This window comes from Danio aesculapii, chromosome 6 (genome assembly GCF_903798145.1).
Source record: "Danio aesculapii chromosome 6, fDanAes4.1, whole genome shotgun sequence".
NCBI lineage: Eukaryota > Metazoa > Chordata > Actinopteri > Cypriniformes > Danionidae > Danio > Danio aesculapii.
This window is the reverse complement of record NC_079440.1, coordinates 13,749,138-13,994,993: the sequence shown is the minus strand read 5'-3', so window position 1 is coordinate 13,994,993 and position 245,856 is coordinate 13,749,138. Positions and strand designations below refer to the sequence as shown.

The window sequence follows — 245,856 nt, the reverse complement described above, 5'->3', positions numbered from 1 at the left end:
AAAAATCAACATATGCTCATTCTGAAAACGTAGCCTTATATACATTTTTGGAGATTGCGAATAAATGAGCCAGAAGTACGTATGGCTGCATTTCGTCTTTAAAACGAATGCTACGGGCGGTATGACACCATTACTTTTCGCGCTTAGCAGCTGACCGCTTAGCTCCATGTGGACAGCTTTCCCGCTGTTACCAGTTTGTCCAGTAGCTCACCATGTACATCGGCAGAGAGATGCAGAGAGGAGTTGACCAAGATGACGGAGTTTGAGTCCGGCGAAGAACAGTTCCAGAAAGCAGGTAAGATAAAAACAGAAGCCAAAAAATAAAATTAACAAGTAAATAATAGGGTGAGAATGTGGCAAAATCTGAAAATATGGTAAAAAACCAGGCGAGGGCTTTTCTTCTTCTGGATTGCTTTTTAAAACTGTCGGTTGGGTTTAGAGAAGTGGGTGGGCGGGTCAACCGGTGCTTTTGAAAACACTGGTGGTTGGGTTTTGGGAAGGAGGAGGATGGGTCAGTCGATCAGTCAGTCTTTCAGTTAGTCAGTCGACAGTGGTGGATTTACATGAGAACAAGAGGAGCGAATGGCACTCGCAAGAGTAATTTGAGATCTCAAAAAGCATACACAGTGGCCTCTGGTGGATTCGCAAAAACAAAAACTGCAAAAAAAACGTAGCTCCTCGGACGTGTTTGGCGCTCTTCAGAAATGTATATAGGGTACGTTTTCAAAATGAGCCTGGGTAAAATGATGGGTTCCACACAATTCCTTCATGTAGCCCCAACACAAATCGATTAAGCTAACTTAATTGTTTTTTTTTAAAGTGGATTGAACATAAAACAATTAAGTTGTCCCCAAAAAACCTCAAGAGTTGTGTTAATTCATCTCTTTTTAAATAAGTAGTTTGAACAAGCACCAAAAACATTTTATGAATGTATCTTGCAAACAAAAAACAATGTTAACTGAAAACAATGAGATTTATTTCCATATTAAGAAAAAAAAATGTATGCTAAAACAAAACAGTGGTTTGCATACACTGTAAAACAGTCAACTTTATCAAATGAAATGAGTGTAGTTAACTCAAAATTGACTGAGTTAATTCTACTCATTTGAAAAGAGTTTTGAACTCAGTGTTGAAGGTAATGAGTTAATTATATACCTCATTACTTCAACTTACATGGAGTAAGTTCACAGTACTCATATAGATTCGTTTTTTTTAACTCAAATGGTTTGTTGCAATCGGTTTCCTCAAATGGTTTGAGCTGCCTAAACTTATTGGGTTTTGCAGTACTCAGTTGGTTTGGGTTCTCTTTATTTATTAGGTTTTACTGTGCTCAAATTGTTTTGTTTACTCAAATGGATTAAGTTCACAGTACTCATTAGGATTAGTTTTTCAACTTAAATGCTCAAAACTTAGATTGCTCCTCAAATGCTTTGAGTTACCTTAACTTTTTGGGTTTTACAGTGTAGATCAGAATTATCCAGAAAAATGCTCAATACTACTACAAACAATGTTTTTTGAGTCAAAATAACAATTACATGATCTACTCTTCAGCATAAAAATAACCAAAAAGCCATGACAACAAATGTTTTATTTTACCTTAACAAATTTTAATCAGTCAATTGTGTTTCAAACTATTCTTTTTAATTGTACAAAGTAACTTAAAATTTTTAGTAAGTTTGACTTATATAAGTTGACATGAGTAGAAAAGTTAATTTGATTCAACTTAAAATGATAAGCAGCAAGAATTTTGTTAGGGTAAAAATTTGTTCAGGAATTTACACTATAATTTGTTTTTATTAGTTTAATCAAGCAAACTTGTCTTGTCATCTCAACTTACATCCATCGAAATGACTAAAAATATTAGGCTAAACTTTCTATAACTTAAAACATATGATTGAAACCTGATTAACTTAATAAAATAAGTTAAAACTACATATAAATATTTATTGTCTTGACTTTTTGTCATAAATTGTTTTACAGTGCATGACATTATACCCCATACTGTACATATAAAAACAATTTTCCCAATTTCATCCCTCTCAGAGTGGACATTTATGAAGGAGATATATGCTTCATATAACACAGGGCTTTACTATGTAACTCTTCAGTGATTTTCATATTAAGGATTGAAGAAGATCAAGGTGCATGCATGAATTTGTAGGACAGACAGTCATTTCTGTATTGGGGATAACAGAAGGGAGTGTATGTGTGCCGAGGGGCAGATTCCTGTTTTGTAATAAATTTGAAAGACTGGATAATCTTGGATTTGACATGGGAATGAAGTGAGGTTAGCCCATGCCTAGAAGTGTGTGCCTTCATTTTTGTCTTTATATTTTAGGGTGGTTTATTGCAATCTAACAATGCAAAGCAACAGCATATTTAATAGCAGAACTGGGACCTTATATATTTACAGCCAAATCAAATGTTGCGTCTTCACTCAAAAAAAAAAAAAGATGCTTGCTCTACTTATTTAAAATGAGCTGAATCAACACAATTCTTGAGGGGTAAAGCCTAAATGTTTTATGTTCAATCCACTTAAATTTGTAAAAAAAAATAAGTTGACATAATTCATTCATGTTGTCCCGACACAAATCGGTTGTGTGGAACCCAGTAGTTTTTACTAATAAATGAATGAAATCATAAATCTGCTTATTTTCTGTTTGCAATCCTCTCAAATCTTGTGATGATCCGAGGACTCTAAACTTAATTCCTTCCACATAGCTCTTTATAAACACAATAAACATACTGCTTTTCCCAAGGATGTTCTTCCTGTGGAGCTCCAGTTACAGTTTCAGATCACACACACTCTTAAATCCAAGTCAGGATTAAGGAAAGACAATGCATGTGCAATATACTTTGTATTGGTTGTTTCATATAGGGTTAAATGAAAGATATGCATAACCACTGCTCATCATTCATTCATTCATTCATTCATTCATTCCTCTATTCATTTTGCAAGGTATTCCAATAAATGATAACAAATATAAAAGTACTGTAAGATTTTTTTACTTACTCACCATGCCGATCAATATAAATGATTTATGACATCATAAAACACACCCTCCCTGTCTATTGCAGGACCATTATACCTCCAGACACAACACGCAGCACTTATACAGCATTAACAGTCTCCTAGCCCTTTAGCTCAATAATGCCTATTGATTCATCTGAGATCAATGGTGAAAGTGTGCAGCCTTGTTTCTATAAGATGCGATATTAAACAATATCACAAACATTCTTGTCAGTAGTGCATGTATATTATTACTGCTTATTCTTAGGGTTAAAATCTGAACAAGCCCCTAAGCCCTATTAAACATTTCAAATGATCAAATCTGCCTGCACTGTAAAAAATGCTGGGTTCCACACAGTTCCTTCATGGTGTTCCAACACAAATCGATTAAGTTAATTGAATTGTTTTTACAATTTTAAGTTTATTGAACATAAAATAATTCCTTAACATAAAACAATATTTCCCCCCAAAAAAAACTCATGAATTGAGTTGATTCAGCTCATTTTTAATAAGTAGTTTGAACAAGCAGCAAAATGTGGAAAATGAAATGTTTGAAAAAAGTTCTGTGGTTGGCACTGAAGGAAATATATGACTTAAACTGAGAGCAGAAAATGTCTATTTTGCTCTCATATTAAGAAAATTTGTCTAAAATTGACAATTTACAGTTTTTGCTTTAAGTACAGCCCCCTACTATCATGCATGTCATTTTAAAGGGACAGTTCACCGCAAAATTTAAATTCTGTCATCATTGTACAAAAACTACATTACCCATGATTCTGTGCTGAAATGTTCACATTTCATGTGTAAATCAGGATAATTATAATATGTTTATCAGGATAGTTTATGATAAATCTGAAATAGTAATATAGATACATACAACCAACAACTTTTAATGAATACTTGCAACCCAGGCTCATTCTCAAAACGTACCTTTATATACATTTCTGAAGAGCCCCAAATACGTCAAAGGAGACATGTTTCTCTGCAGTTCTTGTTTTCGAGAATCCATCAGAGTGCACTGTGAAAGCTTGATCTCAGATTTCTCTCGTGAGTGCCATTCGTGCCTGCTGTTCTCACATAAATCCACCAGAGGCCACTATCTACTGACTGACTGACCGATCAACTGACCCACCTCCCTCCTTCCCTATACCCAACCAATAGTGTTTTTAAAAGCACAGATTGACCCGCCTACCCACTTCTCTAAAACCAACCAACAGTTTTAAAAAGCTATCCAGAAAAGAAAAGCCCTCGCCTGATTTTTACCATGTTTACAGATTTTTTTACTCAGATAATACAAATTATTTTGTTATTTACTCGTTTGTTTTATTTTTTGGCTTCTGTTTTTGTCTTACCTGCTTTCTGGAACAATTCTTCACTGGACTCGAACCCCGTCGTCATGGTCAACTCATCTCTGCGTCTCATGTCTGCCAACGTACATCGAGAGCTACTGGACAAACTGGTAACAGAGGGAAAGCCGTCCATACAGACGCAAATGGTCAACTGGTAAGCGTAAAAAGGAACTGCATCAAACCACCCTGTAGCATTCATTTTAAAGATGAAATCCAGCCATACTTACTTCTGGATACATAATTTGCGATCTCCAGAAACGTATATAGGGCTACGTTTTCAGAATGAGCCTATGTTGAATACTTTTATAGTTTTGTTTTTAATTTAATTGTTTCCTTTACACTGCTTTATGGGATTGTAGTTCTTATCCTCATTAAGTTAAACAGAAATTGGGCAAAAATATAAACAGGGTGCCTAAAATTTCAGGGGGGCTAATAATTCTGACTTCAACTGTATATATATATTATTGCGGCAAGCCACTGGACAAACTGGTAACAGTGGAAAAGCCATCCACATATAGGTAAGCGGTCAGCTGGTAAGCGCGAAAAGGAATGGCATCATATCGCCCCGTAGCGTTTGTTTTAAAGACGAAATGTAGCTATACGTACTTCTGGCTACAAAATTTTCGATTTCCAGAAATGTATATAGGGCTACGTTTTCAGAATGAGCCTGTGTTGCTTTTTACAGTAACATTTACTTTTTACTACGCAATATATTTTCAGAAAGAAATAAGAAGCAACATGTTTGTGCCCCTATAAAGGAATAGAGTGAAATATAGAGACATCTTGGGCACCTCTGGCAAGTAATGTAACCATGACAACCATGTTTCATTTTTTTTTAAGTAGGGCTCAGATGTGTTGATTTCAGGTGGCAGGTGGCCTCTCAAGTGGGGAGTTCTGCCAACGGGGGGGTTTACGAACCCTTCTATTTTACTGTTTGACTGGTCAAGGTTTCATCTGAGTCACTAGAGGAACAGATCACAAAAGTCTTTTCGGTTCTTCTTTGTTGAGTTGAGACCCTTGGATTAGTACTTAAACTGTTTCAAAGAAAGGTGGCGTCTGAATGAGCCACAGCCACTTCAACAAATAATACCAGCATTGAGTCGACAAAATATTAAACAGTCAGATTTCTTTCTTGACCTTCTCTTTTGAGTATGCTCTCTCCTCTCTGCATTCTGATGTTTTAGTGCTAAATTGGAAAGCGGTAAACAGGCTTGTCGATACTGTTATCATTGGGTGAGAAACAAACAGATTACTGTCAATCAGAGGCACTAGCCAATAGCCATAAATCCCTCTGATTTAGTGAATCAACGGAGGCCTTAGCAGGGGATTTTCCTTTATTTGTCTCAGGGAGAGCAGGAACAGATTAAAATATCCAATACAGCAATACAGAATCTCTCTCTATCTGGTTTTGTCATTTTCACAACACATGACAAAACTTGAAGGTATCTTGAAATACTGTAATAAAGTTAAAGTAGTGGTGTAAAGGATCACAAATTTCATGGTTTGGATCACATAATGTTTTTTTTTATCAGATCAGCCAAAAGGGGAGGAGACAGATGTAATTTTCTTTCCAAAACATTACTGCAAGACACTTTTGGTTTTACCAAACAGAACTTTGAACTTGTAATTTCATTACAAATAAAATCAGGAAATAGTCAGTTAAATAAAAATAAAAATTTAAATATTCATTACTGTGAAAAATTCACTGTTACTACTACTGTTGCTGATGATGCTAAATATGTAAATCTAACGTTAAAATTTGTACAATTCATATTTATTTTTAGTCTCATTTTCAATAAATGATTTAGTTATTCACTCATAAAACTTCATGTTTCGTTGCTATATGTGTCATTTTTAAAGAATTATTCAGTGGCATATTTTTGATGGCTGATTTTCGCCACCTATTGGTAAAATAATGTTATTGCTGCCTACAAATTTCATTTTTGAGCATCAAGTAAAATACATATGATGGTGATTTTAATCTTTACCATAAACATCAGTGGTTTTATCTAAACTATAAACTGTTATCCCAGTACTTCTGTGTTATTTGACTGTTTGTACTTCATAACTAACTCAAAAGACTAAAGACTGAGTCTCTTTATTTCAAGCACAGATTTGAATGCAGCGATTGGAAGGATTAATAAACATATGCGAATCCCCATGATTTATAATTTATGTTGCGTGGGTGTTGTGATCCCGAACTTTTAATGATTAATCGTGCAGTTTACACTGAATGCCTTAATGCAGGCTTAACAAGTAGTAATAGAAAACTCCTTTAATGAAACCCACCACATCCTGAATAACCTACCACAACTTCTTCCGTGATCATTATATTTTACAGGAAAGCCTAAATGCTTTCATACATGTGATTTGAATGATGGGAGAGGCGATCTCTCTGTAATCGTTTTGGATTAATCTACCAGTAAAACAATTTATTAATCTGTGGGCCATGTGTGTTCTGAATCCGAACCATGGGTTGTGATCCATACAAATCACAGATAAACTGTGATCCGTTACACTCCGTTTAAGGCAAGTGGTTGCAAATAATTTATACGGGCTGAATTTAAACAAACAAATTAAGCTGAACATTATTAAATTTCATTTGTTTGTTTAAATTCAACCCATATAAACTATTTGCAACCACTTACCTTAAAAAAAATTGTAAATTCAATTAATCATACTTGAAATTCTTAAAATGATGTCATGCATAGAGCAGTTGACTGTAGATCTGTTTGTCAATGGCAAGTATTCAGGTGCTTTACCTATTGTCATAGACATATAAAACCGTTTTTAGATAAAAAAAAAAAAAAAGATGACAGTTCACGCAAAAATGAACATTTTAATTATTTACACACACTCTAGTGGTACTAAACTTTTATAAATGTCCTTCTTCTGTTGAACACAAAATAAGATATCCTGAAGAATGTTTGAAAAAGCAGCCACTGACATCCATAGCATGAACAAAAAACACTATGGACGTCAGTGGCGGTTTTTCCCCCAACATTCTTCAGGTAAATTTTCCTTTATGTTCAATAGAAGAAAAAAACTCAGTGAAGGGTGAGTAAATGATGACAGATTTTTTTTGTACTTAACGGAGAGAACACATTTCTAAACATAATAGTTTTAATAACTCATTTCTAATAACTGATTTATTTTATCTTTGCCATGATGACAGTAAATAATATTTTACTAGAAATATTTCAAAACACTAGTATTCAGCTTAAAGTGACATTTAAAGGCTTAACTGGATTAATTAGGTTAACTAGGCAGGTAGGCAAGTTATTGTATATGGTTTGTTCTGTGGACTTTCAAAAAAAAAGTAGCTTAAAAAGGGCTAATAATTTTGACCTTAAATGGATTTTAAAAAATTTAAAACTGCTTTTATTCTAGCCGAAGTAAAACAAATAAGATTTTTTCCAGAAGAAAAAATATTATCAGACATACTGTGAAAATTTCCTTGCTCTGTTAAACATCATTTGGGAAATATTTAAAAAAGAAAATTTAAAGAGGGGCTAATAATTCTGACTTCAACAACAAAATCTTTGCTGGTCCAACTACGGGGACTTGTCAAACAGTATATCACATTCTTCTCATCTGTCTATTCAAATGACATCATCTTGAAAGTCTGGCTGATGTCACATTAAAATGACATTTGATTCCGAATCACACTTTTGGGATATGGCTCTCCATTTCCTAGTTTCTCTTACTCATCCGTTGAGCTCAAAGCCCTATTAACTTGATCCTCCTCCTTAAGCCTGCTGTTGGTGTTTAACAGTTTCTGAGCAACACACAACACACATGCTTGTTGAAAGAGAAGCATCAGGTGAATGATTAAGAAGTGAAGCCTTTTCATGATGAATTGAGTTGTCACGGTAGGAGAGTGATGGTGTTGTAGGGGGGGGGGGGGGGGGGGGGGGGTGGACCATGTGGAACTGCCCCGACACTTAAAAATAAAGCAGCCCCATTCAGGAGGACAGAACAAAAGAGACAAGCTTCCTCTGAACGTGAGGCTCTGTTACAGTGGTGTGACCCCAGCCCGCGTCCACAACGGGAGGCAAGGGATAAAAGGCTGGAGGAGACAAAGAGGCGACGGCGATACGGGTGGTGTGCTGCTGTAGGCTATACAGCGTTTTCAGGGAGGCCCTTAAATCCTCCAGGGCCTTCAGTGACAGGCTTGAGCATACAATAGAGAGGCCTGGCTAAGGGGAGGCTGAGGCTTGGGTTTACTTTGAGTCGCATCTGGGCTCTGACCGTCTGGAGCACAGAATTTTGGCAAGCGTAAATGGGTGATCATAAATATTATTTTAGTTCTCGGTTGCCAGAGAGGTCTATCTAGTGGATAAGATTAAGTATTGAGCACATCATGATTTTTCGTGGTGAAATTTATTCCTATAGGAGATGTTGACATGAAATTGACCCATAATTTGGTAAAAACTCGAAATATACACTCACCGGTCACTTTAGGTACACCTTATTAGTATTGGGTTGGATCCACTTTTGCTTTCAGAACTGCTTTAATCGTTCGTGGCATAGATTCAACAAGGTACTGGAAATATTCCTCAGAGATTTTGGTCTATATTGACATGATAGCATCACACAGTTGCTGTAGATTTGTCGGCTGCACATCCATGATGCGAATCTCCTGTTCCACCAAATCCCAAAGGTGCTTTATTAGATTGAGACCTGGTGACTGTGGTGGCCATTTGAGTACAGTGAACTCATTGTCATGTTGAAGAAACCAGTCTGAGATGATTCGCACTTCATGACATGGCGTGCTATTGTGCTGGAAGTAGCCATCAGAAGATGGGTACACTGTGGTCATAAAGGGATGGACATGGTCAGCAACAATTCTCAGGTAGGCTGTGGCATTGGCGCAGTGCTCAATTGGTACTAATGGGTCCAAAGTGTGCCAAGAATATATCCCCCACAACATTACACCACTACCAGTCTGTACTGTTGATACAAGACAGGATGGATCCATGCTTTCATGTTGTTTGTGCCAAATTCTGACCCTACCATCCAAATGTCACAGCAAAAATCGATACTCATCAGATCAGACAACATTTTTCCAATCTTCTATTGTGCGATTTTGTTGAGCCTGTGCGAATTGTAGCCTCAGTTTCCTGTTCCTAGCTGACAGGAGTGGCACTGGTTGTGTCTTCTGCTGCTGTAGCACATCCACCACAATTATTGGTTATTGAAGTTACTTTTGCCTTTCTGTCAGCTGGAACCAGTCTGGCCATTTTCCTCTAACCTCTGGCATAAACAAGGCACTTGCCCCCACAGAACTGCCGCTCACTGGATATTTTCTCTTTTTTGAACCATTTTTTGTAAACACTAGAGATGTGCGTGAAAATCCCAGAAGATCAGCAGTTTCTGAAATACTCAGACCAGCCCGTCTGGCACCAACAACCATTCCATGTTTAAAGTCACTTAAATCACCTTTCTTCCGCATTCTGATGCTCAGTTTGAACTGCAGCAGATCATCTTGACCATGTCTACATGCCTAAATGCACTGAGTTGCTGCCATGTGATTGGCTGATTAGAAATTTGCGCTAACGAGCAGTTGGGCAGGTGTACTTAATAAAGTGGCCGGTGAGTGTACAAACATACCAACATAAGAAAAAATAATTGTGTGTAATAACAATGGAATGACACACGGAGAAAGATTGAAATGTAATTAATAATTTGTATTAAAGGTGTTTTTGCTAATGACAGCTTAAAGTTGTCTCTTGAGAATGGAATCGCATTAATTGCTCAGGTGTGATTTATTTTTATTTTTTATTTTTTTCCAGACTTCAACCAAGTCTTCAAATGATGGTTCTGTGTGTCTCAATGAACTCTGATATTTAGGTCTTATTTTCAATTGGATTCAGGTCAGGTGATTGGCTGGACCATTCAGTCAGCTTTATTTTCTTTCTCTGAAAGCATTTGGGAGTTCCTCGGCTGTGTTTAGGATCATTGTCTTGCTGAAATATGCACCCTTGTCTCATCTTCATCATCGGGTAATGTAGGTGTTGGACTGAAGCAGCTAATATTAATTCACACTGACGAGAGGCTGCAGAATAACTTCTGAGAGATTTCAGTTGCTGTCTGGGCTTTCCTTGTCATTTCACACCTCACTTTCTTCATGTGTTCAAAACTTTTTCCCTGTGTCGTTTGATTTTTTTCACACATAATTCATTTTTTTTCAACTAAATAATTTTTTTCTTTGACATTATTACTGACATCCAATGAAATTTTCAAGTCAGCAGCACCTTTAAAAAATTATTTATTCTGGTTTTTCTAAAAAAAAAAATATTTTTATTGGTTCTTGTTTTACCTGCTGTATGTGTCAATAATAAAGCTATAGGACAGTCTGAAATAAAGTTGCAAATAATACCCCCTCCACAGGGTTAAAAAGCCATAATGGAACAGGTGGTGCTACTGACAGCATAGTTGTGTGTGTGCTTTAGGGTGTAAAATGAGCTTGTCTTTCTTTTATAGTGATGTAAGTGGCCATGGGGAATTCATATTGTTGTCTTCACAGCTCCTGTTTGTCAGATGATACAGACATTAATCTTAAATGTAGGTCTGACTCAAACAGAGATGCTGCAATGGATTGATTATACTTTGTCCCGTACTGGGGTGCGTTTCCCAAAACCATCGTTAGCCAACTAAGGTCGCAAGTTCCGTCGTTACAAACATAGTTTGTTGATTTGCCGTTTCCCGAATCCGTCGCTCCAACGAACATTCGCAAACTGCGTCGCAAACTTGAGCACTCGCAACTACACCTCTGGAGCTGTAGTTTGAAACATTGTTCCTGGCTGTGTTCTATTCCCACTTATCCCCCCTATGCCCTATTCATTTACAACATTCTAACATTCAAAGTTGGAATTATGAAAAGTAAAAAAAGCATAAAAGTAATCTCTCTTAGGTGTAATTTGCTTTCTAACTATTTTTACAGTTCAGTTTAGCAATCATGTTTACACTTGTGCTCCATTTGCAGTGCACTTTGAAAACATTGTTGTCATTTTGAACACAGCCTCATGGCAAAAGCTATAGGTGACCTATTATTTAAAAGCGGAATTTATGTTACGTCTCCAAAGCTTGTGAAAACAAAATTCTTTTAATTTATAGTGGATTATTTATTAATTTTCTGTACTGTATATGACATGGGCCTGCTGGTTAGAACTTTCTGCTGTGGTTTACAAGTGTCAAATTGTAAAAGTAGACTTTAAATTTTTTTTTTAAAATAAACAATATCCTACTTAATAATAATAATAATAATAATAATAATAATAATAATAATAATAATCATAATTATTAATATTATTATAAAAGTACGATTTTTTTTATTCTAATATATAATAATTATTACATTTCATTTCTTGATAAATCGCCTCATTAATTATTTATATATTTATATGATTTATATATGATATTAGAATACGTGTTAGATTTTGTAAATGATTTCATGTTTTAGAATATGATATGTCATTCTCAATAATATTTGTAAAGCAAACACAGGCTCTATATGTGCCATATAATTCAGTTAATATGGAAAGCGAGTGCATGTTTTTACCACATCTATTGTTAGATTTTATTTTGAATTTATGTTTGTGTAAAACAATATAATCTGCACAAAGAAATTATGGGGTTCTTCTCTAAAGAAGTAGTTACTCCGCCCTGTTTAGAGCATCATTATGGGCGTTTTACGTTATAACTAACATGGTTCAAGCGATGGATCTGCGACAGAAAAACTATGCGTTTTGGGAAACACTCGTCACTACATAGTTTTTTTCCCCAAACGATGCATCGTACCATGATAGTTCAGCTGCGAGTTACGTCTAGTTTGGAAAACGCACCCCTGATTATGATTGTGATGGTTTTGTGTGTAATCTTTATCTGAATATAAACTGAGACATTTTGACACTTTCTAAAACTTGACTTGTGTTTTGTTATGAAAAATAATATGTTCATTATTATCCCAAGATGTTTACGCACTACTAGTCAAAGGTTTGGAATAAAGAGATTTATTTGTGTTTGTGGAAAACAGAATCAATTATATGCTCATCAAGAGTACCGCAAAATATTCTAAAAAATATTCACTTTTTTTTTGTAAGGTAACACTTCAAAATGGTTCATTAGTTAATGTATTTACTAACATGAATTAAGAACAAACTTGTAAAGCATTTATTATAGTTCAACATTTAATAATCCATCATTAAAATCCAAAGTCAATGCCTTGTTATTAACACAACAAATTGAGCAACTTTAATTAATTAGTTCTTGTTAGTAAATACATAATATTAACAGACCATTATTTTATAGTGTTATCCAATATTGTTCATAAAACTGTAATATTCACTAACGCTGTCAGACATTTAAAATTTAAATAATTATTTTCTATTTAAAGATAGTTTATAAATGTAATGGCAAAGCTGAATTTTCAACAACAACAAAAATAGAAAAATAATAATAATCTGATCGGCTAACAATGTTTTCAATTATTTCCCTAGAAGAAATACTCATAATGCTGCTCTGGGAACACACAGTATTGAAGCTCTGAGAATGCCCTGCTGTCCTCCATTGCTCCAGGTGCTGTTTCTGCAGTTAGTGGGCTATTAGGTGCTGAATAAAAAGTGTCTGTCAAATTGCTCGTAACTCTTCAGACAAACCTGTTCTTTGTCTCTCTTGACTGAAAGCATCATGAGGATTTAAAGCTCTCAAGCTAACTCTAAAGTTACCAGTTATTTATATACTCCTGATATTTTCAGAAAGAACTCTATAAAACTCTAAAAACAAATGACGTTAGCGGTTTGTTCAATCTACTTATTCAAAATGAGCTGAAACAACACAATTCTTATGTTTTTTTCAGGGACAACTTAATTGTTTTATGATCAATCCACTTAAATGTGTAAAAACTAATGAGTGAACTTAAGTCCTTCATGTCGTCTCAACACAAATCGATTGTGTGGAACCTGGCATTTTTTACAGTGCATGAAGTTATGTCACAGAGAGGAACCTTGGACTCTCTTTACTGCGCTGTAAACCCTAATAAGTTGAGACTCAAATTATTTCAGGAAAGGGATTCCCTCAATTTGTTTGAAGAATGGAAAATCGACAACTCAATTAATTGAATTGATCAAATGTGGTCTCTTCATTGAATTAACTTAAATGTTTAATGACTGATAACTTACAATGGCTAATACACTAAACTTCTAAATTTTTCAACACGAGCAGAACATGCAAACTCCACACAGAAATGCCAACTGACCCAGCCGAGACTCAAACCAGCAACCTTCTTGCTGTGAGGCGACATCGCTACTGCACCACTGTGCCGCCCTTGCGTGTATAGGGTGGATCAGAAGGGTTCAGGTAGTGCCTCTGTCCTGCTGGGCTTCAGCAAAATTCAGCATCACACACTCTGAAAAACGTTATTTATTTAACATGATGGTTGAGTTAAAAATATTTGATGCTTTGTTGGATTATTTTTAACCTTTAATTGGTTATTTATTAATAACTCAACTAGTTGGGTTAAATGTTTGGTGCTTTGTTGGGTTATTTGTAGCCTTTATTTAGTTATTTATTTAATAACTCAACCAGTTGGGTTAAAAAATAGAATTTCAACATTCATCTGATTCAACTGACACAGAACAGCAGTATGTTGATATGTGTGCATAATTTTAATGCAATAATATTTCTGTTAATTTGATCATGTTTACCTCTCTCCGTGTCGAGTGATTTTTATATCTGTTTCACCAGCACTCTTAATTAATGATGATACAAGTGCTTCGTAACCAATCTATATTAAACTAAACAAAAAACAAAACAAAAAAAAAAACAGTTTATCTACCTTCTGTGTTCATCTCTACATTTTTTTCGGGGGGATTGATACACATATTTAGATATTTGGCCATCATTCTCGCCTTTAGGACCCAGCGGAGACGAGCTAAATGACTACCTTGTGTCATATAACATATATCGGCCAATCAGTGCAGTTGTCAAGGCATAATTTCAAGCGCAACCAATCATTTTAAACAGAGACATAGTGAATCGTTCTGAGAACTTAACATTGCTTAAAATCTGCTCTCTAATAAGTAAGTTAAACACACCTGTTTAAGTTTGGATGCCAAAATTTGGTATTTTAAGTAATGTCAAGTTATATTATCTTAATATCTTTAGTAATGACAACAGCGGGGTTTACAGTGTGTGTGTTTAGAGTTAAAAAGTCTGCTAAAAAGACACATAATTTTCACTGAGATTGTTTTTTTATTTTATATTATTAAATAGTATAACCGCTAAATAATTCTTGCTTACTTTAAAAAGCTTTATTTTATAGAACAAAAAAAATCTAATAATAATAATAATTATTATTATTATTATAAAATGAAGCTTTACTTGTTGTAAAGTATACAATAATATTCATTTATTCATTTTCTTTTCGGCTTAGTCCCTTCAATAATCTGGGGTCGCCACACCGGAATGAACCGCCAACTTAACCAGCATATGTTTTACGCAGCGGATGCCCTTCTAGCTGCAGCCCATCACTGGGAAACATCCATACACACTCCTTCACACACCTACACTACGGACAATTTAGCTTACCCAATTTACCTATAGTGCATATTGGACTGTGGGGGAAAGCGGAGCACCCGGAGGAAACCAACGCGAACGCGGGGAGAACATGCAAACTCCACATAGAAATGCCAACTGACCCAGCTGGGGCTCAAACCAGTGATCTTCTTGCTGTGAGGCGATTGTGCTACCCACTGCACCACCATCAAGCCTTGTATAATAAAGTATAATAATTATTAAGTGTTCATATTGTCTATAAAAAGTTTAAACCTTATGTTCTAACAACTTTGTAAACGTGTTTTAAAAATAGTTTAATAGCTTACATATAAATGTGGACATTCTTTATATCAGATACTGACTCCAGATTATAGTTGTTGTTTTTTCTCACAGGACACAAGCTGTGCGAGATAATAGTTGGCTAATTATTTAATACATCAACCATCTGCTTTAAGTTACCTGCATGCAAACAGTGACGAAACAGATCCCTTATCTAACCTGTAGTTTGAAGATGTTAAAATGTGGACTTGTTTTTTTTCATAGTAGTAAGCATAAACACTTTCTACGAATATAAATTGATGAGTGAGAGTGAATGTGCTCTGCACACCCACTGCATGAGTCTCACCTCAGCTGGTCATGGCGCATGCAGAAATATGTGTCAGTAGTGCTACCATGGAAACATCGCAGTATCACATCCAGCAGCACATGGGATATCAGATCATTCATATGATGGAATCTGTATATTTTAAATATGAAGCGCTTTTGAACCTTATTTTATTATACTAAAGATTGACGCTTTCCAAACGCACAGATTATCAGATAAATCAGTTTTACAGTGCAGCAACAATATATGTCATGTTTATATCTGCGGAGCTATATTTCTGTCAGTTTACTACCGGTATGCACGGTAAAAAGGGCAAACTTGGGGGGCTGTCTTTGCGCGCGGTGCGCCGCCCAACCGGAGATGCGTGAGCGAGCGGGCACTGGCTCATTCGCTCTGGTGCGGACACCGGAGTCAGCGAGGCATGTGTCTGGACACCGGCGTTTCTAATAAATAAAAAAGACACTCACAGAAACGATACACCTGAGCGTTTTCTTTACCCACCGGGTGTCATTTGCTAACGCGCCGTCAGTTGTTTGAATTTCCACCTCACGCAGGATTGCAGCGACCTGCTTCTCGTAAACATTCGTGAATGGAAAGCGACTGCAGAAAAGACATACATCTTTCCAAACGCTTATCGAAGCCTCTGCAGTTTTGTGATTGATTAGCTGGATCCCCTTGCGTCTTTTGAAGGAAGATGGAGACCTTCTTCGCAGAGGTGGGATCATTTTCTAAATCAAGGGAACGTGTCATTTCATGTGTGTTGCTTCATGTGCCGTGCAAAAACAACAGATTGTGTGCTATATTTGTGAAATAACCCCTCAATAATCATATGATGTAAATACCGGTGGATAATTCTCATTGGCTGCATACATGTGCACCAGGATGTTGTATGTAATCATCTTAGCCCAACAGTGTCATTCCTTTTAAACACGGATATTTAACGGGTTGACATTTTTAAGTGCTTCATTATAAATGACCAGTGCGTTATTTCTCACACTGACAGTAGCTTATGGTGATATAGCGTGCATAGGTGTCTCGTGTTCGCCAGGGCTGTGGCGCGCGCGAGGGGGGAAGGGGCTCGCGCATTGATGCTGAGGCAGGGTCTCTATCGGCTATGATGGTGTTTCTGCGAGGCTGATATCTAGGTTTTCTAAACCTCTCACGCCCTTATCATGCATCAGTGTTTGTTATGAAGCAGATAAAATGTCTTCGATTCCAAACCCAGCGCGTGAGTGTGTTCTGAAGGCTGTCTGGACATAATTGAGATTATTCCCATCATGCCAAATTCCACATTCAGAGCATTCACCTCACCTTCAGCCTAATAGGAAATGCTGGGAAACATATATGCAAGGTCTCATAATCAACCTGTCAGCCTGAATGCATGTTGTTTACCTGATCTGTATTCGGAATATTAGGCCTTACAACAGCATTTTCAATGATCAGTTGTATTTTTATCCCCATATCTATCATTGTATGCCTTGCTGAGTATGTTTACTGTTTGATATCGTACACGATTGGATGCTTCTGTCATTGCTCCTACTCTCAGTTTGTTAGATGCCCATACAAACCCCTGAATTTGATCTAATACTGAATTACAGAATGCCCATTAAGCCATTTATCCTCTTGAACACATGCTATGTGTCTCAAATGGTTTTAAGCAGTCAGCATTTAATCTGTCAGAGTGGACAGCACATCAACACAAGGCTTAGTGAGTAAATGACATTAATTGATGATGCACACACTCTGAATATTATATATTTATCAGAGAGATGTGTTTATGCTAAAAGAAATGCAAAAGTGGTCTCTGTTAAAGCTCGTGAGGACAAAGCTGGAGAACTTAATCTTCAGATCCTTCACAGACTGCTATCTGGAATCCATTAATTTAATATATAGGGCATTTGCTGTAAAATCTGTCTGTAGTTTGTAATTTCAGAAAACTAAGATGCTTGGGATACATTAGCTAGAACATCCTTGAGAGCTTTTCACACTTGAAATTGTTAACCCTGCTCATCCTAAACCTAGGATAAATACAATCCTGGGTTATCTGTAATCACGTTTCACACTGCTCATACACTGTAAAACCCAATAAATTAAGGTAACTCAAACCATTTGAGGAAACCGATTGCTAGAAACTAATAAAGATATAATTTATATGAGTACTGTAAACATACTTTATTTAAGTTGAAGTAATGAGGTGTTTAATTAACTCATTACCTTCAACACCGAGTTTAAAACTCTTTTCAAATGAGTAGAATTAACTTTCAGTACATTTTGAGTAACTACACTCATTTCATTTGATAAAGCTGACTGTTGGGTTTTACAGTGTACTATATCTGAGGATAACAAATAATCCTGGGTATTTATTAACGGACGTTTCATACTATAGTATTGACCTTATTCTTCACATACCAGTGGGTGCAACCATTGGAATCGTTTGGTTGGAGATTTCCAATCTCATTCACTTCCATTGATTTTTAGACATTAAAACAGCTCGTTCTGCTGCTTGATGTTGCAAACTGATATTTTCTTATTATATTATTCTACCTTTAATGTATAGTCATCAACACAAAAGTAGTTTGATCATTTCTGCCATTTATTATTCCTGGTCATTTCTCCCATAGGCAGCTGCATTGGAAGTTCTAAAACAATCACAAAAAAGCTTCTACATCGCAGAATAAACAATAAATGCTGGGTTAATATTCTTATTTGCATATTTTTGGCGTCACTATTGCTGATTGGATGAACCACATGCAACTTTTTACACTGAGTTTTTGCATCTTATTCATAAAAAATGTTGCAGCATAGAATATGAATTTTTCTTTAAAATTACCTGTCACCGGCTGCTGTTTACACCACACGTGGTTTGTGATGCGATGTAAACCTTGCAGCTTAATTTCTGATTGGTTGTCTCTGTTGCCAAGTGTCCAACAAGTAAACAAAGGGCTCAACAAAATTAAAGGTGCTGTTTGTAAGTTTTTGACGCTTCTAAAGCATAACCATACCATAATAGGCTTGCAGATTTTTAAGAAACATGCCAAGTGAACATACTTGTTTATCTGAAAAACAATGCTGAAGTCAGATATTCTATTTTGAAAATGTGCGTTACGTGCTGGAACGCTTGTTTTGGTTCTTTTTTAACCCGCCCAATGCCAGTTTAGCCAATTATATTTCAGCACCCCGCGTTGTCTTGTGGTGGAAACAGAGAATTTTATTCAGTTAGTCAGAAAGGCTCTCAAAGCATGTGCTCGTGACCGAAATGCGACCTCTAGTGGACAGTAGCAGACTCGGAAATGAGACACAGAGTTCCACATTACGTTATTAATTAGCAAATAATATAAATATTATGAACGTAAACATTAGGTGACCCTGTGTCCTAACAACACGCTACATGACGAGATTTGCAGTGATGAGCGATTTGGCTGTTTGCACCAGACGAAACACAACAGAAATTTAAATACAGCCATTCAGAAGCACAGAATATGCACTCACTCATGAAATGGTAAGGTTTATAATCTAATTAATACATATTAAACCTCTTTAATGTTATTAAATGTAGATGCTGAATCACTGGTATGTGTTGGTTTAAATTATTTCACAGTTTTGAAGTTCAATTTAGACAGTTTATTTTATTTTCCAGATCTGAGGTGAACTATCTGCTGCTGCTTTCAGTAGTATGGCAATAAATGTCATGTAAAATGGCATTCAAACTCACATTATTAGCATTTAACACTGAATAAAGCACACAAGGTGTACCTGAGGTGATCATTGTCAGTTTTCTGTTGTTCAGCTGCATTAAATAGAAGCCGTTTCTAATATATCAATTCGAGGTGTTGTTTAGAACAAAAACTAATTTTAATATGGAGAATATTCCTTTTATCACGTGCCGTTGCTTTTATATAGAACATGATTTAAATCAACCTTTAGGCTCGATAGTCAGACTCGCTCCTTTTGGTCCTCAATCTGGCAACCTGCGCTTGCGTTTGTTTTGATCCAGGAATGCAAGACCTATTTCAATCACTGGGTGTCAAACTTACATACTGCACCTTTAAAATTGCAATACAGGGTTAACACCACAAGTGCCATGCTAAACCTCTTCCTGAGCTAACACTGCTTTCAAATTACAGGTGTGAAATGTCTTAACTTGAGGTTGGTTGGAAGTTGGTTGTTGGTGTATTCTATGTGGTTACTATTGGTTTTTGAGGTGTTTTAACGTTGTTGTTGTTACGTGGTTGGTGTTTGCGAGGGCACTAAAATGCGGTTGTTTGTTGGACCAATCCAACAGCATCATCTCAGTTGGCTTTTGATCTTCTGGTCCCTAGAGCCCTTCCTTCCATCAGGCCTTGTTTCCACCTGCTATTAAAATGCCAAGATAAAAAAAATGGTCAGTAGATATTAGATCTGCACAATATATCATTTCAGCATCGATATCACAATATGCGCATCCACAATAGTCACATCACAAAATATACAATGTTGAGTCTGGTTTATAGTTCACCAGGAGCTACAGAATTGTATTAAAATTACTGTATTTATGTGGAATTTATACAGTTTATCGCAAAAAAAAAATCTTACTTAGAATTTTTGTCTTATTTCTAATCCAAAAATCTACATTTCAAAGTGAAAACAAGATAATTTAGCTTTGTTAAGGTAAAAACTCTAAATTTTGACTAAAGTTTACTTAATCTAATAAATTACGAGACAAAGTAAGAAAACATTGTAATTATTCAATTTCTGTTGCTGAATACAGTTAGAGTCCTCTGAAAACCGTCAAACAGTGCTATTCAAACTATCTTGTTTAACTGTATTCCTATCGCAATATTTTCAGCAGAAAAATAAAATATCGCAATTTCAGATTTTTCCAATATCATGCAGCCATAATAGATGAATTGTCATTTCCAGCTGGTATTAACACTAGTATGTGTGTCTTATTTGACTACTTGTGATGGTTTTTATTTGAGACCGTTGCCTTATTTCACACAATATATTCACACTCTACATTGTTCTCATGTAAATAAATATTAGAGTACATAAAACATATAAACTAGATTACATTGTTTAGAGTACATGTAAATCAATCTGCAATCAGATTATTTTGGATTGACAAAAATTGGTGCATGTAAACATAGTCAGTGTAACACAAGTAATATATAAAGAAAAAAAGAGCCTATAAGTTATGTTGGTGACACACAGTAATATCAAAAAGTAAAAAATAGTCAAATTAATACTTGCCTTAGCCAGTGTTAGTGTAGAGGTCAGAGGTTAAGCATTTCCCCCAAGGGGACTGACACTTTTATAAGGGGTAAGATGCAGTGAAGCACATAACCCCCCCAAATACAGATCTGACCCACTCACTAATATTGTTTCCTCTGCCCAACATTCTAATGTGTCATCACTGAAGAGCATGTCAGAAGCCCAGGGGGGTTTCTTGAGATCCGGAAAGCTCAGTGACCCTGTAAAGCACAACACACAAGCAAAAAACTGCTTTCTTTTCATTTGTATTCTATCTCTTTCTTTCTGTCTCTCTTTTGTCACCCCTTTTTTCTGTCTTCTCTGTGGTGACAGTTCAGGTTATCATTTTGGTGACTCAACAGTCCACACCTCCAGTGCCCACAGCAACACTGGCAGGCAGGCATGTTTACTGTGCATTACATGGTCCTAGTGCCTGTTTTTTCTCTCTAAAGCATGAATTTGAATGAACTAGATTTCAAATTCGGAGGGGATTGACATTGTATCTGTTAATAGAAAGTCACCATGAACTATAAGTGATTAAGAAATGTAATGAGACATTTTTTTAATTGTACAAAGGCTTGTAGGGGACCTGTTAGCTTTTCAAAGGAATTTAAGCCATAGATTATATACAAGTCTTAGTATTAACCATGTAATTCCTCTGTTCAGATGAGAACTGACTGTGAAGGCCTACATCTTTCTGGAAGGTTCTGTTTTTATCCACATTTTTTTAAAAATCTCTTTTAAGTTTAAAAATTAATTAAGTCCAACATTGTAGTTTTGAGTTGATGGAAAAAAATACTATTAATAAATTATATAAATTTTTTGCAACACTTAAAAAAAAAAATGTTGTTCGGTGCACTCGAAGAAGCTATAAAACTAGAGAACAATATATTGTATTATTACAAAAGGATTTTCATATCATTTTCTTTGTTTTAACTGTAGTTTAAACTTTACACTACATTGGACAATGTTTGACAGCAATAGGGCTGTATAATGTACTGTTTTAGCATCTAAACTGCATCCAGGCATCAGATCGAATCGAATGTTATTTGTGGATTCATTAAAAAGTCATAATAATAGGCCATGGGCTGAAAGTTTAGCATGTTTTAAGCAAGTTTAAAGTATTTAAGTTAAAGATACAATAGCACATATTTAACCAAGATTAAGGGCCCTATCATACACCCGGCGCAATAAGGCGCAAGACGTGTTTGGCAAGATTTGTTGCTATTTTCAGACCAGCGCGACCCTAATTTTCATGTTTTGCGCCATGTTGTTTAAATAGCAAAGCCGTTTGTGCCATTTTTTGGACTCATGGGCGATCTGGCTAAAATAGAGGTATGTTAAGGTGCATTGTTGGCACCTTGCTATTTTGAGGAACTGAAATAGACTGCGCCACTGACCAACTAAAACTAGGTCTAAACTCCAACGCAGAGTGCGTTAGTTATGCGTTAGTTAAATGCTTACACATTGCTTAATACACAGAGGATGTACAGCAATACACAAATATCTTTACATATGAAAAAAATAAGATGATTAAAATATTACAAAAATTATAATTTTTTACATAAATATAAAAACCACAACCTGCATGCCTTCTTCATGCTTCCATGCCCTTTTTTTCAGTTCCTTCAAGACAATTTCCATTTGTATACTGTTATTATTAATAGCAGTATTATTTATTATTTGCATATTTCAAATGGTTTCAATAAAAACAAGTTTAGATTTGTCCACCTGTCGGGTTTTGGAGACATATTCATCACCATATGGGGCATAAGAATAAGACGTGTGTTTGTAAATAACTCTTTTTTTTGACCACACTTTGTTATTATTGTTCATTTATTCCTTTGCTGGAAATTAGAGCTGAATTTAGAAATAGTTTTGAAACAAATCTTTGCGCTTAACGAACCAAATTAAATATGTAGACTATTGGATGTCTTCAGTGGAGTGCGTACAACACCGTTTCCTTACTCCATGAAAGTAAAGGAGTAAAGTAAAGAGTAAAAGTAAAGAGAAAGAGAAAGTAAAGAGGCCAAATGGAGGAGGCTCATTCTTAATCCTCTCGCTGCAGATGGTCTGTTTAACTATTTTCTCACTAGTGAAGCATTCAGTTTTTCCTCTTACAAAGTCTGCCATGTAAACAGCAAATGCACCATGGCGTGACGCAACTGACTCTTAAAGGGAAAGAGAGATGAGACATTAATTGGTTTAATGCAGGTTATGCTCAGAACACACCCATAACTCATTAAGAGAATAAGCACAACCCTATTAGACCATGCGCCAGGATGCAAAGCGTATTTTTCTGTCCCTAAAATAGCAAATGTGGATTCAGACATGCTTTTAATGCTTTTCCGCCATGCACTTTAGACTTTGCACCTAGATCGTTAAAATAGAACCCTAAAATGTAATTTAATTTGTGCAATTTGCTGTGTTTTATTCAGATTTCGCAGTGTGATTTTAATTTAGATTACTCAGTTTCTGTGCCTGCATTCTATTAAAACTCTTCTGAAGTGCTGTTCATTTCATTTGTATTTATATATGCTTTCAATTAGTTTTTTGCAGATGCATAAAGGTGTTTTCACATTGGTCAAAAACAAAATATCCCTATGACGATTTCTTCTAGTTTTTTGCAGCCCTAAATGGTAATGTCTGTAAAAAGGAATTGACTATGTCCTGCCAGAATATGAGAAGTATATGGGTGTATAAATAATAATAATAATTGTAAAAATCTGCCAAATAAATAGCCACTGAAATTCTCCTAATCTGACATCCTGTGCTTACGGTCAGCAAATCTGGCAGACCCAGCCCTAACCTTGATGTAAAGAGAAGCAATGCTCACTCATTCTTCACCGTCAGGAAATTTAGAAACTATGTGAGAGTAAAACTAAAACTGATGTATTTTTCATCAGTGTAAGTGAACAGAATATTTGTGTCACAACATTAATAACTGAAAAGTGTGAATCTGTGTGTGTGTGTGTGTGTGTGTGTGTGTGTGTGTGTGTGTGTGTGTGTGTGTGTGTGTGTGTGTGTGTGTGTGTGTGTGTGTGTGTGTGTGTGTGTGTGTGTGTGTATGTGTGTGCGCATGTGTTTAAATTAAGTTTTGGTGTGTAATAAATAAATAAATAAAATATTATTAACATCTCAAATAAATATGAAATGTTGAGAAACCACAGTTGAAAACACATGATTTGTGGAGTCATTGCAAAATTTAAACATAAAGTTACTAAAAAGGTTGTAGTTTGCATGCATTTTAGGGCCTGTGACTGCTTAAAGCATTCAGGCACAAGAAATTATTTTTAAAAATCTCTTTTAAGTTTAAAAATTAATTAAGTCCAACATTGTAGTTTTGAGTTGATGGAAAAAAATACTATTAATAAATTATATAAATTTTTTGCAACACTTAAAAAAAAAAATGTTGTTCGGTGCACTCGAAGAAGCTATAAAACTAGAGAACAATATATTGTATTATTACAAAAGGATTTTCATATCATTTTCTTTGTTTTAACTGTAGTTTAAACTTTACACTACATTGGACAATGTTTGACAGCAATAGGGCTGTATAATGTACTGTTTTAGCATCTAAACTGCATCCAGGCATCAGATCGAATCGAATGTTATTTGTGGATTCATTAAAAAGTCATAATAATAGGCCATGGGCTGAAAGTTTAGCATGTTTTAAGCAAGTTTAAAGTATTTAAGTTAAAGATACAATAGCACATATTTAACCAAGATTAAGGGCCCTATCATACACCCGGCGCAATAAGGCGCAAGACGTGTTTGGCAAGATTTGTTGCTATTTTCAGACCAGCGCGACCCTAATTTTCATGTTTTGCGCCATGTTGTTTAAATAGCAAAGCCGTTTGTGCCATTTTTTGGACTCATGGGCGATCTGGCTAAAATAGAGGTATGTTAAGGTGCATTGTTTTAAAAAGCTTAAAGCATTAAAGCATTGAATGCTTAAAGCATTCAGGCACAAGAAATTATAATGTTTGTAATTTTAAGAAAGATTCATTTTATTTATGTATATACAATAAAAACTATACAGTGTTATTTTACATTTGATCATTACATTTTTGCCTGAATTACAGCTCGACTCCAAGAAAAATACTGTTAAATTTCTATTTTTGCACCAATGTATTTATCAATGCTTGTGGTTTGGTTTATTATATATTTTTCACATGCGCTAAAATCATTCTAAAATTATGAATTATTTCCCAATAGAGCCATTTATTTCATCTGGTGTATTGCAATATGTATCGCAGAAAATAAAATATCGCAATGTCAGTTTTTTTTTACAATATCGTGCAGCCCTAATGAATACTTAACATTCATTCATTCATTTTCTTTTCGGCTTAGTCCCTTTATTAATCAGGGGTCACCACAGTGGAATGAACCGCCAACTTATCCAACATATGTTTTATGCAGTGGATGCTGTTCCAGCTGCAACCCATCACTAGGAAACATCCATACACTCTCATTCACACACATACACTATGCTAAGGAACAACTAACTGGACCATCAGATGAGAGGAAGGGTTTAGAGACACTAGTTCCTTAAATCAACCATTTAGTCAATGCAAAAGAACAAAAATAAATAAAATAAAATAAACCTGCAAATGTATGTTATAAGAATATTAGGACTAGAAATTGCTAACAGTCAAACAAATTCTAAAATTACTCCAAAAACCAAAATCTACAATGTAATATATACAGTTGAAGTCAGAATTATTAGCCCCCTTTGATTTTTTTTCCCTTTTAAATATTTCCCAAATGATGTTTAACAGAGCATGGAAATTCTTACAGTATGTCTAATAATATTTTTTCTTCTGGAGAAAGTTTTATTTGTTTTATTTTGGTTAGAATAAAAACAGTTTTAATTTTTTAAAATCCATTTTACGGTCAAAATTATTAGCCCCTTTACGCGATATATTTTTTCCCGATAGTCTACAGAACAAACCATCGTTATACAATAACTTGCCTAATTACCCTAACCTGCATAGTTAACCTAATTTACCTAATTAAGCCTTTAAATGTCCTTTTAAGCTGTAAGTGTCTTGAAAAATATCTTGTCAAATATTATTTTCTGTTATCATGGCAAAGATCAAATAAATCAGTTATTAGAAATGAGTTATTAAAACTATTATGTTTAGAAATGTGTTGAAAAAAATCTTCTCCCCGTTAACCAGAAATTGGGAGAAAAAAATAAACAGGGGGGCTAATAATTCAGGGGGGCTAATGCTTCTGACTTCAACTGTATGTATTAAGAATGACAGCATTAGATGGTATGTATTAAGAATAAGAATAAAGACAATTCAACATCATTGACTATATCCTCAGTATATGTTTCATTACATGAGGTCACACTGCACTTTTCGCCCCATAGACTTTCACTCAAATACATGCAAATGCTGTAGACCGGAAACGCAAGCTCATGCGACAAATTTTACATGCCGCTGCGCTAAGTTTAAGCTTGGTGAACTCTGATCACGTGGTAAAGTCATACCACACGATTCCATGAGACCATCAGAAAATTGAAAATATGGTGCAATTACTCGCTTTATTAATGTCTAATTTTCACAGTGCCATCAGACAGAATTTCGCATGCTCAAACTCAATGCTAGGAGGTGAAAATTCAACTGAGTCTTGAAATCCTGAAATTGTATTTCCATTTTGAATTTTGTCAAAGGTTACTTGTTAAAGACTAGTTAAAATAAGATGGCACTAGAGACTGTTGAAGATAATCTGCATGTTAAAAATAGCCTCAATGAGCATTGTGTATTGTTTCATTGTACTAATGTTTTTGTTATTACACCTGTTAGGAGGACGCTTTTGTCAAATCTGACATGAGTATTTGCACTATTAGCTTTGTTCTTGTATTCCTCCTTTTCTTCCATCAATCCTTCAGCACTCTTTTCTTCGACTTCCTGTCCTTTTCTGCTTTTACCCCTACCCCATTTTTATAAATAGATCTCTGTGTCTAGTGAAAAACTATTTGGGCTGGCTCTCTCCAGTAACCAAGGCTGCTGTTGCTTCAGACTGTGGACTTGCCAAAGTGGCACAGTTTGGGTCTGTATAATCATTTATGCCCATATTAAGAGCTGAAGAGCACAAGAGATTGGTCAAAAAAGGTTTATTACCTGATAAACAATTAAGAACAAACCCTTAAAACTCATAGATGAAAATGTTGGTGTGCCGTGTATACACGAACACGATATATGTTATGTCAAAACTGAAATGTAATTTAGATGTTAAGTATTTGGGGCGGTGCAGTGGCGCAGTGGGGAGCAAAGTCGCCTCACAGCAAGAAGGTCGCTGGTTCGAGCCTTGGCTGGGTCAGTTGGCTTTTCTGTGTGGAGTTTGCATGTTCTCCATGTGTTCGCGAGTGTTTCCTCCGGGTCCTCTGCTTTCCCCCACAAGTCCAAAGACATGTGCTGTAGGTGAATTTAATAAGCTAAATTGGCTGTACACTGAAAAAAATTATTCAAAGATTCAAAGATTGGATTTACTCCATTTTTTTACGTTAAGTGGTTGTAAACAATTTATTTGAGCTGAATTTAAACAAACAAATTAAGTTGAACATTATTAAATTTAATTTGTTTGTTTAAATTCAACACAAATAAATTGTTTGCAACAGTTTTGCATGCAACACTTTTTTCAGTGCACTGTAAAAAATGCAGGGTTCCACACAATTCATTCATGTTGTCCCAACCCAAATCCAATAAGTTAACTATTGACAATTAAGTGGACTGAACATAAAGCAATTACGTTGTTCCAAAAACAAATTGTGTCAACAAGAATTGTGTTGTTTCAGCTCATTTTAAATAAGTAATTTGAACAAGCAGCAAAAAAAGTCATTTTTGAGTGCAGGATACAAATACGAATTTAAACCCAATCCTTCATCCTTTAGAAGTGCATGCTAAATGTGTTTGCGTGTTTGCGTGGTGTTCTGGGTGCTCTGCTTTCCCCCACAAGTCCAAAGACATGCGCTATATGTGAATTGAATAAACTAAATTGGCCATAGTGTAGTGTATGTGTGTGAATAAGAGTGTATGGGTGTTTCCCAGTGATGGTTTGCAGCTGGAATGACATCCGCTGCGTAACACATATATGCTGGATAAGTTGGCGGTTCATTCTGCTGTGGCGACCCCAGGTTAATAAAGGGACTAAGCCGAAAATAAAATAAATGAATGAATAAATGTTTTATGGGTGGCTCAGTGGTTAGCACTGTCACTGCAGGGGCATCCGCTGAGTAAAACATATGCCAGAGTAGTTAGCGGTTCGTTCCGCTGTGGCGACCCCTGATAAACCAGGCACTAAGCCAAAGGAAAATGAATGAAAGAATGAATGTTTTATTTTAGTTTTATTAAGTTAGGGCTGTGCGCAGTGGGTAGCACGTTCGCTGCACAGCAAGAAGGTCTCTGGTTCGAGCCTCGGCTGGGTCAGTTGTTTCGTTTCTGTGTGGAGTTTGCATGTTCTCCCTGTGTTGGTGTGGGTTTCCTCTGGGTGCTCCAGTTTCCCTCACAAGTCCAAAGACCTGCACTATAGGTGAATTGGGTAAGCCAAATTGTCCGTGGTGTATGTGTGTGAATGAGAAGCGTGAGCTAGAAGGGCATCCGCTGCGTAAAACATATGCTGGATAAGTTGGCGGTTCATTCCGCTGTGGCAACCCCAGACTAATAAAGGGACTAAGCCGAAAAGAAAATGAATGAATGAATTTTTAGTTACCAACAATACATGAAATAGTGTATTAAAATAAAGTGTGAACAAGGTTATGCAATGACAGGTGACAGGAGCCTCAGCAGGGGTTTTACAGTACAGAAGTTCATTTGATATGTCATCCCTATTACATCTGTTCCACTGTCATAGCAGAATTCAGTTAGCTGATTTCTCTCTTCATGGTGACATGAATTGGGTGTCCTCTCTCTCTCTCTCTCTCTCTCTCTCTCTCTCTCTCTCTCTCTCTCTCTCTCTCTCTTTCTGAGGAAGTCAGCCACTGGAGATGTGTGACCTATATTTCCTCAGCAGCTTCATTTGAAAGCCAGTGCCTTGATTCGTTCCAGTGCGAATCTCTCTCTCTTTCCCTTTCTCTATGTGCGTGTGTCATCCTCGCTCTTCCTCTGCTATTTCTCCTCTCTTTCTATTCAGCTGTAATACACTCATTTTTACTGGTTGTTTGTAGTAGAGGGTTATACATGAGCTTTCTCCAGTTTTAAATTTTCTTATTTTTCTTTTCCTTTTATTTTTTTTTACCCATTTTCAATTCAACTTCTGTTGTCAAAGTAAAATATTTTCTCTGTGTACTCTGATTTCCTCCTTGCACTAATTTGGTTTCTGTTAAATAGCTTAAATTAGGTCTGATTATTGTTGATTGCTGTATCATCAGAGCATCTTCTTATTTATCACACTGTGTAAAATGAAATAATTTAATATTTTTAATACTTATTTTATACTTGTTAAAACCATGGTTTCCGACTTCAACTGCTTTTGTTCAGTTTGGCTAAAAGTATATTACACTATAGAAAATGATTTAATAGTATTATAGCTAGCAGAAGGTTGTGCAAATCTCATTCTACCACAGATGATGCACGTGTGCCCCTTCCTGTGTCTCCATTCTTCCTTTTGCTCTCTCACATACTGGCTGCATTACAGCCTGCAGAAATCATTGTGGCTTTTACTATACATACAGTATATACAGTTGAAGTCAGAAATATTAGAATTATTATCAAAATCGAATTGCCATTTGAAATGTTGTGATTAGATAATCGCAAGAGGCTTCGATATGAAGTATAATAATATTAATTTAATTTCCCCCACCCAGAGTAAATGAGTGACTGCCCTCTGTGTGTGACAATCTTACTAGCCAACTGAGTGAGCACACTTTCGTTCTGCCCAATCAGAATTGGAAAGGAAATTGCAGAATTGCAAACAGGAAAGCGCGGACGAGTGGGATGATGGCGTCTGTCGCTTCAGAAGCATTAATAGACGAATTAATATAAAAAAAACAGCACATCGATAATATTGGAATATTTTGGTTTCAAAGTCACGGATACCGAACAAAAACAGGTAATTTGTAAGAGCTGTCGCAGAATTGTTGCCACAGCACGAGGAAATACAACAACCAGCACCTAAAAAAGCACCACAGGCGGCAATATGAGGAGCGTCTTGCTAAAAAGTCAACTGAAAGCATTGCCAATGACACTCAATCTAGTAGCAAGAAACAGCAAAGTACATTTTTAGTTGTTTACGACTGTTACACCATATGAAAAAACATCACAATGGCACCAGGAGATAACTAACATAACTCACGACCTCGCTAACCTTACTGTGCCTTTTAATGCAGTGACCAAAGAGGCATTTAAAAACCTCATCCAAATGCTGGATAGGATTTACACTTCCGACTCGCACCTATTTTAAGCCATTTTGCTGTATCACAGCTGTACATTGAATGATGTGATATTTTGTGTAGAATCTGTGATAATGATTTAGTTTTTAGACAGTATAAGCAACAGAATGGCTCTTACCAGCCATGTTTGTTTGCTGAGTGTTCTGTATTTTTATAATTGTTATTTTTTTTGATACTATCTCCCTAATTTGAGTTGAACTTAAGGCCATTTTATTTGTTTTTACTATTTATTCTAGAGAAACAATGTAATGTTTAATTTCTGAATATTTAAAAACAAATTTCAATAAATATTGGAGTTAATATCTTTTCAGTTTCTTTTTTTTAACTAACACTCACCGCATTTTAGCGGTAAGAAGCTACGATACGGTTTATTGAGCTGAAGCTTGACTACAAAATTAAATGGCAAATCCAATCAAAATCGCAATATCCATCAAAAAAATCGCAATTAGATATTTTCCCCAAATCGCATAACCCTAAAGTGAACATCCCACTTTCATATCATAGCTAATTTAGCTTTTAGCATGATGTTGAGTTGTAAGAAAACTAATATTTTCCTCTTGTTTTTTCAAATATTTTATTGACCTGTACGCATTAAGTAACACTTTGGCTTGTGTCTTTGGGAAATTAAATGTTTTTTTTAAATAAAGGGATAGTTCACCCACCATCATTTACTCATTCGTTCACCCAAAAACAGTTGCTTCTCGTTGACTTACTTATATTTTTTCCACATTATGGATGTTATTATGGACCATCAGCTGTTTAGCTCTTCACTTTTTTCTCAATAGCACTTATTCACTGTTGCTCTTATAGTTGTGTAAATTGCTTCCTTGTCCTCATTTGTAGGTCGCTTTGGATAAAAGCATCTGCTAAATGACTAAATGTAAATGTAAATATATTATTTTGTGTTTCGCAGAAGAATGAATTTAATTCCGATATGGGACAACCCATGAATCTAACCATAATTAAAAGGTTTATATCATTTCAAATATAAAAATTTAAGGTTCAAAACAAGGCATAAATATAACGTTAACTGATAGTTCAGCCAAAAAAAGTTGAATTCCATCATCATACTCTCCCTTTACTTGTTTCTAACCTTTATGGGATCCTTTGTTCTGTGAAACACATTAGAAGATCTTTTGAAGAAAGCTGGAAACCTGTCACCACAGACTTTCATAGTACTTAATTGTCCTACTATGCAAGTCAGTGGTTACAAGTTTTCATCTTTCTTCAAAAGATCTTTTGTGTTCAACAGAAGAAATCTACCCATAATGGTTTGAAACCACTTGAGGATGAGTAAATAGCACATTTCATTTTTGGGTAAACTATCCCTTTAAGAAAACTGAATAAATACTTTTTTTTAATTAGTTAAAGGTTTCATATTTCAACTGTAGCTGTGTAATAAGCAGGATAATCTTTCCTGATCCTGCCTATCAGGATTTATTTTCCAATATTATATAAATTATCCCTCCTTTAAAATCCTGCAGCCAATATTTGCTTCAGTTGCATCCATATAAACATATATTACAAGATCAGAAGCAGGACATGCAGTGACTATGAAGCCTCACGATGTAGACAGAACCCTACACAGCAAATTCTGGTCTTTGGAATAAACTCCCTGGGAGTTAAAATCAACTCAATCTGAGTGTACATGCGTGACCATCAAAAGTACTCCCCTGCAGAGTTAAAATCACTCTGCTTTTGGAGTTGAATTTTAACACACTTTTTTTAGTTAAAATTTAACACTTTCTGGAGTTAAAATTGTAATCCTATAGAGAGTACTTTTATGTTTGGGCATAATATGAACTCCTTACCAATGTTAAAATGTAACACTTCTTAGAGTTAAAGTGTACTTCAAACAATATATATATATTTTTTATAAAAATGACTGAACTGATGCAATACTCTTTACTTACTGCTTTTATTTAAGCAAATCCACACATTAGATTTGGAAATTCTATCAATGGACACACTTTGAAATTAATTGTCATCATAGCATTAAATCTAACAGCAAAACATTTACAATTAATATGTTTCAGCAGCTATTGCCAACTAAAACCAATGGCTTAGTAAAGTTGCATAAGACAATCAACACATCACATTATATAAAATTAACTTTGCAGGAAAAAAAAGCAGCAAAAAATATGTAGTCACATTCCTTAATCACAGTCAACTCTGCTGGCTTTGAAGTTCGAATTTGCTCGATATTCTGAAACAAAGAAAAAAAATTATTTAGAAAGATAACCTAAATTAGACCTATTTTTTAAAAACAAAAAAACTTACATTAATAACTGTGTTAATACTTGAAAATGCATTAATTTTCTAACGTTATTTTGTAATGTTTACAGTATAAGATCTATTTATATGAAAATAAAAAACAAACAAACTTACATTTTTTTAGACACCTGACCATTAAAGTTTTAATAATTTGAGATCCAGAATCACTGCTGCTTAAACTGCTTGACACTGACAATGCATCTGTCAGACTTGGGGAGGAGGGCACTTCAACAACCCCTTGCTGCAGGACAGTCAAATCTGATAAAAAACAACAACAACACGGCTCAGCAAATGGTTCTGAAATGCACACTTTTTCACTCTCACAGTCATGACACAAACTTTCAAAATCTATGAAAATGTTCTTAAATAACCTACCATCATCAGTGTGGATGACATGTTTCTTTGGTTGTTGCAAGTTGTGGAAATATATGCGCATCCACCTCTATGCCATGGTCATCTGTGACTTTCGATGCTGTATCCTCTGGTATCACAAACATCTGCTGGACTACACCATAACAACAATGAATAATTTATCAAATAAATTTCAAAATGACTGTTATTATTATTATTTTAAAAAAAAATACTCTTTGTGATACTAAAACTCACCCGCACTGAGAAAATCCAAGAAACAATCTTCTTCCAGTTTAATATATTTTGTCTTGCCTCCAAATTGCACTTTTATCAGCATCGTGACTTGAAATAAAAGGAATATGCGTTAACAACTAGTTAGTGTGATATATATATATATATATATATATATATATATATACATATACATATACATACATATACATATATATATATATATATATATACACATACACACACTGAAAACAGCTGAAAACAGCATACTCTCATGGTCACAACTAAATCATGATACACTCTGAAACGTTTCATGAGCAATATTACACATATTAAATCTTACAGACATAAAGCTGTATTGCTGGATAAAATATATTGACATTACCTCATTGTGTAAGTTAGCCTATTTGAAAAGTGCAGCAGGTTTCTCCATCTGATCAAGTACCACTTCTTTTTGACAGCAGAACACACATTTTTTAGAAACACAGGGAGAGAGAAGATTATTAGTTAGTGTTAGCTTGTTCACATCCACAACATTTTTAAAAATACTGCACAAAACAGCCACATTGGAAAAGCTAACATGCTAGATGCTAAGTTAGCCACATGCGGTCACTTTAGCCTCACAGTACAAAATGAAACAGCTACAGCAAAACACATTTTTGTCACAAAATATCAAACATTTTGAAAAAGCTTTTATAATTGTATAACAATGCACTTTTACCTACCTCCCAACGAAGAACATAACTCCAGTTCTCATGTGCTGCTCGGCAGAGTTGTGTAATGGTGGACTTTCAAAAAATTTAACTCCAGTAAGAAGTTAAAGCACGTTCCTGAACACCAGCGAATGAACTCCAAAATACAACACAGCAGGGAGTATCCCATAACACAAAATTGTGTTAAAGTTTAAAAATAAACTACAAAAATTTAACTCTTTCACACTTTTTTGCCTAACTCCTAATTTTTCAACTCCAGAAATTTGCTGTGTAGAGAAAGCCTGGGCTGCATGTGTGTATCCTTCAGTCTTCAGTTAGAGAGACCAGCAGAGAGAAGCACTGAGTAAAGTTCTCTCTTTAGTGACCCAGATCAGCCGCCTCCACCTCCGCCTGCTTGCGCAGAGCAGATCTGACAGACCCGCTCCAGGGAAAAGTGCAAATCTCTTTCTACCACAGATGATGCACGTGTGCCCCGTTCTGATCCATTCCTCCCTTTGCTCTCTCTGTACATCATTATATGGTCTAGTCATTGTTCAGGTCCCTTGTGTGTAATTAAAACGTTCTCACGTAAAGTCTCACTCATCTGGAGCGCTAGGTTTTCTTTTATTCAAGTTGTCATATTTGAGACTGTCAGAATATGAAGTAAACCCCATGCAGAGAGAAACCAGGGTGCCTGAATACCAACATTAAGTCTCTGTCTCTGATCTGTGCAGGGTTTTATCCTGGGCACATATTTAAGACAGAATGCTGCTAAAGTTGGGACTCACTTTTTTATATTAGGAAATAGGTTTGCATAGGTTTGATATAGGTTTGCAGTGTCTGTTTGACAGTATTCACGTCATATTTCACACTGTGAGTAAATGTTAGTTTTCTAAACCATTTAATTGTTTCTTAAGCATGTACAATTGCCAGATAAATCTATTCTACTTTGTTGAAAAATGGCATTATTATATATATATATATATATATATATATATATATATATATATATATATATATATATATATATATATATATATATATATATATATATATATATATATATATACCAGCCCATGGCTAATATATATATAATATATGAATCGCCAACTTATGCGGCACGTTTTTATGCAGCGAATGCCATTCCAGCCTCAACCCATCCGTGGGAAACATACACACTCATTCACACTCATAGAATACGGACAATTTAGCCTACCCAATTCACCTGTACCGCATGTCTTTGGACTGTGGGGGAAACGCAGGGAGAACATGCAAACTCCACACAGAATAATTTTTCTTCTGGAAAAAGTCTGATATTGTTTTATTTCGGCTAATAAAATCAGTTTTTTTATTTTTAAAAAACATTTTGAGGTCATTATTATTAGCCCCCTTTTTTTCAAGCCTAAATTGCTCTGATTGGTCATTGGTCAATTATTTATTGTATGTGTTATTTGTGTTGCATTTTTTACAATATATTTGGTTTCAAATCATGATTTATACATTCAACAAAGGACATACCAGTCTTCTACTATATTTAATTAGCAGGCCATATGTGTGTGAAGGTGTATTTTTGTGTAGATGTTAACTCACCTGAGACTCATCCCCATCTGTTCATACCAATAGCAAACAGAGAAAAGGCAGAAACAGGAATTTTTTGAAATTGGAAATATAGTACACTGATGACTGTATAAAAATTTTAAATAAATAAGCATTAGAGAAACTCAAATAAAGGGTACTGTTGAATGAGGTTTTTTAAAAATTTAGTAAAGACAATATTTTGCTTCTTACTGACAAGCATTGGTTGTTTGTCCAGACTTTGGTCATTGAGAACTGAAACTTCTTTTACGGTATGTTTTTAATAAAAAGAGAGGGTGACTGAATATTTACAAAATTTTGAGGTAGATTATATTGTTTATATATATATATATATATATATATATATATATATATATATATATATATATATATATATATATATATATATATATATATATATATATATATGTATGTGTAAATTATACAATTTTATTTTAAACAAACTGTAAAATGTATCAAGATCATATATATAAATTGTACAATTGTACAAATTTTTGTACAATATAAAATATGTTAATATGGGTATGTTTCGTTGCACCTTTCTGATGCCAAATCCATTAGAGGGCACTGTCTACATTTTAGTGAATCTGAAATACTTTACTTAGAGAATGTTTTGTTGTTGCTGTGTTCCATTCATAAGGGCAAATCCCTATGTCCTAATCCCTTCAAAGAGTTTTCCCTCCGGAGTGACAATTTTGAAGGGATGAAGAGTGTAGGGGTCAAAAAAAAGGTTCTTTTTGCAGTGCACTTCTGTACCATCTTAATGAGATAATCATAGCCGCATGGCTTCAACATACTTGAATGTCTGTATTTTGACATGTTTGTATTTTGCCTATGTATGGATGCTTGTATGTATTTATAATTTTCATTTATTTTATAATTATTGTACTCTGTTTGTATTAATAGCTTTGTTAATAAATATTACACTACTTGCCTAGAAAAACACTATACTTACATTTATTGGTAAAGTCAAAGTTGTCATTCTGTGACACAAAACAACTTTCCTGGGTTTTACTCATTTTAAGGTAGAAATAAGTCACAACATTTATACATTAAAAGAACCAAGAAATAATAAAAACAGAAAAAACATGTAGATTACTTTAAAGCAATTTCTTTTAAAGTGTCCATTAGTTGTACCCTTTAAAATCCTTCATTGCGAAGGGCCCTTTGAAGTGTAGAGTCTTAAGCACTTTGGTTTGGAACGACACTTCAATATGGCATTTTTGCGTGTCATTCCCTGGAAACCTTCCCTAAACCCAAGCAATAATGTTTTCCAAAGCAAATGTAAGAGAAAAGTGCATCATGGCCAAATAGTTTTATATTAATTTTATATGGTTTTTACCATGCTTGACCAGACTTGAGCCAGAGCAATCTGCATCAACTTGCAATGTGAGCTTCCAAGCAAACTAACCACATCAGAAAAATTGTCCTTATGGAGATAGATGGGTGAGGTAAACATAATTGATTAAAAATTATAGACACCGTTAAGATAAGTGGTGGTGTTGTGCAAAGAACTGCATAAAAATAACCCTTTGATAGTCTATAATATATATTCCTGTAAATATCATTAGTGTAAAAAAGAACAAAAGTCGTTGGGGCTATTCTTGCTTGAGACTTGCTTTGTTTACCAAATAAGTGGATCTAGTAATAATGTAAAAATAAAACAGGTAATAATAAAAGTTAAAAACGTGTTATTTTTTATTTCATGCGCAGAAATAGCAAATAATGTCCGCAGATTCTGTCTGGCCCTACCCATAACATTCATTTTTACCTAGAAACTGCAGTCAAATGTAGGTTGAAGTGTATTTTTGAGGTTTTACAAAAATGTAAAAATGCTGAAGCACGTGTTTACACAGAGCCTATGTTGGCTTTGTTTGATCAAGAACTGTCTCCTTTAACAGAATGTGACAGGCTAACCTGATGTAGCCATGCTGTCTGAGGCTGAGACAACATGCTGAGAGTTGGCAGGTGCTAACAACACTGACAGAGTGACGGATTTCCAAATAATATTTTCATGTGGCTAATATCATAACCATTTATGACACAGAATTCACTATACTCAAATGGCCAAAAAAAGTCACCAGACCTCAGTCCAACAGGCCACATTTTTAATATCATGGATGTGGAGCCGATAAATCTACAGCATCTGTGTCATGCTGCCATGCCAGTATGGAACTATGGGAGATCTGAAAGCAAAATGGTGTCCAGCCTTTGAACACTACACAATATATGCTATACTTTCTGTATATTCATAAATACCAACCTGAGTATTGTTCAACACAGGTTCATTCTGAAAATGTAGCCCTACAGACGTTTCTGGAGACCGCGAAATATGTAGCCAGAGGTACATATGGCTGCATTTCATTTTTTTAAACGAACGCTACGGGTGGTGTGACGCCGTTCCTTTTCGCACTTACCAGCTGAAAGCTTACCTCAGTATGGACGGCATTACGGCTGCAACCAGTTTGTCCTGTTAGCGCGGCATGTACGTCGGCGGACTTGAGATGCAGAGAGGAGTTGACCACAACAATGGGGTTCGAGTCTGTTGAAGAACGGATCCAGAAAGCAGGTAAGACAAAAACAGAATCCAAAAAATAAAATAAACAATTTAATAGCAGGGTGAGAATGTGGTAAAATCTGAAAACGTGGTAAAAAAAATCAGACGAGGCCTTTTTTTTTTTTTTTGGTTGCTTTTGAAACATGTTGGTTGGGTTTAGGGAAGTGGGTTGGCGGGTCAATTGATAAAATTGGTTGAGTTTAGGGAAGGGGGAGGGTGGGTCAGTCGATCGATTGCTCAGTCAGTCAAAAAGTCTGTCAAAAAGTCAGTCGACCGCAGCCTCTGATGGGTTTACGTGAGCACAGCAGGCGCGAATGGCACTCGTGAGGGAAATTTGAGATCTCAAAAAGTGTACGCAGTGGCCTCTCGTGGATTTGCGAAATCAAAAAATGCAGAAAAATGTGCCGCCGGGACATATTTCGCGGTCTCCAGAAACATCTGTAGAGGTACGTTTTCAAAATGAGCCTAGGTTGGTATTGTTGCTGACTATGTCCATCCTCTTATGACCACTTCCAGCAGGATAACACGCCATGTCATAAAGTGCGAATCATCTCAGACTGGTTTCTTGAACATGACAATGAGTTGACTGTACTCAAATGGCCTCCACAGTCACCAGAACTCAATTCAATAGAGCGCATTTGGGATGGCATAATTTTGTTTTCTGTATTATCTATAAAGGCATTCAAAAGCCAGTCCAGTGCGTCTTCAATCAGCCCAAATGGAAAACCTCATGTTAAATCTGTAACCTACTGCCCTGTCCAGTCCACTATTGGCCTACTTCACACCCAGCACCTGCTGCCAGGACCCTGCCCTCTGTTGCCATGGCAGCGAGTGCTGGTGCTAAACCCTCTGATGAAGAGGTGGGATTACTGTAACACAGTGTGTTATTATGGTGATTATAGTGCCTTTATAATGCTCCTAAAGGCCAAGATCTGAATCTTCCTAGGGACATTTAGTAGGAAATTTCTCTTTTTATGTCTATGAGACTGTTTGAAGAATCCTATACTAACTGCACAAGCCTGCTTGTAGCCCTTTGCTAGATTAGCAGCTTGTGTTTTCTCTTTCTTGCTGGCTTTATAGTGCTATAATTATCAGAACGCAAACAGCAAGGCCCGTGATGTAATTAACTCCCCTTGTCATTAAAGCTGCAGCTTTGGCTTTCCTTATTTAGCATCGCTCGTTTCCCCTGTGATTTTACCCCGCTGTTATTAGAGCCAAAATGGATGACTTCACAAGTGCTAACCAAGTTAACCCAGCACTTTTTTGGGTCACTTATAAGGAGACAAACAGCTATAGTTCTTCTTAGGAATGAGTGAATGCCACAGTATGACCACGTCTCATATTAAACCAACATTAAGACAAACAGAATTATACAAGAGGAGCATTTTGCATGTTTTATAAAAGTAGTATAAAATATTTTGGGTATTTTCTGATAAGGATACTTAAATAATGTTTAGCAGAGTGTGTTTCTGTGCTTGTGTCTTGTTGGTTTAGTAACAAAATTATATTTAACTGTCTGATATTACTTAAAGGGTTAATTTTAGGGCGAGGTTGATAAATTAGATTTTATTGAATTGCGATAAAATTGATGTCAATAACAATAATAAGCTCTGGAGTTTTTTACTTTTATATTGATCTAAGAGCCAATCACACAGCAGAATGTGCAACAATGGAAATCTAAAAGTGTGTTGATATTAGAGATGTAACGAAAATTTATCGACCGAAAATATGTTATGCCATTCAATGGACCCTCTTTTATTTAATTTTTGTGGCTTTAGTCATTGTTGGGGTACTGTTTTAAATCTGGAAGCATTAAAAACCTATATCGAAATATAAATCGTTATCGTTCTATATGGATAATAATTATCTTGATTGCATTTTTGCCATATCGCCCAGCCCTAGTTAGTTCCCCCAAAAAGGATTTAAAAATGACCTATGGTTTACTCAACTTCAAGGCACCCTATGTGTACATGACTTTCCAGCCTGATACGTGAACCAGTACTAAATATGACATAAACTCGCTGGGAATACGTGCTTGAGCCTACATTTTTGTGAAATAAGACATTTGACTGTAGTTTTGAGGTATAATTAATACTACGGGTCAGTATGATTCCAATAAACTTTGATTATTTTTACATGACTTATTATGGACAAATTCCCAGAGATGGGTTGCGGCTGGAAGGGCAATAAAGGGACTAAGCCGAAAAGAAAATGAATGAATGAATAAATTATGGACAAATAAAAGATTTTTTATCATTTATCAGTGGTCCTCAACCTTTTTATCACCACAGACCAATCAACGCTTGACAATTTTACCGCCAACCGGGCGGGTGGTGCGGGGAGTGGTGTTGGGGGAGCTGTGTTTCGTAGGTTGACCATCAACCGTTTTCTCAGAGGATGACAAGCTGACAAAATATTGCTGTCTCTCTGTTACAAGTTTTGTTTATGGAGAAAATTACAAGGCACTGCAGTGTTTGTCTGAGATAACAAGCTGAAGCTGATCGGTCAATTCTTGTCACGTGACTCACGATGCACTTGCGGGATTCATTCAACTAGATGCTTCTGGAAAGCGCGATCGCGTTACACTGCTTGTGCGCGCAAGTCGTGCACCTCCATTGGAAACAACAAACTTGTCCTTCACTGGGCCTTTTACCCTCAGCAAAGAAACTTTCTAAAGACGTCTGTTTCTTACTCATTTTGCTGCTTGTTGGTTAAATTTGGCTACTCAAGTGACCGAGATGTAACTGAGAGAATATGGTCAATTTTCAAAATAAAAGACTTTTCAAAATAAAAATTGTTCAGACTCAGATAATAATTAAAATGGAAAAAAATTTATGATTTCCCAGAGGTTGTGGACTGCTGGTCTATGATTTGTAATTGAATACGTTTGTCTCCACTATCTATCTCCATTTAGACAACTTTTCCCCTGTTGTGCTCCGTTTACTTGATAGCTTTGTACATTGTACTTGTGATGCAGATCACTTGGGCTCAAATCCGGTGAAGCGCGGTTCAACAAAAGAGATAAAAGCAGATTTACAAAAATGTAGATAGCGCATTCAAGTTGATTTGACATCTGAAATGTGCAATGAAATGTACCTGGTGAAACGTATTTGATGTTTTTGCAAAAATGTAGGCTGAGGCATCAATTTCCATTCAGCCTAATTGGCTAAATGTATTATTATCTTTTTTTGTTCTGGATCAAACAAAGTAGAACCAGGCTAAAGATGTGAACACAACCTTTAAGATCCATAAAGTATTCAATAAGTTTAACATTATTCAAAGTTTACTAATAATAGTAATAGACACTGAGATTGTAAGAGAGAACAATGCAAAATTGTCAGGACTTGTTGCAGAAATGTTGCATACAGTAACTCTGCTCTGTTCTGAAGTCCATAAACACATATTCCCACACCGTCAAGAAAACATATATCTTTTTTTAGGATAGACAATTAACTCCTTGACTGCCTCCGTGAACCGCTTGACCGTTTAAATCACTGTCTTGCTCTTCTTCCGAATGCGTAAATCTGTCAGCAGGTCATTAAAAGGATGCTGTGGCAGGGAAGGGGGTCTCCAGACAGGTGTCTCATTTCTTGTCTTCCTCATGTTCTGGCTTTTAAATCAAACTGGAACATGAATGTGAGAGAGACAAGTGATGGACAGCATGGGAGGGAGGAATTTTCAAGTGTACTCACACACTGAAAAAAATAATAGCTCAACCAGTATCAGCCAAAGTCTAATTTGTTATAGCGAAATGTATTCGTTTTTCCTCAAATTAGACTTTGGTTTCAAATTAATCAGAAGTATTCCAAAGACAAAATATTAATACAATAAACATACTGTAATCCAAAATATATTATAAAAACATTGGAAATCATGATTTTTAGACAACATTTTAAGATTAACTTAAATAAAACACATGATTGTTTCTCTTTTGTAAGTGCAGAAGGCCACCTAGCAAAAGCATATGCATAGAAGGACATGGTATAAACTGCATAGCAACAATCTGGAAACCATCTATGTCAAAATAGCAATTTCAGGAAGCATCTCATGTTTTCTCCAGGAAATCTCAAAATTTATTTAGACTTTTTTGCCACAGCCATATCACTCTGAAGCCCAAGACCGGTTACTCACTGATGCTAAGCAGGGCTGAGCCTGGTCAATACCTGGATGGGAGACCACATATGAAAACTAGGTTGTTGTTGGAAGAGGTGTAAGTGAGGCCAGTAGGGGCTGCTCAACCTGTGGTCTGTGTGAGTCCTAATGCCCCAGTATAGTGAAGGGTACACTATACTGTCAGTAAGCGCCGCCTTTCGGATGAGAAATAAAGCAAGGTCCTGACTCTCTGTGGTCATTAAAAATCCTATGGCATGTCTCGTCAAGAGTAGGGGTGTAACTTTGTTGTCCTAGCCAAATTCCCTCCATTGGCCCTTACCCATCATGGCCTCCTAATCATCCCCATCCACTAAATTGCCTGTATCACTGTCTCTCCACTCCACCAAGAGCTGGTGTTTGGTGAGTGCACTGGCGCCATTGTCTTGTGGCTGCCGTCACATCATCCAAGTGGATACTGCACACTGTTGGTGGTGTGGAGAGACCCCCTTCCTGATTGTGAAGAGCTTTGGGTGTATGACCATACACAATAAATGCGCTATATAAATACACACATTACATTACACATTACAATACATTTGTTACTCATCTTTGTTCCAGTTACTGTTTTTACATTAAAGGGCACCTATTACGCAAAGATCCCTTTTATAAGGCATTTAAACACAGTTGTGTGGCAACAGTATCTGAATATATCCCACCTCTAATGGTAAAAATTATATAATCAATTTTTTTTATAATCATACTTAATAAAAAACAGTTTACAGAAACACTTTGATTAGTCCTGTTAATTCATTTTGAATCTGCTGCTATGCTGATTCATAAGCATTTATAGCTCCGCCCCCTTTTGAAAAGAGCACAATCTCATTTGAATTAAAAGCGACAGTCACCAAAACAGCCAACCCAGGCTCATTCTGAAAACGAACCTCTACAAATGTTTCAGGAGACTGTGAAACACGTCCCGGCGGCATGTTTTTCTGCAGTGTTGTTTTCGCAAATCCACAAGAGGCCGCTGTGTACGCTTTTTGAGATCTCAGATTTCACCCACGAGTGCCATTCGCGTCTGCTGTTCTCGCATAAACCCACGACTAATTGTAAACGATCGACTGACCCACCCTCCCCCTTCCCAATTTTATCGATTGACCCGCCCACCCACTTCCGTAAACCCAACCAACACGTTTCAAAAGCAATCCAAAAAAAAAAGAAAAGCCCTCGTCTAATTTTTTTTACCACGTTTTCAGATTTTACCAAATTCTCACCCTGCTATTTACTTGTTTATTTTATTTTTTGGATTCTGTTTTTTGTCTTACCTGCTTTCTGGAATCGCTCTTCACTCGATCCCGTTGTTGTGGTCAGCTCCTCTCTGCATCTCAAGTCCGCCGATGTACATGGCGCGATAACATGACAAACTGGTTGCAGCCAGAATGCCGTCCATACTGAGGTAAGCGGTCAGCTGGTAAGTGCGAAAGGAACGGCGTCACACCGCCCCGTAGCGTTCGTTTAAAAAAAATGAAATGCAGCCATATGTACCTCTGGCTACATAATTCGTGGTCTACAGAAACGTCTGTAGGGTTATGATTTGGACCAAAGAATAAAAGGGGCAGTTTCGAATAGTTATAAACATTATTTGTGTGGTATTTTGAGCTGAAACTTCACACACTCTATGGACATCAGAGACTTATTTTACATTTTGTAAAAAGGGCCATAATAGGTTCCCGTTAATAACAGTGTACAGTGCTGAGAATAAAATGCCCTCCAAAAAAGTGTGTGTCTTTAGTGACTGTTAGTATGTAGGCCGTAAATTAAAGCAGGCGAGAGGCGTTTCAAAGTGTAGCGAAGTCTAACCCTCATCCTCATCTCTCTGTTTTTTCCAATATGGTGGGAAACTCTTTCAGCTTTTAGCCCACCGGCTTCATCTATCATTCATTTCTCTCAGTCTTTTTCTCTGCCCTCACTCTCCTTCTGTCATGTATATTTGATAGCGGCACGGGAAGTGCAGTGTAATGGCATTTTCACACTGCTACGTGTGAACATGCATGTGGTTACGAGACGAGAGCGAGATTAAGAAGATAAGAGAGGTGAAGAAGAAGCTATTTCAGTGTATTAGCTATCCATGTATTGGACATGAGGAATTGTTTATAGCCATATTGGTATTGGCAGATATATTTCTAACATATAAGCCAATTATATTAAAGCTAATAAATTATGGATTATTTTCAATAGTTGAACCTCTTCGGATGTGTCAGTGAGGTTTTTTGTCACATGCACAGATTTTAGAAGAGCACCTTAAAATAAGGACAACATAGTAATTTTAGTTTGTAAGTGACTGAAAAGAACGATAGTTGTTGTCTTGCTATTTCTTTGCTTTCTAATATATACACAAACTACTATATGTGTATGTGTATACATACACACACACACGCACACACACACACACACACACACACACACACACACACACACACACACACACACACACACACAGACACACACGCACACACACACACACACACACACACACACACACACACACACACACACACACACACACACACACACACACACAAATATACACACATAGTAGTTTATTAATAATTATAATTAATATCATTATAATTAATTTGAGATCTCAAGGCAATATCTGGTTACAACCCTCAAATGTTTGCTCTATAGCAAATAGATTTGACTGCCATGTTTAACAGTTTATATATTATGCTAAATGAAAACTTGGTCATTATTATTCTGACTTATTTACTTAGAATATCTGTATTGTTGGCTTTTAAATATTGTTGTTTAATAGCTTACATTTCTTGCATAATATTTAATTAAAAGGCTTTGTATTACAAACCGCAGCAATAAATGATTGGCAGTTGACGTTAATATGTTTTGCCACCAGATGGTGACAGAGACCATATAGTAATCAGTCCTATAGGTTTTATGAGAGCAAACGATTTCCTCAGCAGATATAATAAGCGACTGCCAGGGGCGTCGCTAGACCCAATTTACTGGGGCACGTGCCCCTGTAAAAACCTCCAGTGCCCAAGTAAATGCATTGAGATATGATTTACTTGATATGGAAATGTATTTATTAAGAGTGGTAATTCCGAAATAAAGACGTTATTCTCTATGTGCAACCGAACCAACGCTGGTGAAAGCAATGTGTTTAATCAAAAAGCAAACTGACGCATCTCCGCGTGAGCGCAGAGAACCCGCGCACCTCTAGCATATGCTGCTCATCTGCCGGTGTGAGTTCCGGTAGTTAACATGCGCGCCAAAAAAAAGCAGGCTCATGCGTTGTAAGACCAGCGTAACAGCCTTTTTTGTTTTGCAAGTCAACAAAACTAAAGTTTAAACAATATGATGGTGATCTTACTAAACATCCCTCCTGATAGATTTTTTTGTTAGAAGCAACAAGAAGGGACGACGAGTCAGGGAGGTAAGACTTAATAAACCTACTTCTCTGCCATGTGTCAAGTCTAAGACAACAGATAATTCTATAAAACATCCTTTTTGTATTTTATTGATTTGTCTATAGAATTTCATTCAAATGAAATTAATATTTATGCAAAAGATTTCTTAAATGGTGGGTGATGCAGTAGGTAGTCCTGTCGCCTCACAGCAAGAAGGTCGCTGGTTCGAGCCTCAGCTGGGTCAGTTGGCGTTTCTATGTGGAGTTTGCATGTTCTCCCTGCGTTCGCGTGGGTTTCCTCCTGGTGCTCCGCTTTCCCCCATAGTCCAAAGACATGCGGTACAGGTGAATTGGGTAGGCTAAATTGTCCATAGTGTATGAGTGTGTATGGATGTTTCCCAGAGATGGGTTGCAGCTGGAAGGGCATCTGCTGCGTAAAACATGTGCTGGATAAGTTGGCGGTTCATTCTGCTGTGGCAACCACAGATTAATAAAGGGACTAAGCTGAAAAGAAAATGAATGAATGAATGAATGAATTTCTTAAACGATCTTAGCATATCACTCCTGTATCACTCCAGAAAACAACAAAAATTTATTATATATATATATATATATATATATATATATATATATATATATATATATATATATATATATATATATATATATATATATATATATATATACACTAGGGTGCCCCTGGTGACTGCTAAACAAAAACATTACAGAGAAGGTAAATCACACTCTAATTTAATCTCTCTTTTGTATTTACACTGTACTAATCTAGTAGGGTTTGCTTTGCTTTTATTTTTATCAGGTAATCCCAGTAAATGCCTGGATGCAGAAAAATACAGATAGAACTCTACATGAGGCAATAGTTAATTGTTTTAAAGTGACATTTTTGAATTAACAGTGGCTTCTGAAGTTTAGATGGTTAACGTTAACTGCAGATGTGAACCTGTGGCAGAAGAAAGCAGTTCCTCACACAAAAGGATTTATGAGACCCTCTGTGGTTGAGTTAATTTTTTATTTACATAATTAGGCTTTCAAACTGTTGTATAAATCCAAAATCACACTCATAACACTGTTTCATGGCTGTATATCAGCGCTGCTGTGCTGCATTTTACTATGCAGTGCAAATATACAGCCACATCACTGTGTTTTTATGTTATATAAAACAAATGTTTATCCATAAAGTTACACTGTAAAACCCAATAAATTAACTCAAACTGTTTTAAAATAAAATAGGTTGAGTACTGTAAACTTAAAATCAAACTATCAGTCAAAGTATCTTCAATAAAAAGTTAAATAATAAATTAAATAACTTATTTCATTTGGTGATTTTCACTGTTTTACAATGTATCATTTAAAAATTGATATCCTCTCCTTATTTTGCTTTTGCATTTCTTTAATTTATTATTATTATTATTATTATTATTATTATTATTATTATTATTATTATTATTATTGTTGTTGTTGTTGTTGTTGTTGTTGTTGTTGTTGTTATTGTTATTATTATTATTATTGTTGTTGTTGTTATTATATTATTATTATTATTATTATTGTTGTTGTTGTTGTTGTTGTTATTGTTATTATTATTATTATTATTATTATTATTATTATTGTTGTTGTTGTTATTATTATTATTATTATTATTATTATTATTATTATTATTATTATTATTATTATTATTGTTGTTATTATTGTTATTATTATTATTATTATTATTATTATTATTATTGTTGTTGTTGTTGTTGTTATTGTTATTGTTATTATTATTATTATTATTATTGTTGTTGTTGTTATTATGTTATTATTATTATTGTTGTTGTTGTTGTTATTGTTATTATTATTATTATTGTTAGTATTATTATTATTATTATTATTATTATTATTATTATTATTATTGTTATTATTATTATTATTATTATTATTATTATTATTATTATTATTATTATTATTTTAGTATGAAAACATATTAAGGAATTGAATTTTTTCTTTTACAAATGTAGTTATTACAATAAAGGCTTTACATTCTTTCAAGCTTCATTATAGTTCATAGTGTTGCAGAAAGAAAATCTCAAGAGGAATTTACAGGGTGAACCATAGTCATTTGTGTCTTTAGGGCAGTGTATAAGGACAGAAGCTGCTTTTCAGATCACCTGAGCAGCTAAAATTCTCCCTACAGGGCAGAAAGATGGGAATGTTGGCATCATAACCGAGTGATGTCTGAAATGGAGCAGAACATCTCAGAACGGTTGTGTTGCAGTAACTGAGACTTCACTGAAATGTCAGCATGTTTAGGGCTGTAGAGATGGCTGATGGGATGCGATTGTCTCCTTGAGCCTCCTTATTTTTCCTCTAGTATCCATATTTTCCCTTTTTCTTTTGCATTTTCCCTCTATTTCCATGTTCATAATATCCAAAAATATGCTTCTATTCTGCGTTTTTAATGACATTGCCAAGTGTGCCGCTTCCCTAATGCTATATTAATCCTCATAGAATCATTGAGGCGCTGTTCACTCGTCCTCTGTTTCTCACTGTGAACGATATTGTCTGGTTGGAATTGCTAAATCCCCCCCACTTGACTGTGTCGAGAGGCTGTGTGGTGATAAATTACGCTGGTTGTTAGATGAAGGTTAGTCTTAATTGCATATATCTACAGGGAGGTTTTGAAAGCTAGGGTTGTCATGGTTGTGTAAACGTTCAATAACAGTTGCTTGATGGGTTCAATAAGTCTCTAAGATGTGTTTCACAGATTGTTGGTAGGCAAGACTGGGTGGAGGCTGTGGTCAGAATTGTGCTGGTTTTGATGTAAATGTAATGTAATAGCAATTACTCGCATCCAAAATAAAAGTCTTTTTTGACATAATATATATGTGTGTGTATTATATATTTATTATGCATATGTTATACACACACATATAATTGAAGTTAAAATTATTAGCCCTCCTGTGAATTTGTTTTCCTTTTTAAATATTTCCCAAATTATGTTTAAAAGAAAAAAATGTTTCACAGTATTTCCTATAATATTTTTTCTTCTGGAGTAAGTCTGTTTTGTTTTATTTCGGCTAGAATGAAAGCAGTTTTTAATTTTTTAAAACCATTTTAAGGTCAAAATTATTAGCCCCCTTAAGCAATATTTTTTCGATTGTGTACAGAACAAACCATCATTATACAATAAATTGTCTAATTACCCTAACCTGCCTAATTAACCTAATTAACCTAGTTAAGCCTTTAAATGTCACTTTAAGCTGAAGAGTAGTATCTTGAAAAGTATCTAGTAAAATATTATTTACTGTGATCATGGCAAAGATAAAATAAATCAGTTATAAATATACACAGTACGCACACATATATTATATCAAAACACACTTTTATTTTGGATGCTATTAATTGCGATTAATTTTTGCCAAGCACTAATTATATTTAAAGCGACATATTTCTTTCCTTGATTGCAAGGCTACATTAAATATATATCAATGTGGCTATAACATAATAAAAAATTGCAAACAGCAATGCATAATACTAATTAAAGATCAAGTTTTGAAAGAATACAATTAGGAATTTACTAAATGTCTTCATGGAACATAATGTTTACGTAATACTTATATATTTTATTATTATTTTTGGAATAAAATTAATTCATAGATAAGTTTGATTATAAAAAATAATTAAATAAATAATCCTGCTAATGTAGACGTTGGACTGAAGGGCAGAGGGTTGCTGAAGAACTACTGAGAGATTTCAGCTGCTGTCTGGGCTTTCACTGCCTTTTCACACCTCCCTTTCTTCATGTGTTCAATACTTTTTCCATGCATCATTTCATTTTATTACGTATAACTTAATTTGTAAGCTAATTAGATTTGCTTGCATAAATGGATTTCTTTGGTTGTTACCAACATACAAAAAATTCATGAAAATTCAATGGCACCTTTAGGAATGTTTTCTGAGAAAAAACATGTGTTCAATACTTATTTTCCTCATTTTATATATATAGAGAGAAGATTTTTTTCAACACATTTCTAAACATAATAGTTTTAGTTACTCATTTCTAAAAACTCATTTATTTTATCTTTGCCATGATGACAGTAAATAATATTTTACTAGCTATTTTTCAAGACCCTTCTATACAGCTTAAAGTGACATTTAAAGGCTTAACTAGGTTAATTAGGTTAACTAGGCAGGTTAGGGTAATTAGGCAAGTTATTTTATAATGATGGTTTGTTCTGTAGACTATCGGGGAAAAAAGCTTAAAGGGGCTACTAATTTTGACCTTAAAATGACATTTAAAAAATTAAAAACTGCTTTTATTCTAGCTGAAATAAAACAAATAAAACTTTCTCCAGAAGAAAAAATATTATCAGACATACTGTGAAAATTTCCTTGCTCTGTTAAACATCATTTGGGGAAAATTTTAAAAAGTATAAAAAAGTAAAAAAGTAGTAATTCTGACTTCAACTGTACATATAAATGGAGCTTGCTATCTTCACTCCAAGACCCTGCAAGCATTGGATGTTGAGCTGCTCACATGCAAATGAAAACAGTTCCATGCTTCATTATAGGGCTGTACAATATTGGAAAAATATGACATTGCAATATTTTTTTCTGCTGCAATATATATTGTGATATGTATAAATTTCACTAGATAATTTGGAAAGATTTCATTATTAAATGTTTTTTGTCTTTTTTATGCAGTGCATCTGCATAAATTATAATTAATCAGCAAAAATAAACAATAAACAGTGCTTTATGGTTTTCTGCTGTCTAACAGTAAAGAAATTGAACAATCAAATATAAAAAAAAAACATGGTCATCATTGTGTGAATAATTAAAAAAATAATAATATTTAATAATATCTATATCTTCTAATCTTTTTTAAAAAGAAATTTAATCCTGCGATGTGACTATTAAAGATACACAAACTGCGATATCGATGCTCAAACAATATATGTTCAACCCAACCTCATTAGCCATGTTTAGATTTTACTTTAATTTATTATACATCCCTACACACGCATGCCAAAACGTGTGTTGTGTCTATGCATGGTGGAAATTCACAAATTAAAAACAGCTTAATGATGTTGGACTGATCTTTCTCTCAAGCGTTCTTCTTGTTCTTATTAGGAATTCCTAGCTTTACACAACCAAAGATACAATATCTCTAGAAGGGATCAGGAGCTGCTAATTAGCGCAGATGCAGAGGCTGCTGCCCTGATCTGAACGAAGGAATCATTAATGAGAACTCAGACCCTGTGGAGAGCGGGAACGGGTAATCGTGCGTGAACACAACACAGATGAAAGAATTCAACGTCTTCATCAACACATATCTCTGCTGTTGCTGGCACACAGCTGTCAGTAAAAATATATTCTGGAAAACATCAAATATGGGAATAAGGAGAGTGCTCGTATTGGGGGAGGGTATTTGAGAAAACGTTTGAGAATATTTGAGAAAACATGAAGCGACATTAAGGGGGTAGTTCACTCAAACATTTAAATTTACTTTTTAATCACAATCAGGTGATTCCAAGCATTTATGCATTAATTTGAACACAAAAGAAGATATTTTGACAAATGTTGGGAACTGGTAAACATCTACAGTCATATACAGCAAACAACTTGATGTCAACATGACATTAGATTAGATTAGATAGAGTCAACTTTATTGTCATTACACGAAATGCAGTTTAGGTCTAACCAGGAGTGCAATAGCAGCAAGTGCGGGATATAGGTATAAGTGCAATTATAGAAAGCTATGGTAATATTAACAGATGGAGGAACTATGAACATAATATACAACTCGTATTAACTAGAATCAGATATTTACAAATAGATGAACATACTGTACAGTTTGATATTAATAATCAGGGATTAGCAAATAGATATGAACATAATATTCAGGTTGTTATTTGCTATAAACAGGAATTACAAATAGATATGGAGGTATGTATATCATACATTTATAAATGTATATTTGCAGTGGGTATTTAGATTACAAATGGTGTGTACAATGTAGTACAATGATTATGTGCTGTATTATATTACAGTGATGTCAACGTGACATATTAAAAACACGTCAAAATGCAAATCAGTTTGATGTTGATTGACTACCTTGTAGGGCTGCTCGATTTTGGGAGCAATCATAATCACGATTATTTTGGTCATAATTGTAATCACGATTATTCAAAACGATAATCAGTTGAAGTCAAAATAATTTGCCCTTCTGTGAATTTTCTTTTTTATAATTATTTCACAAATTATGTTTTACAGAGCAAGTAATTTTTCTCAGTATTTCCTATAATATTTTTTCTTCTGGAGAAAGGCTTATTTGTTTTATTTTGGCTAGAATAAAAGAAGTTTTTAATATTTTGAGACCTATTTTAAGGTCAATATTATTAGCCCCCTTAAGCAATATATATTTTTGATTGTCTGCAGAAGAAACTACTGTTATACAATGACTTGCCTAATTACCCTAATTAAGCCTTTGAATCCCATTTTAATCTGAATACTTGTATCTTGAAAAATATCTAGTAAAATATTATGTGCTGTCATCAGAGCAAAGATAAAAGAAATTAGAAATTAGTTATTAAAACTACTATGTTTACAAATGGGTTGAAAAAAATCTTCTTTCCTTTAAACAGAATTGGGGGAAAAGGGTCGCTAATAATTCAGGAGGGCTAATAATTCTGACTTCAACTGTATATATACAGTTTATTTTCCTTCCTGTAAATAAGTAAAAAGGGAAATAAATACAATAGAATAAAAGCATCTTCACTGTAAGAATAAAACTTTAATTATAGCCACAAAAGTCCTTCAGTCAAGAGCAGTGAGTGATTTTGTCCTTTTGTTGTTTGATTAATGATAAAAACAGTCGGCAGCAGGAATATTGCGCGCTGTCAGAGCAGTACCGTTCTGATTTATGGTTTCTCTTTCACATGTCTTTTGATTCTCAACTCGTTTGTTTATTACACACATGAGGGTTAATATGAATCATCACTAAACACTGCGTTTTGACACAAATTTGCATGTATTTGACCATTAAAGCGCACAAATTAAGATGACTTTAGATGAGTGAGCTCTGCTCATCTCTGAGGCTGAGAGCGCAAACACACAACAGCATGTGCTCTTTCACGCTTTTAAAAACATGAATGATTCGAATGTACATCAGTGAATGATGCTGCAAACGCTACATTACAGTTCATGCTTTTAGTAATTTTTACGTGAATCTGAGCTTTGCAGAGCAACAAATGTGTACAACTGGAAAGGGGCGGTATATGATGCAGTAATCGTTTTATATCAATCAATGTTTTTTCATAATCGTTAGAAGCCAAAATCGAATTCTCGATTAATTGCACATACTACCTTGGTGTCAAACTGACATCAAATTGACATCTAATATTGGCGTCTAACAAAGATCTCAAAAATCAATTACAGGACTGTCCTTTAATCATATTTTGACCCTTTTTTCATCAACTTTAGATGTCAATTTGATGTCATTTTGACATCAATGTAGTTTACATGCATTGTAGGGATAAAGAATCCAGTGTAAATTAGCAATTTAAAATTGAAGATTTCAGATCAATCAAATTTTTCTTATATTAAAACATCAACCCAGGCTCATTCTGATTACGTACCCCTATATACATTTCTGAAGAGAGCAAAATACGTCCCAGGAGCTAAGTTTTTTTTGCAGTTTTTGTTTTTGCGAATCCACCAGAGACTGCTGTGTACGCTTTTTTTTTTCATTTCTCTCGCGAGTGCCATTCACACATGCTGTTCTTGCGTACATCCACCAGAGGATGTACGCAACCAGAGGATGGACCACTTACTGACTGACCAACCGACCGATCAGCCCCCACACTCCTCCTTCCCTAAACCCAACCTATAGTATTTTAAAAAGCACCGATTGTCCTGCCAGTTCAATTAGCCCTTCCCTAAACCCAACTGCAGTGTTTTTAAAAGCTATCCAGAAAAACACAATATTTTCACCACGTTTTCAGATTTTACCACATTCTCACCCTATTATTTACTTGTTTTTTTATTTTTTAGCTTTTGTTTTTGTCTCATCTGCTTTCTGGAATCGTTCTTTACCAGAATCGAACCCCGCTGTCGTGGTAAACTCCTCTCTGCGTCTCAAGTCCGCCGCAATACATGTTAAGATACCGGACAAACTGGTAACAGTGGGAAAGCGGTCTATACGAAGGTAAGCGGTCAGCTGGTAAACGGGAAAAGGAACGGCATCATATCACCCCATAGCGTTCTTTTTAAAGATGAAATGAAGCCATACGTAATTCTGGCTACATAATTTGCGATCTCCAGAAAGGTATATAGGGCTACGTTTTCAGAATGAGCCTGTAATACAACATATTTTGTGTGTCAATATTTTGGTTGTCAAAAGGGCCTCAATGTGTGGATGTCAAATGAACGTCATGGTTTTGACATCAAATCAGTTTGTATTTTTGACAGGTTTTTAGATATAGTTTTGAAATCAAGGTGCCCGCTGGGAAGTAGGAAAAATGAATACTAAGTCAATCTTTACCAGTTTCCAGCTTTCTTCAAGATAGCTTTCAGTCAGACAGTTTTAGAATACGTTTTGGGTGAACTATCCCTTTAATGACCTGAACATAGGGCTAGATTATGTATCGATATAAATCATAAAAAAAATCAAACTAAATAAAAAATGGTTTCAACCAGTAGTTTGGATACAGGATGCGTGGAGTTTATGAATGGATCATTGATTATTGTTTTTATTCTTAAAGATCAGGGAAATCTTGATTCTTTTCAATGATGATGTCTTCTAATGAAAATGAAATGTGTAAGTGTTCATTGCCCGGCTGTCTGTTGTATGTGTTTTTTCTGCCTGGCTTGGTTATTTACCCAGAGGCAGAGCCGTCTGTTTTTTATTGTCTTCACCGCTGTAGTTTCTCTGACTGGAGGTGGGACTGCCCGTCATAGTCAACCATCTGTTGACAAAGAGCAGCTTCTGTTTGTCTGTCTGTCTCTTGGTCTGCCTGTTTATCTGTCTAGAAATGCATGTGGCGTGGAGGACATCATTTCTGAATCAGTGTGGCTAATGTGCATGTCTGAGAAACTCACGCTTATTGTTTTAGTTAGTGGTTCGGACAGATTCACATATTATTCTGTTTGTTTGTTTGGGCAGGAGTAAGTATATGTATGTCGAATGATTCAAACATTCTTGCATTCCTGTTTTCTCTAACAGTGGTTTTCTGTGTTGGTTTCATACACCTATTTCAAAATCTTTAATTACAGTTGAATAATGTTTGTGAATTCTGTCTTTAGAAAGAACACAGAAAAACCCACTATAGTGCACATTCAGTCAACATACAGTTTTTTTTCTCTAGGGCAAGTTGTCACATTTTTCATTAGTTCATGCTTTCATATGCTGTGAATTTATTCAGTTTATTAAAGGTGCTATAGAATACTTAGGCATAGCTGAATAATAAGAGTTCAGTACATGGAAATAGCATACAGTTGATGTCAGAATTTTTAGCCCCCTGAATTATTAGCCCCCCTGTTAATTTTTTCCCTAATTTCCGTTTAACAGAGAGATTTTTTTTCAGCACATTTCTAAACATAATAGTTTTAATAACTCATTTCTAATAACTGATTTATTTTATCTTTGTCATGATGACAGTAAATAATATTTTACTAGATATTGTAGTGACATTTAAAGGCTTAACTAGGCTAATTAGGATAACTAGGCATGTTAGGGTAATTAGGCAAGTTATTGGATAACAGTGGTTTGTTCTGTAGACTATCTGAAAAAATATAGCTTAATGGGGCTAATAATATTGACCTTAAAATGGATGTAAAAAAATTAAAACTGATTTTATTCTAGCCAAAATAAAACAAATAAGACTTTCTCCAGAAGAAAAAATATTATCAGACATACTGTGAAAGTTTCCTTGAGCTGTTAAACATCATTTAAAAATATAAAAAAAGAGAAAAAAAAGAAAAGAGAAAAAAAATCTCAGTAAGGGGAAAAATTCAAAGGGGGCTAATAATTCTGACTATGCACTGCAACAACAAAAAAATGCTTTTCTTACTTAAATTTTTTGTCTAGTTTCTAGTCCAAATATCTTAATCTTCTTAAATCAAGAAACATATCTTAGCAAAAGTAATCTGCCAATAGGGTAAGCAAAATAATCTTGTGTCAAAAGGAAAAACGAGATAATTTGGCTTATTATTGCAGCTTGTTTTAAGGAAAAACTCTCACTTTTGGCATATTGTTTCTGAAAACAAGAAAGCATTTTAATTGTCTCGAAAATGCTTCTTAATTTAAGAATATTGAGATATTTGGACTAGAAAAAAGCAAAAAAAAATCAACATAAGAAAAGCATTATTTGCAGTGTAAGCTTCAAACACCATTGTTTCCTCGTTCCCATTACTGTGAGCGTAAACTCCTAGTGAGAAACAGGCAAATTGGAACAAAATACAGACTCTGGTGATCCACATGGGATTAATATACACGCCTCAGGTTGCATTTGATTGGCCACAACATTTCCTAGTGAGATTACAATGATAATTTTTCTTTCTTATTTTTAAGTTTATCTAAGCTTGTATTATGCTTACTGTGTATGTGGGACCTTTTTTTTTTAAACAGGTCAGGCTTTAAGGAAGAGTAAGCAGTTTTGTCACAACTCTTAAATGATAAATTCATTAGGTCTATTTAAACACACCTTTTGTTAGTTTAACATGTATACTGTGAAATTTGCCGCATACAGTGTGTGTGCAATGAAGCAACAGACACACGTGTACTGTATGTTTGTAATAAGTACACTTCTGAATTTAAGCGTTTAATGCACGTTAATGCATCATGTCATATCAGCTCTTACTGTGATTTTTCTAGAGGGAAAGTATGCCAATAAACTTCAAAAACTCATCTGTTTATATGGAGGATGATATTACTTCCGGCCTTTTTATATGCCTTAAAACCAATAAAATCGAAATACATCTCAAGTTGGCGCTTGCTGGAGCATCAGAGCAGAAGTCCTCAAACAAGTGTTTATGCTTATAAATGACGTGGTAAAATGTAAAAATGAAATTTTAAATACATGTAGAGCTTTATTGGTAGATAGCTGCTGAGCACAACGAAATATATGAAAATGAAAAGGGCATTTATGTTAATAACTCCGTTTTGTTATTAGTTGCCTAGGCTATATGTGACAGTTAATGTTCTGTCTATGAAGCTTACAAAGTCTGAAGTTTGTTGTGCCATTGAACTGTCAAAGATGAAAAAAAAGGTTTATAATTTTTTTATTTTAAAATGGAGTCATGTAAAAGCTTACGTAATGCTTTCGATGTAGGCCTAATATGTGATTTTCTGTTGGAGCTGGTGATTGTGTATTGAATTTCCTCTGTAAAGCTGAGGGCTTCATCGATCCGTTTCCCAATTATTAGTAGTTAACATCATACAGCTGGCCATAATTCAGTCCGGCACTCGCATGGAAGAGCATAGATACTGCAGTGGAGAAGAGCAGGAGGATACATCTGAAATGACATCAGTGCTCACTGTGCTCTGTGTTATTGCATTTAAAAGCTATAAAAATCCAGTACATCACAAACCCTCTGTAATAGTATTGCTTGGCCTAAATTATTTCATGCTTCATTTGTTTCTTTTTCTCACTTTATGAATGTACTGTTTCATCCAGAAATGTATGACTTGTCGGCTGGTGAGATGAAATTCATTCATTCATTTATTTTCTTTTCGGCTTAGTCCCTTTATTTATCGAGGGTCGCCACAGCGGAATGAACCGTCAACTTATCCAGGATATGTTTTACACAGCGGATGCCCTTCTAACTGCAACCTGTCACTGGGAAACATCCATACACACCCATTCACACTCGTACACTACGGACAATTTAGCTTACCCAATTCACCTATAGCCAATGTCTTTGGACTTGCGGGGGAAACCGGAGCTCCCGAATATACGGAGCACTGAATATACAGATTTTGTTAATCAATTTAATCAATTTCAATTTGTTAATCAACTATTTGTAAAATAACAGACTGAATTAGGATTCTGAGATGAAGCTAGAAACAACAAAAAAGTATTTTGTTGTAAAACATACTCCAATAATCGTTGTTTTATTTGTAACTAAAAAATTTGGAATTGAATATTAATTTGTCAAAATGGTAAGAGGATCGATGGAAAAAGAGTTTAACAGCTTATTTAAGACCATGAATCTACAAAGAGTTAAAAACGAGAAATTAACTCTCAAATTTGGATTATTTTTTACAAAAAATATCGTTTCAAGAGTTCACACTTAGCTGATGATTAATTATAAGCTACTTTGGCATGCTGTCCCGGGAGAGAGCTCTGAGCTCATAAGATACTCGAGCCCGGGGCTCCCTCCCGTTGCAAGGCAAGAGGGGAGTTTGAGCTTAGGTAGATCTCGAGAATTCCCCTGCTGTAGTAACTAATGAACAGATAGTGATTGCTCTTGAGAGATAAATACTTTCTAGGAGCATGTCTATGGTGCCGATTTAGATTAGTCAATTAACTTAAGTTGCATGTTTCTAGACGGTGGGAGGAAACCGGGGAACCCGGGGGAAACCCACGTGAGCACAGGGAGAAAGTACAAACTCTGCACAGAAAAGTCTGCTGGTTTGGTAAAGCCTGGAACCAGAGACGTTCTTGCTGTGAGGCAACAGTGCTAAGCACTGGGCCACCATGTCACCCATCTAGGTAGAAGGAGGAGTAGGGGTGGAAGGGGGGATTCTTCAAACGAAGATAGCAGTGGTACGTAACCCAGGGTATTTATAGTAGCTTAGGAGTCGTCTGATTGGTGCATTGAGAATTGGATAATGCGGATCCAGCTGCTAGCAATCATAAGCACGTAATCCTCTCGAAATTAGTTTATAAATAAACTTCACTTATAAAAGCATTGTAAAAGGGATGAATATTAATATAATGCTCTGTTGACTATAAAATAATAGTTTGCTGATATAAATAAATATAGTTTAGTGTTTTTGATTTTTTAAATATTTGATGCTTTTTTATTTTCTTTTATTGGTGTTTAACAAGACAATACATCATAGTATACAATACAACTCAGGAAAAATTACAGATTGTCTTATTTTTCTTATTTTCCCACTATCCCCTCAAAATAATATTTGATGCTTAAAAAAAAAGGCTAATTCTAATGATTAACAAGGTAGTTACTGTTAAGTCTATAATAAGAGAATACATTTTTTTAAAGTTCAAATTGTGCATATTTGCTTATACAGCAAAATGAAATGAGAGGTGAATTGTGGATTTTTTCTTTTTTAATGAATGGATTTCGCAGGATAATTAAGCTGTTTGTTTGGAGACGCTTGTTTCTGTTTCTACTTTTATTTTGTATATTGTATATTCTTTCTGACATACTCAGAAAGGGTTTGACCATACTCAGAAAGGGTTCGGCGTTCACTTCATTGCTCTGGAATAGTACAACCCTGAAAGTTGTGCATTAATAGTGAATGACTCTGTGATCATTTTATCTTTTTTTGTTGTGTTGTACAACTCCACATCAGAAAAAGTTGGGACAGTGTGGAAAATGCAAATAAAAACACAAAGTCCGAGCTGTGGAGGAAGAGGATACAGGAGCTTGACTGGCCTGCCTGCAGTCCCGACCTGTATCCAATAAAGAATGTGTGGTACTGTTGCTCACCTTAAGACTTATTTGCAGGAAGAATGGGACAAAATAACACCTGAAACACTTCATTACTTTCTTCACTCCCTAAATGTCTTTGAAATATTGTAAAAAGGAATGGCAACATTACCATGTGTTAAATGCTTTACTGTTTCAATGTTTTTTGAAATGTGTTGCAAGAACCAAAATTGAAGTACATGTTTATTTTTAAAAAACAAATCATAAAAAACTATAAAAATCATGAGGAACATATTAAATAATGTTTGTTGTTGTTGTCTGGAATGAAATACAGGTCAAAGTAAATTTAGAAATCACTATTTTCCTTTTTTATTTGCGTTTTCCATACTGTCCCAACCTTTTCTGATTTGGGGTTGTATTATTATGTGCTTCTTACAAGCAACTGGGATGTGTAATCCAGGATCTGCTTTTGTGTGTGTTTTGCAGGGTTCTCGAGTGTGGGTGAATCATAAAGATCAGCTGCTTCCCTCTACAGTGAACTCATGTGGAGATGGAAACCTGGTGCTCACCACCGACTACGGCGAGGTAAGACTCAGTAATCTGTCATAAAAACACACACATCCAAACACACAGATGTTGCCCTTTATGGCTGAATGGATGTTGTGTGAGTCAGAGATTACGCTGGTTTTTGTATTGTGCTCTGAATGTCATCATAACAGAGCTGAGGGTGTGTGTGTGTGTGTGGTGTAACTACTAATACTGCTTGATTACAACTAAATATCGAAACAGAAGCAGTTATATCCAGTCAGCTATACAGAAAAGGAACAGATTTCTAAAATGTACCTAAAATTTTTCTAAAAATTAGTATTGACCAAAAATTTATAAACTCTCAAAAGCCAAGAATCAATCGATGTCATAGCGGTCATTCTGACCTTTCACACTTATACTGTACCAAATAAAATTTTTGTGACATCATAGTTAAATTCGATGCTTCTATTGGGATTTTATAATTAAACTTTGAATGTCTGTTGTCTACACTGGCTTAGAGAGCTTAACACACTGCAATTTAAGAAAACACATGCAATTACAAAAAACACCAGCAAACTAAACAAAGATCTTCAATGGTTTGACAGCAAATGTGTTGCAAATCCTCAAATGATAAACGCATTAAGAAAACGTGCTACAAATTCTTATGCTGGGATCACACCTGACGTGTGGCATGTGCCCCAGTAAATTGGGTCTAGCGACACCCCTGGTCTAGAGCCTACCTCAGTTTGTCCAGCAAGCAGAGCAAGGTTTTTCCAGCCAGTGAAAATATTGTTTTTGAAGAGGGATATTAATGGAATATGGACGCCTGGGTTAACCAATCATCACAGAAACTAGTAAGGAAACCACAACGAATAACGCCGTCAAATTGAACAAGGCAGGAAAACAACAAAAAGTCGACAAGTTGCAGCTGCATCACCTTTTAAATGCAACCTGTTACCATGACAACATCTGTTAGTGGATAACTCTGCACTAAAGGCAGAGTACGCTGCCTGTTGTACTCTGTCTCTTTCCTCCATGATTAATCTCTTTGATTATTTCCCTGTGTATATCACATTGCACCAAAACAGGCCAAAAGCTTATGTAGAATGTTGGAGTGCATTACATTTGGTCATATGATACAGTCTCTTTCACATGACCATTATGGGAGGGAGAATGTATTGATTTAGCCTAAGATGTGCAGTTGGCAATTACACACACAAACACACACACATGTTGGTATTGCTGGTTAATGAGGACTTTCCAATGGCTTGTTTAGGTATTAGTTAAGGTTAAGTTAATTAGTTAAGTTACAGTTACGTTAAAATAAAATAGGAGAATCACGGTGGTGTAGTAGCAATAAGCAATAAGGTCAGCAATAAGGTCACTGGTTCGAGCATCAGCTGGGTCATTTGCCGTTTCTGTGTGGAGTTTGCATGTTCTCCGCGTGTTGGCATAGGTTTTCTCCGGGTGCTCCGGTTTCCCCCACAAGTCCAAAGACATGCGCTATAGGTGAACTGGTTAAGCTAAAATTGTCTGTAGTGTATATGTGTGAATGAGAGTGTGTGGGTGTTTCCCAGTGATGGGTTGCGGCTGGAAGGACATCCGCTGTGTAAAACATATGTTGGATAAATTGGCGGTTCATTCCACTGTGACGACCTCTGATTAATAAAGAGATAAGCCAAAAATGAATGAATGAATAAAATAAAATAAGTAATTAACTAATTCACTTAAATTAAAGTTAAGTTAATTAATTAATTATTTTATACTGTAAAAAAAGTTTATTATATGGCCCAACTCAACCATCCCTAAACCCAAACCTCAGAGGAAACCTGTAGCAAACTTGAATGCAGTAAGACCATGTTAAATATGATTTTTAAGCATTTTGTATTACAAAGACACAAGCCATGTCCTCATAAACCAGCCTAATAGAGAACAACTAGGCCATACCCATGCTGTTATACACATTTCTGCCCATGTAAACCACCAAAGCCAGTACACACACGCACACACAGTGCTGACAGAGGTAAGTAGTTTGTGATGGCTGTGAACTGAGCTGGGATGTCAGGCTAATAATAACAGCTGTGCTGGCCTGGATTCAGCTCAGAGAGAGATAGACGCACAGCAGGGAAGGGTTATTTGTATGTACAGGTGCATTAAGGAAGTCTGTTTGCATTTTTGTTTATCTACCAACTTTTGCATGGCACATGTGCGTTCATTCAAGTGCATTTGTCGGTATCCGTTATCAAAAATATCGTTACTGTTTTCTTTAGGAAGGATCACTTGAAGTCATCATTACAGTTCTTTTATTGTTTTTATTTCTTACATATGCCATCTAGAATCACATTTTGACTGTATTATAGGCTTTCTTAATGGAGCAATGAGGAAATTCACTAACTGTTGTTTATGGTCATCATATTTAAATGAGTTGTTAAAGTATATGCCTTGAATGCAATGATTGTCGCTTTGCTTAAAAGTGTCTGACAGGAACCCCAGTGTGTTTGTAAATCACTAAAGGGGAATTCACACTGGTTTTGCCGCAAGAAATGATTTACAATAAGTGAGATTTGATTTGCTTGATCAGCTTTTTGGAAATGAACAGTGATGTCTACTACTGGGATCTGTTGTCATCTGATATAGTGGACACTGCAGTCAAGATACCAGTGATTGTGCATAGGCATTGGCAACTATTGTATCCATTAGTTTTCTTCTTCTTCTTCCACTCTAAAATCGATGGTAACCTATGGAATTATATAGTACAAAACTGTGAATTTATGATTTACCAATCAAACGATTCCTAAGCCACTATAAATACCCTAAGTTCCATATAACAGCCATCTTCGTTTTGAAGAATCCCCCCTTCCACCCCTACTCCTCCTCCTTTCCTAGATGGGTGGCACGGTGGGCCAGTGGTTAGCACTGTTGCCTCACAGCAAGAACATCACTAGTTCTAGTCTTTACCAAGCCAGCCGATGTTTCTGTGCGGAGTTTACATGTTGTCCCTGTGCTCACGTGGGTTTCCCCCGGGTTCCCTGGTTTCGTCCCACCGTCAAAAAACATGCAACTTAAGTTAATTGACTAATCCAAATCAGCACCATAGACATGCTCCAAGTAAATAGTTATCTCTTAAGAGCAATCACTATCTGTTCATTAGTTACTACAGCAGGGGAGTTCTCGAGATCTACCTGAGCTCAAACTCCCCTCTCGCCTTGCAAACGGGAGGGAGCCCCGGGCTTGAGGATCTTATGAGCTCAGGGCTCTCTCCCGGGACAGCATGCCAAACAAGCTTTATAATCAATCATCGGCTGAGTGTGAACTCTTGAAACATCATTTGGGAAATATTTAAAAAAGAAAAAAAAATTAAAAGGGGTGCTAATAATTCTGACTTCAACTGTGTATATTTTTTCATTTATTTATTCCTTTTTTCAGGTAAATTCAGGCAGAACTTTGTTATTTTGAAACTGTAAAATCATTTACATAATCAGGCAGAACCTTTAAGAAACAGCTTTAACCAACAGTACTGAACTGAATTTTTTTTTTTGTAGAAAAGTGTGTAGAAACAATTTTGGCTTATAAAGACTTAAAGATTGTCTTTAGACTCAAATGAAACAGTGAATGTTTGTTTTTACTCTAATTAATTGAAAGGAACATTTGAATGAACTGATTCAAACTTCCAAATTTAATTCAACTAAATTCAAAAATACATAAACACAAATATATTTGAGGCTACATTTCTTCAATATCTCTTACATGCTGCTAACCTTGCTGATTCATACCCTGAACCAAAGTACTTGTGCTGACAGGCAAATATTGAGTGGCTTTCTCTGCTGTAGTCTAAACTCTTGTTTTAAACTATCCTCCATAAATCAATACACAGATCCGGGCCTCTGCTGTGTCTATCTCCCTGGAGGTCTTCTCACCCATTGTTTTAGCCCAGGGCTTATCTCTATAAGAATCAGTCCAAAGAGTAGAGAAATGATTTTGCATGTGGAGGGATTTGTTTTGAAATGGCAACCCTGTTTGAAAATGCTGATTTTTTTTTGTAGATGTAAAGGTGCATGTATGGCTGAAAATTGACATCTTGCTCTCCTTCTCTCACTTTTTTCTTTCTCTCGTTTCTGATTTGTTAATAATTTAGTTAGGAGTGGGTGTGACCCCATTCCTGCAGTGTTTCTGACTGAATTACAGGGACAGAATGTGTGCTGTGCAAGCATGCGTGCTTGGGTTTTACACTGTTTTTCAGCATCTAAAAACTGCTTTACAGTTTAACATTGCATTTTGCTTGCAGTTCATTTCAGTTGAAATGTTAAAAAAATCCAAATCTAAAATCTAAATTATATATATAATTTTTTTTAGTAAAACCTCAAAACCTTTGTGATAACAATGTAGCCAGGATCAGATTTAGCATCTGTTGGTACACAATTTCAGAAGTAGCTTAATTCCTGTAAAAATACTTCCATAGTATTTGTATTTCTTGTTTGATGGTAACAGGTTTGTAACATTCTTCAAAATATCTTCTTTAGTGTTCAGCAGAATAAGGAAACTCATAAAGCTTTGGAACCACTTGATGTGGAGTATATAGAGAGTAAACTTTCATTTTTGGGTGAAATATCTCCTAAAAATTAATTCAAAACTCAGCTTCATCAAGAAGATGCAGAAGATAGTGATCATTTCATAACCTTTTAATGATTTTGTCATTAATTCTTTTTTGTGAAATTACGCCAGCAGGTTTCTTCTGAATTGACTGTCGTGAGGCTTTATTTAGCTTGATTCCATCATAGTAGATGGCATTGTTGGCCTGATCCTTTCAGTTTGTCTTTGAGGATGTGAAAAAGGTCACTTAAAATGTCATAATGCTGGCGTTGTCCTTTCTGGTTTTAAGTTGAAAAGTTTGTATATATTGTCAGTATATCTCCTGTATTTTCAGATATTTCTCTGTAAAAATCTATAAGGGTTATTTGAGGTGATATGTATTTGTGATTTGTGTGTGTGTATGTGTGTGTGTGTGCCCTCTGGAGCATTGGTCAGTGAGTATCTTCATACAATTCACGCTGAGGTGATCCTTCTGCTTCACTGCATGCTTCAGTGTGCGTGCGCAAGTTCACCTAAAGCGTTCACAGGTTTATAATAGGATTTAAGAACTGTGTGCCACAAATATAGACTGTGACCCAAATTTGAGAAGTTAACTGTGTGAGTTCACGTGCAACTCTGAGTTACAGCGCTTGAGGGCTCCTTACCAACCCCCTCCTGAGATGGCCTTACTGTGTCACCATGTATGTGTGAGCTATTTCTAATTCAATTCACATTGAGACACAGCAGAACTGCAGATGTGGATTCTAAACTCAGCTGATGGGATTGTTTTAGAAAAATATTGAATCGTGCTTTATTAGGGACATTAATTCATGAAATTAAATTAAATATGCAAAATAATTACCATAACTGATCATTTTTAATGATATTTGTCTGGATTTATGTACTGTTTTTGTGTGTTTCTGCGTTTGACTGTATTTTCTCATTGTAGCTTACTGTGATCACCTGTGCCTTGTTTATACACCCATTAGGTCTACAAATAATTAGATTAGGATCAGTGCAACTTGTGTTTGCTCTGTTTATTTTAATAAAAGTGCTTGCTAATGCTCAATTTATACTTTTGCATTGAATGATCGCCTTATTTTATGTTTATCCCTTGCATGTTAATGTCATTGTGGGCATATTTCTCTATGAGTCTCTATGATCTACTGCATCACGTTTCTTTCTCTGTGTTTTTAGTTTACATCAGAAAAGTGTGCAAAGCTACTGTAAAAGTAGTTCACACTCATTCAAGGAGGAAAGAGGCAGGAACCTGGCAAATGTTCAACAAGTTTAATCATAAAATAAGCACAAAAAAAGTATCCATCCTTTTCATACAGTAGCTATACCGAGCCGACCAATCACAGATCTTTACTCAGCATCATCGCGACATGGTAACATTTTTTGACCAGCCATCAGGGTCTATGTCAGGGTATGTTGAACATTACACCAGACCTGTCACATGCACTCGACACAGAAGTATAAATTGGCACATACTGTATACCTTGTTTCCTTAAAAGAATAGTTCAGCCAAAAATGAAAATGACTCCATAATTTACTCACTCTCAAGTCATTCTCTGTGTGTATAACTTTTTTCTGAGTTTTAAAGGAGTAGTTTTAATTTTATCCTGGCTTGTCCATGCTGTTTAATAATGGATAGTGAATATTTTTATTATTATTATTATTGTGATACTTCCAAAAGAGCATAAATCCATCGTCAAAGTAACCCATAACTAACCCAGCTCCCAGGCAGTTAATGAATGTTTTACAAAGCAGATCTACACTGTAAAACCCAACAGTCAACCTTATCAAATGAAATGAGTGCAGTTACCGCAAAAATTTACTGAAAGTTAATTTTACTCACTTGAAGAGAGTTTTGAACTCACTGTTGAAGGTAATGAGTTAATTAAATACCTCATTACTTCAACTTAAATGGAGTAAGTTCACAGTACTCATATAGGTTAGTTTTTTAACTCAGATGGTTGTTTCCTCAAAGGTTTGAGTTGCCTTAACTTATTGGGTTTTACAGTACTCAGTTGGTTCGAGTTTTCTTCATTTATTGGGTTTTATTGTGCTCAAATTGCTTCATTTACTCAAACGGATTAAGTTCACAGAACTCATTAGAATCAGTTTTTGAACTTAAATGGTTTGTTTCAATCGGTTTCCTCAAATGGTTTGAGTTTCCTTAACTTTTTGGGTTTTACAGTGTATGTATTTTTGTAACAAAATATTTAACATTTTTAAATAATAAACTCCAATCTTTGACTTCCAGTGGCGGCCGAATGCACGTTTATGCGCGACTGATGTACAGTACTCAGCATATATTAGTATACCCTATTTAGAAAATTTTTATTTATTTTTATCCATTTCTCAGTGAAAATGGGTAATATATATATATATATATATATATATATATATATATATATATATATATATATATATATATATATATATATATATATATATAAACAAAACAGATTTTCTAAACAGATAAATTTGTTAAATAATTTTTTTGTCACAGAACATCAGAAATGGAAAGAGAATACATTTAAATTCATGCAAAATATTGCAAAAAAAACTACATTTCAACAGAATTTTATATATTTTTTGTGTCTCTTGATTATTGCTATTTTTGAAAATTGTATTTAATATTTTTCCCTAACTTTTCCCTAACAATATTGGGTATATTACTAATTTTTGAACCATTATTTTAAGCTATTTTGTTAGATCAGCTCCAGATTTGGCTTCAGTACTGACTAATCTAATGTTTATGCATGAAATAATATTGTAAAGCTTACTTTAGAAAATATTAATTTAAATGAGAGATTTGTGGGGGGTGTACTCATATATGCTGAGCACTGTATGTCATATGGGAACCTCTTAGCACACAGTTAAAAGTAGTTGGCTTGGTGTTATTGTATAATGTTATACAGTATATTACTCTTACAATGTCCTGTACATGTGTCAACCCGTCTTACATCATACGTTATACACGTTATATACGTCATATACGTCAGTTAGTAATTTTTATGTTTCTGTTGAATATCTCATCAGTCTGCTGAGGCGTTTGGTAAACCCCTGGGGGTTAATTTGATGATCAATTTATGGGCATTTGGAAGCTTTAAAATAAAACCCACTATCCAAACAACTGTATACAGCATGGAGGAGCCAGGATAGAATTTAAAACTACGAAAAGTGTTCGTTTGACAGAAACTGGGTCAGTTGGCGTTTCTTTGTGGAGTTTGCATGTTCTACCTGCGTTCCGGTTTCCCCTATAGTCCGAAGACTAAAAAAAAATTGTCTAAAAAAGCTAAAAAATTGTCCGTAGTGTATGATTGTGAATAAGAGTGTATGAGTGTTTCCCAGTTATGGGTTGCAGCTGGAAGGGCATCCGCTGCATAAAACATGTACTGGATAAGTTCATTCTGCTGTGATGACCCCAGATTAATAAAGGGACTAAGCCGAAAAGAAAATGAATGAATGAATAAAGTTGACTGTTGGGTTTTTCAGTATAGATAAATCATTTTTAGCTAAGTTTATCATTTTTAGCTTTACATTTAGCTTAAAGTTAGAGAGAGATCTGTATTTCAAATAAATATTTAGAATAATTTCTAAAGAATCATGTAACACTGAGCATCAGCAATGGCAGATGAAATTAATAGAATAGTAGAATGACAGAATACTTTTAAAATAGTTATAAAAATAGTCCACAATATTAAAGGTTTTACTGTATTTTTAAACCAGGGAACATAACCTTAAAAAGCTTCAAGAAACTCCCCCTTTTAGTTCAAGTCTACCTCAGAATATTTTCAAAAAATGCTTCCGAGTTGGGCGAGGAGCGCTGCGAGCAGAGGGAGGAGTTGGCGTGGCCGGCAGAGCAGGGGAGAAAGAAGGGCTTGTCAGTTTACTCACCAGCTCAAGATTAAAAAAATCTGAGACAAAATGTGAGGAGACACATGATTTTATAGTTTTGTACAAAGTTAAAATGCAAAGAAATAAACAGTAAGTAATTTAATGCCATTACATATATGATAAACACTATGAACTTATATGAGCACTATGAATGAAGAGGACTTCTCTTCTCCTCAATCCGCAGGTCTAAATGCAGACACAGTGGATAGCAGTGCAGCAGGTCTCTTTCCCTATCTATTCCAACCATTAGCCCTGCCAATAATCCGGAGGATTTAAAACATATGCGAACACGGTGTTGTCTGAATGGTAACGAACTCAACAGAAAAAAGACAAAGTCCGCCATTCTCCAATTCTCGTACAGCTCTCCCAACAAAAAATGCTTACTGCACACAAACAGCTTGGCTTTATTGGTGGCCCGGACAGCATCGCGGAGAAAGCCATGCAATAAACTCTGTGGATCATGGAAACCAACACATACAAGCCTTCATGAACTGCTTGGCAGGTCTGTGGTCTGTTTATATTAGTCTGTCATAAGAAAGCATGTGCAGTCATGAATAATTAAGAAGCAGGGTCTTCTCATAGGATAAGAAAACTCCGCTATGAATAATAATGAGAGACCGACGCATCATCACTCCACTAGCAGATTGGCGCTTCGTCACCGATTTTGATCCTGCCTCAAAAATTATTTTAAACCCGGAAGATAAAATTAGCTGACAAAAGCTCTAAATGATCAATTTTTCCCCACAATTAAAGCTAACAGGTGCTAACGTTGTCTTAAATGATGCCCAACACACACAAATCTGTTAAAATCTTGAACCTTTAAAGACCTTTTGAATGTTAGAAAGTTTAAAAAAGCAATTTACATTAATGTGATAAAAGCAGCAGATTTATATATTACAAAAATGGCTTCAAATCCCTATATAGCATTTTACTTTCATATCACTGAACATTAGTTATCTGGCTGTTATAATTATCAGTGATCTAGTGGTTGCAGATTGCTAACGGACTACAAATCCACTATTATGGACTACAGGATCCAGTCATGCACCACACACACTCACAACCGGTTCCTAATCAGGACTGATTGCATACACACAGCCGGAGGATCGTTACAAACTGATTACATGGACTTTAAATACAGCGTAAACACACACTTCATTGCTGAGTCTTGTTATACTGATCTGTGAACATTACGACATGTTTTCCTTGCCTTGTCTTCCGTGTTTGAACCTTGCTTTGTTTTGTTTGTTTTACGTTTTCTGCTGCCTGCCTTTTGACCATTTGCCTGTTTATTGACCATAACTCTGGATTGCCTGTATACATCTGTTTGCTCCTGTGCTGACCATTCTCTGCATAATAAACAGAGAGTTTATTATGTGTTTGGATCCGCACTCCCTGTTGTCAGCGTCCTGTTCACATTACAGTGGCCTACAGTTCACAGCAATCCAACTGGGCATCAGTCTGCATCAACTGAAGTCTTTTAGATATCATTTTTGGTCTTTTGTGCACACGTAGACATACGTCTTTAAACATTTAGTCACATTTCAATGGTTCTGAAATGTCCTGTGGGTCATGTGTAATTCAATTTTTAAAAATTCATCTCAAGACTCCAGCGTTCTCTTCCATTCTGCTGCGCTTCTGTTTCTCTATAGGTGTGAATGTAGGTCACTGGTGCTTATAGTCTCTCTCTCTCTCTCAAGCTCTTTTTTCAGCTTTCGTCTGAATCATGCAAAGCAGCTTCAAACATCAAACAGATTTGCTGGAATAGCCATGTGCTGAGGGGAGAGAGATAGAGTGCTGTGTGCTTGTGTGTGTGTGTGTGTGTGAGTGGGTGGATGGATGTAGAAAATGGAGCATGAAGATCTCCTCTAAACTCAGAGGCATCATAGACTCAACCCAAAAAACACATTCCCATCATAACTATCAAAATAGGGACATTGCACTGACTTTATTTGTTTTTATGTATAGCTAATTATAAATATCATTAACACCAACCCTTAGCTTCACTTTTTTACTTTCCTTTCAACTCTACTTGGGCCTCTTGGTGTCACTTTTTAATTCACATGGTATTCTTTCTTGTCATTACTCTCACCTTTTGCATCAGTACAGGGAAGCAATGTGAATTTCATTAGATCAACTTTGATTGTGAAATTGCACTGGCTCTCATGCCTAATTGTGTCATAGTGAAATTTGGGTATATCTTTTTCTTAAATGAAATGGCTATGGGCGATGCAGTGGCACAGTAGGTAGTGCTGTCACCTCACAGCAAGAAGGTCGCTGGTTCGAGCCTCGGCTGGGTCAGTTGACTTTTCTGCGTGGAGTTTGCCCAGTGATAGGTTGCGGCTGGAAGGGCATCCGCTGCATAAAGCAAATGCTGGATAAGTTGGCGGTTAATTCCGCTGTGGCTGTGGCGACCACATATTAATAAAGAGACTAAGCCGAAAAGAAAATAAATGAATAAAGGAAATGACCATGTTAACGGTGCAGGATCTTTTCTAGTCATTAAAGGGATAGTTCACTCAAAAATTCTGCCATCATTAAGGCTAATGCTCGAATTGTTCCACACCAGTGTGGGTTGGAAACCTGTAATCATTGACTTCCTTAGTATTTGTTTTTCCTGCAAGTCAAAGGTTACCGATTTCCAAAATTTTTTTGATTAACTTTTGTGTTCAGCAGAAGAAAGGAACAGGTTTGGAAAAAGTCAAGGGTGAGTTAATAATGACAGAATTTAAAGTTTTGGGTGAAAGCAAATCTTTTTAAATGTGAAAATCCAAAGTTTCACTCTATTCTTCACATAAAGATATAAGTGGAGGTCCAAATTAAAGAACATTTTATTTACACTGAATTTATTTATTTATTTTTTAAATAATGTAATCGTCATCATTCAAATTTGAAGAAACTTTTGTTCTGGCTATACCATGCTAGTAGAACAGTGGTGCTCAACCCTGTTCCTGGAGAGGTCGATCTCCTGTAAAGTTCTGCTCCAACTCTGATCAAACACACCTGAACCAACTAATTAGGACCTGAACAGCACTTGATAATTACAGGCAGGTGTGCTTGATATGGGTTGCAACTGAAATCTGCAGGAAGGTCGATCTCCAGGAACAGGGTTGTAGTAGAACAATGTTTTTTCAAATAATCCAAAGACCTTTTTTTTTTTCGTGTAACTCACAGTCATTAGAATGATAGAGCAGTGACTGTAGCACAAAGAAAGATCTCTAAAGGTTACACCTGTCAAAAATGAGTGGATGACAAGTGATCTTAATCTTTGAACCCTTTGTACCAATGTATTTTAGTTTTAAAACACATAACGCCTATTACTCCGCAGGCACACAACCCCATAAGATGTTAATATTAGGTTAGATTTAGGTCGTGATGTCAGGTGACCAAAATTCAATGTCTAGCCAGTGTCTAAGGCAGTGGTGCCCAAACCTATTTTTTATAAAGGGCCAAAAACCAAACTTGATTGACAGCTGTGGGCCGAAGTTAAATATACCAAACAGCATTACATTAAATTTATTTGCTTATTATTTAAAAATAACTAGAAAAAGTTACTTTATTATATAACATATTAAATGATGATGCTGTGTAATTTTTTACGTTTTATAATCACCTTATTATATAGTATAAACAATCCTATTTATAAAACAATGGAGTTCGAATACTGAATACACTAGTCGATCTGACCACCGATATCTTGTGCATTTCCTCTGTCAAGTGGCAGTATTTACATTTTAAAAGACTGATTCATATGAAACATTTATTTTTAGTTGGCTTTTTTTGTTGCTCCTCAATTAAACAAAGAAACAGATCGATGGCATACGCCGTAACCAACTCCCGATCATTCTCCCTCTCTTTTCAACTTACGGGCCTTACTTTTGGCACCTCTGGTCTAAGGACAAGGTTATTTTGGCATTCAATAACGACAGTGATTTTAGGTTGTGTTGGAAAGTGACCAAAATTCAACGTCGAGCCAACATCTTAAACCAACGCCAAATTGATGTCAAATACTGGCATTTATTCCTCAGGTATGATAGATAGACGTCATAGTGGTAACATCCACACAACGTCAAGCTAACATCATTAGACGTTGATATTTGGTTGATTTTAGGTTGGATGTTGGACATTGACATCGGCCTTACGTTGGGTTGTGCCATCAACCATTTCCAAAAATACAGTAATGCAACTTCCTTACGACGTTGGGCGTTGGTTCAATCTGACGTGATGTTAACCTCCTGTGCCTGCTTTCTAGTGTAAACGAAGGCTTAATCCGCTATTGACAGTTCACTGACTTTAGTGTGTTGTTATAAGTAACTTTGTTCTTTTTGCTGCTGAAAGGTTTTGCCAGGGCTTTCAGTCCAAATTTTCTTAAATACAGGCTGGAGACACTGTGGGCCCTATCATTTTTGTTTTTGTTTTTGTTTTAGCGAATCCGCGAGAGGCCGCTGTGCGCGCTTTTTCCCGCGCCGTTCTCGCGTAAACCTGCTAGAGACCGCTGTCGAACAACCTTCCGCCTGGGTTGGATGTGTTGCTATTGTCAGACCAACACAACCTTAATTTTTCAGTTTTCCGCCATGTTATTTAAATGGCAAATCCATTTGCGTCACTTTGTGGACTCATGGGTGTTTCGGTCTAGAAAAGAGGTGTGTTAAGGCGCATTGTTGGTGCTTTGCTATTTTGAGGAAGTAAAACAGACTGCAAAACAGACGAGCTGAAAGCAGGTCTAAAGTCCAGTGCAGAGCGCGTTAGTTGTGTGCCTTGAGTACACATTGCTTAATACACACAGGATGTACAGCAATGTGCAAATATCTTTACAAATGAAAAATAATTAAAGGATTAAAATATTACAAAATTATTATTTTATACATAAATATAAAAACCACTGCCTCCATGCCTTCTTCATCTGACGGGGCTTTTTTTGTTTATTTATGACAATTTGCTTTTGTATAATGTAGTTATTATTAGCAGTATAATTTGTTATATGCATATTTATGTTTGTTTTATTAAAAACAAGCTTAGATTTGTCCACCTGTCAGGTTTTGGGCCATATAGAGGTATAGGACGTGTGATTGGATAAAGCTCAGTTTTTTGACCACACTTCATTATTATTGCTCATTTATTCGTTTGCTGGAAATTAGAACTGAACCTAGAATTATATTTAAAACAAATCTTTGCACTTTTGCACAAACAAAATTAATTATGTTGGCTGTTGGATATCTGTGCGTAGCCTACAATACTGTTTCCTTATCCACGAAAAATAGAAAAAGAAAGTGAAAGTAAAGGCCGGTTGGAGGCTCATTCTTTATCCTTGCGCTGCAGATGGCCTGTTAAACTGTTTTTTTTTTGCTAGTGAAGTGTTCAGTTTATATATGTAGCAAATGCGCCATGGCGCAACACAACTGACTCTTAAGGGAATAGGAGATGAGACTCTGATTGGTTTACTCTCAAAACACACCCATAACTCATTAAGAGAATAAGCACAACCCTGTTAGACCATGCGCCTTGGCACAGAGCATATTTTTCCGTCCTTAAAATTGCAAAAGTGGGTTCGGACATGCCCTTAATGCTTTTGCGCCCTGCACTTTAGACTTTGCACCTAGATAGTTCAAATAGAGCCCTGAATGTTAAGAGCAGATCATCTGCGTCGATTGATTGCCTTACCCCATGGCGGATACCTTGCACGTTTTCTCTAAATCATGTTTGATACTGCTTAGGCTTCTAAAGGGTCAATGACATTACCGTGAGTTGTATTGATCAGCCGCATCTTGTCTTGGCTCATAAACTTTGACCTTTTCTTCCTTCTTTCAGTCTGTCCACCCCAGTTTAACAGCATGTGACTAAAGCAAACATGATTCTCTCTGTGTCTTGCCCTTCACTGCTGAGATATATGTACATTTGCGTGCATGTATGTCTGTATGTGTGTGTGTGTGTGTGTGTGTGTGTGTGTGTGTGTGTGTGTGTGTGTGTGTGTGTGTGTGTGTGTGTGTGTGTGTGTGTGTGTGGGTGGGTGCACGCACTTGTGGTTCATTTAATGGGTTTGAATCAACACAGTTCATAAACCCATACCTGAAGTAAATGGTGCACACCCACATTAGTGTTTGTATTGATTTTTAATCTATCAGATTCTCAGCTCTCTCTTCATGAGCTGGGCTGCTCTCTCTGGTTTCCATCGCAACGGGTGCCACAAGATTGAGGTTTCAGCAGAAATTAAATAGACAGAATGCTGGGAATGAGAGAGAGAGAGAGAGAGAGAGAGAGAGAGAGAGAATGTAGCTCTAGCTCCTTTTTGTGTTGTCCACTCAAATAAAGCAGAGAACATGTTATCAAAGTTAATTTACATGGATATTAAAGCGGAATTGTGCAAAGCAGAAAGACTCTGTATCCAGAACAATTCTCCAGTCAGAAGACCCTCATTTCTAGAAGAAATCTATATACAGACAGGATATTTATAATTGTCTTAAGTTTTGATATAATGGAAGTAGCAAAATATATTCTCTGTCACATTGTAATTAGTGGTGTAACGGATCACAAATCTCACAGTTTGGATCAGGAAAAAAGGGAGAAAACAAATGTCATTTGCTTTCCATTTAAACAAAAATATTACTGAAAAAACCATTGGTATTAACAAACAGAACTTAGAATCTGTAATTTTATTACAAATAAAAATCAAGAAGGAACCAGCTGACAAAACGGAAAATATTTAATATGAAAAATGATATTTGATACTGTTGCTGATAATGCTAAATATAAAAATCTAGCATCTTGTACAACAACATATCATATTTATCTTCATTATCTTCATTAGTGACTGAACAATTCACACACAAAACTTTGTTTGATTATAGGTGTATCATTTCTGAAAATCTATTCAGTGACATAATTTTTATGGTTGTTTGTCGCCACCCATTGGTTACAGAATATAATTGCTACAACATTCACCAGCGTTAAGTTCCATTAAACAGGGATTTTAATATTTGCCTTAACATCAGTGTTTATATTTGAACTATAAATTGTCCTCCCAGTACTTCTGTGTTATTTAATTGTTTGTAACTAACTGAAACAGTGTAAAAACTGAATCCCCCTTGATCAAACACAGATTTGAATGCAGCGATTCGAAGGATTAATAAACATATGCAAATCAGTATCATCTTTCATTAATGTTGCACAGGTTTGATTTGAGATCACGATCTGTTAATGTTTAATTGTGCTGCTTTACACTGAAAGCATTAATGCAGGCTAAACAAGCAGTTATGGAAAACACCTTTAATTAATCGCCTAAAAAAGCATTTAGGTCACACCCCAACTTTTTTCATCAAGCCAAAATGCTTTCATACACTTGATTTGAATGACACGAGAGGCGATCTCTCTTCAATTGTTATAAATGTTGGATTAATCTACAAGTTCAAAAAAGGTTTTTAATCCGCAGATCACAAACAGATCACAGAGCAACCGTGACCTATTACACTGTTAATGATCTATTAATACTATTAATTGTCATGTACATCTAAATGAATTGGATAACAAGAACTTCTGTTATTACTTGCTGATTGAATGGTAGCAGAGTTGATTGTAAGATTTATTTTCATTTAAGTAGATTATGATTTTGATAAGTCTGGCAAAGTCTGCTGTTTCATTATAAGTTATAAAGGTTTGATTTAAAAGGACAACCTGAAGAATAAAGCCATGTACTTGGATCAATTGTTCATAATATAAGCTTAATTTAGAGTTATGCATTTCCATTTCATGTGTTTTAAGCTGTGTATGGTAGAGTGTGTTTTAAAAATAAAAAATTACTAAAATGAGCGGTTTGGAATTTGCCCATGGAAACGCTGTGTTCTAAATAACATTCATGAGGGCTGGGTGGTATGAGCTAAATTTTATTTTACAGCATGAGAACGTTTATTTTACAGTAAATTTATCTTTCGTGATACAGTTTTTTGTGAAAGTAGTTATTTCAGAAAATGTACAAAAGGGCATATTTCTATAATAAACAAACCTGAATATTTAAGAAAAGAGAAGGACTTGATCTCTTTTGATTATTTTGTGTTTTATTTTTAACCTTATAAACAAGCAAAATATGACATTAAATGAACAACAAATTCCACTGTACACATTTAATAGTTTTACAGTTATTATTAGAAACTAGGGCTCCATGACGTTGCAAAAATAATATATATATATATATATATATATATATATATATATATATATATAGCGATATACTGTTTCTATACAATTTCACCAACTGACTTGAATAGCACTATTTGGAAAGAATTTAATGTCACAGTTTGTTTTAAGGTTTAATTCTTGCTATTAGCAAAACCATTAAGTATGTAAAAACTACTTATTAAGTAAGTAGTTACTTACTAAGTAAGTAACTTCTACTTAGCTTATTATTAATAGTTGTTAAGTTTGTTTAATTATTAGGTAGGGTTAGGGATGTAAAATAAAATCATGTAGTTTATAACTACTAATGGGAAGCCAATATCTCAACAGCTTTGCTAATAAGCACCTAGTTAATAGTAAGAATTGTTCCCTCAAGTGTTACAAAATGTATTAATTTTGATCGAATGGGATCATGCATAAAATATAATAAACAAATTAAAAGATAGATAAATACAATAAATACAAATATAAAAGTAAAATAAACAGTGTGTGATGTATTATGGCTTTGTAAATGTAAAATTTACATACTGTATAAGTAATTCAATAAAATAATTTTTATTAAACTTCCAATTGGTAAACTTTTTTCGTGCCTGAATACTTCTCCCAGGCCTTAAAAACATGCAAATTATAAGATTTCACTCCATTGTGGTTAAACTCTGCAGTAATTCCATAATTGTTCCGAACTGTGATTTTTGCTCAACTATAATACCAACTCAACATTGTGTCATACTATCACAATCACCAGCGATCTTATCCTTACAGATCACTGGTAAACTCACAGATAGCATAGAACTACAAATCCGCCGGTATATGGACTACAAGGTCCAGTCATGCACCACACACTCACACCTGTTCCATTTTCCCACTGATTGCAAACATACACAGCTGAAGCTGCTCAGAACTGATTACATGGACTTTAAAAGCAGCACAGACACACACACACACACACCAGTTGCTGAGTCTTGTTTTACAGTTTTGTGACATTACGACGCATTTTCCTTGCCTTGCTTTGCCATGTTTTTGACCCTCGCCTTGTTCATTTGTTTATGTTGTCTGTTTATGTTAATCCTTTACTGACCCATCACCTGTGTTTTTGACTATGACTCTGGATTTGCCTTCATGCATCTGTTTGCTCCTGATTGTGACCGTTGCTTGCCTGACCATTCTCAATATACCTGCATTTGGATCCGCACCCCTGGTGTCAGCGTCACTTCTCATTACATATACGATGTGACTATTGCGGATGCATGCGTTGTGATATCAATCCTGAAACAATATATTGCGCAGCCCTATTAGAAACATTTCTCACATCTTCTCACAGATATCGAATATATCCCAAGTAACAGGAAAATAATACTGTAATATGAAAACTTAAATATGTCAACACGTTAAGGAAATATTAAACATATTTTTTATTCCTTCAAAAATGCTAAATATAAACAGTTACAATTCTTGTATAAATATTGAAACTAAGTGATCACTTCTTGTTACAGAATTAAAAATTATTTTACGGTACATGTTTCATTCCACGGTAACGTAACATACCGCCCAGCCCTAACAGTAACATTAAAAAACTCATCAGCAGGAGTATGTCAACTCACTGTATGTGTGAAAGGTTTAATGTGTACTCCTGCACTCAGATACACAGGATAACATGTATCCTAATAGGTTTTCTCCTTTGTTGAGTTTAAATAGGCCAGACTGTACTCTCTACTTGGCAGAGCGTCTGGTGGTTGTGTTAGGATGTGCTTGGTGGGCATAAAGGGTAAAGAAAGGCCTCAGCACGCTGAACAGAAAAGCATGAACCCTGCCGTCTGACTAATGCATTATTCAACTGCAGGCATTCCCTTAAAAATGGACCAGGCAGGATCCTCTCCCCTTTTGTGATGTACTACTCATGCATTGATGTGTGTATTAGCACGTTGGGATTTGTGTTATTTTGTTAAGTCCGCTCTGTGTGTGATTGCAGGTGGTGTATTTGCAGCAGGCGGAGGTGAACAGGGAGAAGGTGTCTGCTATGCACCAGAGCAGCATTGATGGAGTGGAGGACATGTCCACGCTGGCAGAGCTCCACGAGGCCGCCATCATGCACAACCTTCATCAGCGATACCAGAAAGACAACATCTATGTAAGACACTCAAACTCACAATCATCCACACTGAATAAAATATTTATTGGATTTACTCAATTCTTTTAAGGTAAGTGGTTGAAAACTATTTATATGGGCTGAATTTAAACAATCTAATTAAATTTAGTCATGTTCAACCTAATTTTGTTTGTTTAAATTCAGCCCATATAAATTACTCAACACAGGCTCTTTGTGAATATATGGTCCCATATACATTTCTGGAGAGCACAAATTATGTAATCAGAGCTACGTATGGCTAAATTTTATCTTTCAAACGAACGCTACCGGGCGGTATGACACCACGGCCGGCTTCTGTTTCTTTTCTAGCCACCAGCTGACTGCTTAAGTCCATGTGGACTGCTTTTCCGCTGTTACCAGTTTGCTCAGTAGCTCGCCACATACGTCGGCGAACTTGAGACTCATGAGAAGTTAACCGCGCTGTCGTGGTTTGAGTCTGGTGAAGAACAGTTCTAGAAATCTGGCAAAACAAAAACAAAAGGCAAAAAATAAAATAAACAAGTAAATAACAGGGTGAGAACGTGGTAAGATCTGAAAACGTGGTAAAAATCAGGCAGCTGCGAGGGCTTTTCTTTTTCTGGATTGCCTTTGAAAACACTATCGGCTGGGTTTAGCGATGGGGGTGGGTGGGGTGATTGGTCAGTCAGTCAACAGCGGCCTCTGGTGTATTTATGCAGAAACAGCAGGCGTGAATGGCACTCGTGAGAGAAATTTGAGATCTGAAAAATCTTACTCAGCGGCCTCTGGTCGATTCGCGAAAACAAAAACTGCATTACAACGCACCTCCTGGGACATATTTCGCGATCTTCAGAAATGTGTACAGGTGTACGTATCAATAAAAATTTTGTAAATTCAATGAATCATTGTTTTTCAGTGCACAAGACCTTGCTGTCATAACAAAATCTTTCTTTTAAGGATTCACAAGAAATTCTTTATGCATACCAGGCCAATATTTGGTGTTACTTTGTGTAGAAACACTACGCGCCTGTTTGACGTCAGTGTTTTAGTTGTCAAGTATTCACGCGTGACTATGACATAATACACATGATGCCACTGTTTTTGCAAATCCACATTTAGTAGTTTTTATTGAAATTGTAAAATTAACAGATTTCAATCAAACTAACATTTTCCTCTTTTAGGTCACCAAAAGGTGTTTTTAGGTGTGTTTTTTTTTTTTGTAAATTATCAAAACACAAAAATGTATGTGTAAATATGTGATTTGATGTAAATCTACTGTATAAACCCAAGCAAAATTCATAGATTTTTTAATGATTCCTTATCTGTAACTACTGCTTTTAACTGAAACTGAATACGCTCATGGTAGGGCAGCACAATATATTGTTTTAGTATTAAAATCGCACTGTGCATGTTTACAATAGTCACATCGCAAATATGCAATATTGAGTCTGAATTATAGTTGACCAGGAGCTACAGAATTGTATTTGGTTACTGTATTTATGCGTAATTTATATGATTTATGCAAAACAAATGCTTTTCTTACTTAGAATTTTTGTCTTGTTTCTTGTCAAAAATGATTTTTTTTACTTAGCCCACTGGCAGATAATTTTCCTTGTTATAAGGAAAAACTTTAAATTTGGACTTATTTCACATGAAGTTGAAAACAAAACAATATTTTTTTTTATCTAAAAATGTTTTGACATTTAAACTAGAAACGAGACCAAGCAAGGTAAAGAAAAGCTCTTTTTGCATTGTGATTATTCAGTTTCTGTACCTGAATACTGTCAGACTCCCCCTAAAAAGTGTCAAACAGTACTATTCAAACTATCTATTGAAACTGTATTCATATTGCAATATTTATTACAGAAAAATAAAATATGGCAATATCAGATTTTTTCAATTCGTGCAGCCCTAGCTCATGGTCAGTGAGAAAAATAAATTAATAATTGTATTCAGAAAGGGCACATTAAATAGATCAAAAGTGAGAGGTCAGTTGGCATGTGGAGTTTGCATGTTCTCCCCGTGTTTGCGTGGGTTTTCTCCGGGTGCTCCGGTTTCCCCCACAGTTAAAAGACGTGGTATAGGTGAATTGAATAAGCTAAATTGTGTGTGTGTGTGTGTGTGTGTGTGTGTGTGTGTGTGTGAATGAGAGTTTACTGTATGGGTGTTTCCCAGTGTTGGGTTGCGGCTGGAAGGGCATCGCTGCATAAAACATATGCTGGATATGTTGGCGGTTCATTCCGCTGTGGCGACCCCAGATTAATAAAAGAACTAAGTCAAAAAGAAAATGAATGAATGAATTATTATTATTATTTTTATATTTAATCTTCAGCATTCCATAATAATAAGACATGTTTTTTAGCATCAGGTCAGAAAATAATTTCTGAATTTCATGTAATGCTGAAGACTGGAGTAATGGCTAATAAAAAATTATTTTGCCATCATTTTGTCATTTAAACCATCAGTTATTTTAAATTGCAATAACATTTCACAATATTATTGTTTTGCTGTGCTTTAAGAGCTATTAGATATTTTTTCAAAAACATTTAAACATCATTCCAACCTGAAATGTTTAAACAGTAACTGAAAATCATTACTGAAATTTATTATGACAAAACTAAAAAATGAAACGTTTTTATTTAACGCATAAATTGTTTTATCCTAATTTTTGTATTACAGTATGATTTGTCTTGAGAAAAAGTCTGATTACAAGGCTCTGACCTTATGTTTGGACACATGTTCCAACACTCTGAGCTCTGGATCTATTGTGCGCATGTTAGTTTAAATCAAGCTTATCAGTTTTTGATCTCACTGCTACATCATTTCCTTTTCCATCTATACCGTATGCTACTGACCATTAAAAGATGAAAAATACACACAAGACACAAGGATCTCGATATTCTACATCAAAGTGTTATGGGGGTTACTGTTAATATCATAAATTTCACACACATCTCTCCAGTTTTCTTTGTGGAAAAAGTAGGTCAGGATGGCAGTTAGTGCACAAGTGTTCACTCCTCTTTCCTGTGTAATCAGTCGTGTGTTGTTTTGCATTCAGAGTTTAAGGGTGGACAGATCTCTGACGGGCCAAGAGAATAACCGGAGTTTCCTGCTTTAGTTTAGCAGAACGATATTAACTCAAAACATCTCAGCCTCAGACTTAAAGGAAACCCTGTTTGATTAGAGATTCTTCCTTTATCGAGAAAAACATCCGAAACCTAATACATATCATATGTTTTCTGGCAAAACCTATGTAATTCAATATGTACTGTAAATGATAGCATACAGTAACTAAGAGGATGTTATAACAAATTCTTTTTTTTTTCCATGTTTAAAATGAGTTATTTCTATTATATCAAAAAAGATAAATTCTATTTGACACTGATGATGAATTGTTGTTCAGATGAAACTACTGCATGCACTATTTACATTTATTTTACTTTTACACAGCTCAACACACCAATTTTAGTCTATTAGCCTAATGGGTTGTGTGTTTTTCATACTGGTTCCAAATCTATACTTTTAAAATTGTACCAAAGTCTAAAAAGTGATTTAATTAATTTTCAGTTGGCTAGATATTAATTAATAGTCATTTAAAGAACTTTCAAACAGCTGAAGCCTCTCTACTTGACGTTGGTCCACCATGTTTGTAGTTCTAAACCAATTCACGTCCAACCATAGACTCTAACACGCAACGTATTGTGGGCAGTTTTAGCGGTTAGAGTATGGATGGTTCTACACTTCGAATTTCTACCAAAAATAGTAAACCATTCGGGAAACTTTGGCATACTCTTTCTAAAATATTATGGTTTAGGACATACAAATTCTATTTTCAAATACTATTTAGGATGGATAGTATACTTTTAAAATTGTACCAAAGTCTAAAAAGTGCCTAAAACTGATACTCATTATTTCTTTTTGGCTTAGTCCCTTAATTAATCTGGGGTCGCCACAGCGGAATGAACCGCCAACTTATCCAGCACATGTTTTACGCAGCGGATGCCCTTCCAGCTGCAACCCATCTCTGAGAAACATCCATACACTCTTGCGTTCACACACATACACTATGGACAATTTTAGCTTACCCAACTCACCTGTTCCGCATGACTTTGGACTGTGGGGGAAACCGGAGCACCCAGAGAAAACCCCACGCGAATGCAGGGAGAGCATGCAAACTCCACACAGAAACGCCAACTGACCCAGCCGATGCTCGAACCAGTGACCTTCTTGCTACCTACTACCTACTGCACCACTGCGTCTCCCCTAAAACTGATACTTTTTCTGATAGATTTTTTTGCAGTGAACAATGCAACACAGGCTCATTGGAAATATGTGCTTCAGACTACATTTTTGTGAAACAATTATACACTGTAAAAAATGTTGGGTTCCACACAGTAGATATGGGTTGATTTATGTTAACTTAATAGTTTTTACAAATGTAAGTGGATTGAACATAAAACCCTTAAGTTGTCCAAAAAAACCTCTAGAATTGTGTTGATTCAGGTAATTTTAAAAAAGTAGTTTGAATAAACGACAAACGTCTTTTCTTGAGTGTCTATTTGACTGCAATTTCTATGTAAAATTAATGCTACAGGTCAAATTCCAACAACTTTTGTTTTGTTTTTTTCACAGAAATGATATTTTCAGGTATATATTATCAACTTATAACGGGTTATTTTTGTGCAGTTCTTTGCACATCACCAAATAAACACCATAAAATAACTTAACGGTGTCTATGATTAGCGATCGAATGTTTACATCATCTATCTATTTCTATGTGGACGACTTTTCTGGTGCTGTCTGTTTGCTCTGTAGCTCACTGTGTACTGTGATTTACTTGTGATGCAGAGCACTCGAGTTTGAATCTGGGCAGGTTTGGTTCCACAAAACAGATAAAAGCAATGTAAAATCAAGGTAAATGTATATGGAGAGTGGGTAATTATGTGGGTGTATTTAACACATTGCATCAGTGTTTGTGCGCATGTGGGTGTATGAGAGAGATAAAGAGAGAAATCAAAGACTAGGCCCTCTGGACATGTGTAAATAAATGTGTCACTATAAGGGTCTCAGTGATGATGTTGCCAAAGAGAAGTGTCATGTGATCAGGTTTCAGGGACAGACTGCTGTACGCTTATTGGTCTAAACTGAGCTGTACACCCCAGACTGCTGGTTTCGAGTTGTAGCCTGGAGGGACTGCTGTGACTCACTGTCTGCTTTATGATTCAAGCATTCATAACTTGGCCTTTGCAGAATGCATAGAATGACTCTGTACAGACAGTCGATCTCTCTTTGTAAGGATTGACTGGAACAGATTACTGAAGCTTTCAGTATGATTACAGTCCTTGTTGTTGTTTTTTTACCTTAATAATATTCAATAATCTTTATATTTACTTTAATAATCTTACATTTTTGCTTCCAAATTCTGATTGGCCTTTTTCAAAATAAATAATTTTAAGATAAACTATTTTGGAGCTCCAAACAACCACACATAATCTGAATTCTTTATTAATAGGCCTGAATATGTATCAGATTCTTTGGTATTCATACTGTTCTTATATAGGCAGTGGTAGCATTTGTTAAAGGGTTAGTTCACCCCAAAAAATGACCTCATCTTTTATGTGGTTTTAAACCTTTATGAGTTTCTTTCCTCTGTTCAACACAAAAGACGATATTTTAAAAAGTGCTGGTTGCTGGCACCAATTGACTTTCATAGTAGGAAGAAAATACCATGAAAGTCAATAGGTGCCAGCAGCCAACATTTTTCAAAATATCTTTAACAGAAGAAAAATTATGATGACAGAATTTTCTTTTTTTTTTAGTTGAACTGTTCCTTTAAGTCAGTCTTAGTGGCTGAGCTAATTACTATAGTCCTATAGTTGTGGATATAACCTGACATTTTTAGTTCACTGCAGAGGGACAAAACATCTGACAGGCATCTACACCCAAAACATCATCATCCAACAACATCATCCAATCCAAATGTCATAAGATGTTAATATTACATAAGATTTAGGTTGTGATGTCGGGTGACCAAAATATAATGACTAGCCACCGTCTAAGGACATTGATATTTGGTTGATTTTAGGTTGTGCTGAATAGTGACCAAAATCCAACGTCGAGACGACATTCTAAATTAACGTCATATTGACATCAAATACTGACGTTTATTCGTCAGGTATGGGAACCAAAATCCAACATCTGATAGACACAACGTCAAGCTGTAACGTCATTAGACGTTAATTTTTGGTTGTTTTTAGGTTGCGTTGGAAAGTGACCAAAATCCAACGTCGAGACAACATTCTAAATTAACGTCATATTGACATCAAATACTGACATTTATTCGTCAGGTATGGGAGCCTAAATCCAACGTCTGATAGACACAACGTCAAGCTGTAACATCATTAGACGTTAATTTTTGGTTGTTTTTAGGTTGCATTGGAAAGTGACCAAAACCCAACATCTGTCTGACATTGTAAACTGGCATCGATCTGACGTCAACCCGAATTTCATTTTCACCCAAAATGCAACATGAGTCAATGTTGGGGTATCTGACATCATGTTGATGTCCTAGTCCAAAAATCTCCTCTTACAAGTGAGATAACAGCTGTATTGTTGTTCCCCTTCGGATAGGGAACTCCAATGCTATGTGGAAACTTCCACTATGGGGATTTCGTCAGAATCCAATCATCTGAAAGAGTATAAAAATGGGCCAATGAAATGCCAATGAGTTGGCAGCGTCAGCGTGCACAGCTGGCGTCAATGACAATCAGTCATGCTATAAAGACGCAGCCAGTGCCATGCTCGACATCCTTTCGCTTTCAGAGCCTTTCACGAAGCTTCTGAGAGTCTTTGAGGGTATCTCCTACCTGTGTCTACAGAGAGAGATCGAGAAGCTGGCAGATGGTCGAGCTGGGTATTTCTCCCTTGCCTGGCGTCCTTTGGGTCCGGTCCTCCAAGAGCGGTTTGTATATAGGAAAAAAGCTTTCCTAAAAGAGCAACACGGTCGTGCAGCGCGTCTTTTTCAAGACGTCACTCCGACCGTGCGTTTCTGGATGCGGTGGTTTCCTATCCCCGGATGATGGGCACGAGCACAGCGTTTCATGTCTGGGGGTCCAGCATGTTAATGCGGTGCTCGCAGGCAGTGCATGCCATCACTGATGTCATGTCTGTTGCGCAGTTAAGATCGCGGCTCGCTCTTGTAAAAGAGCCACCCACCCCAGTTGTCCCCCGCACTGCGGTTGGCACTCGGGCAGATCTGAGGGTTTCAGTGGGAGTAAATCCGCCGCCCCCGGGCCTCGGACCTCTCGCTCCTCCACGCGCTCCATCCAAGCTTCAGGTGAAGAGAAGCGCTCCGTCCTTGGATGGTCGCTCTCTCACCTGATGACACCGGGGGTCAGATGTCCATCGCTGCATCGGAGGATGGGCTGTCATTGTCTGATGAGGATGCGAGCCCGCTCGCTCCCTCCCTCCGGGGTGGAGAGCGCGGCGTTAGCATCTAAAAAGCAGACGTGATGGCCGTGCTTTCTCGGGCTGCTTCGGCCGTGGGTCTGGTGATGGTTTATCCCCCAGCCCCGCAGCCGGACCGACTAGATGGGTGTGATGTGGAGGATATAAGGAGGCAAGACCTTCAAAGCCTCCCGTCCCCTTCTTCCCGGAAGTGCACAGTAAACTCACGCTGTCCTGAGGGCACTTTTTTCTGCCCGATCTGCGTGCGCTTCCATCCTCACCATCCTTGGAGGTTGGGCTGTCAAGGTCTGACGAGGATTCGGACCCGCTCGCTCCCTCCGGGACTTTGAGCGCGGCGTCGAATCCAGAAGCAGACTTTGCGGCTGTGCTTCCCCAGGCTGCTTCGGCCGTGGTTCTGGAGATGGTTTATCCCCCAGCCCCGCGGCCGGACCGATTAGAGGGGTGTGATGTGGAGGATGAAGGCGAGACCTTCTAAGCCTCCCCATCCCCTTCTTCCTGGATGGGCACAGTAGGCTCACGCAGTGTGCCGTGCGCCTTCCCCCTCACCATGCACGCTATGGCCACCTACCAGCGCTACCAAGCGCAGGCGCTGGCCCGGCTGCGCGAGGATGGTTCTGACCCAGGACTGAGCATGCGCTCCGCACCGCAACCGACTATGCTCTTACAAAAAAAAAAAAAAAAAAAAAAAAAAAGTCGGCTGTGTGTGCCCTGGGAAGGACGATGATCACATCCGTGATCCAGGAATGCCACCTCAGGCTAAACCTGGTGATGTGCGTGACGTTGACAAAGTTCGCTTTCTTAACTCACCCATATCCCAGGCTGGCCTGTTCGGCGACACTGGCGGTGAATTCGCCCAGGAATTCACGCCGGTGCTAGAGCAGTTGGAGGCGATGGGCGAGGTCTCTATCGGCGGGATTGTATGACCGCTCCCCCCCGCCGAGCCATCCACATCCACTGCTTTTTCGCCGAGGACGCCGCCCGCAGCTTTGCTTCGCCGCCCCCGCCTGCGCCTCCGGCCACGCGGCTGCGCCGAGCATCGCGCAGGCAACCAGCGTCCCCCGCCCAGGGCGCCGCTAAGTTCGGTAAAACGGACCGCGAAGCGTCCCTGAGGCGGGCCATCTGGGGAGGAGGGAATTTGCTCTTTCCCCGCTGGAGGGCGGGGCACGTTATTTAAAGGCGTAAAAAAAAAAAAAAAAAAAAAACGCCATCAAAATCCTCAGTGAAAGAGCACTTTTCCCCTCCTCCGGATGTGACAGCCCGAACACTGCCAGTCTGGGACGCTATGCCTTCCAGCTCGCAGGATCGGTGGATTTCGCTAATGGCTCACGGAGCGCGAGAGAACGGTCTCCTTTCTCTCCACTCCCAGCCCCTCTCCTGGTGTTTGAGTGCGAGACGAGAACATCTCCTCTCCTGCTCTCCTGTGGGACCCCAGCGCTCCCCGGATGAGCCCACTCACTCCACGCTCCCCCGCTGCTGGCACGTCAGCGATCGTGCGGGTGGGACCATTTGCGGGGGCTCTGCCTGCCTGGTTAGCGCGGGCTGGCCCATCGCAGTGGCTCATCCATACGACCAGACTCGGGTATGCGATTGCAGTTCGCGAAACGGCCTCCCAGGTTCACGGGCGACCAGGGTCAGTCCTGCGTCCGCCCCTGTCTTGCGAGAGGAGATTGCTGTCCTCCTGGCGAAGGATGCAATCGAGCCGGCCCTCCAGCCGAGATAGAGCGCGGGTTTTACAGCCCGCGCTTCATCGTGCCCAAAAAAGAGCGGTGGGCTATGGCCAATCCTATATCTGCACATTTTGTACCGCTGCCTTCACTGGCTGCGCTCCGAAATGCTTACGCAGATGCGCATCACGCGATGCGTTCGTCCTCAGGATTGGTTTGCAGCAATAGATCTGAAGGACGCGTATTTTCATGTCTCCACACTTCCACGCCACCGGCAGTTTCTGCGGTTTGCGTTTGAAGGTCGAGCGTGGCAATACAAGGTCCTCCCCTTCGGGCTCTCTCTGTCTCCGCGAGTTTTCACCAAGCTCGCGGAGGGTGCCCTCGTGCCCCTTCGGCTCGCCGGCATCCGCACGCTCAATTATTTCGATGACTGGCTTATTTTTAGCCCACTCTCGGGAGCAATTGATTATGCACAGAGACAAGGTGCTCCGGCACCTCCGCCGGGTTTCAGGTCAACCAAGAAAAGAGCAAGCTCGCCCCCGTGCAGAGCATCTCCTTTCACGGGTTGGAGCTGGACTCGATCACTATGGAGGCGCACCTCTCACGAGAGTGCGCCGAGGTAATGCTGAACTGTCTGAGAGAGTTCGACAGGAAAAAAAGTGGTCCCCCTGAAATTATTTCAGAGGCTCCTGGGGCATATGGCATCCGTAGCCGCGGCCATGCCGCTCGGATTGCTCCATATGAGACCACTACAGCATTGGCTTCACGATCGGGTCCCCAGACGCGCATGGCACGCGGGCACACACCGAGTGACTGTCACTGCGCTGTGTCACCGCACCCGCACCCCCTGGAAAGGACCCCTCCTTCCTACGGGCCAGTGTGCCCCTAGGTCAGGCGTCCAGGCAGGCTGTCGTTTCGGCAGATGCCTCCAGTATGGGGTGGGGGGGCCGTGTGTAGCGGGCATGCTGCTGCGGACCTGTGGAGGGGAACCCAGCTGCATTGGCATATCAACTGCCTAGAGCTGTTAGCAGTGTTTCTCGCTCTGCGCCGCTTTTTACCGGTGCTGAGGGGGCAACACGTGCTGGTCAGGACGGACAGCACGGCCGCGGTAGCGTATTCCATCCGGATGGGGGGTATACGCTCCCGCTGCATGTCTCAGCTCGCTCGCCGTCTGCTCCTCTGGAGTCATACGCGGCTGAAGTCGCTGCTTGCTATTCACACCCCGGATGGGCTCAACCGTGCGGCCAACAGGCTCTCACGGCAGCTCCTTCCCCGGGAGAATGGCGACTCCACCCCGAGTCATGCGTAAGTATGCACTCCCCCCAGTGAGCCTACTCGCGCAGTTTCTGTGCAAGGTCAGGGAGGACGAGGGGCAGGTCTTGCTAGTTGCGCCCCTGGCCCAACCGGACCTGGATATCAGAACTCTCCCTCCTCGCGACACCCCCCCTGGCGAGTCCCTTTGAGAGAGGACCTACTCTCTCAGGGACAGGGCACCATCTGGCACCCTCGCTTAGTTCTGTGGAACCTCCACGTGGGGTCCATAAGACGCGACGAGTAAGACTTAATACCATCACTCAGGCTAGTGCACCCTCTACGAGGCATGCCTACGCCCTGGAGTGGAGTCTATTCACTGAGTGGTGCGCTTCTCGCCGAGAAGACCCCCGATCTTGCCAGATCAGTGTTGTGCTTTCTTTCCTTCAGGACAGGTGGAGCGAAGGCTGTCGCGCTCCACACTGAGGGTTTACGTGGCCACCATCTCCGCTCATCATGATGCGTGGATGGCGGCACCGTGGGGAGGCATAACCTCATCATCCAGTTCCTCAGAGGTGCGAGGCGGATGTTTTCCCCCGCCCCCCTCTCATACCCTCTTGAGATCTCGCAGTAGTGCTACGAGCCTACGTGGGGATCCCTTCGAACCACTCGACTCAGTATCCTTGAGATTTCTGTCCTTGAAGACAGCTCTGCTGGTCGTCTTGGCATCGGTTAAGAGGGTTAGGTACCTGGAGGCATTTTCGGTCAGTGACTCGTGCCTAGAATTCGGGCCGACCTACTCTCACGTTGTCCTGAGACCCCGGCCTGGCTATGTGCCCAAGGTTCCTACCACGCCGTTTAAGAATCAGGTAGTGAGCCTGCAAGCGCTGCCCGCGGAGGAGGCAGACCCAGCCCTTTCATTGTTGTGTCCTGTTCGCGCTTTGCGAATATATGTGGACCACACTCAGAGCCTTAGATCCTCTGACCAGCTCTTTGTCCATTACAGTGGTCGGCAGATGGGAAGTGCCGTATCTAAACAGAGGTTGGCCCACTGGATAGTGGATGCCATCTCCCTCGCCTTTGGGCCAGGGTGAGCCGTGTCCCCCGGGGGTGAGAGCGCACTCCACTACGGAGCATCGCATCCTCCTGGGCGTTAGCCCACGGCGCCTCTCTGACAGACATTTGTAGAGCTACGGGTTGGGTGACACCCAATACATTTGCAAGGTTACAATCTGCGAGTGGAGCCGGTTTCCTCAAGGGTATTAGGCAACCCTTGGTGATTGAGGAAACAATTCGGTTGAGGTGTCGAAACACGCTTGCTGCGCCACTCTCCCTAACCCGGAGATACGTGCGCTTTTTCAGCTTTGTCAGTTTAGTTCCCCATTCTTTGGGGAACCCTGCAGAGTTCCTCCGAGGCCCCCAGCACCTGACTCAGCGGAGGAGTCAGGTGTTGGCCCGTTACGTTGACGGCATGCCCGCTGGTCAGCCCGCGTTCTGGGTATAGGTGCCTGCTATGTGTGTTCCCCGCTGGCGATCCCATACGTTCACTCAGCCACGGTATAGTCCCCCCTTCTAGGGCAGGCTCGTGTCTTCCCTCCCCGCTAACCATCCTTATGCAAGGACTCCCCATCTCTGGGCTAGTCCATAGGTTGTCACCAGGTCTCCCCTCTGGGTAACAGGTGAGCTCCGCAGCGTCCTCCCTATCGGGACTGAACGCTTTCCCAACGTACTGTCGTATCAAAACCTATTTTACTGGGTTATTGCGACTCCCCGAAAAATATAACTTTTTCTGAACAGGTAAGTGAGGGCCAGGGGACACGTTGGAAGACTGTGTCTCGGGGCGTTGTAGGTGCGCTCGCTCTACTGCGTGGCACACCCTTTGCCAGGGATGCAGTAAGGTTCTTTCGTTGTGGCGTTTTCCATAGATTTCCCCATAGTGGAAGTTTCCACATAGCATTGGAGTTCCCCATCCGAAGGGGAACGCTACGGTTACTAAAGTAACCCTTCGTTCCCCGAGGGGGGGAACGGAAATGCTATGTTCCTTCGCCACAACGATTGTCCCTTAGCTGTTGAGCGTGAAAGTCTCTTCAGCTAGAAAAAGATGTCGAGCATGGCACTGGCTGCGTCTTTATAGCATGACTGATTGTCATTGACGCCAGCTGTGCACGCTGACGCTGCCAACTCATTGGCATTTCATTGGCCCGTTTTTATACTCTTTCAGATGATTGGATTCTGACGAAATCCCCATAGTGGAAGTTTCCACATAGCATTTCCGTTCCCCCCCTCGGGGAACGAAGGGTTACTTTAGTAACCGTAGCGTTCATCTCTGTATATTTGCGCTGGAAATGAAATGGCAAGCTTTATGAGAAACAGTTTGATAAATTGCTCTACCTCATTTATGTAATACAGGAAATTATGTATGGGTGTTTCTGCCATTAGCAAAGGTCTTTATAATGCATTTTGTAAGTAGAGCTTGAATAACATTTCACTTATCAGTGTCTGAAAATAACTGTCATCTGAATGAAAAAAAACAGCATGCAAAGGCTGGATTTGTCAGCTGTGTTGTTGATCTTGCTTTAGACTGCAGATTTGTGTCATGTTGTGCTCACTGGAGTGAATGTGAAGCTGTGCTTTTATTCCATCTTGGTAAATGGATACAGTGATTTACCTCTCCAATGATGCATTGCATTTCTTGCATCTGGAGTTGATGACTGATAGCAAGGTTATCTGATTTATTTCAGACAGTGAGAAGAGGCTGACCTGAATGAGAATGACTCTCCTCTCTAGCGCCCTCCTGTGGCGTTAGTGATAAAATCAACATTGACACACTTTTCAGACTCGCAGCTAATGCAGTATACTCTATTAGCTGATGGTACAGCTGTGTTTTTTATAGAATAACAATAATCTACCTACAATAAAGCAACAACATAATAATAAACCTTTCTTATTAAGGAGCTGAATGCAGAGATTTTGGAGAAATACAATTTTTATTGTGCTGTCTTGCCAGTTCCTTTCCAGAAAGTGTGGCATCTCTAAATTATTTTCCCAACTAGAAAACAATTGATAAATGCTCTGAATGCATCTCTCGCTAACTGTAAGGAATCCCCTAGATTCCAGTGTTTATAATAGGAAATCAACACACATTAGAAATACTTCCCTCAGATACAATGAATACAATGCTCTGGGTACTTTTCATTTAACGTTTCAGATGACAAATCCACTAGAGGGTGCTGTCTACATGTTTGTGAATCTGAAATACGTTACTTAGGGTACGTTTTGTTGTACATTTCAGATACTCATTCTTTCTGTACACGTCCACAAGGAGACAGGACTTGTCGTACATATCATTGAGTACGTTTACATGGACACCATTAATCTGATTTTAATGCGATTAAGACAATACTCTGATTAAGAGTCTACCATGTAAACAGCGATTTTTGATTAATCAGATTAAGGTCATAATTGAACTAAAAAGAAATTGAATTAAGACATGTGGAGTGTGACAATTCTAGTCACATTATTGAAGTGCAGTACAGACATGTAAACACCTTAATCGAACTATTACCGTCATGTAGGACTTTTCGCTGCGTTTTGCGACAGGATAGTCCACACACCCACCCACACACACACACACACGGCTGTTTAACAATCTTTGCACCTACCGAAGTTTTTTTTTCTTCCATTCAGCATGCGGTATGAACTTCCATTAAAACAACACTCTTCCAGCAGTTCATAGTTGCATCCAATACCTCGTTTGTCACGGGGGTATGCATGAAATGTTCCCGTATGAAAGTGAAAGTGCCAAACTGCAGTTAAAGTTGACAAATTAAAAATGAAACACCTGAAATTACATGAAACTCTGGAGGAAATGAAAATCCGGAGGATCATGAAAGGAACATTCAAAAACCAACTCATATAAACACTTTTATCTTATTATTGTCTTAATTATTCATTCATTCATTTTCTTTTCGCCTTAGTCCCTTTACCAATCTGGGGTCGCCACAGCAGAATGAACCTTATCCATGTAAACGTAGTCATTGAACCTCTGACCTAAATCCAAACAAAAGTAAAACAAAGAGAAAAGTGCACTGTGACAATGTGTTTTTACTTGCTTTTGTCTCTTTAATGAAACAGTGCTTCACTGGACTCAAACCCGAGCACTTGCAAGTACATCATCCAAAGTGAGCTACAGTCTAAATTGAGCATGCCAGAAATGTTGTCCATATGAAGATAGATACTGTAGCGAAACTTATTTGATTACCGTTGTTTTGTGGTGTTTATTTGGTGTTGGGCAAAGAACTGAATGAAAATAATCATTTATTGTTCGATAATACATCCCTGTAAATATCATTAGTGTGAAAAAGAATAAAAGTTGTAGGTGTCAAACTGCTTTATAGCACTTATTTTATCTAAAAGCTGCAGTCAAACGTGCTATGTTTAAATATGTTTTTGCGGTTTCACAAAAAATTTAGGCTGAAGCACATATTTCCAATGCATTAACATAAGCTGTTGTGGATCATTTAAAGGGGGCTTTCAGACTAAAACTTTTGCTGTGCACATGGGCTTGTTTGACATCAGAGTTTGGTTTGTTTGGATAATGTGAAAGCTATTTTGTGAACTCAGTTGCGACTAAAAAAAGTGGTCCACTGTATGGTTCAGGTGACACCCATTACGATTTGAGTTTCTGATGTCAAAAGCAATGATACTAAATCACAGGAATGAGCCGCACTCACATGAAAACACACACATGCACAGAAACGTATTGTCTGTGCTAGCCTACATCCTATTACCATTAGCATCTTTCTCAAAAATGAACAAAGAGTGTTAATAATTTTGCCATTTTAAGCTTGACTCCTCTCTAGTTGCATTTTGTACTAAAGTAAATGAAATGTTGAATTATTGCACCTGATGAAGCCATGGTAATTCTTTATTATTATACCGGAATGAGAACACAGTTCAGCCCCTATCGGCTGAGAAAATAGTAACTTTTCTCTTTCGTCACGATGTAACTACAGAACAGTCAAGCTTTATTAGAAGAAATATCTAAATTCTTTAGTTATTTTTGAGTGAGATGCTAATGGTCTAATCTGATTCAATGATCTATGCTAAGCTAAGCTAACAGTGCTCGCGCCAGACTCAACTGAATGGATTCAAAATTGCTAAAACTGCACTATTTCAACTCTAGGAGAGCTGTAAAATTAGTCTAATAAAAAAATGGAATGGAACCTGGAATGTTCCTTTTAAGCTTTGTCTAGGAATTCTGGTGATAGTGTCAGCTAGCAACATCTGCTTGAAGTGAATTTCCAAGCACACTTGAGCTACTTTGACTTGAATATAGTTGTAAACAGTACGCTGCTCATTTAAACATTAAAAATGGGAAAATTGGCAACTGTTGTCTCACAGTCCAGATGGAACTGTGGTCTGTTAATTTGGTGAATCTTGCAGTTGAGGCTAGCAGTGTGGTGAATATATCCTGTTCATGAGTAATTATCACAAGGCTTGTAATAGATTTAAAAAAAAATCTATTTCTCCTAGTATAGTGTTTATATTATTGTGTTTTGTAGTGCCTTTCCAGGAAATCTCAATTTAACCTCATCACTATGCTGTTGCTATTATCCGTAAATCATATTACTGCAGGTGGCCATGGGTGTTGTTAGCCTCAATCTATGAAAATTACAATCACGCACACCCACCCATAAACACATTATAGAGACAAGCATGCAGTAATGCATTCAATGGTAAATGAGATGGATTTATGTTGTCACACATACAATCCTCTCATGGCCCACTGACCCTGATGCATGTGGTTATGACCCGATCGCATACTGATTATTGAAGTTCCCTTTGAATATTTACCTTTATCTGTAGGTATGAATTGAAATGTGTGCTGATTGTAAGTGTGTTTGAATTTGTTTCAATGTGCTGGCTTTGTTATACTCAGTACTATTAAACTTTCTGCCTCTTTTTCACTGTGTTTCAGACTAATATAGGTTCCATCCTGGCAGCTGTGAATCCCTATAAGCAGATCAAAGGGCTGTATGATCTCTCTGCAGTGGAGCTGTACAGTCAGCATCATCTGGGAGAGCTGCCGCCACACATATTTGCTATTGCTAATGAGTGTTACCGCTGCTTATGGAAGAGACATGATAGCCAGTGTGTGCTGATCAGGTACATACAAACAATACAAACACTTTTTTGTTTTGAATGCTGACAAACTAGCGGAATATGAGAGTAAGAGCTTAAGAGCTTTTCAGCAAATGTGCTTTGTATAGTATGGCTTTATCTTCATCTTTTATGAAAATAAAAGTCAGAAAGTAGCTGAATGATAATAATATAGAAAACTATAACCGTTAGGTTTAAAGATTTTATGTGATAAAGTTTTTTCCACATGAAAATGTTCCAAAGTCACGTTTCATTTACACTGTAAAACCCAAAAAGTTAAGGTAACTCAAACCATTTGAGGAAACCTTTTGCAACAAACCATTTAAGTTCAATAAACTAATCCTTATGAGTACTGTGAACTTATTCCATTTGAGTATATGAAGCAATTTGAGCACAGTAAAACCCAATAAATGAAGAGAACTCAAACTAACTGAGTACTGTAAAACCCAATAAGTTAAGGCAACTCAAACTGTTTGAGGAAACAACCATCTGAGTTAAAAAAACTAATCTATATGAGTATTGTGAACTTCCTCCATTTAAGTTGAAGTAATGAAGTATTTAATTAACTCATTTCCTTCAACGCTGAGTTCAAAATGCTTTTCAAATGAGCAGAATTAACTTTCAGTCAATTTTGAGTTTACACTCATGTCATTTGATAAAGTTGACTTGGGTTTTACAGTGTGTTTAAGGTGTGATGCTTGTGTGTATTATTTTCTGCAAGTGTACTCAGGATGTCCGCGGGGGCTTAAAAAGTCTTAAAATGTCTTAAATTTCAAAAACAAATTTTTAAGCCTTAAAAAGTCTTAAATTCACTGAAATATTGTGTTGTAGGTCTTAAATCATTTTAAACATGTCCTAATTTTCCTTTGTTTATTGTAAAGCTACCCATCCGATCCACCATCAACAATACATTTCATTAAACTTTTAACAAAACTCTATTTATAACTAATATTATTTTATTTATTGTTTATAAACCCTGGTATTAAAGTTTTAGTATAATATTGATGGATAAGCGCCAATGGAGAGTATTTGGCGAGGACACTGGTGTTTCACCCCTACTCAGGACCTCGGTTTAACATCTCATCCGAAAGACGGCACTCACTGACAGTATAGTGTCCCCTTTACTATACTGGGGCATTAGGACTCACACAGATCACAGGTTAAGTGCCCCCTGCTGGCCTCACTTTCACCGCTTCCAACAGCAATCTAGTTTACCCTTGTGGTTTCCCATACAGGTACTGACCAACCCTGCTTAGCTTCAGTGATAACCGGTCTTGGGATGCAGGGTGATAAGGCTGTGGCTTAGGGTTAGTTGGTAGTTGGTAGATATGGGTTTAGGTTTTGGGTAGGATTAAAGATGCAGAATAGGATCACACTTTATAAATACTAATGAACCGGTAATATCTTAATAATAGGCAGGTAATATTCCAGTAGTTAATAGCGTGAATTGTGACCTCAACTAATGTAATACCAATGAGTTTACTCAATTTCGTTTTAGTAAAATCAATATTTTTAGCCACTCACTTTTTAAGTAACTAATTGCTTTTTTTTAACACAGTGTAATGGTTTGGTTATCTAATATAAAAATGTATATTAATCATATTATAAATAACTTAAAGCTAATAAAACTAGTCCAGAAAACCATGAAATTACAGTTGAAGTCAGAATTATTAGCCCCCCTTTGAATTTATTTTTCCTTTATAAATATTTCCCAAATGATGTTTGACAGAACATGGGGAATATAGACATGGCAGAATATAAACACCGGGAGTCAGGTTTGAAATGTTTTAGTCTGCCTTACTAATGGCTATCCATTGTTAGATATCATCACAGTTCACTAATCTCATTTGTGTTTAACCTGAAGGCTGAGTTTGCATGGTTGTGGCCTATATACCCATGCCACAAGCTGCTATCAGATTTCACAGCATTGCAAATTCAATCAGGGCAGTATAAATGTCAGTGAAGGTCATACATGTGATTGTGTGTATGCGTGTGTTTAACAGCGGAGAAAGTGGTGCTGGGAAAACAGAAAGCACCAAACTACTGCTGCAGTTCTTGTCTGTCATGAGCCAAAACTCTGCCGGGACTCCACCAACAGAGAAAAGCACTCGTGTGGAGCAGGCTATCGTACAGAGCAGGTAAAACACGTAGAGTTTACACCAAAAATGATACTTTACTCAACCTCAGTTGGTTTAACGCCTTTATAAGTTGCTTTTTTATGTTAAACACATTAGAAGATTGAAGAATGTTGGTGATTTTTAGCCATTGATGTTGTAAAAATGCTATGGAAGTCAAAACCAGTTTGTAACATTCTTCAAAATATCTTCATTTGTGTTTAATAGAAGAAACAAACTCAATTAAGTGTGTAAATGATGATTATCATCACTATCCCTTTAACACACATGGCCTAAGCACTTTTATACAGTATGCACACACAAATGCACAACCTTTACATTATTCATTCTTGTGCAGCCCCATCATGGAAGCCTTTGGAAATGCCAAAACCGTCTACAACAACAACTCCAGTCGCTTTGGGAAATTCATTCAGCTTCATTTCTCTCAAAGTGGGAACATTCAGGGAGGATGCATCGTCGACTGTATCCTTCCATATCTTTACATTTGCATTCATGCATTGTTTTCGATTTTTTTTGACAATAATTATGCGTTTAATAAAAGTGTTTTTTATAAAGACCTACTTTATTTATGTCTCATTATCGACAATGCACTAACATTTAAATTAATCATTTTATACATTGCTTTAATTATGTAGATAAATGTGTTTACATTTTATGTATTTTGAAAAGTTATGTACCTATTTACATCTTTAATATCTGTAAATAACCTTGAAGTATATTTTAAATGTTTTATTTAAAACAAGTTTTAAAGTACAGTTACCTGTACTGTGTGGCTAAATATTACAAGTTAATGTAGTATATACAGTTGCAATCAGAATTATTCAACCCCCTGATTTATTAGCCCCTCTGTTTATTTTTTTCCCAAATTTCTGTTTAACGGAGAGAAGATTTTTTCAACACATTTCTAAACACAATTGTTTTAATAACTCATTTCTAATAACTGATTTATTTTATCTTTGCCATGATGATAGTAAATAGTATTTTACTCGATATTTTTCAAGACACTTTTATACAGCTTAAAGTGACATTTAAAGGCTAAACTAGGTTAATTAGGTTAACTAGCCAGGTTAGGGTAATTAGGCAAGTTATTGTATAATGATGGTTTGTTCTGTAGACTATTGAAAAAAATAGCTTAAAGAGGCTAATAATTTTGACCTCAAAATGGTTCATAAAAAATTAAAAACTGCTTTAATTCTAGCCGAAATAAAACAAATAAGACTTTCTCCAGGAGAAAAAATATTATCAGGCATACTGTGAAAATTTCCTTGCTTAAACATGATTTGGGAAATATTTAAAAAAAGAAAAAAATTCAAAGGGGGTTGAATAATTCTGAATGCAACTGTACTAAATTGCAACTTCATCATTTATTGTATTTACAGTTTATTTTATTTGTTTTTGTTTGTGTTTATTTTTTATTTAATTTTAATTAAATTATTTAATTACATTTGTTTTAGTAGACATTAGATTGAACAATAATTTAGTCACCATAAAACGTATTGATTGTATTGTCGAATGTTGTATACAACTCACTGCTATTAATTAAAGTATTCATTAATATGAAACCAAAATCTTAAATGAACAGAAGCATAAATATTTGAGCAAAAACTAACACATTTGGCTAATACATTTTTTGACAGTTGACACAATCTTAAGCCCGTCTGTGACATTTTTTCATAATAGTTTTAATAACAAATTTCAAATAACTATATTATTTTGTCTTTGCCATGATGATAATACATCATACCATACCAGTTATTTTGTTTAAAGTGCAATTTAAAGGCTTAACTTGGTTAATTGAGTTACCAAGATGGAGAAAAGTTGTTTGTTCGGTAACCTTTTGTAAAAAACCTTAAGGGGGCTAATAATATTGACCTAAGCAGTTTTACATTTTTTAAATATATATTTTTAATTACTAAAAGAAATAAAATATATTCAGAAGAAAAATATAATAGAAACTACTGTGAAAAATGTTACACATCACTTGGGAAATATTTGAAAAATGAAATACAATTTCACAGATCTAATAATTTTGTCTTTAACTGTATATTTTAAATAATGTAATATTATATAATGTTTTGAATGTAAAGTGTAGTTCTTTTTTCATAAATGTGTTATAATCCAGCAGGAATTATTCATAGTACATTTTACTTCAAGCTTCTGTTTCATGTGTCTGCATTTCCCTTAATTTTTGCCTCTTCAGATTTACTTGAAAAGGTAATCCTTGCTGTCTGCTGTCTGACTCCAGAAACCAATATTCTGTGCTAAAGTGCTCACTGTTTAAAACCAACTGTTATTCTGATAATACAGTTTGGCACTGGATATATTGTAAAAGGCAGAATCACTCCACCATTTTGTAGAGAAAGAGTGTCTGCCAAAGTGAGATTTTCACCCACTCAGCATCTGTGATCTGATCTCTTCTTCCAGAATCGAGTGGTAAGGCAAAATCCAGGAGAGAGGAACTACCACATATTTTACGCTTTGCTGGCTGGGGCTAGTAAAAGTGAAAAGGGTGAATGAATATGCAGTGCACATAAATACACACAGAGTTGATTTACCAAATAATAACACAAAGGCATTTTGATGGACTGAATGATAAGATATGTCTCTGTGGTTTTAGAAACATATTTTCTGGAAGACTCCCCGGAGTTATTTCATTACTTGAGTCAGTCAGGGTGTGTGAAGGACCGCAGTCTCGATGACAAGCAGCTTTTTGACGATGTCATGGTAATCTACAAAAAAAAAACAACAATCCTGGAATAGATTATTGTTTATATGATAATAAACAACCTAATGAAAACACTGCTAGATGTTCATTCATTCCCTGTTTCTCTTTTTGCCTGCAGGAGGCTCTGAAGGTGATGGAGTTCACGGAGGAAGAAATCAGAGATATGTTTAAATTGCTCTCTGGAGTCCTGCAGCTTGGCAATGTGGAGTTCATGACAGCAGGGGGCGCACAGATCACCACCAAACAGGGTGAGAGAAGTGGCATTCCTTGTTTAAAGGGATAGTTCACCCCAAATATAAAAATTTTAACATTTTCTCACCCTCAAGTGATTTCAGATCTTTGTGAGTTTCATTTTTGTGCTCAACCAAAAAGACGATATAATTAAAAATGAAGTGTCAGCCATTGACATCCATAGTAGGAAAAAAAAGTCAATGGTACCAGTTACCGACATTTTTCAAAATACCTTCTCTTGTGTTAAACTAAATAAAGCAAGCCAGGCTCATTAGGAATACGTGCCAAGGGCTACTGTGATATACGTTGCTCTGGTGATGTTTCCTTGTAGCTTGTATTGACAAATCCACTAGAGGCCGCTGTCTACAGATTTGCAAATCTCAAATATATTACTGGGCTATGTTTTCTAGATGTCTTTACAAAAGCAAACGAGAAGAGAAAACTGCCTGGTGGCCATGTGGTTTTACCACAATTTCACATTGTTTTTTTTAACTGTTTTTTGGAACCGTCCTTCTCTGGACTCAAACCTGGTTTACACCGTGTCCCAAGTACAACATCATACAAGGTGAGCTACCGAGTAAACTGACCGCATTGGAGAAGTCGTCCATATGGATATATGGGTGAGGTGGATGCATTCCATTACGAATGCCACTGTTCCATTACGGTTATTATTTAGTGCTATGCGAAGAACTGTGCAAAAACAACCCTTTATTTGATAATAATATATCCATATAAACATCGCTATTGCAAAGAACTGTTTAGAGCAAACAGGTTTGGAACTCAAACGGGTTTGAAACAAGTGTAGGATGAGTAATATCGTTTTTATTTTTGAGTGAACCATCCCTTTATAGCTGTGGCACACCCAAATAAGCTCAAAAAGACGAACAGCAATAAAATCTGACTGTTTTGACAGCTCACATTTGGTTCTTCATTCCAGTCATCTAGGTTACCAGATTTCTGAAATTAAATGATATATAGCAGCAGGGCTTGACATTCACTTTTTTGATCACCAGCCACTGTGGCTAGTAGTTTTTCAACATTACTAGCCAGACGCCATTTTCACTAGCCATAATTTTATTGTTGGGAAAATATATTTTATACACATAAATATGACTTTGACGTGCTAAAATTACTTTATTTAGATTTTGCGTTATCTTCACATGCCTCCTCATTCATTTCACTTTTTGTGTGTCGTGTCTGAGCTTGCTCAATAATCATGAGCAAATGGGTCATGGTTTCATTGTATTACAATTAGTTTTTATTTCACATCATTTTGAGAGCTCAAAATGAAGGATTTACCAAATTTATCTCTGACCACACCAAACATAAACAATTATTTCTTATCCACAAATTTTAAATGTGTCAAATCAAGCAAATTATAGCTGTATACTATACTTTTTATTTAACAAAACATATGCACAGTAATTTGTCCTGGCTAAAGGTCCCAGATCACCAGTTAACCACACATAAATGGGGAGTTAATCTCCCATTAAAGCACTATTATTGTAAAAAATGATAATTAAACCATACTAACGCAAAAGAAAGGAGGTAAAAAACATACCGTGTGATAATGAAAGGATGATCACACACACACACTTTTAACGTTAGACCCGTAAATAATCTATTTAAAGAATGGTTAAAGCGAAAGCAACTGGCGCTGCTTACAAAAAGACAAATCTGGAAATCTTGAAAGCAGCAAGACTGTGGGTGCATGTTCATCATTTTTTGTCAAGTCTATTTGAAAGAGAACCCATCACATCAGTTGTGTTTCTAGACACAGTTGCTTCACGCAAGGAAACGGGAGCGCGCACGTGTTTTAAACAGGTATTCACCTGCTTTCTATTGCTCGCGCGAACACAATTATTTTTGTCAGTCGTGTTGCTTCTCAATTCTAAGATCGCTGTTGCATGCATATAGGACTATCCTTAATGTCGAACCCTGCTTTTAAAAATTATTATCCGGGAAAATTATCTTCAACCAGCCAAAGTGGCTAGTGGGATTGTCTGTCTTACCCGCCACCCCTGAAATCTACCCGCATTTGGCGGGTTGGCGGGTGTTATTGTCAAGCCCTGTATAGCAGTATAAGCCGACTGTCATATTACAGCTAATTTTTCATTGTTCCAAAATGGGAAGACATCAATATGTGCAGAGGGATTGAGGGATTGAAGATATAAATTCTGTATTAATGGTATTTACAGCATACTGTCAATGTATCTTTTTTGCACTGCTTTGCATAGCTGTATATCAAAACAAAAGGGATACTGTATGTTTCACCGGCTATGCTACCCAACACTAATTTGACATTTACATTTGGCCAAAATGTTTATTTCATCTGACCATTGTCAAGAGTGCAGAAAACACTGCAGTTGAACATCGGCCAGCAGCTGACTGTTGGCTTTATGTGTCAGAGCATTTTCTGATAGATTACAGAGATAGACGCTGCTTATATGTGTTAGTTAGTAATGATCTCTGTTTCGTGCAGTTGTCACTAATGTGAGTGAGCTCCTGGGCCTGGACTGTTTTCAATTATCGGAGGTTCTGACCCAGCGATCCATGATCCTCAGAGGAGAAGAGATCTGCTCTCCGCTCACAGTGGAACAGGTACAGTCCCTTTAAACATTTTATCATTTTTTTGTTCAACTCTGTACCCAGCAAACATTTTTTCTGTTCAAAAATATGTCTAATATCCATCTATTAGACATCAAAAAAATTGATCTCTTAGCTAAAACAGAGCTACATTTGGGCTGTCTATGAAAATCTAATAGACATCTAAGAAAAGCACAAGACTGGACTGCTCAAACACACAGGAATGACTTGTGAAGTGATGACTAGTCAAGTTTTTGGGCTATTTTTAGATGTCTATTTCATGGACAGCCCAAATTTAGCCTTGTTTTAGCTAAAACATCTATGTTTAGACATCTATTATTAGTGCTTGGTGGGTAGTCTCCATGTGATCAAAAATTTTAATTTTATTTTATTGTTTATCATTAATAGGCAATCGATTCCCGGGATTCGGTTGCCATGGCGCTTTATTCTCAGTGCTTCTCATGGATAATCATGCGGATTAATCAGAAAATAAAGGGCAAAGATAACTTCAAGTCTATAGGAATCCTTGACATCTTTGGCTTTGAGAACTTTGAGGTGCGACCACAGAGACCACCTGTTCATTTACGCACATTATGTGTTTATCGAGCTCTAACCCAAGTGTTTATGTGCTCTGAAGGTCAACCGTTTTGAACAGTTCAACATTAATTACGCCAATGAGAAACTTCAAGAATATTTCAACAAACACATCTTCTCTTTGGAGCAACTAGAGTACAACAGGTAAGGACATGTGATCTAAACATGTATACTGTATCTCCTAAGAGTTACCTAAACAGATATTTATTTCAACCGTAATTTAAACATTTGAAATATATGAATTGTGTTGTGCAGGGAAGGAATTCATTGGGAAGCCATTGACTGGATGGACAATGCAGAATGTCTGGATCTGATCGAGAAGGTAAACCAAGCGTAGCAGCTGTTGGCAAGAATTTTAGATTTATTTAGTCATATTTTTGTACCTGTATTCCACCAAAAGACAGCATTATTAATACAGTTATTCAGTTCTGCCCTTGTTAATGTTGTGTTTGTGCAGAAATTGGGCATGTTAGCTTTGGTTAATGAGGAGAGTAGATTTCCCAAAGGCACTGACTTCACCTTGCTGGAGAAACTACACGGCAGACACTCTGTGAGTTATATTCTCATTATAGAAAGACATCATGAAATTAATCTACGAATGTAAATAACTGAACACTTAAGGTTGTGTTTTTCCACAGACTAATCCCTACTATGTGAAACCCAGACTGGCAGACCATCAGTTTGGGATAAAACATTATGCTGGAGAGGTACATGAAGTGTCTCTCTGTCTATCCCTCTGTCTGTTTATGTATCTGTCTGCATATTTACAGTTAGTGTTTGACATATATTGTTTATGATAGTATGGTAATTGTTTTAACAATGTGCGAGCCAACTGAATATTAAGTATTTAACTTACTTTGCCAAAAAACTAGCAAAAACTCTAGAGAGTCTAAAGGCATTCACTGCCTTTACAATACAGTTGGAATGACCATTAGAATACAGTACACTGTGAAAAATTGCTGTAAAATTTACAGTATTACTACATAGAAGAAGAGCAACTGAACAAGAATAAACGCGAGCTCACATGTGCCCCTTCATTGCAGCAGAGCTACTGCCTGCCTCACCTCGTCTTTTCAGTGCGGCTGTATGTCAGATCCTAACAGTAAATAAGTGATGGACATTCGTAAAATACATTACCATTCATATGCAAAGTGAGGACATATAATAAAAAATGTCTACAATGTATAAAAGCATTTTAATAAAGCATTACATAAATAGCATACACTGTGTGAGCAAAAGGCAACCCAGTTTGAAAGGGAAGGCACAGCTCGGTGCTGCTTCCTACACTGTAATTGAACAGGAAATACGCAAAATACAGCGATTTTGAATGTAAAAAATGATTGAAATCATTTGAATCATACTGAAATTGAATTTATAGCACAGATCAACGAACAAATATTTATTTTGTCATAAGTATACATCTCATGATGGCATGTAAGGATGATGACGGGTGAGGCACTGCCTCACCTGCCTCCCCTGACCAGCCGATTAGAATGTTATCACTTGATTGATTTGGTGTTATCAGTGGTTCAGCTGATAGATATGGGCCAATAGAGGCCTTCTGCGCCTACTGGTAGGCTCAGAAGGCTGTTATCATTCATCCACATGATTAATCAGCTATAGATGACATACATCTGCGGCCAGAGTATAACAAGAATTATTTATATTATTTATAAAATTTCCTATTAATTGTGTTTTATTAACGTTTACCCCAACCGTAAAACCCAACAGTCACAGTAATGTAAAAACAGATCTGTCGCTGATTAACTACGAGAATTATTTATATTATTTATTAAATTTCCTATTTATTGTATTTTATTATGTCTACCCCTACCCCAATCCTAAACCCAGCCATCACAATAATGTAAAAACAGATCTGGATCTGGAGTCTTCTCTATTAGTTTAGCTGATTAACCATGTGGATGGATGATAACAGCCTTCTGAGCCTACCAGTAGGTGCAGAAGGCCCCTATTGGCCCATATCTATCAGCGTATAACCACTGAGCATGCCATTCAATCGAGTGATGACATTCTAAGTGGGTGCCCTGACCACACATCCCTGATTTAAACATACATTTGACTGCAGTTATTAGATAAAGCAAACACTGCAGGGTAATATGATGCCCTGAAAAACTTTTGTTCTTTTTCACACTAATGATATTTACAGGAACATTATCAACCAATAGGTTTATTTTTGTGCAGTTAATAATAAATACCACAAAATAACTTAATGGCGTGTATTATTTGAAAAACTGAATAAGTTTACTTTATATTTCTAATTCAGTAGTGCTTGATAATATTTTGTAACGAAATGTACCTGGAGCAATGTATTTAGCAAAAATGCTAAATTCTAGACACAATATTTTTCTGGTTTATTTGTTTTTTGGTTCACCAATGCAAGTAGACCCAAACGGTTACATATTTTTCTCCTTTTCAAAGGTCTTGTATGACGTAAGAGGAATATTAGAGAAAAACAGAGACACTTTTAGAGATGATATACTGAACATGCTGAAGGATAGCAGGTAGGACATAATTGCACAACACACACACATTCTTGTGTATGCAGTTTATCAGACACATTCAATAACTCTGCGTTATTCTTAATGTGTGCAGGCTGGATTTCATCTATGACTTGTTTGAGCAAGTGAGCAGCAGAAATAACGAGGAGACCTTGAAGATGGGCACGGCCAGAAAAAAGCCCACTGTCAGCTCTCAGTTCAGAGTGAGATATAACTCCCATAACAAGATATTTATCTTAATAGTACACCTACAATTGAATGCTGCATTTCAAACAATCAGTCATTCACTGTCCTTTCTGTTTTGTAAGTGATTTGATTTTTCTGCTCCTCAGGACTCTCTTCATTCCCTAATGGCCACTCTCAGTGTGTCCAACCCCTTCTTTGTGCGATGCATCAAACCAAACATGGACAAAGTGAGAGCAGTTACATCGCTTAATAACTAAGGCATGCTACTCTACACAAGTCATACAGTACATTTTATGCTCTTGGTATTTTCTTTTCTATAGACACCAAACAAATTTGACCCAGAAGTGGTTCTTAATCAGCTGCGGTACTCTGGCATGTTGGAGACAGTAAAGATTCGCAGAGCTGGATTCCCTGTCAGACGCACATTTAAAGACTTCTTCACAAGGTGAGTGTTACAAAACATGGACTGTTGAGCACTTCCGGTTACGAGGCATGCAGTGTAGTCCCTTGCTCTGCTTGCTACCACAGTTTTACTTATAATCGTCTAACTAGACATCGTTATTTGCAGTTGTAGGGTTAACGACAGTTTTCAGAATTTGTTGCTGTCAATTTGATTGCTCTGCCATGTCAAAAGCAAAAGGAAAACATGCAGAAAAAGACAAGGAACTTTCATCAATATCTAGCATAACTATGGCCAACATTAGCGTACTCCTGGAGGAACACAGGATGATTTTAAGTCCTTGTTCGAGTGCCTCGCTTAAACGTTGGATAGCATCAATTTAAAACTGTTACCAACCACAAAGAGTGTATTGGCTTTCTGGAAGCAAATGCCTCTCTCGTTGACCAGCGGTCGCAGCAGTTGGAAGAAAAAACATGGACTGTTGACAGGATGTTGCGTTCACATGCCAAAAATTAGTATAATTAGTATCGTCAACATTTAAAATGCAGTAAATGGTTCAACATTTCTTTTGCTATTCATGGATCTCTTGTTATAAAAACTGCTGTTATTACTTTTTTTAGCCAAATCTCAAAACTGTCCTATGGTGTGAAGCAAGCAAAGTTTAATAAATCACAACTTATAAATGAAAAAGGAAATAGTAAAAATAATTGATAAATTCCTCAGGTCTAATTTCGCAAGTGGTTATTTTATGACAATATTTTTTTCATCCATATATTTCTAAAAACATAGAAACTTTGTACATTTTGTAACTGTAAACCTTGTCATTACTATATGTGGCACTTTATGTTTACTTTAAATCTGGCTATTCTACAGAAAACTTAAATCAGTTGAAGGACCCCATTCAAGATCATTTATTCATTCATTTTCTTTTCGGCTTACTGACTTAATAACATTCAAGATCATGTGTCAATGTTTCACATTTTTTAACCACTATAAAGTTAAGTTTTGTTGTCCTTTGGTGTAAAACCCCTATTAATTAAAAGTCTGACAGAATAAAATTATTATTCATAATTTCACAGAAATTAAATAGCATTATATGAAGAGAAGTGTCCAACAATGAAGATAGATCGCTCTCACACTATTTTTTATTATTAAAATTCTTTTATTATTTTTATTTTCCTGGTGACTGTGGAGGCCATTTGAGTACAGTGAACTCATTGACATGTTCAAGAAACCAGTCTGAAATGATTCGCGCTTTATGTGCATTATCCTGCTGGAAGTAGCCATCAGAAGATGGGTACACTGTGGTCATAAAGTGATGGACATGGTCAGCAACAATACTCAGGTAGGCTGTGGCGTTGTGGCGTAATGCGCCCAAAGTGTGCCAAGAAAATATTCCCCACACCATCACACCACCACCACCAGCCTGAACCATTGATACAAGGCAGGATGGACCCATGCTTTCATGCTGTTGATGCCCAATTCTGACCCTTCCATCTGAATGTCACAGCAGAAATCGAGACTCATCAGACCAGGCAATGTTTTTCCAATCTTCTATTGTCCAATTCTGGTGAGCCTGTGCGAAATTTAGCCTCAGTTTCCTGTTCTTAGCTGACAGGAGTGGCACCAGGTGTGATATTCTGCTGCTGTAGCCCATCCGCCTCAAGGTTCGTAGTGTTGTGCGTTCAGAGATGCTCTTCTGCATACCTTGGTTATACCGAGTGGTTATTTGCATTACTGTTGCCTTTCTATCAGCTCCAACCAGTCTGGCCATTCTCCTCTGACCTTTGGCATCAACAAGGCATTTGCGCCCACAGAACTGCCGTTCACTCAATATTTTCTATTATTCGGACCATTCTCTGTAAACCCTAAAGATGGTTGTGCGTGAAAATCACAGTTGATCAGCAGTTTCTGAAATACTCAGACCAGCTTGTATGACACCAACAACCATGCCACGTTCAAAGTCACTTAAATCACCTTTCTTGACCATGTCTAAATGCATTGAGCAGTTGGACAGGTGTACCTAATAAAGTGGCCAGTAAGCGTATATAAGCTACATAAAAAAAGAAAAAAACATTAAATAATTGATAAGGTTATTGACTTCTTATATTTTCTCAAACATCAAACTACATAAATATATAATTTTTTCTTAAAAAATGGTGTTTTACAAAAACTGCTTGAGGTTTTCATTGGCTGAGGTTTCTGAGACTTTGATTTTGTGGTTGTGTACATCAGGTATAAGATCATTCTAAAGGAGAAGGAAAAAGCAGCTGTGGCTTCCAATGGAGATGACAAAAAGAAGAGCACAGATTTGCTGACAATCCACGACAAGACCAAGAAAGAGTGGCAGTTTGGGAAAACCAAGGTGAATGCATGTTTATTTATATCTGTTATAAATCAAAGGCTACTTTATAATCTTTGAGGTAAAAGTAAGCAAGTACCCTTACATTGTTCTGATGGCACTAAGCTGTGATAACCTTTGAACCCTTAGGTTTTCCTAAAGGAACCCCTGGAACAGAAGCTGGAGAAGCAGAGAGATGAAGTTCGAAGCAAAGCCGGCCTGATCATACGAGCATACCTTCTAAGATATATTGCAAGGTGTGTGCATTTCCTGTTTTTTGCACATAATTATGTAGATTACATTCAATATATTTTTCAAAACATTTTTATTAAATGCATTTCTTTGAATTTGGATTTTACTGGGATGTCACTTGCCTCTTTAAAGCAGTTTCTGATTTGTCCATATGCTCATTTGGCCATCTTGTCATTCTATGTCACATTTAGATTTCACTGAAGTTATGCTCAGATTATAGTATTATCAGGGCTTAATTTGTGTTGGATCAAGCCGGATCCAGCACCTCATTTTACCGATCCCCCATCTCACACGCACCCCCGCTCCGCCCTTCACTTTCTTCCGCGACTGCCCAATCATGTTTACTTTCGTCCACGACAGCAACTACCACGCCCCAACATCCCTGCCCCCACACTTCGCCCTCCTCACGTTCCGGGACCTCGTAATTTACAAATTAAGCACTGAGTATTATTATTGCTTTTCACAAAGAATAATAGCATAATTTCTGAAAAGATGTTTTTGAAAGATCTTCAGAAAAGCAGCATTTATTTGATGATTTAGATTTTTAAGCTGTAATTTTTGAGAATTTTGAGAATCATAGCTCAGTGTACATTACTTCAGTGTCATCTGATCCTTCAGAAATCATTCTAAAATGCTACTAAGAACACTCTTTTATTATTAATAATGTTGATGAACTTGTAATCAGAGGTAAAGCAGATAATTAAAAAAAAGTGTGGTCCCCTTTCGGTCACTTTATAAATGAATAGATCAAAATTTGAAGTCTTTGGAAAGATTACTGTAATTTAAAATTCATTGTAATAAAGTGTTTTTGATTATAATTTTTTAAATGTATAAATAAAATTGATGTAAATATATATGTTTAGTATATACGCACATGCACATTGGTCAATTTAAATGTATTTTATTTATTTTTATTTTATTTTTGTGTATAGTATTTTTTTATTTTATAATAAATTTTATATGTTTAACAAATATTGGGGTGGGAAAGTACATTCTGAAATATTATATAAGTTAATATTCTGTACTGTTTACTGGGTTTTGTAATATAATTAAAGTCAATAAAAATAAAGTTGAAAAAAAATTATGTTGAAAACTGTTATTTACACAATAAATACAGTACAAAAAATACAAAAATACACAATATACAAATGCAACCAAGCAAAATGTTAATAATAAATTTAAAAACACAATGCAGTTTTTAAAAATGAGAACTTATTATGTTTGCTTAACTCTGTGTTAAGCTTTCTTCATATTAAATTCTGTTAAATATGGCCATATAATATATATATATATATATATATATATATATATATATATATATATATATATATATATATATATAAATTAGCAAATTTGTTATTCCAATAGTGAAAATAATGGTTCCACTATTTTAAAATATAGGTTGCATAAATGGCATAGATTTTTTGAAATTCAAACCTGAATATCATATATGTAGTTTGCACATATTGGCATATATCAAATTTCTGTATGTATTTACACATCCTAAGTTGCACTGGAAAGTGTTTCAAAAAATAAAGTCTTTAGTTTTACACAAGCAGATGTATACCAAGGAATTTATGAAAACATAACTTATGATTACAGACCCTTTTGATTATATGTGTAAATGCTTAATATTTGCCTATTGGTTGACGTTGACATGACACTCATTACAGAAAGGACTTTAAGAAGGCTCTGGAGAGCATTGTGACCATCCAGAAGAACTATCGCACTCATCTCTATCGACGGAGGTTTCAGCGGAAACGCTCCGCTGCTCTGGTTCTACAGAAACACAGGAGAGGGCAAGTGGCAAGAGAAGTCTGCCGTAAACTACGAGAGGAGAAGAAGAAGAGAGAGGAGGAGGAAAGGAAAAAGAAAGAAGAGCAGGAAAAGAAAACAGAGGGAGACGGTGAAAAGAAAAATGAAGAGGAAGATGAAGCTGAGGTAAGTGACTTTAATGTTTCTTTTAAATGCTCAAAGGACATGCATGACAACTCTGTATGTATTTTAGGGTAAAAATCACCTTAAAGTCACCATTACTCTATGCACTTGGGCGTTCTGTTTGGTGAAGTGATCAGTTTTTACTCTCAACATTTTAGAATAGGCTTAACTTTCTTTAAACTTTGAAACTAAATGTGTAATCTATGTGTTTAGCTAAGCGTTCATGTTGTTTTCTGATTATACTTTAATTATGTTGTCATACAGCATTTTCTTTTTATGTAAATTTCCAACACACATTTCTTTATGCTTTTGATAAATTATCATTTATTTCATATAGAAGGATACATTGTATATAGTATAGATACAACATGTCTTTTCACTTTTTTTCAAGCTCTTAGACTCTTAGCTGCAGCCCTTTAGTTGCAACTCGGATTCAACACACTTACCTGTAGGTTTCAAACAAGCCTGGAGGGATCTATTTGTTTCAGGTGTGTTTAATTAGAGTTGGAACTAAACTGTGCAGAGCTCTGGCCCTCCAGGAACTGACTTTGACAACTGTATTTTAAGGCTGATTTATACTTCTGCATCAAGCGCACACAAATGCTCCAGCGTAGCCAACGTACAGTCCCATAGCCCTCGCCATGGCTGATGCTAATACTCGCCTCTCAAAAAATGTAACTACACGTCGCAACGACACATAGCGCAAGCTCTGTGATTGATCGGCTTGGTAGCTGTGACCAGTGTGGGTGGGACCGAGAGCTGCGCGAACTGTTTGGAGCGAGTGTTTACAAGTGTCGAGTCCCGTAAAGTAACTTTAGATGGAAACTGTTGTTTTGTGTTTACTTTATGATTAAAGCTGTTGCACCTCCGCTGGTTCCCGCCTCAGAATGAGCGAGTTTTAGCTACTTGTACATTAAGGTAGTGTTTAGAAGAAACAAAACATCCATGAAGAAACACGACACAGTGGAACATAAACACCTACTGCCAGCTAGTGTTTCGGAAGTGTTATTGCAAAGCAACACAAACAGCATGCAGAAGTATAAATTCACGACTAGACTACACACATGGCAGGCATCGTGGGTCTTGTCGATCGCTTAACGCAGAAGTATAAATCAGCCTTTAGACGTTGAGTTGCAGACAGGTGGTGTCAAGGTGTTTTTACTGTTGTTTTTGTCTAACCACTGTTTCTAAATCTTCCCTTAAACCTGACATCCTTTAGTCTCCACGCACTGTTGAGGAGGAGACCCGTCAGATGGAGGAAATCCTGCGCATAGAGCGAGAGATTGAGATTCTGCAGAAGAAAAGAGAAGACAGTGTGTCCACGCTTTGTGAGAGCTCCAAACAGGAACTCCGCTTGCGCCGCGATGCTGAGGTCCTGCGGCAGAAAAAAGCAGCTTCTCGTGTGGCCACTGAATTTCTTGAACTCCTCGACACTGGAGGCCCAGAAGTCATCCCTGGTGATCCTAAACAAGCTGCCTCCAGACCGGCAACAACCACTGAGGAAGAGGTAGACGAAGGCTTTCACGCAGAGGAAGAGTGCATACCACTTCCAGAGTTCCCTCCGCCAGCAGAAGGTCCGGTGGATCAGGAGATCTTAGCCACTTTACCACCTCCTCCTGCGGCATTCGCTGAGGGCACGGTAGCTCCATCAGCACCCAATGTTCCACCTGGAGCTCCTCCACCTCCTCCTCCTCCTCCACCTCCTCCTCTTCCTGGTGAAAGCAAAAAGGAAGAGGGCAAACCTGAGAAGGCTAAAACAGATAAAGAGGTAGATGGGGAAAAGGAGGGCGAGGATGTGGACCGCACCAGCAGGCTGACAGCAGCAGAGTCTCTGCCAGACACCGAGGAACCCATCTACAGTGTACCAGGAGATGGAGAGTCGGACTACGACCAAGATGATCTGGAGGACGGGCAGAGCAGCATTGCAGCGACGGACGCAGAACACGCACGCAAGTCCACCTGCACCAACGCAAGCCAGGAATCCTACAACCGCAGCTCAGATTCAGTACGTTACACAATATGGGTCAGACAACAGTTATTCTCAAAGTTTATGGGGAACGCAATATGTGAATTTTCAAACTTGTAAGATTGTTTGCTTTTTTTGGCTTGAAAGCTGCTTGTGAAGTCGCATACTAGATGAGTAGGTACTGCAATTTAACTTAAGTTTACTTCACGACCGTTAGATAAGTATTTTCTATAGCAGGGTTGCCCAACACTGTTCCTGGAGATCTTCCTTCTTGCAGATTCAGCTGCAACCTTGATCAAACACACCTGTCTTTAATAACCAAGAGCTCCTTCAGATCCAATTAGTAGGTTTAGTTGTGTTTGATCAGGGTTGGAGCTGAATTCTGCAGGTAGGTAGATCTCCAGAAACAGGATTGGGCACCCCTGTTCTATAAAGTATCACTGTGTTCGAAATCGCATACTTCCATACTATATAGTTTGTTAAAAACAGTACTGTATGCAAGCCGAAAAGTATGTCCGAATTCATAGAATTTGAAAAACAGCATGCGAGAAATACCCAGAGAAGAACCTACTACTTCCCGCTGGATTCTGAAGTCTGCATCCAATGGACGCTACACTATCCCATGATGCCACATGAGAGATGACACTACCACATGACCTATCTGTGTCTACTCCAGGAGTCATTAAACTTGTTCAGGAGGGCCGGTGTCCTGCAGAGTTTAGCTCCAACCCTCATTAAACACACCTGAACTAGCTAAACAAGGTCTTACTTGGTATACTTGAAACTTCCAAGTTCAAGGCAAGTTGGAGCTAAACTCTTCAGGGACACTGACCTCCTAGGACTGATATTGGTGACCCCTGGTCTACTGCATCGCTTCACTCCCATTCATAAACTTTCTTTCATCCATGAGTCTCCACGCACTGTTGAGGAGGAGACCCGTCTATCTTGAATAAAAAGTAGAATCACTTAAAAAGAATTAACCGTAAAAATAGCAAAATCACGTTAGACATTTTAGATAGTATTAACTACTAGAAATAACAATAGAGACAGTTGATTCCAGTCCTCAGCCCTCAGTTCCACTCAAGGTCTCCGTGACCTCTGACCTAGTTTGGTGGCTCCTAAAGACAAAATTAAAATAGACAGACAAAGAGAGGAGCAAGGACACTGAACATTCGTACATAAAGCAGTGTGTTACTTATTCATTGGTTCAAATCAATTTCAAAGTTAAATACTCATTCAAATAACCAAATAATTATATTTAATAAAAAAATAATGAGGAACAGGATGATGGAAAAGGATAAACACTGATCCATGATGAGACGGATTGGAAGGCAAAAATCTGAATCCTTCAATCACACAGATGTTGATCCAGGAACATGTCCTGATTTGTAAAGTCAGGTTAGGGGGGATGATAGTACAGTGTCCATTGGATGCGCACTTCAGAATCTCATAGGAAATAGTAGGACATCCAGGTACTTCTTGATAACTAATTTCAAAAGCTATGAATTCGAACATATTACTGGGTTTGCATCAGTGCTCAATTTGTAAATTGCAAGGTCCCGGAACAGATCGGGGTAACGGATCCAGCATGTTGGGAGAGGTTTCGCAGACAAAAGTAAAGAGCGAGGGGGTGAGGGTGGTGGGGGTTGGAGTTGTCGTGGACGAAGGTGAAATCCGGGGTATGTGTGTGTGTGGGGGGGGGGGGGGGGGTTGTCATGGACGAAGAGGGTTGTGGAGTAGCATAAGAAAGTCAAGACCCGGGGTGCGTGTGAGGAGGGGGATCAGTAAAATGAGGTGCAGGATCAGATTTCAGAGGTATCGGATCCGGATTCAGCTTGTTCCGGCACAAATTAAGCCCTGGTTTGCATACTGTTTTTCACACACTAAATAGTAGGGAAGTATGCAATTTCAGTCACTACTAATCTGTTACAGTGCTGCATTGCCTTGGTTATGTCTATAATGTCAATACAAAGCGCATCAAAATGTGTTAGAACTATCTAAACAAACCTAACTGTAGGAGTAAAGTCATAACAAGACAAGAAACACATATTGTATAAATTAGGTAAGTGAGAAACTATGTTTATATACCAAAAACTGTTCACTGAGGAGAAATGTATGATGCAATATGTCTATTCAAGTGTGGTTCTACAGTATTAATGCAAGTCTACCCCCTTCTAAGTTCATTCACTATTTGGTCTAGTCATTGGATTCTAGACTACTCTTGAACACCTTGATTAGTTGGATCAGCTGTGTTTTAATAGGGTTGGAGCAAAACTGTGCAGAGCTGCAGCCCTCCATTTTGAGACCTATGCAATTGCTAATTTGAAATATGTTATTTTGACAACAGTTTTGAATTTCCCCTTTCCAATAGATAGAGTTGGCTCAGAAGTGTTCCCATTATAACTCCTAAGTTAATCTTAATTATGTTTTTCAGGAGCAAAATTCTTTTTATGTACAACTATAATTTAAAGCATTGTTTTTATTTCTGAGCATTCACTCTGTCCTTGTCTGTATCAGTATGCTGAGAGCGATGATGAGCATGATGGGTACGTGGACACAGATGAAGAGGTTTCCAATGGAAAAGTCAGCATCTTGAATGGGAACGGACCTCCATATTTCCACAGTTACCTTTACATGAAGGGTAAGATGTCATACAATAATAATTCACCCAAAAATTATAAATCTGTCATCATTTACTCATCCTCCATTGGTTCCAAACCTGTTTGAGTGTCTTTCTTCTGTTGAACACAAAATAAGATATTCTGAAGAATGGTGGGGAAGAAACGCCATCGATTTCCATACAAATTTGGAGATGTCAATGACTGTTTTTTCCAACATTCTTCATATCTATTTGTTTGTGTTCAATAGAAAAAAGAAATTCAGAAAAGTATTCTGAACTGAAAAAGAACTACTTGAGTGATTTTAAAAGGTGAGGACATTTTCATTTTTGGATGAAGATTCTCCTTCACATGGTCATATGTAGAATTCAGAATCCCTTGTTATTAGTGAAACCAGTGGCCATTAAGTGAACTGCAGCCAGCATATTATTGCTAGCTCCTTGATGATTTAATGCCCCAATGTACTCACAAGATAGTTTTTTTTTTTTTTTTTTGCTTGGAAGTAAACAGCTTGAAATACCCGTGCAATAATATACTGATAATAAACATCTGAACATTGAGATGGAAATTTAAATATGCGCTATTTAAAGGTGCAGTATGAAAGTCTGACACCCCATGTTTGAACTAGATATTCCTGGATCAAAACAAACACAAGCGCAGGTTGTCAGATTGAGGACCAAGTGAGTCTGACAATTGAGCCTAAAGGCTGATTTAAATCATGTTCTATGTAAAAGCAACGGCACGCAACCAACTCCTCGAATTGATATATTAGAAACGGCTTCTATTTCCTGCAGCTGAACAACAGAAAACTGACAATGATTACCTCAGGTACACTTCATGTGCTTTATTCAGTGTTAAATGCTAATAATGTGAGTTTGAATGCCATTGTACATGACATTTATTGCCATACTACTGAAAGTAGCAGCAGATAGTTCACCTCAGATCTTATAAATAAAATAAACCATTTAAATTGAACTTCAAAACTCTGATTTAGTGCAAACCAACACATATCAGTGAATCAGCATGTACATTTAATAATATTAAAGAGGCTTAACATGTATTAATTAGATTATAAACCTTACCATTTCGTGAGTGAGTGCATATTCTGTGTTTCTAAATGGCTGTATTTAAATTTCTGTCATGTTTCGTCTTGTGCAAACAGCCAAATTGCTTATCACTGCAAATCTCATCACATAGCTTGTTATTGGGACACGGGGTTACAATGTAACCTGCTCACCTAATGTTTACATCTGTTATATTTATATTATTTGCTAATTAATAACCTCATGTGGAACTCTGAATGTGCGTCTCATTTTGGAGTCTGCTATTGTCCACCGGAGGTCACATTTCAGTCAGGAGCGCATGCTTTGAGAACCTTTCTGAATGAATGAATGAAATATGCTGTTTTTCAACAAGGCAATCCGGGGTGCTGAAATGTAACTGGCTAAAGTGGCAGTGGGTGAGTTAAAAACCCCCAAAACAAAGACAGCGTTCCAGCACGTAACGCACATTTTCAAAGCAGATTATCTGACTTCAGCATTGTTTTTCAGATAAACAAAAATGTTCACTTAGCATGTTTCTTAAATATCTGCAAACATATTATGGTATTTTTATGCTTTAGAAGAGTCAAAAACTTACAAACAGCACCTTTAATGTAAATAAAGTGATAGTGGTGAGATAGCAGCAGTTAAGAAAGCATCTGATCATACTCATAGTCAAATTTACATTTGCACCATTCTGGAATCATCGGACCCTATGTTGACAGAGATAATAAATTCACACTGTTGACCTGTATTTGAGATTAGAGGTTATATGTGGCTATGTGAGACTATAGTTTGAATAATTCTGTTTTCCCTGTATCTGTTTTTAAATTGACATAACCGAATATGTGTTTTAGCATTATCTGGTACAGTATATCACTTCCATTTTCCCTACAAAAATAGGCCTTTATCAGTCTATAGACTTTCAAGAAGGTCTCTGGTTCGAGGCTCGGCTGGGCCAGTTGGCAATCCTGTGTGGAGTTTGCATGTTCTCCCTGTGTTGGCGTGGGTTTCCTCCGGGTGCTCCGGTTTCCCCCACAGTCCAATGACATGCACTATTAGTAAATTGATTAAACTAAATTGGCCGTATTGTATGAGTGCGTGTGTAAATGTGAGAGTGTATGGGTGTTTCTCACTGGGTTGTGGCTGGAAGGGCATCTGCTGCTTAAAACCAAAGACTATAGAATACACAAGACGTGTCACTTGTATAGTTTTGAATGGGGAAAAGTGTAACATCAATATGGCGAATGAAGCCCCGCCTTCTAGTCTCTAGCCAATCATTGATCGCTATAGACTGATTATTCTCTGGGGGAGGGGCTCGGACCAGGTGTGAGTTTCTGCAGATATTGTGTGATTTGATCGTTTAGAAATGAAACCAAACAGACAGTTGTTGTTTTTTTTTTATTGGTGATTCCTAATATGAAATTTACTTGTAAGCTTGGTGAGCAGTTTTAGAGATTTTGATGGTTCCCCATTCAAACAAAATGCCCGAGCATACTGCCCGAGAGGCATTTCAATGATGGCCATAGAGTGAAATGACTTGCCTTAAAGGGACTTTAGTAAAACATATGCATATGCGAATATTTATCGGTTCATTCTGCTGTGGCGACCCCTGATAAATAAGGGACTAAGCAAAGGGAATGAGTGAATCTGTACAATGTTGTTCTTGGCTGTATAAAAGTAAAAATCTTTGGTGTCTTTTCTATCTCACCCACAGCTGGGTTGATGATCCCATGGCGGAGGCGCTGGTGTGTTCTTAAGGACGAGACCTTCATGTGGTTTCGCTCTAAACAGGAGTCGTTGAAGTCAGGCTGGCTGTATAAGAAGGGCGGCGGTCTGTCGACTCTCTCCCGCAGAAACTGGAAGATGCGCTGGTTCGTTCTGCGTGACTCCAAGCTCATGTACTTCGAGAATGACAGCGAGGAGAAGCTGAAAGGAACAATCGACATACGTGCAGCCAAGTACGTTTCAAAGAAAAGAGTATGAGCTATGGGCTGTTTACACCGGGTCACTTGATATGTTTTCTCTGATCGGTTCTCTGATTTGTGAAAACTCTTCCATTTACTTTGGTCACATAAATATTTCTCTGCTAAAAGGATATACAATTCTAATCTTTAAAGCCAGCGCTATTTTATAGCTTACATCAACTAAAGCATCAAATAAATACTAAATACACCTAAATAAACTAATTACACCTCATTATATTTAATTATTATTATTATTTACAGAAACAAAAGCTTTATATCTTATTCACAGTGTTCCCACGCTTCTTAAAAGTACTTGCATTTCAGACATATGGATTCAAGGCCTCCTTAAAAACAAACATAGGTCCTTGAATGTGCTTGAATTAAATTTGATATAAAATTTGTTCATGGTTTAGTTAAACAATTGTACTCGATTGTCAAAAATAAAACAATTAAACTGAGAAATTCTTAAATATAAATCTTGTACAAAAACACTGACAAATAATGCACATTTTATCGATATTTCAGAAACAGCATTTGAATATTACTAGTGAGCATGACTGTTTAAATGGGTCAACATTTTTGACATAAATATTAAGTGTAAGTGAAGTGTTAAGTACAGTAAGGACTTTCATAGTGTTACATGTGCTGGGGTATGAATTACAAAGGTGCTTGATTTGAAATTAATGTGCTTTAAAAAGTTCTTGAAAGACCTTGAATCTCCTGTTTATAAAAGCATGGGAACCCTGTATTTAACATGCAAATGATTTCATACACTCTCAAAAATCAAGGTATGAGAGCTGTAACTGGGGTGGTATTCAAAAGGTACATGCTAGAAACTAAAAGGTCCTTATTAATTCCTCAAGGGTACATACTAGTACCTAAAAAGTACAAATGCGTACCTCTTGAAAATTTTAGGTACTTATACACCTTTGAGGTACCAATATGGACCCTTTAAGTACAAGTGTGTACCATTTGAAAACGTACCACCCCAGTGACGCTCTCATACCTTTATTTCTGAGAGTGTATGTAGGCTACAGTGTACTTCACTAGTGTTCCAGTACAACATTAGCACAAGCGTGCAAGGCGATTACTTTCTTTATTGCCTCAATAAAATATTAATTTTGGTCATACAGATATACAAAAATGTAAAGGGTTTACCTTGTAAATGAATGAAATGCTGTATTTTTCTGTTATTTTTCCTCTCCATTCACAGAGATATGCTACTGCAGGTGTGTGTTGTGTCTCTGTTGTTAATGCTGCCAGTTGATATTAACTTAACATTTAAATGTATTATTTAATGGTTAATGTCTGGTCAAAAATAGAATAAAAATGGTTTGATTCATGTCCATCTCGAAAGCGTTTCAGAGGGCATTTAAACCTGCCCTTTTTACGATCAGAAAAATCACATGAAGTGACCAGGTGTAAACAGCCCCTATGACATAAAGACACTTTTTCTAATTGTTGCATGCAACTGATTTAATGCTACTTAATTTTTTATCCTAACGGTACAAAAAAACCCATTTTTTTCCCTCTGTTTTTAGGGAGATAGTGGATAATCATGAGAAGGAGAATGCTCTGAATATTGTGACCGATGAGAGAACGTACCAGGTGTTTGCTGAGTCTCCAGAGGATGCCAGGTATACTAACTCCTTTAGTTCCATGTAGGGCTGGCCGATATGACAAAAATGCAATCTTGTTAATCATTTTCCATATTAAATGACAATATGGAATTATTTTTGGCCGATAAATTTCCTGTGGCGAAAAATTTGATACATTTCTAATATCAACACACTTTTAGGTTCCCATTGTTGCACATTTCTGCTGTCTGAATGGCTCTTAGATCAATATAAGAGTAAAAAAATCCAGAGCTTATCATTGTTATTGACATTAATTTTATTGCGATTCTATATAATATCGTTTATCGGCCCAGCCCAAGTTTCATGTGATTTTTTTTTTTTTTGTAATTTTGCCAAAGTTCTCTCGCTTACTCTCCAATCTATCTTCTGCTCTTTTTTTCTTAGTGGCTGGTTTACCATGTTGAGTCGGGTCCACAATGCCTCCCCAGAGCAGCTGCTGGAGATGTCCCATGAGCAGGCCAACCCAAAGAACGCCGTGGTCAGTGTTCTAACACCTCATGCTCTCTTATTATAAAACACTTGCTGACAGCTGGTTTTGCTTTCCTTCTCTCAGGGCACACTGGATGTTGGATTGATTGATTCGGTTTGTGCTTCAGATAATCCTGACCGGTGAGTGTAAGCTTTGTTACAGAATACAGAAAATTATTAAAGGAAAGATTATTTTATTAACCTTTAGGTTATCTATATACAATAGTCCAGTGTTTCCCAACCCTGTTCTTCGAGGCACACCAACAGTACATATTTTGGATGTCTCCCTTATCTGACCCATTCATTTCAGGTTTTGGAGTCTCTTCTAATATTCTGATGAGTTGATGCAGGTGTGTTTGATTAGGAATAGGTTGAAAATGTGTACTGTTGGTGTGCCTTTAGAAACAGGGTTGGGAAACACTGCAGTAGTCGACATTTTAAGTGGATCAAAAAAACAATTTAACCTCTTAAGGCCCGAGGTGTTTTTTTAAATGCATTTTTTATTTCTCTTTGCTATTTGGGCTTATTAGAACCTAATTAGAATAAAAACCTAAGTATCATCTTTTGATACAATGTACTTTTAGAGAAAAATGATGTCCATATATGTGGACTCGTGGTCCGAATTTACATAAAACATTTTTTTTCAGAATTTTTTAATGCATATTTAACATAGAAATGTTTTTTGAACTTCCTTCGACTATCAGAGAGTAAAAACAAAAAAAATCCCATTTTGGACAGTTAAAAATAGTATTTTGGACATTTCATATGCTGCAAAACAGTAACAAAATATAAAACATTCAAAGTATTTTAAATAGCCACTTAAGAGCTAAAATGTGATGTCCACGTATGTGGACACTCAAGCCCTAGGAGGTTAAAAGAATGGGTGTTGGTCAATAATTTTACGACAACTTTAATGAAAGTGTTTGATCCACTTTAAATGTTGACTACTGTATAAGCTAGTGTGCTTCAAAATAATGATAAGATTCACTTGGAAGATATATGCAATTCTTTATTCAAAACGTAGTCTCTCACTTCTGCTAATATGGATCAACAATTTTGATGACATCATCACCCTGTCCTTCAGCTTCTCGTCAGATTTTTTGTCTATTCAAATGATCTCCATCTGAGAATCTGCTCCCGACACTATAAAAGATGCTAGAGTCACTATAGATGTCACCTGAATCAGTGACTTTCACTTATTCATTCATTTTCCTTCGGTTTAGTCCCTTATTTATCAGGGGTTGCCACAGCGGAATGAAGTGGCAACTATTCCAGCACGTTTTATGCAGTGGATGCCCTTCCAGCTGCAACCCAGTACTGGGAAACACAAATACACTCTCGCATTCACACACACACAATGGCCAATTTAGTTAATCTAATTTACTTATACCACATGTCTTTGGACTGTGGGGGAAACCGGACCAACCAGAGGAAAACCACGGCAACACAGGGTAGAACATGCAAACTCCACACAGAAATGCCAACTGGCCCAGCCGAGACTCGATCCAGTGACCTTCTTGCTGTGAGGCAACAGAGCTAACCACTGAGCCATTATGCCGCCCTCAGTGACTTTAGTGACTCACACAATTACTAGTTCTGTGTGGTGAGTGTCACATAGTGCACTATAGAGAGTATAAACAATATAAATATGCTTTTCATTGGGGACAATAGAATCTGGTTTTGCATTAGTGTCAAGTGATCAACTGCAGCACATTTGATGCTTTTATTTAATTTCACAAGATAAGCAAAACATTCAGAATCCAAACATTCTGGGAAGCGACTTCAAAAAATGACAGGTGCATTCTTACATGTGCTTAAGTTTATGGCATTTAAGATTTTAAGACTCAAGGACAGACAAAACATCTTCTTCTCCATACTTTCATGCTCCGTATGATGGCAGAAACGGAACAGAATTTTACACACACACACATACACACACACACACTTAGCTGATGACTTGAAAATATGTATATTCACGTTATTTTTTCAAAGAGGATGTTAGCTGCTTTCTATACAGCTATAGTTCTTCTTACAGCAAGAAGGTCGCTGGTTCGAGCCCCATCTGGGTCAGTTGGCATTTCTGTGCGGAGTTTGCATGTTCTCCTCGTTTTTGCGTGGGTTTCCTCCGGGTGACAATACGGTACAGCTGAATTGGGTAAAACTAAACTGGCCGTAGTGTATGAGTGCGTGTGTGAAGGCAAGAGTGTATTGGTGTTTCCCAGTACTGGGTGGCAGCTGGAAGGGCATCCACTGTGTAAAGCATATGCCTGAATAGTTGGAGGTTCATTCCGCTGTGGCGACCCCTGATAAATAAGGGACGAAGCCGTAAATTTTAGCCTTTAAATTACACTTTAAGCTGAATACTAGTATCTTACTCTAATGTCCAGTAAAATATTATTTACTGTCATCATGGCAAAGATAAAATAAATCAGTTATTAGAAATGAGTTATTAAAACTATTATGTTTAGAAATGTGTTGAAAAAAATCATCTTTCCAGTAAACATCGAATTGAGCCGCTATTAATCATGTATGAGTTGGCCAACAGTGTATTTATGCGTTTAATCACTTGACTTTGCCACAGCTAAATCACCCTGCCACCCAAGACCTGGTTATTACCTGGATAGGAGAAAACATGGGAAAACTAGGTTGCTGTTGGAAGGTGAATGCTGCAGACTGTTGGTGGTGAGGAGAGACCCCCCCCTCCCCCAATATGATTGTAAAGCACTTTGGGTGTACAATAAATGTGCCATATAAAAATGCGCATTACATTTGATTTTCTGACACGCTGGAAGTAAAGAGAAAGTTGATCTACTTTCTGCCTAACTGACGAAGCTACATTTTAAAGTCCAAAGTTTACATTTGAAGGGGTTGGGAGGCCAATTTAACTTTGGTGTGAGCCAGACAATCCAGGCTATCGTTTTTTTTAAAAGTTAATGTATAGATTTCAAACTATAAAAATCTATATTATATAAGTCATTTATTTATATACAGTATGCAACCTATGTTTCGTGTATATATAGTTGAAGTCTTCTTTTTATTTTTCAAATATTTCCCAAATGATGTTTAACAACGCAAGGAATTTTTCACAGTATTTACTATAAAATATTTTTTTTCTTCTGGAGAATGTATTATTTGTTTTATTTCGGCTAGAATAAAAGCTGTTTTAAAATTTTTTAAAACAATTTTAAGGTCAATATTATTATCCCCCTTAAGCAATATTTTTTTTTGGATTGTCTACAGAATAAACCATCGTTTTACAAGGATTTGCCTTTAATTAACCAAGTTAAGCCTTCAAATCGCACTTTAAGCTGAATACAAATTGTCACCTTAGAATTATAAGGTTCTATCTGACATTTTTGTCAAATTGAGTTATATACATTATTCTTGTTAAATGACAACTTATTTACATTATGGGATGTTTTTTATAAGTTGTTTACATTTTAAGACTTTTTATTTAAAAAACAAATGTTACACACATACTGTTTGCTATGGAATGCAAACATTTTGAAGGTCAATATCTCAAAATCATTCAGAATGCAGATAGAACCTTATAATTCCAAGGTGACGAAATATCTAAACTATATGAATATGACATGCCATGAACAGTGTAGGGGCCAAGTGACATCTCCAGGTACTCCTTAGAGATCCGGGTCAAAAAATTAAGTGCAACCCTAAATATTACCATTTTTTGTGATGCTAACACCATGTTATCCTCCAAACAGACCCAACTCCTTTGTGATCATCACAGCCAATCGTGTGATCCACTGTAACTCAGACCTGCCGGAGGAGATGCATCACTGGATTAGCCTGCTGCAGAAACCCAAAGGAGACTCCAAGAGCGATGGACAGGAGTTCCTGGTCAGAGGTGTGACAATCAGCTGAGTTTTAATCTTTTAGAGACCAGACCTAAATTTAACCTGTTTGACTAGTTCTGTAATATTCCCATATGAGCGCTTAGATTCAACTCGATATGATTGTGTGTATATTTTAGATGCTGTAAATATTGCTTTTGTGACACAGGATGGCTCCACAAGGAGATGAAGGCGGGAGCCAAAAGTTCTGCTCTTAAACTGAAAAAGCGCTGGTTTGTCTTAACTCATAATTCTCTGGACTACTACAAGTCTTCTGAGCGTAATGCATCCAAGATGGGGACTCTGGTCCTGAACAGCCTGTGCTCTGTGGTCCAACCTGAGGAGAAGAAGTTTAAAGAGACTGGTATGACTAGTTAAAGCCTTTTACAAGTATTATATGGTATACAGTATGCATGCATTATATAAGCAATATAATAAACAATAAACATGCACAACATCTATATGCTATGTAACTGCAGGTTAACTATTTTTATATGTAATAACTTTAACTGTTGTAAAAGTGATGGTAACTATTAACCTTAACTTTTTCGAATTTGATTGTAATGCAATAATGTGCACCTTTTGTAAAGTTGCTTTAAAACAAGAATTATTATGAAAAGGCGCTATACAAATAAACTTGACTTGAATATACTAATAATATCAGTCAATATAGGCAATATATTTTGGTGCATTTAAACAGTGTTTGTTTAAAAAAAAATGAACAGTAGTTTTATTAAACAATTATATTCATTAAAATAAGAGTGCGATCACTTAACATCTTTAGCAATAGTAAATTACAAAATCTCAACTAAATTATATATATTTTCAGCTTTATTAAAATTTTATTTAAGATTTCTCCCTAACATATTCAGTAGGGTGTGCAAATATTTTCACAGTGATCTTAAGTTATTTTGTTAGATTAGTTCCAATTTTGGCTTTGGTACTGACTTATCTTATGTACATACACAAGTATATTATTGTAAAGCATAATATAGAAGTATACATTTAAAAGGGGGACTGTAAGGGGTGCTTATATATTCTGGGCACTATACAGTATATATATGTATATTTATATACTTATTTATGGTATATATATGTATATGGGAAATAAAATATGTAATATAAAATAATACGTTTTATCATGGTTATTATATATATATATATATATATATATATATATATATATATATATATATATATATATATATATATATATATATATATATATATATATATATATATATATATATATTATATAATATATATATATATAAGTCTATTTAATAAGAACCTTAATTAATTACACTTATATATATATATATTACACACATATATATATATATATATATATATGTATATATATATATACATAATTATTAGATGTCTAATTAATTTTGATATAATTAATGATTTTATGTTATATATCTTATTTATCAGTTATTAATTGATCCAGCATTATAGGGCACCAACTGTATTTTACCCCTTTTTCAAGATTTAAGATAAGTCTTTTGTGTCTCCAGAATGTGTCTGTAAAGTTTCAGTTTAAAACACCCATCAGATTATTTATTAGCCCTTTTAGAATGTTGCAATTTTCTGCTCTAAACAAAATGTAGCTGTTTTGGTAGCCTGTGCCTTTAATGCTGGTTTTCCCCGCCCACCGTTCCCACGTGCCTGTCAGAGTATGCCTCAATCTGCACCTCGACTGCGTCAGATAAACATAAGAGTGACAGACATGAAGCAGATCTCATGTAATGTTTGTGAGAAACACTACAGTAAGAACTGTCCCAATGATAATTTGATGTATTTGTTGTGGAGTTAATTCAAGCCTTTCGATGAGTCACACACAATGTCGTTACAAAGTTAACACACACACAGCGGGGCCTCACACACAACCTTGCACTGTCTTTGCATGAAAATGTGATAGGATACACGTTAATATCTACTGCTGTATGGACATCCGTTATGTTAATGTACAAAATACACCTGATTTAACGTCCACATCCCGGGACTGAAGTGTCTTGTTTTATAATTGTACTGACATGCAGCTGTGGTGGTAAAGACGGTAAAATTGCTGTAATTGATTACAAACATGCACTGTTTTACAAAAGTTTTAAACTTGTAAAACTCATTCTTGATCACATTTGATGATGATTGATGATCACAGAGAGCTGAACAGATCTTTTAATCCCGGTTGCTTTACACACGTCCTCTCTTGTTGATATAATTATACGAGTTAATACGGAGACATGTTAATACGCAGCTGTTAATCAATTCGGTGGGCAGGGAAACCGCACTCCTACATCAAGTTGCGGTGGGCCTCAAAATGGGAGGGATTTGGATCCTATTTTAACGTCAGGAAGTTTAAAAAAAGAGATTTATTGTCTTTATATCACCCCAATATGACTGTGGACACACTATACCTGCACACAGTTCTGCCAAACAGCTTACAAAAGATGATTTTAATCATAGGTGCCCTTTAAATAAAACAAATAAGTACAATGTGTAAATAAATAAATAAATACAGTACTATAATTATGAGAAAATATTATGCAATTGTTTCTTTCATTAAACATACAGTAACATGTCGATGCTGATGTGTGGTTCGACTGCAGGTTACTGGATCATCATAGTTCACGGACGTAAACATTCATATCGTCTGTACACCAAGCTGCTGAATGAGGCCATGCGCTGGGTTTCTGCCATTCAGGGCGTCATTGACAACAAGGTGCCAATTGAAACGCCCACCCAGCAGCTCATCAGAGACATCAAGGTAATTCAGCTTAAACACATATGTTTGGTCTTTGAAATCAAGGATAAAACTATTGCGTTACTTTTTTCTGATTTTGTGTAGGAAAACAGTGTTAATTCTGAGGCTGTGGAACAAATGTATCGAAGAAACCCTATTCTGAGATACACCCAGCATCCCTTGCACTCGCCTCTTCTGCCATTGCCCTATGGAGAGGTCAGCGACAGCTGTGAGTATCTCTGATTGGCTAAATCACTCACAAATGAGAAACACAGGAAAGGTTTTTGAAAAATGTCTTCCAGATATCTACAACTGTTTATATTTGTGATGCTTTTTAATTTGACATACACTACCAGTCAGCTTTTTAATGAAATCACTTATTCTCACAAATTCAACATTTATTTGATTGAAAAAAAAAACATTTTTTTATGTCTTGTTCGAGAACTATGACAAATAAAGCACATTTTATCAATATTTCAGAAACAGCATGTGAATATCACTAATATTTAATTAAAACTAATTTTACATGACTGTTTAAAAATTCTATTTTATTTTAATTTTTACAATTTTGGAAAATTACACGTTCCAAACAATATCATTACATTACACCATTATTTTTTATGTAAGTATAAAGTGTAAGTAAAATGTTAAGTACAGTAATGACTTTAATGCTGCTACATATGCTGGGGTGTGAATTTTAAATTAATTTAAAATTAATGGTGCTTTAAAAAGTAATTGAAAGTCCTTGAATCCTTGAAACCCTGGAAAACAGTAAAAACAGTAATATTGTTAAATGTAATTTGAATTTATATGGATTTAAAATGCTGTTTATTTCTGTAATTGCAAAGCTGAATTTTCAGTGTCACATGAAACTTCAGAAATCATTTTACTGCTGATTTTTGCATGTAGTAATTCATAATAAACGAATGTTATTAACAGTGCTCTGTAGTATTTTTGTGGAAAATTAAAAAACTTTTTTGTCTTTTATGAATAAAAAGATAAAGCATCTATTTGAAATGGAAATATTGCATTATAAATGTCTTTCATTTTTAATCATTTTAATGGAGCCTTTTGTTATTTTTAAAATATAACAGATATCAAAAATATATAACAAATATCACAAAGCAGAAACAAAATTCAATTTTCAACACTGACAATAATATGAATTTTTTTTTTATTACCAAATCAGCATTAATAAAAAAGAAATTAAAAGGACAATGAAAACTGGTGTAATCATTGTGTAAAAAAGAGTTTAGATCACAGAAGAAGAAAAAAATATATGTATTTATATACAGTCGAAGTCAGAATTATTAGCCCCCCTTTTAATTTTTTTTAATCTGTTTTAAAGATTTCCCAAATTATGTTTAACAGAGCGAGAAAATTTTCACAGTATGTCTGATAATATTTTTTCTTCTGGGGAAAGTCTTATTTGTTTTATTTCGAGTTTTAAATTTTTTTTAAATCCATTTTAAGGACAACATTATTAGCCTCTTTAAGCTATTTTTTTTTTCTCGATAGTCTACAGAACAAACCATCGTTATACAATAACTTACTTAATTACTCTAACTTGCCTAGTAAACCTAATTAACCTAGTTGAGCCTTTAAATGTCACTTTAAGCTGTATAGAAGTGTCTTGAAAAATATCTAGCAAAATATTATTTACTGTCATCATGGCAAAGATAAAATAAATCAGTTATTAGAAATCAGTTATTAAAGCTATTATGTTTAGAAATGTGTTGAAAAAATCTTCTCTCCGTTAAACAGAAATTGGGGAACAAAATAAACAGCTAATAATTCAGGGGGACTATTAATTCTGACTGTATATATACAGTTGAAGTCAGAATTATTAGGTTCATTAGTTTAACTAGGCAGGTTAGGGTTATTAGGCAAGTTATTGTATAATGATGGTTTGTTCTGTAGACCATCGAAAAAAATATAGCTTAAAAGGGGTAGTAATTTTGTCCTTTAAAATGGTTTAAAAAAAAATAAAAGCTGCTTTTATTCTAGCCGAAGTAAAACAAACAAGACTTTCTCCAGAAGAAAAATATTATCAGACATACTGTGAAAATTTCCTCACTCTGTTAAACATCATTTAGGAAATATTTAATAAAGAAACAAAACTTCAAAGGGGGGCTAATAATTCTGACTTCAACTGCATATATCAGAAAAATATTAGACTGTTGTACAAATTTACAATTCAATAAATACACACTTGGTGAGCTTGAGTGATTTAAAAAACATTACAAATTATAATTATTTCAATTTAATTTCTTAATTTGTCCCTCTAGTTTCTTGAAAATCATCTTACTAACAGATCTGTTTTCTTTTATCTACAGTGCGGAAAGAGAAGGGCTATGGAAGCCTGCAAGATGAAGCAGTGAAGATCTTCAACTCTCTTCAGGAGATGGAGATCGTTTCAGACCCTGTTGCCATCATCCAGGGCATCCTGCAGACCTGCCATGACCTGCGGCCCCTGAGAGACGAGGTTTACTGTCAGTTAATCAAGCAGACCAATCACGTGCCCCAACCCAACAGCCCTGCAAACCGCGCACACTGGCACCTGCTAACCTGCATGAGCTGCACCTTCTTGCCCAGCCGCGCAATCCTGCGTTACCTCCGATTCCACCTGAAGAGGTATCAGAAAGGCATCTAGGGCTGAGCGATTTTAGTGATACTTTTGGCCTATATATATACTATATATTGTTAGTTATATATACTATAATACTGTTAGTTCATGGTAACTCATAATGCATTATTTAATGTTGAACTATGATTAATAAATGCTTTACAAGATTATTTATACTTAGTTAATGTTAGTAAATATATTAACTAACATTAACTAATCGACCATTATTCTAAAGTGCTATGACAAAAAAGACTTAGAATAAATTAATACATAGTATGGCCAACACAATATTAGTCTGCTGTATAATTAATATCTATTTTTCTGAGATAAATATTGTAATTATAGTTTATAATTATTCTTTCTGTTTTTAGTTTTAGCATTTAAAATATTTTCTTGTTTAGGCAATTACAGTAGTCAGCTAAATATTTTTTAAACAAACAGGTTGACAGTTTGTGCAATGCTATATTAGGCTGAGGTTAAACATAGTTAGCAAATGCCATCACTTCACAACTTTTCATCAGAAATACTTAATTTCAGCAATAATTAGCTCCTCTAGACCAGCGGTTTTCTAACTGGGGGCTGCCAGATGGCGCTAGGGTGGCCGCAAAGAAATTCTAGATGAGTGGTAATCAATGGGCCCACCTGGATTAATATTGTGTCCCGCGTCATTCTGTAGGTTATTGTATTTCTTTATTATAATTTGAGCTTAAAAGTACCGCAAATATTAAGCTTTATGCTTGTGTCATTTAACTGCAGTCGACACTTTCGCAAGCAGGAAAAGAAGCGCAGCACAGCGCCACTATGCACGGGACTTTTTTTGAATAAGCACTCCCGACTGGGCGGCATTGTTGCCATATTGGGCGATTTCAAATTTATTTTTTCCGGGTAAAAAAGGACATAGACGGCTAGTGATTTTGCACTGAGCGTGATTTTGCCGACCGTGACAGCTGGATGAGCTCTGCAGTAGACCTCTTACATTGGTTAATAACTGGATGATTAAAAAAACTAAATTGTATACACCCTGAGTAAAACCACTATAGCCTATAAAAATTATAATGTATCTGTTTGTTATATTGTATGGCTCATCAATTATTAAATATTAAAATTTATTAGTGCGGTATATTTAATGGAGCTCAACATATCTGCTCAAACTTTAATACTCTGAATATAAATGCATTTTTCGAAGATGTTAATCCACTTTTCCCCACATTTTTTAAAAAAATAAACAAATTTAAATGTAATTTTCAGTATTATTATTAATAGATCAAATTAGTAATGAACATTTTAAAGTCAGCAAAGCTGCTAAGATTATGCAAAGTAAAACTTGTGGCTCTTTGCATTTTAAATGGTTTAAATGTGCCTCTGAACTTGAATACCCCGTTCTAGAATGCATTAAGGAAATTATTTTCTATCAGTGTAAGTCAGGATTGTCAACCTGAGTAAATTATCATGTGCACAAAAAAGGAATAAAAATAAACAAAACTTCAACACACTGAACCACTACAGCCTCCATTGTAGTATTGCTAGTTACCGCAGTACAGTTAACTGTTAACCATTAACAGGCTGATGACTGACAAAACTCTTTAAAACGTTAAATCTTTAGATAAATTTAGACTCTCAGCTGTAAGGGTAAATACAGAAGAGCCTAGCTGTGCATAGGCATAAAAAAGCATTTTAAAAAAATGTAAACGTGATGACTCGTACACAAAATATGGCTTGATGGACTCCAGTGAGAGCAGACCACAGTGAACACTGCGCTTGAAGATTTAATAAATTGATTGAATCACCGAAAGCATGTCAACTCAACTGACATCTCATAAGAATTAATCCAGAGTGTGAATAGTACAATTTAAAATGTTTTAAGTAAAGTTGTTAATTTGAGGGGTTTTTTTTGCATCGTTTTTATTTTTTGGGGGGCCCCAAAAGAATTTGCAATACACAAAGGGGTCCTGGCTGAAAAAGTTTGAAAACCACTGCCCTAGACAGTCTTGCCAGGGTTACGGTTCTATTGGGATCTTTTAAAATACAGTTGAGGGGAAAAATATGTTGTGGCTTCTTTGGCTGTTGTGGCTTCTTTGATTTTATGTGGTATATTCTTAATGGGTATTGATTCCAGAATGCATATCTGACAACCCAAAGACCACTGCAACTGTGTAAGTAAAGTCATCTGATGGCAAGTCACATATTAAAAGAGCAGGAGCCTCATGTATGAAGACTTGCGTTGAATTCATACTAAAACATTGCGTACGGACAAAGCTGTAAATGTGCGTACGCAGTCAAAAATCAGATGTATGAAACACTGCGTAAGCGGAATCCCACGCATATTCTCTTTGTACATCCAAATTAACATGAAAGTGAGTGCACGTGGGTAACGCAGTAGTGCAGTAGGTAGTGCTCTTGCCTCACAGCAAGAAGGTCGCTGGTTCGAGCCTCGGCTGGGTCAGTTGGTGTTTCTGTGTGGAGTTTGCATGTTCTCCCTGCGTTTGTGTGGGTTTCCTCCGGGTGCTCCGGTTTCCCCCAGTCCAAAGCCATGCGGTAGAGGTGAAATGGGTAGGCTAAATTGTCCAAAGTGTATGAGTGTGAATGAGTGTGTATGGATGTTTCCCAGAGATGGTTTGCAGCCGGAAGGGCATCCGCTGAATGCGATTGTTGGTGCGATACTTTGTAGTATGCAATTGAACATAATTGCCTCTAGGAGTCGCCAATGGAAATAAAACAAACACACACAAGAAATGCACGTACCCCAGACATGAAGTTGGTGCAGACCAACGCACATTTTCACGTTAATTTCAGCATTAGTAAATCCAACATGAGCGTGAAATTTGGCATACGCAAAGTTTTTGTGCGTATGTAGCATTGGTACATGAGGCCCCAGATCTTCAGTTATGCCCACATCTCAAAGTCAATCAGTACTTATAACACATATACTCTATCTTTATACTGTATATGGTAAACCTTTCCCTTTGTGGGAATGCAGCAATTCACTTCGATTGGACATATGCTTTGTATTCCTGTTGGGTATATTTTGGGTTGCCATTCATTCATTTTCCTTCGCCTTAGTTCTTTATTTATTAGGGTTCGCCACAGTGGAATGAATTGCACACAGTGGAATGAATACATGTGATTTTTCAGGTTTTGTATTTTTAATAAATTTGCAACAATTTCAAAAAATCTTTTTTCACATTGTCATTATGGGGTATTGTGTGTAGAATTTTGAGAAAATAAATTAAGTTAATCCATTTTGGAATAAGGATGTAACATAAAAAAATGTGGTAAAAGTAAAGTGCTATGAATACTTTCCGGATGCACTGTATATTATCATTATTTGCCTCATTAGAAACTCAAAATCCATCGTTCGCAAAATTGTGGTTAATCAACAGTACATTAAAGAATAGATTATTTCATTACCTTAAACATTGATAGTGGCTCCCTGATGTGTGCATTATAGGACTACAAAATATGACTATATTATTATTATATTTACATAGGGCATACTAAAATATCTGGCAACATGGAAATCCATAACCTGACTGTTTGGTAGTATTGCATTATTATAGCAAATGAAATTAATCATTCAGTTCAGCCCTACTTGGAACCCTTTAATGGTCTAATTAACATCTTAATTTGACTAAATGCTAAATGTTTTGGTCTGTTTCTGTGAATAACCTCACAGGGTTAGAGAACGCTACCCTGGCACTGAGATTGAGAAGTATGCCCACTTCATTGGCGAGTCCCTGAAGAAGACCAAGACCAGGGAGTATGTGCCCTCTCAGGAGGAGATCGCCGCCCTGCTGATCAGACAAGAAATGACCACTACTGTGTACTGCCATGGAGGAGGGTCCTGCAAGATATCCATCAACTCACACACCACAGCTGGAGAGGTCAGAGAAGGGATAGAATTTTATATACAACCCCAATTCTAAAAAAACTATTTTATAAAGTCAAGAATCAGTAAATCTCTAAATTTAATGGATTTAAGTACAAAGAAAGATGTCCAGTTGTTTCACTGCAACCTAGTATTCTGTAAATACTGTAAACAAATGTCTTTCATCCGAGTCACGTACTGTTGAAGTCAAATTAATATATATATTTTTACATTTTTCAAATATTTCCAAAATAATGAATTTTTCACAGTATTTCCTATAATATTTTTTCTTCTGAGGAAAGTCTTATTTGTTTTATTTTGGCAAGATGAAAAATAAGCATTAAAATGACTATTATTAGCCTCCTTTAGCAATATTAACCACAGAACAAACCATCGTTATAAAATTACTTGCCTAATTACCTTAACTTGCCTAATTAACCTAGTCTTTAAATGTCACTTTAAGCTAAATACTAGTGTCTTGAAAAATATCTAGTATAATATTAGGTACTGTCATCATGGCAAAGATAAAAGAAATCAGTTATTAAAAATTTGTTATTTAAAACTATTGTTTAGAAATGTGTTGAAATAATCCTAATAATTTTGATTTCAACTGTATACCCAACTTCGTTACATTTTGCAAAATGTCCCACTATTTCAGAATTGGGTTTGTACAATCTCAGACATCAAAATACCATGCATAAGTCACCTAATATATAAGTGATCTAACCTTATTTGTGCTTGTCTGTGTCAAGGTGGTGGAGAAGTTGATTCGTGGTTTGGCCATGGAGAACAGCAGGAACATGTTCTCTTTGTTTGAACACAACAAGGTGGAAAGTCGGGCTATAGAAAGCCGTGTGATTGTGGCAGATGTGCTCGCAAAGTTTGAGAGGTAATCTTATGATTAATAACTGGACCAATATCTAGAGCATTGATAAAATCTATATTTCTGTATATGGCTTTACTTTGCATGTCCTGCTTTGCCCTTTTAGGTTAACAGGCAGTGAGGAAGAGGAGGAGGAAGGACCCTGGAGGCTTTATTTTAAGCTCTATTGTTTCCTTGATGTGGAAAGCATGCCCAAAGAGGGAGTGGAGTTTGCATTCATGTTTGAGCAGGTTAACACATGTTGTACCCATCATAGAGATTTTTTTTACTTATTCATCTGGTTTAAAAAATTAAATAACTGTTTATGTACGCTGTAATGTAATGTAATGTAATAGACATTTAATAGACTTTTTACATTATCTACACACTTAGAAAAAAGTTATGAGAACTGTCAATGGGGCCAAACCTTTCTAACAGGTATACATTTGTACTAATGTAGGGTCCATATTGGTACCTCAAAGGTAAATATTCCCTTACCTTTGTTTTCTCTAAGGGTAAATAGGCAAAACCTGTTAAAAATAAAAATATTTCTCTTAAAAAATGAAAAAAAATTATTTGCTCTGTCATACTTTATTTTAGCTTACATCAAATTATTTTTGCTAATTTTACATATCTTTATCAACATAATTTAAAGAAATTTTTAAATATAAAATTAAATATTATTTAAATATATAATTATTAATAATTAAACTTATTGTAAAGCAAAAGTGGTCAAACTGAGTAATACGAGTAAGGATTGATTTAATAAAAATATTTATTATATTAAAATCTATTTTTAAACAAAATGTACTTATAATAATAATATTATTATTATTATTATTATTATTATTATTATTATTATTATTATTATTATTATTATTATTATTATAACCTTTATTTTACCAGGAAAGACACAGTGAGATTAAAAATCTCTTTTACAAGAGCATCCTGGCCAAAATTAGGCAGTATACATGTCACATGGGTCTAACAGACAGCAAACAAAAAACAACTGACAGTAAACATGAATCACACGGACAAACAAACTATTCAAAACATCTACAACCCTGTGTTTCAATTTCTAAATCATTTATACTCTTTTTAAAAGCATTTAATGAACTCAATTCTTTAAACTGCAAATTTGTTTGTAGATTATTCCATGCAGAAAGTCCTGCGTATGTAAAGGCTTTTTCCCCTTAAGGAACAGACAGTAAATAAATAACCTGTGACCGAAGGCCATAGCTAAGAACAAATGTAATTTTTTACAAATGTAATTCTGGAGATATGATGGGAGGAAACCCAATATAGATTTGTAAACCAAGATATGCCAATGCTTGAGCCTACAAATGGAGCAGACCAACCTACCGTAGTATACAACACACAATGATGATTAAGGGATTTAAAATTAGCAATAAATCTTAGTGCACCATGGTAGACAGTATCCAATGCATGCAGACTCTGAGACGAAAATGCATATAGATAACATCACTGTAGTCAAATATTGACATAAATGTTGCATCAACCAGCTTCTTTTTAGCTTCAAAAGAAAGGCAGTTATTAATTCTAAAATAAAAGCCTAAAATCACTTTTAATTTGTTCACCAATCGCTGAAGGTGAGAACTAAAAGAAAGTGTATCATCAGTTCAAATTCAAAGATATTTGTACTGGGATACCAATTCAATTCAATTTCTTACCATTCAATTTAAAGATAAAACGAAACTATATATATATATATATATATATATATATATATATATATATATATATATATATATATATATATATATATATATATATATATACAAACTTGAGGTCAAAATTATTAGCCCCCCTGAAGTATTTGCCTCTCTGTTTATTTTTTTCCCCAATTTTTGTTCACAATACTGTTTCTGTTCACAATACTCAATTTCTGTTCACAATACCCCAATGGAGAGAAGATTATTTTCAACACATTTCTAAACAATAGTTTTAATAACTCATTTCTAAAAACTCATTTATTTTATCTTTGCCATGATGACAGTAAATAATATTTTTCTAGATATTTTTCAAGATCTTTTTATTCAGATTAAAGTGACATTTAAAGGCTTAACTAGGTTAATTAGGTTAACTAGGCAGGTTAGGGTAATTAGGCAAGTTATTGTATAACGATGGTTTGTTCTGTAGACTATCGAATAAAATTATAGCTTAAAGGGGCTAATAATTTTGTCCTTAAAATTTGTTTTAAAAAATTTAAAACTGCTTTTATTTTAGCCAAAATAAAACAAATAATACTTTTCCCAGAAGAAAAAATATTATCAGACATACTGTGAAAACTTCTTTGCTCTGTTAAATATCATTTGGAAAATATTTAAAAAAGAAAAACAATAATTCAAAGGGGGGCTAATAATTCTGACTTCAACTGTTTATATATATATATATATATATTAAAAGTGAATATATTAAAGACAAAATATAAATTAGAATGAAAGATTTGAAATAGTTTATGAAATAGCATGGTTGGCCAACTTAGGCCTGTTGGCCCTAATTTGTGTAACACTGTTATACAGTGAGAGATTTTCTATATATTTCCCCCTTATTTCTCCCTATTTTTCACCATCTCTCAGGCTCATGAGAGTCTGATCAGTGGTCATTTCCCGGCGCCTGAGGAAACCCTCCAGCACTTAGCAGCCCTGCGCCTGCAGTATATCCACGGGGATGTGGCCCGGACGCCCTGGAGCCTGAGCAGTGTGTACCCTGTGGGGAGACTCCGCACACGCATCTTTCAGTCCACTAAAGCAGGGGGCGCCGGAGTACCCGGTGCTGGTATGGTCGGGCCTGGAGGGCACACTTTAGAACGCCGGAAGACTAACTTCTTGGACGGGACGCTGAGGCGCAGCTTTAAGACGGGATCACTGAAGAAACAGCGTGTGGAGGAGGAACACATGCTGGAGATGTTTGTGAAGGAGGAGATGTCGGCCACGCTGACCAGTGTCCTGGAGAAATGGAGCCGTCTGCAGGGCATGCCTCAACACCAGGCCATGCTCAGCTACATGACCGTCATCAAAGAGTGGCCAGGATATGGGTCTACGCTGTTTGATGTCGAGGTGACTATCATTTTCAATAAAGGCTTGTTTACATTTTTTATTTTAAATCAGAATCAGAAAGAGCTTTGTTGCCAGGTATGTTCACACATACGAGGAATTTGTTTTCGTGACAGAGCTTCTACAGTGCAACAGGATAACAGAGACAGGACAAAAAACAGATAATAAATATATTTAAAAAAAAATAGAAGTAGTGAGTGCAAATATACAGATTGACAAGTGTATGTACATGTTTATTACTATATACAACGTTATATGTGCAGCTGTTATGTGCAAATTGGCATGTAAAGTGTGTTGTTAAATAAGTGTATATGTGTATAAAAGTGTATGGCAAGTAGTGATGTTGGTTCCACAATTATTATCATCAAGTGTTCATGAGATGGATTGCCTGAGGGAAGAAATTGTTTCTGTGTCGGGCTGTTCTGGTGCGCAGTGCTCTGTAGCGTCGACCAGAAGGTAAAAGTTCAAAGAGGCAGTGTGCTGGGTGTGAGGGGTCCAGAGTGATTTTGGCAGCCCTACTGCTCGCTCTGGATAAGTACAGTTCTTGGGGAGTAGGAAGGGTTGTACCAGTGATTCGCTCAGCAGTCCGAACTATTCGACGTAGTCTTTGGAGGTCGTATTTAGTAGCTGAGCTAAACCAGACAGTTATTGATGTGCAGATGACTGATTCAATGATGGAGGTGTAGAACTGTTTCAGGACTGTTAAAGGATTAATTGTAAACACAGAATTATTATTTAAATTATTGTAAACACAGATTTCAAATACTGGTGATTTCTGAAATGCATGCTAGCAGGCAGGACAGAAAATCAGATATGATCAATTTTCCAAAGACCAGATCAGTGGATTAAGACTTGAATTCTAAAATGTATTTAATCAATCATTTAATCTAAAAATGAAAACAATATATAATAACAAATTTTTTGAAAGACAAAATAAAAATTCCCAGAAAATGCAAATGTGGAAAAAAGTCATCAAACAGAACAATCATTAACCTGCTAACTTTAATAAATCATCACTAAGCAGAAAAAAACATAAACATAATTGAGCTAAGGGTTTACATACTGCCGGATAATCCATCATAAGCTTAGATTCATGAAATTCAGACTGATCTAAGCTGCTTTTTCAGCAGTCATATAATCAGATCTCCTACAGTATTATGAGTGTTGCCATAATGTTACATGTTAGAGTAAATCTCAGTGTTTAACCACTAATATTATTTGAATTTATTAGTAATGTGTGTTTGTGTGTGTTTTTGTGTGTCTACAGTGTAAGGAAGGCGGCTTCCCACATGATCTGTGGCTGGGCGTCAGTGCTGAAAATGTCTCAGTGTACAAACGAGGTGAACCCAAACCCCTTGAAACTTTCCAGTATGAGCACATTGTATTCTTTGGAGCACCTCAGCCCAGCACTTACAAAATCATAGTTGATGAAAGGGAGATGTTCTTCGAAACGTCCCAGGTAACAAACTTTTGTGCCTTTGCTATCAGTGCATAATGTGGTTTTGTATTTCTTTTCCCTAGTTAAATATATTAATGTAATTTATTCCTGTGATGCTAAGCTGAATTTTTAGTGAAGTCTTGTGTGACAAGATTCTTCAGAAATTATTGTAATATGCTAATTTGGTGCTTAATAATCATTTATTGTAATTACACTGTAAAAGGTAATTAGTTACATCAAAAAAGCAAGTACCTGCTGCCTTAAAAGTGACAATTTGACTTTTAAAAAGTGAGTAAACATGTTGTAACTTGACATTGTTAAGCATAAAGTGCATCCAGGAGGTTGTTATCGCTGAATAAAGCTTGACAGGGTTATCAACAGCCTGATGGAAAGCAGACATAAAACTATGTTTTGATCCATAATAGTTTATTAATTCTTTATTTATACGCAAAGCTGACAGAAACAAAAACTGAAGAGCTGAATCGAAAAGAAACGAAGAGCTGAATGGAGCGTACACCAACCTGCTCATTCTTCAGTCACAAGATGGCGCCAAACAGTCAAAAACACATAACTGACAGCAACAAAACCGGTTGAACGGAGCATATACTAACCTGCGTATTATTCATTCTCAAGATGGTGCAAAACAGTCAACACTGACAGCCTACATATACATATGAATGTGGATGTAAGTATATAGATGTGAACTTATTTACTGACACTCAAGGAGATTCTAAGATCCTGGATGAGTTATTCAGTAGTTGTTATCTTAGAATAACATAACTTAAAATGGATGAACTGACCAATCAGAATCGACTATTCTGGACAGCCATGTAATAAGCTGACATAAAGTAACTTAATTTTTATAATTTATCCACACAGTTCATTTACTTAAAGTCTTTAAATTAATTACAATGTTTATTTTGCTAGTGCACATTATTATTCTTTAGGTCAACAATTAATCCGTGCAAGTTAATCCACTGAAAATCATATGTCTGACTATTCACTTCGGAGTGGCGGTTCTTCTGTGTTGACGTCAGTTTGGTGTGTTAGTTTTCTTTACCACTGTCCTTTTATCGTTAGTTTGCTACAAGGGAATGATGAAAAAAAAAAACCTCGCCCCTTACACAATATTCCGTTTTAGTTGGAAGGACATTGTGAAACATACTAAAATAAAAGTCTCAGTAACTTCCGCTTCATACAGACATATAATTCTAACGCAAGTTTTACTCATATTTTTTAAAGTAAAGTGAACTGATCACTTTAAAAGCAACAAGTTTACTGGCTTCTATAAGTAAAGGTTTCTGTTTTCTATAAGTAAAGTTTTTCTCCATCGTTTTCTGACTATGCAAAACTAACACAGTTGTGCTACTAAACTTTTTTTAGCACTAGTAATAAATGCATAATTAAAATATAATGTAAATATAAATGCCTTTAATAAAATATAAAGGCATAAATAATGCAAATATTAGTCAGACCCCCTAGTTTTTCAGGATTTTTTTGTGATTTGATGCGATAAAAATCAAAAAAAGATTTTTTGGTGGTAAATCCCAGAAATTTGTGGAGAATTTTGCGATTAAAAACATATATATATAAATATAAAAAATTATGTAATCTGACACAAATCATAAAAATAAAGCTTCTTTATTTTTGTCTCTTGTCAAGAGAAGATGAAAATGGTAGGGATTAAACCAACGGAAGGTTGCATAATTCTTATTTTTATCCAAGATCTTAGATTCTCAGATTTCACTCCCCGGAGCATCTGACATCAGGTACATTCCTCAGGACATGCATCAGGGCTTCCTCTACCATAATACACCTAAAACACGGATTGCTGTAAGACTCGTCAATGGCAGGGAAGCGTTTTCTCTTATTAACTGCAGGAAAATAGTTAAACGAAAACATTTATTGATTTTACGCACAACATAATACCAACCATAGATGTAAAGTACAAATAATGTCGGTCACGTCCAGCAGCCAGCATCCTTGAACCAATCTTGAACCATCACTGTACACTGCTTGCTGTTCTGTATGTTCCATTGCTGCATTTGTTAGATGTTTGCTCACACTTTATTTTGCAGTCTGACCTGCGTCAAACGTACAAACTAATTCGCACCACAGGATGCCTAATCCAATCTTTGCATTGACTTCACATGTAAATCACTCGTGATTCATCCACATCTGCTTACTGCACAGGCTGCAGAACATTTCCCCACACTCTCATGTAATGTAATGATACAGGATCGCAAACATTTGCGACTTTTTGTTGATTTTGCGTTGGATTCAGCAATCACGGAATCGCGAAAAACTAGGGGGTCTGATTAGTTTATAGTTATATTAGCTTATAGTTTTTTTGCTCTCAAGCAAGTCTTACCTCTAATACTAAATTAAATATTTGAATCTAGCGCTTTCCTTTCCTACAACAGTTTAAGCATTAGTATTGGGTAACGTTATTAACCAGTGTGTTTCGTTGTGTATTTTAAGGTGGGTGAAATCACAAAGATCATGAAGGCGTACATCAACATGATCGTCAAAAAGCGCTGCAGCATCATGTCCATCACCAGCAACAGCAGCGCCTGGATGAGGTGATCGAGACCACCCAGAGCTCCAAATGTACAGCTACACAACGTGACGATCGAGAAATACACTACTGACAAAAAAGGAGAGCAGAGACTTCACCTCTCCAAACGTTTAACTCCTCTGTCCCGAATACAGCAGCACGCTTACCATTATTTAATATTTATTCTGACCAATTTCACCTTTACAAAGCACAAGGAATCCTGGTAACCTGCTCACTGTTCCCCTCCCCTCACTGCCAGCACTCTGACTGATGACCAAACGTATTTATTTACACCCCTGTCCTCCATTTTGTTTCCTTCTCTCTACCCTCAGATTCCAGTCAGTGATGTTGTACCCAACCACAACTCCTATTTAATGATACAGAGGTGTGTATATTATGCTTGTGTGCGAGATCAGAATTTGCACAGACACACATTCACACATACACACAGGCATATGTTTTGTGGAGCACACACAGAGCTATTTTGTAAAGCCATGAAAGCACTAAGGAGGAGAAATATGCGTTAACATTCCCATTCATTTCAATGGCAGCTGCTAGGCTGGCGCAGGACCCGCAGAAGTATGAGGTATGAATTCTGCAATTCTTTGCTTATGGCTTCTGCTCATGCTCACGTCAAGGTTTTTCAGCCAATCACCTGAGCCTTAGATGCCATGTGACTAAACAAATGACATCATGGCAGCACTGATTAGGTGATGATGGTGCCACATGGAATATATTAGTCACATATTAAACATCTATTGTATAATAGAACGTGTGGAATCTACTCAATAGTTACGGCCCATGAAGTGTAGTGACAACATCTACCAATAGCCACCATGAGTTAATCAGATCGCGGTATATCTGTGGCCAGAAGCATATAGATATCTGTGTGGCCGTTCACACTTTATCAATGCAACAAGCATCCTATTTTGTATTACATGCCAGAGTCTATAAATACATATGCTGAAGTGTTACATTTGATACCGTGTCTACGATTATTTGTATTTACATTCGTTGAGATGTTTGCTTTTCTGTTCTTTTGCTAAGCGTGTGTAACATTAACTGTACCGGTGCACAAAAACACCCATTTTGGTGACTCATACCATTGAATGAAAACTGCAAGTCATAGGTATTAAGGTTTTCTATTGCTGAAATCAGATAATGGTGTCTTACAATGCAAGTGGTGAAAAGAGGCAGTATCGGTAGACAAGTATTAAGCTACAGAAGATTCAATAAGCATGTTTTTGTACTGTTTCAATGCATATACATTACAATACTTGTGCAACACTACATATACAGCGCATCCAGAAAGTATTCATAGCGCTTCACTTTTTCCACATTTATTTATGTTAAAGCCTTATTCCAAAATGGATTAAATTCATTTATTTCCTCAAAATTCTACACACAATACCCCATAATGACAATGTGAAAAAAAATTTAATTGTTGCAAATTTATTACAAATAAAAACCTGAAAAATCACATGTACAGAAGTATTCACAGCCTTTGCCGTGAAGCTCTAAATTGAGCTCAGGTACATTCTGTTTCCACTGATCATTCTTGAGATGTTTCAGCAGCTTAATTGGAGTTCACCTGTGGTAAATTTAGTTGATTGGACATGATTTGAAAAGGCATACACCTGTCTATATAAGGTCCCAGTGATGACAGTGCATGTCAAAGCACAGACCAAGCATGAAGACAAAGGAATTGTCTGAAGACCTCCGAGACATGATTGTCTCAAGGCTGGGGAAGGTTACAGAAATTTTTTTGCTGCTCTGAAAGTTCCAAAGAGCACAGTGGCCTCCATCATCCGTAAGTGGAAGATGTTTGGAACCACCAGTACTCTTCCTAGAGCTGGCCGGCCATCTAAGCTGAGTGATCGGGGGAGAAGGGCCTTAGCCAGGGAGGTGATCAATAACCCGATGGCCACTCTGTCTGAGCTCCAGCATTCTTCTGTGGAGAGAGAAGAACCTTACAGAAGGACAACCATCTGTGCAGCAATCCACCAATCAGGTCTGTATGGTAGAGTAGCCAGACGGAAGCCACTCCCCCCCTGAGATTTGACAAAAGGCATCTGAAGGACTCTCAGACCTTAAAAGAAGCCTTAAGTGACCCAGCCAGAGCCCAGATCTAAATCCTATTGAACATCTCTGGAGAGATCTGAAAATGGCTGTACACAGTCACATCCCATCCAACCTGATAGAGCTTGAGAGGTAATGCAAAGAGGAATGGGCAAAAATTCCCAAAGACAGGTGTGCCAAGCTTGTGACATCATATTCAAAAAGACTTTTGATGGGTTGTTTTTTGAAGGGGCTTTTGAGACTGTAATTGCTGCCAAAGGTGCTTCAACAAAGTATTGAGCAAAGGCTGTGAATACCTCTGTACATGTGATTTTTCAGGGTTTTTTTTATTTTTAATAAATTTGCAACAATTTCAAAAAATCCTTTTTCACATTGTCATTATGGGGTATTGTGTGTAGAATTTTGAGGAAATAAATGAATTTCATCCATTTTGGAATAAGGCTGTAACATGAAAAAATGTGGAAAAAGTGAAGCGCTATGAGTACATTACAGATGCGCTGTATCCTAGGATTACACACTTGAAGCAATTTGATGCAAAAATAATCTGCCAACTGTTAAAGATCTTAGTCATATACACTACAGTTTAAAGGTTTTGGTGTCAGTAAAATTTTTATCATACAGTTAAACTAGTTTTTAAAGCAAGGATGAGTTGAATGGATCAAAAGTGACAGTAAAAATATTTGAAATGTCAAAATAAAATTCTTTAAATGCATCTGAGAATTCAGTTTCAGCTATGATAATAAATGTTTCACAAAATCAGCTTATTCTAATATATTATTAAGCATATTAGAATAATTTCTGAGGGATCCATTTTAAAATACTGTACACTACCAGACAGCCTTGTTGTCGATCCCAGTTGTAAGATCAACAAATAATAACTTGACTTCTTGATTATTTGGAAAAGTGTCAGAAGGTAGATTTTTCATATGAATCATCTGTTGAACTGCATCCCAATCATCACAAATACTGCAGAAGACCTATTGGAACCTGCATGCACCCAAGATTCTCATAGAAATCAGTCAAGTTTGGTGAAGGAAAAATCATGGTTTGGGATTACATTCAGTATAGGGGCGTGCGAGATATCTGCAGAAGGGATGGCAACATCAACAGCTTGAGGTATCAAGACATTTGTGCTGCCCATTGCATTACAAACCAGAGGAGAGGGCAAATTCTTCAGCAGGATAGCACTCCTTCTCATACTTCAGCCTCCACATCAAAGTTCCTGAAAGCAAAGGAGGTCAAGGTGCTCCAGAATTGGCCAGCCCAGTCACCAGAGATGAGCATTATTAAGCATGTCTGGGGTAAGATGGAGGAGGCATTGAAGAGGAGTTCAATGAATCTTGATGAACTCTGGGAGTCCTGCAAGAACACTTTCTTTGCCATTCCAGATGACTTTATTAATAAATTATTTGAGTCATTGCAGAGATGTATGGATGCAGTCCTCCAAGCTCATAGGAGTCATACACAATATTAATTCTGTTTCCACTGCACCATGACTATATTCTATACTGTACATTATTTCTGTTAAGTGACAAGACTTTTGTCTAACCAAAGTCAGACCTTACTGTCCTAATTAAATAATTAAATAATTTATTTTGGTAAAATAGTCTAGAGGCTTTTGCCTTTCAAATAAGCCACTTCTGATACCAAATGATCAACTAGTAGTCAAGTTATTATTTGTTGTTCCTAAAACTTGGATAGGCGACAAGACTTTTGTCATGTAGTTTATATTAAAATAGAAACCTAATTGAGCAGAATTAATATTGTAATAATAGTCATTAATGTATTTTTGATTAAATAAATGGTGAAAACTGTTTTTAAAAAATCTTACGTCACCCAATCTTCTGTATGATAGTATATATAGTCTTGGCATACATTTGAAATATCATAAAACTGTATAATATATCATCACATTTGGCTGCACAGAAAAACCAGCACAAATAGAGACAAGCGGGTTTAAAAAAAAAACAAGGTGCTTGAGAAGAATCTAAATCTTTTTAGGATATACTCCGTTTGCTGGCATCAACATTACATTTGCTGTACTGTAAAAAAAAAAAAACACCTCAAGTTCTTAAAGTGCATTTTGACCAACTGGTGGCTAATCTTATGTAGCTGCATATCTGTTCCCTTAAATCACAGAAGTGACTGTTTGTCTTTACATGGACTGCCTCTGAAAAAAAGATCATAAACATATTACAACGTAAACATCCTCAAAGTTTATGATATGTGCTCTTAATACAGGTTTATTTTTCTTTGTTTTGGCCATAGCAGCCTTTTTGTGTTTAAAGTCATGACTGGCATTCTTATTAATATTTCACGCCAGAGAGATGACAGACAAAAGAAATCACAGTGGACCATAACACCAATCATCCATTGTCTCAATGAGTCAATGAGTTTAAGTATGCCTGTTGTTGTTTTTCTTTTATGTGAGTATAATCCTGCAGTACCTGTGTAATTTTGCTGTTTGATATGCAACTATATTTGTCAGTGTAATGCAAGTTCTTTTGTGAACGTGTGTATGTCTGAATTGAAACATGGTAATTGATGATGGAATATGATGAAGATGTTTTTGGCGAGCTATGTGTATGGGGACTTCCGTTATGGTTATATTCATGGAAAGCGGGTGGGGGAGGGGTTTGGTGTATTTATCTGTTAGGATAGTGTTATCGTTAATAATTCGGGATAGAATTTGCAGGGGACGCCCTTTCATGCTGATCTAAGATTTCGTTTCTTAGGGGTCATGACATTTTATCATTGTTTTACAGTGTTTTTTGAGATTCGCTTATGCTGAATTCACACAGCCTTGAAACACTGACACACATTAAAGGGATAGTTCACCCAATAATGTAAATTTACTCATTATTTACTCTCCCCCAGGTGGTTCCAAACATTTATGCGTTTCTTTATTCTGTTGAACACAAAAGAAGATATTTCGAAAAAAAAGCTGAAAACCTGTAACCATTGACTTCCATAGTAGGAAAAATAAATGCTTTGGAAGTCAATGGTTACAGGTTTGCAGCTTTCTTTAAAATATCTCCTTTGGGTTTTAAAAAAGAAAGAGTTTGAAAAACAAGTAAAGGGTGGAGTAAATGACGACGTATGTTTGGGTGAACTACCTCTTAAATAGAGGGATGTTTTTCACCTCCTGCAAATTTTCCGCTCAAGTTAAATTAAAGATAAAAGTTAACGTAGATGCGATTGAGGCAAATTCCACATGTTTGCATTATTTGCATTGCCATTTTATTCTTGCATTTAGGTTTGTATGTAATCTACTACACATTTGGTATGAATCGAACATTCATTTTCATCCTTTAGCTTAGTCCCTGATTTATCCGCATTTGCCACAGAGGAATGAACCACCAACTACTCTGGCATATGTTTTATACAGCAGATGCTGAAAGCAACATTATATTCACATTTGGTGTGAACCCAGCATTATAATGTCATTTTCAACCCTCATTGGAAATGAAATGACCTGAGATAGGGCCTTCGAGGCTATTCAGTAAACCACCACTGATTTAATTAGCAATTTCATTCCAAGGGAAACTTTATCTGCGCCCCCTAGAGCTTCAACTTTCCACAAAAGTATATTTTTATTTACTTCATTTTATTTTAAATACTAAGTTAGTTACGCATCATAAATTGTCAGCTGTAAAATGACTGTGGGGGTCGATGGTGCAGCGAAGAATGACTATTCATCGAAGTATAAATGCAAATATATATACATCATTGGACTTTGTGTCCAAACTCTTTAATGAGAATGGCATTTTAAACTATAAAATGTACAGGACGCTTTAAAGGGATAGTTCTCCTAAAAATGAAAAGTCCAACCCTGGTTCATTCTGATTACGTACCGCTGTATACATTTCTGGAGAGTGCCAAATACGTCCCAGGAGCTAAGGTTTTGCAGTGTTTGTTTTTGCGAATCCACCAGAAGCCGCTGTGTATGTTATTTGAGATCTCAAATTTCTCCTGCCTGCGGTTCTCACATAAATCCACTAGAGGCCGCTATTGACTGACTGACTTACCAACTGAACGATCCCCCCACCCTCCCTCTTCCCTAAACCCAACCATTAGTATTTTTAGTAGTATTTTCATACGTACTTCTGGCTACATCATTCGCGATCTCCAGGAACGTATATAGGTCTGCATTTTCAGAAAGAGCCTATGTTGGAAAATTCTGTCATCATTTACTATGGATGTCAATGGATACCAGTTTCCAACATTTTTCAAAATATCTAATTTCGTGTCCAAAGAAATTCATAGTTTACCACCATCAGGTGAACTATCCCTTTAATTGTAATAAAAGACCTTTTATATATGATCAAAACAACATTTGATTTATGTTGTGACCTCTTTAACCATTAAGACTCAGATCAGCATTAAAGAGCTGCAGATGCTGTTGAGTTGTGTGTGAGCAGTCTGAAGAAATGGATAGAGGTGTCTTGTCATGAATAAGTGAAAACATTTTGACTTTTCTGTGACAGTGTTTTGGAGTAACGAGCAGTGTGTGTGTGAGAGTGTGTGTGTGTATTAAGAGCAGATGGTGTGTCACACACAGAGCAGCCGAGAAGACTCAGGTGCTAGCTTAGACTCTGCCTCATACACACATATTAAAACACACACACACACATGATCATATACCTATGCTCACGCACAAAGATCAATATAAAACATAGTTCTCAAACTGGATTCCTGGAGGGCCGCAGCTCTGCACAGTTTTGCTCCAACCCTAATCAAACACAGCGGATCCAACTAATCAAGGCGACTAGAGACTGTTTGAGTTAGAGGTGGTTGAAGCTAAACTATGCAGAGCTGCGGCTCTCCAGCAATTGAGTTTGAGATCATTGATATAAAACATGTACACAAACATTGCACGGTTGGTTCTGTCTCTCTCACACATTCACACTGGGGTCCTTGCTCAGCTGCAGGCAGCCAGTACAAGGCCTGAATGTAATTTTTTTTTTCCTCATTGACATTGTCATAATATTACAAATTATAGCTTACTCAGAAAAAAAGGAATAATTGTGCTTGTTAAAATATTAAGAGAGAGAGAAAATGTTTCTTTTGTAACTGGCTTTACAAAATGCTTTAATAAATTATTGTAATTTATTGCAAGAAGTTGTTTTATTTGCATATTGAATATGACACGTGGAGATTATCTCTACTGCTATTTGACAGCTTATTGTAGTTTTATTTACAACCCACCAGAGGGTGCCAAAAACATCTGATATATGATTATTACCTATGGTTATTACGCGTTATATTTTCGGCTATAATAGTAACACATTTGTAATCATGTAATGTTTAAAAGATCGTTATTTGTTTGAACAAATTAATTTGTAATGTATTTTAATTTTGAGATGTTTATAAGTTGACATTTTGCCTTATTTTACAGTTTATCTTACATTAAAATCTCATGCCCACTAATTACTTTAATGCTTAAATTACATATACATATTATTAAATTGTAAACATAGCATATTATTAGTATTTGCATTGCAATTTGATTGTAAAAATAAAACGAGAGTTTAATTGTGATCACAGAAATGTTGGCTCAAGACTTTTTCGATTAAAAAAATATAAACCTCAGAGATTAAATGTGTATATATTTGGTTGTAAATCTAAAATTTGTCTAACAAAGTATAAAGGAGTGACATAATCATTACTCGATAAAGGATTTTTAAACAATAACTCATCATTTAATACGAATTTAATACGACCAGGGGTGGATTTAATGATTTGGGGGGCTAATCAACTCCAGCCATGGGGCCCCAAGTCCTGAAATACACCCGTTCTACTTTTATTTAATTTTTATGTATTTTGCAGTTTTTTTTATATCACTCAATCTTCTTTTCTACATTTTATCTTAACGTAACTCTTTATATTTTAAATAATTAGATTTCTTAAAATGAATTTAATCTAAAAATAATAAATATATATTGTTTTAAATTTGACTGCTGGACTACTCCATTATTGGGGGTGGTGGATTTTTTTTCATAATATTATTATTATTACATAACATTACATTATTATGATAATAATAATATATTTTATTGTATATTTAATTGCGTAATTATTTTATTTGTTTGGCACTCATACAAAATATGATAGAAAACAATGTTTTATATATGGTTTATAGGTATAGTTTATACTTCTAGATATTTATTGGGGGCCCCCAGATGTCCTGGGGCCCTAAGCGGCCACTTACCTTGCTTATTGGTTAATCCGCCCCTGAATACGTTATGAACTACTGATATTTCTTGGGTTAAAGCTTGGAAATTGACAAATATGTTTTGCATAAATAACTAAATTAAAAAAGTGTCTCACAAAATACTTAATTTAATTGGTCCTGCTAATCATGTTTTGGACGTTCATTTTCTTTTCGGCTTGGTCCCTTTATTAATCTGGGGTCGCCAGAGCGGAATGAACCGCCAATTTATCCAGAAGGATGCCCTTCCAACCATCACTGGGAAACATCCACACACACTCATCCACACACATACACTGCTGGACTTGTGGGGGAAACCGGAGCACCTGGAGGAAACCCGGGGAGAACATGCAAACTCCACACAGAAATGCCAACTGACCCAGCGGAGGCTCAAACCAACAACCTTCTTGTTATGAGGCGAACGTGCTACCCACTGTGCCACCCTTGTTTTGGACAGATTCAAACTTAATATTTCATATATGTGGGAATTTTGTGGTCAAGAAAAAGAAACAATTTTGCATCTTTTTTCAATCTATTTACTCAGAAATATTTTGAAAAGAGTTGGAACTGCTTATTAACAAAAACAAAAATGTTGTATAAGAACTTGAATTGTAAAGGACAACATATTTTTCATTTGTTTATGTTATTAGGAAAATACCATATACATAAGAAAAGGTGGTCTCAATGTAAACCAAACTTTTCCCATTTTGTAAATGACTTCAATTTATATGTAAATGTTTTTACAACAATCACAAAACAAAAAGGCATTTTAATTTCATTTAAATGTATATATTTTTATATTTTCACTTTCAGAAAACTATTAAATATGTAATACCTCTTATTCTTGTGGCATTGAATTAATAATAATTTTAAAAAACGTCATGAACTACTTGATATTCAGAGGCGGCCATCACCATTGGAGGATTTCCACGCATCTTTTGCACTGTGTACTTAATATGAATGCGTCACGCCTTCGCCGGAGCAGGTATTGTAATTTAATCTACTAAAAGCTGTTCTGCGAGTTGAAAGGGAAGCAAAACTACCAAACCTGCTCACAGTTTCTGGTTCGACGAAGTGTCGCTGCGCTGAGGGAGATATTTACAATTAACATTAATTACTCAACCATAAAAAGTCTGTTTTATTTAGCTATTCGCTCATTTAAAGAAGAGAAAATGAATTTTGCGCCTCCTGTCTTCCTGCTTCTCGTTGTTTTGTGTTCAACCCTGGCACAGAATACAACACTTTCTACAAGTACTACAACACAATCTTCACCCCAGACTTTAACTACTCAGTCTGCAGGACAGCCTTCGGCTACAACAGGATCTTCAACAACACCATCTTCAACTACTACAACACAATCTTCAACTACGACAACGCAGACTACTACTCAAACTACAACTATTCCAACAACACCACATCCAAGTAAGGCAACAAGTTACAGCCAAAGTGTTTAATGTATTAGGAGTCTCTAGTTTAAACTTAGGTTGAATGTACATACATATTTATAACTGACAGTGTGAGTTTGCTTAATTTGATTTGAAAGCCTTTGACAGGAATTCAGTTTGTTTACAATAACCAAGCGTTTATATACAGCCTATATTTTCTTAGAAGACCAGTGTTTTACTAGTAAACAACTGCTTTGCTTTGATTTCCCATGCTGCTTAGGTCTAGTTTCACACTGTAACTAAGCATGGCCAAGGCAACCTGTCCCATAAGGTCTAATTGTTGCCTAATATAGTCACTAAAGAGAATTTCTAAGTACACAGGATTATATATATTCAACTTAAACGGATAGTTCACTAAATATGAACATTAATTACTCACACTTTAGTGATTCCAAACCTTTATGTGTTTGTTTATTCTGTTGAACACAGCAGAGTATATTTTGAAGAAAACCTGTAACCATCAACTTTCATAGTGGGGAAAAACAAATACCAAGTCAATGGTTAAAGGTTTCCAACACTTTCAAAATGCCTTTTGTGTTCAACAGAAGAAAGAAACTTCTAAAGGTTTGAAACAGTTAAAGGATGAGTAAATGCTGACAGAATGTTTCTCTATGAGTTGGACTGTTTAAGGTTTTAATACTACTTTTGTTTTTGACTGAAATGATTGTGTAAAATCAGGAAGCTGTCTACATTCATTTACGTTATTTCTCTCACTTCTCACTTTTCTAGGTTGTGAGAGCAAGAATGGCAGCTGTGAGGAGTGCTTGGCCTATGTGGATGTGAGTTCGGATAAAATATAGTCTTTTTGATTGACACTTTTCAGGTGTTTGAAGATAAAATTTTCTTTAGACTTTAAACTTCAGTCGCTAGCCCACAAACTTCACTCACAAACATTTCAGTTGAGGTGAAACATGTTAACAAAATGGTGGAAGATATGAACCCTATAATTGACATCAGAGAAATAATACCAAAAAAAATGGTCCATACGGATGCTGGATATCTTAAAATGCTTGGATTTTAGTCTTTTTTAAGGATTTTTAGTGTTTGAAAAGTGCTTCTATTTTGGATTAAGTGCTTTATTTATGTGATTATTGTTTGGCTTTTCATCTTGCTAAATAGTTTCCTACTGATTTTTTTTTTATTTAATTAATAATTTAATATTAAATATATACAACATTTGGAGCTCATTAAAATACATATAGGCTACATTTAAGATGACACATTGTTAATGGCAGGATTTCAATGTTGATATTAGCATTGGGGCAAAAATGTCATCAAATTTTGCTTAGTATAGTGTTTCCTTAGTCTATAGCATACTATAGCATCCTTTAACAAATAGCATCTGATATAATGTGATGAAGTACATACAGTTGAAGTCAAAATTATTAGCTCCCCTGAATTATAACCCCCCCCCTGTTTATTTTGTTCCCCAATTTCTGTTTAACGGAAGATTTTTTTCAACACATTTCTAAACATAATAGTTTTAACCAATCATTTCTAATAACTGAATTATTTTATCTTTACCATGATGACAATGAATAATATTTTGCTAGATATTTTTCAAGACACTTCTATACAGCTTAAAGTGACATTTAAAGGCTTAACTAGGTTAATTAAGTTAAATAGGTAGATTAGGGTAAGGTAAGTTTTTGTATAATGATCGGAAAAAAAAAATTTGCTTAAAGGGACTAATAATTTTGACCTTAAAATTGTTCATAAAAAATGTTAAAATGCTTTTATTCTAGCTGAAATAAAACAAATAAGACTTTCTCCAGAAGAAAAAATATTATCAGACATACTGTGAAAATTTCCTTTCTCTGTTAAACATCATTTGGGAAATATTCAAAAAAGAAAATTCAACGGGGGGCTAAAAATTCTGACTTCAGCTGTATATGTATGTAAATAAATAATTTACTACAGTAGGCTATATGTTCAGCGAGTTTTTTTTTTACCCACAGATAAACTTTAGGTGAAAGTTTAATGTGACTATTTTCAATTTCACAAGGTTTCTTTTACAGCATTGATGTTGTAATGTAATTAAAAACCATCAGTTACATAGACTTAAGCATTCATTTAGTTGTTTAAGCGTAAAACAAGATGAGAAGCCATTTAAACGCAAGTGCCATGAGAAGATGAGCGCAGAAACTCTATTGAAAATACTGTGGTAAAATAAATTTCCATAATTTAAAGACATGGCGCGGAACAATGAAATTTAATGCAGTGTGTCTGAGACCCACTTTATATCATATATCAATCAGGCAGTGAAGGTCATTGATTATTAAAGAAAACAGACCTTAAAGAGTGTGATTTTGTAATGCCGTGACAGTTCATCGGAAGCTCTTCAACTGAGTTACAGAAAATCAAAAGTACTTGTTCATATACCCTGTTGTAAAATGCTGGAAATCTGAATCTGAACCCTGGAAAAAAATCACAGTGTTCATGAATTTGTGAAATTTGTGGAGCGGCTGGAATGGCTGGATTTTTTTTCTTAACCTGATGTGGAACTGGTTTGGGCTGTTCTGGATGTTTACAGCTTCATACACTTTCCAAGTCATTTGAGACATTCTGTGTCACATGGCACGTAAATGCCACGAAGGACACCTGTGACTGAGGTCAACCTTTTGTTTGCTAAAGCGAGCTTTACTGTTACTATAATGGTGGGTCAGACTACTCAATGTCAGCTGATTTTAGCCTGATTCGGACGGTGCTGTGGCGATTTGTAAACCGCAAAAATGTTAAATTATATCTCACATAAGACAATATCCCAAAACACAGACTAACAGGTTTTGATTTTTTTTTTTGTTTGTTTGTTTTCAGACCTACTGTACATGACCGATTCCATCACATATGTGATATCGACCAATGAGAGCACAGAAGCTTTTCTGTATGCAACTTTTAGACATGAGGGGGGAAAAAGAGAGATGATGCTGATTAGTGGAATTATGAAATGAAGGAAAAGGCAACAAATTTCCTCAAAGGCAAACATAATAGAGTAACTTAAGAGCAAAAAGTGACAAACCAGTACAAATCATGGTGTTTTGATAGCAAGTGCAAGTTCATGTGATGGTTGATCATTCAATCTTCTTTTTAAAATTGTGTTAAAGACAACAAGCAATGATTGAATTAGAAGCAGTGTTAAATCTGACGTTTCTTACTCTGTGACAACAATTTCGTAGACAAAACTGCATAATCCGACACTGATTATTTTGGCATGTAAAAATAAAAGTAAAATAAGCATGAAATGTCTTTGCAATCATCTTAAAATCATCCATACTGTTGAGAGGCATTTAGGCAGGTTTGTCAATAGGTTTTGCACGCATTAATATTGACAAAATGAAGGAAGAAAATGACAGCGGGTGAAAAAATGATCTGATCACAGTGAATGTTTCCATGAGCTCTGCAGTTTAAAACTCCAGTACAGTCCCTTCATGTTTACACACTTTCTAGTTTAAAGGGATTGTTCACCCAACCAAAATGTACTCAAGTCGTTTGAGTTTCTTTATTCAGTTGATCAGAAATGAAAATAGTTTGAAGAAAGCTGAAAACTTGTAACTTTTGACTTCCATGGTAGGAAAAACAAATATAAATTTTATAGTTATTGGTTTCCAGCTTTCTACAAAATATCTTCTTTCATGTTCGACAGTTTAAAAAAACTCAAACAGATTTGTTTTTGAAGGGTAATATAAATAATGTAATAAATAATGAATTTTCCGTTTTGGGTTAATTTAATGATCTCCATTTGATGAAAGCAGCTTCAAGGGTTGACACAATAAGCAGACGGTTGTCTCCTGGGCTATTTATTTAGCATGTACCACACATTACCTCTCATCAGACTCATGTTAGAGGGGATTTCAGCATGTAGAATCGGCATCAGGTGTCAAGTAAAGAGAGCGCTATGATTGGCTGTTCAGCTACGAATCAAAACGTGAGAACAAAAACTGAAGTGACGAAAGCCAGCTGTTATATTGTCTATTTTTTTTTTTTATATTTACTAATGTTATGGATCAGAGGGTGGCGCAGTGGGTAGCGATGTCTCCTCACAGCAAGGTCGCTGTAGTTCGTTTGGTTTGTTCACATGCAGATTTTTGGTCCAGATGGGACTAAAGCAGCTGACATGACAGGACAGTATAGTCAGTTTTCATCACCGCTAGTTCTTAGACGTTGACTTGGTGTGTTCCAGGGCTTTACTGTAATAAACCTGAAAAATCAGTGGCCATTCTTTTTTTTTTTGTATTATTTTATTTTTAGCATGAATCAGCTCTCCAGTGTTTGTTTTTTAATGTTTTTTAATTTTTTAACTCTGACGGTATCTGATCGTCTTCGAACCTCCGACTTCTGTTCTGGGGCGACGCGGTGGAGCAGTGGGTAGCACAATCGCCTCACAGCAAGAAAGTCACTGGTTTAAGCCCCAGCTGGGTCAGTTGGCATTTCTGTGTGGAGTTTGCATGTTCTCCCCGTGTTCACGTGGGTTTCCTCTGGGTGCTCCGGTTTCCCCCACAAGTCCAAAGACATGTGGTATAGGTGAATTGGGTAGACTAAATTGTCCGTAGTGTATGTGTGTGATTGTGTGTATGGGTGTTTCCCAGTGATGGATTGCAGCTGGAAGGGCATACGCTGCGTAAAACATATGCTGGATAAGTTGGAGGTTCATTCCGCTGTGGCGACCCCTGATTAATAAAGGGACTAAGCCGGAAAAAAAATGAATGAATGAATGAACAAAAGAAAGAGTTAGAGACCTTCAAATGAGTTTACAAGCAAGACCAAACATTTTTAGTAAAATTTGCTTTGTCAAACTCCTGAAACTCCAAACTCCTTCAAACTCCTGAAATTAACTCAAATCAAAGATTTTCAGAGAACCATCATGTCCATCAAAGCATTTTAATAGATTTTTTAGTTATATAATCAAGAATGTGGGTGGCACGGTGGCTCAGTGGTTAGCACTGTCACCTCACATCAAGAAGGTTGCTGGTTTGAGTACCGACTGGGCCAGTTGACATTTCTGTGTGGAGTTTGCATGTTCTCCCCGTGTTGGCGTGGGTTTCCTCTGGGTGCTCCGGTTTCACCCAAAGTCCAAAGACATTGAATTGGGTAAACTAAATTGGCATTAATGTATGAGTGTGTGTGTGAATGTGAGAGTGTATGGGTGTTTACCAGTACTGGGTTTAAGCTGGAAGGGCATCCGTTGCGTAAAACATATGCTGGAAAAGTTGCCAGTTCATTCCACTGTGGAGACTCCTGATGAAGGGACTAAGGCGATGGCAAATTAATGAATGAGTTATGAATGTAGTTTGTGAAGTTATTCATATATAGTTCTTTATTTCTACAGAACGTTTGCTTAATACAGTGTACGTTGTCTAAACCGCTTTATATATTTGAAAAGGAAAGAAATAAAAGCCATCACCAGGTTTCATTTTGTGGGACATATTTAGCATATCAGGCCAGGTAGCTTGTAAAGTTGACACATTTGTTACGAGACAAACAAAAAGATTTGTTACCAGAGTCACACACACACACACACACGCACACAGCTGTTCTAGGAGCTTCTGACGTGTGTGTCAGTGTAAGCCGTGTAATAACTCGTCACTTCTGATGTCATTGCCATCATCAACATTGTTTCTGTTTGTTATTGTCAGGAAACAAAACCACATTAGATTAGAATTGTATACAGTGTATACAATGTATTTGACAATCTTTTTTCACTTTATTTTTTAAGTGTCTGTGGTGTTGGACAACTAAACGTTGCATTACATACCCAGCCAAAAGCATCCTGCCTCCCCATTCCCTCTGTCCACTGAATGATGCTCGATGGGGACTTTGCTCAAGTAAGCATCTATTTAAGTACAATTGAAGTCAGAATTATTAGCCCCCCTTAGATTTTTTTTTTCTTTCTTTTTAAAATATTTGCTAAATGATGTTTAACAGAGCAAGGAAATTTCCACAGTATGTCTGATGTCCTCAGGAGAAAGTCTTATTTGTTTTATTTCGGCTAGAATAAAAGCATTTAAAAATATATATTTATTTACAAATTTCTCAGCCTAATCCTCCAATGCATTTTTTAAAAATTTAATACAAGTATCTACGTATTTTTAAACTAATAAGTATTGTTCACTTTATCCTTAATTATTCATTAATTAATTTGTTTGATTTTATTTTCTTCATAATTTATTTACATCACAATTTTGAAGCCATTCAACTAATCCTTTGCACTCTGTTTTATTCATTCTCTTGTACATCTACAAAACTTTATGCATAAATAATAACATATTTCAGTTCAACTTATTCTGTTTTAAGTTAAATGTACATTTAATATTGTGGTGCTGTATGTAAATAATGTATTTTTTATGTAATGTAGGTATAAAAAATAATAAGGTAATAACTAAATAAAAATATTAGAAATGCACGCCATATGCTTAAATTTGTTTTAAAATTGTTTAAGTTTCTGAAATAAATCTATAATATATATTCTTTTTACATATTTGCATAAATATTATGAACCTGTAATAATAATAATAAAATAATATTGGAATAAATATAAAAATAATTAATGCATGCGTTTTTATTGTTTCTAAATTGTATTGTAATAATCATTTGTCTTTCATATTTATGTTACAAATAAAACAATTATTGGAACTATTTAGGCATGTGGGACACTTAAATACAATTACAATATCATTCATAAACAAGCAATATCAGGAATATCTCTAGTTTTTTCATAAGACTTTCAAATTCAACATATTGCTAAATCTAACCACAGTTATTCATATTTTTGACACGCATGTGTGATTATAGCAATGTTACAGTGATCACTTTTTAACAGTCTTCTTTCTTTTCTTTATTTGTGAAATTTAGTGAACTTCCAGGTATTGATCATTACGTTGTCGGTGGCTGCAGCCCTGCTCATCATTGGGTTTTTGGTGTGTATATTCTGTTGCTGCAAGTGTGAGAACATTGGGTAAGTCTGAACACACGAGCTAGATTCGATATATTGCAACACATTGTTAACTGACAAATAGGTCGCACCCTCCATTTAGGTATCTTTCAGCAATGAACTGATGTCACCTGCTTCAGGCTGTAATTATTTTTAGACATACAGTTAAAGTCAAAATGATTAGCCCTCCTAATTTTTCAAATATTTGCCAAATGATGTTGAACAGAGCAAGGAATTTTTCACAGTATTTCCTATAATATTTTTTCTTCTGGAGAAAGTCTTATTTGTTTTATTGTTTTTATTTTGGCTAAAATAAAAGCAGTTTTTAAACCATTTTATAGTCAATATTATTAGCCTCTTTAAGCAATACTTTTTTCTAGATTGTCTACAGAACAAACCATCATTATTCAATCATTTGCCTAATTATCTTAACTTGCCTAATTAACCTAGTTAAGCTTTTAAATCATACTTAAAGCCCCATCTTGAAAGCCCCAGGGCCCACGGAAGGAGGTGGCTCTTGATTGGCTGAAGAATTAATTTGCACCTTGATGCGGGAAATGCTTCTTTGCATTACGCTTTCACGTGTCAATAATGTGAGGTACTCATTTGGGCTCGCTGCTGTTCAAAAACAGTGGCGCTGCTAAACTAAAGGCTCGGAGCTGCTTTAGGTCAGTTTTGAATATCCCTGTTTAGTCCTCTAGTAAGGGTGAACAGATGTCCTGTTTTTTTCCCTAGAAAGTCCCTTATTTCCCTAGCACAGTTCCTTATTGTGGATATAATAACTTAACTTATAATAAGTTAATAACGGATACTGCAGGATGGAGGCAGCAGAGGCGGAGGGGTGGGGATACTAGGTGGCGTGCAGATAGTGGAATGCTGGAAATGACGGAAATGTAGGCTATAGCAAACACAAGGACCCCATTTATTTTATCACGTCAAAAGCTTTTTTTGGTATTACTATTATTAATTTGCTAATTAATATTGTTATCTAATTTTCCACTACTTGATTTATATTTGATTATTATAAATGTTTTCTTTTTTTACTAAAGTAGGTCACATAAGTAATCACATAACATGGCAAAATCAATATTGTTTTTGTAAAAAGTAGTTTCAGTAAAAAGCAAACACATTTGCAGTACTTCCTAAATGAGTGCTTTACAATAAATACTTTAAATAGGCTTATCTTTAAAGGGCACCTAGGTTACCCCTTTTCGTAACAGCTTGTTGATGTTTTTGTGTACTGGGCCTTTAAGGCTAGTCGTTACAAAGTTCACCCACACAATGTCCGATAGCAGCGGGCGGCTGCCTGAAACCTGTGGGGAAAAAACCTTTGCGGACATGATGATTGGCTCCTGTACTAGTAGCCAAAGACTATTCACCTTATTCTCCACGTACGAGTGGGCGCAGCCATTTGAATCATTTTGGCTTGAGACTTCCGGTCTCATTCACTTCCATTCATTTTTAGATTTTAAAAATAGTTCGTTTTGCTGCTTGGTGTTGCAAACTGATATTTTCTTATTATATTATTCTACTTTGTCTGTATTGTCAAGCAAACCCTTGTTTGTAGAGTAAGTAGTTTGACCGTTTTCTGCCGTTTATTATTCCTAGTCATTTCTCCCATAGGCAGCTGAATTGGAAGTTCTAAAACAATCGCAGAAATGAGCGCACTTCTGCATTGAAGAATAAGGTCAATAGAATACACAAGACATGTCACTCGTATCATTTTGAATAAAGGAAAAATGTAATGGTTAATATGGTGAATAAAGCCCCCCCTACTAGTACAGGAGCCAATCATTGATCGCTATATGCCGAATAAATCCTGCCTTCCAAGTACAGGAGCCAATTATCGATCGCTATGTACTGACGATACTCCTGGGGGAGGGGGAGGGGGAGGACCAGACGGGAGTTTCTGCAGATTTTGTGTGATTCAGATGTTTAGAAATTAAACTAAAGGGACAGTTGTTGTTTAATTTTATTGGTTATTCTTAATATGAAATTCAATCATAAGCTTGGCAAGCAGTTTTGGAGCATTTGATGTTTCCCCATTCAGACAGAATGCCCAAGCATACTGCCTGAAAGGTGTTTCAAAGATAGCCACCGAGTGAAATGACTTGCTTTAAAGGGACTTTGCTATAGCCCCAGGGCCCAATATGTTCTTAATCCGGCCCTTTTCAGGAGGGCTAATAATTTTGACCTCAACTGTATATGTTTAGCCTACTTTAAATGTGAATATCGATCAGCTTTTCCACAAATCTGTAAAAGCGGTAGAAATATCTCAAGATCATTTAAAGAAGGCTAGATCTTAACCCTGAATATGATGTGTCTTTTCACAGATCTTCTCGAAATGAAAATAGATTTAATCGACGGGTCGACAAAACAAAAACGAAACAAGAGCAGAGGTAAGACTGATTAACGTTTGTATAGTCGAAATATTGATGACAGACAGTAGGAGGTACGAGATCAAATCAATTTTTAAAGTTGTTTTAATAGGCTATAAAAAGTCTGCTCTTATCCATACGCACAAGCAAAGGCTTATGCATGATATTGTTATGAGGAACTTAGATGTGACAAAAGATGACCTCTGAGGAACCTGTTTTGCAGCTGTAATGGGTACTGACTGTCAACATACCTTTAAGGTGTGCATGTGATTGGAAGAATGAATGTTTTTGTGTTCTTCCGCCACAGGAAAGCGGAGATGAAAATTAGGCACGATGAGATCCGTCAAAAATATGGTGAGTCTGCTAGAAATTGGAAAAATTTTGAACTGGTTATTATGCTGGCAGAATGTCCAAAAATCATAACTATAACCTATTGTTAAACTTTTAAACACATGTAGCATAAAGTGATTTCAAAAATGCTGTGTTTTATGGAAATGTTTGTATGTTTTTCCTCCAACTAGTCAAATTTCATGTTTGATCGGTTTTTATAAAGTTGTGCTCCCTCTAGTGGTGTACATGCAATTTGTCCCCTTGTGTTTCTGTAGTGAACTCTCGTTGGTGTGAATATTTAGCATTGATAAAAGTGTCTTTATGATGGATTTTATATGTAAAATGTGTGTAATTTTCATATTTTGTGACATTTATATCGATTTACTTTTTTCTTTTTCAGGTCTCAGCAGAGCAAGTCCTTACGCCAGATTTGACAACCCCAACTAAAATATACTGGGCGCTTTATTTCATGGCCAAATATATTTTTATTATCCGCTGCCTAGGATAACAGTCCAGAAGAACGAGCTCAAAGTGATTATTTTACAGAATAATTTAATTTAAATGGGTGGTTCACCCGAAAATGAAAATTACCTCATCATTTATTCTCATTCATGTGGTTTTAAACCTTTTATGACTTTATTTTTTTCTGTTGAACACAAAATATGATATTTTGAAAATGCTGGTTGCTAGGACCCATCGACTTCCATAGTAGGGGAAAAAATTACTATGAAAGTCAATAGCTGTGTCTCATTTCAGAGACTGCATCCTCCGAAGTCCACAGAGGACAGATATCGCCATCAGGCAACCGTAACAGCTTTCGTTATTAAGCGGTAATCACATTTGTATTGACTTTTTTTTCAAAGTGATTTTAAAATGTATTTTAAGCGATCTGAAAGCAAAGCAAGGTTTACAAAAGCTAGAAATATATTTCCTTTACACATAAACATGTAAACTGTCTATAAATTACTCTTTCGTAAGACATGTCATACTCTTTTAGTTTTTTAACATGTGTTTAAATATCCAAGTAAAATAAAACCTAATTCATACATTTAATTCTGAGCGTGCAATTAGTCTTGGGATGATCAAGGCCATGAAGGATCTACCGGTTGTATCCTTCATTACCTGGGAATCAAAGGATGCATTTTGAAGCTGCATGTGAAGGAGCCTTCTAGTTTTTTTTTTTAAATGAGACAGCCTTCGTCGCACCGTGATGGCGCAGCGCACTTCGAATGCATCCTTCGGAGGATGCAGCCTCTGAAATGAGACACAGCTAATGGGTGCCAGCAATCAGCTTTTGTTATCAACAGAAGGAGCTCGAATAGGTTTTGAACAAGTTAAGGATTGGTAAATGATGACAGAATTTAAATATTTTGGTGAACAATCCCTTTTAAGTAATTTCTGTTTTATTTATAGAATTTTCCACATCGACTTCTTGTATCTGTTTAGTGACTAAAATCATTGTATTTTCACGTGTTAATTCAAACAGCCTTGAAAATATTCATCATATATGTACAAATGTGTATATTACTTTCCTAGTCTGAAAATCATTAAGGAATAGATAAAAATGCTGATAAAACACATCCTATGAAACAGTTGAAGTCAAAATTGTAATTTTGTATTCTTTTTTAAATATTTGCCAAATGATGTTGAACAGAGCAAGGGATTTTTCACAGTATTTCCTATAATATTTTTTCTTCCGGACAAGGTCTTATTTCTTTTATTTTGGCTAGAATAAAAGCAGTTTTAAATTTTTTAAAAAACATTTTAAGGTCAAAATGATTATTAAAATTAGCCCCCTTAAGCTATATTTTTTCAATAGTCAACAGAACAAACCATCGTTATACAATAACTTGCCTAATTACCCCAACTTACCCAATCAACCAAGTTAAGCCTTTAAATTGCACTTTAAGCTGAGTACTAGAATCTAGTAAAATACTATGTACTGTCAACATGGCAAAAATAAATCAGTTATTAGAAATTAGTTATTAAAACTATTATGTTTAGACATAAAACTCTTCTCTCTGTTAAAGAAATTGTGAAAAAAAAATATATAGGGGTCTAATAATTCAGGGGGGCTAATTCTGACTTTAACTGTATCTCCGTATCATAACATTCTCGTGTTGATTATGCTGTTTAGTTTCTGTTCATACTTTGTGGTTGATCATAATGTCATTGTATAAAGAAGAACAAAATTGGCTCGTCACAATGAAACCTAAACTATTCTTTGTGGATTAACCTCACTCTCATGTGGTCATATGAACATCATTCTGCTGGGTTTGAAACAGAGTGAAGGATTACTCTTTAGTCCGTGACTGTTTCCATTTCTATAGCTGAATACACATTTTAAGAAGCTTCATAAATGCCTGCTCATGCAGTGTATTGGTTTATTTTTGTTATGAATAAATATAATTCAAAGTCTCTGCTTGTCTTTGCTTAAAAGTTTTTTATTCCTAACAAAGCTAGGTGTGTGTGTGTGTGTGTGTGTGTGCGTGTGTGTGTGTGTTTTTGTGACATCAGGACACAAATCTGTATAATGACATAGGTATGACACAGGTATTACAAAAACGAGGTGAAATATGAGGACATTGGTGACGTCCTTATTTCTCAAAATGCTTATAAATCCCACAGGATGAGTTTAATCAGAGAGTAAAGCTGCACACTGTCTCCTGTGATGGTTGGGTTTAGGAGTAGGGTGGGGTGAGAGAAATACAATATACGGTTTGTGCTGCATAAAATGAAGGGAAACCTATGTAATGTACCCACTTTTAACAAAAACAAACGTGTGTGTGTGTGTGTTTTCACTATTTCTGCACAGAACTTTGCAAAAAATAAATCTGTGTTTTTTTGCTGAATGATGGAGCTGAAATGAAAATGATTTTTTTTTAAGGTTAACTTGTGATGGTAGCCAGATTGAAACGCTTTTTACCCACAGCACATAAATGGTCAACTACATGCGGCAAACAAATTAAAAATGTGATTTTTAACAATATTTTTTATCTATTATGACCCTGTTATAAACCTTTTCTATTCAAAGGGTTAAAGTTATTAAAAAAGGTTGTTGAAATAAAAGATATCCACTATTTCTCTTACTTTTATGCTATTTAGGATCCATGTGCACCCATTGACAGGCATTGACAGAGACTCTCTCTCTCTCTCTCTCTCTCTCTCTCTCTATCTCTCTCTCTCTCTGTATAAGGAATGTAATACATTAACATCATTAAATTAATAAAATATACAGTAAATGAGAAATAAATATCAGAAAAAAATGAATAAAAAAATAGACATTATTGCTAAAAAAATAATTAATAGAATAAAAAGTGTAGATTATTTAAATAAGGTAAATTAATTGATTAGCCATTCTAATGGTGTACAAATCTTTTGCAGCCAGTATATTGTGTTCTCTCCGAGTATATAGTAAAGTTTATCTGAGTCGTTTATTAAATGATTAATCATTTAATGTTTCTCTCGTGGCTGTGCGCGTGCAGCTTTGAAAAGGTAATGCAAAAACGCTTACAAATGGATAGGGGTTACACAAATAATGGCAACTTTAGAAAGAGAAAGCAAAAACTGAATTCCGGACATTTTAGGAGTTTCAGAAAGTTGGATGCATTTTAGTGCAAAAGGCGCGTCTATGTGGGTCTGCAGAGCACATGAGATTGTCTGTGTGATTGTTGATGGTTCTCGCACCCACACAACGAGAAATATGAAGCTTGCAGATCTGTTAATCAGTCGCAAATGTTTGCCTTTCTTGGACAGATACAAATAAAGTGTATAAGGATGATAATAATAGTATTATTCACTTATTCACCACCAAATATACCTGGGCGGACGCCTAAGTAAAGTCTATGTGTGAAACACAGTTCTGTCTGGTTCTTGAATCTGACTGGTTGATAGCCGTGCAATATTCTGCCAGTAAACAGCACTCGACCAGCCTCTTCACCTTTCTCTGCCCACATACAGCAACGGACACTACAGTTTGACAAATATTCCTGCTGTTGGGCAACATAATGTACTTTTAAGGTTTTTTTTAAGGCAAGAATGTAGTTGTTTAGATTGCAACTATGCAGTTTATTTATAAGGATAGTGCCTATTTTGAAATATTTATAATTTCTGAGAGACAGCGCATCAGCAGCCATTAGCCTGCCATCGAGCAGACCAAACACGTTGTCTATCCACAAGATGGCGACAGAGACGGCATAATAAGCCCTTAGAAGCAAAAACAGTGTAATTTCTAACTACAGCTGATCAATTCATTATTAAACTGGTAAGTGAAATTTTAAGTCGACCTCTCTCTTTTGTATGTTGTAGTGCTGTATTTATACCATGTCATTTTAGTGTATTGAGATGGGACTCGCATATCAGGAATGTGTTGGCAGAAAAAAGAAAAATGCCTGGATGTGTTAAGCGTTTTTCCTTATCGCAAACACAACAGCAGTCTGGTAGTGACTGCGCTGCTTTTTTCAGGGTTAATTATTGTGTTATCCCGATTGCAACAGAGGAATACCGTAGACTGTAATACTGTAGGGAGATATCTCTGCAGACTGATTCATGCTGTTCAGCCTTATAATCTTATAATGTCAGCAAAATCACCTGTTTTTTCATCACTTTAGACATTACGCTAGAGAATCATTCAAACACTAGCTCTAAAGTGATGTTGGTGAATTAGTTTCTGCTGTTCTGATGTCAGCTGCAGATGTGAATGAATGGCGGAAGAAAGTAATTCCTCATACAAAAGAATTTTCATGCTTGATTTTCTTTTTTATATACACGATTATGCCGTCGAACTGTTGTATAAACGCAATATCACACTCATAGCTGTGCTGTGACTTTATATCGTCCATGGTGGGACACTAAGGCACGCCTCCCACCAATGCCGATATACAGCCACATCACACTGCTACTCGTGTGATAATGCTCATGTAAATCCTAAAAGACAGAAAATATTACTTTACAAATGACTGTGCATTAATCATCAAAACATTTAAATATTATCCAATAGAATTACTAAAATTAATGTAACAACTAAATAAATAGAAGTTAGGACACATTCACATTGTAATTCGTGTAAATAAATTGAATGATGGGAGTAAAAATTTCTGCACTTTTATGGGTACAGATTCCATGTGGGCCTAGGGATTGAGGTGATTTATAAGGACATCATTCATAATTAAAAACTATTTTTTAAATCATACTTAATAGTGTCTTTTCATATTCAAAATTTGCCAGATTTTTTGAGCATAAAATACATAACGCCACATAAACCAACAAAACAAGTATATATATATATATATATATATATATATATATATATATATATATATATATATATATATATATATATATATATATATATATATATATATTCTCCATTAATAAGGATGTTGGTTTGAAATTGTGCGGATAATAATCACCTTTCACCTTTTTCTAATATTGAGACACAATAAATTTATGTCAACTTATATTTATATGTCAATATATCAATTTATATTTATATTATATCAACACGATAACTCCACAATGTAGCAGATGTCAGATACACAAATGTTTGCATCAGTAAGAGTTGGCAGGTATTCTCTGACTGTGTGCTAACAAAATGTAGACATTGAACATATATCTCAGACATACACACATATACTGTACGTCTACAGGCTCAGTTAGTTATTTGATCTTGAGTGTTCTCGTATAATATTAAAATGTATTTAAATGCTCTAGGTCTCTCTTTTTACCTTTAATATCTGCAGTGGTCTAATTTTAAAAGTTACAACAATGAAAACTTCCATCTCACATGAAAAAATACTTCATGGCTGTTTTTGAGCCATCCTATATTTGAATTAAATCTGTTTTAGTATTTCTACTGTAAAGATACTGTGATACAATAACTATATAAACAAATTAGCTGTAACTTTCCTACTACTAGGTATATTTTACATCATTACACCACAGTTTACTGTAGTAAAATATACTGTTAGGGTTAGGGTTACTGTAATACTACACTATTACAGTTTATGTTACGATAGTTAATACTACAGTATGCAGTTGCACATACAATATTATACAGTATAAATATAAAACTCAATGTTATTTATTATAAAATACTGCAGTGGGAATGGAAACCTGACAGTTTCGTCTCCATCAGATAACACATAACGGAACCCTGCGGCGAGAAAACACCAATGTGTTCAAAATAGAAAATATAATAAAACTACCTTATTATTTTGTACCTCTTGAAGCAGTAAGTGCTTTTTAATTTAACTGATTCATTAAAATCTGAAGCTAAAACATGAACTGCACATGAGCACAGGCCTGATTATCCACGGGGAGTATTGCGCGCTCTCGTGGACATCACGTGACCAGAAACCAACCAATCTTTGATAAAGTAGGTAAAGGAAAGCGCGTCCCCGTCCGCAGCTGTGTTGCTCTACAGTGTGGAGAGCGCGTCTTGTGTTCTAATCTATTTCCGTAATACAGACAGACACCTGCAAAAATGTCCGAAGACAAGCCTAAGGTAAGCATCCAATCTTTAATTTTACCGTGTTTTTCAGCTTTGCTCAAAACGAGCCGCATGAGGCCGTTCTCCAATTTCATTTTGTGCAACCTTGCTGCGATAGTCAGATTGCGCATTTATGCGGGAGAAAGGCGGTCGGCACGCAATCATTGTCTTCATTTATTGCTTCATGTAAATGCCATCCGTTTTGGTTTACACGATAAGGTTTTTGGTACTGTTTAATTAAACCGATGCTTTACGCAGGCGCTTATTTAAAGTACGCCATTATTTGTATGTACCGCGCATTTGTCCTGGTGTAATTCGGCGTTTGCGGGTTTTTCTTTGTGAGAGCGGAGTGGCGCTGACCGGCCACGTTACGCTACTGGCGTAAGAAAATGCCGCAAGAAGAGCGGTACGAAATATAAAACCGTCGTCGTACTCAATAGTTGTCCACCGTTTGGTTTGTAAACAAACGGATGATGTGTATTTTCCACTTCAATCAAACGTATTCAATCTCAAAAGTTTAATTTGACTAATCTTTCGGTTACGACTATTGAGTTCTGAGTTGCACCTCGCTGCGCCAAATGCTTAAAAATGGCGCACAGCGCCGCAACAATGTTTGACTAGACGGCTAATATTTTCTCTCGTATTTGCATGTGTTTTTGAGGATCGTTAGTGTATTTTCTTTACCACAGCTGGTATTCTTATTCGATAATCAGTATGTACTGAACGATGTTCTATATTTTTCCTCAAACCATTTAGTTCTTATAACTAGCATGCACTAGGCCTGGTTGTTCACCACTTCAGTCTTTTCCCTCCTAAAAAATGTTCCAAGGGCCTCACACCATATTCCATAGCAGTATACATCCAAAATGTAATTGTTTTATGCGTCTGATATCTGTACATTTTACACAGTTTAATTGCCAGTGTTTCTCAAACATGCTCTGTGTTGTTATTGTTTCAGGAGGGAGTGAAAACGGAAAACGACCACATCAATCTGAAAGTGGCGGGGCAGGATGGCTCAGTCGTCCAGTTCAAAATTAAAAGGCACACGCCACTCAGTAAATTAATGAAAGCATACTGCGAGAGACAGGTAAGAATCAGATCAAAAATAATAACCATGGCACTGCTGTGTGGGCTGTCCATGTGGCTTATACAGTTTACTGTCAGTGTGGTTTCTGAACTGTGCTGTGGAAATTACTTTACGAGTCAATCAAACTTAATTTTCGCAAGTTTTCATTATGGAATACACCCAAATTTAGATGTATACATATTGCTTTTTTCTTTCAGGGGTTGTCAATAAGACAGATTAGATTTAGATTTGATGGACAACCGATTAACGAGACAGACACACCGGCGCAGGTGAGTACAAGTGTGATTTAAAAAAAATAATTTAAAAATGTATAAACATTTATTTATTGTGCTATTCTTATATTTTAGCATCTACCGTTTAGAATCTAATTGTATTCATTAAATTCTTAGTTTTCATATGTTTATTTTTTTAGCTTTCTATTTCTTGTACTTAACGCTTTAACTACCCCACCAAAAAAAAATATTGGATTGTATTTCTTCACTCCTAATTTGGCTAGTTAACACACTCAATGTTTTTTTTTTTTCCAAACACATCCCATGATTTCTAAAATATCAACCTCTACCAAATGGTTGATATGTCAGATTATGGTAAAAGTACCATACTTAATACATATACTATGAAAAATGTGTAAGAATTATTTATTTTTTTAAAAATCTAAATAAAACATGTTTGAATACCAAATCTTTTTAATTTTATGTTTAATTTTATTTTTTTGAAGTATGCCATAAAGTATTTCAGATTCTCATTTAACATGCTTGTTGTTGTTGTTTTTTTTTTTACAATAGAAGCAAAATCAAGTGTAGTACTGCAACAGGGTTGTTGTTTTTTTTGTTTGTTTGTTTTTTTGTTTGTTTGGAAATCAACAATGCTGTGTAGTGTAAACCTTTTTTATACAGTCATTCTTTAGATGACTTTAACTGTAATTATTTAAAACAGTAAAAACATGGTCAACCATTTGTTAGGGCGGCAGTCAAAGGGTTAAATTAGTTTAAATATCAATTTTTCATCTATTTATATTTGGAATTCTGCTTTTTCAGTTAACATTTTCTTGGTTAACTCTGGAAATCAATTTGTGTGTCACTTGACTGAAATGTGGAGAATTTCGATAGCCCAATTATTAAACACTTTACAGTGTCGTTCAATTAAAGTAATTTAATAAACAAAAGCGAACAGAGAATTTCTTCTGAAGGATACGAATTGTTTTTTTATTTACTAACTCCTTAATATGATTTAATAAGTTGATTCATTGTTAATCTTACAATAAAGCGTTACCTATCATTATAATAAACTAATCTACCGTTGTGCGCAAGTGTACATCCATTCAAATATTTTCACTCCTTTATATTATATTTAATATTTATATTCACACATCTTCTCATTTTCAATTGTTAGCTCGAGATGGAGGACGAGGACACGATTGACGTATTTCAGCAACAAACCGGCGGCTCCTGCTAAAACTCCACACCACCCAGAACCCCCCCCCCCACACTTATCTATTTTATTCCTCATGATGTTTCGTTCAGATGCTTTCACATCGTTTCCCCTTCTCTTTCTCTCTTTGTCTCTCTTGTCATCATTAGAGTGGGCATCACAATACGTGTTTCCAGTAATATTTATATACGCAATGTTTAAACAGTTCCTATGGTGGGAGAGCAAACATCGAGCAGACCATGAAGGGTGTAGTTCTTCACATTGTCCACCACACATCCCGGCAGGCTTTTTTATTATTTGTTATGTTGCGCAGAATCAATGGCCAATCACATCAGGGAAGTGCAAACCCCTCCTCAGTGTATTTGCCCAATAAAATTGAGGAAACATGGTTATTTTTTATTTTTATTTTCACCTTTCAATTCTTAAGAGCTTTAAGGTAGGAACTCCGATGCTATTTGCCTGTATGTGTTGTAGAAATATGTTCGACCAGTGTTGTATTCATCTGCCTTTTAAAATGGGGCCGCTTCTTGTATGAGCTCACTGTAGGGACGGGTTCTGTGGCCGTCTTATTGGTCACTTAAAATGAAGAGACTTGACTACGACACAATTTGACAGCGACCCCCAACACCTTTTCTGGACCAAACCCCAAAGATGGTACTCGATCTGTTGATAAGAGCAGGATTACACCAACTAGTTCTAACTTTTTAAATGTGTGTAGAAATATCCATTTATCATTCCTGTTTCCACTTTCGTGTTGGTTGAGGAGACTGGAATGACTTAAAGACCAATACATGTTTTGTTTTTCACCCCAAACTTTTTTTAAAAATCCCCCAAACTATGAGCAGAAAAGGGAATCCTTTCAGGCTTTGAGGAAACGTTTCAGTCTTGGCTCGCAGGGCTGGTCTGATACCTTTTAACATCTCTAGCCTTCCTGCTGTTGTTCATATGGTTGAAAGGGAGAGAGGGTTTTAAAGGTTGACTCAAAGATTTCCAGATGTTGGCATCCTTCTGTACTGATATGTACATTTTTTTTTTGTTTTGTTGTTGTCCTTTACTACTGTAAACAATAAATATAGTTTGGTACTCATTTTCGTTTCTGAGGTTTTCCATCATGTACACCTGGGGTGCCCAAAGTTTTTCCTACAAAGGGCCAAAAACCAAACTTGATTGAGGGCTGTGGGCCGAATGTATACCAAACCATTTTACAATAAATTTGCCATGGAAAATTTGCTAATTTATTCGATAATACTTCAATTAAAAAAAATAAAAAAGACTAGAAAATGTTGCTTTAAAGCAGAGATGCCCAATGTAGGGCCCACAGGCCAAAGTTGGCCTATGGTAACCTTTTGATTTGGCCTACCGTCTCTTCTGATAAGAGGGAGAATGATGGGGAGGTGGTTGGGGTGAATCCCTTTGACAGAGATCATCATTTAGAATTTGACATAACCTTTTGTTTCGTTTTATCGATGAGCTACAAAAAGCTGAAAGGATTCAATTAAACGTAAACGAATCAGACTTAAATGTAAATAGTGTCACTTGACAGATAGAGGACAATGCACAAGTCATCTATGAGTAGGGCCAGACAGAATCTGTTGACATTCTTTGATATTTCTGTGGAGAATTTTGTAACAAATCTGGATTTAAGCAGACTTGGGAGTATCATAACTAAACATAATATATTAAATAAATTATTTTTAACTTTTATTTATGTTTTCAATGCAAATTCATCTAGATCCAATTATTTGGTAAACAAAGTATCATATAATAGATATCATCTTAAAGACGGAAAATATTACTTTACTAACTGTATAATAAAATAAATCAAATGAACATTTTCATATTAGTCCATAATATTACTGAAATTAATAAAAAAAACTGAATGAGTTTAATTTTACACACATTTACACAAATGGACGCAATGATTAACTAAAAATTCTGAATCGACACTGTGTGGGCCTATCCATGAGCAAATCCAGGTGAAGGCAGGAGCAGCTTGACTAGGGTTCAGCATTGTGCTACAAAAGGGATTGTTTGTGTTTTAGAAATTCATTATAAAATGTTTAAATTAAAACTGGGTTAGTTAATGATTTAAATCGGTAAAATTAAATGTGTGAAATTCTTTTCATTCAGTTTTTAAATTAATTTCAGGAAAATTACTGACTAATGAAAATGTTCATATGATTTATTTATGATACAGTTTGTGAAGTAATATTTTCTGTCTTTAAGAAAATATCTATTTTATGAGAGACTTGCTGTGTTTACCAAATAAATGGAATAGATTTGCATTGAAATCATTAAATAAAAGTTTAAAAAATAATTTTTATTTCATATATTAAGTTTTTAGTTACGATATTCCCAAAAAATAAGTCGTCTTAAATCTGCAGATTTTTTACTAAATTCTCAGTGAAAATAGCAAAATGTCCACAGATTCTGCCTGGCCCTACTCATCGATGACTTGTGCATTGTCCTCTATTGGTCAAGTGACACTATTTACATTTAAAAAAAGATTCATTTACAACATTTAATTGAATACTTTCAGCTTTTTGTAACTCATTGATAAAACAAAGAAAAAAGGTTATATTCAATTCAAAATGACGATCTCCGTTAAAGGCATTCACCCCAACCACCTCCCAATCCTTCTCCCTCTCTTTTCAGATGGGACGGCGGGCCAAATCAAAGGTTACCATGGCCTAACTTCATCACAGAGTGCTTTTGTAATTATGAATAGGTCCAGACAAAATCTGCTGGCTTTTTTTTTACCATTTCTGCTGAAAAACTGGATTAATGTGGAATGATTTTGGGAGTATCAGAACTAAAAACCTAATATATGAAACAAATAATACATTAAGTTTTATTTAATGTTTACAATGCAAATCCAATTAGATCCACTTATTTGGTAAACAAAGCAAGTCTCTCAATATATCTACTAAAAGACAACATTACTTCTCAGACTGTATTGTAAATAAATCAAATGAACACTTTCATATTAGTCAATAATGTTACTGAAATTAATTTAAAAACTGAATAAATATAAATTTATACACTTACACACGTAAATAAGTAGACTAGATGGGCTAAAAACCTGTGGATTTCTGCCCGCGCAGATTCCGTGTGGGCCTAACTGATTAACTTTCATCATTAAATATCAAGACATTTATAGAAGACACATTGTAGACAAGATGTCAAAGGTTTCTTTATACAGATATTACAAGTATAAACATACAAAACATGAGATGAAGTGTCAAAGATTAAATATAAAATATAAATAAAATCTGGAGTGTCAAAAAGGCACTTTACGCATTGTCTAACAAAATGAGATGTAGTGTTTCTTTCATGTCCATTTTTAAGATTAAAATATATTTCTAAAGATCTACAGCATAGTTCTCTAACTCAGTTCCTGGAGGGCCGCAGCTCTGCACAGATTTGCTCTAACCCCAATCAAACACTACTGATCCAAATAATCGAGGCGTTCAAAAGAGTCATCTACATCTTGATTGGTTGCTTCAGCTGGGTTGGATTAGAGTTGGAGCAGAGCTGTGGCCCTCCTAGAGTAGAGTTTGAGACCTATGATCTACAGTAACCATTAACAGAGAACAAAACACTTGGTATTTCCTCAAACTGAAGTGCAAATCTGCTAAAAAAAAAAAAAAAAGAATACCTTAATCTTGCCTTCAGAATGTTGAACAGTATTTTCTAGAGATATTAGCTCAGCAGTTATAAAGATGTGTAATATTACTCTGTACTGCGTGTAGTTTCATCTGTTCTTTTTTTTTTGTATGTGTGTGTACTTTGGCTGAAACAAACACCACAACCTACTTGGGCGACTATACTGCATTTCTCCCTAAACCCTCTCGTAAAGCTTTAATTAGTGTCTGGAATTTTTTCTGGGAATTTCAGGTCAAGTATATGTGGCAATATGTTAGTAAACATATTTGTTCTCGTTTCTTCACATAACTGTCTGTGAGAAGAACTGTGAAACCACTAGAGCTTATATAAATGTCTTCATTGATTTTTCTTTTTATAAAAACCTGTAAAATGACTTTAGCATCTTAGCTATTCACATTCATGCTCTTTTATTGAGTGTGGCACAAACATAACACTGTCCTCCCTCATTATCTTGTGCCTGATTAATTAGATGCAAATTTACAGGTTTCTATCAGCTACAGCTTTCTGTAATAACGCTGAAAGCACCATTATTTACTTCTGGCAGAGTGCAGAATGCTAAACCCCTTTCCTCATTCTTTAGAGCTGCTTAAAATAGCACTGTCCATCGAGGTAACCTGAGTAAACACTTACATCTTAGCTTCAGTTCAGATTTATCAAGCAAACCATTTTCATATCAGGGGAAACGTGTATTTCAAGTGCCTGGTCTTATTTGGTTTTCCTTTGTGAAGCACCAGGTGTGTTATGGTGAGGTCCCCCTCTGTGTTCTGCACTGAGAAATGGAGAATCTGAAGATTCTATTTTCACCACAAGAGGGCGCAAGAAGACAAGCGATTTATGAAGTCTTTTATAAGAGTCCGGCTTCCCGACACATGTAGTAAAACTGGCCTCTCTTTGCTATAAGGTTACTGGGAGAATCCATTTCAACGATATGTCCTTTATCCATAACAATTACCCTGAGAAAACAGAAAAAATATGTAAGGTTTACAACAAATATGTAATATACGCATAAATACTATCTTCCAACCATGTTCCCAAACTGCTAAATTGACTATTATAGTGATATAAGTATTAATATCACTAAAGCAGCACCATATAAAGCTATTAGTGACATTTGTGGGCTAAAAAAAAAGAGTTCGTTGTCATTTACTAATTTAATGTCGTTACTTTAATTAATTACGTCACAAATAAACACGTGGTCTTAACAAACTTTCGTGTGCGGGAGTGGAAATCGAAACAGTGTGGCGATCAAAGCTAACGTTAATTTTGGGCTAATTTAGATAAGCAAATGGGCATAGTGTGTTATGAAAACCTGCCAGCTCTGATGCTAAACGTGATGTTGTCAACTTGAAAAGGTAAGCTAATAATTACATTTAAAACAAATTCAGGCTAGTGCCATATTTGATTTTTGACAGGAATTAACACTGTGAGGGATAGAAGTAGGCCTACTACTACAGTGGATTCAGTCCAATGTTTTGTTGTTTATTAATCGCTCAGCTGACGAAATGTCTTACTTGAAAGATAAAACTTTAAATTGTCAAACTACATAAAAACTAAAAGTGAAAAATAAAAGTGTGTGCTGCTGTTAAAGGCATAGTTCACCCAATAAAAATAAATAAAATGCTCACTTAGTGTTTATTCACTCTCAAGCTTTTCTAAACCATCATTACCTTTTTCTTCTTCAAATGAATGCGAAAGAAGATATTTCAAAGAGTCCAAGAAACCCATAACTAATGGAAATCAATAATTACAGATTTCCAACATACCATGACCGGCCACTTTAATAGGTACACCTGTCCAACTGCTCGTTAACACAACCCAGTACATTAAGGCATGTAGACATGGCCAAGTCGATCTGCTGCAGTTCAAACTGAGCATCAGAATGGGGAAGAAAGGTGATTTAAGTGACTTTGACCATCGCATGGTTGTTTGTGCCAGACGAACTGCTCTTGAGTATTTCAGAAACTGCTTATCTACTGGAATTTTCACAAGCAACCATCTCTAGGGTTTACAGAGAATGGTCCGAAAAAGAGAAAATATCCAGTGAGCGGCTGTTCTGTGGGCCAGAGGTCTGAGGAGAATGGCCAGACTGCTTCAAGCTGATAGAAAGGCAACAATAACTCAAATAACCACTTGTTACAATCAACGTGTGTAGATGAGCCTCTCTGAGCGCACAACATGCCCAACCTTGAGGCGGATGGGCTACAGCAGCAGAAGACCACACCGGGTGCCACTCCTGTCAGCTAAGAACAGGAAACTGAGGCTACAATTCGCACAGGCTCACCAAAATTGAACAATAGAAGATTAAAAAAATGTTGCCTGGTCTGATGAGTCTCGATTTCTGCTGCAACATTTGGATGGTAGGGTCAAATTTTAGGATCAACAACATGAAAGCATGGATCCATCCTGCATTGTATCAATGGTGCAGGCTGGTGGAGGTGGTGTAATGGTGTGGGGGATATTTTCTTGGCACACTTTGGGTCCATTAGTACCAACTGAGCATCATGTCAACGTCACAGCCTACCTGAGTATTGTTACTGACCATGTCCATCCCTTTATGACCACAGTGTACCCATCTTCTGACGGCTACTTCCAGCAGGATAGCGCGCCATATCATAAAGCGCGAATCATCTCAGTCTGGTTTCTTGAACATAAAAATTAGTTCACTGTACTAAATTGGCCTCCACAGTCACCAGAACTCAATAGAGCATCTTTGGGTTGTGGTGTAATGGGAGATTCGCATCATGGATGTGCAACTGACAAATCTGCAGCAACTGCATGATGCTACCATGTCAATATGGAGCAACATCTCTGAGGAATATTTCCAGTACCTTATTGAATCTATGCCGTGAAGGATTAAGGCAGTTCTGAAGGCAAAATGGGTACAGCCCGATACCAGTAGGGTGTACCTAATAAAGTGGCCTGTGAGTGTATTTCATATTATCTTCCTTTGTGTTCAACAGAAAAAGGAACTGAAACAGGTTCATGACAAGAAATTGGTATTTATATTTTGGTATATTTATGTTCATGCATATTTCCACTTAGACTGTAAAAAACTCTTTGGCAACCAATGTTTATTAGCTGCATATAACTTACTTTGTGTAGTCCATGATGGTATTGAGGCGGTGTGCTATAGTAAGAACAGCACAATCCTCAAACTGGCTGCGGATGGTTGACTGGATCAGCGTGTCTGTCTCCAGGTCCAGCGCAGCTGTTGCCTCATCCAGCACCAGAACTTTTGTCTTTCTGAGAAGAGCTCTTGCTAGGCATACCAGCTGCCTCTGACCAAGACTGCAAGAAAAAAACAAAACACCACTGTTAATCTCAATCAAAAGACTGCACCTTTCCAGGTCATTTGTGATTGTGGAATAAAAAACCTTTTTTTTTCCAGTGATTAGCACATATGGATGCACATACCTGAGATTTTCTCCTCCTTCTGAGCATTCATGGTTGAGTTTATCTGGGAGTTCAGACACAAAGTTTTTAAGATGAGCCAGTTCCAGGGCATTCCACACCTCCTCATCAGAATAGGCATTGAAGGGGTCGAGGTTCATACGGAGAGATCCAGAGAACAGCACTGGGTCCTAGCAGGATTGCAAAACACAGATATGTTAGAAGCACGTAGAAATTTGAAATAATAATAATATATTTGCAAGTAATTTATTATAGACAGTGGTCCTCAACCACCGGGCCGCACAAGAAATCATTAATTATTTCCGTTTTATTTATTATCTGAGTCTGAACAGTCTCTCGGTGTCTTGAGATGAGCACCCAAATTTAACACACAAGCAGCAAAATAAGTAAGAAACAGACGTCTTTGGAAAGTTTTGTTGCTAAGGGGAAAATACCCAGTGAAGGACCCCTTGAACTACCAAGGAATAGATCCGCAAACCATTTGTCAACAAATCAGATGAATCCACAATGTCTGTGCAAGAAGATCAACGGCTGGAGATCACAAATGACGGATATCGCGTCTTTTCTAGAGTTCGTGCAAGTTTGTTATTTCCAATGAAGGTGTGTAGCTTGCACACACAAGCGGCGTGACATGCTTGTGCCTTCCAGATGCACCCAGTTGAATGTAATGTTGCAGCATTTTTAATGACACTGTATAACAATAATTAATATTTTTACAGTACTGTGACGGTTAGGTTTAGGGTTGGGGTGGGGGTAGGCTTTAAAAATACAATTTATTGGGTAATTTAATAGATAACATAAATAATACTCCGTACAACTACTGTTTTTAACTTACAGTGACGGTTGGGTTTAGGGTTAGGGGTAGACGTTAATAAAATACAATAAATCGGAAATTTAATAAATAATACAAATTAGTCTTGTTAACCTCCGACCGCAGACGTATCCGATATAGCAACAACCAGTTGTCATATGACAAGGACTGACCAATCAGCTTCAGTTTGTATGGTTATATACATATTTGTGCAGACTAATAATCTCAGACAGACACAGAACACCCAAACACTGCAGTGCTTTGTAATTTTTTCCATAAATAAAACTTGTATCATAGAGTGACAGCAATGTTTTGTCAGCTTGTCATCCTCTGAGAAAATGGTTGATGGTCGCCTAGAAACTTACAAACCACCAACAACCCCCACCCATCCTGGTTCACAGTAAAATTGTTCGAAGTGACAAAAAGGTTGGGGACCACTGATAAAAGGAACAAGGCCCACAGTGGCTTTTCCCATCACAGCAAATTTCATTTTTCTTTTTAAAAATTGGCAATTTTTTTTGGGAAGTGTCGATGTTATTCTGTTTAACTGATTGGATGGAAGTTGTGCTTTATTTGTAAATGTTTTATGCAATATTCCAGTTTTGCACATAAGTCTAATTGACATCTTTGGATGAAAACATGGCTTTAAAGAAACAGTGATTATAGAGTAGGCAAATTTTAGTTCCATGAGGTGAAGTATCTCAGTTTTACACACTTGTGGGATAATGGTGATGCGGGATCTTAGATCATGAAGCCCGATCTCTGCAATATTGATTCCATCAATGTAAATCTCTCCTTTTGCTGCTTCCAAGATTCGGAAAATTCCAAGAGCCAACGATGACTTTCCTGCACCAGTTCTTCCCACAATACCAATCTGAAAGGAGAAAGAAACAAAGAGTCTGTGAGAAAATGTTTAGCATTACTTAACTTCCAGACAGGAAAAATTATAGAAGCTATTATCAAGAACACCACAGTCATGTATAATTACAATGGTGCACTTTTACAGGATATCCTACGTAGTACTTTACAAATGGATAAATTACTTCAAGTTTAAATAAGTTTATCTTTGAGTGGACTATTCCCTCAAGGTCTACGAGAATCTATCTTTGTTCAAGAAAATTAAAGCAAATAATTGTGTTAAAATTGACAGCAGTAATATTTTTAAAGTATTTACTCATGTAGAATTTATTTATACCTTCTCCCGCTCATGGATGTGAACAGAGATGCCCTTTAGAGCCAGCTCAAGGCCTTTACGGTATTGAAGGCCATAATCTTGAAATTCTATGGTTCCTGTTTGAGGCCAAGATGGGGGCAAAGAGCTTCCTTCTATGCTCCAAGCTGCCTGTAAATAATAATATCGAGAGTAATGAGGTATGGCAAAAATACTTGGCATTGCTTATATCAACAATGAAAGAAATGGGCTCTCTGAGCTTCTGTTTTCTGTAATTCATAGCACATTATATTTTGAACTGAGAGGCTGTACATCCACACTCACTTCTTTCGGTGTGTCTGCATACTCTTTCACTCTCTCGACTGACACAATGTTGTTTTCTACATCTGTCCATGACCTTACAATCCAACTCAGGAAGCCTGTCACCTGAGAGACAAGCAAACACATTCAAGCATTTTATAATACAAGAGTGACTATAAAAGATTATATTTGTCTAGTCTTTATACAACACAAAACAGCTACTATAACGACTGCATTTTCTTCTCTGATTTAATTTTAAAAACGCTGACCACAAATGATACACCACTGTAGATCTTGTGCAATAATTAAGTTATTGTGAAGCTGAGGTTTGAGGGTGAACATTGCAGGAGTGAGGCTGCAACATGCAGTTTCTCCAGAATAGCTCTTGTAATATTTGTGTTATTAAACGGTTAGTTTAATACAAAAAGGACAATTTAGTTACCAAATACGCATTCTCAAGTCATCGGAACACAAATTTAAAATATTTTGGATGAAATTTGAAAGCTTACTCATCCTCCATATTCCACAATTTCCTCATTTAAGTCCAGAAAGGTACCTTAAGTGATTTAATTAAAGTGTTTTGAAAAAATACTGACTTTAATTTAGAGTTTCTTTTCCTCAGTGTCAGTATATTGTGCATGCTCACAATTCTTATTTCCTTTCGTAAACCCCCGCAGATACCCACACACAACTTCCTGTTTGAAACAAAGCCAGGTGCATCTGTGGTAAAAAGTTAGAGACACATGTACATATGCCCTATACTGACACTGAAGAGTGTTTAAAAAAGGTTGAAGTCATTATTTAGTTTTTTTTTGTGTACACAAAAGTATTGTAGCTTGTTAATATTCAAAATTAGGGATGTTTTTTTGGTATTTTTCTGCACTTCGAATGAGTTGGGAAACTTGCTGTCTATGAAGGATCAGAGAGCTCTCAAATTTCTCCTAAAATATCATAATTTGTATTCTAAAGTTGACCAAAAGTCTTATGCTGTGTTCACACCAGATGCGTGAACGTTTTGAGTTTACTCACTTCATTCACGCGTGAAATTCACCTCATAATAGATGCGGATTCGCATCATGGGCAGAGCTTCTGTCTGCCAGGAGACTCTAGCTCTGTTGCTTAATGGCTAACATGGATTTCATTGAGATAGTAACTGTGCTTTATGTGCTTTAGGATGGCTTAAAATCAGCGTAGTTTCATTCGGTGCCTTGTCTGGGTCCACTAGAACCTTTCTAAAGTGCACCCAGCTCTGTGAGTTTATCAACTCCTCTAGAAACTATACTTTGATGATGGAGGGCTTCAGCGGTACTTCAGACTGAGCTGAGCCCACTGTGATGAACTGTTGTCCGCTGTCGACATGAGGATTTCCCCTTGCGACACCAATAACAGGCACTACGTCATAATCACTCCCCTACAAGAGCAAGTTTATAATTGGTTAACGTGGCGCAAATGTCCACTGAAGTTCACATTTTCCAACCTGAGAAATCCTACAAAACACTTAACTCAGGATGTCTATTCGTGTCTTTGCATTGAGTTAACATGCAAATCATTTGCGCTTGATGTATCATCCATGCTTAGTGTGAACGCAGAATCAGGGCACTGAACAACATCATTAACAATCATAAACACTATAATGTCAACTTCTTCCTAGAGAATGAGAAATAATTCACACCTGAAGTGAATGAGAAACAGCCAGACCGACCATCCCAGGGCTCAGGGTTCCTTTTGCCATCACAGACAGAATAGAAGCAGCAAGAACAATGCCATTACCCAGAAACTCCAAATTTACACCCAACCACCTGCATAAAAACACATCCGGAAACTGGAGTGAGGTTAAATGGCAGTGCAATTTCAGTTAATCAAAAATTGTGCTTAGTAAGATCCCACATAAGCGAGTGATAATACAAGAAATTGTCTTACAGTACATCAGCACATTTTTTTCATTCTGTGTGCACTTCATATAGCGGTTTTTGAATGCAAGAATGCTTACTTTGTGAATGGTGGACTAATTTGTGGTCGTTTGTAAGTGCAGATGTGGCTGGAAATTGAATTTTGATGAGTGCCTCACCTTGTGGCTATGAATCTCGGGAAGTAAGCAGTTTGGTTATGATCCACCTTGTGATTGGCACCCATGATAAAGCGTGACTGCTCATTGAATGCCCGGATGACACTGGCACCCTGCACTGTTTCATTTAAGTGCGTGTAGATGGGAGAGCGACTCACTGACTCCAACCGCCGCAGCTGGCAGGATGTGGCCACATAGAAACTCTTCAAGGTTGAAAAGAATTAAAGAGAAATTATCGTAAACATTCCTGCTAGAGTCAGGTATTACTGGTGTCAGCAGATGAGATCAAGAACGTTCTAGCATTTGCAGTTAGCAAATTACACTTGTAAACCCCCATACAAGTAGATTCAGGCATACCTGTATAAAACCATAGAGGAAAACCATAGGGAGGATGATAACTGCAGCGAAAGGAGTGGCCATCAACACAATGATACAGACTTCCGTGAGTTTGAAGAAGTAACTTAGCATCATCTTTAGCCCATCTGGAATCATATTGTCTATGGCGTCTATCTCTTTAGCAAAACGATTGAGGAGGTTGCCGCTGGGAGTGGATTCAAAGAATGACATAGGTGAGTGGAGTACATTGTTCAGAAGGTCCAAGTGAAGATGACGAGAGGCAATGATGCACCCTAATGAGATGGCCACAGTGGTCCCAAATATGGAAATTCCTACATACAACAAATGATGAATTAGTTACATCTGACACTGATTACATCAACTGAAGTTGTTAGGGTAAATTGGTAAGACTTTACTCACCTTGTGCAAAGCCGAGAGCTCCATAGACTCCCAGTTTCAGATCTGTGTTTAATTGAGTGCCATTGATCACAGGCTGATCAGCCCACAAGCTCAACCAGTAATTATTAGACAGAGACGCTGCTTGTTGAAAGGCGTAGAGGAATACTATGGAAATGATTAAAGGCAAACCAATGGTACGGAAGTATTCAATGTACATCTCAAGTTTGACCTATTGGGAGAAAAGGAAGGTAAAGTCAACATTAGATTAACTTTAAAATCTATTTTGTTTGTTTGTTTGAGAAGAAGAAGTTTTAATAATAAATCTTACTCTGCCTATCCGTGCTTTGTCAACCTTCGTAAGTTTCCCCAGGTCCTCTGGGATGTGGTCTTCATCAGAATCAGGTAGTGGTTCAATAGCAATGCTGTTTGTGTCCCCACTGAAAGAGGTTTAAGTCATTTAACAGTCTTGACACTTCATATATGGTATTTAATGAATAATTGATACAGCTGACTGTGATTAGTACTATAGAGAGTTACACTGAAGTCAGATTTGGTTTAACACCTAAAATAAGGGCCATGGTTAACTCAAGCTCAAACATATTTCCTGGACAAAAAACATGCTTGCTGTTTGTATTTAATTCTTAAGAGTCTATGGTTGGACCTTTACTGTAATGACTAATGTTGCTGGCATATTATGTATGCCAACAATTATTTTATACCTGACCTAGAGTGTATCCCATGGTCAAAGATGACAATGCCAAGATTCAGTGGTTTAAAATGTGAAAGGCATAATATTCACATATGATGGGACCACCAGTTCACCTTAACCCCACTCAATGTGGTGTTCCTCAGGGTCAGATAATGACCATCTTTAGGATCACCTTCAGATTACATTACATTGTGTTTCAAAACATTTATCACCCAACTTTGACCATCCTTTTATCATGCATAAATATTAGAAATTTCTGTGTTATTTCAATTATTATGTCATTAAAGTGTTTTTATTAGCAAAGAATTAGCAAATGTAAAATCCCATACCCGATTAACTGCTCTTGAGACAGATCCCTGGAAAATGGCATGTAGTCAGTAACACTCAATCTTACAGACTTTCTGGAGCCTGCAAGTATATGAATTCAAAATAAAATGATCAGTAATTATAAATTTTACATTAAAGCAACATTTGGATTTGACAGACCCCCACAGAGAGGATCAGCTTTTAACACCAGTGTTCATACTTATATACAGTATGTCCCTTAAGGAAGGGTGAATGCCTCACACAATCACACAACATTACCTCTTTGAAGGGCCTCCGAAAAGCACTCTTTCCTTTCAGAGTTTGCAAAGGTGTGGATGAAATCAGCAAAAGCACCATTGCGGTTCAGAAGTTCTTGATATGAGCCTCTCTCACTGATCTCCCCGTCCACCAGAACCAAGATCAAGTCCGCCTGAGGCAGGAAGCTCATGCCATGGGTCACCAAAACTCGTGTCTTTTAAATAAAACACGAATGTTAGATTTTGGAATTGCAAGAAAATGACCCACCCCATCTATAAACTGAATCCTACAAGATTAGTCACCTTGTCTCTCAGTATGCCTTTGGGCCCAATGACTTTGTTGAAAATGTGCTGACCGACGTGTGCATCCACAGCAGACAGGGGATCATCAAGTAGATATACGTCACCTTTCCTGTAAACAGCACGTGCCAGGCTCACCCTCTGTTTCTGTCCTCCAGATAAATTTAAACCCTGGCAAAACAATTTTGTTTATGATTAAATCAAAATTATTAAATCAAAACTCTCCAAGTGGGATGAAAAAACAAATGTACTTGGTTTAAGTGGACTATCTGGTACACGCCGCTGCTACAGAGCAAGAATAGACTTGTCACTGCCAATAGATACACAGATTGCTCTGAAAATCTACAGTATACTGCAGCTGCATGAACAGGCATATAGCTGTAAATCTTGTGGCAAGATATTTAGTGAGGTGGAGCTGGAGGGTTTCAGAGGAACTACATAGCAAACACTAAACCAGACTATTTAAAAGTTGAGCAGGCATCATCATTAGATTCAGAATCAGCAGGGGCCAAGCAGAAATTATGTAATAGCTTGCAGATTGCATGTATCTCTAAATTACTGAAATAAGTTTTTATATTCACTTAAGTATTCTTATTCATACAACTGAATATGCTTATTTCACTCGGCTGCCATTTTAAAAAACGAAAGTGTGGCTGTGGTGGGAAGAAACCTGGAATTATAGGATCAGCACTGTAAACATTGCAGCAACATGCTGTGGACTACAAACCTTCAGTTGTTGCCGCGATTTCAAAATGCAGAAATGGTGTAAACATCACTTTAATATCATTCAGTTCAGTTTAATTTAAACAATTAAAAGCATATTAAGCATCAAACAAAATCATAATCTTTTTCAAAAGTAATAAGTTTAAGTGACCACCTAGGCTTCAGTTCATGGCACCATGTAAACACCGTGGGGCTTCCCCACCCGGTGAGCGATAAAGCAATGCAGTCCTCTGTAGCACACCCTTGTGTTGTCTGTAATAGTGTTGTCCCAGTACTGAAATTTTAAAAACGTCCATTTCACGCTAACATTTAAGTGCTGCTGAGCGCGATCTTAAACACCGCTGATTTGCCATAGTATTCACCAGTGCTCAACAGAAATGACTATGATTGTCCGTGAAGGTCATCAGTTCACCGCTCTTCACAGAGTACAAACACAAATACAGAGACAGTGGAGCGTTTTAAAGCTGCAAAGATCAGTCGATTGCTTGTCCGTGTTTGCACTCAGAGAACTGGTGACCTTTACGGCCAATCACAGTCAGTTTCTGTTGAGCACTGGTGAATACTATGGCAAATCAGCGGCTCAACAGTGCTTAAATGTTATCAGGAAATTGATGTTGTTTTTTAATAATTTTAAGTACCAAAATTCAGTATCGTGACAAGTCTAATATAGTGAAATAATCAGTTCATTACCTTCAGTTTGATAAATGGCATCTAAAATGTGTGTTTACGAAAGATAACGTTAGCTAACTAGTGCCATTTCCCTTAACTTAGCTGAAAATGAGGTCTGATATCCCTTTTTATTTTCACTATCCATTCAGAACGAACCTTCAGGTCACTCGGAAGGCAGTGAAATTATAAATTTGTGTCATTTTTTCTTCGCTGAAAAGATATACAGCCAGGAACACAACATTCCTCTGTGACTCAGGTAATACTTTTGGGTTTCTTCCCACCACAGCCTTGATTTCACTTTTAAAATGGCGGCCGTGTGAAATCCGTCTATAATATAACTTTATTATAACTTTAGCTCATTCCTCTACATTGGGTGAAGCATAGGTGTCTCACCTTCTCTCCAATCTCAGTGGCGTCTCCTGCAGGTAGATTGTCCAGATCTGGCAGCAGGGCACAGGCCTCCAGCACCCGTTGGTACCAGCTTTCTTTTTTTTCCCGTCCAAACAGAATGTTGTCCTGCAGACTGGCATTTTGGATCCAAGCTTGCTGGGGTACGTAGGCAATGGAGCCCTAAATAGACAGAAGCAAAGAAATGCTATAAAAAAAAATCAACTATTGAAATTTTGGAATTTGATTAGTACCTTTTAAATGATGTAAAATGGAAATTATATTTAATGTTTTTCAATTTTTCCAGATTTACATTGAATTTCTAACGTTGTCAGACCACTGTACCCTATCTACATGTACACCTTTGCATTCTATTTTTCTACTTTTAAAAACAGATGAAATTAAGGTAATCAACTGTATAATCATGACATGCCAAGTCATTAGGACATGATAAGTTATGATTATTTTGTTTAAAAACCTTGACTGAGACAGTCCCGCTTCTTTTTTCAGTCTCCCCAAGCATGGCAGAAAGCAGCGAGGATTTTCCACTGCCAACATGGCCGACAACAGCAACCAATGAGCCACAGGGAACTTTAACACTGATCCTGCTCACACACACAGAGTAAGTGAGGGGGAAAGTTGATGAGAGTTGGACACAAGTTGGCTGAATGTCTTTTCAGGTGCTTTGTGGAAACTTTCCGGATAATAATACCTTTTTAAACATGGGGGTCCATCCTTAGACCAGCTGAAGGTTCCATTATCAAACATGACACCATCCACATCTAACAAGTAAAGAGGAACGATTAAAGACCAAAAGTAAATAATGTAATAGCATGCCTTAATCACCAACCATAACATGCAATTTATGCAGGCAGCCTATCTGCACACATCTACCTCACAAACACAAATTGTTCGGGAGAAAAATACAGTTGAAATTACAGAGATTGCTTTTGGGAAAGCAGATTTCTTATGCAACTTGCGGAATTATAGTCTCACTTTAATTATACAGTCTAATTTGCTTCATCTTCACAATAATAATTTTCATTAAGCTTTCCTAAACACCTTTGATGAATGCAACACACCCACGTTCACTAATTCACAAGTAAAATAAAAATAGAAAAAAAAAAAAACATAAGCCTATTGCCTAAGATGTTAGGCTTGGTTACAAAGATCAAGAGTTTCTGAATTTTTTTTAAATACATAAAATTTATATAAACAAAAATATATATAACAGCGTAAATAAATAAATAGAATGAATATTTATGTAGGCTACACTGCATTCTTATGTAGGACATCCAGTGTTTTCAAAGATCATTGTTTTTCCAAGTGAGGGGAAGTGAGGCATCACTACCATCTAACTGTGAAATTTGGAAGCTATTATCAAACTGTTGTTAATCTCACACTCACTCATTTTTCTACTGACAGTCGGAAGTGAGGGGCAGCCTCACAATGCACAAACAAAATTGAGTCTGTTTTTAGACGTACTAGTCTATCACACAATCATGTGTCAACAAATGAACTCTCACCAGATTTGAAGGATTCTCTTGTCACGTTGTCGGGTTTGAGTTCATCTTGACACAGAAATTTTCCCAGGCGCTTTAAGGAAACAAGAGCCTACAGCACAGGAAAACATATCTAAATATATATATATAATCCTACAATAATAAATAAATGGGCAGAATATAATGATGTTACAGTTCATGTCATTCTCACCTGCATGGTTGTGCTCATGGCAAATGGAAGCTGGCTTAGAGGAGTTTTCAGTATGTTGATGAGAGCCATTGACACAAAGATTTTTTGAGCATCCAAAACATTCTTATCATCAATGAGCACATATACACCAAACATGGCAAAAGCAATCTGAAAAGAAAGAAAATGACAGTATTTTATGTCATAAGGTTTATCTATGCATATATATAGTTTTAGTTTCTTCCTAATGGTTTTTCCCTGTGAAAGCTCATAGCAGTTTTGGGGTACTAGATTTACAACTAGAGACCAGTGTCAAGTTCAAGACCATATTCTCAGAAGTATTTTGGACTCAAACTGGACTTGGACTCGAATGAGCTGTTCTTGACTTATCATAAAAAATACTGACTTGAAGCCACACATGACTCCATTTCTGGTCTTATAACTAACCAACCATCTTAACTCTATCTAAACTCTAATGCTACAACATAGCCCTGACAGAGTTTTTAAAAATCTCTATTTTCTCACCAGAAAGGACGACGAGTTAAAGGAGGCAAGAGACACAGAGTATAAGATCTGTGATTTCTTCAGAGTCTTAAGCTCCTTCTCTCTATATCCCAGGACCTGCTCTAGAAAAGCCTTTTCCCAGGCGTAGAACTTCAAAATCTTGATTCCATTGAGAATCTCATTCATTAGCTTGACTCGTCCATCCATGTACTTCATTTGAATCTCCTGTGGAATGAACAGAAAAAACTGTCATCAAAACATTGCTCGCTTTGACATGGCACCACTAAATTGCATTTACTTGTATGGTTGGTCCACACAAAAAATTTAATTCTGTCATAAAATACTTAATGACAATTATTTAAATTGTTGGCTGAACAAACACAATGGTTAAATCCTGAACAGGGTTGAATTGGGTTGACCAATTTCCACTGGTCTAAGCTAGACTTTCATTCACACTGAAGATGGCAATAAATTCCTAGCAGCATGTTAAAATATTTTAGAAAACAATGACTTTGAGAGATTGACTCAATCAGCGGCATGCCAAATGTCTGTTGTTTTCTGAAACGAAAATTTTCAAACTTTTATTGCCATTTGCAAGCATTGTGGTTGCTTTGCTTTGGAGAAAAAACATGGGGAAACTTCAAAGGAGAAAGAGAAGCCTGAATCCAACCCGCACACCCACGCTGTGCTCACTTCACTATCTAAACCAGCTGTGGACCCTTCATGGTGACTTACGTTAGAGCTCGTTCATAGTGCTCCTCTATGGTCTGATGTTTTGGATAAATATGGATTTTAAAGATTTTTTCTTTACCTTTATTGAGAAACTCATTCAAAAATAGCCATCCCTCTATTGCTAATCCACATGTACCGATTTGATTAGCAGCACTTACACTGTAAGAAGTGATTAGTTACTTTATTTTAAAGGTAACCTGTTGCCTTTAAAGCACAAGATAAATTATTTGAATTTGAATTGAACTCTTTTTGATTTACATTACATGCCTTAAGGAGCATGTAGAGCAATGGTCTCAAACTCAATTCCTGGGGAGCCACAGCTCTGTACAGTTTAGCTCCAACCACCTCCAAATCACACCTGCTTAATAGTTTCTAGTACTCTTGAACACCTTGATTAGTTGGATCAGCTGTTTGATTTGGGTTGGAGCAAAACTGTGCAGAGCTGCGGCTCTCCAGGAATCGAGTTTGAGACCTATGATGCAGAGAAAAATTTTGAAGATGCAATTGGGGGATTTCAAATGTTTCAGAGGTTGAAAAATTCATTCATTCATTTTCTTTTCAGCTTAGTCCCTTTATTAATCCGGGGTCGCCACAGCTGAATGAACTGTCAACTTATCCATTATATGTTTTACGCAGCGGATGCCCTTCCAGCTGCAACAAAACCTAAATTTAAACTCCCTTAAATCTACAAACATACACTGTTTTTAGAATGAGTGAATGAAAATGTTAAAATATGTCAAAGTATTGTCTTGAATTTTGATTTTCTTCTTTAAGGAGGCCAGGCCTCAAATAAGGTAAGTGAGAACACAAATATCCTAATTTAGAACAATGCAATACCTGGAGCTTGCTTCTCTTTCTTGCAATGAATCCATTCAGAGGGAAGATGAAAATCACTGTGGCAATGCCCGCAAGCGCTGATGGTCCCAAATGCTGAAATAAGTCAAGTAAGAAAAGTCTTGCTTATTTTTATTGGCAAGCTAAAACAAATATTCAGCCACGTTCCCAAATACTGAGATATTATGATAGCAAATAAATGAGCCCTCACCTGCCAAAGAAAAAAGAGACAGAGTGTGACCTCAATGGGTGCCAGCCACACTGCATTGAAATACACCACAAAATCCATCAGCTTCTGGGTATCGGCAGACACCAGATTGACTATCTCCCCTACTGTGCAGGTCCTGCGCGCTGAACTGTTCATAACAAGAGACTGAGGGAAAACAAGAATGCAGAGACAAAGGCACTGATTAAAATTGTGTTGCGTGAAAGTTTCAAACACAACATTATAGTTTCATTCGTTCAACAACAACATAATGGGCAAAAACACCTTCTTAATCTCTACTTTGAGTCTGTTTGGTCCATAAAATGATGGAAATTAATGTTTTTTTACAACATTAAACTAATTTAAAAAATACATACATTTTATAATGTGTATTTACCCTGAAAGTATTTCTGAAAATACACCCAAAACTCAAAACTCATGCACCATTTACAGAACCATATGCTCAAACCAGGTTTCGTGCAGGTGAGATGACCTACCTTTCTGTAGACCAGACCCATGACAGCTGTTTTGACCCTCATGCCCACAGTAAAGCAAGTGTATGTGTATTGGTGGTTGAAAACAGACTGAAGGCAGGACAGGAGGAACATAAGAGTGGCGTAGAAATAGCCCTTCCACAGTGGCGTGTCCTCATCCTTCATAAAGCCTAATAATAGACTTTAAAAAGAAAAAGGTGTAAATGAAGGTGTGAGTCATTACAAAGAAATTAGCTGTTTTTCGATGTAACTAACCATTTGGCTAGATTCCTCTTTAACAGACCACATCCAACCATTGTGGTTAAGCTCAAGGTTTACAGTAGCCCTTAAACCTACAGCGTTCTTTGAAAGTGTTTTAAAATGAAGAATGGTCAATTTGTTAAACCTAACAAGAAGTAGCAAGTTCAACTGGATAAATGTTTTGCTAACCAAATGCTACAAAGCCCACCTTGGTTACGGTGACCATGAATGTTTTCACAGCTCCCACCAAAGTTCACCTTTTTGACGCTGGATCCCAGTACAATACATCTACTTGCTACAGTTTGGATCTCCCTGCAGTTTGCTGGTAGCTGACTGAACCTCCCATTTAGCTGGCTGCTTTTCTATAGTAACCACAACCCCGACAGTGTTCCTCTACCCTCCCTGAAGCTAACACGTCTACGGCGGACAGAGCGCTGTGGTCATCTCTCGCTCTCTCATGCTTTCAGACTTGAAGCCATAATTGCTTCTCTGTGGGCATAAACAGCATGATCTCTGTCTGGCTGGTATGGCGTCTCTGACTCAAGCACCTGCCGCACACTGCCACTTCCTGTTTTTATCCCAAGATATTGTGAACCGTAAGATGTCTATTCTAAAAATATTTTGATAACCCAGCGAGCTGTCTTAAAAAGCACAGAGGGGCCATCTGTGTTTATCTGAAGGAAAATCTTCACATAAACATAACCCAAGGTCTAACTTACTCTAGATATACCAAAAAGCCAAAGTTTATGAACTTAAAGCTAAAGATGAGGCCAAGATGACTCATTAAATCAGCTTTGAATTTCTCACCTTAGAACTTGTGGAACTGAAAACATGAAGACATCGTGGACTATAAGGCACAGTGTGCCGGTTAGGAAATATGGTCCGAAGCTGCGTGCAAGTGTTCTTAAGAGACAAAACCCCGAACTCTGCTCTTTCTGAATCTTCCTGAGCAGTTGGGCTTGGTCTGGTAGACGAGATCCCAAAGCAGCACTGGTGCTCATGTGGTTCTCCTGCCTGAAAAAAGCAAATGGTGGACATGTGCATAAGACATTGGTGCTAAAGCCTAAATGTCGTCGTTAAGCTTTTTTAATCCCTCTTCGTAAGTTCTAATTGAAAACAGAATGACATTAAAACATCCTGCGGCACAATGCAAGTTTCCACAAATTGTAAAATGCATGGGATCTCTGACATGTGAGGCCTTAAAAGAGGATTTCAGAGGACTGTGTGTTCAAAGCAGAAAAGTGTTAACAAGCCAACCAATTCACACCATTCTCCTGTCTCGACCATGTAAGCAGCAGGGCTCCTGTTTGACTTATTTGACATCTGTCGCTTTCAGATGGAAATGTGACTGCATTGATCAAAGCAGCAGATGCACAGCAACATTAACAAACACCATAAATGTACACGTGCCTCCAAATGTCATTTGTGGAAAAACTTCAATGGAACTTACTGCTGTAATTTGGTGCGCTTTGCTGTCCATTCTTCTTCCAGGTCAGAAATGATCCTCTCAGAAGTATCTTCTTCCCTCAGACTCCACAAATCTTCTGCTTGCAGAGGAGAACGATATCCTTTAAATATTAACCTGGAAGCACAGAAAATACAGACTGAATATGTATTACTTTCACTAGACCAAGGATTTTTTTTGGAGTACTTTCATAAATTGGAAATGGTACTCAAAATCATTTTCAATTCCCTACCCGCTGAACCACCAGAAGAGGATCTTGGACAAGAAGGACGCATCTTGAACAGGACATGCATTCTAAGAAAAGGATAAAATCAAGTTGACACAAGATTCAGCCAAAAAAATACATATTAGCAACCGTATTAGTCTTTAGATAAGTACCATTAAATAGTTAAAAAGTCACATTTATTAGCCAATACTGATCCCTAGCAGTGTCTTCACTGAAACCAACCCTCAAGTGGATCCACACCTTTATTTCAAGAGTTAACACATAGCTGATGATTTATTATAAAAGCGTGTTTGGCATGCTGTCTCAGGAGAGAGCCCTGAGCTCATAAGATCCTCGAGCCCGGGGCTCCTTCCCGTTTGCAGGGTGAGAGGGGAGTTTGAGCTCAGGCTGATTTCAAGAATTGCCCTGGCTGTTTGAGACTAGTGTGCAATTAGGGATTGTTATAAAGAGATAACTACTTACTAGGAGCACGCCTATAGTGCTGATTTGAATTAGTGTAGTAACTTAAGTTGTGTGTTTTTTCCGGATGGTGGGAGGAAACCGAGGGAAACCCACACAAGCACAGGGAGAACATGTGAACTCCGCACAGAAACATCAATTGGCCTGGTGAGGACTAGAACCAATGATGTTCTTGCTGTGGGACAACAGTGCTAACCACTGAGCTGCCGTGCCACCCATCTAGGAAAGGAGGAGGGGTAAGGGAGGAAGAATGTGATCCTCTCAAAATTAGTTTATAAATAAACTTCACTTAAAGTTTCTTTATTCTGTTGAACACCAAAGAAGATGTGTAGTTTATTTAAAAACAAATTTCGAGAGGATCACGTGCCAATGATTGCTTGCGGCTGGTCCTGCATTATCCAAAAGTCCTAAGTTCCATATAACAGACATCTTCGTTTTGAACCCCTACTCCTCCTTTCCTAGATGGGTGGCACAGTGGCCCAGTGGTTAGCACTGTTTGTTAGTGCTAGCATGGTTAGCACTTGCCTCACAGCAAGAACGTCACTGGTTCTAGTCCTTACCAAGCCAGCCGACGTTTCTGTGTGGAGTTTACACGTTCTTCCCGTGCTCACGTGGGTTTCCCCTGGGTTCCCCGGTTTCCTCCCACCGTCCAAAAACATGCAACTTAAGTTAATTAACTAATCCAAATCGGTACCATAGACATGCTCCTAATAAATAGTCATCTCTTAAGAGCAATCACTATCTGTTCATTAGCTACTAAAGCAAGGAAGTTCTTGAGATCACCTGAGCTCAAACTCCCCTCTTGCCTTGCAACGGGAGGGAGCCCCGGGCTCGAGGATTTTAGGAGTTCAGGGCTCTCTCCCGGGACAGCATGCCAAACAAGCTTTATAATCAATCATCAACTAAGTGTGAACTCTTGAAATTCTGTTGAAAGCTGAAAACCTGTCCCTGAAAAGAAATACTATGAAAGTCAATGGTTTCCAGTTTTCTTCAAAATATCTTCTTTTGTGTTTAACAGAAGACAGAAAGACAAACAGGTTGGGAACAAGTAAAAGGTGAGTAAATGATGACAGAATTTTCAGTTTTGGATGAACTACCCCTTTAATCCACGATACAGATGCAATTATGTCATCAGCTATAAGAAGGCTCGACCCAAACAGTTCTAATAGTAAAACCATAAATAACCAAGTGTGAAAATGTCAACAATCAGTATTAGAAAGGAGGCCTTCACAGTTTTGCTTTCTTGGATGGAGAAAACAGTGGCTAGAAATCATATTTGGCAACAGTGAGCTGAGAGTAAACAGAGAAACAGTGTGAAAGCGTTTGTGAGTAAGAGTGGTAGACCTCTATCTGTGCGTGTTTGTGTGCCTTATGTGCCACAGTAACACACTTCCACCCACTGCTGACCTCAATGCTGCCCCCTTGCCCATACAGCTATCCTCCCAAACACTTACTCTCTCTCTCCCGCCTCCTCACCGGAGGTCTCACTCTTCAGGACGCTGTGAATAACCCTACGCAGGAAGTGACTGAGCCAGGAGGGGATCAAGGGGTGTGGCACAGACGTCTGTGGCTACGACCTCATCACAAACACACTAATTCCTTTCTGAGCTTGTTTCCTTGTTTTTCTCTTTGCAAAGAAGAGTCAGATGGACCACTATCTCCTAAGAGATCTGGAGATTAGGTTGCATGTTGCTCTCCTCTGTGCTGTGTGTGTAATTTGCACACATAACAACCAAACAGTGGGCAGAATGAGTCAAGAATTTAGTTTAAAAAAAGGAGGTATCATTATCCGGGAAGGAGGACCACAGGGTGTCCATGTAGATGAGTCAAACTGACTGCCAGAAAACAGCTCTTTTAGTCAATCGTGAGCTCGGCTAATATCTAAGCACTACATACTTGCGGGAGGCAGTAGCTGGATGTGCTACCACCATTACCATAAGCCTCTTGAAAATGGAGGGGTTGGGTTCTATATTACATAAAGATGCAAGTAAACACCACAGAGTTTGTTTGTGATTATTTCAGTTTGAGGAACAGCTTGCTCCATTCGTACCTTGTGGACGGCTTTGCCTGAGGGAGCTTGGTCTGCAAAACAGCTGAGGAAGAGTTGCGCCAACTGCAGAGCGAAGTAGGAGAAAAAGGCCAAGTACCGCACAATATCCGGAGAGAGACCCTGAAAAGCATAGACACCAGAATCAGCAGATCACACACAGAAAAAAGGGAGAGAGAGTGCAGGCAGAGTTTCCAATTTAAATGTGCACCACAACCAGGGATTTCCCATACTGCTACTGTGATGTTGTTCCAGTCCTGATCCACAGACTTCCCAACATGCTGTTTACAGCTGAACACTCTGTTCCTATGGATCTCTCTAGAGAACACATTGCTGATGGACATTCAAGTATCCCTCACAAAAAAAGAAGTATACTTCAAATGAATTAAATTAAGTATACTTAAATGTGTTAAATACCAAAATAAGTTCAATTAAAATATTTAGATATACTTCACATATTAACATCTTACAAATTACTAGTAGCATACTTGCAAGAATATCTCTTGGGACTAGATTGGCCCACTCTGAGTATGTAAAAGTATTTTTTTAAGTGTACTACAAGTAGGTCTGCATAATATATCGTTTCCGCATCGATATCGCAATGTAATCATTCACAGTAGTCACGTCGTGAGTATACGCAATGTTAAGTCTGGGTTATAATTTACTATTTTGAAAGTGTTTTTTGAGGCCTGTGACTGTGTGAGGGTTTTAAAAGCATTCAGACATAAGAAATTGTACGATTTGTAACTTTGACAAACTAATGATTAATTTTATTTAATTGTTTATACAACAAAGACTATGAGGTATTATTTTATATTTGATTATTCAATTAGTATATACCTGAATACAGATCGACGACTCTAAAAACAATAAAATGCTGTTTATTTTTATTGGTTTCTGTTTCTTTATTAAATTTCTCTATGCTTGTAGATTGTTTCTTATATTTTATGCATATGCACTCTCCTACAGGGTCACCCCAATCAATCAATCAAACAAATCTAGTGAAATTGCATTCCTATTACAATATATATCGCAAAATAAAAACATATCGCAATGTTTTCCAATACTGTGCAGCCCTAACTATAAGTGTGACTAGTCTAATGACGTTTCTCATTTGTACTGCAAGTATACTTTTGTAATACATGTGGTAATTAAATAATTATTTTGTCAACTTTGTCCTATTCTCAGAATTTAGCCACTTAACCGAATCAACTGCACAGACAGACAAACAAACAATTCCTGGTGGTGCTGGGACTTGAACCTGCAATCTTTGGATCCCAAGTCTGACTCTTTAACTCTTAGTTAACTTGTTTTCTAAATAGAGTATATATCACTCAATCAAAACAGTAAAATCAACACAAACCAAGTATACTCAGAGTACGTAATTATACATGTAAGTATATGTCATGAAAAGGTAACTTAAAATCTTCGTTAAAATTTTTCATTTAAAAGTACAACGGGTATAATCGGCAAGCGTTCCTGCTCAAGCAGAATGTGTGACTTTTGTCTCTACTGATGGGGTCAAAAGTAACAGTGTGCCATTAATGTTTAAAGTGATACTGTTGAAAGTTGCCCAACTGAGCCTGGTTTCTCTCTAGGTTTTTTTCCCTTCACTTTCGTCAATTGGTGAAGTTTTGTTCGCGGATATTTACAGAGTCGCCACTAACTTGCTTGGTTTGGGAGTTGTGGAGCTGCGCATCAATAGATTTGCTCTTGTTTGGACTTCCAGCAGTGAAATTTAACCACACTGAACTAAACTAAACTGAACTTCAACTCTGAAAACTGGACTGACACATTTTTAATTTACTAGAACTTCTATATTAAGCAGCTTTGACACAATCTACATGGTAAAAGCGCTATAGAAATAACAGCTAGCTCTCTGCAACTCTCACATGGTCACCCACTGAAGCTAAGCAGGGCTGCGCCTGGTCAGTACCTGGATTGGAGACCACATGGGAAAACAAGATTGCTTCCGGAAGTGGTGTTAGTGAGACCAGCAGTGAGCGCTCATCCTGCAGTCTGTGTGGGTCCTAACACCCCAGTATAGTGAAGGTGACTGTATACTGCTCAGTGAGCACCGTCTTTCAGATGAGACTTTAAACAGAGGTCTTGACTCTCTGTAGTTGTTAAAAATCCCAGGATGTCCTTCGAAAAAAAGTGGGGGTTTAACCACTGGCCTCTAACCATTCCCATATCATAATTGGCTTCATCACTCTGTCTGCTCTCCACCAATCAGCTGGTGTGCGGTCTGGCGCAATATGGCTGGATCCAGGTTGATGCACACTGGTGGTGGATGAGGAGACTCCCCCCAATGTGTAAAGCGCTTTGAGTGTCCAGAAAAGTGCTATATAAATGTAAGGAATTATTATACGTGTAAGGAATTTGTTTGTTTGTAAATAATTGTACTTTTGTCCCTGCTCCCCCTATGTTTACTTTATTTAAAATAGGTATTCTGATAGTATACTTAAATAAACTAATTTTTTTGTAAGGGATGTCATGTCCCAAATAACACATGATCTGTTGTTTATTCTATTAGAAATGGCACAGTACTGCAGCGCCCCTTCTTAATGTCAGAGACATGGGTGTGCACAAGCATTAACAACACAGTAAAGCTTATTTTGAACAGTTAAGGCAAATCATGGTGAAAACCAAACTCTTTAATGGCCTGCTTTATATAAATGAATTACGTATGAAAAGAGTCATAAAAGGCCTCAAGTCACGCTACAATCTGGAAACCCATAGACTGCTGCTGTTCAAGCCTCCGGCCACTATTTGTTGGTGCGGAGCCAGAAGTAGCTATATTTACAAACACTTCACATGTGCTGTTCATTTTCTGCTCATGCATTTCTTAACATACCCTAGATACTAACTTTAAATCTTTCAGTGTCCTGAGTAAGCGATAGTAGCACAAGTCATGTTGAGACAGATCTGTAGTAAACATCCGTTTGGCCATGGAGCCCCTTGCCAAGATGGAGGCTTTATTCTTAACCACACCGCAAAATAAAAAAACAAGGCCAGAGCGGTTTCAGTGGTCAAAATGTAGGTCAGTCAAAACGTCTTCCCACTCTTATCCAAGCATAAAGTCAACATGGCAATGGGAAATATGCTTATCTGTCTTTATGTTTTGACACATTTTTGCATGATATGGTTGAGAACTGCCCTGTTTCATTTCTAAATTTGTTAAACCTGCATTCTTGCTAGCCGTGTTATTGTTTATGAGGCTCGTGAAATAGTTTGATATATACTTAAGCCTGGTTAATGACATACTTTTGATAATATTTACATCACTTCTTATTCAGATAAACCCTGTGAATTGTATATTTAAATTGGAAGCAAAGATAATGACAGAAATGTTTTACTTTTGACAAAATTAGTTTGATGAATTTAGTTTAATTTTGTCTTTCTGCAAAAGAAAAACACTCATACTGTACTTTCAAATATCGTAAGCACCAATAGAATAGATTTAAAGACTTTCTGACATGCATTTTAAACTAACACCTACAAGGACTTCACCTGAACTCATGGTATGAATGTGACAAACCAAATGCAAACATGGAGAAAATCAACAGCGCTAAAAGTAGAAACTGCTGGAATGCTGAGTTACTGCGTGTTTGTGCACACAAGTTTGCTGCAATGTGCATCCGTTTGACTGTATGCCTGAGCACATGCACGTTTTCATGCGTGTACCTGTGTATCATCCATGTGTTAATACAAACACACGTGCAGGGTTAGTCCAGGGTTTTGTGAATGTACTGTGAAACTGAATTCCCAGGATTGAGGCTCTTGTCACTTCTCTCACCTGCTCCACAGCCAGCTGGACCTTTGCATGAAGTGGAATAATGGAGCAGAGCACACCCAACAGCCAGAAGAAGAACAGGAAGACGGAGGAACGGCATCCCCGCACTCTCTCCCAATGAATCACACACACTGCTAACACCTGTCAAACACATAGCTGTTAATGACATTGCTCTCATCTGTTAAAATTACAGTCCTTACAAAACATCAGCTACAGACTTAAAACAGATAGCCTTCTTCCTGATAAAAATCTACTGAATGACACACATTTAAAGGTGATTAATGCTAAAATACTTTAGATTAAAGAGCTAGTTCAGCCAAAAATGAAATAGTTTTACTAATTACTCACTTTCGTGTTGTTCTAACCCCCTGAGACTTTCTTTCAAGAAAGTGTTAAGGTATTTTAGATTAAATCTGAGAGCTCTCAGATCCTCTATAAACAGCAATAGTCCCAATCCGTTGTCCACAAAAAATACCATATGTTTTGAAAACAATCCATGAGAAAACTTTTGTGTGCATAAAACGTGCACCCTATACTGACACTGAAGAGAAACTTGAATAAATTGTTTTTGTTTTATGTGTGCACAAAAATATGCGTATGGTCTGTTTTGAGGATGTTTTTTGGTACCTTCCTGTACATTGAACAAGTCGGGACTGTTATGGAGAATCAGAGAGCTCAGATTCTTAATTTGAGCGAGTTTTCAGGGGTTATTGTGAGATTATAAATGTGAAAGCAAGCATGACTCAAACTAATCAGTTAATAATAATTATTAAATAATCAAAAAATAGATTTTAATGGCTTATATACACTGTAAAATGCATCTGTAAATGGGTAGTTTTTCATATTTTGTGATTCATTTTTATTATTCCAAGTTTATTTATGTTTTTGAATTGCATTATGGGATCTTGATCTTCCTTCCCACAACTTGTAGCTTTGAAAAGTTAGAAAAAGTGACTTTTATTAACATTTTTAAGAGTTGATAATACATTTCTATTATAAATAATATTAATAACATTACTATTATTAATAATACATATTATTAACATTTTTAATAGTTAATACCATATGGCTTCAGTGGTTCGATCTGAATATTATCAAGCTACGACAAGAAAACGTTTGTGTGCACATAAAACGTGCACCCTATACTGACACAGAGGAGAAGAAACTTGAATAAATTAATTATTTTTGTTTTATATGTACACAAAAATATGCATATGGTCTGTTTTGAGGATGTTTTTTGGTACCTTCCTGTACATTTAACTAGTCAGGATGGTTATGGAGAATCGGAGCTCTCAGATTCTTAATCTTAATTTGTCTTCTGAAGGTTTCAGGGGTTTGGAACTACATGAGGGCGAGTAATTGACAGAATTTTCAACTTTGGGTGAACAAACTCAATTCCTGGAGGGTCACAGCTCTGCACAGTTTAGCTTTAACCCTAATTAAACACACCTGATTAAACTTATTAAGTCCTTCAGGCTTGTTTTAAACCTCCAGGTAAGTGTATTGAAGCAGAGTTTGAACTAAACTGTGCAAGGATGCGGCCCTCCAGGAACTGAGTTTGACGCCCCTGCTTTAAACCATTTGTTGGATCCGCCCCCAGAAAGTGTAAACGTAGTGGTTCTCTTCAAGTGACCAATGCAGACAGTTAGGGGACAGGTCTGTCTATTCGGCTGACTAGCAGAAAATGGTGAAAGTGTTACGTGAAATTACTTCATCCTTTTCGAAATTACACCTTTCACTCTGAATGACTTCAAATAGATTTAATTACATTTAATACGTTCAAATTACAACAATTGAGACCATGACCCTTTGAGAGAAGGAAGCATAGTACTTTTATCTTGTCAGCAACCAGCTGAGAACATAGTGATGAAGAATCATCTTATGCTGTATACAGGTTATTTCAATCAGTTCACAAGTTTTGCACCTCTATAGTCTATACACAAAACATGTTTGAGACCTGAATCTGAATGAACCAAATAAAAGAAAAAGCAAATGCAGTTTGTTGGAGACATCTTGTGCTGTGTTTTAAGATTAATCCATCATTAAAGTTGCTTTGTTTTTGTTTCAGCAGTTTTGTCACTGTTATATTGGGATTTCCCTGTCTACCACAACTGCCTCCTCTAATAAAACAACACATGTAAAGTGTGGCCTCTGCTGATCCCACATCTCTCTTAATTACTGTTTCGCATACAAAAGCAATTTGACATTCTTCATGTCTCTAAACCAGACAGCCATTAGCTCTCGCCATTCCCAAGCTTGATGCGATGTTCATTTTGTTGCAGTATCTCCTAGGTAGCGCAAAACACCATTTGATTACGTAAAGGCAGCCTCCTGGTGCGGTACAGATGAAGGATCAAGAATGAACCCAAAGACGCCTCCTCATAACCAAACCAAAGCCATAGAACCTCAGAGAAATGAGGTGAATCCTTTAAAAGGAACTCTTAATCACGTCCTAATGAAAGACGCCTGTTGTGCTACCTGGAAACCAAACATGTAAACCACATGCAAACATCTGCATTGATGAGGTTGTGTTTTGACGTTAAGTCTCATGAGAATAAGCCAATGACTTCTCCTCCGGACAGTGGGAGGAAGCCAAAGCTTGTAATTATACTGCAGAGTTAAGAGCGAAAGGCGACAGAGACAGATCTGCTTCCTGTGGCTTCAATGACAGCACGCAGTGAAACCGACAACAGCTTATGGTGGGGAGAAGAAATAATCAAGCTGTACAGCACACTTCAGCTCCACAAAAAAATTCATTATTGAGGGGGACCATTAATCTGAATATTGCAAGGTTATTTATTGTAAGGTTACAGCCTTTATGCAAATGTGAAAGCAAGCTTCACTCAAACTAGTTTAGGTAAAAATAATGGAAAAAGTAGATGGTTTAATGGCATAACAACATGTAAAAGTGGTAGTTTTTCGTATTTTGTGATTCATGTTTTTATTTTGCCATGTTTATTTATGTTGTTGAATTGCATTATGGGATCTTGATCTTCCTTCCCAAACCTTGTAACCTTGAAAAGTGACTTTTATTAACATTTTGAATAGTAGGGGTGCCCAAACTTTTTCTTATGGAGGGCCAATAACCAAACTTTATTGGGCCGAAGGTAAATATAGTTGGATTGGAATTGGATTGGAATGTCTTTATTGTCCCCGAGGGGCGATTTGGTTGACAGCCGACACAGATCAACATTCAAACAAACATAGAAATAACAGTAGACTAAAAATAATCATGATCAACTATTATATTAGTTACAAAAAAAGAGCAAATACAACTTAAAGCTTGTTAAGTAACTCAATCAAACATAGAAATAACAGTAAACAATAAAATTAATCATGATCAACTAAAAGATTAGTTTAAAAAAAGAGCAAATACAATTTAAAACTGGAACAGATGAATGGAAATATCTGTTGGACATAGCCCGTCTGTAATAAATATACCTTCTGCTTGATGGCAGGAGGCAAAACTTAGAATAAAGTGGGTGGTTCTCATCTGCTAAAACGGACATAGCCCTCTGTATATCCTCACCTCATACACACGCCCATTGCTGTAAAGATTTGTGGCCAAACTCTATTGAGATAGGTGAACAATTTTTGTAAGTGTTTTTACTTGTCACTCTCAAATTATAAGTTGCCATGGGTAATTTCCTAATTTATTTAATAATAAATAATTTAAATATTAAACATTGCTTTATATTAACTAATACATTATTTATTTTTACATTTTATAATTAACTTATTACAGTAAAACAAAACTAATTTATAACAGAATGACACTCGTTTATGCCTTGATTTTGAAAAATCTGATTTATTTAATTAAAACATTTAATATTAGTTAGCTTTTTTTGTAGTTCAAGAATAAAAGAAACAAAAAAGGTTATGTCAAATTATAAATGACAATCTCTGTGTTAAAGGCATTCGCCCCAACCCTCTCCATCCTTCTCACTCTCCTCTTGTGGGATGGTGGGCCAAATCAAAGTTTACGATTGGCCAGCTACCTTTGGCATCTGGTTTAAAGTAATATATTGTCTGGGTTGGTGTTGAGTCGGAAAACACTTATGTATCACAAAATGTGTAAACAAATTAATGGGCTACATGCACACTGACTTTTGATTTTCAGCCAGGCAGCCCAAGGGCTTCTCGTGAACTGTCTTTTCATTACAAAATTGTCCCGTTTAAGATTTCATTTCTTTAAGAATCAGCGATCTTCACTGCCTGTTAGATATACAATATGAAGTGGGTCTCAGATCGGACAAGAACCGCTGCATTAAATCCCATTTCCCCCCCATCATGTGTTTAAAATATGACAGTTTATTCTACCCCAGTATTGTCAATGGAGTTTCTGCGCTCGCCTGCTGATCCATACGGCGCTATTAGTTACAATGGTCTTTCATCTCGTTTTACACTTGAACAACTAAATGAATGCTTAAGTATGTTTAACTGAATGTTTTGTAATTACATTACAACATCGATGCTGTAAAAACAACCTTGTGAAATTGAAAGTAGTCACATTAAGCCTTCCCCGGAAGTTTATCGTTGGCTTTAAAACTCTAGCTGTGCATTTTTTACAGCATACTGCACCAGGCTATGCAATATCTTTAGTCTTTTTTTCGATTATATTTGGATTCAACAATAAAATTCTTGTCATGTCATGAACAGGAAACATGTCAGACTACACATTGCTTCCAGACCAATCATTGCGAGATGTCACGCACAAGCCGATCTAGTGAATTATTCAAGAAACAACAGTGTAAACAAACAATGTCTATCAAAGGAGCAAGTCTAGTACTGGTTGTCCTGTATACAGAGTTCCTCTACTGCATAACTCCACCTAGCAGCACGAAAGCCAACTTCTGTCTTTTGTTTCACTATGTTTGAAAGATGTGGACAGAAGAGCTTCTTCGTTTCTCTAAGTCAACATCTCAGATGTGACCGAAAAACATTAAATAGAGAACTGAAAAAATAATGAACATGCTAGAACTGAACACACTGGTCTTTCTGTTTGGATGTTGCGAAGCATCCCAGACATAGCGCAAGTTGTTGTCAACTGTTTTGCCTATTATCATTTGCGAATCCCGACAACACACTATGTTAAACATGTAAAAACAAACTGCTCTTATATCTTGTCGTCTAAGCCTGGCATTAATCAACCTATCACTCATACAGTAACTAACCTAAAAGACTGGGAACTGCTTAGTGCAAGTAGTTTTCCAACACAGATCTGCGCAGGTTTACTGTGTTCCTGTGGTTAATCAGATGCTAAAACAATCCAGATGTGTAAATATATCGCAACTCTCCAGCATCCCCCTCTAGGTTAATACAACAGTGGTGGCTGTTGCTTTCTAAACTGTTGATTACATAAGCCCAAATATTGCACAAGAAACCCAACAGGTGGTTGGGCAAGGTAACAAAGTAATGTTTTCATAATTTATAATGCACCTACTTAATAAACGGTTATTGTTCTTTTAGACCTACATTCCAACACTCGGCCAGTCTTTGACCAATTAAGATCACTATCTGTTAAGAAGGAGGACATTTCAGGACAAGATCCCACTGTTTAACTCTTTAGGTGTTCTTTTTTTCTTCTTCAACACTGGCCAATGTTGACTTAGCTGTCTGAAGAGACCACAGATTGGTCATGAGTCTGGTCTGGAGCCTGTCTCTGCAGATGCAAATGGAACATGCGGACAGAAAGCGATGATGAGATTGTGTTCATTAGGCCATGTGTAGGTGTGCCCCCAACCTAGTTTACCTCAGAAAGTCACAGTCTATTACATGAAAACAGCTCCTCCTGTGTTAGGGTTTAGGAGCCATTTTACTGAGCTAAGCAGGTGTGTTGAGAATGAATGATGAGAGAGAAAGCGTGTAGGAGGGGAATGAATGAAGCTTATATTGCTGATGTATATTTGCCTATACGTGGGCTGACACACACATATCGTCTTGGATATTTGTTGGATATCAAACCATGATGAAAATACCAGCTAAGGGTTTTGTTTTGGATACCTAATTATTTAATTTGGATACCTAATAACCTAATTGTTCCTAATATAGGCACTGATGTTGCCACAGTGGTTTCATGATTAGCTTAATGCATTTTTGCTGCTTGTTCAAACTGCTTATTTAAAACGAGCTGAAACAACACAATTCTTGAGTTTTTTGGGATTATGTTCAATCCACTTACATTTTTATAAACTTTCAATAAAAATTTTAAGTAACTTAATCGACTTGTGTTGGAGGAATTGTGTAGAACCTCGCAATTTTTACAGTGTGGCGTAGTGACATGACGTCAGATTGACTTTGTACACCCATCCATCAAATTATTAGGGACGTTGCATTTTGAGTGGAAATATAAATCGAGTTGACGTCAGAACCCAACGTCAGACCAATGTCAACGTTGGACCAACGTCAGACAGACATTCAATTTTGGTCACTTTCCAACGCAACATAAAAACAACAAAATATCAACGTCTAATGAGGTTACAGCTTGACGTTGTGTGGACCACCACTATGATGTCTATCAGACATTGGATTTTGGTTGCCATACCTGACGAATAAATATCTGTATTTGACATCAATATGACCTTGGTTTAAGATGTTGGTTCGACGTTCGATTTTGGTCACTTTTCAGCACAACCTAAAATTAACCAAATATCAACGTAACTTAGCATTGTTATTGGACATGAAAATAATCCTTAGACGCTGGCTAGACATTGAATTTGGTCACCTGACATCACGACCTAAACCTAACCTAATATTAACGTTTTTTTCTAATTCTAACACTTTTCAAAATAATGTTTTGTTCAACATAAAAAAAGAAACTTGTTATGTTTTGGGTGAACTCTACTTTAATCCCAGCAGGCACAGGCTGTCAACATGACGTCAGATTGACGTTGTATCCCAATGTCGTGGGGACATTGAATTTTGGGTGGAAATGAAAATCTGGTTGCGTCAGAGCCCAACATCATACCTGATGAATAAATGTCAGTATTTGACGTCAATATGACGTTGGTTTAAGATGTTGGCTCGACGTTGGAGTTTGGTCACTTTCCAACACAACCCAAAATCAACCAAATATCAACGAAATTCGACATCGTAATTGGACATCAAAATGTTGTTGTTTTAAGACGCTGACTAGACATTAAATTTTGGTCACCTGACATCACAACCTAGTTCTGACCTAATATTAACGTCTTATGATGTTGTATACCTGCTGGGATAAGATTAGATTCAAACATTGCTGCAGAATTACTTTGGTAAACTGTTCAGTAAAATGGTATTCTACAACAGTGTGCTGATCTAACATTTTCATTTGATGAAATGCTTGAAATTCTGTCTAAAATGTAGACATATTCATTAGCTTCACCAGCAAGACTTTCTTGGTCAACCAGCTTTGTCTAAAAGAAAAACAATGCTAGTCAGTTAGCTTCACTTGTTTTACACGTCCACCACGGTATTGAAATATCTACATTATTCATTCATTCATTCTTTTCAGCGTAGTCCCTTTTTTAATCTGGGGTCGCCACAGCGGAATGAACCGGCAACTTATCCAGCATATGTTTTACACAGCGGATGCCCTTCCAGCAGCAACCCATCACTGGGAAACACCATACACTCTCATTCATTCACACACATATACTAAGGACAATTTAGCTCAACCAATTCACCTGCATTCATACAGCATGTCTTTGGACTGTGGGGGAAACCGGAGCACCTTGAGGAAACCCACGCGAACATGGGGAAAACATGCAAACTCCACACAGAAATGCCAACTGACCCAGCCAAGGCTCGGACCAGCGACCTTCTTGCTGTGAGGTGATCATGCTACCCACTACACCACCGTAACGCCGTATCTACATTATTTCATAGAAAATAAATAAGCAAAGCTGACACGGAAGTCACTTTCAAAACAAGTAGCTTGAACCTGTCAGGGAAATCTTTCACCTTATTACAAATTTACTGACCAGTTTGATTGCTATTGAATTTTTCCTTGCCGTGTTAAAGGGATAGTTCACCTAAAACTGAAAATTCTGTCATCATTTACTCTCCCTTCACTTGTTCCAATCTTTAGGAGTTTCTTTATTTTTAAGAACACAAAAGATGATATTTTGAAGAAAACAGGAAACCCATAACTATTGACTTCCATAGTATTTGTTTTTCCTGCTACAGAAGTCAATGTCTTCCTTTAACATCAACAGAATAAAGAAACTAAAAAAGATTTGGAACCACATGAAGGCAAGTAAACAGTGAGTAAATTGTCATATTAGGGTGAACCATCTCTTTAAAATAAAAATCTGACTGAAAACCCAGATTGTTTACTTCCTTTCATTTGACGAATGCGACAGATTGGGGCACTTTTACTTCAACAAACAAAATGTTCTGTGCATCTGTTTATGCTGATATCTGTCTGTATACTGTTACATAATCCCCTCAATATGACATCAAGATGCTACATTACCACAGTGAGACTGCGTATGATGGGACTGAGCAAGAAGACAAGGTGTTGGTGTATTTCTAGTCTTCTTTCCAACAGGATGTAGAAGAATTCCACGAATCCAAACGACGCCAAGAAGAACCCCAACAACTGTAAAACAGAAAAGAGAAATGCAATTCATATCAGGGTGAGAACTGAGTCACTCCTCCGGAAGCTCCAGTGCTCAATGACTGTAGAGACAAGGTGCGATTTGCATTATGATAACACCGAAGAGGAATCTGCGATACCCTGAACAAACGGAGGAACAACGGTATTTCAAACAAAGAGTTTTAGAGCGGAAGAGTGAAAAGTGACATCAGAGCTCACTAAAGTGCTAACCACACACACACATGCACCACAAACTGAGGTTACACACATCACTCTTGCTTTTACTGTATTCCTCAGCCACTAAAGCGTGAACTCGACCCCTTAGTCGACCACTTTCATGTTCACTTTGTGTTAACACTTTGGTTTGAGATTTATAATCCACAAAGCTGATTCTTTGAGTATTGGACAGGCTGATGTAACATTAAAAACTCATAACGCTTTGTCTCACCAGCTTGGCATTGCAAAGCGAAGACAGCGGCAGCCGGCCTCGGCCATGGCAGTACAGATGAAGGCAGTAAAACGGAGAAAGGACCCACAGGTAGATGCACGGAGCCCAAACCAGGACTGTGTTCTGGAAGCAGTTGCTCAGTTCAGGCCTATGCGTGTACCACGTCTGATTCCAGTCCTAAAGATAAAGAAAAGGGTGTGCTTAACTTCTCAACCAGTTCTATGATAATTGGCTGTTTTCATTCTTTCACAGGATCAACAGTGTCTCGGTCCAAACCCTGTCCACACCAAAACCAGATATGATATGAATGTTCCAGAACATCTAAAATTAGGTTCGAATTTTGAACATCTCAAGCTATGTTTACTGTGTTGGTGTTTATTTTTTAGTATTATACTTTTTGTTTATCGAGGTCAAGCTCATTACTGGCTTGCCTCTTTATATTATTGGATGAGAAATTATTGAGACTAAGTCATGAATTTTAGCTAAATGAATTAAAGGAACAGATCTGAAAGCAATTCCAAGTTAAAGGGATAGTACACCCATAGTTTACTCTTCCTTCGTGTGGTATTACATCTTTCGGAGTTTCTTTATTCTGTTTAACACAGAAAGAGATAGATAAAGAAAGCTGGTTGTTGGTACACACTGACATCCATGGTAGGATACAATTATTTGACTTATAATAAGTCAATGGGTGCCAGCTCCCAGAATATTTTAAAATATCTTCTTTTGTGTTCAATGGTAGAAAGAAACTCAAAGAGAAGTAAGAGTACACTGTAAAAAAAAACTGCTGGGTAACACACAATTTCTTCTTCATATTGTCCCAACACAAATCGATTAAGTTAACTTCTTAGTTTTTTACAAATTTAAGTGATTTAGACCTAAAATAATTAAGTTGCCAAAAAAACTTAATAATATAGTTGGTTCAACATACTGTATATTAAATAATAAGTAGTTTGAACAAGCAGTAAAAGTCATTTTTTGAGTGTATTTTTTTTTATTTCTGGGTGAACTATCCCTTTAAATGTCCATTTAGCACTGCCATCTGCTAGCTTGTTCATGTAAAAGAAATCCCATTCTAAAGTTTGAACACACAATGTGACACATTTAACTGAAAAGTCATAATATAATGCAGTACTGCACTCAAAAAATGACATTTGCTTTTTATTCAACCTGCTTATTTAAAATGAGCTGAAACAACTCAATTCTTTAGTTTTTTTGGGGACAACCTAATCGTTTTATAGCCAATGCACTTAAATTTGTAAAAACTAATAAGGTAACTTAACTCCTATACATTTTCTCAACATCAATTGTGTGGAACCCAGCATTTATTTACAGTGTGCAATATATATTAATTATATATTTACATTAAAAGAATATATATATATATACACACATCCTAGTTCTTGGCATATTATAAGGATTCATCAATGAAATCAAGCATAACATCAAGCATGAATAATTAACTCTTTACACATATCGATGTGACATATTCATAGTATATATTAAAAGCTAAATCTATTCATAAACTCTCAAATGAAATGTTTGCTCACCCATAGAGGGTCAAGTCCACTTAGACTGCAAAAGGTATCCATTCACTCGTCTGGTCCTGAGGCTGTCTCTATCCCTGCTGTGTATCCTGCTTCTTAGACTTTAGTTTTCACTCTGTTCTGTGTCTCGGCCAAACTCTCCCTCTGTCCTGGGAGCTCCTACACTCACTCTTTCACTTTTGTCACTGCTTGTTTTCTGCGAGTGTCTGAAAGTGTCTGCTTTTTTGACCACCAGTCTGACAGCGGCATAGGTGGGTGGTTATATTCACTCTCTCCTCCCAGCAGTCTTCTTTAAACTCTCGGTCTCCCCCTCCTTCTCTATTTATCTTCCTCCTTTCCAGACTCCCACGTATTTTAGGTTCTTGATCAAAACAGGGCTGTGGGTTTTTGCAGAGCTTTCTGACACCACCCGAAAAAAAAAAAAAACATTAGTCCTCTCCCCCTTTGCCTCTTATAAAACACTATCACTCTCATGTTCCCCGAAACAGTCCCTCTCAGCTTGGTCCGCAGTGCTGCTAGTAGCACTCCGGTGCTATTTGTTTGACTTTTCAGAAGTGCTATTTTTCACTTTTCCTGCATGTACCTGAGAAACACTTAGTAGGATCACACACATTCAAGCATTACACTCTGCACCATGAGGCATGCAGTTTTGTCCAGTGTGATTTATTACACTTATTACACACATTCGGTCCAACCTGGAGTTGAATAGCTTGCCCCTAATGGTAAAATGTATTATCTCTAGAGTTAGTTATAGAGGAGTTATCTGGTCAGCTTGGGCCATTGCAGTTTGTTTCTGGACAGCTCATAAACAAAGCTGAAATAAATGTACACTGTATTTTTACTGTAGGACAGTTATGCGGTATGTTACTGTATTTTAATATTGCATTGTGAAAACTACTGTATATTTTACAGTAAAAATATGCAGGGCCGGATTAAGAACATATTGACCCCTGGGGCTATAGCAAACCCATTTATTTTAGCTCCTCAAAAAAGTAGCTTTTTTTGCTATTATAAATATTTTATTTTAGCTCCTCAAAAAAGTAGCTTTTTTTGCTATTATTAATATTATTAATTTAGCTAATTTATATTATTACATAATATATTATACACCTGATTTATATTTGATTATTATGAATGTTTTATATTCTACTAAAGTAGGCATGCAAGCATATAAAATTAACTTTTAAATTGCTAAACACACATTTGCAATACTTCCTAAATTAGTGCTTTACCATAAATACTTTAAATGGGCTTATCTTGAAAAAGTTTAGAGTTTAGAAATCCCTAAAATATCTATAAAATCTATGCTTCTAATTTCCCATTTGGTCTTAAGTCAATCAATTACAGAAGGTTAGCATGTTGTTGTTTTTTTCCTCAGATGTAGACCATTTCACTGTGGTAATGTCATTGGCCCTTGAACATTTCCTGCATGTTATCATACTATTTCATAACTGTAACAAGAGGCAATTCAAACCTATTTTTATGTTAAAACAGCTATCATAACATTATTTATCAATAGCTGGACCTTTTTAGATTCTCGGATGCTTTGGAAATTAAAAATGTAAAACAGGAAATATATTAGGACCATTGCTATTGTTTACATTCCTCAAAATGGTCTATAGCCTACTGTCTGATGAAAGCCTGCGCCAATATTTCATTGCTCCGGATTATTACTGTCGTTTTTATCAAAAGGGGAAATTCATTAATTTTAAAGTTTGCTTTCCAACTGATTTAGTTAGACTTAAACTATGTATTTTAATGCGGTAGACACTCCGCAGCGATGAACATTTTGATAACTGTCTAAGTAAGCTATTTGATTAGGTCACCTGTGAGGGCAGGATTGTGCGGGAGACAACGCTTCAGTTATGAGTCCATTCTGCATGATTCTGCCTATCCTGAGCTCTCTTACTGCACGTTAATACGTATACTGTTTTAATTTTATTTTTTGTTCTATGATGCTCTTGGTTAGCCTACCTTTGACTGGACCGTTCTCGCGGTAGAGCTCAAATAAGGAACTGTCCTGGGAAATAAGGGACTTTCCTGGGGGAAATCAGGACATCTGTTCACCTTTACTGGGGACTAAACGGGGATATTTATAACTCTGATTGAGCTACAGCCACTCCAAGCCATAGTTTAGTGGCATCACTGTAATTGAACAGCAGCGAGTCAAAAGGAATACTTCACATTATTGGCATGAGAAAGCATAACACAAAGAGGCGTATCCTGAGTCATGACACATATTAATTTATCAGTCAATCAAGACCCCCCTCTCGAGAGCCCTTGGCTTAATCAATTTGTGTTGGGAGGGGACAATATGAAGGAATTGTGTAGAACTCAGCAGTTTTTACTATGGACTGAACTGAAGAATGTTGGGGGAAAAAAGCCATTGACTTTCATAGTATTTTTGATCCTACTATGGATGTCAGTGGCTTGTTTTGATTTCAACAGAAGAAAGAGATTCAGTTTGGAAGCACCTGAGTGTGAGTAAATGATGAAGAATTGTTTATTTTGGGGTAACTATGCCATTTTTTATCCTCTAAGTTTGTTTTCTTGTAAAATGATATTCGAGATGCGTTGGGTCATCACTCATTGTTATCTGTCCTGAAGTAAAACTAAATAAAAACCAGTAGCAAGACACACTTTATAAGCTATTTTTTTTTAATTCAATAAAGATGATAAATGAGTCACACAAATGAACCTGTAGCATTTGAATGTGCTTGTGCATAATCTCACACAAACAAGTGTGTAAGCAGCATGTAAGGGTTCTGGTTACCTGCATTATTTTAAGCCATTGAGTGCGTAGTTGGTAATTTAAGGCCATAGAAGGGGCTTTCCATACAACGTCACTTCTCTCTTATTTGGGTGTTCGTGTTTTGTCTTTCTTATGTGCCCCTCGAAGTTGCTGATATGACGAACAAATCGTTTCTTTACATTTATGGTCATTTTTTTTCTCAATGCATCGACATACATGTTTGTTCAACTAATCATAAGTGATTAGTTACTTCATGTAAACAAAGAGTAAACCTGTTGCCCTTAAAAGTGACAAGTTGACTTTACTTTTACAAAAAGTGAGTAAACCTGTACTGTTAAGCTGACTTAATCTTTATAATTATGCACATAGTTAATTTACTTAACATTTTTAGGCCAACAGGTTTACTTAGTTTTTAAAGTAAAGTTGTATAGTTTCAAAAGTTATATAGTTTTTCACAGTAACATGCCCAATACTGGTCAATACTGATCCTGTCATTAAGACTAACTCATAAGTATAAACTTCCCACTACAACCTTAAGCAAATGCCATGCTAAAAACCATTTAAAACACAATTTAATTATTTTTTACTTTGTATTTACAGTACAGTATTTTGCATACTGTGGATATGCTCATACATTAAGCATTTTTGCCAAGTCCTCATTGTTTTAAATTCATTCCTAGTCAAATATAATTAATACAATCTTAAGTTCTTCACTAAAATATTTATATATTTTTAAGAAAAAAGGCAAATGACTTGTTTTTAAGGCCACAATGACTATGTGATTTATATGTATGCAGTTTGATGATTCTATATTTTTAATGATTATAAATCTTATTAAAAAGTGTGAATCTACACTGAAAAAATTGTTGCATGCTAAACTGTTGCAAACAATTTATTTGTGTTGAATTTAAACAAACAAATTAAATTTAATAATGTTCAACTTAATTTATTTGTTTAAATTCAGCCCAAATAAATTGTTTACAACCACTCAACATAAAAAAAATTAGTAATTCTAAGGAATCATCTTTGAAAAAAAATTTCAGTGTATTGATGAATCATAAAATATTCAAGAACACTGTTAAATTATAAAAAGTCTGGTCAAAAGCAGAACATACGAGAACTTAAGGCCTTTAACTGGCTGGCATTTCAAATAGGTCAAGTGTGTTTAATAAAGTAGTGCTCAAGCATTATTATAAACAAACCAAGACCAATGCGCTGAGACATAGAATTACCACAGACATACTTATGCAATGTAATACATACACATTTTCGCACGCAAAAACGTCCTCGCATAGACACCCAGACATTCTCACACACAAGTTTGTATTACTAGACTGGCACAAGTTAAACAGACGGTGAGACTGATATTATGTCTGTCTCTTTTGAAGCTCTCAGTAGTCTGTTATGAAGTAACATTAGTCCAACAGAAACCTTGGAAAAGGCTTGTACCCTGGTGGAAAGTTTTAGGTCGACCTCAGTCCAGGAGCTTCTGCAGAGAGACATGGAAAAAACGATGGATGGACAAACCTGCCCACAAGCGCTCCCTGCGGCCAGTCGTGTGTGTGAAAAACTGTATTGTGTTATTCTTCAAGGTGAGAATACTGTATATTATTTTGCAGCTGCACTATATATTCAGCGCTATTCTCTTAAAGGAAAAGTACAGCAAAAAACTGAAAAGACTGTCATTATGTACTCTTACTCTTTCTTTGTTCTGTTGGGGACGAAAGAATATTTTTTGACTAAAGCTGGAAACTGCTAACCATTGACTTTCATATTATTTTATTCCTATTATGTTTGTCAATGGTTACGGGTTTTCAGCTTTCTTCAAAATATCTTCTTCCATGTTCAACAGAATAAAGACATTCATAAAGGTTTCGGAATTACTTGAGAAGTAAATAGTTAGCACGTTTTGATTTTAAATGAACTATCCCTTTAAATCTTATAAAACATAAGATCATTTTTGTAGCCTATAGTTGCCCACATAGAAATCTGATATATGGCAATATATGCAAATGACATTTATGACATACAAGTTCATATTTGGATTTTACATACATAAAATATGTCATATATGCAACATATATTTAGAAATACTCAAAAAATAGCAGTTTCATTACCCATGCCCCATTCCACCAACTACACCCCCCCTCCCCCGATGCAGGAAAAAAGTATTGAACACATGAAGAAAGGAAGGTGTATAAAGGCAGTGACAGCAGCTGAAATCTCTCAGTAGATCTTCCAACCCGGGCTCATACTGATTACGTACCCCAATATACATTTCTGGAAAGAGCAAAATACATCCCAGAAGGTACGTTTATTTGCAGTTTTTATTTTTTACGAGTTCACCAGAGGTCGCTGTGTACTCTTTTTCAGATCTGAAATTTCTCTCGCTAGTGCAATCCGCACCTGCTGTTCTCACGTAAATCCACCAGAGGCCGCTGTCGACTGACTGATTTACTGACTGACCAACCGACCAAACCCTCATACCCTCCCTCTTCCCTAAACCAACCAATAGTATTTTAAAAAGCATCGATTGCCCTTCACACCCACAACCCTAAACCCAACCCACAGTGTTTTGAAAAGCAATCCAGAAAAAGAAAAGCCCCTGATTTTTACTAGGTTTTCAGATTTGACCACATTCTCGCCCTGTTATTTACCTTGTTTATTTTATTTTTAGCTTTTGATTTTGTCTTACCCCTTTCTTGCCGAACCCTGTTGTTGCGGTCAACTTCCCTCTGCGTCTCAAGTCTGCCGACGTACATGTCGAGCTACCGGACAAACTGGTAACAGTGGAGAAGCCGTCCATACGGAGGTTAGCGGTCAGCTGGCAAGTGAAAAAAGGAACCCCGTCATATCGCCCCGTATCGTTCATTAAAGATGAAATGTGGCCATACGTACCTCTGGCTACATAATTTGTGATGTATATAGGGCTAAGTTTTCAGAATGAGCCTATGTTGAGTTCTTCAGCAACCTTCTGCCCTTCCTTAATTAATATTCGCTGCCTCAGTCCAGCATTTACATTATCAGGTTGAACATTGGACATTTCAGCAAGACAATGATCCAAAACACAGCCATGGGAACTCTCAAATGCTTTCAGAGAAAGGAAATCAAGCTGTAGAATGGCCCAGCCAAACACCTGACTTGAATCCAATAGACAATACAAATTAAAGCTCAGATTTGATGGACGAGACCCACAGAACCATCAAGATTTGTTACACTGTTGAAGAAAACTCACACCTGAGCAACTCATGTGACTTCATTCTCCATATGAAAGGCGTCACAAAAAAGCCTTTTATATAAAGTATTAAATACGTTTCAGGAGTTCAGCACTTTCTCCTTGTGTCATTTCATTGTCATTACACAACAATTTTCTTTTGTTTGTTTTATTTTTATGTTTGTACCGTTTGGGTTTAACCAAAATCAGGTTCAATACAATGTCAACAACTTCATTAGAAATATTATTCAATAAACAGGATGTGTTCAATACTTATTGTCCCCGCTGTATAAACTATTTATTATATTTACACATTTGTAAATGAAATGGTTAAAGAAAAATAAATAAAATGGCCATTTTTGCAATTTTTCTAAATATATGTTGCATAATATTGCTGCTGGATGGACAATTGGTGATTATTCCACTGTGATGACCTCTGATCAAATCAGGGACCGAAGGAAAGTGTGCGTTGCATGTATGACATATTTTATAAATGTGAAATCCAGATATGAACTTGTATGTCATGTATTTCAATTTATCAGATCTCTATAATGAAGCAAACATTGATTTAACAAAGTATCGGACCCTCAAGTCAATGACCAAGGGCCTGTAAATTATACTCAGTACCAGTGAAGCCTCTGACGGGAGTTTTAAAGCAAGTGATAATATAGCAGCAAGAAGCCTCACACTGCCCATGGCGTCAATGACTTGGAGGAAGAAAGATATAATCAGCGCTGGTTTGCTAGTTGCCAATTTTACCTCTTGGCTCTGACTACTTATAGTGAAGCTCACAACTCAGAAAGAACTGGTGCAAAATTACCAAACTCAAAGAGGAATGTAGAATGTTCATATTTTTGGTGAACTACTCCTTTGCAAAACAACATTAAATCATTTTTAAACCACCTGAGAGCTGCTCTCATGTATAAATGTTTATAAAATTCACACACTTTTCAGATGTACTATCTGCGCTCAGTTTTCAGTGGCCAGACCACCTATAGAAAAGCCAAAATTACAAAAACATAGCATTATACTGTCAGAACTACTAAACAGAGGGAGATGAATTGATGCATTCTTCCCGGTCAACCATGAATCCACCAATGGTTTGGCAAACCGGCATCAAACAACAATGACCATCTCATTCAGTCTGCAGTTTGAGAAAAGCACTTCTGGCAGTAAATGAGCCGTAAACGTCATGAAAAGAGAAAATGTCGCATCGCACTATTGCACGATAAAGCTGTCGCCGAAGAACCTATTTAAGGTAGATGGTGGCTCAGAGAGAACAAACAACTGTCGGTGTTTCCCCATCTGAAATACTCAAATCAGCATGACTGCCCACTTTTGTTTTTGTTAATCAAATCCAGACAGCTAAATAACAGTCTTACAACCAAACAAGTCAAAGTGGCATTATCTTTTTTATGCTGTGGGGTGGGGCGAAACCGTTTCCCACAGCTGAATTGCGTGCATCAAAGGTGGACAACATTCAGGGTTGTGCATCAAGTCCTCTCCTCTCCTCCAGGACATACACTTCATTATGACTGTTTATTGGATAACTGGTCTGTGGTGTCGAGTGGAACGCTAAAAATAGGCAGGATACTAAAATTAAATACAGACGTCACTTCGTAGAATAAGTCAAAGAATTTTTGCTCTCTTGAATGTACAGGAATGAACCCATACATCTTTTTTAGCAAAGTATACTGTATGCACAAATTTACAAAATTATTTTACATTTGTAAATGTATTTTGATTAGACCTTTACAAATATTACAAAATATCCAACAGGGTATTTAGAGGGGACAAAAAGCATGTATTTAGCAACATACATTTAGATAGATTAAAATAAATAAGCTACAGTATGATGAAATATAAGTAACTAAAACTATATTAAAAATATATTACATTTCAGGATCTGATGAATAAAAAGTTCAGAATAAAAGTCGATAAGAGAATAAGAGTTAATAAGAGAAATACTGTCACATTTGTGCAATTTTTCACATGCCCTTGATGAATAACATAGTTTTATAATCAGTTGCATAGTATACATGAGAATATTTTGGCTATATACTGAAAATGTTTGGGTCAAAATTTTTCATTTTTCTCTTTATGCTATAAAAAATCATTCAAATATTACTTATGAAGATAATTAGTAAATTTCCAAACTTCTCATCCAACATATGTTTTACGCAGCGGATGCCTTTCCAGCTGCAACCCATCACTGGGAAACACCCTTGCACGCTTATTCACACACACTACGGACAACACGGAGAGAACATGCAAACTCCAGACAGAAATGCCAACTGACCCAGCCGAGGCTCGAAACAGCAACCTTTTTGCTGTTCGAACTAGCGACCTTTAGCACGAGGCAATCGTGCTACCCACTGCACCACAGTGATGCCCCTTAATATAACATATCAGATTTTTTTTATTATTAATTTGTTATTAATTTGCATTGCTAAGACACTATTTTGACAACTTTAAAGACAATTTTCTCAATATTTTATTTTTTATTTTAATTCTCTGATTTCAGATTTTCAAATAGTTGTGTCTCAGCCACATGACAAACCCAAGCGGCAACCTCCCGCTCTCCCTGGTGAAGCCAATACGGAAGTAACTGAAACTGCAACTCATCGAAATTCTGCTAGTCCTGGCTCCATAATAGAGCAAATTTCTATTGAGCCCACTGTTAAATGGGCAACTTTACAGCAGAAAAAAAGGTGTTTACAGCCTGGTACAAAGAAAGATTTTGGTTCATATAGCTAATATTACCCTTCATGACAACTGTGAGGGGGATGAATTTTTTTATAACTCATCCGTTTCGTTTATATTAAGTTTGCATAATTAAGGGCGTGGCCACTTGAGTGACAGCTAGGTCTCGTTGGTCGCCATCACTTCACCTCAACTGATTCCAGCTGATTAGCTGCTGAACTTGGCATATACATCGTGTTTTTGTTTTGTTTTATGTGGCTTTACACAGTCAGTTGCTTTTTGGAATTATTTTATTTTATATTTAATTATTATTTCTTACAATTATCGGATGATATGGCATGCTGTGTGCACTTAATTGTGCTCAAAAACCATTCAAGTGGCCTCCATTTACCCGGTGAGTGTAATTATATACTTATACCATCTCTATAAATGTATGTTTTATTTAAGATCATTTATATTTTTCTTTAGACCTGCAAAGCACTCCAGAATCTGACAGATTGATTAGCTGTAGGCTCTAAAACAGTAATCTGAAACGTTGTCATACAATGTTATGCCTGGATTTCATGAATAGCCTTGCATTTACTAACACAGACTATATCTGAAGTATTTGGAAGTAATTTGCGTTTCCCTCCTGTAGAAAAACGTCATAAGAACAATGCTTTGTGGCTCAATGTATTAGAACAGTGTTTTTAAAAGTCTAAACACTTTATTGATATAGTGTACAACCAAGCACATGTGGTCAGAACACAAACGAATCGTAGGTAATGAAGTATTAAGCGTTTCTCCCATAGAAAAGCCTGTCAAAGCGAAATGCCAGCAGGCGTCTGTAGCTTCGCTCATGCTCTGCCTCTTTGCCCTTGTTTGGTACCCCCCCGGTTGGAGCAATGACACGCAAACAAAATGGCGATGGTTGGCCACGCCTACTGGTAGCTTCTTTTGGGTTCTTCAGAAAACTACGGGTGATGTCACGGACATTACATCCATATCTTTTACAGTCTTTGGACAAACCATACATTAATAAAGATACCATTTAGTCAGCTTTTAGGTGAAATATAAATCACAGATTTAAAAAAATGGACCACTGGTATTGTGGTCTCTGGTCAATATTAAAATGATTTCCAAAGTAACATACAATACTGAAGACCACACTTTAAAAAATTAAGGGTTTCACAAAATTCCTTCATGCGGTCCCAACACAGATAGATTCATTCATTCATTTTCCTTCAGCTTAGCCCCTTTATTCCCCAGGGCTAACTTATGAACCGCCAACTTATCCAGCATATGTTTTACACAGCAGATGCCCTACCAGCTGCAACCCAGTACTGGGAATCATCCATACACACTCATTCACACACATACACTGCGGCCAATTTAGTTTCTTCAATTCACCTACAACACATGTCACATGTTAAACAGAAATTGGGTGAAAAAATAAACAGGGAGGCTAATAATTTTAATAATAATTCTGACTTCAACTGTATGCTAGTGCTATAGTAGTCCCATATCTTAAGGGTACATTTTGAAGCCCTTCCACTTCACACTCTGGCTCAATCCCAATTCTATTTTTGTACCCCTTCCCCTTCCCATTGGCCCTTGAAACAAAGTGTGAAGGGGAAGGGGACAGCACTATAGCACCTGCACACATCATCATATGTCATCGCGATCTCTTGCTTCATATGAGATCGATGATCGCGACTGCTGCAGTTATTCCTGTGGCGTTTTTTTTTTTTTTGGTATTTAATTTCAGGAAATCACTGAAGGCATATATTATGTTATCATAACATTACAATGTGGCAATAAGCTCGTAACTGTCCTGTGCATTTACATCGTGGCCATATTCATCAATGTAAACACACAAAAAACAACATTAACATTATGGCAGACACTGTAAAAAGCTCATTCCCAGCCACTAAAAATTTCTGACAGGGTATTCGAGTGTCATCGAGTGTCAGAATGTTGTGGAGCTGCTATACAGGAGTTATTATTATGGATTATAGATAGCGAAATTTAGGGTTTAAATTTTTTTTTTTTTGAAGTATGATGTAAAACACAAACGCGGTTATTAAGACATATGCTTGTTTGTTGTAAAAATTCATAATAATGACAAAAAATACTAATTTGTCCATCTTGTCCACTTGAATGGTTATCTATCCCTTCCCCTTAGCCCTACATTTTAAGCTAAAAAGAATTGGGACACCTCTACCCCTTCATGTAGGAAGGGTTAAGGGGAAGAATTGGGATTGGGCCTTATTTTTAAAAAAGTACTTGTAAAATTTTTATAAATTTAAACATTTTTATAAATTCAAATTCATCTTCTCAGCATTTGCTGTATGATGGAGCTTATTAGTAGAACAAGAAGTCAAAATAGTCCAAAAAAATTGGACTGTTGCCACTTTTAGCCAAAAAGAGTCTGTTGAGCTGGCACAAATCAGAGACCAGAGCTTCTGTCTCTATGCCAGTTTGGCAGAAATAATGCCAGAGTGCTGGTAAACCAGTCAAACTCCACACCATTTCATTAGACCCCTCTCTTTCTCTCGCTCTCTCTTTACTCTGGAGAAAAACCAGTCTGGAGAAAATAATGGTGTCATTTTCAACCTACTCTCTCCAGTGCAGATAAATATAGCTCTGGCCGCAGAGGTGCCAAACCCATTAAGTCGCAGCTTTTGGTAGGAAGTAAGAAAATATCTTTTTTTTTAAGAACCATCATAAAGTCTGTGGCAAAGGGCCAAGGAGTGGTAAATCCAGATGTGTCAGCCTACGCATGCAATTACGACTTGTGTTGTTTTCTGCCATGCTCCTTCCTTCCTGCTACAGTACGTCTTATGATTCAGTCGCGATCAAATGTCTGACTAAAATGTGCTTTCAAGGTTGTCTTGACGCATCAGTCGTCTACACACATCTCACAGGTTTCCGCTAGCCTTTCGGTTTCTGAGGCATCAGTTCCCAGAACAGTTGAGGCTTTTAATAAAACTGTCAGGGTAGTTTATATAATGGGAACAAATGGGTCAAAAAGGGGTTTTGAAATCACTATTATGACATAATAATGGCTATAGTATGATAATAGTCATAATCCATTAAGATGTCAGTGTAACAATCATTTATACACCAAAAAAAGTCATGAGGAATATTTTAGCGTAATGTTTAGTGTAAAGTCAGATGAAGAAGCAGTAAAAACTGAATAAAATAGATATTCTGCTTTGATCATGTGTGTTCTGTGCTTGAATGTCTTTCTTTGTTTTGATCATTTAACCAATGCCAGTTTAGCCAATTATATTTCAGCACCCTGGGTTGCCTTGGTGGAAACAGCGTATTTCATTCATTCAGTCAGGAAGGCTTTCGAAGCATGCATCAGCGGTAAATATTTGGAACGCAAATTATTAGGTGAGCAGGTTACATTGTAACTTTGTGTCCTAACAATATGCTACGTGACCAGATTTGCAGTGATAAGCAATTTGGCTGTTTGCACCAGACAAAATAGAACAGAAACAATCAAATATAGCCATTCAGAAGCATAAAACGAACACTGTAAAAATAGCGCACTCACTGCACTCCAACAAAATTCTTAAATGTACATGCTGAATCACTGATATGTGTTGGCTTGCACTGAGTCACAGGTCTAAAGTTTAATTTCAAATGGTTTGTTTTATTTTTAAGATCTGAGGTGAACTATCTGCTGCTGCTTTCATTAGTATGGCAATAAATGTCATGTAAAATGGCATTCAAACTCACATTGTTATTATTTAACACTGAATAAAGCACACAAGGTGTACCTGAGGTGATCATTGTCAGTTTTCGGTTGTTCAGCTGCAAGAAATCGAAGCCGTTTCTAATATATCAATTCAAAGTGTTGGTTAGGACAAAAATTCCTTTTAAAGCTGTGGTCACACAGGACTTTTCTTCCCACAAACATCCATTCATATGCACGCGAATGCTTTGTGCGTCAAGTCTTGTACTTCACTGTGTTGTAAAGATTAAGCTTGGTGAACTCTGACCAACGAAATCGCATCACTTGAATGCATGAGACCAATCGAGGAAAACATGACCTCTGTGGACAGAAATTTTAAATATGGACCAATCGCTCGCTTTTAAAAATGTCTAATCATCTTGTTTAGTCCCACCCCTTTTCGCAGCGTCGTACGCAAGAATTTTGCAATTTTCTTCTATCGTGTGCCGTTGCTTTTATTTAGAAAGCGATTAAAATCAGCCTTTAGGTTTGATAGTCAGGCATGCTCCTGTTTATGTTGTCAATTTGGCAACCTGCGCTTGCGCGTTTTGAACCAGGACTGCAATACCTAGTTCAACAACTGGGTGTCAAACTTACATACTGCACCTTTAAGTTATTAACTGAATTAAATGAGGGAGTAAACATGTCGCCTTAAAATTATTAAATAAATTAACTAGTGCATAATAGAATATTAAAAATTAAGTAAAGATAACTTAAGTTACAATGATTTGCTCACTTTTTTGTCAACTTGTTGCTTTTAAGGCAAAGGATTTACTCAGTTAAGGTAAAACAAACAAAACAAAATGCTTTTTACAGGGTATACGTAAAACCTTGTTTAACACAGACAATATCACATTACGAGGGCAAGAAGTGTGCAAACTGAGGGGCATTTAAATACAAGGATAATGGGCTTAAATTGCAAGCAGGTGTGTGTTACTTAATGAACTGTCATGGCAACTGAGGATCAAACAAGAACACATAAAAAAGGAAACAGGAAACATTGAGTAAACTAATTTAAAGTAAAATAATATATTTAAGTGAAACACTAAATTATTTTCATTCTAAATGTGCCACTGTTTTTCAAATCAACCAATTGTTAACCATTAAATATAAAACACAGTATCATTACCTATATTAGTGCTCATCAGAATAACTGTTGCTTAAATGTTTACATTAATATGCCTGAAACTCTGAATAGAGTAATGAGTTAAATATTATATTTTAAAAGGTTGAAACATTAGACATTTAATGTTTATATAATCAATATAAAAGTTTTGTGTACATAACTTTGGGTTGACTTGTCTTTGATTTAAAAGTTTAATAGCGCTAAATTATATTTATACCACTGATTTATACCACAAATAAACTATGTCTGAAACTAAGGGAAATTTGTTTGGAAAATATTTTCAGGCCTATACAGTAAAAAAAAAAGTACCCGTAAATTAGCAGTTTTCCTTATTTTTTTCCCTGTTTATTTATGCAATTGAATTGCATTATGGGACCTTGATCTTTCTTCCAACAACTTTTAACATTGAAAAGTTTGAAAAAGTGACTTTTATATACATTTTTAATAGTTTAAAGTGATATATTGTCTGGGATGGTGTTGTATATTACAGTACAAAAATCTTGTAATAAACTTTGTAATAAAATTATTTTACAGACTTATTTCTCTATATATTATTTCCTATATATTATTTCAAACTAAAATGTCTTGGGACATCGTCTTTTTTGGTCATACCCAAAACTTTATGAGTTTTGGAGCGAAATTTTCAGATTCGCCTCTGATCCAGCAATCGCTGTTTTTGGTTGGTCTGACTCACTTCATCACCAAATAAAAAAAATTCTTTGTCTATGGAAAAGGCATTAAAACCACTTTTTTAAATCCTGGCTTTCTGAATTTCCTAGCACTTTACATTTAGACAAAAATACTAAATTGTGCATCTCCTCATTTCCATGTGCAGCCATGCTGCCGTTGTAGCTTGTGTATTCTGGGAAATTTTCTTACCCCTTGGTTTCGAGTGTGATCCTAAAAAAATCTCTGTTTCAAGGGGTATCTAACCCTTCCCTTTAGCCCTACGCCTTCAAGATAAAGAGAATTAGGACACCCCCACCCCTTCAAGATGTAAGGGTAAGGGCTAAGGAGTAGAATTGGGATCGGGATTTAGACACAATCTTTCTGATAGCATTGCTGGCTTCGAAGCCACCTGGAAACCCTTTTTAAATTATCTGTAAAATGTCAAGGATAACAGTTTAAAAGTATGACCCTGTCATTGTTTGCAAGATCACCATATTGCCTGTGCCCACTGGCCTAGAAATATATGTGTAACATTGTTAATCTATGTATAAACCTGGAGGAACTGATGTACCAATGGTTTTAAAATCATTAATCATTAGAAAAAATCTGTCTTTTTTTGCTGTTTGCCTTTTGTTTTCTGTCTTTATAGCTGTTGTTGCTTTTTGTATTGCTCTGTGTTGCTTTAAGGTCAAAATTAAAATATAATATAAAACAAAACAAAACACTAAAATGTCAATAAAAGTCACTTTGGGAAATTTTTGAGTTGAATTTTCGTCATCAAAAGCCGACAGAGCAGAGTTCAAGATCTCATAATGCAATTTACAACCGTAAATATACAGTTGTGTATCACAAAATATGGAACCTGTTAACAGACATTTTTTACAGTGTACTGCATGTTTCTCATGCCTGATTAGCACTGCATTTTCAGTCACAATCTGGGAAGAAAATCTTCTCACATACATTCATGAGCTCATTATATAAGCTTTTTGCTGAGATTTTGCTGATGAAATGGATGGAATTCCACGGTAAACACAAAAGGAAAACCACAAAAGGAAGAGTAATCGCCTGCCAAATTGCAGACGCTTTAAATGGAGGGTACCTCTGTCTGGATTCCTTTGGATGAGATGATGGCTTGCTCCCACCGGAAGTGGATGCGTCAGGATTTTCATCACTCCACTCAGTCTTCTAATTACAGGCTGGTTAAACGAAAATGTATCTTAATTTTACACGTCTATAAACTTGCCATATAATTACGTCTACATGTCAGGCCTATATCAGCAAATGTAACACCTTTATATTAGAGCCAGATCCCAAGCTCTTTTTCCAGCACTTCCACCCTCGTACTCTATAGATATCTATGTAAGTAGTCTTATATAACAGGTCATTTCTTTGGATTTGTAAAAATATATAGAGTACATAAGTTAATCCTATTTGGAATAGTGAGAAGTGAAAAGCAATCACTCACACACTTTCCTTAGGTTTATTCCCTGCTTTATCAGGGGTTGCCACAGGGGAATGAACCACCTTTTTTTTACTTGCGGATGCCCTTCCTGCTTAGAGAGCCATAACTGTGCTATGCGACTTCTGAAATCAGTAAGCATTCTTAAGCAATTTTTTGCTTGTGTTCATTTATTTATTAATTTTCCTTCGGCTTAGTCCCTTATTTATCAGGGGTTGCCACAGCGCAATGAACTGCCAACTATTCCAGCATATGTTTTACACAGCGGATGCCTTTCTGATGTACGTCTTTGGTTAAACATGATTTGATCGTGGACACTGGTTCTACGTGAATTACACCACATTATCTTAACAGCTCAGAATGAACAGCACAAAATGTTTGTGTTTTTTTAATGTGTTTTATACTTGTTCAACAAAAAACATTCATTCAAGTTAAAAATAAACATTTAAATTGTGTTTAACACAAATATTTTAAGCTGGTTTAACATCATGCAGTGTTGTTAATAATGTAGTGTGATTATGTGGAACCACTGTCCACGATTGAATCATGTTCAACCAAAGTCAACCAAGGCTCATTACTGATACGTACGCAAGTCTACATTTCTGGAGACAACGAAATACGTAACCGGAGGTATGTCTTCTCGTAGTTTTTGATTTTGCAAATTCAGGCCGCTGTGTATGCTTTTTGATGATCTCAAATCTCTCTCTCGCGTTCTCTTCTCAAATAAATCCACCAGAGGGCGCAATAAACAATTCAGCCGACCAGGCCTGTATGCTGTCGACTGACTGACTGACCGACTGACCCACCCACCTTGACTCTAAACCCAACCGATAGCGTTTTCAAAAGCAATCTAGAAAAAGAAAAGCCATCATGTGATTTCACCATATTTTCAGCCTGTTGTTAATTTATTTTATTTTATTTATTGCTTCTCTTTTACCTGGTTTCAGAAACCGTTCTTCGCAGGACTCGAACCCCGTTGTAACGGTCAACTCCGCTCTGCGTCCCAAGTCCACCGAGATATGCAGTGAGCCACTGGCCAATCTGGTAACACTGGAAAAGCCACCCACATGAAGGTAAGTGGTCAGCTAGTTGCGCTAAAAGGAGCAGAAGCCACACAGCATTTATTTTAAAGATGAAATGTAGCCTGATGTACCTCTGGCTACATAATTCGAGCTCTCCAGAAATGTAGACAGGGGTTCGTATTCACAATCAGTCAGTGACCAAAGTGCTACTCCATACAGAAAGGGCTACTGGTCCATTCTGGACTTCTTGCTTTCTGGAACCAGTGACCTTCTTGCTTGGAGGCAACTGTGCTAACCAATCAGCTACCATGCGGCCCACTGAAAAATACAAAAAACACATATTATATACTTGTTATCATAACAATTACAGCACACACAGTACAAAATAAAATACTAGTGCCTAAACAAATTTTTTATCATTTATTCTCATATTGTTCCAAGTGCTTAAGACATTTGTACATATTCAAAAAACAAATTAAAATACTTTAATTAAATCTGACAGATTTTTGTCCTTCTACTGAGAAACGGTTATCAAGAACAGATTTAATATAAAAATTGATCAGTGAACATAAGCAAGCTTGCTTAAGCCTACATAAGCAAATGTGAATATCGTAAACATATTCACTGATCAGAATCAATTTTAAAGGGATAGTTTACCTAAAAATGAACATTTACTCACTATACTCACCCTTAAGTGGTTACAAACCTTTATGAGTTTCTCTATTCTGTTAAACACTAAAGAAGATTATTTGAAGAAAGCTAAAAAAACTGGTAACCATTGACATATAGGCAAAACAAACACTATGGAAATCAATGGTTACAGGTTTTCAGTTTTCTTCAAAATAGCTTCTTTTCTGTTCAAAAGCAGAAAGAAAGTCAAGCAGGTTGGCAAAGCAGTAAAAAAAAGTTCCTTTTAAAATTAATATATTGCAAACTTAAGTCTAACTTAAACTATCAAATATACAGTTGAAGTCAGAATTATTTGCCCTCCTTTGATTTTTGTTTCTTTTTTAAATATTTCCCAAATGATGTTTAACAGTGCAAGGAAATTTCACAGTATGCCTGATGCTGTTTTTTCTTCTGGAGAAAATCTTATTCAATCCATTTTGGAAAGAATAAAAGCAGATCTAAATTTTTAAAAGCCGTTTTAAGGTTTAAAAATATTAGCCCCTTTAAGTTATATTTTTTTTCGATAGTCTACAGAATAAACCATCATTATTGACCTTATTCTTCAATGCGGAAGTGCGCTCGTTTTTTCGATTGTTTTAGGACTTCCGATTCAGCTTCCTATGGGAAAAGTGATAGGGATAATAAACGGCAGAAAACGGTCAAACTACTTGCTCTACAAACAAGTGTTTGCATGACTATACAGACAAAGTAGAATAATAATATAAGAAAATATCAGTTTGCAACATCAAGCAGCAAAGCGAACTATTTTTAATGTCTAAACATGAATGGAAGTGAATGAGACCGGAAGTCTCAAGCCAAATAGATTCAAATGGCTGCGCCCGCTTGTACGCGGAAAATAAGGCGAATACAATAACTTGCCTAATTACCCTAACCTGCCTAGTTAACCTAGTTGAGCCTTTAAATGTCACTTTAAGCTGTATAGAAGTGTCTTGAAAAATATCTTGTCAAATATTATTTTCTGTCATCATGGCAAAGATAAAATAAATCAGTTATTAGAAATGAGTTATTAAAACTATTATGTTTAGAAATGTGTTGAAAAAGATCTTCTCTCCGTTAAACAGAAATTAGAGGAAAAATAAACAGGGCGGCTAATAATTCTGACTTCAACTGTATTTCATAAAACATTACTTTGTCTAAAAAGTAACTAACATATCTAATTATTTTTTTTTGAAAAGTGACCGTAAGATTGTAATAAATTACTTTCCACAGCACTGGAACTAACATACACTGTAAAAAATCGTAAATATATATATATATATATTTTTTTTTTTTTTTTTGACAGATTTTCCTTCATTTAAAAAAAAACTGAAAATTCTGTAAAATTTCAGTAACAAATGTGGTAATTTTCTGCCAGTACATTCATTCATTCATTCATTCATTCATTCATTCATTCATTCATTCATTCATTTTCTTTTCAGCTTAGTCCCTTTATTAATCTGGGGTCACCACAGCGGAATGAATCGCCAATGTATCCAGCATATGTTTTACGCAGCGGATGCTCTTCCAGCTGCAACCCATCTCTGGGAAACACCCATACACACTCAATCACACTCATACACGGACAATTTAGCCAAACCCATCCACCTGATCTGCATGTCTTTGGACTGTCGGGGAAACCGGAGCACCCGGAGGAAACCCACGCGAACGCCGGGAGAACATGCAAACTCCACATAGAAACACCAACTGACCAGGCCGAGGCTCGAACCAGCGACCTTCTTGCTGTGAGGCGACAGCACTACATACTGCGCCATCACAGCGCCACCAGTACAATCTCCATTTTTAAAATAGAATTTTCCTTATTTTAAAAATGGAAAATCCAGTAAATTTACTGTATATCCTCAGTAAAATTTACTTTTTCTGTTAACGATTATACAGAAGCTTCAGCAAACTTTAAATAGAAGCATGAATTTGTAAAAACACCACCTATAAAATTTCGCTTAAGTACAATAACATATCATTACAAGTCAAATAGCTTTCCAAACATTGAAACAACAAATGAAGCACAATGTACACAAAACAAATACTTGTTTTTTTTGCATTGCATTCAGTAGTTTAATACAAAAGAAGAAAACTGTTAGCACTAAAATTGAAACAGTTAACTTAAATAAATGTCACATAAGGAAAAGTTAATCAGTGTGTTGATCATGTGTCATTTTCTGTGAAATTTACTAGCAACTTCTATGCCCAAATTTTGATAAGAACTTTGGTTTTAGAGTGTTATTCTTGTCAAAGTCTACATGTAAACGCTGGTGGCCCTCCCTCACAGCTCTAAAACACCGTTTGTCATTTCCTCAAAGATTATTATCTATTATACTGTCAATCTGCCCATTAACAAATCAGATTTTTAAGGGAGCACTGCAATTTTAAACGGGCACGGAGGAAGGCAGCATGTGTGGGCCACATCAGGATGATGCATCATTAAGGTTATTGCCTCTTATTATTCTCCAACTTCAGATCAAAGGCCAGGCACACGGTCAAGAGTCCTTGACTGAAGACTCCAAACGCTGCTATCCAACATACATGCATCTATACGGAAAACCTGCACGCTACAAATTCGAGAACAATGCCGTGGCAAGCCTTTGTCTTTGTGTAAACATCGTCCAATTACTTTAACCATCTTTAATAGGATGCTGTGGCTTTGAACAAACTATAAGCAGGCCTTCTGCCCCAAAATAGAAGCTTGTGGAAATCCGTGGGATCGGCCCGCAGACAGCTCACTGGTGCCTGTCCTGTAATCTAATGGAGAATACCACCTACTCACCCCTGCTCAGTGACGTACATCCATTCATTTATGACATAATTCGTGGTACGGATTCATGCTACACAAACACGACTTAATGTTTATTGGCGTACTTTGGCTAAAAATATTTTTGCAGGCCTGAGGAATAAGCGGGAGCTATGAGTCCTTTATGAGCATTTGACCACAAAGAGCGAGAGTGTTTAACGAAACACAACCGGGAACGAAGATCAACATTTTTTTGTAGTGTCGTCTGAATATTTTATTTTCTTACTTTCCACAGCTAATTGGGATCAGATGGAGCTCTAAAAATGCTTCAAATTATTAAACCATTTTGGGTTTGGTTTTATACTTTAAATACTCTGTATTGTTTGTCGATGGTACGGAGTTGTTTTTACATGGGCTCTGATAATTACAGTGCCCTTATGTACCATAAAAATTATATAACAAAAACAATGTTTTGTTATCAGGTTACAACTACATTCTTTAAGTCATACAAAGTTTAACTTAATATTTTCAATTAGCCTGATTAGAATAGTTCATTTGATTCAACAACAAACAAAAAGTAAGATAGCAAGAATTTTTTTTACAGTGTAAGACGTATTCATACATATAAAGCTGTCCTGGTACGGCTATATCGAAAACAGCAGTTTTATAACAATAGTATTTTTTTAATTAAACATAAAAGGTTTCAACTTGTATTTTCCAAAATGATACTTTTTTACTGTCTTTGTTTTTTTTACTGTTCATGGTTTTGTTTATAACAAGTGCCCCAGCTGTCAACCAGATGGGCTGCGCTGCCGTCTGTACAGAAGAGGAGAGACGACACTGACCTAACAGAGGATACTTTCAGTAGAAATCTGAATATTTTTTCTCCTGCATGAATTTCTGAACAAATTAAAACAGAAAACATTAGGTCATGACTTAAAATAAGATGTTATTGAGAAAAGTCACAGTTCAATGGGCTGACTGTTATGAGTCCACTTGTGCTGTATTTAATGGTCCAGAAAAAAGATATTTCAGTTTTCTATTATGACAGAGATGCTCAGGCATCTTAAACACACCCTGACGGTCATGGCAGATTAAAACCGAAGGTTTTCAGGGAAAAAAAAAAAAAGACTACGGCTTAGTCACACCTTCTAAACATGTCAGAGTTCCTGAACTTTGCAACAATATTAACTTTGAGTGTTATATAATCTAACTGGTAGGTCATGACCCAACAATGGGTCACAAGTCTAATATGACAAAAGGAAAATACTGGTATAAGCAGAAATCCTAAAGGTCATTTCAATACCTTTTTAAGTTTTTTTAAAGACCTTCTCAGAATATTTTAAGACCTCATCGCCAAGTTCTAATCAGTATCAAACTTTTAACTTAATAGACAAATGTTAATAAACAGTTGCTAATAAACAGTTGTAGTTAAATAAATAAATGGAGCACAACCATGCAACAGAACTCAGATAAGCTTGAAAGAATTAATTATGCGGTTGTTTTCAAGCTACAGGCTTCAGCCACTGTTTAAACTCGTCTTTCGCCAACCAGGAGTACGCAAACTTACATTTTCCCATTTTGCCGTCTGTTTCGCTCTACGGTTTCGCTACATGTGGACAGCGTCACAAATGACTTGACATCACCCGGACGGAGGAGCTTGGAGGGATCCACCCTGGCCTGAAACAATTGTTGGGATCGAGCACACCATTGTTAATATTAGGAGGAAAATAAATATATTTATACTTTTTTTGGAGTCAAACACTTTGGACAACACTTAAACAAAATTTAAGACCTCGTAAAAATGTGATTAAGGCTTTTTAATACCTTTTAAGGGCCTTAATTTCCTCATAATTGATTGATCAACTTTTAATACTTTTTAAGACCCTGCGGACACCCTGAAATAAATAATGCTAAATCCTGAAAATATAATGTTACCAATCACATTATTGTAAATTAAGTGTTCCATACTTTTAGTAGTTCATGGCAAAGGCCAGATGTCTAATCAAACGACTCAGAAATGAAAACCATCGCTAGTATTATTGAGGTCAAAACAAAAATATATATATATATTATAACATACTAAAGCTTATATTTAAGATTTGAACATTTAGAAGGAGCAGGGTATTTTCTATCTGCTTTGACCCAGTTTTTAAAACAGTCCATTTTGATTGTCATGTAACATTCAAGACTTTGATTTAAACTGTCCACTGCTAAAACTGGTTCATTGTTGGGCAGGCCAGGTGGCATTTCTGTGTGGAGTTTGCATATTCTCTCCATGTTCAAGTGGGTCTCCTCCAGGTGGGTTTATTCAATTCTGGGTGGATTTGAATAAACTGGCAGCAGAGTCTGTGTGTGTGTATGTATGTGTGTGTGTGTGTGTGTGTGGGGGGGGGGGGGTATTTCCCAATACTGGGTTGCAGCTGGATGGGCATCCGCTGCGTAAAATATATCCTGGAATAGTTGGCGGTTCATTCTGCTGTGGCGACCTCTAGAATAGACTAAGACGAAGGAAAATAAAGGAAAGATAATGCATTATCAAAGCCTACAGTAAATACAAATGTAAAACATTACAGTTCTATAATGTGAATTTAATTCAATGCAAATGAATATGATTACAATAACTATTCAGTTTTGACATACATAGTTAAAGACACATAATTTAAATTGGTAACAAGTGTAATTGCCATTCTACCAAGGTCTCAGCCCGCCTAATTAGAATAGTGTTGAATCAATAATTTTCACACACAAAACTACAAACTAACTACGATTAATAAATGCTGTACAAGTATTGTTCATTTATAGTTTATGTTAGTAAATAAATGAACTAACACCAACTCATGAAAGCTAAGTGTAAAGTGTGACCTAGTTATGCATAATAAACTATCAGCTGGACACTGCTGTGATGTACATCAAGAACAATATGGTTCAGTATAGGTTGCATCCCAGGTTTATTGGAATTCTACAAAACCGGAACAATTTGATTGCACTTTTCAGATGACACATCTACAAGTAAGCTGTTGTTTGCTGAATGTATAATGGCAGTGGAGAAATGAAAGCAGTAGTGCCAAAAGGTTCAAACTAAATGTGTTTGGAAATAGAGTTCCCGCTCTAAACCTAACCAATAGTGTTAAAACCACTGATCTATAATAGAAATTAGACATCCTATATAGATCAGTGGTTAAAACACATATGCTGACAGACACGGTTTTAGCTCAGCTTTGAGGTCTTTTGTTGGACCATGTTTCACCAGACTCGTGAGCGCTCTGAATCACGAGTCCAACACTGTACCAGATGAGCCGCTGAGCAAACTGGCTACATTAGACAAGTTGTACTTATCAAGATACGTGATGCATACATCATTTTAATGTGTAATATTTTAAAAGAAAGCCTGTTTTAATGCAAGCTGCTTTTTTAGACTATCAAGAAAGTTGGGACTTGTGTTGTTGTTTTTTTTAATAGAAAAATTCACTTTAGATTTTTCATAGATTTTTCAATTTGCACTTTAAAAAACTAATATATTTATTTATATCAGCTCAAATTGTCTCAAATGCAAGAAAGATATTTGATTAACATGGCTTCAGTCTTTTATGTCAGCAAAATTTCCAAACATCTGCTGGTGGAGACAGAAGCGTCTGTGTCAAAATTAAACATTACTAATAAGCATTTGTATATTATTTTGCCTGTGATGTGCAGACTACTGCTTGTTTGCCGGCTCATTGTGAAATCTGATTCATCCCAGTCGGCTGAGGTCTGTCTGGACATGAAAGCATGAACCCCGCAGCCAGGTGCAGATGCAAAACAAGCCTCTGACACCTTTCCTTACACTAGTCTATTTGTCAAAAAGGCACAGACAGATGCAGCGGCATGTAATAGCTTACATCGGCCTGCTGAAATCACACAGTCTGCAAAAGCAGCCTGTTTTCGAGCGGTTTAACAAGGTCTGCAGATGAGAAGAAACATTTCAGAGGACAAACGGTCCAATACTGTCGGTAAAACGTCTCCTTTCCCCAGTTTAAATAGCGGACTATAAAAAGAGGTGTGTGTCTACTGGAAGAGACAATGCAAATTTAAATCTGAATTTGATTCTTGTGCTGTTGTCGTTGGGTTTATGAGTTGGTTTGCTTTTCCAGGGGGATACCACTGAACAGCAGTAAAATAAAAAGTGTTGGACCAATTTCCAAACTTGCACCAGGGTTGCGTAACAGGCGCAAGCAAGTAACCCAGTTCCTGACCACAGGCTATTATATGCAGCAGTTTTTCCCCTGAGTCTGCTGGGCTTCGCAGGTGATTTTAATCCTTCAGACCCACTTTATATTAAGTGTCTTTGCTACTATGTACTAGCAATTAATGTGTACTTAATGTGTATATGCATGTTTTTACATTGTACTTACAGTGTGTTTAAAAATGACAAATTAGACAATTTTTTACATTAAATAGGAAAAATGTGTCTTATTTATGCCTATTTGTAAGCAAAAATCTAAAATAAATTAATAACACAACAAAAAAATAAATAGAAATGCAAGCAAATATCAACAATTATTAAGTTTAACACATTTGATAGTGTTAAACATCCCTCAATTACCTGAAATATAATCTAAATGGTGCTGTACTGCAATTCAATGAATTACAAATTATTATTTAAACACCATGCAAGGTTTGTTGATCAAATATTTAAGAGCTATAAACTTACTTTGAGGTCTATGTGATTGCACTCTGCAATGTCACTGACTGTCAAATTAATTTATTACATGATTTACATGGGATATTGTTAAAAATAATAATATAGAGAGAATTAAGTCTGGCTTTTGTACCATAATTAACAACACAAACATAGACATTATATTGCTTTAAACTAGTAAAAAAGTTAATAAAAGTCACTTTTTCAAAAACGTTATCGAAAGAAAGATCAAGGTCCCACAATGCAATTCAAATGCAAAAAATAAACTGGGGAAATTAAAAGATAAAAACATGAATCCCAACATGAATCCCAAGCTGCATACTTGTCACAAAAGCCCCCTGGTTATTTCAACACCATGAAAACAGCAAGAGTTACTCTACACTACCTGACAAAAGTTTTGTCATCGATCCCAGTTGTAGGAGCAACAAATAATGACTTGACTTTTAGTTGATCACTTGGAAAAGTGTCAGAAGGTAGATTTTTTCAGATGAATCATCTATTAAACTGCATCCCAGTCATCACAAATACTGCAGAGACACATTGGAACCTGCATGGACCCAAGATTCTCACAGAAATCAGTCAAGTTTGTTAACATTCAGTATGGGGGCGTGCGAAAGATCTGCAGAGTGGATGGCAACATCAACAGCCTGAGGTATTGAAACATGTGTGCTGCCCATTACATTACAAACCACAGGAGAGGGCAAATTCTTCAGCAGGATAGCGCTCCTTCTCATACTTCAGCCTCCACATCACAGTTCCTGAAAGGAAAGGAGGTCAAGGTACTCAAGGATTGGCCTGCCCAGTCACCAGACATGAACATTATTGAGCATGTCTGGGGTAAGATGAAGGAGAAGGCATTGTGATCTAGGTGAACTCTGGGAGTCCTGCAAGAACGCTTTCTTTGCCATTCCAGATGACTTTGTTAATAAGGTAATTGAGTCATTGCAGAGATGTATGGATGCAGTCCTCCAAGCTCATGGGAGTCATATACAATATTCATTCTGTTTCCACTGCACCATGACTATATTCTATACTGTACATTATTTCTGTTAAGTGACATCACTTTTGTCTAAGCAAAGTCAGACCTTACTGTCCTAATTAAATAATTTTTAAAAAATCAAGGCATGATCATATTTTATTTTTATTCATTTTTTTTTTTGGCTTAGTCCCTTTATTAATCTGGGGTCACCACAGTGGAATGTACCGTCTATTTTATTTTTATTATTTTTAAAATAAGCGTAATCTAGAGACCTTTGCCTTTCATATAAGCCACTTCTCATACCAAATGGTCAACTAGAAGTCAAGTTATTATGTGTTGTTCCTAAAACTTGGGATAGGCTTTCGTCAGGTAGTTTATTTAATATAGCGCAACTTATGTCAACATGCTATGAAAACAAATATATATTTTGTTACTTGGTGTGTATAGTATATATGTCTGGACTATTACACTGACATAATTCAAGTTATTTGTAACTTAAACTAGACTTAAATACATTTAATATGTTTTCTTCATATAAAAATTACTGTAAATTTTAATGATGCAAACACAAAATAGGATGTCTCAAGTTTTAATTTGATCTGTAATTAATGTTGTTGTTACATACATAATTAAAATGTGTAGCCCATTCTTACCACTTAATCCACCCATAAACATAACCATACCATTAAATGTGTTTCTTATCTAAGTAAGCTACACCTTTTTTTTAAAGTATTTTGCAATTGAATATGACTACAATAAGTATTCAGTTTTGACATAAGTACATAGTTAAAAACACATAATATAAATTGGGAACGAGTGTGATTGCCATTCTCCCAAGGTCTCAGCCTGCATAATTAAAATAGTGGTGAATCAATAATTTTTACGCACAAAACTACAAACTAAATCTATGACAAAGTAGCACAGCTTGATGTTGAAATGGTATCTCTTCAATCAGTCTTCCAATTGAATTTTTGGTAAGACAATTGCACACATCGCTCCCTCAAAAACAATCTGGAAGATTCCAGAGGTTATACCTCAAAGTATTAAGCAATCAAAAATTGTCTAACATCTAAAAACATGAATGTGAAATTTTAATTATACACTTTGTGCATTTTACAGTATTTATCAGCAACAACACTAGCAAAAAAGTATTTAAAAAGCTTGAAATTACATTATTTTTCACAAGTGCTTGCATTATGAGCTACTAATTAAAAATACAATTCTTAAAGGGATAGTTCACCCAAAAAATTACAATTTCATTCTATTTACTGACACTTAAGTGGTTCCAAACCTGTAACTAAAGTAGATATTCTGAGGAAACCATTGACTTCACTCAGAAAATTACTTCTGCTGCTTGTTCAAACTACTTATTTAAAATGAGTTGAAAAAACACAATTTTTGGGGGGACAACTTAATATTTTTGTGTTCAATTCACTTAAATTTATAAAAAAGATTAAGTTACCTTCAACATAGGCTTATTCTGAAAAACGTAGCCTTATTTACATTTTTGGAGATCGCGAATTATGTAGCCAGAAATATGTATGGCTGGATTTAGTTTTTAAAACAAATGCTACGTTGTGGTATAATGCCGTTCCTTTTCACGCTTACCAGCTGACCGCTTACCTCCATATAGAGTCTGGCAAAGAACGGTTCTGATAAGACAAAAACAAAAGCCAAAAATAAAATAATTTAAAAAATAATAATTTCAGAGTGAGAATGTGGTAAAATCTGAAAACGTGGTAAAAATCAGGCTACTGCGAGGGCTTTTCTTTTTCTGGATTGCTTTTGAAAACACTGTCGGTTGGGTTTAGGGAAGCGGGTGGTCGCTGGTCAATCGCTGCTTTTGAAAACATTATCGGTTGGGTTATGGAAGGAGGAGGGTGGATCAGTCGATTGGTCAGTCAGTCAACAGCAGCCTCTGGTGGATTTATGCAAGAAGAGCAGGTGCGAATGGCACTCGCCAGATAAATTTTAGATCTCTAAAAGCATACACAGCGGCCTCTGGTGGATTCGCGAAAACAAAAACTGCAAAAAAATCAACCCAGGCTCATTCTGAGAACGTAGTCCTGAGGACGTTTCTGGAGACCGCGAAATACATCCCGGGAGGTACGTATTTTTGCAGTTTTTGTTTTCGCGAATCTGCGAGAGGCCGCTGTGCGGTCTTTCTCCCGCGCCGTCCTCGCGTAAACCCGCTAGAGGCTGCTGTCGAACGACCTTTCGCCTGTCTGCCTGGATGACAGAATGATTGACCGTGCGACCGGCCAATCGGCTGACCCACCCTCCTCCGTCCCTAAACCCAACCAACGACGATTCACAAAAGCCATCCAGAAAAAGAAAAGCCCTCGTCTGATTTTTACCACGTTTTCGGATTTTGACCACATTCTCACCCTGTGACGAACTGGTTCGCTTTATTTTTTGGATTTTGTTTTCTTACCTGATTTCTGGAACCGCTCTTCCCCGGACGGTCGTCGTCGTGGTTAGCCCCTTTCTGCGCCTCGAGTCCGCCAAAGTACACGAAAAGCTAACCGGACAAACTGGTTGCAGCGGGAAAGCCCTCCACACGGAGGCGAGCAGCCGGCCGGCAAACGCCGAAAGGAACGGCGTCACACCACCCCGCAGCGTTCGCTTAAAAAAATTAAATGCAGCCGGACGTACCCCCGGCTACGTATTTCGCGGTCTCCAGAAATGTCCATGAGACTACGTTTTCAGAATGAGCCTGGGTTGAAAAAAGTACCCCCTGGGACGTATTTGGCACTCTCCAGAAATGTATGTAGGGGTACATTTTCAGAATGAGCCTGGGTTGGTTAACTAATGATAACATAACAATATATTGTGTGAAACACTGCATTATTTTTGTTCCATAGTAGGTAAAATAAATACTGGAAATCAATGGCTACGAGCTTACATCTTTTCTTTAAAATATCATCTTTTGTGTTCACCAGAATAAAAAAGGTAAACAGATTCAAAACAAGCAAAGGGTGAAAAAAAACTGAATTTTTCGGATTTGGCTGACTTTCCCTTTAAGATTAAAAAACACAATCTATTGATGTAGGTCAACAAATTGAAGCTAAATATATCAAACGGCCCTCAGCATACATCGAGGCATGAGTGTTCTGTCCTCCTTCAACGGTGCAAACAAATAAACAGAATTGCGCCCGGAGCTCTTAGACATTACTCCACCACAGCTATGTCTAAGGCTGTCTGACCAGAGCCTTGGAAAGGAGGTGAACACATTATTTCTTTCCCCACTTGAGGACATATTACATGCCTGCAGACTTGAAAAGCTCACTTAATGCCTTTATAGACTATTAATATGGGTAATAACATCATCAGGTCATCTTGATGGATATACAAACCTTAACCCATCATCAATTAAGCATAAGATGTCAAAAACTCATCACATAAAATACAGTTGTGGTGCTTAAATTGCAGGTTATCCACTAACCATAAACTCTTAGCACATTATTCTAATATATTATTACACCACAAAATGATTTTACATATCTTGATTAAATACAGTTTCATTTGAAACATAACAAGTGTTAACACGGTGCTACTTTTTGTCCCCTGGAGGCAATCACGTTATTTATTTCTCTTTTAAATTCAGATGGTTTGATCTCACTTTTTTTCTTTCCTACATTACATCACGCCCCATTTCACACATTATTCAAAGCCAAAACCGTCCAGTCACGTCGGACTAGAATCGGATTCCCATAACTAACTCGCAGTATAAACTCTACAGGCCGACTTCTACCTACAGTTCAATGTTTGCCTAACACAAATCACAGTTCCATAGCAGTCAGCACTTTCTTTCTTCAGATGGCCAGGCTCCATTTTTACCACTGTAGTGAAATATGTGCAGTATGCATTAATCTAAGGCATACCTACTGAAGCCATGGAATTCACCGGCTGACTTGGATGAAACATCGCATTCTGCACTTCACAAACATTTATACACCATGAAAATGACTTTGAGAAGTTCACATAATGATTTGCTAAACGGTTCCACTAATTACTAAGGGTGAAATACACAACAGCCATAATGCAAAGGGCAATTGCATATGTCTACGCCACTGAAATACAGCAATGAGAGCAATTAGGCTAGTGTAAAGTTGTATGCACTACACTCTTTTATTTTAGAACTGCACACAAAAGCTCCAGAAATGCAAAAAAGAAACCAAAGTAATCCTGTAAAGTTCGTAGACAAACTTTATGGTGGCTCGAGAAAGCCTCGTCTGAAAGTTTGAAGTAGCTTTAAAAATTAAACAATTGAAGTAGTTTTTAAGAACTTTGAAGAAGTTGGCATAGAGAGATATATAGGTTAGCTAGGGTGTTCTGAGTGGTTGCTAAGGTGTTGCTAGGGTGTTCTGAGTCTTTGCTAAGGTGTTGCTAGGCAGTTGCTAAGGCGTTGCTGGGTGGTTGCTAAGATGTTGCTGTTCTGAGTTGTTGCTAAGGTATTGCTAGGGTGTTCTGAGTCTTTGCTAAGGTGTTGCTAGGCAGTTGCCAAGGCGTTGCTGGGTGGTTGCTAAGATGTTGCTAGGTGGTTGCTATGGTGTTCTTAGTGGTTGCTAAGGCGTTGCTAGGGTGTTCTAGGTGGTTGCTCAGGTTTGCAGTTGCTAGGGTGTTCTGAGTGGTTGCAAGGTGGTTGTTGAGGTGTTCTGAGTGGTTGCTAAGGCATTGATAGGCAGTTGCTAAGGTTTTCTAGGTCGTTGCTAAAGTGTTGCTTGATGGTTGCAAGGGTGTTCTGAGTGGTTGCTAGGTGGTTGCTAAGGTGTTGCTAGGGTCTTTTGAGTGGTTGCTGAGGTGCTGCTAGGCGGTTGCTGTGGTGTTCTGCGTGGTTGCTAAGGCTTTGCTAGGTGGTTGCTATGGTCTTCTAGCTGGTTGCTAAGACGTTGATAGGCAGTTGCTAAGGTGTTCTAGGGCGTTGCTAAAGTGTTGCTTGGTGGTTGCAAGGGTGTTCTGAGTGGCTGCTAGGTGGTTGCTAAGGTGTTGCTAGGGTCTTTTGAGTGATTGCTAAGGTGCTGCTAGGCGGTTGCTATGGTGTTCTGAGTGGTTGCTAAGGCGTTGCTAGGTGGTTGCTAAGGTGTACTGAGTGGTTGCTAGGTGGTTGCTAAAGTGTTGCTAGGGTGTTCTGAGTGGTTGCTAGGCAGTTGCTAGAGATTGGTAGTTAAATGAGCCCCACATTAAGTCTGTATGACAGTTTGGTGGTAAATTATGAGGTCATAAATTTTGGTCCAATGTTAAGTCAATGGGACTTTTCCGGGAAAGTTTTTGGAAAACCATAAGTCAGATCAGTTGGAAAAGATATAGCAACCCGAGTCAGACCAGTTTGAAGTTAGTTTGGTGGTTGTAGTATGAAGTCTAGGAGAAGATGCATATAGAAATCAAAAAGAAGAAGAATACATTTATTCTCAAAAGAAGAAGAAGAATATGTTTATTCTTAAAAGAACAAGAAGAAGAATATGTTTATGTAGTATAACATAACATTATGTAGTTTGTTGGCTTTCTCAAGCCATTATAATAACTTCTACTGTTAGGACTGCATGATATTGGAAAAATCTGACCTTGCGATATTTTATTTTTCTATGATATTTCTTGCATATAACTTCACCAGATGAAATAAATAGGTCTATTTGGGAAGAATTCATAATTTTAGATACATTGGGATGACTTTATAAGGGCGACCATCTGCACAAAATATAATAAGCCAAAAACAAACATTGATAAATACAGTAAAGCAATGACAAATAAATACTGTACAAATAAAATGCTACAGTTTATGGACGTCTAGCAATATTTAGAAAGATTGAATATTTACTTAAATACAAATCATCTTTCTTAATGCCTGGATACTGGAAGCTGACTTTTTTTAAAAAATGCTCACAGTCGCAGGCCCTAAAACACACATAAATAATAAACTTTATGGTTAAACACTGCAATGACAAATCATAAATGTTTTCAAATATAGCTCCTGGATAATAATAATAAAAGCTTAACAGTTCAACATTGCAGATTCTGCAATGTAAATATTGCTGATGCGCATATTGCAATATCGATGCTGAAACTATATCTTGTGCAGCCCTAACTACTATGTTGAATTTTTAAAAATGTAATTTATTCTTGTGATTCAGAATAGGATTTTAGCATTAACCCAGTCTTCATTGTCATGTTTAGAAATCTTTTTTTAATATATTGATTTACTGCTTATGATGAATGATTATTGGGGACCAGTTCTGGTGAATGGTTCTTGTTATTATCAATGATTAATTTTTTGGAGGAAAACTGATTTATTTTTCTTTTCAGGATTTTTTTATGAACAGAAATATTATGTTATAAATTACTTTACTGTCACTTTTGATTAATTTAATGTGTCCTCAGTGAGAAAATATGAAACACCACTACTGTTTTCAGTACTTTTTTTATTCTTAAGCAGCAAAGTAGCATATTAGATTGATTTCTGAAGCATCGTGTGGTACTAACGACTAGAGTAATGATGCTAAAAATTCAATCACAGGAATTACATTGTAAAACATATTCACATTTAAAATGTAATTAATATTACACAATATTACCATTTATACTGCATTTCTGGAGCTTTAGTGAGCATGAAGAGTCTTTTTTAAATATTTGACATTAATTTAAAAATTATGCATTTAATTTAATAAATTAATATTTAATAAAATACTTTCTTCTTATATTAATGTTTCCAAAGATCAGAAGTGTATATTTATGGAAGTGTAAACATAAGACATTCTACCAGAAATGTACATTTTCACTTATAAAACTTAAAGCCTGAGCTTCAAGCTTGTCTTCCTCAGAAAAATCATCCAAAAACAAGCATATAATTATACAATTCAATGAGCTTCTCCATCAAATGATGTCACTTCCTCTGAGTCATAGAGGTTTTATGATAATATAATGCAAATGTGACAAGACTGACAGAAACTTGAGGACAGGCTTAAAATAGTATTTATTTATGGAATATATTTATAATTTCATGTTTTTAATCAATTGATGTGAATGGTAACAACTTAAAATAGCTATTTCCAAATTTTTTCCCCCAAAATAAAAGTTTTTATCATAACAAAAAAATATTAAAGCCGTATGTTCAATGGGCTGAGGACAAGGACAATGGCAAGGTTTGTAAATGTGTAAAGTGTTTTTAATAAAGAAAAACAATCTGAGAACCAAATGAATGACATATTCCTTTACAGAATACCTTACAGAAGTCAACCATCCGTCCATTTTAGAAACTTTTGGGGATGAAATACTTTTATTCACTCTTTTATAACCTGTTTTAACACATTTCTCTTTTAATCACTTTTATTATTGCTTTTATTTTCCTTTACTTGTCTTTTTTATTCCTGTTTATGTAAAGCACTTTGAATTGCCACTGTGTATGAAAAATAAATAAACTTACCTTGCCTAATTGCCCTGCCTATTTATGTTTTTATTTCAAGGACATATAATGAACGTTTCTGGTAGAATGTCCCGTAAATATAAGTGGCCATAAGAAGCTTTTTTTAACCTGAGGTTATATGTTAAATCCTTAACTCACGGTAAGTTTAACTGTCATATTGGTAAATGTTTTGTATTGAAGTCCAACGCCAAAGACTTGCACTAGTTGGACTCATTTGTGTGTGTGACTGCCACCTATGGGCTATAAAAGGAAATATTACATCCTAATAATAAAAACACCAAAAGTGATATTTAGCGATAACTTAATTTGACATACAGCTTCCGTTGTTTGTCGTTGTCTCCACAAACCGTTTTCTCCGAGACGCATTCCCAGAAAGATCACACAACCACCCACAACCGTACGTGCACGAACGTAGCGACGTATGGATGACGTCACTTACAAGCGCCACAACCTTCATTTCTAATATATAATTTTCTCTTTACAGTGCGGTAGATAATTGTATTTTTATACTAGAAATGCAGACAGCCGGGAAGTGTGCTGCGAGACTTGACCTCAGTCGTATTTTTTGTCCGACAAGCGTATGGAACTGTCGTGCAGTAAACAGAGGTAACGTGTGTATGTACTGTATGTATGTGTGTGTAAGCTCATGACAGCTGCGATCACATAACGTTACTCATGTCAAGAAAACAACACCGAGTCCTCCAACTTTAGCTGTAATATTGGTTATAAATGCTGGCTTTTAGGTTATGGACTGAACCTAGAAATATTGTTAGTAATTGTCGTGTGAAAAAAGTCGTATGATTTGGGAGGGTTTCACTGTTCTGATGAAAAGTTTATGGCATGATGATGTTTACATCTATTTTGTTGTTGTTTCTTTTGTAAACTCCTAATATAATTTCTTCTGAATTTTAAAATAAAAGGTAGTTTTTATATTCTTTAATACAACATAATATAAATGTTTTAACTTCAGAAGAGTTGCTGGAATAACTATGATTTTCAGTCATAACAAATGAAAACATTTTTTTGAGTACATATATGGGACATTCTGCCAGAAATGTACATTACCTGTCCCTGACATAAAAACAGAAATACAGTGAATAAAAAGTATTTCATCCTCAAAAAAATCTAAAATGAACGGATGGTTGATATCTGTATTGAGGTTAAGTTAGGTTTATATTCGAACATTTAATGCTCTATATATTGTTTACAACTCTACTTTGAATATTCAGTCTGAATTAGCATGTAAGTATGACTTGAAAACGTTAGCACTAGTTATTTGACTGTGAACAATGTTGTACTTTGATAGTCATTGGGTGCTAATATGATTTCACTATTTAGAATTTGCAAATAATACTTTTCTGAAATTATATTATTAAGGAGAATGTCTGAATGTCCAAATATAAAACCAACTTTAACTAAATGCCTTCTGTAAGTTGTTCTGTAAAGGAAAAAGTCATTAATTTGGTTCTCAGATTTTTGCTTTTTATTAAAACACTTTACAAATGTACAAACCCTGTCATTGTCCTTGTCCTCAGCCCAACTGAACCTACAGCTTTAATCGTTTAGTTATGCTAAAAACTGTTATTGAGGGGGAAAAAAGCTTCAGAAAAAGCAAAAAGTTTAAATTCTTATCATTCACGTCAACTGATTAAAAACATGACATTATAAATAAATTCTGCAAATAAATACTACAAATACATAATACAAAAATACATTTACAATTGTCCCCATGTTTCGATCAAGGGTGCGTTCTGTCATTGAATTGTATGATTTTATGCTTGTTTTTGTATGATTTTTTTGAGGATGGCGTGCCTAAAGGTCAGGCCCTGTCACGTTTTTTTATAAGTGAAAATGTGCGTTTCTGGTAGAATGTCCCCTTTATTAAAAACACTTTAGAAATGTACAAACCCTATCATTGTCCTCAGCCCAATTGAACTTACAGCTTTAATATTTTTGTTATGCTAATAACTGTTATTTGGAGAGAAAAAACTTCAGAAATAGCATGTTTAAGTCATTCACATCAACTGATTAAAACTTGAAATCTAAAATAAATTTATAATTGTTCCCATGTTTAGGTCAGTCCTGTCACATTTGCTTTAAAATTAACATAAAATGCGTGTAATACACCTTTAAAGTTATGACTCAAACGAAGTGGCATCATTTGATGGAGAAGCTGACAGTGATCAAGAATGCTTTCTGTCATTGAATTGTATGATTTTATGCTTGTTTAGTATGATTTTTTGTGGAAGACAAGCCTAAAGGTCAGGCCCTTTCACATTTTTATAAGTGAAAATGTGCATTTCTGGTAGAATGTCCCCTTTATTAAAAACACTACAAATGTACAAACCTTGTCATTTTCCTTGTCCTCAGCCCAATTGAACCTACAGCTTTAATAGTTTAGTTATGCTAAAAACTGTTATTTGGAGAAAGAAAACTTCAGAAATAGCAAGTTTAAGTTGTTATCATTCACATCAACTGATTAAAAAGATGACATTATAAATAAATTCTACAAATAAATATTACATGTATAATACAAATAAATTTACAATTACAGTTTCGGTCAGTCCTGTCACATTAGCATTAAATTTAACATACAATGCGTGCAATACACCTTTAAGGCTATGACTCGGAGGAAGTGACATCATTTGATGGAGAAGCTGAAAGCGATCAAGGATGCGTTCAGTCATAAAATTGTATGATTTTATGCTTGTTTTGTATGATTTTTTTGAGGAAGACAAGCTTAAAGGTCAGGCCCTGTCACTTTTTATTTTATAAGTGAAAATTTACGTTTCTGGTAGAATGTTCCTTATATATCTGGTTATAGCTTTTTTAACCCTTTCTAAATTGGGCATACATGTATGTACAGTTTAAAACGCTGCTACTCAAAAATCTGTATAACTCAAATTAAGTATATATAGTGAGGTATGTGTTGAATTAAAATTTTAAAACATTTGTTAAAAACAGTTATTCTTTTTTTTTAACTCTGGCTTGAAAATAAATTCATTAACTTGTGTTCAAAAATATGAATTTGCTTATGATTACATTTTTCATGATGTCCAGGACATTTTGAAGAAAAAAAATAATAATAAAAGACATTAATGCGCTCTTATGTTATTCTAATAATTCATTTAATTACGTTTTACTTGCCTAAATTCCATCAGATATGTATTTGTGCTAGGACTGCACAATATGTCATTTGAGCATCAATATCACAATTAATCAGATTATTTATTAAAGGTTAAACAATAAAAATATTAATATTTTAAAATACTTTACACAATGATGGCTGATAAAGCAAGGTTTATTTATTTATTTTTGCTTATAGTTTATTATAATTTCTGCAGATCCACTGCATAGAAAAATACTTGTTCATCCCAGTCCATCTAAATTAATGAAGTCTTTCCAAATAGAGCTATTCAAATCATCTGGTGAAATAATGATTATATTGCAATATACAGTATATCGCAGAAAAGAAAAATATTGCTATGTCAGATTTTTCCAAAATCGCACAGTCCTAGTTTGTGTTGTGAAATGATTAATATAGTTTTGTAAGTGACAAAAATCTTATTAAACAATTGGAAGGTGTGCCTAAACATGCATTTACTGACATAGCGAACTTGTCTTACAAAGTAACTGTGTTTTTTATGTGTGCAGTAAATGCCTTAGTGTCATGCAGAAGATACAGCATCCTTCCTCCCCCTCATGATGAAGAGGAGAAAGCCATGCTGGACAGTATGTTGAGGGTTGACCACGCAGGAGAATACGGCGCCAATCGCATCTATGCTGGCCAGATGGCAGTTCTCGGAAGAACTCAGACAGGGCCACTAATTCAGGTACATCATTCTTGTGACTTTAGTGTACATACATGCATACATTTGAAGTCAAAATTATTGTGAATTTTTCTTTTTCAGTTATTTTCCAAATGATGTTTAACAGAGCAAGGAATTTTTACAGTATTTCCTTTAATATTTTTTCTTCTATAAAAAGTCTTGTTTGTTTTATTTTGGCTAGAATAAAAGCAGTTTTTAATTTTTTAAAAAACATTTTAAGGTCATTATTATTACCCCTTTAAGAATTTTTTTTTAAATTGTATACAGAACAAACCATTACTATA

The 245,856-nt window shown here is 36.5% G+C and overlaps 5 protein-coding genes and 1 long non-coding RNA gene across 6 annotated transcripts in view; 4 read left to right on the top strand and 2 right to left on the bottom strand.

Moving 5' to 3' along the window:
- The first annotated feature begins 15,925 nt into the window (after positions 1–15,925).
- Positions 15,926–142,725, top strand: myo10l1 (myosin X, like 1). Its single transcript, XM_056459596.1, has 40 exons — positions 15,926–16,235; positions 59,467–59,565; positions 78,122–78,280; positions 94,619–94,806; positions 96,804–96,938; positions 97,273–97,397; positions 99,136–99,149; positions 99,360–99,444; positions 99,553–99,659; positions 99,779–99,908; positions 102,374–102,492; positions 102,886–103,032; positions 103,115–103,215; positions 103,327–103,393; positions 103,529–103,621; positions 103,710–103,778; positions 105,511–105,593; positions 105,685–105,793; positions 105,923–106,003; positions 106,097–106,221; positions 108,412–108,541; positions 108,668–108,774; positions 110,443–110,710; positions 111,927–112,712; positions 115,191–115,314; positions 118,049–118,292; positions 119,840–119,935; positions 120,320–120,413; positions 120,489–120,544; positions 124,126–124,268; positions 124,424–124,618; positions 126,867–127,024; positions 127,106–127,229; positions 129,337–129,634; positions 133,300–133,507; positions 134,244–134,380; positions 134,481–134,604; positions 136,954–137,433; positions 138,698–138,889; positions 141,350–142,725. The coding sequence occupies exons 1-40, from the start codon at positions 16,215–16,217 to the stop codon at positions 141,452–141,454; spliced, it is 6,126 nt and encodes a 2,041-aa protein (XP_056315571.1). The 5' UTR covers positions 15,926–16,214; the 3' UTR covers positions 141,455–142,725.
- On the bottom strand, positions 32,059–34,028 carry LOC130230537 (uncharacterized). Its single transcript, XR_008837960.1, has 6 exons — positions 33,731–34,028; positions 33,391–33,455; positions 33,030–33,116; positions 32,799–32,928; positions 32,538–32,681; positions 32,059–32,355 (listed from the first exon to the last, which is right to left on the bottom strand). It is a non-coding gene; the product is annotated as an uncharacterized LOC130230537 (long non-coding RNA).
- Positions 142,726–150,722: 7,997 nt separating the features above from the next.
- pttg1ipa (PTTG1 interacting protein a) lies at positions 150,723–163,214 on the top strand. Its single transcript, XM_056459590.1, has 7 exons — positions 150,723–151,137; positions 151,890–151,939; positions 156,874–156,982; positions 158,010–158,112; positions 160,422–160,487; positions 160,774–160,820; positions 161,197–163,214. Exons 1-7 carry the CDS (start codon positions 150,888–150,890, stop codon positions 161,241–161,243), a joined length of 672 nt encoding a protein of 223 aa, XP_056315565.1. The 5' UTR covers positions 150,723–150,887; the 3' UTR covers positions 161,244–163,214.
- Positions 163,215–167,173: 3,959 nt separating this feature from the next.
- On the top strand, positions 167,174–170,891 carry sumo3a (small ubiquitin like modifier 3a). The gene is made up of 4 exons (XM_056459595.1): positions 167,174–167,301; positions 168,245–168,373; positions 168,571–168,642; positions 169,766–170,891. The coding sequence occupies exons 1-4, from the start codon at positions 167,281–167,283 to the stop codon at positions 169,826–169,828; spliced, it is 285 nt and encodes a 94-aa protein (XP_056315570.1). The 5' UTR covers positions 167,174–167,280; the 3' UTR covers positions 169,829–170,891.
- Positions 170,892–172,979: 2,088 nt separating this feature from the next.
- On the bottom strand, positions 172,980–208,876 carry abcc6a (ATP-binding cassette, sub-family C (CFTR/MRP), member 6a). The gene is made up of 31 exons (XM_056459575.1): positions 208,582–208,876; positions 207,032–207,208; positions 206,461–206,586; positions 198,009–198,146; positions 194,213–194,332; positions 191,710–191,771; positions 191,463–191,594; positions 190,820–191,026; positions 189,776–189,953; positions 189,285–189,446; positions 189,077–189,169; positions 187,529–187,732; positions 187,028–187,174; positions 186,841–186,928; positions 186,027–186,096; positions 185,793–185,919; positions 185,321–185,497; positions 183,539–183,706; positions 183,258–183,450; positions 183,002–183,080; positions 182,292–182,400; positions 181,985–182,192; positions 181,586–181,896; positions 181,232–181,431; positions 180,836–180,962; positions 179,188–179,289; positions 178,888–179,034; positions 178,408–178,566; positions 176,885–177,051; positions 176,564–176,758; positions 172,980–174,423 (listed from the first exon to the last, which is right to left on the bottom strand). The coding sequence occupies exons 1-31, from the start codon at positions 208,621–208,623 to the stop codon at positions 174,315–174,317; spliced, it is 4,524 nt and encodes a 1,507-aa protein (XP_056315550.1). The 5' UTR covers positions 208,624–208,876; the 3' UTR covers positions 172,980–174,314.
- Positions 208,877–242,155: 33,279 nt separating this feature from the next.
- Positions 242,156–245,856, top strand: part of coq7 (coenzyme Q7 homolog, ubiquinone (yeast)) — a 7,220-nt gene continuing 3,519 nt past the window's right edge. The window contains exons 1-2 of the mRNA XM_056459591.1: positions 242,156–242,348; positions 245,397–245,575. Coding sequence (XP_056315566.1) covers positions 242,258–242,348; positions 245,397–245,575 — 270 coding nt within the window. The 5' untranslated portion in view covers positions 242,156–242,257. The remainder of the gene's footprint in view (positions 242,349–245,396; positions 245,576–245,856) is intronic.

What these genes read in the sequence shown, in the direction of transcription:
- pttg1ipa (XM_056459590.1), top strand. Translation starts at nt 150,888, where the DNA reads ATGAATTTTGCGCCTCCTGTCTTCCTGCTTCTCGTTGTTTTGTGTTCA. An exon ending in TGCAAGTGTGAGAACATTGG is followed by an intron (nt 158,113 to 160,421) that starts GTAAGTCTGAAC and finishes GTCTTTTCACAG; the next exon opens with ATCTTCTCGAAATGAAAATA. An exon ending in TGAGATCCGTCAAAAATATG is followed by an intron (nt 160,821 to 161,196) that starts GTGAGTCTGCTA and finishes TTTCTTTTTCAG; the next exon opens with GTCTCAGCAGAGCAAGTCCT.
- sumo3a (XM_056459595.1), top strand. Translation starts at nt 167,281, where the DNA reads ATGTCCGAAGACAAGCCTAAG. An exon ending in TGTCCGAAGACAAGCCTAAG is followed by an intron (nt 167,302 to 168,244) that starts GTAAGCATCCAA and finishes TTATTGTTTCAG; the next exon opens with GAGGGAGTGAAAACGGAAAA. An exon ending in AGACAGACACACCGGCGCAG is followed by an intron (nt 168,643 to 169,765) that starts GTGAGTACAAGT and finishes TTCAATTGTTAG; the next exon opens with CTCGAGATGGAGGACGAGGA.
- myo10l1 (XM_056459596.1), top strand. Translation starts at nt 16,215, where the DNA reads ATGGAGACCTTCTTCGCAGAG. An exon ending in CAGGCTATCGTACAGAGCAG is followed by an intron (nt 96,939 to 97,272) that starts GTAAAACACGTA and finishes ATTCTTGTGCAG; the next exon opens with CCCCATCATGGAAGCCTTTG. An exon ending in TTGGCTTTGAGAACTTTGAG is followed by an intron (nt 103,033 to 103,114) that starts GTGCGACCACAG and finishes TGTGCTCTGAAG; the next exon opens with GTCAACCGTTTTGAACAGTT.
- abcc6a (XM_056459575.1), bottom strand. Translation starts at nt 208,623, where the DNA reads ATGGATACCTTTTGCAGTCTAAGTGGACTTGACCCTCTATGG. An exon ending in CAGGCAAAGCCGTCCACAAG is followed by an intron (nt 191,772 to 194,212) that starts GTACGAATGGAG and finishes TCCTTTTCTTAG; the next exon opens with AATGCATGTCCTGTTCAAGA. An exon ending in GTCTCTTTTTTCTTTGGCAG is followed by an intron (nt 189,170 to 189,284) that starts GTGAGGGCTCAT and finishes GACTTATTTCAG; the next exon opens with CATTTGGGACCATCAGCGCT.